Consider the following 288,358-nt stretch of genomic DNA (forward strand, 5'->3'; position numbering starts at 1 on the left):
CCGGAGGAGACCATATAGGACTGGATACAACGATGCCAGGCAAGAGACTGAGTCCAGAGGAGACCTAAATAGGGAACACCCGCTGCTTAATGACACAGCTGGAGCTCAGGCCTGCAACAAGACATGCCTAACACAATACCGTTAGTGACCACCAGAGGGAGCCCAGAAACACAGTTCACAACAGTACCCCCCCCTTGAGGAGGGGTCACCGAACCCTCACCAAGACCCCCAGGGCGATCAGGATGAGCAGCGTGAAAGGCATGAACCAAATCAGCCGCATGAACATCAGAGGCGACAACCCATGAATTATCCTCCTGACCAAAGCCTTTCCACTTAACTAAATACTGAAGTCTCCGTCTAGAGATACGAGAATCCAAAATCTTCTCCACCACGTACTCCAACTCGCCCTCAACCAAAACCGGGGCAGGAGGCTCAACAGCAGGAACCATAGGCACCACGTACCGCCGCAACAAGGACCTATGGAACACATTATGAATAGCAAATGACGCTGGAAGGTCCAAGCGAAAAGACACCGGGTTAAGGATTTCCAAAATCTTATAAGGACCGATAAAGCGATAAACCATGTCCACCACATGGTTCCAAATCCGCTGCAACCTATCCACCACAGAATCAACCCCAGGACAGTCAGAAGGTTCAACCTGGCCCGAGGAGAAACGAGGATGAAAACCAGAGTTGCAGAAAAAGGGTGAAACCAAAGTGGCAGAACTAGCCCGATTATTAAGGGCAAACTCGGCCAGTGGCAAAAAGGTAACCCAGTCGTCCTGATCAGCAGAAACAAAACATCTTAAATAAGTCTCCAACGTCTGATTAGTTCGCTCGGTCTGGCCATTAGTCTGAGGATGAAAAGCCGACGAAAAAGACAAATCAATACCCATCTTAGCACAAAAGGATCGCCAGAATCTGGACACAAACTGGGATCCTCTGTCAGAGACAATATTCTCAGGGATGCCGTGCAAACGAACCACATTCTGAAAGAACAAAGGAACCAAATCAGAGGAGGAAGGCAACTTAGGCAAGGGCACCAAATGGACCATTTTAGAAAAACGATCGCACACCACCCAGATGACAGACATCTTCCGAGATACCGGAAGATCCGAAATGAAATCCATGGAAATGTGCATCCAAGGCCTCTTTGGGATAGGCAAGGGCAAAAGCAGCCCGCTGGCACGAGAACAGCAAGGCTTAGCCCGAGCACAAATCCCACAGGACTGCACAAAAGAACGCACATCCCGCGACAAGGAAGGCCACCAAAAGGACCTAGCCACCAAATCTCTGGTACCGAAAATCCCAGGATGCCCCGCCAACACCGAAGAATGAACCTCAGAAATAACTGCTGGTCCATCTGTCAGGGACAAACAGTCTCTCTGGTGGGCAACGGTCAGGCCTATCAGCCTGAAATTTCTGCAGCACTCGTCGCAAATCTGGGGAAATGGCAGACAAAATCACTCCCTCTCTGAGAATACCAGCCGGCTCCGAGACTCCCGGAGAGTCAGGCACAAAACTCCTAGAAAGTGCATCAGCCTTCACGTTCTTCGAACCAGGCAGGTACGAGACCACAAAGTCAAAACGGGAGAAAAACAACGACCAACGAGCCTGTCTAGGATTCAGGCGCTTGGCAGACTCGAGATAAATCAGATTTTTATGATCAGTCAAGACCACCACACGATGTCTAGCTCCCTCGAGCCAATGTCGCCACTCCTCAAATGCCCACTTCATAGCCAATAACTCCCGATTACCAACATCATAGTTCCGCTCAGCAGGCGAAAATTTTCTTGAGAAGAAGGCGCATGGCTTCATCACGGAGCCATCAGAACTTTTTTGCGACAAAACGGCCCCTGCACCAATCTCAGAAGCATCAACTTCAACCTGGAAGGGAAGAGAGACATCCGGCTGGCACAAGACTGGCGCTGAAGTAAACCGACGCTTCAGCTCCCGAAAGGCCTCCACGGCCGCAGGAGACCAATTAGCAACATCAGAACCCTTCTTGGTCATATCCGTCAAAGGTTTAACCACGCTAGAAAAATTAGCGATAAAACGACGGTAAAAATTAGCAAAGCCCAAGAACTTCTGCAGGCTCTTAACAGACGTGGGCTGAGTCCAGTCATGAATGGCACGGACCTTGACTGGGTCCATCTCCACAGTAGAAGGGGAAAAAATAAAACCCAAAAAAGAAACCTTCTGCACCCCAAAGATACATTTTGAGCCCTTCACAAATAGAGCATTCTCACGCAGAACCTGAAACACCATCCTGACCTGGTTCACATGGGACTCCCAATAATCAGAAAAAAACAAAATATCATCCAGATAAATAATCATAAATTTATCCAGATATTTCCGGAAGATGTCATGCATGAAGGACTGAAACACAGAAGGAGCATTAGAGAGTCCAAAAGGCATCACCAGGTACTCAAAATGACCCTCGGGCGTATTAAATGCTGTTTTCCATTCATCTCCCTGCTTTATGCGCACAAGGTTATACGCACCACGAAGATCTATCTTGGTGAACCAACTGGCACCCTTAATCCGAGCAAACAAATCAGACAACAATGGCAAAGGATACTGAAATTTAACCGTGATCTTATTCAGAAGACGATAATCTATACAAGGTCTCAAAGACCCGTCTTTCTTGCCCACAAAAAAGAATCCTGCACCAAGAGGAGAAGAGGATGGGCGAATATGTCCCTTCTCCAAAGACTCCTTTATATAACTCCGCATCGCGGCATGCTCTGGCACAGATAAATTAAAGAGTCGTCCCTTAGGAAATTTACTACCAGGAATCAAATCTATAGCACAATCACAGTCCCTATGAGGAGGAAGGGCACTGGACCTGGGCTCATTAAATACATCCTGAAAGTCTGACAAAAACTCAGGGATCCCAGAAGGAGTAGAAGAAGCAATAGACACCAATGGAGAATCGCCATGAATCCCCTGACACCCCCAACTAGACACAGTCATAGCTTTCCAATCTAAAACTGGATTATGGGCCTGTAACCATGGCAGACCCAAAACGACACATCATGCATTTTATGCAGTACCAGAAAACGAATCACCTCCTGATGTACAGGAGTCATGCACATGGTCACTTGCGTCCAATACTGAGGTTTATTCTCTGCCAATGGCGTAGCATCAATTCCTCTAAGAGGAATAGGAATTTCCAAAGGCTCCAGGACAAAACCACAGCGCTTGGCAAACGACAAATCCATCAGACTTAAAGCAGCACCAGAATCCACAAAAGCCATAACTGAGTAAGAAGATAATGAACAAATTAAAGTCACAGACAAAATAAACTTAGGCTGAAAAGTACCAATGGCGACAGGATTAACAATTTTTTTTAAGCGCTTAGAGCATGCTGAGATAACATGTGTTGAATCACCACAGTAAAAACACAACCCATTTTGACGTCTATGATTTTGCTGCTCGGCTCTGGTCAGAATTCTGTCACATTGCATAGAATCAGGTGACCGTTCAGACAGCACTGCCAAAGGATTAACAGATTTGCGCTCCCGCAAACGCCGATCGATTTGAATGGCCAGAGCCATTGAATCACTCAGACCTGTAGGGATAGGAAACCCCACCATCACATTCTTAATGGCTTCAGAAAGACCATTTCTGAAATTTGCGGCCAGGGCACACTCATTCCTTTGAGTAAGCACGGACCATTTCCGAAATTTTTGACAATACACCTCAGCTTCGTCCTGACCCTGAGGGATAGCCAGCAATATCTTTTCAGCCTGATTTTCAAGATTAGGCTCCTCATAAAGCAAACCAAGTGCCAGAAAAAATGCATCAACATTCACCAATGCAGGATCTCCTGGCGCCAGAGAGAAGGCCCAATCTTGAGGGTCGCCGCGCAAGAAGGAAATAACAATCTTAACTTGCTGAGCAGAATCACCAGAGGAACGAGGTTTCAGAGACAGAAACAATTTGCAATTATTCCTAAAATTCAGGAACTTAGATCTATCTCCAAAAAACGGCTCAGGAATAGGTATTTTTGGTTCAGACATAGGGCTATGGATAACAAAATCCTGAATGCTTTGTACCCTAGCAGCAAGCTGATCCACACTAGAAGTCAGAGTCTGGACATTCATATCTGCAGCAGAGCTCCAGCCACTCAGAGTAAAAGGGGATGGAAGAAGCTAGGCAAACTGCAGCAACACAAAAAAAAAAAAAAAACTCAGAACTTCTTTTTAATCCCGCTTCTGCGATGCAATAAACATTTTCTTTTGGCCTGGCATACTGTTATGATCCCAGTGGTAGAGGATCTCTGATATTCCGGCAAGATAACTAAAAAACAAAAATACTGCTCTAGGGAGGTGGAAACTGGGCTAACCGCATACCTGATCCTAACACACAACTAGAAGCAGCCGGTGAACGTGCCTACGTTGGTTCTAGACGTCTCGAGCCAGCCGGAGAACTGACTACCCCTAGAGGGAAAATAAGACCTCACTTGCCTCCAGAGAAATTGAACCCCAAAGATATAGAAAGCCCCCAACAAATAATAACGGTGAGGCAAGAGGAAAACACAAACGTAGAGATGAACTAGATTCAGCAAAGTGAGGCCCACTAGTCTAGATAGGCAGAAAATAGATAGTGAACTTATGCGGTCAGCAGAAAACCCTGCAAAAACATCCACGCTGAATATTCAAGAACCCCCACACCGACTGACGGTGCGGAGGGAGAATATCAGCCCCCTAGAGCTTCCAGCGAGCCAGAAAATCACATATTAAGCAAGCTGGACAAAAACACTGAAAAATGCAAATGATCCAAAGTACTCAAAACGGACTTAGCTTTTCTTGCATGAGACAGACTGAAAGGAATCCGGAGGAGACCATATAGGACTGGATACAACGATGCCAGGCAAGAGACTGAGTCCAGAGGAGACCTAAATAGGGAACACCCGCTGCTTAATGACACAGCTGGAGCTCAGGCCTGCAACAAGACATGCCTAACACAATACCGTTAGTGACCACCAGAGGGAGCCCAGAAACACAGTTCACAACACTTTCCCACTCTGGCAGAGAAAATTGTGCTGGAGCCCACGCCAGTTTTTTCCATGAATTAACCCTTTATTTTAACAGCTAGAGCCCCCAAATTTTGCACACACACACTACTAACATTATTAGTGAGGAATATGCACAAAAAAAGAGATATGAAATGGTGTACTGTATGTAAACCATGTCTCATACCATGTCGGGTTTGGGAAGGAGATAGCAAAAGCAGGCAATTGAATTACCGGCTTTTCTGCTATCTTGCACTGTATAAAATATAAATATATATATGTATATGTGTCTCATTGACATATATATATATATATATATATATATATATATATATATATATATATATATATACAAAATAGAGAAAAGAAGGCAGCACTCCAAGTCCTTTTTGAAGGTATTCCGCCCTGTCATATTTTATCAACCTATCAGGCTGCAGCTACGATTCACTTTCCTTTGCGCTTGCGCACTTGCCATTCTGTCAGTGCCGCGGCGCCATCTTGGATGTGGCTAAATACACCCATTTTTTAGGGTATGTGCAGAGGATCCGGAAATGGCAGCACCTTGCACGCAGTGGACATGTGCTGTGTCCAAAGTACTGCCATCTTTTGAACACAGGTGATTCCGCGTGTGTTCATTGACCTGTGCGGAATCACCGCGTCCTATACATTGCAGGGGTGAGATTTCTCTTGTGGAGACTCGCGTCTACGCCAGATAAATTGGCATGCTGGGGTCTGGAGAGACGCGCAACATGTCCGTCTCCGCAGGTGGGGTGCAGGTGATAGTGCACGCACAGTAGAGATGGGGTTTCTTGAAATCCCATCCAGTATACTGTAACATCTGGCCGCTGCGGGTTGGATGCTGTACAAGTACACAGCAGCCGACCTGCAGCGTTTTCTGATTGTGGACACATACCCTTAGAACTTTTGCTGTTTGTTTTTTACAGTATGCATTTTGTCTACAGTACATGTTTAATAAAGCTAGTTTTATTCACAAAAAACGCAGCGAAAAACAACGTTGCAACATTTGCAGCATTGTTTAAACTTTTTCATTGCTTTCTATGGGTGAAAAAAATTGCTGAAAGCGACACGCTGCAGATTTTAAAAACGCTGCAGTTGTGAAATTCAGTCAGGGGAAAATAAAAGGGTGTGCAGGAGAGCTTTGACGAAACGCTCAGGCGAAACGCGCGTCGGGCAGGTGCAGGCTGCCACGGGCTCTCCCACTGGTTGGTATTCCACTTGATCTCCTTATTGCACTTTATGGCACTATGACACTTTGTCCTTTTAGGAGTTTTTCTCTATGTTTGTAATAAGTTACTTATATATGGGTGACGTTATTTATTTATTTATCTCAGTATGCACTGCACTTTATTTGAGATTAGATAGTAATATATTTTCTAAATGATATTCATCCTATACGCCATTACCCTACTATAGGCCTTGGAGGTCATACTATGCTATGTGGTTACTTAACAGGAGACAGATTAAATATGTTTTTTCATCCACATAATAATAATTTCTGTAATTTACCTACATGGTTTGAATTTATGCTACATTATTGGTAATGGTGTGGTAATCTATACATATCCTGTGACAACCTGCATTTATATCCATCTTTTTTGTTTTCCCCTGTATTATTATTTGTTATATAATTTTGATCCAATAAATTATGATTTTCTACAAATATTGGAGTTGTGCATCATAATTATAGGTAGTATAGTATTGAGTGGATGCACTCTATTTATTATACATTGTTTTGGTTTTGTATATTGGATTTCAGAACTGTAGCGCTTTTTAAACTGTAGCGTGTCACTTCTTTCAGTATGTTTTCACCTGTAGAAAGCAATGAAAGAATAAAAAAGCAGCAGATATTGTAACGGCATTTTTACTGCAATTTTTTAAGTGGTTTTGGTGAATTAAATAAACTATTAGGTCTCGTTCACATGTTCAGTATTTCACATCAGTATTTGTAATGCAGAAACAGCAGTGGAACAATGAGGCTATGTGCACACGTTGCGGAATCTGCCACAGATTTTTCCACGTAAATATTTATGAGTACTGTGTGTGCATTTGTTTCTCTGATGGGTGTCCTCAGATGTGGACAAGTTACCTGTCGGGCACGAAATATGGTTATCTGGTGCTAACCATACTACTATTATATTCCCTGCGTAGCATGGGAAAATACAGTATTAACTGTATATACCTGATAAATCAACGTTCTATGTACAAATATAAGAGTCTGATTATATTACATTATATACATGTGGTTATTATATGCGTCTGGTTTGAGATCTGTATATCAGGATTCTCCATATATATATGGGCACTTTCAGATATATCAAATCTGATAACCGTTGGGGTTATATCTATCCCGATTTGGGTATCCTTGGTTCTGGGCATCTATATTAACATTACAGCCTTTTTGCTTTGTGAGTGCCATATATGTAGGACCTGGCTCTAAGGTTTCCTCCGGTCATAGAGCGTAGAAGCTGGTAGGCAATGTATAGTGCGTTCTGCCCCTTTAAATCATGGGTAGAATAAAGGCACTTTGATAAGTGTGGCCGGTCTATTGGGTAACGCCTGCTAGTGCGGCACTAAAATAGACGTCTATGGAAGGGGGGATACAGGGATCATCAGTATCCCATCGCCCAGGGCTAATCCTGCCGCAAATTAAGCTACAACAAGATGGCGCCTGTAAGTCTCGCTCTATTGCCTAGACGTTCGGACATGCGCAGTCATATGCGGGCTAGCCGGAATTCAGGCTACAACATCATGGTGATTCAGCGTCTGGCTCTAGGGCCTGGGTATTTCTGACATGCGCAGATGCATGCGGCCCAGCCGATACACACGCCGGGACGGCATAGCATAGCAGCATCAGGTGTATACGGAGGCGGTGATTTATATGGTAATGGGCGTTATCACCATACTGATACGTATGAATTATTCTAGAGCAGAGGTGGGCAGTCATTATAAGTGATAGTGCATCTTTCTAACGCTCTTGCTGTCCAAGATTAGCCACAGTATCATGGCGTTGCACACTCTGGCTCTAGTGTCTGGGGACTAAGACACCGCCCAGAAACACGCCGCCTTGCACATGTACACATGTATATAAGAAAACTGGTTTTGATTCCATGCAGCATCTACATATCATGGCCTCCTGATGATCCGCTTAGGTGAAACGCGTTGAGGCGTTATGTTCATCTCTTTCTGATAAGTATCGGTTCTCACTCTCTGCCCTTATGTTTATCATCATTGTAATGCAGTCTTCGGCTGAAGGTTGTAGTAACTTATTGCTGTGATTTTCTGTCCTGCCTACTGGGTATTTGTACATTGCGGTGGTTTACCCATCTGACTATTATCATCAATATATGAAGAGGGCATCCTAGGGTAAGCCATCGGTGAGTGGGGGCGCCACATCCGCTGTACAGTAGGGCGCCAACCCCCACAGTCAGGCAGGATTTATATGAATAGGGTTCAGAATTAGTGAGATGTCTGTTGAGCACGAGCACTTTTTGGTTTTGCACTCACTGTTTTAGTCCGTGTCTCTCACCCTGCCACAAGGAGCCCCATATGTGTAATATATTTATACTCATTTGCTCCTTTATTCTGTCTAAATCTTTCTTGTTGGATACAAATGACAGTGAGCATGAGACACTGTGCTCAGGGCATATGGTAGGAGCAATAGGGTCAGCCGCCGACGAGTGGGGGCGCCAATCTCGTTTTTGTGTTTAGGGTGCCAACCTCCGCTGTCAGGCAGAGCTTGTTATAGTATCCCTGTTCAGGGTCTGGGTAGAGAGCACGGTTGTGTGTTATATGTGGTTATCTGTTGTAGTTGTGTCATGGTTTTAATCCAATTTAAATAAAACTTTATGTTTTAAATCTACTTCATCAATAAGGAATTAAGGTTATTTGCTTTGATAGATTTACCTATCCACTGTGCTCCTAAACGCTGTGCTCCTATCCTCTGTGCTCCAATCCGAGTGTCTGCTCTGTGCTCCTATCCACTGTGCTCCTAAATGCTGTGCTCCTAACCGCTGTGTTCCTATCTGCTGTGCTCCAATCCGCTGTGCTCCTATCCCGTGCTCCTAATCGCTGTGCTCCGATCCGAGTAAGTGTGCGCTGTGCTCTGACGTGCTGTGTTTCTATCTCTGTGCTCCTATCTGCTGAGCTCCTATCTGCTGAGCTCCTATCTGCTGAGCTCCTATCTGCTGTGCTCCGATCCACTGGCAGCAAAGAGAATCACAGCATGGTCGCGGAGGAAACAGAGAAATTAGTTTCTCCATCTCCTCTGCTGCCGGCGCTGGCAGAAATCGCACTGCACTCAGGTGATATCCGAGTGCAGTGCGATGTTTCACATGCAGCCATAGCCCTATATGTGTGCGTGCGATCTGAATTCAGCATGCAGTGATTTTTTTGTCATGTCAGATTGCGATCCAATCGGAGCAAGAAAGAAATGCAAATGAGAAAAGAACTATAGGATTAAATTGGTCCGAATGTAATCTGATTGTTAATCGAATTGCATTCATCCTATTTAATCGCAAGTAGGAATGAGCCCTTACAGTGTAAGTCTATGGAGCATCAGATCTCGGCCCCATGGGCTTCTATTGTAAGAGAGACTCCCGGCTCGTGCATAGAGTATAGAGAGGGCCGGCTAGTCACAATAGTGGTGACGTCACTGAGAAGAGTAGCAGAATGGGCTGGACACTCACTGGAGAAAGCAGCGGTAGGTGAGTGTATTAATACACTTACACTACATTACATGGAGATATATATATATATATATATATATATATATATATATATACTAGATTGTGGCCCGATTCTAACGCATCGGGTATTCTAGAATATGCATGTCCCCGTAGTATATGGACAATGATGATTCCAGAATTCGCGCAGACTGTGCCCGTCGCTGATTGGTCGAGGCAACCTTTTTGACATCATCGTCGCCATGGCAACCATTATGACATCTACGTCGATACTGTGCCCGTCGCTGATTGGTCGAGGCCTGGCAGCCTCGACCAATCAGAGACGCGGGATTTCCATTATGACATCATCGTCGCCATGCTGTGCCCGTCGCTGATTGGTCGAGGCGTGGCGGCCTCGACCAATCAGAGACGCGGGATTTCTACGTCGATACTGTGCCCGTCGCTGATTGGTCGAGGCCCAGGCGGCCTCGACCAATCAGCGAATGAATAAACGGGACAGACAGACAGAAAAACCCTTAGACAATTATATATATAGATATATAGAGAGAGAGAGCGCCCGCTAGAGCCGTGGGGTACTCGGACCGGGTCAACGGTTCTTAAAGGGATGTGTCATGGCAGCAGTGACCTGGTCCATGGCCCTGGGTGTCCAATAAAAGTGTCAATGAAATGAAAGGGTAATAAAGTATATAGGGGATTTGTTCGTGACACCACCTGTGGTACTCGGCTAGGGATGGCCGACGCTGCTTAAAGAGACCGCTGGGGCTGATGATGATGCAGCAGAGTTGTTACAGCTCTCCACAGGTAGAGCTTAGCCCCAGGGCAGTGATGGTGTTACATGTGATGATGGATGTTGTGATGCAGGGCAGGTGACGCAGTAATAATTCAGAGGACACAGCAGGGTGCAGTTCCCACACTTTTACTCACGGTTTGAAGTGCAGGTCGGGGCACTAGTTACAGATGACAATGGAGGTCCGGGGAGCCTGGAAGCAACTTAGGATTCACTTAGCCAGATGCGTTTTGAGGCCTCCTTGCTGCGCTGTCCTCTGAGGTCCTTGCTGCCTAAAGCTATGCTCAGTCCTCTGTTCCTTAGTGTTCTGAAGTACTTGCCCGTATGGCAGGCAACTTGAGCCAATTGCAGGTGTCGCTCCTTTATGGCGGTTCCGGGCTCTGATATGCTGCTGTGCCTCTGGGTGTTAGATGGGGTCAGGAGACCTGCAGTCTCCGGCCCTCCGGATTTAGCTGCCGGGACTGGAGTCAAGAAAGGTGTCGGATGTGAGTGTAATCTAGTCAGGGAAACCCTTCTGGCTTCCAGGCATTACATCACCCCCCTGTGAGGGAGGCAATGCCACTGTGGCAACCGGACTCCTGGGATGCTATATTTATATCTAATATATAAAGCTGAATGTGTGTGTGTGTGTATGTATGTATGTATGTATGTATGTCCGGGATTGGCATCTGAACCGTAGCAGCTACAGCCACAAAATTTTGCACAGTCACACGTCTGGACCCCGAGAGCGTCATAGGCTATGTTGTGAGGTGAAATTTTAACCCCGCGCTTTCCAATTCACCAAACAATTTTGCCCCTATCTACATAATGGGGAAAAAGTGAAAGGAAAAGTGTTGGAGGCGTCGCAGCTACAGGCACAAAATTTTGCACAGTCACACGTCTGGACCCTGAGAGCGTCAAAGCTATATTGTGAGGTGAAATTTTAACCCCGCGCTTTCCAAGTCACCAAACAATTTTGCCCCTATCTACATAATGGGGAAAAAATGAAAGGAAAAGTGTTGGAGGCAAATTAACAGCTGCCAGATGTGAACAAGGGGGACTTAAAGAATGACAGCGATGGCACCAAAGAGTATATACTGTACAGTTGCTAAGGTGGGGCCCCAACATGGGATAATCACACCACCACGGGGATATGAACACACACACAAAATGCGCCACACACTACCACGTGCTCGAACACATATACCACCCTCAGTGCACATTTCACCACACATACACCAACCTCGCCACATAAAAGTAGAAACACAAAAGTCGCCGCTCAAAACTCGCCACGCGCAAAACTCTCCACATGCAAAACTCGCCACACGTGCAAAACTCGCCACACGCAAAACTTGCACACGCAGAAAAATTGCCACACGCAGAAAAATTGCCACATGCACAAAAGTTGCAACACATGCAAAAGTTGCCTCACACAAAACTTGCACATACTCAAAAGGCACCACACATAAAACTCGCCACGCGCAAAACTCGCCATGCGCAAAACTTGCTGCACACAACTTGCTACACTAACCTGTCACATGCAACTCGACACACAAAAAGTTGCTACACGCATGTCGCCACACAAAACTCATCTCACAAAAGTCCCTACATGCATGTCGCCACACGCAACTCAACACACACAACTTGACACACGAAACTCGCCCTAAAACACACACAAGTCTGGTATCCTTCAAAAATAAAAATCTGATTAATAAGCAGACAAACTACAAGAGCAACAAATGTACCATATAGGAATCCGGCAGCTGTCAGTCACATGACCAGTCTATTATGTGTATGTGTGAGCTAATATATACTGCCAGGGGGTGGGCTTACTGTTGGCTGGGGATTTATCAGGCTGCCATTTTAGCTTACAAATACTGAGGTAAAAATACTGACCAAATAACGTGTGAACGAGGGCTAATACAGGAGGAGATGGCATACAGCTATATACTATATACAGGAGATGACACACAGGTATATACTATTTACAGGGGAGATGACACACAGGTATATACTATATACAGGAGGAGATGACACACAGATATATACTATATACAGGAGAGATGACACACAGGTATATACTATATAGAGGAGGAGATGACATACAGGTACATACTACATACAGGAGGAGATGACATACAGGTATATACTATATACAGGAGGAGATGACACACAGGTATATACTATATACAGGAGCAGATTACCTACAGGTATATAGTATATACAGGAGGAGATGACACAGGTATATGCTATGTATAGGAGGAGATGACATACAGGTATATACTATATACAGGAGATGACACACAGATATATACTATATATAGGTGAGATGACACACAGGTATATACTATATACAGGAGATTACATACAGGTATATCTAATATATAAAGCTGAATGTGTGTATGTATGTATGTGTGTATGTCCGGGATTGGCATCTGTACCGTCGCAGCTACAGCCACAAAATTTTGCACAGTCACACGTCTGGACCCCGAGAGCGTCATAGGCTATGTTGTGAGGTGAAATTTTAACCCCGCGCGTTCCAATTCACCAAACAATTTTGCTCCTATCTACATAATGGGGAAAAAGTGAAGGGAAAAGTGTTGGAGGAAAATTGACAGCTGCCAGATGTGAACAATGAGGACTTAAAGAATGAGAGCGATGGCGACAAAGAGTATATACCGTACAGTTGCTAAGGTGGGGCCCCGACATGGGATACTCACCACACACGGGGATATGAACACAAACACAAAATGCGCAACACACTACCACGTGCTTGAACACATATACCACCCTCAGCACACATTTCACCACACACACACACCAACCTCGCCACATAAAAGTCGAAACACAAAAGTCACCACTCAAAACTCGCTACATGCAAAACTCGCCATATGCAAAACTAGGCTCACGCAAAACTCGCCACACGTGCAAAACTCACCTCATGGAAAACTCACCTCATGCAAAACTTGCACACACAGAAAAATTGCCACATGTACAAAAGTTGCACCACATGCAAAAGTTGCCTCACACAAAACTTGCACATACTCAAAATGCACCACACATAAAACTCGCCACGCGCAAAACTCGCCATGCACAAATCTTGCTGCACACAACTTGCTACACTAACCTGTCACATGCAACTCAACACACAAAATGTTGCTACACGCATGTCGCCACACAAAACTCATCTCACAAAAGTCGCTACATGCATGTCGCCACACGCAACTCAACACACACAACTTGACACATAAAACTTGCCCTAAAACACACACAAGTCTGGTATTGTCCTTCAAAAATAAAAATCTGATTAATAAGCAAACTACAAGAGCAACAAATGTACCATATAGGAAATACGGCAGCTGTCAGTCACATGACCTGTCTATTATGTGTATGTGTGAGCTAATATATACTGCCAGGGGGGAGGGCTTCCTGTTGGCTGGGGATTTATCAGGCTGCCAATAGCAACCAATCACAGCTCAGCTTCTATTTTGCTACAGTTAATTAACCTGAGCTCTGATTGGTTAATATAGGCAACAAAGACATTCTCAGTATAACAAAGCTAATATATGTTGTGAAATGCTTCTATTTGCTTAGTTTTTGCCTTTTAATAATTACATTTCTATCTATTTGTTTTGTGGTTTTTGTGTGCAGAATAAATTTTTGTTAACACATTCTATTTTGCTAACAGCAGTCATTAACCCGGGCGAAGCCGGGTAGTACAGCTAGTATATATATATATATATATATATATATATATATATATATATATATATATATATATATATATATATATATATATATATATATATATATATATATCTTCTTTAATTTCAAAAGCATCACATGTGGTGTCTGAAGTAAAGGAGCAGATTTTTTTTTTTGGATTGAATATTCACCTCACATTTTTATTATCTTGTACGTTGCTCAGACCAGGGAGGGATGAAATCAGACAACGGGTCAATTATTACCTTTATTACATTTAATGGTGGACACTGAGTGATGGTGAAAAGCTGCAGAGGGCTGAGAGCAGAAAAGGCAAAGGGGCTTCCTCTTCTCTACAGGAAAAACAAGACTGGGACCAACATACAAGCTTACGTCGGAAGGGGAGAAAAGGGTAAGGGTATGTGCACACGTAGAATTGACCTCTGCCTTTTACCTGCGGATTTACCGCAGTTTTTATGTGGATTTTGTGCAGATTCCACTGCCAAGGCTATGTGCACACGTTGCGGATTTTGCTGCGGATCCACAGCGGATCTGCAGCTGCGGGTCCGCAGCAGATTTCCATGCGTTTACAGTACAATGTAAACCTATGGAAACTGGAGCGCCCCCAGACGCAGGGCCGCGGGGTACTCGGTACCGGGCCTCTCAGTCTCAGTCCTGGAGTTGTCACGGTGGCTAGACCTGGTCCGTGACCCTGCTAAGGGGCGTCCAATGAAAGATGTGATGATGGTGCGTGGTGCAGGTCGCGGTGAATAACGAGGACACAGGGTTGCAGTCTCTTTACCTCTTTACTGAAGGCTTCAGGATCCGCAATCCAGAGCACTGCTAACAGGGCTGGCTGAGACCGTCCGGTCCAAAGGCACCTCCAGAGTTCCCTTTGCAGGTGGAAATCAGTGCCTACCTTCTAGTGCCTGTGTGTTGTAGTACCTCCCTGCTGAGCACCACGGGATAGTCCTCACAACTGTTGTGTCTGTTTCTGATGTTCTTTCTCACAACTTGTATCTGTTGTGATGTTCTTCTCCGTCCCCCAGATGATATGGATAGGACGCACCCGTATGACGGGTAGGCCTGGAGTTCTTCCGGGACCCTAACATCGCCCCTCTCCCACAATTGCCCCCTATGTCTGCTTAGGTGATTTAGGTGAGACAGCCAACCTAAAATTAACTGTCCTGCCTTTTGAAGTATTGCTTGGAGCCTAATAATTCCTCGGCGTTCCGGCCACCGGCTACGCGCCTCAGTAGGATGTTGCCTCGATCTTATGACACGACTCCTACTGGCTTTATCTCCTTTTTGCTGCGATCTCGTTTCTCACTTCTCCACAATAAACATCTCTTCGTTTCCTTTCTTAGGATGCCGCCGCAATGGGTGCAGGCGCGGCTCCGTAACGTTCTGTTCTGTTCGCTAGGCCACTGTCAGGATCCCACCCCTAACAGAGACCCCCCTGAATCTTCCCCTGCAACACCCTCTGCCACAGGATGTTGCCTGGATCCAACCCAGTCAGCTTCTGACTAACTTCCTATCCAGCCCCCAGTTTTACCAGATTGTGAGGAGTGGCCTAATACATAGCACTCTTTGCTCCCCCTGGTGGCCAGACTGTGAAGTGTAAAGTGTGACTGTGATACCTGGTCAGGTGAACTCCTTAAGTGCCATCAGACGTACCATCACTCCCCTTAGTGGCGGAGCGTCAGTACTGCAAAGACCGGGACTCTGGGGCGCTGCAGAAACCGCAATCCTCAGTGCCCATGCTGCGGAAAAAAATGCGCGGAAATGCTGCAGGTTACATTCCGCAGCATGTCAATTCTTTGTGCGGATTCCGCTGCAGTTTACACCTGCTCCACAATAGGAATCCGCAGGTGTAAAACCACAGTGGAATCCGCACAAAATCTGCATAAAAACTGCAGTAAATCCGCAGGTAAAACGCAGTGCATTTTACCTGCGGATTTCTAAAATCCGCTGTGGAAAAATCCACAGAGGTCATTCCTACGTGTGCACATACCCTTAAGCCTCTTACACAGAGGCAATGATGAGGAGCTAAGTACATTTTATTACTCAATGATCCTGCTCCACTCATTCCCTATGTGGTATCCAAGTGCTGAGCTCGGCTTTTTTCTGGCAGCCCCATAGAATGAATGGAGCTTCAGATGGTTCCTGACTTTCAGCTCCTTTCTAACAGGACACAGGTTCCTCAATCTGAGGATGGTGCAGGTTCCAGCGGTCGGATCCCACCAAGCAGTAAGTTACGGCATCACCTCGCCTGTGGATAGGTGATAACTTGTTTTCATTGGACATCCCCTGTAAGGAATGGAGCATGCTAGCAGTGAAGGAGGGAGGAAGCACTGGGTACAAGGCAAATGTTACTATTGGAGGCTGTATTAGGGCATGTGAGTAGCAGACACTTCATCAGGATGACTTCGCCCCCACATGACTCTGACTGGTGACAAAATAAACCATAATTAGGACCCTGACTGCCATAGAAGATCCACAGCACTGTGATTGCGCCTCCCTCTCCTTCTCCCTACACCACCTAGGTGCTGTGGTTGCTACTGACTGTGGTGTAAATGGGCTTAAGCTGCCAGGATCAGGGCTAGCTCCACTGCCGGCAGTTGGGGCAGAAGCGGGTTGTATAATACACCAGTACGACTGCTGCACATCTCGTAGGTGCCCTGACAGCACCAGCCTGATGAAAATGTGCACTATAGAGCGGGTTCTGGAACCTGACTGCGATGTACTGTACATGTTAGATGTTTCTCAGGAACCAATATAAGTAATCAGTATAAGCAGTTATCCCTTAAAGGTAATCTGTCAGCATGTTTTGTTATGTAATCTGAGAGCAGCATGATGTAGGAGAAGAGAGTCTGATTCCGGTGATGTGTCAATTAATGGGCTGTGTTTTGCTGCTTCAATACAATCAGTGTTTTCTCAGCAGAAGATTATCACTACAGGACTAGGTGTCTCGTGTCTCCTAGTCCAACCACTGTCCCCAGCACTGATTAGCAGCTTTCTGTCAGTATACAGTGTACACAGTAAGCAGTCCATCAGTGGTGTGGATGGGGTTATACACAGCTCAACATCTGAGCTCTGCTAGATCTGCTGAAGAGAAAACTGTGATTCTATCCCAACTGCTGCACCTAGGAAACTAAGTGATACATTGCTGGAATCAGAATTTCTGTCCCTACATCATGGTGCTGTCAGATTGCATAGCAAAAACTTGTTGACGGATTCCCTTTAAGGCCCAGTTGTAATATCACTGTAGCACTATCACTAGATGTGACCTCCCTATGCCGGTATACCTGCTGCTGTGATTCTGCAGAAGTGTTATTCACAAATCTGCTGTATACATGTACATCTCCTGAATGGTATTACTGCATATCTTCTATAGATATAAAAGTGAGGTTCTTAGCGCACATTTTGAGCAAATTGTGCGAGCCCATCTGCCAACGACAAGGCGACCTCTTCAGATGGGACCTACACTAACCTAACACTAACCTACTAACTAACGGGACTCTGCCTCACAAATCTGTTATTATTATTACTACACTTTTTATTATTTATTAAAAATGTACCTTTTATCATTTACTTTTTGATTTATTAGTTTTATCATTTTTATTACTCTTGTGACTCTAATAATGATATTACTAAGGTCCCTATGTCTAAAGCTTTTGATCCAGAAGAAGGCAAAAACCCCAGGACACCTTCAGCCAATTTGTGTCACTGGGGAAAAATTCCTTCTCGACCCCGGGAAAAGGCGATCAGTCCTAGAACCCTGGATCAAACCTATTATGTTATTACTAGGTATCTAACTAATATTAGAGTGCTAATTCTACTACTACTATAGTTATTATTATAATGTATAGGGGTTTGTTCTTTGTATAGATTTTATATCTATTATTTACGTCCTGCTATCTTATTACAGGACTATTCTAACTTTTCCATAACTATTTCACATTACAGCACTGATTGAGCTATGACTATAATTATTGTAATTTTAGGTTCTTGTCTGTTTATAGATATAACTATTTTATATTCTTACTATTATTAATGCTGCTATTTTATGACTGTATTATTCTATCTTTTCTATTAACATTAATACTACCTTATTCTTACACTGTTGATCCAGAAGAAGGCAAAAACCCCAGGACACATTCAGCCAATTTGTGTCACAAGAGGAAAAATTCCTTCTTGACCCCGAGAAAAGGCGATCAGTCCTAGAACCCTGGATCACACTGCTATTCCACCTACTACTATTACTATTGTTAATTTATTACTAATTTATGACTTTCTTATTATCACTAATCTAATTACTCTTCTTAGTCTAATGCTGATATATTGTCCCTATATTACTATTATGCTGCTATTATTATTTCTAGTGTTTTTTATACTTACCGGCCGATAATGCCAATGTATCGGCAGAGGGGTCCCAGCAGGATGGTCCACATGATGTTCTTCCATGTCAGGGGAGAGGCTTGGCTGACTTGGTGGTGGAAGTTGTCCGGCCTGGTCCTGCTTCTTCGTGTGCTGCTTCTCGGGAGCCTAATGTCCAGTTTGATCTTCTTTGCCGCCATCTCATCTTCTTCCTTCTCTTCTTTCTCGTCCTCCTCCTCGTCCAGATAGGCCAGCATTTCTCTCAGCGTCACTTCTTCTTCCCTCTTCCTTTCCTCCCTGGCTCGGATGCTTATGGATGGAGCGGGCCGTTCTTCGTCCCTTACAGCAAACCTTCTCTGGGCTTCTGGGTTGGTTGGCATGAGGCGCTAGGAAGAGCAGAGATGACGTTAGAAGGATGACTAGGAATATCCGAGTACACAACTGCCTGTACTTAGTGTTCTCCCTGACCTCCTTCTTGTAGAGGGGTGACGGGAGAAGCTTGATACAATACGCCAGTCTTCTCAGTTGCTCCTCAGGTGTGACGTAAACTGGAGAAAACACAACCAGATATTAGAATCAATCCTAACCGTACAAAGAGGATGTGATAGAGCGCCACTGCTGAAATGTACTAAGCGACACTCAGGAAATAAGCGTAAAAGAGCTACAAACTTGCATTTACGACTGTCAGAAAGAGCTCACTGATAGATTCTCAGTTAGTTAATTCTGCAGCCAGCAATAGATGGCAGAGCTGAGATAATAGGAAGCAAATAATGGAAATTGTTTAATGAAACTCCACTGCAAAATAATTTTTACCACAAAATACACGCATTTAAGTAAGAACAAAAATGTCCCCAAAGATAGACAACCCCTATAAAGTAAAGCCCCAGAAGCCCATCCAACAGCAGTGTAGAGAACGGTCAGTTATCACAGACTGATGGAAGCTACCTGGTCCAGCGCTGGCAGAATACCCGGTCCACATGGTGACCGCTGATATCTTCTCTGACAAAATGTATCCAAATCCTATAAGACATCAGGAATAGTCAGCAGGGCTTTGGTAATTGATTCATATTTATTTTATCATAAATTCAGGGGCAGGGAAGGGCAACATATATATGGGATATTGGCGGTTACATGTGTGAGCTTCATTACAGGGGTATTTTCCGTTGGAGCAAGTTATCGCCTTATACATGGGGTCGGTGATGACTTATAGATCAGTGGGGTCCGTCCGCTGGGAATTCCAGCCATCACCAGAACTTGTATCCCCATTAGAAGGTAGCGGAGGTGCACATGCTCCCCTGCTGCTCCATTCATCCTCCCTGGGACCTGCAGGAGCTGTACTCTTCGCTCTCTGGCAGTCCCGGTGGTCGGGGGAGGTACTGCTGCTGCCTTCTAATGGGATACCAGTGCCCTGTTCTTGTGATTGGTGTGGTTCCCAGTGATCGGACTCTGATCTTATCCCGCAGACAGGTGATAACTTGTCCCAATGGGATCACCCCTTTAGTATGTGGTATATATGGAGGACGGGATATCATGCAGAGTACTAGCAATACTACACTGCGGGCCATCCTGTGTGTGTGCCGGGGACATTCCCCATGGAGGAGCAGAGCGGAGGGTAAATATCGGGATCTTGTCTCTGGATCGATCCAGATGGGAGATGTCACGAGTACCGGCCTCACCCACTGATATCTCACCACATCATGTGTTGGGGAAATAATAACTTGGTACTGATCAGATTTATCAGTGTCAGTTGTGGTGTGTGAGTGCGTGTGATGGATGTGGGGTCCGTCCGGTGCATTATCTCACGTGTTATACCTGGAATCTCGCACTGACTGCAGGTGTCTGTCTTCACACTCCGATGAGATGTAACAAACTGACTTTATTTTTTCAAATTCAAACTGAGCAATCCTACTGGTTGTTGATGACTGCAATTACCATGGTGACAGAAGTATCTGAAGATTTAAAGGGACAGGACACTCATAGTGCTATAGTACATTTTACTATAAAGTTCATCAAATACTGGATATTACGTGGCTCTGTGCAGATAATGTGGGGCGCAAATATATCTCTTCATAATTTACATAGATTCATTTAGAGGATCTGCAGAGATATTTGGGGGTACAATAACTTGTGCTGAAAATTGAATGTGTATAAAGAAGGGTGATAATGTAATTAATGCAAAAAGGAAGAAAGTGATCTCTAGCAACAAAATATCAAGGTGAAAAATGTTGTACCTCTCTGACAAAAATTAAGAGACCACTGCAAAATTTTCAATTTGTCTGATTTTTCTCTTTGTAGCTACTGTATATTTTTGAGTTAAATGTAAATTGTTCTTTTAGTCTATAAACTACTGACAACATGTCTCCGAAGTTCCAGGCAATAAATTTTCTATTTATTTTCTGAAAATGAGAAATGGTCAAAATAACAAAAAATATGCATTGCTTGCAGACCTGAAATAATGCAAAAAACAAAAACAAATTCATAATCATTTTATAAACAACAATACTAATGTTTTAACTCAAGAAGAGTTCAGAAATCAATATTTTGTGGAATAACCATGATTTTTGTGTAAATCTTTTTATTGAAGCAAATTGTATACATATATTCATTATAGTTTAAATCATTAATAGACATAAATGTAAGTAAATAACTTTTGATGTAGGTATTTTAAACAATAAAATGCATTAAGGTTTGATGAAACTTGAGTAATACAATTATTTCTAACGTCCTTGAATAAGCACATGGAATCGACTGAGTTTTAAGAGCCGAGATAGCTATAACTTAACATCGAGTGATAGCCATGAAATAACTTAAACTTTAATTATGTTTAAGAAGATATAGAGGAGGAAAGAGAAAGAAGAGAGAAAAGGGAAAGATAAGGGGAACGAGAGGGGGGAATTGGGTTCCTGGCTTCCCGTCCGCGGTCAACCGTGCCCTATCCAAGAAGTCAAATCTGAAGTCTCTCTGAACATGATCCATGGAGACCATATATTCAGCACTTTGTCTAGGGTTCCTGTATCCTGCCCGATCAACTCCTCCATTCTGTATATATGGTTCAATTCTAAAACAAGATCAGCACGTGATGGGGATTTGGATTGTTTCCAATACCTAGATATTAGGTTTCGTGCCGCTGTGAGGAAATGTCTAAGGCTGTGTGCACACGTAGCATATTTTTCGCGTTTTTTTCGTGGTTTTTCGCTATAAAAACGCTATAAAACCGCGAAAAAAACGCTTACATTAAGCATCCTATGTAATAGAATGCATTCCGCATTTTTTGTGCACATGCTGCATTTTTTTCCTGAGCGGAATCGCATTCCAGAAAAAAACGCAGCATGTTCATTAAAATTGCGGAATCGCGGCGATTCTGCACCCATAGGAGTGCATTGATCTGCTTACTTCCCGCACGGGGCTGTGCACACCATGCGGGAAGCAAGCAGATCATGTGCGGTTGGTACCCAGGGTGGAGGAGAGGAGACTCTCCTCCACGGACTGGGCACCATATAAGTGGTAAAAAAAAAAGAATTAAAATAAAAAATAGTCCTATACTCACCCTCTGATGGCCCCCGAAGTGTTCCCGCCTCTCTGGTGCATGATCTCTCTTCCGTTCTATAGATGATGTGGTTCAGGACCTGTGATGACGTCACTGTCTTGTGATTGGTCGCGTGACCTCTCATGTGACTCACGCGACCAATCACAAGACAGTGACGTCATCGCAGGCCCTTCACTGCACTCCAGCTATAGGAACGGACGCCGCTGAGGTCTGCAGGTGAGTATAACCATGTTTTTTATTTTTTTTATTATTTTTAAACATTCTATCTTTTACTATAGATGCTGCATAGGCTGCATCTATAGTAAAAAGTTGGTCACACTTGTCAAACACTATGTTTGACAAGTGTGACCAACCTGTCAGTCAGTTTTCCAAGCGATGCTATAGATCGCTTGGAAAACTCTAGCATTCTGCAAGCTAATTATGCTTGCAAAACGCTAGTTTTCTGCGGGTATATGCATGCTAATTCTGCATGCGATATACCCGCGGCAGGAGGCGCAGAATTGCCGCGGAAATTTCCGCGGCAATTCTGCAACGTGTGAACTTAGCCTAAGAAGACCTCTCTTAAATCTGGCAATGGAGAGATCGCATATCAATAACAAGGCCAGCTCCATAGTCGGCTGCATCCTGTAGAAGGATAATTTGTTGTGTAAATCAAAAACATCCTTCCAGAATTTATGAATGGGGGGGCAAGACCACCAAATGTGTGAATATGTTCCCTTTTCTGTCCAGCATCTCCAGCATACATCTGGAGTGGATGGAAACATACTATGGATACTGTCCGGGCATCTATACCACCGGGACAGTAGTTTGTAACTTCTCTCATGGTGGTCGGCACACAGCGAAGATCTGAAAGTATGAAGGAGACACTTGGATCTATCCTCTAATGATAAAGTTTTGTTTAGATCATTCTCCCATTTCGCAAAAGAAAGCAGGGGAGCCAAAAGCGGATACCTGATGATCTTGGAACATCCTATATAAGAATGAAACCGAACGCGTAGGAGGGCCCGCACCCAAGCATGCCGACTCAAAGGGAGTGAGGGGTCTAAATATTTTGGCCTGTCTAGAAATCACATTAATGAAACTTTTGATCTGTTCATATAAAAGCCATGAGCCAGGAGGTGGGTCTGATTCAGCAAAGAGGGACCGAAGGGGTTTTATTGTAGATTGGGTTATATAATCATAGACTATCGGATGACTGTCTCTGTGCTTGTGCAAAAAGAAGGCTTTACCCTGTCCGGCCGGAAAGTCTAGGTTATCGATAATCGGGGTCATGGGGCCAGGTATCGAGGAGATATTGAGTTTTTGGCTACCATTTTTGATGAAAAGCGCTACATTTCTTGTGAGGAGGGGAAGGTCCTCTCTCCTTTCATGTGCGTTTTTCTTTTGCCAAATGTTGGTGATAGGATTGGTTGCCGAGAGTTTAAGTTCTAAGTTCACCCATTTTTTGTTGCGGGCGTGATGGAAGAGGTCCATAACGCAGGTACCCAGGGATGCATAGTTATAAAGTTGGAAGTTTGGAAGGCCCAATCCCCCCACCCGTTTAGACCTGCTCAAGAGTAGGTGTGATATACGTGCGCGTTTGCCAGACCAAATATACCGTGTGATCATGGCCTTAAGCCTGGAGAAAAAGGAGGGTGGGAGGGCCATAGGGATGGTCTGGAAAAAGTAGAGGAGACATGGCAGCAGATCCATCTTGATGGAATTTATTCTGCCTAGCCAAGATAAATGAAGTTTATTCCACTTTCCCAGATCCATCTCTACTCTGCGAAGCGCCAGTCCGAAATTAGCTTCGTATAATTGTGTTGATTTAGAGGTCAATGTAATGCCCAGGTATTTAAGTGAATCTGTTCGCCATCTGAACGGGAAAGAGGAGCTCAATTGGGAGACCAGGGAGGGCGAGAGAGAGACATTTAGAACTTCCGATTTATGTGAGTTTATCTTGAAATTGCTCAGGAGCCGAATCTCTGAAGCTTTGAGATGATATTGGGGATGGTGGTTATAGGAGAGGTGATGTACACAAGTACGTCATCAGCAAACACGGCCAGTTTGTGTTCTTCTGACTGAATCTCTATTCCCTTTATGGATGGATTGTTGCGGATCGCATTGGCCAAGTGCTCCATAGTTAAAACATATAGCAAGGGTGAGAGAGGACACCCCTGCCTAGTACCATTGCGAATTTGGATAGGGTTTGACAGAGACCTATTCACTTTGATTTGTGCCGAGGGAGCCTCGTAGAGTGCCATGATACTCCTCAGCATCTTCTTTTTAAGCCCAATACCCTCCAGGGCACCGTGCATGAACTCCCATCCCACCCTATCAAATGCCTTCTCGGCGTCAATTGAAAGTATACACATAGGATCGCCTCCTCTATTAGCCCTATCAATCAGAGAGATAGATCTTATGGTATTATCCCTTGCCTCTCTTCCCGGAACAAAACCAACCTGGTCCTGATTAATCAGATGGGGCAAAAGACTATTTAGCCTTTTGGCTATCATTTTAGCATAGATTTTGACGTCTATATTAATAAGTGAGATAGGACAATAGCTGCTACAGAGCGCAAGATCCTTCTCCGGCTTTGGGATGACTGTTATATGCGCAGCCAGGGCCTGTGGAGGAAAGGACCCCCCCGATGCCACATAGTTGCAAGAGGTTAAGAGCGGAGTACACAGCGAATCTGAGAACTGTTTATAAAAACTAGCTGTGAAGCCGTCAGGTCCAGGACTTTTACCCGGCTTCAGGTCCCCAACCACCGAGGAAATCTCCTCTAGGGAGAAATCGCCCTCCAATCTCGTCAAGCACTCCTCCGAGACAGTAGGCAGCCGATTTAACTGGATATACGATTTAATTTTATCTCGAAGTGAGTGCGGGGAGAGATCATTATAATGGCCCTTTAAGTTATAGAGAGAGCTATAATAGTCATGAAAGCTAGCGAGTATGTCTTGTGTACTGTAAACTTTTTTATTCCCAGCGTTTTTAATGTATGGGATGAATGTTTGGGGACCTCGGGGATGTAGGGCCCTTGACAAAAATTTGCCACTTTTGTTGCCCAGATGATAGAAGCGACTCTTTATCTTTTCTCTCAAGCACCGGGAGTTCTGATCTAGGATAGTAAGTAGTTTTTGTCTAGCCGTGGACAGGTCCGACAGAGTGGACGGGGAAAGGTCCTGTTTGTGTTTTGCTTCGAGTTTGTGAATCTGGGAAGACAGCTCCGCAATTTCTGCGGTGCGCTCTCTTTTAAGACGAGCACCATGAGATATAAACACACCTCTTAAGATACATTTTAGAGTCTCCCATTTAATCGAGGGGGACGTGGGATCGTTAACATGGTCCACCACAAATCCATTAATGGAACGCTTCACTTCTGAAACACAGGTCGGATCCTGTAGGAGATTTTCGTTTAATCTCCAGGAGAATCTGGATCTCGCAAAGGGATCCAGTTGCACCGTAAGGTAGATGGGTGCGTGGTCAGACCGCAAGATCGACCCCACGTCAGCCTCCACCCCGCTATCCAGCAGGGAGTGAGAGACAAAAAAGTAGTCAATTCTACTATATGTAGAGTACATTGGGGAATAGAAGCTATAGTCCCTCACGCCTGGGTGCAGCGCCCTCCACACATCCATCAACCGCAAATCACTCAGCTGCCCCTTCACTTTTTTGATAGAGGATACAGGGTATGAGGACTTACCTGACGACACGTCAAGTAGAGGATTCATTGGGAGATTGAAGTCACCTCCGAGGATTATCGGTGCACCTCCAGCAAATTTTTCTAGAAGCTGTTTACATGTGGAGCCGAATTTGTGCTGACCCTGATTAGGGAAATAAACATTTGCCAATATGAGTTCACGAGATCTCCAAGCCAGTTTCAAAAAGATAAATCTCCCTTCTGTGTCAACTATGGAGTCGAGGATCTCCGGGAGGAAGGACTTATGGAAACCAATAGACACCCCTTTAGATTTTGAGTGGGGATTAGTGCTGTGGAACCATTTGGGGTAGTGGTACGATGTATAATTAGGAGTCACTCCTGACTTAAAGTGAGTCTCCTGTAGCAATAATATTGAGACACGTTGCTTATGGCTAGAGTATAGTACCTGTCTTCTTTTTTCTGGTATGTTGAGCCCCTTAACATTAAAGGAGCAAAATTTTATTCTAGCCATAATCAAGGTGTTGGATAAACAGCCGACCGTGAGGACAATGAAACCAGGCCCATGGGGGATCCATGTGTGTTGTTTGGGCTGAGAGTGGGGCAGGGGATTAGCAGAAGAGGACCAAGAAAAGGAGGAGAGAGGAACCTATATAGTATAGGTCAAGAAAAGAGAATGAAGGGATAGAAATTGAACACCTAGATGAGGAAGTCTTGGTGCGGCAGCGCACCAAGATATCACCGCTCGCACCAATTTGGGTGAGGTGAAGCCAAAAGCGAGGCCCGGTCTCCAGGGCACCCCCCGGCCTAAAGGGTAAATCAACAGTTGTGTAACATTATATAAAAGCAAACATCAAGTATTTAGTAACTAAACCCATTTAGGTTAAGCTGGAACTCTAACCAGAAGGTATAATTGGTGCAGAAAGGAATTAGATTAATTAAACTCCAATATTATATCAAACATTCATAGTAGACAAATAAATTTAACTTATGTGGAGACAAATTATATAACGAAACTCGGTTAATTCCTGTAGCATAACAAGCCCAGGAGTAGAGAGGTTAAATGGAGTGTAGTAGAACAATTTGAATCGCAATAAGGGTAGGTAGAACATCTAGAGAAAGTTCTCAGGTCTGGTCAGGGGACAAATCATGTTTCTTGTGTTGCTTAGCTCGCTGGACCCTTGACCATCTCGGTGAAATATCAGGAAGCAGAGGAGAGCTAGGCCAGTCAGGTAGGGCAGTCATCGGCAGTTCAAAAGTACCTAGGAAATTGGGCAGGTCCCCCAGGTTGCGGAAGGTAGCTGTTTGCCCACCTTTGAAGGCAATCAATTGAAATGGGAAACCCCATTTATAAGGGATATCCTTTCCCTGGAGTAGGGACAGAAGTGGGCGTAGAGCTCTTCTCAGCTGCAGGGTCCGTCTAGACAAGTCTGATAGTATTAGGATCTGTGTTCCACAAAAATGAATTGTGCCCTTCTGCCTAGCCGCTAGCATTATAGATTCCTTAGCTTTATAATAGTGTACTCTGAAGATGACGTCCCTGGGTCTGGAGTCTGATTGTGGTTTCGGGCGGAGGGACCTGTGGATTCGGTCAAATTCTATGGAGCCCGACTCAGCTTCATTTAAGATTTCAAGAAATAACTTCTGTACTGTGGGGTCTAGTTCAGCTGGGCCTATGGACTCTGGCAAACTACGTATCCTGACATTATTACGCCGATTACGATTCTCTAGATCCTCCATTCCGGTTGCTAGTTCTTCCAGTCTCAGTGTATGACTTGTTATGACCTCTCTGTGGGTTTGTAGTTCTTGTAGTACAATATCCTGGGTTTTCTCTACCTCCTCCCCTCTTGTTGTGAATTCTGATTTTAAGGCATGGAGCTCCTTTTTATAGGAATTTTCTATTCTACAGGCAAATTTCTCCAGGTCTATTTTGGTGGGAAGGGTTCTTATTAATTTGCTAAGGTCCTGCACATTCATATCATCTAGGAGATCATTGCTGTCATCACCTTCCTCAGATGCTCTTTCAGGTGAATTGTGAGGGGTCAGTGAGCCTTGTGAGGACGAACGATCCCCAGAGACCTTAATGGAGGACTGGGACCTGGTGTTTCTGTGCTGTTTGTTACTGGTTATGTAGCGATCCATGTCTGAGGAGTGGGCTGCAGAGTCCAGGAGTACCTCTGGGCATTTTTTGGGTTTGCCCATGAACTTTAATGATTTTATAAGCTGATAAATGGCCGAGGGGGGCACACAGTAGATCCGCGGGACTACATAACGTATCCCATTCCCCGTTCAGCTAGAACCCATCCCCAGAAAGACTTCCCCTTTTTTGGGTTTTGGGGGTTAAACCGGGGCTTTGCCGGTGAAGAGCAGACTCTCCAGGTTAACTGTGAACAGAGGTGGTGTAACGTCACTGTGGAGGAGCTGTTCCCGCTCCTGCTTGCTTGTAATGGCGGCATTTGGTGCCAAAATGAGGGACCCGCGGGGGGGAGAGGAAGAGCGAGGACTAACTCCGCTCCAGCCCCTCACAGACCTCCGCTCTTCTCCTGAGCCTGGGAGGCAGCGGTGAGTGCGAGGTGACGACAGGGATGGGCAGCGTGGGAGTCCTCCTTATATGATTGGACTGAGCCACGCGACCTCTGGGCAGCGCTGGTTGTGGGGGTGACGGGCGGCCTCCCCAGCGCTGCTCACGATCCCCGACTCACCGGACCTGCTGCAATGCGCCACAATCCCCCTCTTTGCCTCTCTGTAGTGTGTCCGCTCCTGGGTTCTGCCGTTTGCCGCTCCTTCACTGCAGGGGGCTCCACGGAGGAACAACGATGGCGCCGTCCAGGTATGGCGCTGGGTGCCTGTGCAGGCGTCCTCGCCGTGAAATGAATAACCATGATTTTTAATCACAGCTTTCATCCGTCTTGGCATGCTTTCCATCAGTCTTTCACACTGCTTTTGGGTGACCTTATGCCACTTCTGGTAAAAAATGTAAGCAGTTCTTCTTTGTTTGATGGCTTGTGACTATCCATCTTCCTCTTGATTACATTCCAGAGGTTTTCAATGATGTTCAGGTCTGGAGATTGGGCTGGCCATGACAGGGATTTGATGTGGTGGTCCTTCATCCACACCTTTATTGACCTAGCTGTGTGGCATGGCGCATTGTCCTGCTGGAAAAAACAGTCCTCAGAGTTGGGGAATATTGCCTGAGCAGAAGGAAAGAACAAAATTTTACAGGATAACCTTGTATATGGCTTAATTCATACGTCCTTCGCAAAGATTAACCTGCCCAATTCCAGCCTTGCTGAAGCATCCCCAGATCATCACCGATCCTCCACCAAATTTCACAGTGGGTGCAAGACACTGTGGCTTGTACGCCTCTCCAGGTCTCCATCTAACCATTAGATGACCAGGTGTTGGGCAAAGCTGAAAATTAGACTCATCAGAGAATATTACCTTACCCCAGTCCTCTATGGTCCAATCCTTATGGTCTTTGGCAACCTTCAACCTGGCTCTCCTTTGGTTCACATTGATATAAGACTTATTTCTTGCTTTAAATGACTTGAGCCCTGCCACCAGGAGCCTGTTACACACTGTTCTTGCTGTGCACTTCACCCCAGCTGCCATTTCTTTTGTGGATCACTTGATGTCATCCTGTGGTTGCTGAGTGACATTCAAATAAGATGACGGTCATCCCGATCAGGACAGAGTCATTTTCGCCCTCTGCCAGTCTGTAGCTTTATGTGCCTCTTTCTTTTAGTGTTAACTCATTTTTATGTTTAGCTGCCATTTTCTGACCAGAGATCCTCCCTCCTTTGTCAACATAGTGTCTCCAAGCAGCTGGCTCAGAGTCACCATTTTGATGCTGAGGACAGAAAAGACCCCTGATCCACATAGCACAGGATGGACCAGAACTGACAAGCTCCAGTGATCCCACAGCCCAAGCCTCCCATAGTAGCTTGGATTACAGGTGTGCGCCACAGAACCCAGTGCTTGTCACTTCTGGTCCATCCTGTGCTATGTGGATCAGGGGTCTTCTCTGTCCTCAGCATCAAAATTGTGATTCTGAGCCAGCTGCTTGGAGACACTATGTTGATAAAGGAGGGAGGATCTCTGGTCAGAAAATGGCATAAAAATCAGTCAGTAGCTTTGTTGTCCCCAATGTCTGCTGCTTGACCTTGTTGTAATGGACTTCCGTCTGAGAAATTTTAAGGATGGAGGCAACATGACGCTCACTGTGTCCATCTGCTAGTAAAGCCAGGATTGAGCCCTTCCTTTTCTCATTCAAGACTTTTCTTTTCAACTCCTTTGTCATGGTTCAAAGTTATTTTTTCACTCCTATTACTTTTGGGATATTACTAGCACTTGTTATGCCATCCAGCTTGTCCTATTGCAAGAGGATTGTGCACACCACAGCAGTGTGTTTTATACTTTCCTTCGTTCAATAAGATTTGGTTCAGGTGATCAACTAATCAGAAGCACATTAAGTAGAATGAGGTGTACTCTGGTTGGAATTCAACTGACACTGGAATGGAATGGCTGTCAGACATGTAGAGAAGCTGATTTTTAGAAAACTGTGCAGTGGTCTGTTAATTTTTGCCAGAGCTCTATATAAAACTAGCTTTTAAAAATTATATATTAAGCTTTTAACATAATAAGACAAATGTGCTGACCACCCTGAGAAACTCATGTAAAATAGACCAACGCGTTTCAGGTAGGAGCCTAATCATGGAGCCACACACCAGTTAGGAGCCACACACCATGAATAAGGCTCCTACCTGAAATGCATTGGTCTACAGTATTTTACATGGCTTTCTAAAGGTGGCCAGCACATTCGTCTTATGTTTGGAATAATAAAAGCTAGTTTTTATATATGACATTTTTCACCTTGATATTTTGTCGCTGGAGATCACTTTCTTCTTTCTTACATCTGATGATCATGTCCGAGACTGGGATGGCCCCGTGCGAACTGCCTCTATCCTATAAGGTGCACCTGGACGTGGTGAGCTGACTTTCCATATTCCCCTTCCTTCTTCCTTGTGTCTATAATGTAATTAATGGTCCTAAGATTGTGGTTTTATGATCACTACAAATCTAAATATTGATCACAAGCCACTGGGAGAGATTTATCAGCGAAATGTGACAGAATTCTGTAGTTATGTGCAGCAAAATCTGTATTTCATGATTTGCTTCCCGTGTTTTAAACCCTTTCTGCGCCTTGTCTGACAAGAGGCGTGGCTTATCTGAAAGGGGTGTGGCTTATACGAGAGGGGAGGGGTCTAACATTCTGTTCCAGAAATTTCACCAAAACTAGGAGATGTAAATCTGGACAAGATGGTCTAAAAATGTGGCAGATTTATCAAATGACAGCTGCAAGATGAAAGTGACCGGCCCCACACTGATTCTTACCAACTCTTGCAGTTGCAACACGCTTACTAAGCGGAGTCGCTGGAGGTGACAGGTGGACAACCCCTGAATGGAATAATGGGCCACATTGCCAACATGGTCTATTCACTGGGAATCATTCCAGTATAATATCAGTCAATATTACATTTAAAGGAAAAAAAACTTTTCAGCAACTCCTAACACACGGAAGTAAGAGCAAGGTGCTGCTCGTGCATTATACAACGTGTGCACTAAGGTATAAGGAAACATTGAATATGAGATAAGAGGTATCGTTTCTCCTTGCGGAGAGTGACATGCCAAACATGCCGAGATGAGGAGACTTTCATAAGTCGGCACACATGACCATAATATCCAAAGTACAGTTAATACCTTAAGGGATGATATGTGTGCCGACTTATGAGGGCCGTATCTTCCTATTGAGGATAGGGGAACTTAGTGTGTATTAGCATTACCCTTATCTGCAGTAGAGGATAACAATAATAGATGGGGATTTCCTTTGAGTACACAAATCGGTCCTTTTTATAGAGTCATGGAAATATGATGATATTATTTGTTGCAGTGTGAACCGATCATTCTCCTCGATACTTTGTTTTCTGATATTGCTTGGCCTTGTTGTTTTTATATATTAATAGCAAATAAAGATTTATATATAGTGCATTTTTATATGGTTCTCTTCCTGCGGCTAAATTGATCTACGTCCGCCTTTGGATTACATAAGGTTTGAAGTGCCATAGAAATTTTTTATGGACAGTTTTTGGTGGTTTAAGTAAATTTAGATTCTAGTTTTGGCTTTTATCCTAAGTCATGTGACAAGGCTCATTAAAGGGACGACATTGACTGATAGGATTGCTAACCCCTCCCTCCTCTCCCTCCTCTATCTTCAAAAAGATTTGTGATGTCATTTCTGTCCAACCTCCTCTTTTACATTTGTCCAACCCACACTCCATTACACACAGATAGATAGATAGATAGATAGATATGAGTCGCCCCGCGGGCCAGGGGTACTCGGTACCGGGTCCTGCGGTTCACAGGGGGATGTGACGGTGGCTGTGACCCAGTCCGTGGCCCAGGGCGCCCATGTAAAAGGGGAAAGGTCTTTAAAGGGATAGAGTTTACGTCCGTGAGGCCACCTGTGGTATTCGGTCAGGGTGACCGACGCTGTTTTAAGGGGTCCGCTGGGGTGATGTTATGGCAGCTAGATGGTATACCTTCCCACAGGTGAAGTGTATCCCCAGGGCTTCCCGGTGTGTAGATGGTAGGATGGTGAGAGGCGCAGTGAAGAAAGAGGACACAAAGTTGCCGTCTCTTTACCTTTACTGAAGACTCCGGCATCCACAGTCCAGGGCACCAGACCACAGGGCAGGCAGAGTCCGGACGGTTTGGAGGCAAGTCCAGAGTCCCCTTGTCCAGGTGGAAAATAAAAGGTTTCCTTTGCTCTGTAGTGGTGTAGTCCCTTACTGCCTGTGGCTTCACATAAGGTCCTCATAGATGTTATCTCTCTCTGTCCCCCGGATAGGATAGGACAAAACCCGTATGACCAATGATTCTCTATGGGGCAGCTCCTATCTGCCGTATATTTCTCAGCCGTATTTTACGGGCTGAGAAAATCGCAGCATGCTGCGTTTGTCAGCATATTGCGCAAAAAATCCACCAATGAAAGTCTATGGGGGCGAGAAAAATCTGGACTACACACGGACCATTAGGGTGACTTTCGAGAAATACGCACCAGTGTTCTATAGAAAAGCAGGTAATTCAGCGCGGTGTACAGTAAAATCACACTGACAGGTTAGAATAGAATAGATAGAATAAATGTCTACACATAGAATAGGTGTATATATATATATTTATATATATGTCATTGAGACACATATATATATATATATATATATATATATACATATATATATATATATATATATATATATATATATATTTATTTATTTATATTTAATACAGCGCTAGATAGCAGAAAAGCCGGTAATTCAATTACCAGCTTTTGCTATCTCCTTATCAAACCCAACAGGATATGAGACATGGTTTACACACAGTAAACCATTTCATATCCCTTTTTTTTGGCATATTCCTCACTAATAATGTTAGTAGAGTCTGTGTGCAAAATTTGGGGGCTCTAGCTGTTAAAATAAAGGGTTAATTCATGGAAAAAAATGGTGTGGGCTCCCGCTCAATTTTCTCTGCCAGAGAGGGAAAGCCAGTGTCTGAGGGCAGATATTAATAGCCTAGAGAGGGACCATGGTTATTGCCCCCCCCCCCCCCGGATAAAAACATCTCCCCCCAGCCACCCCAGAAAAGGCACATCTGTAAGATGCGCCAATTCCGGCACTTAGCCTCTCTCTTCCTACTCCCCTGTAGCGATGGGATATGGGGTAATAAAGCGTTAATGTCACCTTGCTATTGTAAGGTGACATTAAGCCTAGTTAATAGTGGAGAGGTGTCAATAAGACACGTATCCATTATTAATCCAATAGTAGTAAATAGTTAATAAAACACACATTAAGAATAAAGTATTTTTATTGAAATAAAGACACAGGGTGTTGTAATAGTTTATTATACTCTCAAATAAAATGACGACCCTCGTTCTGTAAAAGAAAAAGAAGAAAAAAGCAACAATATCCCATACCTTTCCGGCGCTCAGTCACGTCCCATGCTGTAAATCCATCTGAAGGGTATAAACTCATATGAACTCTAGCATGGGATTTTTTCTGAATATTTTCTCACGCTAAAGTTCATATGAGTTTATGCCAGTAGGGGGCACAGCACCGCAAGCCTACGATGCTACGTTCCCCTGCTTTCAATTCATTCCCCAGATTTTACAGTCAGGAGCACAGCTACATTAGCAGGCTCCTGCTTGTAAAATTATTTAACCCCTTCAGATGGATTTACAGCGTGGGACGTGACTGAGCGCCGGAAAGGTATGGGATATTGTTGCTTTTTTCTTTTTTTCTTTTACAGAACGAGGGTCATTATTTGGATTAAGAGTATAATAAACTATTACAACACCCTGTGTCTTTATTTCAATAAAATAAATTTTCCTAATGTGTGGGTGTTTTATTAACCATTTACTACTATGGGATTAATAATGGATAGGTGTCTTATTGACACCTCTCCATTATTAACCAGGCTTAATGTCACCTTACAATAGCAAAGTGGCATTAACCCTTTATTACCCCATATCCCACTGCTACTCGGGAGTGGGAAGAGAGAGGCTAAGTGCCAGAATAGGCGCATCTTACAGATGCGCCTTTTCTGGGGTGACTGGGAGCAGATGTTTTCAGCCAGGGGGGGGCAATAACCATGGTCCCTCTCTAGGCTATCAATATCTGCCCTCCGTCACTGGCTTTCCCAATCTGGCAGAGAAAATTGTGCTGGAGCCCACGCCAGTTTTTTCCATGAATTAACCCTTTATTTTAACAGCTAGAGCCCCCAACTTTTGCACACACACACTACTAACATTATTAGTGAGGAATATGCACAAAAAAGAGATATGAAATGGTGTACTGTATGTAAACCATGTCTCATACCATGTCGGGTTTGGGAAGGAGATAGCAAAAGCAGGCAATTGAATTACCGGCTTTTCTGCTATCTTGCACTGTATAAAATATAAATATATATATGTATATGTGTCTCATTGACATATATATATATATATATATATATATATATATATATATATATATATATATATATATATACAAAATAGAGAAAAGAAGGCAGCACTCCAAGTCCTTTTTGAAGGTATTCCGCCCTGTCAGATTTTATCAACCTATCAGGCTGCAGCTACGATTCACTTTCCTTTGCGCTTGCGCACTTGCCATTCTGTCAGTGCCGCGGCGCCATCTTGGATGTGGCTAAATACACCCATTTTTTAGGGTATGTGCAGAGGATCCGGAAATGGCAGCACCTTGCACGCAGTGGACATGTGCTGTGTCCAAAGTACTGCCATCTTTTGAACACAGGTGTTCATTGACCTGTGCGGAATCACCGCGTCCTAAACATTGCAGGGGTGAGATTTCTCTTGTGGAGACTCGCGTCTACGCCAGATAAATTGGCATGCTGGGGTCTGGAGAGACGCGCAACATGTCCGTCTCCGCAGGTGGGGTGCAGGTGATAGTGCACGCACAGTAGAGATGGGGTTTCTTGAAATCCCATCCACTATACTGTAACATCTGTCCGAGGCGGGTTGGATGCTGTACAAGTACACAGCAGCCGACCTGCAGCGTTTTCTGATTGTGGACACATACCCTTAGAGCTTTTGCTGTTTGTTTTTTACAGTATGCATTTTGTCTACAGTACATGTTTAATAAAGCTAGTTTTATTCACAAAAAACGCAGCGAAAAACAACGTTGCAACATTTGCAGCATTGTTTAAACTTTTTCATTGCTTTCTATGGGTGAAAAAAATTGCTGAAAGCGACACGCTGCAGATTTTAAAAACGCTGCAGTTGTGAAATTCAGTCAGGGGAAAATAAAAGGGTGTGCAGGAGAGCTTTGACGAAACGCTCAGGCGAAACGCGCGTCGGGCAGGTGCAGGCTGCCACGGGCTCTCCCACTGGTTGGTATTCCACTTGATCTCCTTATTGCACTTTATGGCACTATGACACTTTGTCCTTTTAGGAGTTTTTCTCTATGTTTGTAATAAGTTACTTATATATGGGTGACGTTATTTATTTATTTATCTCAGTATGCACTGCACTTTATTTGAGATTAGATAGTAATATATTTTCTAAATGATATTCATCCTATACGCCATTACCCTACTATAGGCCTTGGAGGTCATACTATGCTATGTGGTTACTTAACAGGAGACAGATTAAATATGTTTTTTTATCCACATAATAATAATTTCTGTAATTTACCTACATGGTTTGAATTTATGCTACATTATTGGTACTGGTGTGGTAATCTATACATATCCTGTGACAACCTGCATTTATATCCATCTTTTTTGTTTTCCCCTGTATTATTATTTGTTATATAATTTTGATCCAATAAATTATGATTTTCTACAAATATTGGAGTTGTGCATCATAATTATAGGTAGTATAGTATTGAGTGGATGCACTCTATTTATTATACATTGTTTTGGTTTTGTATATTGGATTTCAGAACTGTAGCGCTTTTTAAACTGTAGCGTGTCACTTCTTTCAGTATGTTTTCACCTGTAGAAAGCAATGAAAGAATAAAAAAGCAGCAGATATTGTAACGGCATTTTTCACTGCAATTTTTTAAGTGGTTTTGGTGAATTAAATAAACTATTAGGTCTCGTTCACATGTTCAGTATTTCACATCAGTATTTGTAAATCAGAAACAGCAGTGGAACAATGAGGCTATGGGCACACGTTGCGGATCTGCCACGGATTTTTCCACGTAAATATTTATGAGTACTGTGTGTGCATTTGTTTCTCTGATGGGTGTCCTCAGATGTGGACAAGTTACCTGTCGGGCACGAAATATGGTTATCTGGTGCTAACCATACTACTATTATATTCCCTGCGTAGCATGGGAAAATACAGTATTAACTGTATATACCTGATAAATCAACGTTCTATGTACAAATATAAGAGTCTGATTATATTACATTACATACATGTGGTTATTATATGCGTCTGGTTTGAGATCTGTATATCAGGATTCTCCATATATATATGGGCACTTTCAGATATATCAAATCTGATAACCGTTGGGGTTATATCTATCCCGATTTGGGTATCCTTGGTTCTGGGCATCTATATTAACATTACAGCCTTTTTGCTTTGTGAATGCCATATATGTAGGACCTGGCTCTAAGGTTTCCTCCGGTCATAGAGCGTAGTAGCTGGTAGGCAATGTATAGTGCGTTCTGCCCCTTTAAATCATGGGTAGAATAAAGGCACTTTGATAAGTGTGGCCGGTCTATTGGGTAACGCCTGCTAGTGCGGCACTAAAATAGACGTCTATGGAAGGGGGGGATACAGGGATCATTAGTATCCCATCGCCCAGGGCTAATCCTGCCGCAAATTAAGCTACAACAAGATGGCGCCTGTAAGTCTGGCTCTATTGCCTAGACGTTCGGACATGCGCAGTCATATGCGGGTTAGCTGGAATTCAGGCTACAACATCATGGTGATTCAGCGTCTGGCTCTAGGGCCTGGGTATTTCTGACATGCGCAGATGCATGCGGCCCAGCCGATACGCACGCCGGGACGGCATAGCATAGCAGCATCAGGTGTATACGGAGGCGGTGATTTATATGGTAATGGGCGTTATCACCATACTGATACGTATGAATTATTCTAGAGCAGAGGTGGGCAGTCATTATAAGTGATAGTGCATCTTTTTAACGCTCTTGCTGTCCAAGATTAGCCACAGTATCATGGCGTTGCACACTCTGGCTCTAGTGTCTGAGGACTAAGACACCGCCCAGAAACACGCCGCCTTGCACATGTACACATGTATATAAGAAAACTGGTTTTGATTCCATGCAGCATCTACATATCATGGCCTCCTGATGATCCGCTTAGGTGAAACGCGTTGAGGGCGTTTTGTTCATCTCTTTCTGATAAGTATCGGTTCTCACTCTCTGCCCTTATGTTTATCATCATTGTAATGCAGTCTTCGGCTGAAGGTTGTAGTAACTTATTGCTGTGATTTTCTGTCCTGCCTACTGGGTATTTGTACATTGCGGTGGTTTACCCATCTGACTATTATCATCAATATATGAAGAGGGCATCCTAGGGTAAGCCATCGGTGAGTGGGGGCGCCACATCCGCTGTACAGTAGGGCGCCAACCCCCACAGTCAGGCAGGATTTATATGAATAGGGTTCAGAATTAGTGAGATGTCTGTTGAGCACGAGCACTTTTTGGTTTTGCACTCACTGTTTTAGTCCGTGTCTCTCACCCTGCCACAAGGAGCCCCATATGTGTAATATATATTTATACTCATTTGCGCCTTTATTCTGTCTAAATCTTTCTTGTTGGACACAAATGACAGTGAGCATGAGACACTGTGCTCAGGGCATATGGTAGGAGCAATAGGGTCAGCCGCCGACGAGTGGGGGCGCCAATCTCGTTTTTGTGTTTAGGGTGCCAACCTCCGCTGTCAGGCAGAGCTTGTTATAGTATCCCTGTTCAGGGTCTGGGTAGAGAGCACGGTTGTGTGTTATATGTGGTTATCTGTTGTAGTTGTGTCATGGTTTTAATCCAATTTAAATAAAACTTTATGTTTTAAATCTACTTCATCAGTAAGGAATTAAGGTTATTTGCTTTGATAGATTTACCTATCCACTGTACTCCTATCCTCTGTGCTCCTATCCCCTGTGCTCCAATCCGAGTGTCTGCTCTGTGCTCCTATCCACTGTGCTCCTAAATGCTGTGCTCCTAACCGCTGTGTTCCTATCTGCTGTGCTCCAATCCGCTGTGCTCCTATCCCGTGCTCCTAATCGCTGTGCTCCGATCCGAGTAAGTGTGCGCTGTGCTCTGATGTGCTGTGTTTCTATCACTGTGCTCCTATCTGCTGAGCTCCTATCTGCTGAGCTCCTATCTGCTGAGCTCCTATCTGCTGTGCTCCGATCCACTGGCAGCAAAGAGAATCACAGCATGGTCGCGGAGGAAACAGAGAAATTAGTTTCTCCATCTCCTCTGCTGCCGGCGCTGGCAGAAATCGCACTGCACTCAGGTGATATCCGAGTGCAGTGCGATGTTTCACACGCAGCCATAGCCCTATATGTGTGCGTGCGATCTGAATTCAGCATGCAGTGATTTTTTTGTCATGTTAGATTGCGATCCAATCGGAGCAAGAAAGAAATGCAAATGAGAAAAGAACTATAGGATTAAATTGGTCCGAATGTAATCTGATTGTTAATCGAATTGCATTCATCCTATTTAATCGCAAGTAGGAATGAGCCCTTACAGTGTAAGTCTATGGAGCATCAGATCTCGGCCCCATGGGCTTCTATTGTAAGAGAGACTCCCGGCTCGTGCATAGAGTATAGAGAGGGCCGGCTAGTCGCAATAGTGGTGACGTCACTGAGAAGAGTAGCAGAATGGCTGGACACTCACTGGAGAAAGCAGCGGTAGGTGAGTGTATTAATACACTTACACTACAATACATGGAGATTTATATATATATAGAGAGAGAGAGAGAGCGCCCGCTAGAGCCGTGGGGTACTCGGACCGGGTCAACGGTTCTTAAAGGGATGTGTCATGGCAGCAGTGACCTGGTCCATGGCCCTGGGTGTCCAATAAAAGTGTCAATGAAATGAAAGGGTAATAAAGTATATAGGGGATTTGTTCGTGACACTACCTGTGGTACTCGGCTAGAGATGGCCGACGCTGCTTAAAGAGACCGCTGGGGCTGATGGTGATGCAGCAGAGTTGTTACAGCTCTCCACAGGTAGAGCTTTGCCCCAGGGCAGTGATGGTGTTACATGTGATGGATGTTGTGATGCAGGGCAGGTGTTGCAGTAGTAATTCAGAGGACACAGCAGGGTGCAGTTCCCACACTTTTACTCACGGTTTGAAGTGCAGGTCGGGGCACTAGTTACAGATGACAATGGAGGTCCGGGGAGCCTGGAAGCAACTTAGGATTCACTAAGCCAGATGGGTTTTGAGGCCTCCTTGCTGCGCTGTCCTCTGAGGTCCTTGCTGCCTAAAGCTATGCTCAGTCCTCTGTTCCTTAGTGTTCTGAAGTACTTGCCTGTATGGCAGGCAACTTGAGCCAATTGCAGGTGTCGCTCCTTTATGGCGGTTCCAGGCTCTGATATGCTGCTGTGCCTATGGGTGTTAGATGGGGTCAGGAGACCTGCAGTCTCCTGCCCTCCGGATTTAGCTACCGGGACTGGAGTCAAGAAAGGATGTCGGATGTGTTATCTAGTCAGGGAAACCCTTCTGGCTTCCAGGCATTACATCACCCCCCTGTGAGGGAGGCAATGCCACTGTGGCAACCGGACTCCTGGGATGCTATATTTATATATATATATATATATATATATATATATATATATATATATAATCTTCTTTAATTTCAAAAGCATCACATGTGGTGTCTGAAGTAAAGGAGCAGATTTTTGTTTTTTGGATTGAATATTCACCTCACATTTTTATTATCTTGTACGTTGCTCAGACCAGGGAGGGATGAAATCAGACAACGGGTCAATTATTACCTTTATTACATTTAATGGTGGACACTGAGTGATGGTGAAAAGCTGCAGAGGACTGAGAGCAGAAAAGGCAAAGGGGCTTCCTCTTCTCTACAGGAAAAACAAGACTGGGACCAACATACAAGCTTACGTCGGAAGGGGAGAAAAGGGTAAGGGTATGTGCACACATAGAATTGACCTCTGCGTTTTACCTGCGGATTTACCGCAGTTTTTATGTGGATTTTGTGCAGATTCCACTGCCAAGGCTATGTGCACACGTTGCGGATTTTGCTGCGGATCCACAGCGGATCTGCAGCTGCGGGTCCGCAGCAGATTTCCATGCGTTTACAGTACAATGTAAACCTATGGAAACTGGAGCGCCCCCAGACGCAGGGCCACGGGGTACTCGGTACCGGGCCCCTCAGTCTCGGTCCTAGGGTTGTCACGGTGGCTAGACCCGGTCCGTGACCCTGCTAAGGGGCGTCCAATGAAAGATGTGATGATGGTGCGTGGTGCAGGTCGCGGTGAATAACGAGGACACAGGGTTGCAGTCTCTTTACCTCTGTACTGAAGGCTTCCGGATCCGCAATCCAGAGCACTGCTAACAGGGCTGGCTGAGACCGTCCGGTCCAAAGGCACATCCAGAGTTTCCTTTGCAGGTGGAAATCAGTGTCTACCTTCTAGCGCCTGTGTGTTGTAGTACCTCCCTGCTGAGCACCACGGGATAGTCCTCACAACTGTTGTGTCTGTTTCTGATGTTCTTTCTCACAACTTGTATCTGTTGTGATGTTCTTCTCCGTCCCCCAGATGATTTGGCTAGGACGCACCCGTATGACGGGTAGGCCTGGAGTTCTTCTGGGACTCTAACATCGCCCCTCTCCCACAATTGCCCCCTATGTCTGCTTAGGTGATTTAGGTGAGACAGCCAACCTAAAATTAACTGTCCTGCCGCTGTTTGAAGTATTGCTTGGAGCCTAGTAATTCCTCGGCGTTCCGGCCACCGGCTACGCGCCTCAGTAGGATGTTGCCTCGATCTTACGACACGACTCCTACTGGTGTTATCTCCTTTTTGCTGCGATCTCGTTTCTCACTTCTCCACAATAGACTTCTCTTCGTTTCCTTTCTTAGGATGCCGCCGCAACGGGTGCAGGCGCGGCTCCGTAACGTTCTGTTCTGTTCGCTAGGCCACTGTCAGGATCCCACCCCTGACAGAGACCCCCCTGAATCTTCCCCTGCAACACCCTCTGCCACAGGATGTTGCCTGGATCCAACCCAGTCAGCTTGTGACTAACTTCCTATCTAACCCCCAGTTTTACCAGATTGTGAGGAGTGGCCTAATACATAGAACCCTTTGCTCCCCCTGGAGGCCAGACTGTGAAGTGTAAAGTGTGACTGTGATACCTGGTCAGGTGAACTCCTTAAGTGCCATCAGACGTACCATCACTCCCCTTAGTGGCGGAGCGTCAGCACTGCAACGACCAGGACTCTGGGGCGCTGCAGAAACCGCAATCCTCAGTGCCCATGCTGCGGAAAAAAATGCGCGGAAATGCTGCAGGTTACATTCCGCAGCATGTCAATTCTTTGTGCGGATTCCTCTGCAGTTTACACCTGCTCCACAATAGGAATCCGCAGGTGTAAAACCGCAGTGGAATCCGCACAAAATCTGCATAAAAACTGCAGTAAATCCGCAGGTAAAACGCAGTGCATTTTACCTGTGGATTTCTAAAATCCGCTACGGAAAAATCCGCAGAGGTCATTCCTACATGTGCACATACCCTTAAGCCTCTTACACAGAGGCAATGATGAGCTAAGTAAGGAATGGAGGAATAAGGAATTCCTGTAAGGAATGGAGCATGCTAGCAGTGAAGGATGGAGGGAGCACTGGGTACAAGGCAAATGTTACTATTGGAGGCTGTATTAGGGCATGTGAGTAGCAGACACTTCATCAGGATGACTTCGCCCCCACATGACTCTGACTGGTGACAAAATAAACCATAATTAGGACCCCGACTGCCATAGAAGATCCACAGCACTGTGATTGCGCCTCCCTCTCCTTCTCCCTACACCACCTAGGTGCTGTGGTTGCTACTGACTGTGGTGTAAATGGGCTTAAGCTGCCAGGATCAGGGCTAGCTCCACTGCCGGCAGTTGGGGCAGAAGCGGGTTGTATAATACACCAGTACGACTGCTGCACATCTCGTAGGTGCCCTGACAGCACCAGCCTGATGAAAATGTGCACTATAGCGTGGGTTCTGGAACCTGACTGCGATGTACTGTACATGTTAGATGTTTCTCGGGAACCAAAATAAGTAATCAGTATAAGCAGTTTTATCCTTGAAGGTAATCTGTCAGCATGTTTTGTTATGTAATCTGAGAGCAGCATGATGTAGGAGAAGAGAGTCTGATTCCGGTGATGTGTCAAATAATGGGCTGTGTTTTGCTGCTTCAATACAATCAGTGTTTTCTCAGCAGAAGATTATCACTACAGGACTAGGTGTCTCGTGTCTCCTAGTCCAACCACTGTCCCCAGCACTGATTAGCAGCTTTCTGTCAGTATACAGTGTACACAGTAAGCAGTCCATCAGTGGTGTGGACGGGGTTATACACAGCTCAACATCTGAGCTCTGCTAGATCTGCTGAAGAGAAAACTGTGATTCTATCCCAACTGCTGCACCTAGAAAACTAAGTGATACATTGCTGGAATCAGAATTTCTGTCCCTACATCATGGTGCTGTCAGATTGCATAGCAAAAACTTGTTGACGGATTCCCTTTAAGGTCCAGTAGTAATATCACTGTAGCACTATCACTAGATGTGACCTCCCTATGCCGGTATACCTGCTGCTGTGATTCTGCAGAAGTGTTATTCACAAATCTGCTGTATACATGTACATCTCCTGAATGGTATTACTGCATATCTTCTATAGATATAAAAGTGAGGTTCTTAGCGCACATTTTGAGCAAATTGTGCGAGCCCATCTGCCAACGACAAGGCGACCTCTTCAGATGGGACCTACACTAACCTAACACTAACCTACTAACTAACGGGACTCTGCCTCACAAATCTGTTATTATTATTACTACACTTTTTATTATTTATTAAAAATGTACCTTTTATCATTTACTTTTTGATTTATTACTTTTATCATTTTTATTACTCTTGTGACTCTAATAATGATATTACTAAGGTCCCTATGTCTAAAGCTTTTGATCCAGAAGAAGGCAAAAACCCCAGGACACATTCAGCCAATTTGTGTCACTGGGGAAAAATTCCTTCTCGACCCCGAGAAAAGGCGATCAGTCCTAGAACCCTGGATCAAACCTAATTATGTTATTACTAGGTATCTAACTAATATTAGAGCGCTAATTCTACTACTACTATAGTTATTATTATAATGTATAGGGGTTTGTTCTTTTTATAGATTTTATATCTATTATTTACGTCCTGCTATCTTATTACAGTACTATTCTAACTTTTCTATAACTTTTTCACATTACAGCACTGATTGAGCTATGACTATAATTATTGTAATTTTAGGTTCTTGTCTTTTTATAGATATAACTATTATATATTCTTACTATTATTAATACTGCTATTTTATGACTGTATTATTCTATCTTTTCTATTAACATTAATACTACCTTATTCTTACACTGTTGATCCAGAAGAAGGCAAAAACCCCAGGACACATTCAGCCAATTTGTGTCACAAGGGGAAAAATTCCTTCTTGACCCCGAGAAAAGGCGATCAGTCCTAGAACCCTGGATCACACTGCTATTCCACCTACTACTATTACTATTGCTATTTTATTACTATTTTATGACTTTCTTATTATCACTAATCTAATTACTCTTCTTAGTCTAATACTGATATATTGTCCCTATATTACTATTATGCTGCTATCATTATTTCTAGTGTTTTTTATACTTACGGGCCGATAATGCCAATGTATCGGCAGAGGGGTCCCAGCAGGATGGTCCACATGATGTTCTTCCATGTCAGGGGAGAGGCTTGGCTGACTTGGTGGTGGAAGTTGTCCGGCCTGGTCCTGCTTCTTCGTGTGCTGCTTCTCGGGAGCCTAATGTCCAGTTTGATCTTCTTTGCCGCCATCTCATCTTCTTCCTTCTCTTCTTTCTCGTCCTCCTCCTCGTCCAGATAGGCCAGCATTTCTCTCAGCGTCACTTCTTCTTCCCTCTTCCTTTCCTCCCTGGCTCGGATGCTTATGGATGGAGCGGGCCGTTCTTCGTCCCTTACAGCAAACCTTCTCTGGGCTTCTGGGTTGGTTGGCATGAGGCGCTAGGAAGAGCAGAGATGACGTTAGAAGGATGACTAGGAATATCCGAGTACACAACTGCCTGTACTTAGTGTTCTCCCTGACCTCCTTCTTGTAGAGGGGTGACGGGAGAAGCTTGATACAATACGCCAGTCTTCTCAGTTGCTCCTCAGGTGTGACGTAAACTGAAGAAAACACAACCAGATATTAGAATCAATCCTAACCGTACAAAGAGGATGTGATAGAGCGCCACTGCTGAAATGTACTAAGCGACACTCAGGAAATAAGCGTAAAAGAGCTACAAACTTGCATTTAAGACTGTCAGAAAGAGCTCACTGATAGATTCTCAGTTAGGTAATTCTGCAGCCAGCAATAGATGGCAGAGCTCAGAGATAATAGGAAGCAAATAATGGAAATTGTTTAATGAAACTCCACTGCAAAAATAATTTTTACCACAAAATACACACATTTAAGTAAAAACAAAAATGCCCCCAAAGATAGACAACCCCTATAAAGTAAAGCCCCAGAAGCCCATCCAACAGCAGTGTAGAGAACGGTCAGTTATCACAGACTGATGGAAGCTACCTGGTCCAGCGCTGGCAGAATACCCGGTCCACATGGTGACCGCTGATATCTTCTCTGACAAAATGTATCCAAATCCTATAAGACATCAGGAATAGTCAGCAGGGCTTTTGGTAATTGATTCATATTTATTTTATCATAAATTCAGGGGCAGGGAAGGGCAACATATATATATGGGATATTGGCGGTTACATGTGTGAGCTTCATTACAGGGGTATTTTCAGTTGGAACAAGTTATCGCCTTATACATGGGACCGGTGATGACTTATAGATCAGTGGGGTCCGTCCTCTGGGAATTCCAGCCATCACCAGAACTTGTATCCCCATTAGAAGGTAGCGGAGGTGCACATGCTCCCCTGCTGCTCCATTCATCCTCTCTGGGGCCTGCAGGAGCTGTACTCTTCGCTCTCTGGCAGTCCCGGTGGTCGGGGAAGGTACTGCCGCTGCCTTCTAATGAGATAACAGTGCCCTGTTCTGGCGATTGGTGCGGTTCCCAGTGATCGGACTCTGATCTTATCCCACAGACAGGTGATAACTTGTCCCAATGGGATCACCCCTTTAGTATGTGGTATATATGGAGGACGGGATATCATGCAGAGTGCTAGCAATACTACACTGCGGGCCATCCTGTGTGTGTGCCGGGGACATTCCCCATGGAAGAGCAGAGCGGAGGGTAAATATCGGGATCTTGTCTCTGGATCGATCCAGATGGGAGATGTCACGAGTACTGGCCTCACCCACTGATATCTCACCACATCATGTGTTGGGGGAAATAATAACTTGGTAATGATCAGATTTATCAGAAAGTGTCAGTTGTGGTGTGTGAGTGCGTGTGATGGATGTGGGGTCCGTCCGGTGCATTATCTCACGTGTTATACCTGGAATCTCGCACTGACTGCAGGTGTCTGTCTTCACACTCCGATGAGATGTAACAAACTGACTTTATTTTTTCAAATTCAAACTGAGCAATCCTACTGGTTGTTGATGACTGCAGTTACCATGGTGACAGAAGTATCTGAAGATTTAAAGGGACAGGACACTGTTATAGTGCTATAGTACATTTTACTATAAAGTTAGTCAAATACTGGATATTACGTGGCTCTGTGCAGATAATGTGGGGCGCAAATAAATCTCTTCATAATTTACATAGATTCATTTAGAGGATCTGCAGAGATATTTGGGGGTACAATATCTTGTGCTGAAAATTGAATGTGTATAAAGAAGGGTGATAATGTAATTAATGCAAAAAGGAAGTAAGTGATCTCTAGCGACAAAATATCAAGGTGAAAAATGTTGTACCGCTCTGACAAAAATGAAGAGACCACTGCAAAATTTTCAATTTGTCTGATTTTTCTCTTTGTAGGTACTGTATATTTTTTAGTAAAATGTAAATTGTTCTTTTAGTCTATAAACTACTGACAACATGTCTCCGAAGTTCCAGGCAATAAATTTTGTATTTATTTTCTGAAAATGAGAAATGGTCAAAATAACAAAAAAAATGCATTGCTTGCAGACCTCAAATAATTGAAAAAACAAGTTTATAATCATTCAGAAACAACAATACTAATGTTTTAACTCAAGAAGAGTTCAGAAATCAATATTTTGCGGAATAACCATGATTTTTAATCACAGCTTTCATGCGTCTTGGCATGCTTTCCATCAGTCTTTCACACTGCTTTTGGGTGACCTTATGCCACTTCTGGTAAAAAATGTAAGCAGTTCTTCTTTGTTTGAGGGCTTGTGACTATCCATCTTCCTCTTAATTACATTCCAGAGGTTTTCAATGATGTTCAGGTTTGGAGATTGGGCTGCCCATGACAGGGATTTGTTGTGGTGGTCCTTCATCCACACCTTTATTGACCTAGCTGTGTGGCATGGCTCATAGTCCTGCTGGAAAAAACAGTCCTCAGAGTTGGGGAATATTGCCTGAGCAGAAGGAATCAACTGTTTTTACAGGATAACCTTGTATATGGCTTAATTCATATGTCCTTTGCAAAGATTAACCTGCCCAATTCCAGCCTTGCTGAAGCATCCCCAGATCATCACCGATCCTCCACCAAATTTCACAGTGGGTGCAAGACACTGTGGCTTGTGGAGCGCCCCCACTGCCGCAGGGCCGAGTGGTACCCGGTACCGGGCCTCTCTGTCTCGGTTCTGGGATTGTCACGGTGGCTAGACCCGGTCCGTGACCCTGCTGAGGGGCGTCCAATGAAAGTTGGGAGTGATGATGTGTGGTGCAGGTCGCGATGAATAACGAGAACACCAGGTTGCAGTCTCTTTACCTCTTTACTGAAGGCTTCAAGATCCTCAATCCGGAGTACGGTTAACAGGGCTGTCTGAGACCGGCCAGTCCGATGGCACTTCCAGAGTTCCCTTTGCAGGTGGAAATCTGTGCCTACCTTCTAGCGCTTGTGTGTTGTAGTCCTTCCCTGCTTAGCACCACGGGATAGTCCTCACAGCTGTTGTGTCTGTTTCTGAAGTTCCCTCACAACTGATTCTGATGTTCTTCTCCGTCCCCCAGATGATTTGGCTAGGACGCACCCGTATGACGGGTAGGCCTGGAGGTCTTCCGGGACCCTAGAGTCGCCCCTCTCCAACTGTTGCCCCCTATGTCTGCTTAGGTGATTTAGGTGAGACAGCCCGCCTATAACTGACTGTCCTGCCGTAGGTTTGAAGTAAGGCTTGGAGCTCAATACTTCCTCGGCGTTTCCGGCCACCGGCTACGCGCCTCAGTAGGATGTTGCCTCGTTCTTACAGCACGACTCCTACTGGCGTTTCTCCTTGTTGCGTTGATCTCGTTTCTCACTCTTCACAATAAACCTCGCTTCTTGTCCTTTCTTGGGGTACCGCCGCAATGAAGTGTAGGCGCGGTCCCGTAACATTCTTTCTGTTCGCTAGGCCTCTGTCAGGATCCCACCCCTGACAGGGACCCCCCTGAATCTTCCCCTGCAACACCCTCTGCCACAGGATGTTGCCTGGTTCCAACCCAGTCAGCTTCTCACTAACTTCCTATCTAACCCCAAGTTTTACCAGATTGTGAGGAGTGGCCTAATACATAGCACCCTTAGCTCCCCCTGGAGGCCAGACTATGAAGTGTATTGGTGTCTGTGATACCTGGTCAGCTGAACCCCTTCAGTGCCATCAGACGTACCAACACCCCCCTTAGCGGCGGAGCATCAGTACTGCAACGACCAGGACTCTGGGGCGCTGCACTTGTACGCCTCTTGAGGTCTCCATCTAACCATTAGATGACCAGGTATTGGACAAAGCTGAAAATTAGACTTATCAGAGACGATTACCTTACTCCAGTCCTCTATGGTCCAATCCTTATGGTCTTTGGCAACCTTCAACCTGGCTCTCATTTGCTTCACATTGATAAAATACTTTTTTCTAGCTTTAAATGACTTGAGCCCTGCCTCCAGGAACCTGTTACAAACTGTTCTTGCAGTGCACTTCACCCCAGCTGCCATTTGCCATTACTTTTGCAGATCACTTGATGTCATCCTGCGGTTGCTGAGTGATATTCAAATAAGATGACGGTCATCCCGGTCAGGGGAGAATCATTTTCGCCCTCTGCCAGTCTGTAGCTTTGTTGTCCCCAATGTCTGCTGCTTCACCTTGTTGTAATGGACTGCCGTCTGAGAAATTTTAAGGATAGAGGCAACATGACGCTCACTGTGTCCATCTGCTAGTAAAGCCAGGATTGAGCCCTTTTTTTCCTCACTCAAGACTTTTCTTTTCAACTCCTTTTTCATGGTTCAAAGTCATTTTTTCACTCCTATTAATTTTGGGATATTACTAGCACTTATTATGCCATCCAGTTTGTCCTATTGCAAGAGGATTGTGCACACCACAGCAGTGTGTTTTATACTTTCCTTCGTTCAATAAGATTTGGTTCAGGTGATCACCTAATCAGAAGCACATTAAGTAGAATGAGGTATACTCTGGTTGGAATTCAACTAACACTGGAATGGAATGGTTGTCAGACATGTAGAGAAGCTGATTTTTATAAAACTGTGCAGTGGTCTCTTAATTTTTGCCAGAGCTGTATATAAAACTAGCTTTTAAAAATTATATATTAAGTTTTTAGCATAATAAGACAAATGTGCTGACCACCCTTAGAAATAGACCAACGCGTTTCAGGTAGGAGCCTAATCATGGAGCCACACACCAGTTAGGAGCCACACACCATGAATAAGGCTCTTACCTGAAATGCGTTGGCCTGTTTTACATGGCTTTCTAAAGGTGGCCAGCACATCTGTCTTATGTTTGGAATAATAAAAGCTAGTTTTTATATATGACATTTTTCACCTTGATATTTTGTCGCTGGAGATCACTTTCTTCTTTCTTGCATCTGATGATCATGTCCGAGACTGGGATGGCCCCGTGCGAACTGCCTCTATCCTATAAGGTGCACCTGGACGTGGTGAGCTGACTTTCCATATTCCCCTTCCTTCATTGTGTCTATAATGTAATTAATGGTCCTAAGATTGTGGTTTTATGTTCGCTACAAATCTAAATATTGATCACAAGTAGTGTTGAGCGATACCTTCCGATACTTGAAAGTATTGGTATCGGATAGTATCGGCCGATACCCGAAAAATATCGGATATCGCCGATACCGATACCCGATACCAATACAAGTCAATGGGACACCAAGTATCGGAAGCTATCCTGGATGGTTCCCAGGGTCTGAAGGAGAGGAAACTCTCCTTCAGGCCCTGGGATCCATATTCATGTAAAAAATAAAGAATTAAAATAAAAAATATGGATATACTCACCTGTCTGGCGGCCCCTGGACCTTAACGATTGTAACCGGCAGCCTCCGTTCCTAAGAATGAGGAGTTTAAGAACCTCGATGACGTCGCAGCTTGTGATTGGTCGCGTGCCGCTCATGTGACCGCTCACGCGACCAATCACAAGCCGCGACGTCATCGTAGGTCCTAAACCCCTCATTCTTAGGAACGGAGGCTGCCGGTTACAATCGGTAAGGTCCAGGGGCCGCCGGACAGGTGAGTATATCCATATTTTTTATTTTAATTCTTTATTTTTTACATGAATATGGATCCCAGGGCCTGAAGGAGAGTTTCCTCTCCTCCAGACGCTGGGAACCATACACTGGGAACTTCCGATTCCGATTTCCGATACCACAAAAATATCGGAACTCGGTATCGGAATTCCGATACCGCAAGTATCGGCCGATACCCGATACTTGCGGTATCGGAATGCTCAACACTAATCACAAGCCACTGGGAGAGATTTATCAGCGAAACGTGACAGAATTCTGTAGTTATGTGCAGCAAAATCTGTATTTCATGATTTGCTTCCCGTGTTTTAAACCCTTTCTGCACCTTGTCTGACAAGAGGCGTGGCTTATCTGAAAGGGGTGTGGCTTATATGAGAGGGGAAGGGTCTAACATTCTGTTCCAAAAATTTCACCAAAAGTGTAGCTCACAATTCTTGCACGAAATAAGCCAATAACTAAATAGGTGATGTAAATCTGGACAAGATGGTCTAAAAATGTGCCAGATTTATCAAATGCAGCTGCAAGAGGAAAGTGACCGGCCCCACACTGATTCTTACCAACTCTTGCAGTTGCAACACGCTTACTAAGCGGAGTCGCTGGAGGTGACAGGTGGACAACCCCTGAATGGAATAATGGGCCACATTGCCAACATGGTCTATTCACTAGGAATCATTTCAGTATAATATCAGTCAATATTACATTTAGCCCCTTCATGACCGTGGGATTTTCCGTTTTTCCGTATTCGTTTTTCACTCCCCTCCTTCCCAGAGCCATAACTTTTTTATTTTTCCGTCAATTTGGCCATGTGAGGGCTTATTTTTTGCGGGACGAGTTGTACTTTTGAACGACATCATTGGTTTTACCATGTCGTGTACTAGAAAATGGGAAAAAAACTCCAAGTGCGGTGAAATTGCAAAAAAAGTGCAATCCCACACTTGTTTTTTGCTTGGCTTTTTTGCTAGGCTCACTAAATGCTAAAACTGACCTGCCGTTATGATTCTCCAGGTCATTACGAGTTCATAGACACCTAACATGACTAGGTTATTTTTTACCCAAGTGGTGAAAAAAAATTCCAAACTTTGCTAAAAAAAATAAAAAAAATTGCGCCATTTTCAGATACTCGTAGCGTCTCCATTTTTCATGATCTGGGGTCAGGTGAGGGCTTATTTCTTGCGAGCCGAGCTGGCGTTTTTAATGATACCATTTTGGTGCAGATACGTTCTTTTGATCGCCCGTTATTGCATTTTAATGCAATGTCATGGCGACCAAAAAAACGTAATTCTGGCGTTTCGGATTTTTTTCTCATTACGTCGTTTAGCGATCAGGTTAATGCTTTTTTTTATTGATAGATCGGGCGATTCTGCACGCGGCGATACCAAATATGTGTAGGTTTGATTTTTTTTTAATTGATTTATTTTGATTGGGGCGAAAGGGGGGTGATTTAAACTTTTATGTTTTTTTTATTTTTTTCACATTTTTTTTTACTTTTTTTTTTTTAGTTTTGCCATGCTTCTATAGCCTCCATGGGAAGCTAGAAGCAGGCACAGCCCGATCGGCTCTGCTACATAACAGACACAGGGTGGCGCTCACAGCTACCGGCGATCAGTAACCATAGAGGTCTCAAGGACCTCTATGGTTACAATACTGAAGCATCGCCGACCCCCGATCATGTGACGGGGGTCGGCGATGACGTCATTTCCGGCCGCCCGGCCGGATGCGGTAGTTAAATGCCGCTGTCTGCGTTTGACAGCGGCATTTAACTAGTTAATAGCGGCGGGTGAATCGCGATTTCACCCGCCGCTATTGCGGGCACATGTCAGCTGTACAAAACAGCTGACATGTCCCGGCTTTGATGCGGGCTCACCGCGGAGCCCTGCATCAAAGCAGGGGACCTGACGTCGGACGTACTATCCCGTCCGACGTCAGGAAGGGGTTAAAGGAAAAAAAACTTTTCAGCAACTCTTAACACACGGAAGTAAGAGCAAGGTGCTGCTCCTGCATTATACAACGTGTGCACTAAGGTATAAGGAAACACTGAATATGAGATAAGAGGTATCGTTTCTCCTTGCGGAGAGTGACATGCCAAACATGCTGAGATGAGGAGACTTTCATGCTGCAATGCTCCTCTGGGAAGTATGCAGATTGTCTCTTCAGAGAGGAAGAGGACTAGAACACTAGTGCCATCTATAGGAATTAGCAATCCTAGAAGTCAATGTTGACCCTTTAACGAAACTCGTTACATGATTTAGGATAAAAGCCAAAACCAGAATCTCAATTTGCAGGCACTGTGTTTTGGGGTATTGCCCCTCGTCAGTGCAAAGTGTGAGATGCGTCTGACCGGGTTCCAATGGTCTCCTCATATCGGCATGCTTGAGATGTCACTCTCTGGAAGGAGAAACAATACCCCTTGGATCCCGGTGAGATGCCTCTCACACAGCCAATCCAGATCTCACACCTTGCACTGATTAGGGGCAGTACCCGGAACACAGTGCCTGCAAATTTAGATTCTATGTAATCCAAAGGCGGACTTAGATCAATTTAGCCGCAGGAAGAGAACCATATAAAAATGCACTATATATAAATCTTTATTTGTCATTAATATATAAAAACAACAAGGCCAAGCAATATCAGAAAACAAAGTATCCAGGAGAATGATCGGTTCACACTGCAACAAATAATATCATCATATTTCCATGACTCTATAAAAAGGTCCGATTTGTGTACTCAAAGGAAATCCCCATCTATTATTGTTATCCTCTACTGCAGATATGTAAGGGTAATGCTAATACATACTAAGTTTCCCCTATCCACACTAGGAAGATACGGCCCTCATAAGTCAGCACACATGACCATAATATCCAAAGTAAAGTTAATACCTTAAGGGATGAATCCCCAGGCAGACCCAGTGGTGCAGAACGGGAACCGATCAATCCTCCCTTGTGCGCCCCGACGCGCGTTTCGCCCTATGCTTCTTCCGAGGGCGTGACATTGTGAGGAACGTGTGTTTTCTTATGTGATGCACAGCCAATGGAAATGCTGTACGTCAATAACGGGGCGGAAGTAATCAGAATTCTTTCCTAGCTCAATGGCACATGCTGCTTCCGCCCTCACTCACGCACAGAAATCACAGGGGGCACATAGCTGGGGGGCACAGGGATCACAGGGGGAACAGAGATAACAGGAGGCACATAGCTGGGGGGCACAGAGATCACATAGCTGGGAGGTACAGAGATCACAGAGGGCTTATAGTTGGGGGGCAAGGAGATCACATGGGGCACAGAGATCATATTGGGGCACACAGCCGGAGGCACAGAGATAATATTGGGTCACACAGCGGGGGGGCACAGAGATCATATTGGGGCACACAGCTGGAGGCACAGAGATCATATTGGGGCACACAGCGGGGGGAACAGAGATCATATTGGTGCACACGGGGGGGCACAGAGATCATATTGGGGCACTCAGCGGGGGGCACAGAGATCATATTGGGGCACTCAGCGGGGGGCACAGAGATCATATTGGGTCACACAGCCGTAGGCACAGAGATCATAAGGGGGCTAACAGTAGGGGCACAGAGATCATGTTGGGGCACACAGCGGAGGGGGCACAGAGATCATATTAAGGCAAACAGCGGAGGGGGCACAGAGATCATATTGGGGCACACAGCAGTGGGTACAGAGATCATATTGGGGCACACAGTGGGGCACAGAGATCATAATGCGGCACACAGCGGGAGGGGCACACAGATCATATTGGGGCACAGAGATCATATTGGGGCACACAGCAGGGGGCACAGAGATCATGTTGGTGCACACAGCGGGGGGCACAGAGATCATATTGGGGCACACGGATGGAGGCACAGAGATCATATTGGGGCACACAGCGGGAGGGGCACAGAGATCATATTGGGGCACAAAGCCGGGTTTGATAAGGAGATAGATTGAATTACCAGCAGAAATTGAATTACCGGCTCTTCTGCTATCTAGCGCTGTATTAAATATAAATATCAGGGGCGGAACTACCGCGGTCACAAGGGGTCGCAGTGCCCAGAGTGGTTAGGGTATGTGCACACGCAGCGGTTTCCCATGAGTTTACAGTACAATGTAAACCTATGGGAAACAAAATTCGCAGTGCACATGCTGCGGAAAAAAGCGCGCGGAAATGCAGCGGTTTATATTACACAGCATGTCAATTTTTGTGCGAATTCCGCTGCGGGTTTACACCTGCTCCAATAGAAATCTGCAGGTGAAAACCCGCAGAGGAAACCGCAATAGCGGTTTTGCACTGCAAAATCCGCTGCGGAAAATTCCGCAATGGAATCCGCAGCGTGTGCACAAGCCCTTAGGGGCCCGCCCAGTCTAGCAAAGACTGGGCGGGCCCCTAAGCACTGAGCTACAAAATTGTCCGCCGGCCCTTTAAATCAGGGGGTGGCTTTTCATGCGGCCCGGAGGCAGGTCCGCAATGCTCCGGCGGCAGCCTGCTGTACCGTGCTGGCTGCCGACCCGTTAACTCCAGAGCGATCTCTGTGCTGGCAGCTTTGTGCCTTTCTGCAGGTGATCTGTGCCCCTCAGCTCTGTGCCACCCCCCACTGTTTGCCCCAATATGATATCTGTGCCCCTCCGCTGTGTGCTCCAATATGATCTCTGCCCCCCACGCTGTGTGCCCCAATATGAACTCTGTGCCCCCCGCTGTGTGCCCCAATATGATCTCTGTGCCCCCCGCTGTGTGCTCCAATATGATCTCTGCCCCCCGCTGTGTGCCCCAATATGTTCTCTGTGCCCCCCACAGTGTGCCCCAATATGATCTCTGTGCCCCCCGCTGTGTGCCCCAATATGATCTCTGTGCCCCCCCATATGTGCCCCAATATGATCTCTGTGCCCCCCCGCTGAGTGCCCCAATATGATCTCTGTGTGCACCAATATGATCTCTGTGCCCCCCCGCTGTGTGCCCCAATATGATCTCTGTGCCCCCCCGCTGAGTGCCCCAATATGATCTCTGTGTGCACCAATATGATCTCTGTTCCCCCTGCTGTGTGCCCCAATATGATCTCTGTGCTCCACCCGCTGTGTGCCCCAATATGATCTCTGTGCCCCTCCCGCTGTGTGTCCCAATATGATTTCTGTGCCCCACTGTGTGCCCCAATATGATCTCTGTGCCCCACGCTGAGTGCCCCAATATGATCTCTGTGCCCCCCCCTGTGTGCACCAATATGATCTCTGTGCCCCTCCCGCTGTGTGCCCCAGTATGATCTCTGTGCCCCCTGCTGTGTGCCCCAATATGATCTCTGTGCCCCCTGCTGTGTGCCCCAATATGATCTCTGTGCCCCACTGTGTGCCCCAATATGATCTCTGTGCCCCACGCTGAGTGCCCCAATATGATCTCTGTGCCCCCCCCTGTGTGCACCAATATGATCTCTGTGCCCCTCCCGCTGTGTGCCCCAGTATGATCTCTGTGCCCCCCGCTGTGTGCCCCAATATGATCTCTGTGCCCCCTGCTGTGTGCCCCAATATGATCTCTGTGCCCCCTCCACTGTGTGCCCCAATATGATCTCTGTGCCCCCTCCGCTGTGTGCCCCAATATGATCTCTGTGCCCCCCCGCTGTGTGCCCCAATGTGATCTCTGTGCCCCCTGCTGAGTGCCCCAATATGATCTCTGTGCCCCCCCGCTGTGTGCCCCAATATGATCTGTGTGCCCCAACACGATCTCTGTGCCCCCCGCTGTGTGCCCCAATATGATCTCTGTGCCCCCGCTGTTAGTCCCCTTATGATCTCTGTGCCTACGGCTGTGTGACCCAATATGATCTCTGTGCCCCCCGCTGAGTGCCCCAATATGATCTCTGTGCCCCCCGCTGAGTGCGCCAAAATGATCTCTGTGCCCCCCCTTTGTGCACCAATATGATCTCTGTTCCCCCCGCTGTGTGCCCCAATATGATCTCTGTGCCTCCAACTGTGTGCCCCATTATGATCTCTGTGCCTCCAACTGTGTGCCCCATTATGATCTCTGTGCCTCCGGCTGTGTGCCCCAATATGATCTCTGTGCCCCCCCTGTGTGCCCCAATATGATCTCTGTGCCCCTCCCACTGTGTGCCCCAATATGATCTCTGTGCCCCCCGCTGTGTGCCCCAATATGATCTCTGTGCCTCCAGCTGTGTGCCCCATTATGATCTCTGCGCCTGCCGCTGTGTGCCCCAATATGATCTCTGTGACCTCCCCCCCCCCCCCCCCCCGCTGTGTGCCCCAATATTATCTCTGTGCCTCCGGCTGTGTGCCTCAATATGATCTCTGTGCCCCATGTGATCTCCTTGCCCCCCCCAACTATAAGCTCCCTGTGATCTCTGTACCTCCCAGCTATGTGATCTCTGTGCCCCCCAGCTATGTGCCCCCTGTGATTTCTATGCCCTTTGTGAGTGCGGCCCTCGTTCATGCTTGGGTGTGCGTCTGCAGCCCTGGTCAGTGCGGGCAAACAGGAGAGTGTGTGCACACCAGGGCCTGTGCAGAAGTGTGAAAAGGCCACACAGACGCCTGAGCCTCACTTTGAACAGCGCTCTCCTCACCAATCCCCGGCATCCGCTGCAAGTCTTCAGCGCCTCCGACGCTGGCTGGACAGTGGACCCTCCTCATCCTCCTCCATCTCAGGTGAGTACCAGGATGAAAGCTTTTTACATATATGCAGCATTTGCAGTTTGACCTGTACACTATGTATAGACTGCTATATGTACAATATATAGGTGACACTGCTATATATAATCACCGTATCACCTATATAATGTATGCTCAGCAGTCTATATTCATTATATACCGTAGGTGACACTGTGACTAATGTGACTAATGTGTATATACGTAGTTGGAGCGCCCCCAGACGCAGGGCCGTGGGGCACTCGGTACCGGGCCTCTCTGTCTCAGTTCTGGGGTTGTCACGGTGGCTAGACCCGGTCCGTGACCCTGCTAAGGGGTGTCCAATGAAAGATGGGATGATGTGCGTGGTGCAGGTCGCGATGAATAACGAGGACACAGGGTTGCAGTCTCTTTACCTCTGTACTGAAGGCTTCAGGATCCTCAATCCGGAGCACTGCTAACAGGGCTGGCTGAGACCGGCCGGTCCGAAGGCACATCCAGAGTTCCCTTTGCAGGTGGAAATCAGTGCCTACCTTCTAGCGCCTGTGTGTTGTAGTACCTCCCTGCTGAGCACCACGGGATAGTCCTCACAACTGTTGTGTCTGTTTCTGATGTTCTTCTTTCTCACAACTCGTATCTATTCTGATGTTCTTTCTCCGTCCCCCCCAGATGATATGGATAGGACGCACCCGTATGACGGGTAGGCCTGGAGTTCTTCCGGGACCCTAGCGTCACCCCTCTCCCACAATTGCCCCCTATGTCTGCTTAGGTGATTTAGGTGAGACAGCCAACCTAAAATTAACTGTCCTGCCGCTGTTTGAAGTATTGCTTGGAGCCTAATACTTCCTCGGCGTTCCGGCCACCGGCTACGCGCCTCAGTAGGATGTTGCCTCGATCTTACGGCACTACTCCTACTGGCTTTATCTCCTTTTTGCTGCGATCTCGTTTCTCACTTCTCCACAATAAACCTCGCTTCTTTTCCTTTCTTAGGATGCCACCGCATTCGAGTGCAGGCGTGGTTCCGTAACGTTCTGTTCTGTTCGCTAGGCCACTGTCAGGATCCCACCCCTGACAGAGACCCCCCTGAATCTTCCCCTGCAACACCCTCTGCCACAGGATGTTGCCTGGATCCAACCCAGTCAGCTTCTGACTAACTTCCTATCCAGCCCCCAGTTTTACCAGATTGTGAGGAGTGGCCTAATGCATAGAACCCTTTGCTCCCCCTGGTGGCCAGAATGTGAAGTGTAAAGTGTGACTGTGATACCTGTCAGGTGAACTCCTTAAAGGGAACCTATCACCCCGTTTTTTAAAGATTAGATAAAAATAGTGTGAAATAGGGGCAGAGCTGGGCTTTACATTAGTGCCTTTTTGGTGCCTTTACACCCCCGTTAGGCTGCCGAAATACCTTTGTGAAGTGGCCGTTTTGTCCTGTCACTCAAGTTGGTCAGGTCGGATGGGCGTGGTCACAGCGCTGTTTCTCCCCCAGATCAGGCTCATCATTACGTTGGTGGCGTAGTGGTGTGCGCATGTCCAAGGTCCCGAATCCTGCACAGGGGTGTGAAAATAGCAGCGATGTCCGTTATTCCATTGGTGGTTGGTGGGCGCGGCCATCTTGCTTTGGCCGCGCGTGCGCAGAAGCGGCGCTCTGCTGGCCGCGGCTTCAGGAAAATGGCCGCGGGCATCCGCGCGTGCGCAGATGGCTATCGCGGCGGCCATTTTCGTGAAGCCGAGATGCGAACTCGGCTTCACGAAAATGGCCGCCGCGATAGCCATCTGCGCACGCGCGGATGCCCGCGGCCATTTTCCTGAAGCCGCGGCCAGCAGAGCGCCGCTTCTGCGCACGCGCGGCCAAAGCAAGATGGCCGCGCCCACCAACCGTGAGCCACATGTGACCGCAACGCGACCAATCACAAGCCAGAACGTAATTTTAAAATCCTGAAGGACCTGAAATTACGTCACGGCTTGCTGTGATTGGTTGCGTCGCGGCCACATGGGCGACGCGACCAATCACAAGCCGTGACGTCACGGGAGGCTGGACACGCGCGCATTTTAAAATGCGCGCGTCTCCTGCCTCCCGTGACGTCACGGCTTGTGATTGGTCGCGTCGCCCATGTGACCGCGACGCGACCAATCACAAAGCCGGAACGTAATTTTAAAATACTGAATGCCTAGAAGGACCTGAAAATTACGTCACGGCTTGCTGTGATTGGTCGCGTCGTGGCCACATGGGCGGCACGCGACCAATCAGAAGCCGTGATGTCACGGAAGGAAGGAAAAGCGCGCATTTTAAGCAAAGAAGGCTCCCGGTTCCCTCGGTGAGGTCCAGGCTGCGTCGGAGAGGTGAGTATAGCAATATTTTTTATTTTAATTCTTTATTTTACACATTAATGTTGTATTTTACATATTAATGTTGTTTTGATACCGATACCCGATACCACAAAAGTATCGGATCTCGGTATCGGAATTCCGATACCCGCAAGTATCGGCCGATACCCGATAATTGCGGTATCGGAATGCTCAACGCTACTAATTACCCCTAGAGATAGAAAAGGGAAAACTATCTTGCCTCAGAGAAAATTCCCAAAGGATAGGCAGCCCCCTACAAATATTGACTGTGAGAGGAGAGGGAAAAAACAAACACAGACTGAAATCAGAATTTAGCAAAGGAGGCCACTTCTAGCTAAATAGAAAGGATAGGACAGAGTACTATGCGGTCAGTATTAAAACACTAGAAAATATCCACCACAGAAAATACAAAAACTCCACAGCTAACTAAAGATATGGAGGGTATATCTGCATCTCCAGAGATACCAGCTTGGCTAAACAAATCCTTATACAGACCAAGCTGGACAAGACAAAAACATGGAAAAGAACTGAACAATAAGGCCACAGCATGTGGACAGCAAAAAATCAAGGCCAGAACTTATCTTTGTTGAAAAGAACTGCAAAGCCGGAGAGACCAGGCAGAGATGTGAATCCTCCAGGAACAATGGACAACTGGCACTGACTAAAGGGTGAAGCAAGACTAAATAGCCCAGTCAAAATTGCACAAAGTGAACACACCTGATAAATGCTGCGATTCAGAGACAGCAGCGCTACCACTTACAACCACCGGAGGGATCCCAAGAGCAGAATTCACAACAGTACCCCCCCCTTGAGGAGGGGTCACCGAACCCTCACCAGAGCCCCCAGGCCGATCCGGACGAGCCAAATGAAAGGCACGAACCAAATCATCAGCATGAACATCGGAGGCAACAACCCAAGAATTATCCTCCTGGCTATAACCCTTCCATTTGACAAGATACTGAAGCCTCCGCCTCGAAAAACAAGAATCCAAAATCTTCTCAACCACATACTCCAACTCCCCATCAATCAACACCGGGGCAGGAGGATCAACAGAGGGAACAACGGGCACCACATATTTCCGCAACAAAGATCTATGAAAAACATTATGGATGGAAAAAGAGGCTGGAAGGGCCAAACGAAAAGACACTGGATTGATAATCTCAGAAATCCTATGAGGGCCAATAAACCGAGGCTTAAACTTAGGGGAAGAAACCTTCATAGGGACATGACGGGAAGACAACCAGACCAAATCCCCAACCTGAAGCCGGGAACCAACACACCGACGACGGTTAGCAAAACGCTGAGCCCCCTCCTGAGACAACACCAAATTGTCAACAACATGAGCCCAAATTTGCTTTAACCTGTCAACCACAGAGTCCACCCCAGGACAATCAGAAGGCTCAACCTGTCCTGAAGAAAAACGAGGATGAAAACCAGAGTTACAAAAGAAGGGTGAAACCAAGGTAGCAGAACTAGCCCGATTATTAAGGGCAAACTCGGCCAATGGCAAGAAAGCCACCCAATCATCCTGATCAGCAGACACAAAGCATCTCAAATAAGTTTCCAAAGTCTGATTAGTTCGCTCGGTTTGGCCATTTGTCTGAGGATGAAATGCGGAAGAAAAAGACAAATCAATGCCCAGCCTAGCACAAAAGGCCCGCCAAAACCTCGAAACAAACTGGGAACCTCTATCGGACACAATGTTCTCCGGAATGCCATGCAAACGAACCACATGCTGAAAAAACAACGGAACCAAATCAGAAGAGGAAGGCAACTTAGGCAAAGGTACCAAATGAACCATCTTAGAAAACCGGTCACAAACCACCCAGATAACTGACATCCTCTGGGAAACCGGAAGATCCGAAATAAAATCCATAGAAATATGCGTCCAAGGCCTCTCGGGGACCGGCAAAGGCAAAAGCAACCCACTAGCGCGGGAACAGCAAGGCTTGGCCCGCGCACAAGTCCCACAGGACTGCACAAAAGAATGCACATCCCGTGACAAAGAAGGCCACCAAAAGGACCTACCAACCAAATCTCTGGTACCAAAAATCCCAGGATGACCAGCTAACACAGAACAATGAACCTCCGAAATCACTTTACTAGTCCATCTGTCAGGAACAAACAATTTTCCCACTGGACAGCGGTCAGGTTTATCAGCCTGAAATTTCTGAAGAACCCGTCGTAAATCAGGGGAGATGGCAGAAAGAATCACCCCTTCCTTCAGAATACCGACCGGCTCAAGGACCCCAGGAGAATCAGACAAAAAGCTCCTAGAGAGGGCATCAGCCTTAACATTCTTAGAACCCGGAAGATACGAGACCACAAAATCAAAACGGGAGAAAAACAGGGACCATCGGGCCTGACTAGGATTCAGCCGTTTGGCAGACTCGAGATAAATCAGATTCTTATGATCTGTCAAGACCACAATACGGTGCTTGGCCCCCTCAAGCCAATGTCGCCACTATTCAAATGCCCACTTCATAGCCAACAACTCACGATTGCCGACATCATAATTGCGTTCCGCAGGCGAAAACTTTCGAGAAAAGAAGGCACACGGTTTCATCAAGGAACCATCAGAATTCCTCTGAGACAAAACGACCCCTGCTCCAATCTCAGAAGCGTCAACCTCAACCTGAAAAGGAAGAGAAACATCTGGCTGACGCAACACAGGGGCAGAAGTAAATCGGCGTTTATGCTCCTGAAAGGCAGAAACAGCCGCAGAGGACCAATTCGTCACATCAGCGCCTTTCTTCGTCAAATCGGTCAGGGGTTTAACCACACTGGAGAAGTTGGCAATGAAACGGCGATAAAAATTAGCAAAGCCCCAAAATTTCTGAAGGCTCTTCACGGATGTGGGCTGGATCCAATCATGAATGGCCTGAACCTTAACCGGATCCATTTCTATAGATGAGGGAGAAAAAAATGAAACCCAAAAAAGAAATCTTCTGTACTCCAAAGAGGCACTTAGACCCCTTCACAAACAAGGCATTATCACGAAGGATCTGAAATACCATCCTGACTTGTTTCACATGAGACTCCCAATCATCTGAAAAAATCAAAATATCATCCAAATATACACTCATGAATTTATCAAGATAATTCCAAAATATATCATGTATGAAGGACTGAAACACAGATGGAGCATTAGAGAGTCCGAATGGCATCATAAGGTATTCAAAATGGCCTTCGGGCGTATTAAACGCAGTTTTCCATTCGTCACCCTGCTTAATACGAACAAGATTATATGCCCCTCGAAGGTCAATCTTAGTAAACCAACTAGCCCCCTTAATCCTAGCAAACAGATCAGAAAGCAAAGGCAAAGGGTATTGGAATTTGACCGTGATCTTATTCAAGAAGCGATAATCAATACAGGGTCTCAAGGAGCCATCTTTTTTGGCAACAAAAAAAAAACCTGCTCCCAATGGTGAAGAAGATGGCCGAATATGCCCCTTCTCCAAGGACTCCTTAACATAGCTCCGCATGGCGGTATGTTCTGGCACAGACAGGTTGAAAAGTCGGCCCTTAGGGAACTTACAGCCTGGAATCAAGTCAATAGCACAATCACAGTCCCTATGCGGTGGAAGGGAACTGGACTTGGGCTCATTGAATACATCCTGGAAATCTGACAAAAACTCAGGAATTTCAGAAGAGGGGGAGGAGACAATTGACATCACAGGAACGTCACCATGAACCCCCTGACAACCCCAACTAGTCACAGACATAGATTTCCAATCTAATACCGGATTATGCACCTGTAACCATGGGAAACCCAGCACAATAGCATCATGCAAATTATGCAACACCAGAAAACGACAATCTTCCTGATGGGCTGGCGCCATGCACATGGTCAGCTGTGTCCAAAACTGAGGTTTATTTTTAGCCAACGGTGTAGCATCAATGCCCCTCAAAGGAATAGGACTCTGCAAAGGCTGCAAGGGGAAACCACAACGTCTGGCAAATTCTAAGTCCATTAAGTTTAGAGTGGCGCCTGAATCCACAAATGCCATGACAGAAAATGACGATAATGAGCAGATCAGGGTCACAGATAACAGAAATTTAGGTTGTACAGTACTGATGGTAACAGAACTAGCGATTCTCTTGGTTTGCTTAGGGCAATCAGAAATAACATGAGCAGAATCGCCGCAGTAAAAACACAACCTATTCTGACGTCTGAATCCTTGTCGTTCAGCTCTAGACACAATCCTATCACACTGCATAGGCTCAGGACTCCGCTCGGAAGACAATGCCATAGTGTGCACAACTCTGCGCTCGTGCAAGCGCCGATCAATCTGAATGGCCAGAGACATAGAATCACTCAGACCAGCAGGCGTGGGAAACCCCACCATAACATCTTTAACGGATTCAGAAAGACCCTTTCTGAAGACTGCCGCCAAGGCATCCTCATTCCATTTAGTCAGTACAGACCATTTTCTAAACTTCTGGCAATATGATTCTGCCGCTTCTTGACCCTGAGACAGGGCCAACAAGGTCTTCTCAGCATGATCCACTGAATTAGGTTCGTCATACAATAACCCAAGCGCCTGAAAAAAGGTGTCTACATTAAACAACGCCGGATTCCCAGGTTCCTGGGCAAATGCACAATCCTGGGGGTCACCACGCAGTAGAGATATAATAATTTTAACCTGCTGAATGGGATCACCGGAGGAACGGGGTTTCAGAGCAAAAAATAGTTTACAGTTATTTTTAAAGCTCAGAAATTTGGACCTCTCCCCAAAAAACAAATCAGGAGTTGGAATTCTAGGCTCTAAAACTGGAGTCTGAACAATATAATCAGAAATACCCTGTACTCTAGCAGCAAGTTGATCCACACGAGAAGCCAATCCCTGAACATCCATACCAGCGCCGAACTCCTGAGCCACCCAGAGGTAAAGAGAGAAGAGAAAAAAAAACACAACAGACTACAGAAAAAAAAATGGCTCAGCACTTTCCTTCCCTTCTTCTGAGATGCGGTTAACTCATTGTTGGCCAGTTGTACTGTTATGATCTGGTGGCCTAGGAGCAGCATGAGACGTACTCTGGAGAACGTGGTACCTGTACTGACCGCAGACCCTGAACCTAAGACCGCAACTAGAAGTAGCCGTGGAATGTACCTAGCGCTCCCTAGACATCTCGACACAGCCGGAGGACTAATTACCCCTAGAGATAGAAAAGGGAAAACTATCTTGCCTCAGAGAAAATTCCCAAAGGATAGGCAGCCCCCCACAAATATTGACTGTGAGAGGAGAGGGAAAAAACAAACACAGACTGAAATCAGAATTTAGCAAAGGAGGCCACTTCTAGCTAAATAGAAAGGATAGGACAGAGTACTATGCGGTCAGTATTAAAACACTAGAAAATATCCACCACAGAAAATACAAAAACTCCACAGCTAACTAAAGATATGGAGGGTATATCTGCATCTCCAGAGATACCAGCTTGGCTAAACAAATCCTTATACAGACCAAGCTGGACAAGACAAAAACATGGAAAAGAACTGAACAATAAGGCCACAGATGTGGACAGCAAAAAATCAAGGCCAGAACTTATCTTTGTTGAAAAGAACTGCAAAGCCGGAGAGACCAGGCAGAGATGTGAATCCTCCAGGAACAATGGACAACTGGCACTGACTAAAGGGTGAAGCAAGACTAAATAGCCCAGTCAAAATTGCACAAAGTGAACACACCTGATAAATGCTGCGATTCAGAGACAGCAGCGCTACCACTTACAACCACCGGAGGGAGCCCAAGAGCAGAATTCACAACAGGTGACCACGACACCCCACTTCGGTGGAGGATCCTGCACTTCGGCTCTCAGGTCGATCACGGCCACAGGTTGGGCTTCTCTCTCCTTCTCCTTCCGCCAGGCGGCCACCAGGCGCCGCCGGTGCTCCATCCATGGCATCAGCTTCAGATCCCGCTCCCGCGGTTCACGGCCCGGTGACGGGGTCCGTAAGTCCTCCGCGGTCGGGTCGGGTGAAGAAGGGAACGCAGGGGACAGGCGAATCTCTGCAGAGTGGACCAGCCGGGAGCTCACCCGGGCGTGGGCTTCTCGGCACCGCTCTTCCTGCCGGGCTTCGGCCACAGCCACCCATTTGCCCGGCGAGCGGCTGCTGGGTCCTCCTCTCACAAGCAACTCTGCAGCGGTCAGCGCCCGCTGTAACGATGGGTTCTGGCTTGCTCCCACTGATGCGGGCTGGCGCCGGGTCGTCCCCACATGGCTGCTTGGAGGCCGCCATGTCTGTTCCTTCTTCTAGATGGTCTTCCCGCGTTCTCTTTCGTGGGCTGCCCCATCTCCATGGTCTCCACCCTCCAAAGAGAATGAGAAGGCGGACCTCAGCCGCTGACGGACACATCCTCAGGATACAGCAATACTTAGACTGGGCGGCCATTGTCTTTCACGCTCTTCAGCTTGTCTACACCCACTTCCACGCCCTTCTACTCTTCCTGCGCCCCCCTTGGCGCTGTAATGGCGGCGATTTTGGCGGGAACTTTTGGCGGCAAGTGGAAATCCACAGTCTTTGCAATAAATCACAGTTCCAAGGCACACATGACCTGATTCTTCAGGCTTAAGTAGATCCTGTTCGTGACGCCAAGTTGGAGCGCCCCCAGACGCAGGGCCACGGGGCACTCGGAATCGGGCCTCTCTGTCTCAGTTCTGGGGTTGTCACGGTGGCTAGACCCGGTCCGTGACCCTGCTAAGGGGAGTCCAATGAAAGATGTGATGATGGTGCGTGGTGCAGGTCGCGATGAATAACGAGGACACAGGGTTGCAGTCTCTTTACCTCTTTACTGAAGGCTTCAGGATCCTCAATCCAGAGTACTGCTAACAGGGCTGGCTGAGACCGGCCGGTCCGAAGGCACATCCAGTTCCCTTTGCAGGTGGAAATCAGTGCCTACCTTCTAGCGCCTGTGTGTTGTAGTACCTCCCTGCTGAGCACCATGGGATAGTCCTCACAACTGTTGTGTCTGTTTCTGATGTTCTTCTTTCTCACAACTCGTATCTATTCTGATGTTCTTTCTCTGTCCCCCAGATGATATGGATAGGACGCACCCGTATGACGGGTAGGCCTGGAGTTCTTCCGGGACCCTAGCGTCGCCCCTCTCCCACAATTGCCCCCTATGTCTGCTTAGGTGATTTAGGTGAGACAGCCAACCTAAAATTAACTGTCCTGCCGCTGTTTGAAGTATTGCTTGGAGCCTAATACTTCCTCGGCGTTCCGGCCACCGGCTACGCGCCTCAGTAGGATGTTGCCTCGATCTTACGGCACGACTCCTATTGGCTTTATCTCCTTTTTGCTGCAATCTCGTTTCTCACTTCTCCACGATAAACCTCGCTTCTTTTCCTCTCTTAGGATGCCACCGCATTCGAATGCAGGCGCGGCTCCGTAACGTTCTGTTCTGTTCGCTAGGCCACTGTCAGAATCCCACCCCTGACAGAGACCCCCCTGAATCTTCCCCCCGCAACACCCTCTGCCACAGGATGTTGCCTGGTTCCAACCCAGTCAGCTTCTGACTAACTTCCTATCCAGCCCCCAGTTTTACCAGATTGTGAGGAGTGGCCTAATGCATAGAACCCTTTGCTCCCCCTGGTGGCCAGAATGTGAAGTGTAAAGTGTAACTGTGATAACTGGTCAGGTGAACTCCTTAAGTGCCATCAGACGTACCATCACTCCCCTTAGTGGCAGAGCGTCAGCACTGCAACGACCAGGACTCTGGGGCACTGCATGATATAGGTGATACTGCTGTATATATACTGTGACTATACACTGCAATCACAGTATCACCTATATAATGTATGTACAGCAGTCTATATACATTATATACAGTAGGTGAAACTGCGGCTGCGGTATGTACGTTATATAGATTATACCACTGTGTGTAATATACTGTGCCCACTGTGTATAGCCCATATAGGCCAGCCGCAGTGTGTGTGTTATATACACACATATACACACATACACACACACACTGCGGCTGGCCTATATGGGGTATACACAGCGGTCGCAGTATATTACACACAGTGGTAGAATCTATATAACGTACATACCGCAGCCGCAGTTTCACCTATATAATGTATGTGTGTGTGTGTCTGTCTATATACAGTATATATATATATATATACTAGACTGTGGCCCGATTCTAATGCATCGGGTATTCTAGAATATGCATGTCCCCGTAGTATATGGACAATGATGATTCCAGAATTCGCGGCAGACTGTGCCCGTCGCTGATTGGTCGAGGCAACCTTTATGACATCATCGTCGCCATGGCAACCATTATGACATCTACATCGATACTGTGCCCGTCGCTGATTGGTCGAGGCCTGGCGGCCTCGACCAATCAGAGATGCGGGATTTCCATTATGACATCATCGTCGCCATGCTGTGCCCATCGCTGATTGGTCGAGGCCCGGCGGCCTCAACCAATCAGAGAGGCGGGATTTCCAGGACAGACAGACAGACAGACAGACAGAAAGACAGACAGACAGACAGACGGAAAAACCCTTAGACAATTATATATATAGATATATATATATATATATATACACACACAGCACTCTGACTGATTGTGATAAAAGTGTCGGACTTTTTATCGGCCCATGTGGAAACGTTTCGGATCAATAACTGAACAATTCTCTGATATGAAACTGAAATGTTGCCACATGGGCTAATAAAGAGTCCACTGTTTAAAGGGATTGTCTCCCACTAGGACAACCTCGTCTTAAACTGAATGTTCGGCCCCAATAAATTAATAAAGCCTATACTCACCTCCTGTGCCGGCGCCGTTCCCACAGTGGCTTTGATGACCCCCTCGGGGCTGTGATGTGCTGTTGTGATTCCCGGCACCAATCAGCGCTGGTGTCACTGTCTCCATCTTCGGACAAACTGAACGTGAAGAGGAAGTCCAGGACGAGGGTGTAAGTTTGGATCAGGATACCCTCCGCGAGGCTGGAGGTTGTGGTCTGTATACAGACAGTGAACTTCACTCGTGAGCACAGCCTACAACTAATTCTGTAATGGTGCATGTATACTAACGCAGATCGTGTTCGTTCGTGTATGTCGCCATTTCTAATTCACCTATATATTTTGGCATTGGTGGGGGCCCCATTTGAAAGTTCGCACCGGGGCCCATAACTTTGTAGTTACGCCACTGATAAATATATATATATATATGTGGAGCGCCCCCAGACGCAGGGCCGTGGGGCACTCGGTACCGGGCCTATCAGTCTCGGTCTTGGGGTTGTCACGGTGGCCTGACCCGGTCCGTGACCCTGCTAAGGGGCGTCCAATTAAAGGTGGTGGTGCGTGGTGCGAGGAAATAACGAGGACACAGGGTTGCAGTCTCTTTACCTCTTTAATGTAGGCTTCAGGATCCGCAATCCGGAGCACTGCTAACAGGGCTGGCTGAGACCGGCCGGTCCGAAGGCACCTCCAGAGTTCCCTTCACAGGTGGAAATCAGTGCCTCCCTACTAGAGCCTGTGTGTTGTAGTACCTCCCTGCTGAGCACCACAGGATAGTCCTCACAACTGTTGTGTCTTATTCTGATGTTCTTTCCCACAACTCGTATCTTTTCTGATGTTCTTCTCCGTCCCCCAGATGATATGGCTAGGACGCACCCGTATGACGGGTAGGCCTGGAGTTCTTCCGGGACCCTAGTGACGCCCCTCTCCCACAGTTGCCCCCTATGTCTGCTTAGGTGATTTAGGTGAGACAGCCAACCTATAATTAACTGTCCTGCTGCTGTTTGAAGTAATGCTTGGAGCCCAATACTTCCTCGGTGTTCCGGCCACCGGCGACGCGCCTCAGTAGGATGTTGCCTCGGTCTTACAGCACGACTCCTACTGGTATTATCTCCTTTTTGCTGCGATCTTGTTTCTCACTGCTCCACAATAAACCTCGCTTCTTGTCCTTTCTTAAGACACCGCCGCAAATCAGTGCAGGTGCGGTTCCGTAACGTTCTGTCTGTTCGCTAGGCCTCTGTCAGAATCCCACCCCTGACAGGGACCCCCCTGAATCTTCTCAAGCAACCCCTTCTCTCACTAGGTGTTGCCTGGGCAAAACCCAGTCAGCTTCTCCCTCACTTTCTATCCAACCCCCAGTTTTACCAGATTGTGAGGAGTGGCCTAATGCATAGTACCCTTAGCTCCCCCTGGAGGCCAGAGTGTGAAGTGTATTGGTGCCTGTGATACCTGGTCAGGTGAACTCCTTTGTTGCCATCAGGCGTACCATCACTCCCCTTAGTGGCAGAGCGATGTTACTGCAACGACCAGGTCTCTGGGGCGCTGCATATGTGTCTCAATGACATATATATATATATATATATATATACCTATACTATGTGTAGACATTTATTCTATCTATTCTATTCTAACCTGTCAGTGTGATTTTACTGTATACCGCGCTGAATTACCGGCTTTTCTAGAGAACACCGGTGCATATTTCTCGCAAGTCACACTGATGGTCCGTGTGTAATCCGTATTTTTCTCGCCCCCATAGACTTTTATTGGCGGATTTTTTCGCAATACGCTGACAAACGCAGCATGCTGTGATTTTCTCAGCCCGTAATATGCGACTGAGAAATATATGGCAGATAGGAGCTGCCCCATAGAAAATCATTGGTCCGTGTGCAATGCGTAGTTTTTGCGCCTCTCATACGTCGGTAAAACTTTCTAGTGTGACGCCGGCCTTACATCAAAGACCGGCAGGACAGCTAATTGCACGTTACCTGTCCGCACCTACACCCAGGAGGCACGGTGACACCCCACAGAGCCGGGTCATCTAAGAGATCCTATAAACAGGCTCAAGTCACCAGTCATATGGGTTTTGTCCTATCCGGTGGACAGAGAGAGAGATAACATCTGTGACGACTTATGTGAAGCCATAGGCAGTAAGGGACTACACCACTACAGCACAAAGGAAATCTTTTATTCTCCACCTCGACGAGGAGACTCTGGACTTGCCTCCAAACCGGCCGGACTCTGCCTGCGCTGTGATCTGGTGCCCTGGACTGTGGATGCTGAAGCCTTCAGTAAAGGTAAAGAGACTGCAACCTTGGGTCCTCGTTCTTCACTGCGCCTCTCACCATCCTACCATCTACACACCGGAAACAACAAAGAACCCGAAGTATGGAAATCAGCAGATATATGCCCTACATAAGGAAGGGAAAATGTCCCTCTATGATAGCCGAAATAAAACAATAAAAGGAATCAATATAAAACCATAATAAAGTATAAAAATGCCTTTATTAGAAATATAATGGTTAAAAATGGCACCTACAAACGTGTGCCTGTAACTGGAGGTAAATATAGGCTGTGTAATAAAAAATATATCTATATATGTATACATAAAGGTGAAAGGTTGGACAAATGTAAAAGAGGAGGTTGGACAGAAATGACATCACGCTAAAATAAACACAGTGGATGTTTTCAGTGGCACATAATAGCAAGATTTATGAAAAAAAAAGTTATAGTAGTGGACAACTTCTTTAATGTTGGTTTAAAAACTCAAAAAAGAGTCAAAAAAGTTAGAGAAGACCTCCAAGTGTTACGCACACATTTTCCAGTCAATATTTCACCAAAAATCTATTTATTGAGCAACATTCATCAAGGCTGGCAAAAGATTTGCTTATCTCATATTCAAATTCTCTCTTCAGAGAGGAAGAGGACTAGAACTCTAGTGCCACCTATAGGAAGTAGCAATCCTAACAGTCAATGTCGACCCTTTAACGAGCCTTGTCACATGACTTAGGATAAAAGCCAAAACTAGAATCTAAATTTACTTAAACCACCAAAAACTGTCCTGAATAAATTTCTATGGCACTTCAAAAACCGTATGTAATCCAAAGGCGGACTTAGATCAATATAGCCGCAGGAAGGAACCATATAAAAATGCACTATATATAAATCTTTATTTGTCATTAATATATAAAAACAACAAGGCCAAGCAATATCAGAAAACAAAGTATCCAGGAGAATGATCAGTTCACACTGCAACAAATAATATCATCATATTTCTATGACTGCAGAGACACGTGTGTCGTAAACAGTGCCTTCCCACCGATCCTGTAATGAAACGCAGACAAGCCTGGATGGGTAGAACAGGTCGGATACAGATTAAGTTTTTACAGGGCCTGGTGTGCATTTGTTCTGGTAGGGTTATATTACTTTGCACTTGGGTAATTTTTATTCAAAACTCCCTACCAGTTTTCATGTAGTATCCAGGATATCCTGGTTATGTATTTATAAGCGCCTTAGGTCACTTTGTACTTACTTTTCCCCTATAGAGCCATACATCCTTTTGGTTTTTACCATACACAGCATTTTTGCAAAAACAGGATATGGATATATATGATATCTCTTATGGTGAATTTTAAAATTTATTTGATAGTATAAATTGTTACTAGTAACATACCTGGTGTAAATTTCCCTTTATCTGCTTGGTTTGTGGTACTCCATTCTGATGTAAATAAATCTTGTTTGATTAATAAAATATTGATATTTTGGTTAAAAAACTCTCTTCCTCATTGATTAATATGCAATAGGGGTTCTTGTGTTATAGTATATTTGGAGTTATATGGTTATTTAGATATGAGATCCTGTGGTGTTTAATGAGTATATACTGTATATAAGGGAGGGAGGGTGGGACAACCGCTTCCATTGTCAGCCGGGGAGAAAGAGGGAAGGCACTGAGCCCGACACCTGAATTTAACCCCCGAGGGTGTGGCCGGACGCTCCTTCCTCTTTCTTCCCGTTGGTCACTTGGGCATCACAATTATGGTGTCACCTGTAGAGTAGTGGGAGGGGGGAATTGGGCACTGCACAGAGTTTACTTCTAGCTTTAACCCTATGTGCCCCGCAGTCAGAGGCACATTCCTTAATCAGTACTGTGCCTGCCAGACTCTATAAAAAGGTCCGATTAGTGCACTCAAAGGAAATCCCCATCTATTATTGTTATCCTCTACTGCAGATATGTAAGGGTAATGCTAATACATACTAAGTTTCCCCTATCCACACTAGGAAGATACGGCCCTCATAAGTCGGCACACATGACCATAATATCTAAAGTACAGTTAATACCTTAAGGGATGAATCCCCAGGCAGACCCAGTTGTGCAGAACGGGAACCGATCAATCCTCCCTCATGCGTTTCCGCCCTAAGCTTCTTCCGGGGGCGTGACATTGTGAGGAACGTGTGGTTTCTTATGTGACGCACAGCCAATGGAAATGCTGTACATCAATAATGGGGCGGAAGTAATCAGAATGCTTTCCTAGCTCAACGGCGCATGAAGCTTCTGCAGCGCCCCAGAGTCCTGGTCGTTGCAGTACTGTGGCTCCGCCGCTAAGGGGGGCTATGGTACGTCCGATGGCACTGAAGGAGTTCATCTGACCAGGTATCACATACACCAATACATTTCACAGCCGGGCCACCAGGGGGAGCTAAGGGTGCTATTTATTAGGCCACTCCTCACCACTGTGGGTAAAACTGGGGGTCAGGCAGGAAGTTAGACAGAAAGCTGACTGGGTTGGAACCAGGCAACACCTTGTGGCAGAGGGTGTTGTGGGGGAAGATTCGGTAGGGTCCCTGTCAGGTTTGGGACCCTGACAGAGGCCTGGCTACAAGGAAGAACGTCACGGGACCGTGCCTGCTCAGCATAGCGGCGGTGCCCTAAGAAAGGATTAGAAGCGAGATATATTGTGCTGGGTGAGAAACGAGATCAAAGCAAGAGGAGAAATACCAGTAGGAGTCGTGCTGTAAGACCGAGGCAACATCCTACTGAGGCGCACAACCGGCGGCCGGAACGCCGAGGAAGTATTTATATATCTAGCTCCAAGCAATACTTCAAACCAACGGCAGGACAGTCAGTCTCAGGTGGGCTGTCTCATCTAAATCACCTATGCAGTCTTGGGGGGCAACTTGTGGAGAGGGGCGACTCTAGGGTCCCGGAAGAGCTCCGAGCCTACCCGTCATACGGGTGCCGTCCTAACCGTAACATCAGGGAGGGACGGAGGATTAGCAGAACATCATCTAATCGAGTTGTGAGGGAACTTAAGAAACGGACACAACAGTTGTGGGGACTTTCCGTAAGCACAGCAGGGAAGGACCACAACACATAGCGCTAGCAGGTAGGCACAGATTTCCACCTGCAAAGAGAACTCTGGAGGTGCCATCGGACCAGCCGGACTTGCACAGCCTGGTGAACCGTATTATGGATTGAGGACCCAGAGACCTTCAGTAAAGAGGTAAAGAGACTGCAACCTGGTGTCCTCGTTATTTACTGCGACCGGCACTACATCGCACCACTACCACCATCTACATCTATCATTCACTGTGCGCCCCTCGGCAGGGTCACGGACCGGGGCCTAGCCACCGTGACTACCCCAGAGCAGAGACTCAGAGGCCCGGTACCGGGTACCCCTCGGCCCTGCGGCAGTGAAGGGGCGCTACACTTCCGCCCTGCTCCTGTAGTAATATACATTTCTGAGCAGGCGCTCCCTGGAATGCTAAGTGGAACGCAAGCGTAACCAGATGCGAGCACCTTCAGAAATGGTAGGAGCTAAGACGTACCGCGCATGCACACTGCACGGAAAGCATAAAGAAGCAGTGCCTTTTATCCTTTAGGTGAGAAAGTGACCTATATTGCAGTATTGGACTTGGGGAAGGTGCATTGAATATATACCTATAAAATAACGGTGGGAGCGTCACTCTGTCCGAAGCCTTTATAGACTGCGCAAGCGCGATGCACCGCGCCTGCGCAGTCTGGACCAGAGTGACGCAGCCGAACTTACTTATTCCGCCCCATATACCGGCCATGGGGGCTCCACACACCCGCGTATCCCCCATAATATAGCGGCCATGGGGGCTCCAAACACACCTGTATCCCCCCTAATATACCGGCCATGGGGGCTCCGTGCTCTGCAGCTCCAGTCAGGTTAGCTGTAGAGTCCAGCGGAGCTCCAGGACCTTCGATGATGTCACCACCAGCATGTGACCAATGACGCGAGTGGGCGGAGTCAGCCCTCGCTGTGCTGGCTGAGGGGTGCTGTATCCATTATAGCCAGCGCCGCACTCAGGCAGTAAGTACAGCCGCCCACACTCAGCACAGCCACGCACAGCCGCCCGCACTCAGCACAGCCGCTCGCACTCAGCACAGCCACGCACAACTGCCCACACTCAGCACAGCCACGCACAGCTGCCCGCACTCAGCACAGCCACGCACAGCCGCCCGCACTCAGCACAGCCGCTCGCACTCAGCACAGCCACGCACAACTGCCCACACTCAGCACAGCCACGCACAGCTGCCCGCACTCAGCACAGCCACGCACAACCGCCCGCACTCAGCACAGCCGCCCGCACTCGGCACAGCCACCCGCACTCGGCACAGCCGCCCGCACTCGGCACAGCCACCCGCACTCGGCACAGCCGCACTCGGGCAGTAGAGCCGGAGAGAGAAAGATGGGAGCAACATATGGCCGAATGGAAACAGGAACAGGCAGAATGGGTGCAGCACATTACAACAAAAATGGGGGCAAAGGATGGGAGCAGCACATGACAGAATGGGGGCGCAGGATGGGAACAGCACATGACAGAATGATTGCGCACGATGGGAGCAGCACATGACAGAATGGGGGTGCAGGATGGGAGCAGCACATGACAGAATGGGGGCGCACACATGACAGGATGGGGGTGCAGGATGGGAGCACATAACAAGATGGGGGCGCAGGATGGGTGCGCATGACAGAATGGGGCACAGGATGGGAGCAGCACATGATAGAATGGGGGCGCACATGACATGATGGGGGTGCAGGATGGGAGCAGCACATGACAGGATGGGGGCGCAGGATGGGAGCACACGACAGGATGGGGACGCAGGATGGAGCAGCACATGATAGGATGGGGGCGCAGGATGGTGCAGCACATGACAGGATGGGGATGCAGGATGGAGCAGCACATGACAGGATGGGAGAGCAAAATGGGAGCAGCACATAATAATAATAATAATAATTTTATTTATATAGCGCAGCACTTTACAAATTATAGAGGGGACTTGTACAGACAATAGACATTACAGCATAACAGAAATCACAGTTCAAAATAGATACCAGGAGGAATGAGGGCCCTGCTCACAAGCTTACAACCTATGAGGAAAAGGGGAGACACGAGAGGTGGTTGGTAACAATTGCCAGGATACCAGGATGGAGACCATATACCAATATAAATGCTCACCACCCGGGCGTAGAACAAGTTCAATAGCTAGTATAATATATCACTACAGGAGCAGGGCGGAAGCTGCATGCGCTGTTGAGCTAGGAAAGCATTCTGATTACTTCCGCCCCGTTATTGACGGACAGCATTTCAATTGGCTGTGCGTCACATAAGAAACCACACGTTCCTCAAAATGTCACGCCCTCGGAAGAAGCTTAGGGCGAAACGCGCGTCCGGGCGCACGAGGGAGAATTGATCGGTTCCCGTTCTGCACCACTGGGTCTGCTGGGGATTCATCCCTTAAGGTATTAACTGTACTTTGGATATTATGGTCATGTGTGCCGACTTATGAGGGCCGTATCTTCCTAGTGTGGATAGGGGAAACTTAGTATGTATTAGCATTACCCTTACATATCTGCAGTAGAGGATAACAATAATAGATGGGGATTTCCTTTGAGTACACAAATCGGTCCTTTTTATAGAGTCATGTAAATGTGATGATATTATTTGTTGCAGTGTGAACCGATCATTCTCCTGGATACGTAGTTTTTCTGATATTGCTTGGCCTTGTTGTTTTTATATATTAATGACAAATAAAGATTTATATATAGTGCACTTTTATATGGTTCTCTTCCTGTGGCTAAATTGATCTAAGTCCGCCTTTGGATTACATAGAATCTAAATTTGCCGACACTGTGTTCCGGGTACTGCCCCTAATCAGTGCAAGGTGTGAGATCTGGATTGGCTGTGTGAGAGGCATCTGACTGGGATCCAAGGGGTATCGTTTCTCCTTCTAGAGAGTGACATCTCAAGCATGCCGATATGAGGAGACCATTGGAACCCGGTCAGACGCATCTCACACTTTGCACTGATGAGGGGCAATACCCCGAAACACAGTGCCTGCAAATTGAGATTCTGGTTTTGGATTTTATCCTAAATCATGTAATGAGGTTCGTTAAAGGGTCAACATTGACTTCTAGGATTGCTAATTCTTATAGGTGGCACTAGTGTTCTAGTCCTCTTCCTCTCTGAAGAGACAATTTGTATACTTCCCAGAGGAGCATTGCAGCATGAAAGTCTCCTCATCTCGGCATGTTTGGCATGTCACTCTCCACAAGGAGAAACGATACCTCTTATCTCATATTCAATGTTTCCTTATACCTTAGTGCACACGTTGTATAATGCAGGAGCAGCACCTTGCTCTTACTTCCGTGTGTTAGGAGTTGCTGAAAAGTTTTTTTTCCTTTAAATGTAATATTGACTGATATTATACTGAAATGATTCCTAGTGAATAGACCATGTTGGCAATGTGGCCCATTATTCCATTCAGGGGTTGTCCACCTGTCACCTCCAGCGACTCCGCTTAGTAAGCGTGTTGCAACTGTAAGAGTTGGTAAGAATCAGTGTGGGGCCGGTCACTTTCCTCTTGCAGCTGCATTTGATAAATCTGCCACATTATTAGACCATCTTGTCCAGATTTACTTCACCTATTTAGTTATTGGCTTATTTCGTGCAAGAATTGTGAGCTACACTTTTGGTGAAATTTTTTGAACAGAATGTTAGACCCCTCCCCTCTCGTATAAGCCACACCCCTTTCAGATAAGCCACGCCTCTTGTCAGACAAGGCGCAGAAAGGGTTTAAAACACAGGAAGCAAATCATGAAATACAGATTTTGCTGCACATAACTACAGAATTCTGTCACATTTCGCTGATAAATCTCTCCCAGTGGCTTGTGATCAATATTTAGATTTGTAGTGAACATAAAACCACAATCTTAGGACCATTAATTACATTATAGACACAAGGAAGGAAGGGGAATATGGAAAGTCAGCTGACCACGTCCAGGTGCACCTTATAGGATAGAAGCAGTTCGCACGGGGCCATCCCAGTCTCGGACATGATCATCAGATGCAAGAAAGAAGAAAGTGATCTCCAGCGACAAAATATCAAGGTGAAAAATGTCATATATAAAAACTAGCTTTCATTATTCCAAACATAAGACAGATGTGCTGGCCACCTTTAGAAAGCCATGTAAAATACTGTAGACCAACGCATTTCAGGTAGGAGCCTTATTCATGGTGTGTGGCTCCTAACTGGTGTGTGGCTCCATAATTAGGCTCCTACATGAAACACGTTGGTCTATTTCTAAGGGTGGTCAGCACATTTGTCTAATTATGTTAAAAGCTTAATATATAATTTTTAAAAGCTAGTTTTATATACAGCTTTGGCAAAAATGTAGAGACCACTGCACAGTTTTCTAAAAATCAGCTTCTCTACATGTCTGACAGCCATTCCATTCCAGTGTCAGTTGAATTCCAACCAGAGTACACCTCATTCTACTTAATGTGCTTCTGATTAGGTGATCACCTGAACCAAATCTTATTGAACGAAGGAAAGTATAAAACACACTGCTGTGGTGTGCACAATCCTCTTGCAATAGGACAAGCTGGATGGCAAATCAAGTTCTAGTAACATCCCAAAAGTAATAGGAATGACGAAATGACTTTGAACCATGACAAAGGAGTTGAAAAGAAAAGTCTTGAGTGAGGAAAAGAAAGGCTCAATTCTGGCTTTACTAGCAGATGGACACAGTGAGCGTCATGTTGCCTCTATCCTTAAAATTTCTCAGACTGCAGTCTATTACAACAAGGTGAAGCAGCAGACATTGGGGACAACAAAGCTACAGACTGGCAGAGGGTGAAAATGATTCTCCCCTAACCGGGATGACCGTCATCTTATTTGAATGTCACTTAGCAACCGCAGGATGACATCAAGTGATCCACAAAAGAAATGGCAGCTGGGGTGAAGTGCACGGCAAGAACAGTTTGTAACAGGTTCCTGGAGGCAGGGGTCGTCATTTAAAGCTAGAAAAAAGACTTTCATCAATGTGAAGCAAAGGAGAGCCAGGTTGAAGGTTGCCAAAGACCATAAGGATTGGACCATAGAGGATTGGAGTAAGGTAATCTTCTCCGAGGAGTCTAATTTTCAGCTTTGCCCAACACCTGGTCATCTAATGGTTAGATGGAGACCTCGAGAGGCGTACAAGTCACAGTGTCTTGCACCCACTGTGAAAGTTGGTGGAGGATCGGTGATGATCTGGGGATGCTTCAGCAAGGCTGGAATTGGGCAGGTTAATCTTTGCAAAGGATGTATGAATTAAGCCATATACAAGGTTATCCTGTAAAAACAGTTGATTCCTTCTGCTCAGGCAATATTCCCCAACTCTGAGGACTGTTTTTTCCAGCAGGACAATGCGCCATGCCACACAGCTAGGTCAATAAAGGTGTGGATGAAGGACCACCACAACAAATCCCTGTCATGGGCAGCCCAATCTCCAAACCTGAACATCATTGAAAACCTCTGGAATGTAATCAAGAGGAAGATGGATAGTCACAAGCCCTCAAACAAAGAAGAACTGCTTACATTTTTTACCAGAAGTGGCATAAGGTCACCCAAAAGCAGTGTGAAAGACTGATGGAAAGCATGCCAAGACGCATGAAAGCTGTGATTAAAAATCATGGTTATTCCACAAAATATTGATTTTTGAACTCTTCTTGAGTTAAAACATTAGTATTATTGTTTCTAAATGATTATGAGCTTTTTTTGCATTATTTCAGGTCTGCAAGCAATGCATTTTTTTTGTTATTTTGACCATTTCTCATTTTCAGAAAATAAATACAAACTTTATTGCCTGGAACTTCGGAGACATGTTGTCAGTAGTTTATAGACTAAAAGAACAATTTACATTTTACTCAAAAATATACAGTACCTACAAAGAGAAAAATCAGACAAATTGAAAATTTTGCAGTGGTCTCTTCATTTTTGTCAGAGCGGTACAACATTTTTCACCTTGATATTTTGTCGCTAGAGATCACTTTCTTCCTTTTTGCATTAATTACATTATCAGCCTTCTTTATACACATTCAATTTTCAGCACAAGATATTGTACCCCCAAATATCTCTGCAGATCCTCTAAATGAATCTATGTAAATTATGAAGAGATATATTTGCGCCCCACATTATCTGCACAGAGCCACGTAATATCCAGTATTTGATGAACTTTATAGTAAAATGTACTATAGCACTATAACAGTGTCCTGTCCCTTTAAATCTTCAGATACTTCTGTCACCATGGTAACTGCAGTCATCAACAACCAGTAGGATTGCTCAGTTTGAATTTGAAAAAATAAAGTCAGTTTGTTACATCTCATCGGAGTGTGAAGACAGACACCTGCAGTCAGTGCGAGATTCCAGGTATAACACGTGAGATAATGCACCGGACGGACCCCACATCCATCACACGCACTCACACACCACAACTGACACTTTCTGATAAATCTGATCATTACCAAGTTATTATTTCCCCCAACACATGATGTGGTGAGATATCAGTGGGTGAGGCCGGTACTCGTGACATGTCCCATCTGGATCGATCCAGAGACAAGATCCCGATATTTACCCTCCGCTCTGCTCCTCCATGGGGAATGTCCCCGGCACACACACAGGATGGCCCGCAGTTTAGTATTGCTAGTACTCTGCATGATATCCCGTCCTCCATATATACCACATACTAAAGGGGTGATCCCATTGGGACAAGTTATCACCTGTCTGTGGGATAAGATCAGAGTCCGATCACTGGGAACCGCACCAATCACCAGAACAGGGCACTGGTATCCCATTAGAAGGCAGCGGCAGTACCTTCCCCGACCACCGGGACTGCCAGAGAGCGAAGAGTACAGCTCCTGCAGGCCCCAGAGAGGATGAATGGAGCAGCAGGGGAGCATGTGCACCTCCGCTACCTTCTAATGGGGATACAAGTTCTGGTGATGGCTGGAATTCCCAGCGGACGGGCCCCACAGATCTATAAGTCATCACCGGTCCCATGTATAAGGCGATAACTTGTTCCAACTGAAAATACCGCTGTAATGAAGCTCACATATGTAACCGCCAATATCCCATATATATATGTTGCCCTTCCCTGCCCCTGAATTTATGATAAAATAAATATGAATCAATTACCAAAAGCCCTGCTGACTATTCCTGATGTCTTATAGGATTTGGATACATTTTGTCAGAGAAGATATCAGCGGTCACCATGTGGACCGGGTATTCTGCCAGCGCTGGACCAGGTAGCTTCCATCAGTCTGTGATAACTGACCGTTCTCTACACTGCTGTTGGATGGGCTTCTGGAGCTTTACTTTATAGGGGTTGTCTATCTTTGGGGGCATTTTTATTTTTTCTTAAATGCGTGTATTTTGTGGTAAAAATTATTTTTGCAGTGGAGTTTCATTAAACAATTTCCATTATTTGCTTCCTATTATCTCTGAGCTCTGCCATCTATTGCTGGCTGCAGAATTACCTAACTGAGAATCTATCAGTGAGCTCTTTCTGACAGTCTTAAGTGCAAGTTTGTAGCTCTTTTACGCTTAGTTCCTGAGTGTCGCTTAGTACATTTCAGCAGTGGCGCTCTATCACATCCTCTTTGTACGGTTAGGATTGATCCTAATATCTGGTTGTGTTTTCTTCAGTTTACGTCACACCTGAGGAGCAACTGAGAAGACTGGCGTATTGTATCAAGCTTCTCCCGTCACCCCTCTACAAGAAGGAGGTCAGTGAGAAAGCTAAGTACAGGCAGTTGTGTACTCGGATATTCCTAGTCATCCTTCTAACGTCATCTCTGCTCTTCCTAGCGCCTCATGCCAACCAACCCAGAAGCCCAGAGAAGGTTTGCTGTAAGGGACGAAGAACGGCCCGCTCCATCCATAAGCATCCGAGCCAGGGAGGAAAGGAAGAGGGAAGAAGAAGTGACGCTGAGAGAAATGCTGGCCTATCTGGACGAGGAGGAGGACGAGAAAGAAGAGAAGGAAGAAGATGAGATGGCGGCAAAGAAGATCAAACTGGAGATTAGGCTCCCGAGAAGCAGCACACGAAGAAGCAGGACCAGGCCGGACAACTTCCACCACCAAGTCAGCCAAGCCTCTCCCCTGACATGGAAGAACATCATGTGGACCATCCTGCTGGGACCCCTCTGCCGATACATTGGCATTATCGGCCCGTAAGTATAAAAAACACTAGAAATAATAATAGCAGCATAATAGTAATATAGGGACAATATACCAGTATTAGACTAAGAAGAGTAATTAGATTAGTGATAATAAGAAAGTCATAAAATAGTAATAAATTAACAGTAGTAATAGTAGTAGGTGGAATAGCAGTGTGATCCAGGGTTCTAGGACTGATCGCCTTTTCTCGGGGTCAAGAAGGAATTTTTCCGCTTGTGACACAAATTGGCTGAATGTGTCCTGGGGTTTTTGCCTTCTTCTGGATCAACAGTGTAAGAATAAGGTAGTATTAATGTTAATAGAAAAGATAGAATAATACAGTCATAAAATAGCAGTATTAATAATAGTAAGAATATAAAATAGTTATATCTATAAAAGAACCTAAAATTACAATAATTATAGTCATAGCTCAATCAGTGCCGTAATGTGAAATAGTTATAGAAAAGTTAGAATAGTACTGTAATAAGATAGCAGGACATAAATAATAGAGATAAAATCTATAAAAAGAACAAACCCCTATACATTATAATAATAACTATAGTAGTGGTAGAATTAGCACTCTAATATTAGTTAGATACCTAGTAATAACATAATTAGGTTTGATCCAGGGTTCTAGGACTGATCGCCTTTTCCCGGGGTCGAGAAGGAATTTTTCCCCAGTGACACAAATTGGCTGAAGGTGTCTTGGGGTTTTTGCCTTCTTCTGGATCAAAAGCTTTAGACATAGGGACCTTAGTAATATCATTATTAGAGTCACAAGAGTAATAAAAATGATAAAACTAATAAATCAAAAAGTCAATGATAAAAGGTACATTTTAAATAAATAATAATAAGTGTAGTAATAATAATAACAGATTTGTGAGGCAGAGTCCCGTTAGTTAATAAGTTAGTGTTAGGTTAGTGTAGGTCCCATCTGAAGAGGTCGCCTTGTCGTTGGCAGATGGGCTCGCACAATTTGCTCAAAATGTGCGCTAAGAACCTCACTTTTATATCTATAGAAGATATGCAGTAATACCATTCAGGAGATGTACATGTATACAGCAGTTTTGTGAATAACACTTCTGCATAATCACAGCAGCAGGTATACCGGCATAGGGAGGTCACATCTAGTGATAGTGCTACAGTGATATTACAACTGGGCCTTAAAGGGAATCCGTCAACAAGTTTTTGCTATGCAATCTGACAGCACCATGATGTAGGGACAGAAATTCTGATTCCAGCAATGTATCACTTAGTTTTCTAGGTGCAGCAGTTGGGATAGAATCACAGTTTTCTCTTCAGCAGATCTAGCAGAGCTCAGATATTGAGCTGTGTATAACCCCATCCACACCACTGATGGACTGCTTACTGTGTACACTGTATACTGACAGAAAGCTGCTAATCAGTGCTGGGGACAGTGGTTGGACTAGGAGACACGAGACACCTAGTCCTGTAGTGATAATCTTCTGCTGAGAAAACACTGATTGTATTGAAGCAGCAAAACACAGCCCATTAATGGACACATCACCGGAATCAGACTCTCTTCTCCTACATCATGCTGCTCTCAGATTACATAACAAAACATGCTGACAGATTACCTTTATGGATAAAACTGCTTATACTGATTACTTATATTGGTTCCTGAGAAACATCTAACATGTACAGTACATCGCAGTCAGGTTCCAGAACCCACGCTATAGTGCACATTTGCATCAGGCTGGTGCTGTCAGGGCACCTACGAGATGTGCAGCAGTCGTACTGGTGTATTATACAACCCGCTTCTGCCCCAACTGCCGGCAGTGGAGCTAGCCCTGATCCTGGCAGCTTAAGCCCATTTACACCACAGTCAGCAGCAACCACAGCACCTAGGTGGTGTAGGGAGAAGGAGAGGGAGGCGCAATCACAGTGCTGTGGATCTTCTATGGCAGTCGGGGTCCTAATTAAGGTTTATTTTGTCACCAGTCAGAGTCATGTGGGGGCGAAGTCATCCTGATGAAGTGTCTGCTACTCACATGCCCTAATACAGCCTCCAATAGTAACATTTGCCTTGTACCCAGTGCTCCCTCCATCCTTCACTGCTAGCATGCTCCATTCCTTACAGGGGATGTCCAATGAAAACAAGTTATCACCTATCCACAGGCGAGGTGATGCCGTAACTTACTGCTTGGTGGGTTCCCACCGCTGGAACCTGCACCATCCTCAGATTGAGGAACCTGTGTCCTGTTAGAAAGGAGCTGAAAGTCAGGAACCATCTGAAGCTCCATTCATTCTATGGGGCTGCCAGAAAAAAGCCGAGCTCAGCACTTGGATACCACATAGGGAATGAGTGGAGCAGGATCATTGAGTAATAAAATGTACTTAGCTCCTCATCATTGCCTCTGTGTAAGAGGCTTAACCCTTTTCTCTCCTTCCGACGTAAGCTTGTATGTTGGTCCCAGTCTTGTTTTTCCTGTAGAGAAGAGGAAGCCCCTTTGCCTTTTCTGCTCTCAGTCCTCTGCGGCTTTTGACCATCACTCAGTATCCACCATTAAATGTAATAAAGATAATAATTGACCCGTTGTCTGATTTTCATCCCTCCCCGGTCTAAGCAACGTACAAGATAATAAAAATGTGAGGTGAATATTGAATCCAAAAACCAAAAATCAGCTCCTTTACTTCAGACAACACGTGTGATGCTTTTGAAATTAAAGAAGATATATACAGTATATATATATATATATATATATATATATATATATATATATATATATATATATATATATATATATATATATATATATAGCATCCCAGGAGTCAGGTTGCCACAGTGGCATTGCCTCCCTCACAGGGGTGTGATGTCATGCCTGGAAGCAAGGAGGGTTTCCCTGACTAGATAACGCTCACATCTGACACCTTTCTTGACTCCAGATCAGAAGGGGGAGCTCTAAATCCGGATTCAGGGGAGCTTCTCTATAAGTTCTGGCCTGGAGGAGGGGTGAGTCAATCAGTGTCTGGGAGAGAGGAGAGCAGTAAAAGAGAACTTGGGGAGTGGAGCTGCAACCAAGCTCACCCCAGTACTGAGTGCGAGAAACCGGACACCAGAGTCTGTGGTTGCACGGGTACTAAAGTCCCGGCAGCTAAATCTGGAGGGCAGGAGACTGCAGGTCTCCTGACCCCATCTAACACCCAGAGGCACAGCAGCATATCAGAGCCCGGAACCGCCATAAAGGAGCGACACCTGCAATTGGCTCAAGTTGCCTGCCATACGGGCAAGTACTTCAGAACACTAAGGAACAGAGGACTGAGCATAGCTTTAGGCAGCAAGGACCTCAGAGGACAGCGCAGCAAGGAGGCCTCAAAACCCATCTGGCTTAGTGTATCCTAATTTGCTTCCAGGCTCCCCGGACCTCCATTGTAATCTGTAACTAGTGCCCCGACCTGCACTTCAAACCGTGAGTAAAAGTGTGGGAACTGCACCCTGCTGTGTCCTCTGAATTATTACTGCCTCACCTGCCCTGCATCACAACATCCATCACATGTAAGACCATTACTACCCTGGGGCTAAGCTCTACCTGTGGAGAGCTGTAACAACTCTGCTGCATCACCATCAGCCCCAGCGGACTCTTTAAGCAGCGTCGGCCATCCCTAGCCGAGTACCACAGGTGGTGTCACGAACAAATCCCCTATAAACTTTATTCCCCTTTCATTTCATTGACACTTTTATTGGACACCCAGGGCCATGGACCAGGTCACTGCTGCCATGACACATCCCTTTAAGAACCGTTGACCCAGTCCGAGTACCCCTCGGCTCTAGCGGGCGCTCTCTCTCTCTCTCTCTCTATATATAAATCTCCATGTAATGTAGTGTAAGTGTATTAATACACTCACCTACCGCTGCTTTCTCCAGTGAGAGCCCATTCTACTACTCTTCTCAGTGACGTCACCACTATTGTGACTAGCCGGCCTCTCTATACTCTTTGCACGAGCCGGGAGTCTCTTACAATAGAAGCCCATGGGGCCTAGATCTGATGCTCCATAGACTTACACTGTAAGGGCTCATTCCATCTTGCAATTAAATAAGATGAATGCAATACGATTAACAATCAGATTACATTCGGACCAATTTAATCCTATAGCTCTAATCTCATTTGCATTTCTTTCTTGTTCCGATTGGATCGCAATCTGACACGAAAAAAAATCACTGCATGCTGAATTCGGATCGCACGCACACATATGGCTGCGTGTGAAACATCGCACTGCACTCGTGCTGAGTGCAGTGCGATTTCTACCAGCGCTGGCAGCAGAGGAGATGGAGAAACTAATTTCTCTGTTTCCTCCGCGACCATGCTGTGATTCTCTCTGCTGCCAGCGGATCGGAGCACAGCGGGTAGGAGCACAGCGGATCGGAGCACAGCAGATAGGAGCACAGCAGATAGGAGCACAGCAGATAGGAGCACAGCAGATAGGAGCACAGCACACACCCACTCGGATCGGAGCACAGAGGATAAGAGCACAGCGGATCGGAGCACAGAAGAAAGGAACACAGCTGATCTGAGCACCATGGACAGGAGCACAGACACTCGGATTGGAGCACAACGCACTGACACTCGGATCCCACTCGCAGCAGACCTAGAGCCGAGTGTCATTAGCATATCGCATCTAATGCTCTAGTATCAGATGCCATACGCTAGTGGGACCACGGCCGAAAAGCCACTTCAGGGTCACGCTGAGCACAGTGTGACCCCAAGCATCTGAACAGTGGTGACTAGTGTTGAGCATTCCGATACCGCAAGTATCGGGTATCGGCCGATACTTGCGGGTATCGGAATTCCGATACCGAGATCCGATACTTTTGTGGTATCGGGATTAATATCAATGTGTAAAAGAAAGAATTAAAATAAAAAATAGGGATATACTTACCTCTCCGACGCAGCCTGGACTTTACCGCCGTAACCGGGAGCCGTTGTACCTAAAAATGCGCGCTTGAAGGGCCTTAGATGACGTCACGGCGCTCTGATTGGTCCGTAGCGGTCGCGTGACCAATCACAAAGCAGTGACGTCACCTAAGGTCTTTCAAGCGCTTGAAAGACCTTAGGTGACGTCACTGCTTTGTGATTGGTCGCGTAGCGGTCACGCGACCGCTACGGACCAATCAGAGCGCCGTGATGTCATCTAAGGCCCTTCAAGCGCGCATTTTTAGGTACAACGGCTCCTGGTTACGGCGGTAAAGTCCAGGCTGCGTCGGAGAGGTAAGTATATCCCTATTTTTTATTTTAATTCTTTCTTTTACACATTGATATGGATCCCAGGGCCTGAAGGAGAGTTTCCTCTCCTTCAGACCCTGGGAACCATACAGGATACCGTCCGATACTTGGTGTCCCATTGACTTGTATTGGTATCGGGTATCGGTATCGGATTAGATCCGATACTTTGCCGGTATCGGCCGATACTTTCCGATACCGATACTTTCAAGTATCGGACGGTATCGCTCAACACTAGTGGTGACATCACACAGAAGAGGAGCAGAATGCACTGGACACTGGAGAGAGCGGCGGCAGGTGAGTATATTAGTACATTCTCACTATATTACATGCGCATATACACACATTTAATACATTTGCAGTCATTTAAAAAATATAGATGGGAGAGCATCTATAAACAGCACCCACCTGTCACATCAGCTGCATTGGGTATCTGTTGGAATGTCCATGTGGACAATGATATGTAGAAGGGACTACTGTGACTATAAGATGAGAGCAGGGAAGGATTTTACAGCCTAGAGCACTGATGGCGAGCCTTTTAGAGACCGAGTTCCCAAACTGCAATCCAAAATTCACTATGGCTGGCTTCACATTTGCGTTGGGCAGAGCTGCGGAGGGCTGTGTACTTCCTCCGCTAAGCCCCGCCCACTGCCTCTCCTCTTCCATTCAGCACTGCCTACATCTGCATGCGTCCTGCGTACCTATCTTTAACGGGTACACAGGCCATGCGGATGTATGGGGCTGCGTTTGCATGCATCGTTTTGACGCTGCGCTGAACTGCGTCGATCAGAGCATGTTGCATTTTGTTGTGGTCGGTGCAGCGTCAAAATGACGCATGCGAACGCAGCCGCATGCATCCGCATGGCCCGCGTACCCAATAATAAAGATAGGCACACAGGGCGCATGCATGTAGGTGGAGCTGAATGGAAGAGATGCGGCAGTGGGCGGGGCTTAGCGGAGAAAGTACGCAGCCTTCCACAGCTCTGCCCAACGCAAATGTGAAAACAGTATTATTTATTGCAAAGTGCCAACACGGTATTTTTAAACCTGAATACTGAGATTTTAGATCAGAAAAACAACTCATACATTAGCTCGCTATAGAGTCTCTAGCATAGAGCTTGTAAGCACTGCACTTCAAGCCGAATATAAAGGCGTAGCTAGGATTTTGGTTCGGGGGGACAAAACTTCTGAGTGGGCCCATAACAGGTAACCTTGATTACAGCTATGGCAGCGCACCCTAGCAGTGGATGTAGGAGAACCTCATCAGGTGACCGCTCTGTTACTGAAAATAATCTCTATGTAAAGACCATCATTGATATTACCGCCGTGTGGTCAGTGGTAGATACCAGTCCGATGGAACATATAAGTGATTACAGCACAGCTGCAGATAGTGACTCACAACTGACGTTCTTTCTGATGGAATTGTTCACGTTTCCCGTCTTTTCCATCTGGCCCAGACTGACATGACAACTTCTCCTGGCAGGACTCGGCTGCAGAGATTACAACAAAGACACATTTCACTTCTCACATTTCCAACACCGTCTACATTTATTCCTAACCTCAGGGCCGGCGTTTGGCACAGGCAGACCAGGCAAACGCCTGAGGCCCCCACCTACAAAGGGTGCCCCCTGCATCTGCAACCCCTGTATGAAGTGCCCAGAGGGTGTACAGCAGTGAAACAGCAGTCCCGGAGCGTCTCTCCCAAACCCCCCTTGAGACCCCCTCAGTGCAGTGATTTACTCACGTGGTCCCGGAGCTCTGTGCTGTTTGCTGTAGGATCAGGTTTCACAGTCACATACAGCAGGGATCAGCATGGGCTCTGACCACAGTCACTGCTTGTAATCTCACAGGGCGACCTCCTGTCACTACTGTCTGGATGACACAAGACAGGAATATTGTCTGCTGAATCAGGGTATTTATTATATAGAAATAAATGAATTCCTACGTGAAACAATAAGGGTAAACTGTACACATACAGTTATATGAAAAAGTTTGAGCACCCCTATTAATCTTAAGCTTAATGTTTTATAAAAATTGTTTTTGTCAACAGCTATTTCAGTTTCATATATCTAATAACTGTTGGACACAGTAATGTTTCTGCCTTGAAATTAGGTTTATTGTAGTAACAGAAAATGTGCAATCTGCATTCAAACAAAATTTTACAGATGCATAAGTATGGGCACCCTTATCATTTTCTTGTTTTAAATACTACTACCTACTTTTTACTGACTTACTAAAGCACTTTTTTTGGTTTTGTAACCTCATTGAGCTTTGAACTTCATAGCCAGGTGTATGCAATCATGAAAAAAGCTACTTAAAGTGGCCACTTGCAAGTTGTTCTCCTGTTTGAATCTCCTCTGAAGAGTGGCATCATGGGCTCCTCAAAACAACTATCAAATGATATGAAAACAAAGATTATTCAACATAGTTGTTCAGGGGAAGGATACAAAAAGCTGTCTAAGAGATTTAACCTGTCAATTTCCACTGTGAGGAACATAGTAAGGAAATGGAAGAACACAGGTACAGTTCTTGTTAAGGCCAGAAGTGGCAGGCCAAGAAAAACATCAGAAAGGCAGAGAACAATGGTGAGATCAGTCAAGGACAATCCTCAGACCACCTCCAGAGAGCTGCAGCATCAACTTGCTGCAGATGGTGTCACTGTGCATCGATCAACTATACAACGCACTTTGCACAAGGAGAAGCTGTATGGGAGAGTGATGTGAAAGAAGCCATTTCTGCAAGCACGCCACAAACAGAGTCGGCTGAGGTATGCAAAAGCACATTTGGAGAAGCCAATTTCTTTTTGGAAGAAGGTCCTGTGGACTGATGAAACCAAGATTGAGTTGTTTGGTGATACAAAAAGGTGTTATGCATGGCGGCAAAAAACCACAGCATTCCAAAAAAAAACACTTGCTACCCACAGTAAAATTTGGTGGAGGTTCCATCAAGCTTTGGGGCTGTGTGGCCAATGCCGGCACCGGGAATCTTGTTAAAGTTGAGGGACGCATGGATTCCTCTCAGTATCAGCAGATTCTTGACAATAATGTTCACGAATCAGTGACAAAGTTGAAGTTACGCAGGTGCAGCGCCCCAGAGTCCTGGTCGTTGCAGTACTGTGGCTCCGCCACTATGGGGAGCTATGGTGCGTCTGATGGCACTGAAGGAGTTCATCTGATCAGGTATCACAGACACCAATACATTTCACAGCTGGGCCTCCGGGGGGAGCTAAGGGTGCTATTCATTAGGCCACTCCCCACCATAGTGGTTAAAACCGGGGGTCAGGCAGGAAGTTAGATTAGAAAGCTGACTGGGTTGGACCAGACAACACCTTGTGGCAGAGGGTGTTCTAGGGGAAGATACAGTAGGGTCTCTGTCAGGGGTGGGATCCTGACAGAGGCTTGGCAACAAGAAAGAACATAATGGGACCGTGCCTGCTCCGGGTAGCGGCGGTACCCAAGAAAGGATTAGAAGCGAGATAGATTGTGCTGAGTGAGAAACGAGATCACGCAAAGGGGAGATACCAGTAGGAGTCGTGCTGTAAGACCGAAGCAACATCCTACTGAGGCGCACTACCGGTGGCCGGAACGCCGAGGGAGTATTATAACATTCAGCTTCAAGCAATACTCCAAACAGCGGCAGGACAGTCAGTCTAAGGCGGGCTGTCTAACACATATCACCTATGCAGTCTTGGGGGGCAACTTGTGGAGAGGGGCGACTCTAGGGTCCCAGAAGAGCTCCGAGCCTACCCGTCAAACGGGTGCCGTCCCAACCAGAACATCAGGGAGGGACAGAGGATTAGCAGAACATCATCTAATCGAGTTGTGAGGGAACTTAAGAAACAGACACAACAGTTGTGGGGGACTTTCCGTAAGCACAGCAGGGAAGGACCACAACACATAGCGCTAGAAGGAAGGCACCGATTTCCACCTGTGAAGAGAACTCTGGAGGTGCCATTGGACCGGCAGGACTTGCGCAGCCTGGTGAACCATATTCCGGACTGAGGACCCAGAGATCTTCAGTAAAGAGACTGCAACCTGGTGTCCTCGTTATTTACCGCGACCTGCACCCCACAACTGCACCATTATCATCACATCGCATCTATCATTGTGCGCCCCACGGCAGGGTCACGGATCGGGGCCTAGCCGCCGTGACAACCCCAGAGCAGAGACTCAGAGGCCCGGTACCGGGTACCCCTCGGCCCTGCGGCGGTGGGGGCGCTACAACTTGGCGTCACGAACAGGATCTACTTAAGCCTGAAGAATCAGGTCATGTGTGCCTTGGAACTGTGATTTGCTGTGCTTGGACTGTACTTTATTGCAGGGACTGTGCTGTGCCGCCAAAATCCACCGCCATTATAGCGCTGAGGAGAGCGCCGGAGAGGAAGAGGGGCGTGGAGTAGGCGTGGGCAAGTTGGAGAGCGCGAACAACAATGGCCGCCCAGTCTAAATATTGCTGCATCCTAAGGGCGGGCCCGTCGACAGGAGAGATCCGCCTCTTAATCTTCTATGGCGGGCGAAGGCCGAAGAAACGAAACTATGACTCAGATGAGGTGGAACTGGAGACCAGGACAGGCTTACAGAAAAGAATGGCCCCGTATCGACCCCCGTCACCAGTGGACTACTCTGACATGCCTCCGCTGGAGGATTTGGATCCTTGGGAACTGCCGACGGAGCATCCAGGGCCTAGACGGTCCCCGGTTCATACACCTTCCCCAGGAGGAGCTGCCGCAAGTGGGGGTACCCAGTGCCGCGATCCCCGGGATGGCCACCTCACTTCTGCACGCGACCCGGTCACTGCTGCGACCGGTGGCACCCCGATGTCCCCGCCGTCTAGCACCAATGCACCGGGGGGGCATGACTTAGGGCCCTTCCCCTGGGGGGAATATCGGAACTATTTAATCGCAGAGTTCCAGCATGAAGTGGAGCGGGAGGCGCGAGGTGAGCTGCTGGAGGGCTCCCTGCCGAAGTGGGGCGTTGTGGTGGTGTACTTGCCCCAGACGGGAAAGGGCTTCGTGCAGGAGATCGGGACCGCTCTGAGGGTCCGCATCACCCGGGAGGAAGTGGAGCTCTGCCTGTGTGGAGACGGCGCCAAGTCCTTCCTGAAGCCGGGGGATGTGGTCACATACCGCCGGCATCTAAAGGGTAGCGGCTGGTGGGCTCGAGACATGCAGCGCTGCACCGCCGTTCTGGCGGTATCTCGCACCGAGGGGGAGGAGCTTGCCGCTGAAGCCGCCGCTGCCGCTGCTGCCAGCATTATTCATCGGCCCACACAGACCCTCATTGCAGCGCACGACCTGGTCGTGCAGGAGACCCGAACCCACGGGGTGCACCTGGCCGCGGGAGTGAACTTGGAGACCGACCTGCCTGGGCCGCAGAGGGCCACCTGCCAGGTAAAGCCTCGGTGGGGGCTACCGAAGAACGAGTAAGCATAATGCTTTAAATATGTAAATAGTTACTGTTCCCTTATGTTGCTGCTAAACCCGTTCAGGGTAAACTCTTAAAGGGATCCCCTTGTTGACCCGGGATCCCTATTGTTTTGTTTTTGTTGTTTTTCCAAAGTTTTGCACAAGTTTAAAGTTGAAAAGAACTGCTGAAATCATGAACAGTGCATGATCCGAACTTCTTGTAAATTGTTTGCACCTTATTAAAGGCGCTCCCTACTGGTTTTACTTAAAGAAGGACTCTTTGCGAAGATACCACACTGGAACCTTTGCTGAGTATGGACTGGTAGCTTGAGAAGACGTGCTACCTCATAGAGACTTGGTCCCCTCTTAAAGGGGATGTTCATTTGTTGCACGTAAATGGTGATATTGCTTTAAGACAGATAGCAATAATGTTTGATGAAAGAAAGAGATGATAATGTCTACATGAGTAAGTTATATGTATTTAACTAGTTAATTGTGAAGAAATGCTGATGATGTTCTCTAAAAAGAAAAAGTGAAAGATAGCAGAAGGATGCAGTGGGCCCGTAGGGATAGACGTGGTGTCCAGCATGCATGATAGAGAGATAATGAGAAGGCTTAATGTTCAATAGAAAATGTTTTGATAATATTGATAGATAGTTAGGATAGAAGGTAAACCCTGAGTCCTCATAGGAGTCATGTAGAGATGGCTCAGTGCTCTTAAACTGAAAGTAATGTTATGTTCTATACTGTGTATAGTAGTTGAAAAGACAGTAGGCCCTGGCTGAACGGGGCGGTCCTGTAACTGAAAGGAGAGGCAGTAGGTCTGGTGCCGTTAGGACAGGCGGTCCTGCAGATTTAAAGAAGGAGAACGAAAAAGTTAAATTACCTTATAATGTGATTATAGGAAGGTCTTTAGTGGATATAGAGTGTATGTCCTTAAAGGCAATGTTAAATTATTGTTCAACAATTTTTGCACTTAGTAGAATACCCGGTTGGGTAAGAAGAGTTATTTATAGCATGTTGCTATGATATTTAACCATGTTTGTAACGTTCAAGTGTCCTTACCTCCCATAAAGGGAAGCCTGTTCAAGTATACTTATTGTTATTACACTCAACAAAACTGTATGTCTTTTTGCTAACTTGTATTGTTGTTTTCTTCCCAGTCCCGGAGTACTGTGTTTAACCAGGGGGGAGTGCAGCGCCCCAGAGTCCTGGTCGTTGCAGTACTGTGGCTCCGCCACTATGGGGAGCTATGGTGCGTCTGATGGCACTGAAGGAGTTCATCTGATCAGGTATCACAGACACCAATACATTTCACAGCTGGGCCTCCGGGGGGAGCTAAGGGTGCTATTCATTAGGCCACTCCCCACCATAGTGGGTAAACCGGGGGTCAGGCAGGAAGTTAGATTAGAAAGCTGACTGGGTTGGACCAGACAACACCTTGTGGCAGAGGGTGTTCTAGGGGAAGATACAGTAGGGTCTCTGTCAGGGGTGGGATCCTGACAGAGGCTTGGCAACAAGAAAGAACGTAACGGGACCGTGCCTGCTCCGGGTAGCGGCGGTACCCAAGAAAGGATTAGAAGCGAGATAGATTGTGCTGAGTGAGAAACGAGATCACGCAAAGGAGAGATACCAGTAGGAGTCGTGCTGTAAGACCGAAGCAACATCCTACTGAGGCGCACTACCGGTGGCCGGAACGCCGAGGGAGTATTAAAACATTCAGCTTCAAGCAATACTCCAAACAGCGGCAGGACAGTCAGTCTAAGGCGGGCTGTCTAACACATATCACCTATGCAGTCTTGGGGGGCAACTTGTGGAGAGGGGCGACTCTAGGGTCCCGGAAGAGCTCCGAGCCTACCCGTCAAACGGGTGCCGTCCCAACCAGAACATCAGGGAGGGACGGAGGATTAGCAGAACATCATCTAATCGAGTTGTGAGGGAACTTAAGAAACAGACACAACAGTTGTGGGGGACTTTCCGTAAGCACAGCAGGGAAGGACCACAACACATAGCGCTAGAAGGAAGGCACCGATTTCCACCTGTGAAGAGAACTCTGGAGGTGCCATTGGACCGGCCGGACTTGCGCAGCCTGGTGAACCGTATTCCGGACTGAGGACCCAGAGATCTTCAGTAAAGAGGTAAAGAGACTGCAACCTGGTGTCCTCGTTATTTACCGCGACCTGCACCCCACAACTGCACCATTATCATCATATCGCATCTATCATTGTGCGCCCCACGGCAGGGTCACGGATCGGGGCCTAGCCGCCGTGACAACCCCAGAGCAGAGACTCAGAGGCCCGGTACCGGGTACCCCTCGGCCCTGCGGCGGTGGGGGCGCTACACAGGGGATGGATCTTTCAGCAAGACAATGATCCAAAACACCGCTCCAAATCTCAGGCATTCATGCAGATGAACAATTACACTGTTCTGGAATGGCCATCCCAGTCCCCAGACCTGAATATCATTGAACATCTGTGGGATCATTTGAAGAGGGCTGTCCATGCTCGGCGACCATCAAACTTAACTGAACTGGAATTGTTTTGTAAAGAGGAATGTTCAAAAATACCTTCATCCAGGATCCAGGAACTCATTAAAAGCTACAGGAAGCAACTAGAGGCTGTTCTTTTTGCAATAGGAGGATCTACTAAATATTAATGTCACTTTTCTGGTGAGGTGCCCATACTTATGCACCTGTCAAATTTTGTTTGAATGCAGATTGCACATTTTCTGTTAGTACAATAAACCTCATTTCAAGGCAGAAACATTACTGTGTCCAACAGTTATTAGATATATAAAACTGAAATAGCTGTTGCAAAAAAAAACAATTTTTATAAAACATTAAGCTTAAGATTAATAGGGGTGCCCAAACTTTTTCATATAACTGTATATAGTACAGGTGTGCATAGGAATCAGTGTTTTTGGTGCATTTTTTTGCAGCCAAAGCCTGCCCTCTTGGCAGTAAAAACACTGCTTTCAAAACACCCATTTTTTAGGGTATGTGCAGAGGATCCGGAAACGACAGCACCTTGGACGCAGTGGACATGTGCTGCGTCCAAAGTACTGCCATCTTTTGAACACAGGTGATTCCGCGTGTGTTCATTGACCTGTGCGGAATCACCGCGTCCTATACATTGCAGGGGTGAGATTTCTGTTGTGGAGACTCGCGTCTACGCCAGATAAATTGGCATGCTGGGGTCTGGAGAGACGCGCAACATGTCCATCTCCGCAGGTGGGGTGCAGGTGATAGTGCACGCACAGTAGAGATGGGGTTTCTTGAAATCCCATCCACTATACTGTAACATCTGTCCGAGGCGGGTTGGACGCTGCACAAGTACACAGCAGCCGACCTGCAGCGTTTTCTGATTGTGGACACACACCCTTAGAGCTTTTGCTGTTTGTTTTTTACAGTATGCATTTTGTCTACAGTACATGTTTAACCCCTTAACGACCGCCAATACGCCTTTTAACGGCGGCCGCTAAGGGTACTTAAACCACGCTGTGGAAAAAGTGAATAGCGCCCCCCAGAGTCGGATTTTCTCTGGGGTCTCGGTTGCCGAGGGTAGCCGAGACCCCAGAGAACATGATTCGGGGGGTTTTTACCGACCCCCGAGTTGCGATCGCCGGTAATTAACCGTTTACCGGCGGTCGCAACAAAAAAAAAAAAAACGCGATTTGCCGTTTAATTTCTCTGTCCTCCGATGTGATCGCACATCGGAGGACAGAGAAATGTGGTCCCCGATGGCCCCCAATAGCCCCCCAATACTTACCTACCTCCCCCGGTGCTCCTCGTGTCTCCCCATGGGCGCCGCCATCTTTTTTCCGGGAAAAAATGGCGGGCGCACGCGCAGTGCGCCCGCCGCCCGGCACCCGGATGTTCTTTGGGGTCTCGGCTGCCGGGGGTAGCCGAGACCCCAAAGAACATGATCGGGGTCGATTTGCACCGACCCCTGCTTTGCGATCGCCGGTAATTAACAGTTTACCGGCGACCGCAAAAAAAAAAAAAAAAAAAAAAAAAAAAAAGCGATCAGTTATTTCTCTGTCCTCTGATGTGATCGCACATCAGAGGACAGAGAAATAGGGGGATTCGGGGACCCTATCATACTCACCCGGGGTCCCTGGGTCCTCTTCTGTCATCTCCTGCCAGCCGGCTTTTTCATCATGACGGGCGCATGCGCAGTGCGCCCGCCATCTGCTGCCATCTGCCGGCCGGCAGGAGAAGACAAGTTGGGGCTAAAATTAGGGTTAGGGTTAGGGTTAGAGTTAGGGTTAGGGTTAGAGTTAGGGTTAGGGTTGGGGCTAAATTTAGGGTTAGGGTTAGGGCTACGGTTAGGGTTAGGCTACTTTCACACTAGCGTTTTTTGGCTTCCGTCGCAATGCGTCGTTGGAGAAAAAACGCATCCTGCAAAAGTGCTTGCAGGATGCGTTTTTTCTCCATTGGCTTGCATTAGCGACGCATTGCGACGGATTGCCACATGTCGCATCCGTCGTGCGACGGATGCGTCGTGCTTCGGCGGACCGTCGACACAAAAAAAACTACATGTAACTTTTTTGTGCGACGTGTCCCACATATTTCAGTGCCACGTATTTAAGTGACACGTGCCACGTATCAAAGTGCCACGTGCCACATATTTCAGTGCCACGTATCAAAGTGCCACGTGCCACGTATCAAAGTGCCACGTGCCACGTATCAAAGTGCCACGTGCCACGTATCAAAGTGCCACGTGCCACATCTTTCAGTGCCACGTGCCACGTATTTAAGAGACACGTGCCACGTATCAAAGTGCCACGTGCCACATATTTCAGTGCCACGTGCCACGTATTTAAGTGACACGTGCCACGTATCAAAGTGCCACGTGCCACATATTTCAGTGCCACGTATCAAAGTGCCACGTATCAAAGTGCCACGTGCCACGTATCAAAGTGCCACGTGCCACGTATCAAAGTGCCACATATTTCAGTGCCACGTGCAACGTATCAAAGTGCCACGTGCCACGTATCAAAGTGCCACGTATCACGTATTTCAGTGCCACGTATTTAAGTGACACGTATCACGTATAAGTGCCACGTGTCACGTATTTAATTGCCACATATTTAAGTGCCACGTATCAAGATTTTCCATGGAGAACAGACACATCCAGAGATATGTCTGCTCTCCACGGCTGCAGCAACACACTGACAGGAGCCATAGTTCCTGTCGGTGTGTCACTGCGCATGCGCGAGCGAGTTTACCGGCGGTCATTGACCCCGGCACTCTCGCTTAACGGCAGTGCTGCGTGGGAAAGTTCAACGCAGCTGTACTGCTGTTAACCGAGACGCCGGAGTCATTGAACTCCGGAACAGTACGCGATACACTGCTAGGAGCTTCGCTCCTGGCAGTGTATCGCCGGAGAGCAGCCGATCGGCGTGGGACACTCGTTTTATGGATTCTGCGGACAGGGAGTATGAATTTGGTTTATTATTTTTGGATTTTTTCCTGGAGGATCGAGGGCTTCGCCTACAAGTGTGCTGTTGGTGAGTATATACTCTGTGTTATATGTTGTATGTACTGTGTGTCATGTATGTGTATTGTGTGTAGGTGTTTTGTGTAACTTTACAATTGTGCTAAGTCGCCGGACACAGGGACAACTCTCCCATCCTAATACCGGATGGGAGTAGTAGTCCCATACGGCGACTTAGCACAATGGTGGCACTAGCGTCGCATGGGGACACACACACGCACACACACGCACACACACACACACAGAAGGACTCCATGCTGCTTCACTGGGGGGCTTCCCTCTTCCTGTCCGACGTCTCGTCCGGTCCTGGGTGTCAACCCCTCCATACAAAGACGCCGACACCCAGGACAAAGGCGCTGTGTGTGGAAGGTAATATGGGGCCCTAGGGGGATACGCAGACACGCCGCTGCGTAAAGAATTGACATGTCAATTCTTTTTACGCCGGCGTGTTTGCAGACAAAAGCGCCGCGTTTTTTTGCGGTGTGTCTGAACGGCAAAGTGAATTTCTCATTCACTTTGCCGGCAGACGAAAATGACATTGCGCATTTTTGAAAAGCGCCCGCAAAATAGCGCTCAAAAATGCGCTATGTCTGAAAGTAGCCTAAGGCTTCTTTCACACTTGCGTCGGTACGGGGCGGTCGCAATGCGTCGGCCCGATGTACCGACGCACGTTGTGAAAATTGTGCACAACGTGGGCAGCGGATGCAGTTTTTCAACGCATCCGCTGCCCAGTCTATGTCCTGGGGAGGAGGGGGCAGAGTTACGGCCACGCATCCGCGGAAATGGCGGATGCGACGTACAAAAAAAAGGTTACATTGAACTTTTTTTGTGACGACGGGGGCTAAAGTTATGGTTAGGGTTGGGGCTAAAGTTAGGGTTGGGGCTAAAGTTAGGGTTAGAGTTGGGATTAGGGTTAGGGTTTGGATTAGGGTTGGGATTAGTGTTACGTTTGGGATTAGGGTTGGGATTAGGGTTAGGGTTGGGATTAGGGTTAGGGGTGTGTTGGATTTAGGGTTTTGATTAGGGTTATGGTTAGGGTTGAGATTAGGGCTGTTTTGGGGTTAGGGTTGTGATTATCGTTAGGGTTGTGATTAGGATTATGGATCGGGTTGAGATTAGGGTTAGGGCTGTGTTGGGGTTAGGGTTGGAGTTAGAATTGGGGGGTTTCCACTGTTTAGGTACATCAGGGGGTCTCCAAACACGACAGCCAATTTTGCGCTAAAAAAGTCAAATGGTACTCCCTCCCTTCTGAGCTCTGCCGTGCGCCCAAACAGTGGTTTACCCCCACATATGGGGCATCAGCGTACTCGGGATAAATTGGACAACAACTTTTGGGGTCCAATTTCTCCTGTTACCCTTGTGAAAATAAAAACTTGGGGGCTAAAAATCTTTTTTGTTGGAAAAAAATATATTTTTTTATTTTCACTACTCTGCATTATAAATTTCTGTGAAGCACTTGAGCTTTCAAAGTTCTCACCACATATCTAGATAAGTTCCTTAGGGGGTCTAGTTTCCAAAATTTGGTCACTTGTGGGGGTTTCTACTGTTTAGGTACATTAGGGGTCTGCAAACGCAACATAACGCCCGCAGACAATTCTATCAAAGTCTGCATTGCAAAATGGCGCTCCTTCCCTTCCGAGCTCTGCCGTGCGCCCAAACAGTGGTTTACCCCCACATATGGGGTACCAGCATACTCAGGACAAATTGGACAACAACTTTTGGGGTCCAATTTCTCTTGTTACCCTTGTGAAAATAAAAATTTGGGGGCTAAAAAAATCTTTTTTGTGGGAAAAAAAATATTTTTTATTTTCACTACTCTGCATTATAAACTTCTGTGAAGCACTTGGGCATTCAAAGTTCTCACCACATATCTAGATAAGTTCCTTGGGGGGTCTATTTTCCAAAATGGGGTCACTTGTTGGGGGTTTCTACTGTTTAGGTACATTAGGGGTCTGCAAAGGCAACATAACGCCCGCAGACAATTCTATCAAAGTCTGCATTCCAAAATGGCACTCCTTCCCTTCCGAGCTCTGCCATGCGCCCAAACAGTGGTTTACCCCCACATATGGGGTACCAGCATACTCAGGACAAATTGGACAACAACTTTTGGGGTCCAATTTCTCTTGTTACCCTTGTGAAAATAAAAACTTGGGGGCTAAAAAATCTTTATTGTTAAAAAATATATATTTTTTATTTTCACGACTCTGCATTATAAACTTCTGTGATGCACTTGGGCATTCAAAGTTCTCACTACACATCTAGATAAGTTCCATGGGGGGTCTAGTTTCCAAAATGGGGTCACTTTTGGGGGGTTTCTGCTGTTTAGGCACATCAGGGGCTCTCCAAACGCGACATGGCGTCCGATCTCAATTCCAGTCAATTTTGCATTGAAAAGTCAAATGGCGCTCCTTTGCTTCCGAGCTCAGCCATGCGCCCAAACAGTGGTTTACCCCCACATATGGGGTGTCGGCGTACTCAAGACAAATTGTACAACAGCTTCTGGGGTCCATTTTCTCCTGTTACCCTTGGTAAAATAAAAATTTGGAGGCAAAAAGATCATTTTTGTAGAAAAAATGCGATTTTTTTATTTTCACGGCTCTACGTTATAAACTTCTGTGAAGCACCTGGGGGTTTAAAGTGCTCACCACACATCTAGATAAGTTCCTTAAGGGGTCTAGTTTCCAAAATGGTGTCATATCTGGGGGGTCTCTACTGTTTAGGCACATCAGCGGCTCTCCAAACGTGACATGGCGTCCGATCTCAATTCCAGCCAATTCTACATTGAAAAAGTAAAACGACACTCCTTCTCTTCCAAGCTCTGCGGTGCGCCCAAACAGTGGTTTACCCCCATATATGGGGTATCGACGTACTCAGGAGAAATTGCACAACAACTTTTGTGGTCTAATTTCTCCTGTTACCCTTGTGAAAATAAAAATTTGGGGGCAAAAAGATCATTTTTGTAGAAAAAATGAGATTTTTTATTTTCACGGCTCTACGTTATAAACTTCTGTGAAGCACTTGGGGGTTCAAAGTGCTCACCACACATCTAGATAAGTTCCTTGGGGGGTCTAGTTTCCAATATGGTATCACTTGTGGGGGGTTTCCACTGTTTAGGCACATCAGGGACTCTCCAAACGCGACATGGCATCCGATCTCAATTCCAGCCAATTCTGCATTGAAAAAGTCAAACGGTGCTCCTTCACTTCCAAGCTCTGCGGTGCGCCCAAACAGTGGTTTACCTCCACATATGGGGTATCGACGTACTCAGGAGAAATTGCACAACAACTTTTGTGGTCTAATTTCTCCTGTTACCCTTGTGAAAATAAGAATTTGTGGGCGAAAAAATCATTTTTGTGAAAACAAATGCGATTTTTTATTTTCACGGCTCTACGTTATAAACTTCTGTGAAGCACTTGGGGGTTCAAAGTGCTCACCACACATCTAGATAAGTTCCTTGGGGGGTCTAGTTTCCAAAATGGTGTCACTTGTGGGGGGTTTCCACTGTTTAGGCACATTAGGGGCTCTCCAAACGCGACATGGCGTCCGATCTCAATTCCAGCCAATTCTGCATTGAAACAGTCAAACGGTGCTCCTTCACTTCCAAGCTCTGCGGTGCGCTCAAACAGTGGTTTACCTCCACATATGGGGTATCGGTGTACTCAGGAAAAATTGCACAACAAAATTTGTGGTTAAATTTCTGTTTTTACACTTGTGAAAATTAAAAAAAATGGTTCTGAAGTAAAATGTTTGCAAAAAAAAGTAAAATGTTCATTTTTTTCTTCCACATTGTTTTAGTTCCTGTGAAGTACGTAAAGGGTTAATAAACTTCTTGAATGTGGTTTTGAGCAGCTTGAGGGGTGCAGTTTTTAGAATGGTGTCACACTTGGTTATTTTCTATCATATAGACCCCTCAAAATCACTTCAAAGGTGATGTGGTCCCTAAAAAAACATGGTGTTGTAAAAATGAGAAATTGCTGGTCAACTTTTAACCCTTATAACTCCCTAACAAAAAAAAAAATTGTTTCCAAAATTGTGCTGATGTAAAGTAGACATGTGAGAAATGTTATTTATTAACTATTTTTTGTGACATATCTCTCTGATTTAAGGGCATAAAAATACAAAGTTTGAAAATTGCAAAATTTTAAAAATTTTCGCCATATTTCCATTTTTTTCATAAATAATCGCAAGTAATATCGAAGAAATGTTACCACTAACTTGAAGTACAACATGTCACGAAAAAACAATCTCAGAATCAGCGGGATCCGATAAAGCGTTCCAGAGTTATAACCTCATAAAGTGACACTGGTCAGAATTGTAAAAATTGGCTCGGTCATTAAGTACCAAATTGGCTCTGTCACTAAGGGGTTAATAAAGTTAGTTTTATTCACAAAAAACGCAGCGAAAAACTACGTTGCAACATTTGCAGCATTTTTTAAACTTTTTCATTGCTTTCTATGGGTGAAAAAAATTGCTGAAAGCGACACGCTGCAGATTTAAAAAACACTGCAGTTGTGAAATTCAGTCAGGGGAAAATAAAAGGGTGTGCAGGAGATTTCTGAAAATCGCAGTTTTTGCTTGTGCTGTAAAATGCTATAAACTTATTATTTGCAGAAGAAAAAGCTGCAAAAATTCTGCATATGAACATGGCGAAAAGCTGCTTTTGAAAGTGCCAGCAAAACATAGGAGATTTCCGAGATCTCCTGTAGGCGCTTGTTTTTTTTCTGACTGGATTTCAGAACTGTAGAGCTTTTTAAACTGTAGCGTGTCACTTCTTTCAGTGTGTTTTCACCTTGTTTTCACCTTTCATTGTAGAAAGCAATGAAAGAATAAAAAAGCAGCAGATATTGTAACGGCATTTTTCACTGCAATTTTTTACGTGGTTTTGGTGAATTAAACTATTAGGTCTCGTTCACATGTTCAGTATTTCACATCAGTATTTGTAATGCAGAAACAGCAGTGGAACAATGAGGCTATCTGCACACGTTGCGGAATCTGCCACGGATTTTTCCACGCAGAGTCCTAAAAATCTGCAGGTAAGACGCCCTGCGTTTTACCTGCAGATTTACGGCGGAATTACCGCGGTTTTTGTGCAGTTGTCAACAGCGATTTTACACCTGCAGATTCCTATTATGGAGCAGGTGTAAAACGCTGAGGAATCTGCACAAAGAATTGACATGCTGCAGAAAATACAAACGCAGCGTTTCCGCGCGGTATTTTCCGCAGCATGTGTATGGCGGATTTTGTTTTCCATACGTTTACATGGTGCTGTATGACGCATGGAAAACTGCTGCAGATCCACAGCAAAATCCGCAGCGTGTTCACATACCCTGAGAAACACGTCACCACTTCTGTATTTCTCACCCTCCTGGTTTTGGCTTACACATACTGATGTGAAATACTGACCAAATACTGATCGTATGAATGTGGTCTTAAACATACTGTAGACAAAGCAAACATCCTCACTCCAAAAAAAAGCTGAAAAAAGTGTGAAGAACACCACAAAGCAAGCTGAAAAACAGGTGCTTTGAACGCAACATTTTTACTGCTAATAGAAAAGGTTTTGGCTACTGAAAAAAAGCTGCATGTGAACATAGTCTTACTCTGAAACGCTATGTCTATCTGTGGTGTTACATAGGACTGCATGTGACATCTCCTAAATTATCTGTACTCAGAGAGTTATCACTGCTGTCTCTGGTGTTACATAGGACTGCAGGTGACATCTACTACATTATCTGTTCTTAGAGAGTTATCACTGTATTATCTGTGGTGTTAAAAAAAAATTAAGAGGGGGTTGGGGGCAACTCTTTGTCTTGGGGCTTGGGCCCCCAATCTTTTCTGACCCTAGCAATGCCCCTGCATGCAGCTAATAGTGGCAGACCTGTTGGCTGATATAAGGCCCCGAAATATGGGGGCCACAGTGTGAGCACTGGCTCCAGGCCCCTCCACCAACTGTATCCGCATCCTGCTCATGTACTGTAACCTAAAAGGTTTGTGTGATTTTACAATGTTAGCATTTGGGGCCCCACTTTAAATTTTTGCCTAGGGCCCCACTTTGTCTAAAACCGGCCCTGGCTCAAGCAGACAGGGTATGGCACTAGGTAATAATGAGACAGCATTATACATAACAAGAGAGGACACTGTAGTGGCTGCGACCGCAAACGCGGCCCAGCTGATGCCTCCATATCACCAGACCTCGACGACATGGGGCGAGCGTCCCTGGTGGGAATGGAATGTGGACCCACTGGACCACAGAAAGGAACCTGGACCTACCCATACTAGGGAGAACGCCGCTCTGTCCGTTCTCCTTCGCATCCATAGCGACCGTGCGTGTACTTCCGGTTCACGTGGGGCCCCACGTGTTTCCGGTCGTCGTGTGCTCGGCGTGTGTGCTTGTGATGGAGGGGGACGGCGCGGGGCCGGGCTTTAATGGCGGCGGTTTCCTATATATATACCGTCTTATGCCCATACTGTTTATGCGCCCCCTGAGGAAGGTAACCAACCGAAACGCGCGTCGGGGTGGATCGGGGTCCCTGTGATTACCTGCCATCTGTTGAAGGTGATGTGCCTATTAACTGCCGTTCTTTATGTTATTCCTGTATTGATTTGCTGTTAGCCACTCTTGGGTTTAATGTGTGACCGTTTATCAGGAGGGATTTGTTGCTCCATTTACTTAGGGGCGATTTTCCTTGCTGTTATATAATTTATATGGCACTGTACATGGTCACCGATATAACTGCACTATGGGGACTGCCGTACCTTGGGCTTTAAACATGTTGGTGATGCCCTGTGTCATCTTTTTGCCCTTCTTGGCATTATTTGTCTGGCCATTTTATATTGTGATATTTAGTGTGTTTATACAATAAAATTCCTATGTTTTTGGATTCTATGACTGCTTGTTCCTTTGAGTTTATACTAGGGAAGGGCAGTGAGCAGGGTCTGTGGCGGAGGAGCTAGTGTATAAGATGAAGATGAAGATTTGCAGAACTTAATACCAACGCACTACTTCAGGAATGAAGAAAAATAAAGTTTACTCAAATGAAATTACAGTACATACACAGAACATAACTAAGTCAGGATCCCGATTCCGAACATCAAGAGAAGGTACTCGTCTCAAGGAAGCAGGTGAAGGCAGGAGGACATCACGGGTTGATGCAGTCCAGGGTTATCTGGCACGGGTATACTAGGATGGCCTCTCTCTCAGGCCTCAGGCATAGCACAGGCTCAGCAGGAGAACATTAGACACTGACCTCGGACAGACTTCAGATGATGGCATGGGTCATCACGGGTTGATGCAGTCCAGGATCATCTGGCATGGGCTTACTAGGACGGCCTCTCTCTAAGGCATCAGGCGTAGCACAGGCACAGCAGGAGAACATCAGACACTGACCCAGGACAGACGTCAAATAATGGCAGGGGTCATCACGGGTTGATGCAGTGCAGGGTCATCTGGCATGGGCTTACTAGGACGACCTCTCTCTAAGGCCTCAGGTGTAGCACAGGCTCAGCAGGAGAACATCAGACACCGACCCAGGACAGATGTCATCACAGGGTTGACCCCGAGGAACCGGTGGAACAGGCACAACATCAGGACACAGGCAGGACATCAGGACATCTGGACACAGGCTGCACATCAGGACATCTGGACACAGGCAGGACATCAGGACATCAGAACACAGCTGGACATCAGAACACAGGCAGGACATCAGCACATCAGGACACAGGCTGGACATCAGGACACAGGATGGACATCAGGACATAGGAAAGACATCTGGAACACAAGTGTGGCAGCCCAGGGCATCGGTTACATCAGGACATCAGGGACACCGGAAAGACATCTGGGACACAGGCGTGGCAGCCCAGGTCATTGGCTGGGACATGGATGGCACAGGATCAGGCAATGGCGGTCAGGCTCCGGGCACCAGGCAGTGGTCATCAGGCTCCAAACTACGGCTGTCAGGCTCTGGGCATCGGACCTAGGAAGGAACTCAAGGGGGATGGTGCAAGCACCGCCGGATTGGACTGGGGCCGGACGGAGTTAGCACCACATAGCAGGCTGAGCACAGCATAGTAAACGCTCAGAAAAAACACCGGACTCTATCTTTAAAAGATGAACCCAGGAAGTTCACAGTCACTGGGTATGGGGTTCCAGACACAGAAGGACTTTAGGAACATAACACAGAGGACACAGTTCAGACAGGGTCAGGTACTGGATATGCAGCCTCCAGGATAGGCGGATCTGGGTATTCTGCCCCCAGAACAGTCGGAAAAAACAAGACACAAACAGAAACGGATCTGTGTACTCAGCCCCCAGAGCAGGCGGAAGAACAGGCATCAGCTCTCCCAGAACAGACTGCAGGCAGAACTGGAGCTGGATACCTCACACACAAGGCAAGACTCAGAAACACAATGCAATGCTCTGGCAATGCCCAACAGGAAAGAGAGAGTTTATATAGGAGCTGCCCCTCAGCAATAGGCTGGGGAAACCAACTTAGGTGCACACACTAACCCTAATAAAAGCATGGAAGGTGTGGCCGTGCACACCCTAAGCACAAACAGAAACCATTACAGCACAGTCAGCACAGGAACTGAGGCTTAGGGCGCCTGGCAGCGACTGCAAGCCTGAACACACTTGGAAAGTCATGCACCAGCTGCAGAGGACCTTGCAACCCGCAGATAGCTTCCACAGTGGCAGCTAGGGACCGCACATGAGGATGGTCATGCAGCGGAGCGAAAGCATCACAACACATGTACAGCTATACAGCGGAGCAGGGAATTGAGCAGCATCCATACAGGTAACAGACAACAGTATCCCTGCTAGTTAGGGGGAGAGGAGCGAAGGATTAAAGCAGAGACATGCAGAGTAACGCCAAAGAAACAAGGTACAAACCCTCCGGCGTTACAGACACTATGTAATAAGGGACGGTGCCATAACTAACTAGAGAGGATGATATGTAATAAGTGATGGTGATAGGCTTAATAAGAGAGCAAAATATGTAATAAGAGATGGCTCAATACATATCAAGACTCTACAATATATAATAAGGAACAACGCTAAAAATAATAAGATTAAAATCACACATCCGTGTGAAGTGGCGATGTTCTGCCTGATTTTTCTCGGACACCACACAGACCCATTTCAAATGTCCTATTTTGTTTCACAAAATCAGATCAGATTAGGACATGATCTCATGGATCTCATTCTCATTCTATGATTGTCTTGAATGAATGGATCAATGAAAATCTATAGGTCTATGTGCAGTGTGCTAAAGAAATGTTGACAGCACACAGATATTTCACATGGCTATGTTAATCAAGCTTAAAGGAGGATGTTTTACAAACAAGAGTATTCGTCACGACTCTATTGTCGGGTGTTCAGGGACCAGGGGCTCCTTCCCTGTCCCAAATGCTAGGGACACCCTAGCTCGCCCGGTTCCCCGAATTATTTATGATGGTGAAGATGCCGGGGCTATGTACCTTGCCATAGCTCCTGAATCCGCCCTCAGTTTGTACCCTTCAGCCACCCAGGGAAGAGGGGAGTAGTAGTGTACCGTAATGCACCAACTAGACTAACAAGGTAATACAAACAGGGATGAAGGAAAATACCAATCATTCAAATATACTCACACAAACAACAGAGCTAAACACTGGGGAGTTGAGGATGGGGTAAAACCAAAGTAGGAGAAGGATGGGAATTAGCACACACCCAAAACCTTGCTACAGTCTCAGATAAATCGACCAAACACCTTCTCAAACAACAACCGCCAACTACCATCTCCTAACCATGCAGCATAAGCTATCTCCGGCAATGAGTGTCAGCCTGGGACCAGATTGTATAGGAGATGGGAGTGGCTACCAGTGAACATCTGAGAGCCTTAATGCAGTAAAGCTTTCAAGAGCTCTTAACTAAGCAGATTAACCCCTGCACTGCTAAAATAAACCTGCACCATTTAATATGAAGGTGAAGTGCTTCTAATCAGTGCAGGAGTAGGAGAAATCAGATGCTGCGATCTTCTGACTCCTCTCTGTAGCTGTAAACTTGTGACAGTATTACTACAAGTTGTGACGATTCAGAGGGAAAACGGAAAGTGGACCCTCTAGACCAGTGTTTTTCAACCAGTGTGCCGCGGCACACTAGTGTGCCGCGACACATGGTCGGGTGTGCTGCGGGGAACGGGAGTCAGCTGTTCTCTGTGCCGACTGTCAAGCTGACAGCCGGCACAGAGAAGCTGCAGCGCGCCGGCTCCCGGAGCTCAATTGTACTCGCAGACATCTACCAGCTGCGAGTACAATTGAGGCTCTGACTGCCGGGTCAGAGCGACGCCAGCAGCGTGATCAAGTCATGTGATCACGCTGCTGACGTCACTATCCGGCGCGCAGGAGAAAGAAGAGACTTGGTGGTAAGTGCTCCTGTGCTGTGGAGCTGAAGACACCGAAGATTCAGCGTGGGGTGGGTTTATGGGGAGTATGTGGGGGGATTTATTAAGTGTGTGGGGGGATTTATTCAGTGTGTGGGGGGATTTATTCAGTGTGTGGGGGGATTTATTCAGTGTGTGTGGGGGATTTATTCAGTGTGTACGTGGGGGGGGGGGCTGGAATTTATTTAGCATGTGTGGGGCAGGGTGCATTTATTCTGTGGAAGGGGATGGATTTATTCTATCGGAAGGGCAGTGGATATATTCTGTGGGGGTGAGTGGGGAGATGGGGGTGGACACAGTAGCGAGGGGAAAAATGTGTGCTGACAGTACTGGGAGCAACGGTGATGGGATGTGTGAGGACAGTATGGGGAGTCAGGGGAATGTGTGAGGGGGGAATGTGTGAGGAGGAAATATGGAGAGAGCAAAGGGGTATGTTAGCGGGGGGGGGATGTACAGGAGGAGGCTATTAGAAATGTGTGCAGACAGTATGGGGGGATGAAAGTGTGAGTGGACACATAATAGATACTGAGTAGTGTGAGGGTAACAGCCAGGAGGAGACAGTATGCCAAGTAGGAGGAGTGTAATGAAGGGGCACAGTAGAGAGACTGGGCTCTCTATGAGGGACACCGTATGAGAAGGCAGTGTGAAGTATGGAAAAGAGAGAGGGTAGTGTGGATGGCATGTACCATAAGAGGGACAGTGAGGGTCATATTATGTGCTGGGAATAAAGTGAGGGGCAATTATTTACTCAGAGGCTCAGCCTAGGGCAGATATTGTTATTCCAGAGCATTATAATAACACTGCTATCTTTAAGGGTGTTGTGTCGGGATGTGCTGCAGAAGACAGGAGAAGATGGAAGTCTGCAGAAACGAGCTCTGCCGGTGGATGAGAAGAGTCATCATGGCATCTGGACAAGGTGAAGATGAAAAGAAAGAGGCGACTCCACAAACAACGTCATCTATCAGGTACATGGATGTAAATGTGTTTTTTTGTGATACTAATTCTCATTTTTATTTGTTAGGAACATTAAAGGGGATGTCCAAGGTTGTGATGAGTCTGCAGTCATACTATGTGACTGCAGACTTCTGAATTCTCACAGTGCACACTGCTATCATAATTCTCTGATGTTGGTGATTTACATACATGCGGTCACGTGCTGACTAGACATGTGTGGCCTCATTCAATGAAAATGAATTGACTGAGGCCGGACACGTCTAGTTAGAATGTGACCAGAAGTATCCAAATCACATACTTGTGCTGTCATGACCGTCCACTCTGGCCACCGGCAAGGGAGAATCCTGAAAGTGTGCAGTGCTTGCGCTGTGAGAATTCAAAAGCCTGCAGTCACATAGAATGACTGCAGACTTTCATCTCAAACCTGGACGCACCATTTTGTGCCATTTTGGTTGGTGGTGTGTCTCGGGATTTTTTAAGTATAAAAAGTGTGCCGCGGCTCAAAAAAGGTTGAAAATCACTGCTCTAGACCATGATGACAAACCCCCCACGGATGAGCTGACCAGATAGACCGCCCCCTATACAGGGAGAGTTAAGGGCAGGCCCGTGAGGGACTATCGCCACGGAAGCTGGAGGACCAGGACGGGAGAAGACCAAGAAGAGGCGGAGATAGTAGGACCATAGAATAGGAGAGTACTGCAGAGACACAGAACTGGTGGGTATAACGGGAACACTGCAGCAACACAGACCGTGCTGAAGCAATGCAGAGACACAGGGACTGACGGAGGAATTGCAGGGACAGAGGGACTGACGGAGGTATAGCAGTGACACAGGGACTGACGGGTGTACTGCAGCGGAACACAGAGGCTGGCAGGGTACTGGGAAGACAGGATTAACCCTAAGTCAGAGGGAAACGAACTCACAGAGACCAAGGGCAGCCAGGAGCACCTGAAGGAACAAATGATAACCAGGCACAGAGGGACGGCAGGAAGCAGTTTAAGTACCTTAAGGCAGGTAACAGTCCTCCAGAACCATAGAGAAGACAATAAGGAGCACCGACTTCCGGGTACTAGTCCTCCAGGACCATAGAGAAGACAAAGAGGAGCGCCGACAGAAGATCAGAAGTGCGCGCGCATGAGAAGCAGAGGCCGGGATCGAGCGCGGAGGGAAAGACGCTGCAGAAGGAGAGGCGCGCCGGGACGCCGAAGACAGGTAAGTATGACAGGGCAGGGGAGGCGGCAGCAGCGGTATGATACAAGTGGTACAGTATAGCTTATAGCTATAGAAAAAAATATTTACACCCAGTGACTTATTGGAGTTATCTGATCTGAGTTATTTTCTTTTGTTTCTACTTCATCTGATTTATACTTTATGTATATACATAAGATGTATGTACATCTTCCAGCCTTGACTTTTCTTGCCTGACTGATCTTCGCAGCCCTAAAAATAAGATGGTCACATATCAATTTGCATCCTGAATAAAAAATCCCCCACACTGTGTCCCTGAAATGAAATATGTACCACACTATTTCTATACAATTAACTACGCACTATTCAAAATATTAATTCATAAGCCAATGCTCTGTCACCCATTAACTATAATTTCCACTTTATATATATAAATTAATCAGTCATTGTGTCTCTCTCTCCAATTTATTCTAAGTACCTATTTTGTTTCATTTCTTCCCCAAATTCATCATAAGTCTAAATGCTTTGCATGTCTGTGTCATTGAAAAAGCGCAGGTCATCGAGCTCAGAATGGTTTCCTGCTGCCATCATCTACTGTAGGATCGCTCTCTGGCTGGCGTGCCACTGATAATGAGGGTAATCTTGCCTTGGGTTTCCTGGAGCTTCGGGCTCCAAGGGACAGGTCAGACTGTCCTCATTTTAAGCCACCCTGCATAGGCCACACTCAAGCTCAGGGCTCCGATTCAGCTATATCAACAGTATGTCTGCCCCTTCCTGAACATGCCAGAAATGATTTTTTCAGTTACTACATTCAACAAAATTCAATAAAAACTGATCTATGCACACCAAAATGGTATTAGCAAAATCATCAGCTCGGCACGCAAAAAAAAGGTACTCACAAATGTCCATCAACCATAAATTGAAAAAGTTAGGGGTTTCAGAAAATGGGAACAACATACATTTTTTTTTTCAAGTTGCATATTTTTTTGTTCTCTAAGAGAAAAAAAGACTATAAAAGTTTAATACAGCCGTTATAATACTGACCTGGAGAATCATGCAACAGGTCATTTTTACTGTATAACGAAAGCCATAAAAACAAAACCTGAAAAACAATGGCAGAATTGCATTTTTTCCCCAAATTTACACCACTTGGAATTTTTATTCCTATATTTCAGTGCATAATATGTTTATAATAATAGCGGCGTAATAAACTACAAGTCCTCATACATCTATATTGATGGAAAAATACTAAATTATAATTCTTGAAAGAAAGGGAGCAAAAGACGAAAATTGGCCAGTCTCGAAGGGGTATTTGAAGATTAACAATCCACATGGGGCATAGAGACAGATGGAGTCTATACTAATACCAGTAAGGGAAGAGGTTTGCCACCACAGAGGTGGTGATGATGAGACTGATGAGCCAAACTACAGCTGCTCATTATTGTCAGAAGAGGTGACTGAGAGCATGACTGAAATCAGCACTGACAGAAAAAGTGCTGTGCTCCATTGCTAATGACACAGACACTAGGCAAGAGTGAAGAAGCAGTTGCTGAGAGGATTGCCAGCAAAAGAAATGAAGTGTCGTAGTCGTAACTACAAGCCCACTATTGTTTTAATTACCACTATCTTCAAGCATGTTTCCTATTAAGAGGCCCTATAACCACCAACCTTGTTTCCTCTTCATGAATAAAGTTGTTTCTCCACTGTCTCCTGTGTATGTTTTGCATTTTTTCGACATCACAAAGTGGAGAAACCACTCTCCTTCAATGGCCACTGCATCCAATTTGCTTAACGGGGTGTACTATCACCAAAAAACACAACTGCTCCTACAGTCTCAGAGAGATTTAAGTTAAAGCGAAAATGTCACCAGGTTTGGCCGATATGAGTTACAGCTACCACCTTTCATGGCTGATATAAAGCATACTATAATGCTGCCCTCCTTCTTGGTTCGTGTGGATGAAGCGTCCCTATGTCATCCACAGAAGTCTTCTCAGCATTGCGCTCCTGTTATCTTCTCTGCTTGGAATAGGGCAGATTAAAGTACTGCAGTGCACATGCACCGGCGCTCTCTGACCTTTCCCAGCACCTGTGCACTGCAGTACTTTGCCCTCAACAGGGGTACATGGTTGACCATTTCCGCTGTGAAAATATTTAGCTAAGTGGCACCTCTAATAACTAATTGTTAAAGAAGCCAGTTGTCCCAAAATGATCGTAGTCATTGTGCCACTTTCTATTTAGAAAGTGTATTGGTAAGACAACCTTCTTCATTATACATAAAAGTTCAGCGACATTGTAAATACTGTACATTGCTATATTTGTCTTATACAGCTCATGTAATATAGCCTGTATTATAGTCCAAAGCTGTATTCACATGTTGCATGCTTAAGCGCTCTTTTAACCTATTAGCCTGAGGTCTTACTAGTACACAGAGACAGTGACATACTGTACATTGAAATCACAGTACCCCACAGCAAAAATAAATGACAAATTATATATTTACTTTATATATTCGGCGGAGTTATGTCTCTAAACGTCTAAACACCAGGGAGAACATGTATTGTTAGGCCAGGATCATACTGCGTTAAAGCAGCCCGTTCAACACATAGCGTTGACGGGATCCGTTAACGCTATAGCATACATGCCATCGTGTTATGCTATACCACTAGCGCAGATGATTCATCTGTGCTAGCGGTGACGAAGCCTCTGATGCTGCAGCCCGCGTCCGAGGCTCCGTCACTGAATAACGACACATCGCTAGCGCATGCCGATTATGGCATGCGATGGCGATGCGCCCGATAATAGGGGCTAATGGCAGCGTTAATGGACTGTGTTACACTGCGTTATGCTAACAAACTGCCAGTGTAACTCCAGCCTTACACGTACACAATTATTATGTTCCTACTTGAAATCCCTTAACCCCTTTCTGACATTAGATGTACTATCCCGTCGAGGTGGTATGGGCCCGTATAAACACCGATGGGATAGTACGTCATCACCGATCAGCCGTGCTCACGGGGGGAGCGCAGCTGATTGCGGCCGGGTGTCAGCTGACTATCACAGCTGACATCTGGCACTATGTAAACGCTCCCCCCCAAAAAGAAATTCACGAATTGCTTGTTTTTGTTCATTCTGCTTAACAAAAATCAGAATAAAAAGCGATCAAAAAATGTCATGTGTCCGAAAATGATACCAATAAAAACGTCAACTCGTCCCGCAAAAAACAAGACCTCACATGACTCTGTGGACCAAAATATAGAAAAATTATAGCTCTCAGAATGTGGTAAAAATATTTTTTGCAATAAAAAGCGTCTTTTAGTATGTGACAGCTGCCAAACATAAAAACCAATATAAAAACCCGCTATGAATAGTAAATCAAACGCCCCATTATCACCACCTTAGTTAGGGAAAAATAATAAAATAAAACATTTTATTTATTTCCATTTTCCCATTAGGGTTAGGGTTAGGGTTAGGGTTGGGGCTAAAGTTAGCGTTGGGGCTAAAGTTAGGGTTAGGGTTGGGACTAAAGTTAGGGTTGGGGCAAAAGTTAGGGTTGGGGCTAAAGTTAGGGTTGGGGCTAAAATTAGGGTTGGGGCTAAAGTTAGGGTTGGGGCTAAAGTTAGGGTTAGGGTTGGGGCTAAAGTTAGGGTTGGGGCTAGAGTTGGGGTTAGGGTTTGGATTACATTTATGGTTGGGTTAGGGGTGTGTCAGGGTTAGGGGTATGGTTTGGGTTGGGATTAGGGTTAGGGGTGTGTTGGGGTTAGGGGTGTGTTGCGGTTAGGGGTGTGGTTAGGGTTGGGATTAGGCTTAGGGGTGTGTTGGGGTTAGGGTTGGAGTTAGAATTGGGAGGTTTCCACTGTTTAGGCACACCAGGGGCTCTGCAAACGCATCATGACATCCGATCTCAATCCATACAATTCTGCCTTGAAAAAGTAAAATGCTGCTCCTTCCCTTCCGAGCTCTGCCGTGCGCCCAAACAGTGGTTTACCCCCACATATGGGATATCAGCGTACTCAGGACAAACAACTTTTGGGGTTCAATTTCTTTTGTTAACCATGGGAAAATACAAAACTGGGGGCTAAAAAATCATTTTTGTGGAAAATTTTTTATTTTTATTTTCACGGCTCTGCGTTATAAACTTTAGTGAAACACTTGGGGGTTCAAAGTGCTCACCACAATCTAGATAAGTTCCTTAGGGGATCTACTTTCCAAAATGGGGTGACTTTTGGGGGGTTTCCACTGTTTAGGCACATCAGGGGCTCTCCAAACGAGACATGGTGTCCCATCTCAATTCCAGCCAATTTTGCATTGAAAAGTCAAATGGCGCTCCTTCCCTTCTGAGCTCTGTCATGTGCCCAAACAGTGGTTTATCCCCAAATATGGGGTATCAGCGTACTCAGGACAAATTGGACAACACATTTTGGGTTCCAATTTCTCCTGTTACCCTTGGGAAAATACAAAACTGGGGGGCTAAAAAATCATTTTTGTGGGAAAAAAAAATTTTCACGGCTCTTCGTTATAAACTTTAGTGAAACACTTGGGGGTTCAAAGTGCTCATGACACATCTAGATAAGTTCCTTGGGCGGTCTAGTTTCCAAAATGGGGCCACTTTTGGGAGGTTTCTACTGTTTAGCTACATCAGGGGCTCTGCACAACAACTTTTGGGGTCCAATTTCTCCTGTTACCCTAGGGAAAATACAAAACTGGGGGATAAAAAATCATTTTTGTGGTTTTGTGGAAAAAAAAAAGATTTTTTACTTTCATGGCTCTACGTGATAAGTTACTTGGGGGGTCTAGTTTCCAAAATGGGGTCACTTGTGGGGGGTTTCTACTGTTTAGGTATATCAGGGGCTCTGCAAACGTAACGTGATGCCCACAGACCATTCCATCAAAGTCTGCATTCCAAACCACTACTTCTTCCCTTCCGAGCTCTGCCATGTGCCCAAACAGTAGTTTTCTCCCACATATGGGGTATCATTGTACTCAGGACAAATTGCATAACAACTTTTGGGGTCCAATTTCTCCAGATACCCTTGGGAAAATACAAAATTAGGGGCTAAAATATCATTTTTGTGGAAAAAAAAGGATTTTTTAATTTTCATGGATAAGTTCCTTAGGGGGTCTACTTTCCAAAATGGTGTCACTTTTGGGGGGTTGGGTTTCTACTGTTTAGGCAGATCAGGGGCTCTCTAAGGGTATGTGCACACGTAGATGGAACCTCTGCGGATTTTTCCGCACCTGTTTTGAGAAATCCGCAGGTAAAAAGCGGATTTTATGCGGTTTTTGCGAGGTTTCTACCTGCGGTTTTACACCTGCAGATTCCTATAATGGAGCAGGTGTAAACCGCTGCGGAATCCGCACAAAGAATGAACATGCTGCAGAATAAACACCGCAGCGTTTCCGCGCTGTTTTTTCCGCAGCATTTGCACTGCGGATTTTGTTTTCCATAGGTTTATATGGTACTGTAAACCCATGGAAAACTGCTGTGAATCCGCATCATCAAAACCGCTGAGGATCCGCAGCAAAATCCGCAACGTGTGCTCATACCCTAAATGCGATATGGCGTCCTTTCTCAATTCCAGCTAATTTTACATTTTAAAGTCAAATGGCACTCCTTCTCTTCCGAGCTCTGCCATGCGCCCAAACAGTGGTTTACCCCCACATATGGGGTATCGGTGTACTCAGGACAAATTGTGCAACAACTTTTGTGGTCCAATTTATCCTGTTACCCTTGGTAAAATAAAACAAGTTGGATCAGATGTAAATTTTTTCTGAAAAAAAGTTAAATGTTCATTTTTTTGAAACATTCCAAAAATTCCTGTGAAACTCCTGAAGGGTTAATAAACTTCTTGAATGTGGTTTTGAGCACCTTGAGGGGTGCAGATTTCAGAATAGTGTCACATTTTGGTATTTTCTATCATATAGACCCCTCAAAGTGACTTCAAATGTGATGTGGTCCCTAAAAAAAAAATGGTGTTGTAAAAATGAGAAATTGCTGGTCAACTTTTAACCCTTATAACTTCGTAACAAAAAAAAATTTGGTTCCAAAATTGTGCTGATGTAAAGTAGACATGTGGGAAATGTTACTTATTAAGTATTTTGTGTGACATATCTCTGTGATTTAAGGGCATGAAAATTCAAAGTGGAAAATTGCGAAATTTTCAAAATGTTCGCCAAATTTCCATTTTTTTTTCACAAATAAACTCAAGTAATGTCAAGGAAATTTTACCACTATCATGAAGTACAATATGTCACGAGAAAACACTGTCAGAATCACCAGGATCTGTTGAAGTGTCCAGAGTTATAACCTTATAAATGGACAGTGGTCAGAATTGTAAAAATTGGCCCGGTCATTAACATGCAAACCACCCTTGGGGGTAAAGGGGTTAATGTTCCCACCAGTGATACCCCTTTTCATATCCATTATAGAGTATGATGCTTCCAAAAATGCCTCCTCCCACACACCCTGAGTATGGTATCCCCACAGTTTCACCTCACATGTACAGTATGTTGACACCACAATGTCTCCAGCAAAGTTTCATGCCCAACAGTGTCTCTAATACAGTATAATACCCCCACAGAATGAAGTCCCTAAAGTACCCCGTCATAGTATGATATCCCCATTGTCGCCCCCCCACACAGCACCATTTTCCCCACAGAATATCATGACCCTGACACAGTATCATTGCCTGTCAATATAAATCACTCACTCAGTATGATGGCACCCAAAGCCACCTACTTGGTATGATGGCACCCAAAGTCACCTTCTCAGTATAAGGGCCCCCACAGCCTCTTACTTAGTATGATATCTCCGACACGGTATAACTGCCCTCACAGCCTCTCACAAAGCACAATGACCCCTACAATTCCAAACTCAGTATGATTGCCTCTACAGCCCACCACTCAGCATAAAGGGCTCCCATAGCGGCTATGTGGGCTGCTCCTATGGATGGTACTATCCAGAACAGACCTTATGCAGAAAATACAAGCACACTGTCTGAATCCATGTGAGTGACCAAAGTCAAATGCACTGGTCATTGCACTGGGGTTTAGGCTATGTTCACATGGCATTTTTTGTTTTTGTTATTCTTTGTACTTTTATGAGGTGCTGTGTGGACATCATTAAACAATGAAGACATTTATTGCAGTCCACGTCACGGATACTTTAGACTTTTTAGTTTCAATATGTTTATTTGAAATTTTTCAACACAACATAACCAAATGTAGATGCTCCTCCAAACATAAGAGAGAGCCAACATTCATCAATTACAAAATCTGCAAAGAGGAGGAGCCAATTTAACATCGGGTAAAACATATAAAAACTTAAAATAACAATACAAAATGAGAAAGGTACAGGACAAAACAGACAAGGGGAAAAGACAAGGGGACCATGAGCTTCCTTACTGTAAACATCACTACAAAAGGTATAGAGAGGAACCGAGTGATATAGACCTAGACTCAAACACATTCATATATCAGGCGGACAGAATATCAGGAGCTGTATGAATGATATACATTGAAAAGTGCTTCCAGGTCTAGAGGGTCAAAATAAACGGATTGACAAGATTAATTTCCATCCCAGTGTTTATAATTATTTACGGAGAAAGCGAGAGGGCCTGAGCTAGGAGAGCGCCCGAGCTAAGATCCATCCAAGGACTCCAGGTCTTGAAAAAGACTTCCCATTCGTCATTTCTGGTGGCCTGGATTCGCTCACACAATAAGATCTCATCCATTCTATCCCTGACCAAAGATATAGACAATGAAGGGGTTCTCCACTTGGCAGCAATATGAATTTTGGTCGCCATACATAAAGTGGTCACTAATTTCTGTAAGCATTTTGAAAACCCAGGGTGTTTCTTGCCCAACAAAAAAACGGTGGGATCCAACGGGATGATTTTACCATATATTTGTTCAATAATTAGCTTAACTTCCCTCCATAGAGCTTCAACTACCGGACATCTCCACCAAATGTGTAGAAGGTCTCCCGGGACCGCACAACCCCTAAAGCAACCCTCAGAGATATGTGGAAACATGGCGTGAAGTTTTGTTGGAACATGATATGTTCGATGTAGAACTTTAAGTGATGTCTCGGTCAAAGATGTCTGATGACTCCCTTTTGATAACGTGTCACAACAAGTGTGCCAAGTCTCTATGGGCATAGTGAGTCCCAGATCCTTCTCCCACTGTAGCATATATTTTAATTTTCCTTCTACGTGTGGTTTGTTTAACAAAGAGTATAGGAGGGATATTATTCCAGTACCCAAAGGATCATCAATGCACCTCTGTTCAAAATTGGTTGGGCTGAATGGGATCCCATAAGGTGAATGCCGTCTGGCGAAATGGAGGACCTGGTTTATACGTAGGGCTTCCTTGGGTGGTGGCTCGTAACGCTGGACAAATTCTTGTCTGGTGAGTAATAAATTGAATGGAGAGCAAAGATGTTTCAGCGTGGAAATTCCCCTTAGGACCCACCAGGTAAAATGTGCTATCTCCAATCCCGGAGTGAACATAGGGTTATGAAATAGGGGAGTGAGGGGGGACATTTTGGACTGTAGGCCGCATTTGAATCTCACCTTTCTCCATAAGATGAGGGAGAGAGCTGAAAAGGGAGCTATAGTGAAAATATTTTGCGGGAGTTTCTCAGTGGACCACAAAAGACCTCGAAGCGAGTACGGCCGTAGAAAAAAAGATTCTAAACGGACCCACCTGGGACCATGACTATTAGAATTAATTTTGGCCATTTGGGCTATTTGAGCAGACTTAAAGTATAGCTTAAAATTGGGCAGCGATAGGCCACCTGTCTTCCTATGCAAGAACATGACGTTTTGCTTGATACGGGGTCTCTTTCCATTCCAGATAAACTTAGAGATAGTTGACTGGATATCACGAAGGCATTTTGTAGGTACCATTATGGGAAGGGACCTGAATAGATAGAGAAATCTCGGGAGACAGACCATCTTAATTGTATGTAGACGGCCCAACCAAGATAATGCCATGCGTGACCACCTGACAACATCTGCATGAAAATTTCTAATTAGGGGGGAGTAGTTCCATTTAAAAAGGGAAGATTTGTGAGTCGTAAGATTTATACCCAGATAAGTTAAGGAGTGTTCTTTCTTTGTGAATCCGAATTGTGAGACTAAGTTATCCTGCTCTACCCGAGGGGTATTGATAAACAAAGCCTCCGACTTATCCACATTGATTTTGAGGCCAGATATATTTTCAAACGTCCGGAGGAGAGAGAACAAGTTAGGGAGTGTAGAGTAGGGGTTAGACAGTGTCAGGAGAAGGTCATCAGCGAAAAGACTAACTTTATATTGTTCACCAAGTCCAGGGGGACCTAGTATATCTGGATTATTTCTTATAGCCTCTGCTAACGGCTCCATAGCTAGTGCAAATAATGCAGGGGATAGAGGGCATCCTTGTCGAGTGCCGCGTTGTATAGTTATAGGGGTGGGTTTAGTCGAGGGAAGTTTAAGATAGGCAGTCGGTTTATTATATATGAGCTGTAGGCATGTAATTAGCTTTTGTGGGAGGCCGTATTTAGCTAGTACTGTAAAGAGGTAGGACCAAGAAACAGTATCAAAAGCCTTTTCTATATCCAAGGCTAATACCATGAGAGGTTTTTGGGAATGATTTGCTGAGTGGATAATATTAAGATTTCTACGTATATTATCAGGGCCCTGCCTCTTGGGAATAAAGCCTACCTGATCTTGATGAATTAGCATAGGGAGAATTTTATTAAGTCTATCAGTGATGAGTGAAGTGAATATTTTTAAGTCGACGTTTAATAATGAAATAGGTCTGTAATTTTTAACTAATAGGTTGTCGCGTTTTGGTTTAGGGATAACAGTAACATGGGCAACATAAAACTCAGGCGGCATCTGGGAGCCCGTAAGGAGTGCATCACAGAAGCTTTTAATGCGAGGTAAAAGGAGGTTTCCAAATTTCTTATAGTATAGAGCGGAGAGTCCGTCCGGTCCTGGTGCACGACCTGTCTTTAACTTTTTAATTATTAAATGAATCTCCTCAGGCGAAACTTCTGACTGAAGCTGCTGTGCTATAGAATCTGTAATTTTAGGGAGTTTTATGCCCTGAAGGAATGAATTCAAAAGATTAGCAGGGGGCTCTGGAGGGGAAGAGTATAATTTCTGGTAGTATTCTTGAAAAACTCTATAAATGGTCTCCGGGTGGGCGGATGAATGTCCCTTGTTATCTTTAACCCCTTTCTGACATCGGACGTACTATCCCGTCGAGGTGGGGTGGGCCCCCATGACCACGGACGGGATAGTACGTCCAGCGCGATCGGCGGCGCTCACGGGGGGAGCGCGGCCGATCGCGGCCGGGTGTCAGCTGCCTATCGCAGCTGACATCCGGCACTATGTGCCAGGAGCGGTCACGGACCGCTCCCGGCACATTAACCCCCGGCACACCGTGATCAAACATGATCGCGATGTGCCGGCGGTGCAGGGAAGCATCGCGCAGGGAGGGGGCTCCCTGCGGGCTTCCCTGAGCCCCCCGCAGCAACGCGATGTGATCGCGTTGCTGCGAGGGTCTTACCTCCCTCCCTGCCTGCTCCAGACCCGGATCCAAGATGGCCACGGATCCGGGTCCTGCAGGGAGGGAGGTGGCTTCACAGAAGCCTGCTCAGAGCAGGCACTGTGAAGCAGCCTGCACTTCTCTCAGATCGGTGATCTGTCAGAGTGCTATGCAAACTGGCAGATCACCGATCTGTATTGTCCCCCCCTGGGGCAAAGTAAAAAAGTAAAAAAAAAAAATTTCCAAATGTGTAAAAAAAAAATATTCCAAAATAATGAAAAAAAATAAATAAATATTATTCCCATAAATATATTTCTTTATCTAAATAATAAAAAAAACAATAAAAGTACACATATTTAGTATCGCCGCGTCCGTAACGACCCGACCTATAAAACTGGCCCACTAGTTAACCCCTTCAGTAAACACCGTAAGAAAAAAAAAAAAAACGAGGCAAAAAACAACGCTTTATTATCATACCGCCAAACAAAAAGTGGAATAACACGCGATCAAAAAGACAAATATAAATAACCATGGTACTGCTGAAAGCGTCATCTTGTCCCGCAAATAACGAGCCGCCATACAGCATGATCAGCAAAAAAATAAAAAAGTTATAGTCCTGAGAATAAAGCGATGCAAAAATAATTATTTTTTCCATAAAATAGTTTTTATCGTATAAAAGCGCCAAAACATAAAAAAAAATATAAATGAGGTATCGCTGTAATCGTACTGACCCAAAGAATAAAACTGCTTTATCAATTTTACCAAACGCGGAACGGTATAAATGCCTCCCCCAAAAGAAATTCATGAATAGCTGGTTTTTGGTCATTCTGCCTCACAAAAATCGGAATAAAAAGCGATCAAAAAATGTGACGTGCCCAAAAATGTTACCAATAAAAACGTCAACTCGTCCCGCAAAAAACAAGACCTCACATGACTCTGTGGACCAAAATATGGAAAATTTATAGCTCTCAAAATGTGGTAACGCAAAAAATATTTTTTGCAATAAAAAGCGTCTTTCAGTGTGTGACGGCTGCCAATCATAAAAATCCGCTAAAAAACTCGCTATAAAAGTAAATCAAACCCCCCTTCATCACCCCCTTAGTTAGGGAAAAATAAAAAAAATGTATTTATTTCCATTTTCCCATTAGGGCTAGGGTTAGGGTTGGGGCTAGGGTTAGGGCTAGGGTTAGGGCTAGGGTTAGGGCTAGGGTTAGGGCTAAGGTTAGGGCTAAGGTTAGGGCTAGGTCTAGGGTTAGGGCTAGGGTTAGGGTTAGGGTTGGGGCTAGGGTTAGGGCTAGGGTTAGGGCTAGGGTTAGGGCAAGGGTTGGGGCTAGGGTTAAGGCTACAGTTAGGGTTGGGGCTAAAGTTACGGTTAGGGTTTAGATTACATTTACGGTTGGGAATAGGGTTGGGATTAGTGTTAGGGGTGTGTCAGGGTTAGAGGTGTGGTTAGGGTTACTGTTGGGATTAGGGTTAGGGGTGTGTTTGGATTAGGGTTTCAGTTATAATTGGGGGTTTTCCACTGTTTCGGCACATCAGGGGCTCTCCAAACGCGACATGGCGTCCGATCTCAATTCCAGCCAATTCTGCGTTGAAAAAGTAAAACAGTGCTCCTTCCCTTCTGAGCTCTCCCGTGTGCCCAACCAGGGGTTTACCCCAACATATGGGGTATCAGCATACTCAGGACAAATAGGACAACAACCTTTGGGTCCAATTTCTCCTGTTACCCCTGGGAAAATACAAAACTGGGGGCTAAAAAATAATTTTTGTGGGAAAAAAAAAAGATTTTTTATTTTCACGGCTCTGCGTTATAAACTGTAGTGAAACACTTGGGGGTTCAAAGTTCTTACAACACATCTAGATAAGTTCCTTGGGGGGTCTAGTTTCCAAAATGGGGTCACTTGTGCGGGGCTTCTACTGTTTAGGTACATTAGGGGCTCTGCAAACGCAATGTGACGCCTGCAGACCATTCCATCTAAGTCTGCATTCCAAATGGCGCTCCTTCCCTTCCGAGCCCTTCCATGCGTCCAAACGGTGGTTCCCCCCCACATATGGGGTATCAGCGCACTCAGGACAAATTGGACAACAACTTTTGGGGTCCAATTTCTCCTGTTACCCTCGGGAAAATACAAAACTGGGGGCTAAAAAAATAATTTTTGTGGGAAAAAATTTTTGTTTTATTTTTACGGCTCTGCATTATAAACTTCTGTGAAGCCCTTGGTGGGTCAAAGCGCTCAAAACACATCTAGATAAGTTCCTTAGGGGGTCTACTTTCCAAAATGGTGTCACTTGTTGGGGGTTTCAATGTTTAGGCACATCAGTGGCTCTCCAAACGCAACATGGCGTCCCATCTCAATTCCTGTCAATTTTGCATTGAAAAGTCAAACGGCGCTCCTTCCCTTCCGAGGTCTCCCATGTGCCCAAACAGTGGTTTACCCCCACATATGGGGTATCAGCATACTCAGGACAAATTGTACAACAACTTTTAGGGTCCAATTTCTTCTCTTACCCTTGGGAAAATAAAAAATTGGGGGTGAAAAGATAATTTTTGTGAAAAAATATGATTTTTTATTTTTACGGTTCTGCATTATAAACTTCTGTGAAGCACTTGGTGGGTCAAAGTGCTCACCACACCTCTAGATAAGTTCCTTAGGGGGTCTACTTTCCAAAATAGTGTCACTTGTGGGGGGTTTCAATGTTTAGGCACATCAGGGGCTCCCCAAACGCAACATGGCGTCCCATCTCAATTCCAGTCAATTTTGCATTGAAAAGTCAAATGGCGCTCCTTCGCTTCCGAGCTCTGTCATGCGCCCAAACAGTGGTTTACCCCCACATATGGGGTATCGGCATACTCAGGACAAATTGTACAACAACTTTTGGGGTCCATTTTCTCCTGTTACCCTTGGTAAAATAAAACAAATTGGAGCTGAAGTAAATTTTTTGTGAAAAAAAGTTAAATGTTCATTTTTATTTAAACATTCCAAAAATTCCTGTGAAGCACCAGAAGGGTTAATAAACTTCTTGAATATGGTTTTGAGCACCTTGAGGGGTGCAGTTTTTAGAATGGTGTCACACTTGGGTATTTTCTATCATATAGACCCCTCAAAATGACTTCAAATGAGATGTGGTCCCTATGTGGGAAATGTTACTTATTAAGTATTTTGTGTGACATATCTCTGTGATTTAATTGCATAAAAATTCAAAGTTGGAAAATTGCGAAATTTTCAAAATTTTCGCCAAATTTCTGTTTTTTTCACAAATAAACGCAGGTACTATCACATAATTTTTACCACTATCATGAAGTACAATATGTCACGAGAAAACAATGTCAGAATCACTGGGATCCGTTGAAGCGTTCCAGAGTTATAACCTCATAAAGGGACAGTGGTCAGAATTGTAAAAATTGGCCCGGTCATTAACGTGCAAACCACCCTTGGGGGTGAAGGGGTTAATAGAAGGGATGGTGTTTATAAATTCTCTTGCTCGCAATTGGCGTGCTAGCATTCTGGATGGTTTGTTAGCCTGCTTATAAAAAGTGGCTCTGGTCCAGGCCAGAGCCTTCTCCGTTCTATTAGAGAGGATGGCATCCAGCTGTTTTTTAACGTCATATACACTCACCGGCCACTTTATTAGGTACACCATGCTAGTAACGGGTTGGACCCCCTTTTGCCTTCAGAACTGCCTCAATTCTTCGTGGCATAGATTCAACAAGGTGCTGGAAGCATTCCTCAGAGATTTTGGTCCATATTGACATGATGGCATCACACAGTTGCCGCAGATTTGTCGGCTGCACATCCCAAAGATGCTCCATACAAGGCAGGATGGATCCATGCTTTCATGTTGTTTACGCCAAATTCTGACCCTACCATCCGAATGTCGCAGCAGAAATCGAGACTCATCAGACCAAGCAACGTTTTTCCAATCTTCTACTGTCCAATTTCGATGAGCTTGTACAAATTGTAGCCTCAGTTTCCTGTTCTTAGCTGAAAGGAGTGGTACCCGGTGTGGTCTTCTGCTGCTGTAGCCCATCTGCCTCAAAGTTCGACGCAGTGTGCGTTCAGAGATGCTCTTAGGCCTACCTTGGTTGTAACGGGTGGCGATTTGAGTCACTGTTGCCTTTCTATCAGCTCGAACCAGTCTGCCCATTCTCCTCTGACCTCTGGCATCAACAAGGCATTTCCGCCCACAGAACTGCCGCTCACTGGATTTTTTTTCTTTTTCGGACCATTCTCTGTAAACCCTAGAGATGGTTGTGCGTGAAAATCCCAGTAGATCAGCAGTTTCTGAAATACTCAGACCAGCCCTTCTGGCACCAACAACCATGCCACGTTCAAAGGCACTCAAATCACCTTTCTTCCCCATACTGATGCTCGGTTTGAACTGCAGGAGATTGTCTTGACCATGTCTACATGCCTAAATGCACTGAGTTGCCGCCATGTGATTGGCTGATTAGAAATTAAGTGTTAACAAGAAGTTGGACAGGTGTACCTAATAAAGTGGCCAGTGAGTGTATTTGTTTTATTAAATAACAAGATGTGGATAGTTGATTCGCTTGTTCTAGCTTGAAGAGTTTGGTCTCCAATCTGTTCTGGAGATCAGTTCTGCTTTTTTTACGAAATGAGGCTATTTTAATAAATGAGCCTGTTATAAACTTTTTATGGGCCATCCAAATATTTCCGGAAGTAGAGTCCTCGGTCTCGTTAGTTTGGAAGAAGAATTTTAATTCCTCCGCTATTTGGGATTTGATTGAGGGATCTATAATTAGAGACTCATTTAGTCGCCACTTGAACAAATTAGACGTGGCAATGTCAAATTTAAAAACTGACATGACGAGATCATGGTCTGACCATATCGAAGGGATGTGACGTGAGTATAAAACTGTTGCGAGTGAACTCGCATTTGTGATATGTAGGTCAATACGAGAGTATGATTTATGGACTGGTGAGAAGAATGTGTAGCCCCTTATAGACCCGTTTATCTCTCTCCATATGTCCGCTAGTCTATTTTCTCTCATCATGTGTAGGATTTTTTTCCTGTCAGTCTTAGAAAGATCGGATCTTCGCTGTGCAGTGCTATCGAGGCTCGGATTAAAAGTTAAGTTAAAATCACCACACCACACAATGTAGTGGCATGAGATTGAGGAAAGTTTAGATATTATTTTTTTAAATACCGACAATTGGGTATTGGCGGGAAGATAACTATTAACAATACAGAAATTTTTACCTTGTAGAGTCCCTTGCAAGATTATGAACCTACCCTCTGGGTCAGAATAGGAATCGGTTAAATGAAAAGGGAAAGTATTTTTGAGAAATATCGCCACACCTCTGGTTTTGCGGTCCCAGGAGGCCAAAAAGAAGCGGGAGTAACCAGAATCAAAATATTTTGGAGCGGAGGTAGTAGAAAAGTGCGTTTCTTGTAAACACAAAATATCAGGTTTGTGTTTATGATAGTCTAAAAATGCCTTCTTCCGTTTTGTGGGTGAATTCAGCCCTCTCACATTGTGAGAAATTACCTTACACATAGTTGACAAATAGTATCGCTATAGACCAGTAGACCCAGGCACTCAACCAGCTCAGCCAATGAAGAACCTCCCGCTGCAGGTGATGAGGTAGACAGCAATGAGTAGATCTAAGGAAGAACAATAGGAAGGAGACAATACAGGGATGAATAATCACATAAAACAACGAAAGACAATGAAACTGGGATCTAGTCCCAGAACACATGGCGATCCGGATTGCCATATTAAAAAGCTTTCCGGGAATCTCCAAAGATGGGCAACATGTATGGGACCCGTGGTCCAACCCATAGCAATTAAGAGCCCGTTTATGATCTAGTAAAGGAGGGAGAAGGGAGGAGGGTATGGGGAGGAGGGGGGGGGAGAGGTGGGGGGGAGGGGGGGTTTGAAGAGGGGGGGAGTAAGGAGAGGGGGGGTAGAGGGGTAGAGTAAATAGTAATTCAGGCTCATCATAATAAACATGGAACCGAAAGGATGCTCTAATATAGTGGAACAGTGAGACAATCTCAATTTAGTAAGTGCAGGACTAGGCTACAAAATGGCAAAAAAGACTATATCATAGCGCCAAAAGGCTTAAAAGAGACAGTCAGGTAATACGCGAACGTTGGCTCCTAGTTCTAGGAGCAGTCTGCCATTCTTTGATCGGTCGAGGTTTTCTTTGAGGTTGTGGAGGAAGGGTATCAAGGAAGGATATTCCAGCTTGCTCGAGGGCCTTTTTTCCTTCTTCAAGCGAACGACATATGTGTAGTTCATTGCCATGGGTGAAAGATAGAGAAAAAGGAAAGCCCCATCGATATCTGATTTGAGCCGATTGCAGGGCTAAAGTAACTGGTCTTAGAGCTCTCCTGCGGAAAAGCGTGGCCGGTGAAATGTCTGAAAAGAGGCGTACGGCATCAGGAAGACCAGGCAAAGTGGAGAGTGATCTTGCAGCATTCAGAACGAGGTCTCTGGACTCCTCGTATTGCATTTTAAGGACCACATCTCTAGGAATAGCTGGAGACCGTGGCTTACCTAGAGCTCTATGAACCCTGGTAACGTGTAGTAAAGAAGGGTCCGTATCCGGCAGTAATGCCGTAAACAGCGTGGCAATTGTCTCCTTTAGATTTATAAAAGATTCCGGTAGTCCCCGTACTCTGATATTTCCCCTGCGGGACCTGTTTTCCAGATCCTCGTTCCTCAGCTCCAGGTCAGTGATGCGGTTTGTTGTTGGTGTTTCAGGGTCTCCTGATCCTCCTCCAGGGCCTCAGCCGTGACCTCCATCTTGTCCTCCAGGCTTACTGTGCGCTGGGTTATATCTTGTAGTTGGGAGGATATGGCTTGCATAGCGGTGGTGAGCTCGGTACGGAAGGTGTCCTGGAGGGTTTTTATAAGCGTTGCGGTGGAGACCACCGCTTCATCCCCGTTGGTAAGATCGTCATCACCCACTCCCACACCGATCTGCGAAGACAGGGCAGGAGTGGAGACAGGTGCGGCGGCCATTTTGCTCGCACCGCTGCCCGCCAGGAGCTCGGAAATCGGGCGACTCACCGGCTGTCCAGCACCTCCTTTTTTGGGCATTATAGTCCTCGGGAGTCCCAGGTACAAGGGGGCCTCAACCGCTTTAAAATACCTCCGGTTTTAGTGCTTGGTGAGGGTATATATGGACAACGGGCTGCGGAGCTCAGCAGAGCACGTCCAGCCCCATCAAAGCCCGCGCATGCGCCCCTACTTTAGACTTTTTAAAATGACTTCAAGCATTTTGAAACGTTTGTGTCATCATCAGCTGTAGACTACTGGTTGTTGTCTACACAATCCAAGCCGCATCCAAACATAGAATAGGTGCTGTCTCCAAGTCGTCCACTAGATGGAGCAAGAGCATAGAAAATGACATGAAATTACAGTCTGAATCACAAACATTTTTGGGACTTTGATGATTTATCTCAGAGATTAAGTTTGCACATGCTGCAAATCCTATCCATTGTGGATAATGCTTTTACTCAATCTGGAATATTTGGAATGTCATGAAGGGGTTCTTTCAGAACTCGCAAGTGCTTTACTTCTTTTTTACAAATGTACCAAATTGTTGATTTTGCTGCTCCTAAAATTTCTGCTCACTCTGATAGTTTTCTCATGTTATTTTACAGCCTAATTGTGACCTCCTTCACTTACATTGACACCTCTTTGGACTACAGACTGAGAGTTCCTTTTAACAGCTACCAAATAAAATTCAACACTAGGGATCCGTTCAGTCCATTTATTAAATTAAAGGGAATCTGTCAGCAGGATTTCACCCAAAACCTATTTATATGTCCATGTAACTCTTTTAATGAGAAGTCCAGGAATACCTTTACATGGTCAGCCATTCTTCTATTACTGAAAAATCAGCATTTAAATTGACATGCAACTAAGTTTGACAGACTAAGGTAGATTGAAGCCTCTCTCACTCCAGCTCTATTCCCCAGCTGGAGCCGCTTTCTCCTCTTTTACTGACAGCCTCTTTGCTGTGTGCATTCAGGCAAAAGAGCCGTCCCATCAGACAAGCAGGAGGAGGCGGTGCTGTGTGGAGAATAGAGCTGGAGTGACAGAGGCTTCAGATCTACAACCTCCTTTGCATATCAATTCAAATGCTGATTATTCAGAAATGGAAGAACTGGCCATGTAAAGGTATTGCTGAGCTTGTCTTTGAAAGAGGTACAAATAGTTTGGAGGGTGATAACCAGCTGACAGATTCCCTTAAAGGATTATTTTGACAATCTTTCTCCTAGATTGCAGGCTCTCCATATTGATTGACAGTTGACACAAGCCGTATTGTCAATCTGATTACCTGAATTGTGCACTTTTCAACATTAATCTATGAGGCAGTTTTTCCTTTGCAGCAGTGAAACTGATCCTCGCAGCAAACTGCAGAGATCCTGACTGTCCTCATTGTTGTGCTTACAAGCTCTATAGAGGTTGTCACAAGTGATGAGCGAGTGTACTCGTTGCTCGGGTTTTCCCGAGCATGCTGGGGTGATCTCCGAGTATTTGTTAGTGTTCGGAGATTTCGTTTTCATCACGGCAGCTGAATGATTTACAGCTACTAGCCAGCTTGAATACATGTGGGTTTCCCTAGCAACCAGGCAACCCCCAAATGTACTCAGGCTGGCTAATAGCTGTTAATCATTCAGCTACTGCGATGAAAACTAAATCTCCGAACAGTAACAAATACTCACAGATCACCCAAGCAACGAGTATACTTGCTCATCACTAGTTGTCACTAGTGATGAGCGAATATACTCATTGCTTGGGTTTTCCCGAGCACGCTTGGGTGGTATCCGAGTATTTGTGACTGCTCGAAGATTTAGTTTTTGTTGATGCAGCTGCATGATTTACGGCTGCTAGCCAGCCTGACTACATGTGGGGGTTGCCTGGTTACTAGGGAATCCCCACATGTAATCAAGCTGGCTAGCAGCCATAAATCATGCAGCTGAGGCAAAGAAAACGAAATTTCTCAGCAGTCACAAACACTCGGAAACCACCCGAACGTGTTCGGGAAAACCTAAGCAACGAGTATACTCGCCCATTACTAGTGACAACCTCTATAGAGCTTGTAAGCACAACAATGAGGTCAGTCAGTGATGCTTCCTTCGTGGCGGTTCTGGAACTATCGGGGCTGTCACCATTGTTGCTGGGGTGAAAGCTTTCCAACCCGGAGAGACCTTTGCAATCAACTGTAGGGGGCATGTCAGGTATAAAAGGGTGGTGCGCGAGAAAGCGGGACACTTGGCGGAAAAACAGAGCTCACAGCAGGAGAAGGTTGACTCTCTGTGGGGCTATGCAATGACACAGGTCCGCGCTGCAGTACCTCAGACCTTGTGCACACTGACCCTCAGGGACGTGAGGTGGTGTGTCTGTCCATTCTGACTACTGGAGCTCTGACATGCACCACTCCGCTAATGGCCGTGAGTGTGCAGCCTAGATCTGACCAGGCGGATTGTCGAGAACCGAGTAACTCCATCCCCGGCACCAGCGTTGTTCAGTGACATCTTCCAGTGGAGGCAGAGACTGCTACACTTAGTGGACATCGCCCCGGTAACCCGCTATCTCATCTGAGAGAACCAGGATACGCCATTTCCGTCAGGAGACAGTGCTTCACCTTCTTTTAAGAACAGGCCAGAGACTTCACGCGTCACCTACTGCGCCACCATGGGATTTCAAGCTTCCACAGCCCGGAAACCATCAGACTGATATGTTTACCAGTTTCCTAACCGCTTGTTCATACCCTGATACAAAACCAAAGTTTACTTCCCCCTTAACCCTTCCTCTCCCTGTGTGGAGTAATCCTTGGAATAAACCTGTTAACTCTTGTTCTGCCTCCTGCTCGTCACTGCATCCTGCGTTCCTAGGCCTGAATTGTGGGCAGTAAGTATGGGAATGAGGATTTGAGTGAGAGTTTTGAGGGAGTGGTATAGGGGCAGTTAGGTCTGTTGGGCTTACCTGATAGGTTAATGGGAGGTCTCTATATGGGGCGTATATAGGAGGGCTGCTTTGGGATGTCCATTCTTCATGGTGACCTGGTATCCGGAAAACCATCACTGCAGGATCCGGAAGATGGAAGCCTTGTTTCAGAAGATCCAGAGATTAAGCCCTGAAGTGAACCCCCGGACCAGATACAGACTTCATAGCCCCCCCAGGGACCCTCTGGGGACGTCGGTGTTGATCCAACCAGTATTAGCCACTCGCTGCTCTGGGAGGAATTCACGGCATCGGCCTGACCAGGAGAAGGAGGCGAGTGATGCTTCACCTGAATCACAGTGCGAGAGCAGCGTTATGTCACTGGAGTGGTGTGATTGTTCTGTGACCCAGAAACTGTGGCCTGTGCAGCCATGCAGGGCCCAGATGACGGTGATCGGCAGCTGGGGACCCAGCCTCTATCATCATCAGGAGCGCAGTCTCATAGGTCAGAGAAGCCAGTGCAGGGTATCAGAAGAAGGTTCACCTCGGAGGTTGCCAGCACTTTGGATTGGCATGGCAGGATTAGGAAAGGGCAGATATCTGCCAAGGACGCAGGCTGCAGTCATGCAACTGAAGTCTCTACTCCTCCCAGACAGCGTCATGTTCCTGACAGGAAGTCCAGATCTAGATCAGGATCAGGATCTAGATCAGCAGTGGGTCGAGTACGCCAGGTTTACTTGGTGATGTCCCTGAGCCTGACTCAGCCTCTGATGAAGAGGGCCAAATCTTGTCCAGTAGCAAAGTGAGTGATGGCGATCATCACGGAGGGAACGCAATGGCTGTTCTGAGGCTCTCTCGTAGAGAGCCTGTTGAGTCATGTGATTTGCATGCACCTCTATTGAATGTGTCGGATGCGGTTTTGAGTGACAGGGATGATTGTAGGGGTATGGTGGATGCTAGAACGATGGTTGGTGAAGCGGCCTGTGTTGGCAATACAATGAGCGGGAATGCCATTTCTGCTCATCTTGAATGTACAAGCACAAGTGCTCTGGTTGTGGAGGGTCCCATAGTCACTACAAGTCAGGTGAATCTTTGTCAAAAAGGGATGATGCTAGTGAATATAGATCAAATGCTGCTATTTCTAAACAGGTATCCAGATCCTGTTGTCCATTGAGCCATGTGTCGTGTGGCCTAAAAATTTGCTTTCAGCTCTTATCCATGTGGCAGTTGTTAAGGACAAGCTGGACAAGGAGGTTGCTTTTTATCACATGGCAGGTCCTTTTTTGGAGCCCCTTTTGCTTTATTTGCATGCCTCCCCAAATGTTGTGGTGCCCAAGTTCAGGTTAATGCATCACCTGTCATATCCGAACGGCAGTTCGGTTAATGACAGTATTGATCCAGAGTTAGTGTCTGTTTCGTATGTTTCTTTTGATAAGGCTGTGGAATGGGTACATAGGCCAGGAAGGGGTCTCTTATGTAAAAACGGACGTTAAGTTCTCTTTTTGTTTGCTCCCACTGCATTTATCGAGTTTTTATCTATTGGGTTGTAGTTGGAACAGTAAGTATTATGTGGATTGCAGTTTGCCGACGGGTTGTTCGATTTTGTGTTTATACTTTAAGACGTTTAGTTGTTTCACTGAATGGGTAGTGAAGAAGGAATCTGGTTTAGAATCTGTCTTACGCTATTTGGATGATTTCTTCTGTATTGAGCCAGCCAGGTCCCCATTTTGTTCAGTGCTTCTGGGGACGGTTCAGCAGATAGCTTCTCATCTGGGCATTCCTCTGGCTCTCGAAAAAAAATGGAGGGCCCGTCAATGGTTTTTAAGTTTTTGGGTAATGAGTTGGATTCCTTTCAGACGCCGATTATCAGCTAATTGTTGGATTTGAAGGTTTGGATGCATGAGGCTTTGCAGACCAAAAAACTGCACCTGTGACAATCTCTTCTGGGCAAGCTTAATTTTGCATGCAGAATACTACCCATGGGTAAAAGTTTGTTCGCGGAGGTTGGCTTAGTCTACGAGGGCAATAGCCACCCTTTGCATTTTGTGAGATTGAATGCTGAACACAAGGCTGATTGAGCTGTGTGGGCAGATTTTATTCATTCCTATAATAGAATATTAGAAGATCGGTCTGAATAAATCAGGTAACGACCAGTGTGGATTTGGTTCCAGGCCTATTTAGATGGTAAATGGTGTGTGGGGGAATGGCCAGAGTCATGAAAAGCGGCAGGCATGATTAGGATTATGGCTCTGATCAAGATGTTTCCTATTGTGGTGGCTTTAGAAAATTGAGGGGCAGAACTTTTTTGAAAAAAAAAAACATTCTGTAGGCAGGCGCCAGCTGTGGCACCTGCACTGCAGCATAATCACATGTTTACTGTGCTAATAATAACTGTGCTTGAGGTTACCCTGATAGTATAAAAAGAAAATCAATTTTAAAATGGTGCCCGCCGCGCCTGAGCAGTAGCAACTATCGGTGTATATAGAGGTGATCCGATAGCTGCTATTCATCTTGCTGGAGAAGAAAAAAAATTCCTCCTCCAATTTCCTCCAGCAAGATGAATAGCAGCTATCAGATGAAAGTAAAGTTTAAACAGCAACCACAAGACGGATTTCCTCAACCAAGGTATCATTTTAATCAGTATAATTGCGCTGACCTGACACTGACTGTAGGTTACTGTGCACAATCCTGCTGACAGGTTCCCTTTAAGCGTAGTTCATTGCATTAACAACCTTTTGGCTTTAGTTTTTAATATTTATTCCTTTGGAGCATTTATCTACCAGCAAATGATAATGTGGAGCCATATTTTGCACCTTTCTATATCAAAATTGGATCAATATTGAACATGGATCCCATTGCTCACTTTTGGACTATATTATATCCATGAATATGGATTTTATTTATCACCTTCACACTTATTTAAGTCATCATTTATGTATATTATTCAGACTGATGCTTTAGATTTAGTCATGCATCCTAACTTCGTATGTATAATTATGCTATTTATTATTTTTAATTGTCATTGTAATTGCACTGTCACTTTAATGCACTTTTTTCATCACTTTATTAATACTGTTATACTTTATGAGAATATGTGGTCCAGAAATGCTCATTTGCGCTGTTACCTTCGTTATTGGGATGCCAAGCGGCTTTGTGCTCTCTGTAATGGAGTTCGGGTCAGGCGCATGCGCATTGCGGGCACATGCCTGTTGTCGTGGCGAACGGCGCTTGGTCGTGACTCTCAAGGGATTTGACGTCACGAATGCCCAGACGTGACGACTTTTGGTGGTGATTCCCAATGCGCACGCGCCGATTCCCCACCCACTCTAGTCAGTTACAGCTGAAGGTAGTTTGGGAATTAATATGCTCCTATATATTGTTGGCATAGCATACAAGGAGTCACGGCATCCGAAGAAGCCCACACGAAAAGCACGTTGGGGCTGATTCCACGGCATTACCACACAGGTTACAATGGGTGAGACACTTGTTTGGTTACCTATTTCAGCCATGGTTTGATCCTAGTATGTAAACATTTCTGGGTTTGTCTCTTTGTTCACCACACCTCCCACCAAAGACAGCTGGTCGCCAACTCTGGACAGCCTGGCACGCATGAGCCAATGCATGCTACTGTGCCTAAGCAGCGACCGCCAAGTATTATTATCAGTTCGAATTACTGGGTTGCCACCCTGCTGGACCTCCGCTACAAGGACAGCCTGCCCTCATTACTTCCGTCCTTGAACCAGGATCGCAAAATGTGTGAATGCAAGCATATTGCTAATGGCTTTCCCACCTGACTGGGGTCTCAGTTGAAGAACAATGCCGAGGCTGAGGAGGAAGTAGTCAAGGCAGCTGCAGCACCACCAACACCTCAGAAGGCAGGGATAGCATGGCCAAAATGTGGAAACACTTCTTCCACATGCCACAACATACGGCACCACCATCCGATACAGTCCATATCAGCAGGAGGCAGCATTTCCACAACATGGTGGAAGAGTACCTGTCCACATGTCTCCACATTATAACTAATAGATTGGCCCCATTTAATGTTTGAGTCTCCAAGTTGGCGTTAGCTTGTCCTTTTCGCTTTGGAGGTGCTGGCCTGCCCTGCGGCAAGTGCACTGTCAGAACGTGTGTTTAGCACGGCATGGGGTATCATTACTGACAGTGGCATTCACCTGTTCACAGTCAACTTGGGCAATCTAACAAATAAAGTAGTATCTCTGTAGCGCTATAGAATGCAAACATTTAATATATGAAATGTGAATTGCATTACTGCTCTAGAAAAAAGGAAAAATTGAGAATAATTAGCCCATAAATTTGCCAATTCATGTGTACCCAGTGACCACGAAAAGGCAATTCTTTCTGCTGGGACCTATCCTAATATGATTCTTCTCATGGGCTGATAGCCTACAATTACATGTGAATGTAGGATCCTGCTGTGATTAAAACCCCAAAAGCTGATGGGTGGAGCGCTCAGTCAGAGAGCCTATGTATATAAATACCAAAAGACTGACCATCACTTCCAAATAATAGGTGTGTACAGGTGCTTACTATGAGTAGCCATCTCCATATATAGCTATCAAATAAAGTAGCAAGCACACTGTAGCACTTTAAAATGCAAACATGAAATATATGAAATTTGAATTGCTTTACTGCTCTAGAAAATAGGAAAAATTGAGAATATTTAGCGCATAAATTGGCCAATTCATGTGTACCCAGCGGCTAAGATAAGGCAATTCTCTCTACTGAGCAAACCAGAGAATAATATACGGAGTATGAGTCCCATTTTCAAAAAGATAAAAAACACGTTTTTATTTATAGAAAAATCAATTACAATAAACAATCACAGATGTAATAAGACAGCAAGGGAACATTACGGAAAACACTGAAGTAATCCCAGCAGTGACAACCCCAATGGCACACTGAAACTATTCCATCATAAAGTGCTGCTAGTGCATATTCTGCGGTAAAAGAGCAACTTAAACCAGATAACTACCAGTCAGATTACATCAAACCCACAGTGGTGAACCGCTTGCCCAATCAGCTTACATTACACTAAAACCGGTTCAATAGCTCTTACCCATAAATCAGGTACCAGGGGGATCACCGCCGCAGCCCCAACGCGCGTTTCGCGTCGGCTTCGTCAGGGGGCAGTGCGGTGCATTGTATTGGGCTAGAATATATAATGCTCAGAGTACCGGACCATGTGCACCTAATTGCGGCGCATGTATTGCGTCGGTCGCACCAGGAGTTGCATCATGCGCGGCATCCAGGATGGCGCCACGGTTCACAGTCGCGCCAGAATGACGCCACTGGACCGCAAGCGTCACTAAAGGGCGCCACCCACAATGCCCTGATGATTGACCACGAGAGACATGCGCACTAGGCACCATCGGTAGGTAGCATGGATACCAGAAAGAAAAAAACAACAACAACCTTGATCTCAGAAGGTATCTATAAATCCTGGCATGCAAAAAGTGCATAAAGAAAAAAAGGGGTATATGTGAATAAGACGAATAATACCAATCCGTAACATATAACAGTGAAGGTGATACTGAAGGGGAGTATATAAACACTCCACATATATAAAAAGTCAACAATTATGAAGGGAACAATATAAATTACCCTATAGTGCCCGTGAAAACAACTAATATGTATATATAGTATATATGTGTACCCCTACACATCGGGAACAATCATTAGATTAACCCCTAATGTACCCATATCATACCAAAACCAAAAAAAATGCAGAAAATAAGAATCATAAACAAATATGCATATTATACATAAAATAAAAAACATACAAAAAAGCAGAATTAAGATGTGAAGATCTCCACTTAATCTTGCAAGCCAGAAGATATTCCATTTCTCGATCATATACATGATGATGATATAAAGTCCTGATGATGGTGCTTCAGCCTCGTACCATGCCATACTCCTCCGCACATCCTATCCGGACAACTCAATACATTAGCACATATGTGATGAAGGGCATAAAGAAAGCTATATAAAAATAATAATAATAAACAAAGAAGAGAATTAACCAACAATACAGAACACAACACAAGTAATAAAATCAAATAAAAATAAGGAGACCATATTATTATAAGAAAGAACTGAAACTAAGATGTTCATTAAGCCCTAATGGGGAAATGGTATCTAATAAAGTTATCCATCTGCAATCGCATTGTGCCAGTTTACGTTTCAGATCACCTCCTCTGATGCCGGCACGCACCCTATCAATCCCCCATACTTTTAAGTGTTTGGGGTTACATTGATGGTGCAGACGAAAATGTCTGGGTATTGGTTTCAAACTGTACACATCGTCCACATCTTGTGCTCTCATAATGTCACGTACATGTTCACGGACGCGTATGCGCAATTCACGTGAAGTTAATCCAACGTAAATCAGATTGCACGTACATACAGCATAGTAAAACACGAAGATGGAGCTACAAGTGATGTACAGGTCCTTCTCAAAAAATTAGCATATAGTGTTAAATTTCATTATTTACCATAATGTAATGATTACAATTAAACTTTCATATATTATAGATTCATTATCCACCAACTGAAATTTGTCAGGTCTTTTATTGTTTTAATACTGATGATTTTGGCCTACAACTCCTGATAACCCAAAAAACCTGTCTCAATAAATTAGCATATTTCAACCGTCCAATCAAATAAAAGTGTTTTTTAATAACAAACAAAAAACCCATCAAATAATAATGTTCAGTTATGCACTCAATACTTGGTCGGGAATCCTTTGGCAGAAATGACTGCTTCAATGCGGCGTGGCATGGAGGCAATCAGCCTGTGACACTGCTGAGATGTTATGGAGGCCCAGGATGCTTCAATAGCGGCCTTAATCTCATCCAGAGTGTTGGGTCTTGCGTCTCTCAACTTTCTCTTCACAATATCCCACAGATTCTCTATGGGGTTCAGGTCAGGAGAGTTGGCAGGCCAATTGAGCACAGTAATACCATGGTCAGTAAACCATTTACCAGTGGTTTTGGCACTGTGAGCAGGTGCCAGGAAGCATGAAGTGCTCCAAAATCTCCTGATAGCTAGCTGCATTGACCCTGCCCTTGATGAAACACAGTGGACCAACACCAGCAGCTGACATGGCACCCCACACCATCACTGACTGGGTACTTGACACTGGACTTCAGGCATTTTGGCATTTCCTTCTCCCCAGTCTTCCTCCAGACTCTGGCACCTTGATTTCCGAATGACATGCAAAATTTGCTTTCATCAGAAAAAAGTACTTGGGACCACTTAGCAACAGTCCAGTGCTGCTTCTCTGTAGCCCAGGTCAGGCGCTTCTGCCGCTGTTTATGGTTCAAAAGTGGCTTTACCTGGGGAATGCGGCACCTGTAGCCCATTTCCTGCACACGCCTGTGCACGGTGGCTCTGGATGTTTCCACACCAGACTCAGTCCACTGCTTCCTCAGGTTCCCCAAGGTCTGGAATCGGTCCTTCTCCACAATCTTCCTCAGGGTCCGGTCACCTCTTCTCATTGTACAGCGTTTTCTGCCACATTGTTTCCTTCCAACAGACTTACCATTGAGGTGCCTTGATACAGCACTCTGGGAACAGCCTATTTGTTGAGAAATTTCTTTCTGGGTCTTACCCTCTTGCTTGAGGGTGTCAATGATGGCCTTCTTGACATCTGTCAGGTCGCTAGTCTTACCCATGATGGGGGTTTTGAGTAATGAACCAGGCAGGGAGTTTTTAAAAGCCTCAGGTATCTTTTGCATGTGTTTAGAGTTAATTAGTTGATTCAGAAGATTAGGGTAATAGGTCGTTTAGAGAACCTTTTCTTGATATGCTAATTTATTGAGACAGGTTTTTTGGGTTATCAGGAGTTGTAGGCCAAAATCATCAGTATTAAAACAATAAAAGACCTGACAAATTTCAGTTGGTGGATAATGAATCTATAATATATGAAAGTTTAATTGTAATCATTACATTATGGTAAATAATGAAATTTAACACTATATGCTAATTTTTTGAGAAGGACCTGTACTCCCTTATTTGAAAACTTCTTCCACCCGATGACATGAACGATGTGGACCTCACCAGATTCTTGCACGCCAAACAGCTACCGCATGGGAAAAAACCCTTTCTCTGTTGTCCCACTCCAAAAAGAATAGGAGATTTTGCGACATAGTGGCTATGTACCACCATTTGGCGTATATTAGTACTTCTGCGTGCCGTCATAAGAGGCCGGTCCGACAGATGTTTACGTAACACAGAGTCCATCAATAAGACAGACCAGTGCTTGTTCATGATTGATCTCATCAGATCCCACCTGTGATTATACGTCAATATAAACCTAGGTTGCCCATCACATTCATTTTTCTTCCCATTACCCTTCTTCCCTTCAACCAGTAAATCATTTCTTATAGTCTTTTTGGCTCTCAAATAGCCCTTTTTAATCGCATGGCCACTATACCCACGTGCTTTAAACCTCTCCCCAAGGTCCACCGCCTGCCCCTCAAACATAGAGTCAGAGGTACAAATCCTTCGAGCCCGAAGGAATTGTCCTATAGGGATTGCCCTAATCATGGAGGGTGGATGTGAGGATGTGGAGTGCAGAAGGGCATTTACGGAGGTCTCCTTTCCATACATATCCGTATAAATTGCCCGGTCATTTTGCACTTTTAGCATGATGTCCAGGAAAGAAATTTCTTTCTGATGGTACGTATAAGTGAGTCTGATATTGGAGTCATTATGATTAAGTTCAACCATGAAATTAACTAACTCAGAGACAGGGCCATGCCAGATGAACAGCATGTCATCGATGTATCAATACCACCCGAGAATTTGGGGGGCGGCCTGTGCTTCACCAGAGAAGATTTCTCTCTCCCAAAAGCCCAAAAACAAATTAGCGTATGACGGCGCACAGGCCGCCCCCATAGCGGTACCCTGTCTCTGAAGAAAAAAACGATCCTGAAACACAAAATAATGATGTGTCAACACAAAATCCAATAACTCCAATATCAGCTCACGGAAGTCCGCCTCCAAATTACTTGATTCGAGGAAAAACCTCACCGCCCTTATGCCATCCACATGCCGGATACTCGTGTACAGAGATTCAATATCCGCTGTTACTAAGAGCATATCACTCTCCACAACAAGGCCATCAACTCGTTTAAGGACATCCGTCGTGTCCCTGACATAGAAGGGCATCTGTGATTGTTTATTGTAATTGATTTTTCTATAAATGAAAACGTGTTTTTTATCTTTTTGAAAATGGGACTCATACTCCGTATATTATTCTCTGGTTTGCTCAATGTGCTCTGGGAGTGTCCATGATTGGTATAATTGATCTCTTATGTGGCTATCTCTCTAACATTATACGACAAGTATGTGTGAGAGATCAAAAGTATTTTTGTCCATTGTGGGATGTCTTTATTATTAATTCTCTCTACTGGGACCTATCCTAATGTGATTCCTCTCATGGGCTGATAGCCTACAATTATATGGGAAGGCAGGATCCTGTAACTATAGGCCCCATGACAATCCTAGAATCCAATCCTCTGTGAATTCCCTTATCTAAAAATAAAAAACACACCACACTTCATAACGGTTTGTGTAATGGCCACAGCAGCCTCGTTCATTTAATAAACAAAACTAAAACATTAAAACAATAGCAAATTGTGTCTTTGGCAGGAACTGGAGGATTCAGTAGGGGAGCAAGTATTAGTGACTGATCAGCCGTATCTGTTGCTGTATGTGATCGGCAGGGCATTCCAGGGAGGTTTTGATGTTTTCAGTGGTGCCTAGTAGGTTAGCAAGCTTGGCTTTTTTCTTCAAATTAGTTTGTTGGAGGGGTTTCACAAAAGATTTTTTGACTTGGGCACCAGGGAATTGATCCGTGACATCAAATACGATTGCCTCGGGCTCTTGTTATCTTATCTGGGTTTTGTACTTGTTTGGTTGAACACTGTTGAGCACCTGGCTTGGAAACATGGCAGGTCAGTAGAGAGGATTACCAATTCCTGTAGCAAGGTAAACAGGGAAGTGACCCACTTCATTGCATGGCGCGGGGAGATATTGGTGCAGCATCGGGAGTTGGACGGTGTTCATTTGAATAAGATCGTGATTGACATATGGGCCCTTTCGCTGATGGAAGGAGCTGAAAAGGCAGTGTCAGTGTGGTGGGACTTGCATGCATAAGGGATCATTGTTGCTTGCTGTGGCATAAAAGGAGGGGGTTTTAAAGATGGTTGGTTTCATTGAAGGACAGAGGGAGTTGTCATGATTCCCCAATGGCATGGGAACATCAGAAACACAAAAATAACAGACTAGCTCTCGGGTGATGGAAACTCAAGCTGACCGTGACCTAAATCTACCACACAACTAACAGTAGCCAGGAAGCATTCCTACGGCTGCCTAGATGCCATGCGCCAGCCGGAGAACTAACTAAGCCTGGAAGAGGAAGGAACAGACCTGGCTTACCTCTAGTGAAATTCCCCAAAGATGATAGTAGCCCCCACATATATTAACGGTGAGTTCAGAGGAAAAGACATACACAGTATGAAGGTAGATTTAGCAAAGCGAGGTCCACTTACTAGATAGAGGAAGGATACAAAAGAGGACTTCACGGTCAGCTGAAAAACCCTTTCAAAAACCCATCCTGAAATTACTTTAAGACTCCTGTGTCAACTCATCACACAGGAGTGGCAATTTCAGTCCACAAGAGCTTCCAGTAACAGGAAATGACAAAACTGTAAACTGGACAAAAAATACAAAACAAAAGGACAAGAGTCCACTTAGCTGATCAGCAGACTAGTAGCAGGAACATGCAACTGAAAGACTCAGGTTACAATGATGACCGGCAAGGAAGTGACTGGAGAGCAAGGCTAAATAGGGAACTCCCAAAACTGATGGAAGCAGGTGAGCTAAGGCAGAAAAGCACACACAAGTTTCCAGTACCACCAGCCACCACCAGGGGAGCCCAAAAAGCGGATCACAACAGGGAGTCCAGTGTAGGGATGGGTTACTCCTTTAATGTTTTCAAAGTTCTTACAAAATTGTAAGTGGGTCACTGCTGGGCTAGATCTCAGCAGGACAACTTGGTATGGGCAACATGCCACTGGGTGCCCTCGAGTCGGTGCGGTGGGGCTGGGGGTCATGTGGAGGAGCTGTTTGTTGCAGTTCAAGGAAATGGTTTTGAACCTTCAATTTTTCCCCCTTCTTTTGCTGGTAATTTGCTATTGTTTTAATGTTTTAGTTTTGTTTATTAAATGAACGAGGCTGCTGTGGACATTACATAAAACGTCATGAAGTGTGGTTTTTTTTTTATTTTTGGATAAGGGAATTCACAGAGGATTGGATTCTTGGATTGTCATGGGGCCTATAGTTACACATTCCTAAGTAAAGTCACCACTGCTAGACATTCAACATTGGAAGACCTCAAAAGATCTCCTTCTCTACTCCCCCACAATCACATACAAAATTTCTCCCGTGCATCCCCCCTCCTCTAGAACTCTCTATCCCAACATATCAGAGTCTCACCTACCACGGAAACCTTCAAAAGGAACCTAAAGACTTACCTCTTCTCAAACCTACAACTTGCAGTAACCCTCGCTCTACCATACTGCTGCACAACCAGCTCTCCCCTCACCTACTGTATCCTCACCCAAACCATGTAGACTGTGAGCCCTTGTGGGCAGGGTCCTCTCTCCTCCTCTACCAGTCACTGGCGATATAATAATAATTATAACCTCTTTGGAAATTTGCAGTAAAAAAAATGAGCGAAGCAGGGATAGAAGGAGATTGGAGACAGGTAGAAATAGTTAGTTACAAACTTGCTAAATTTCGCACTGTCTTTTAGTCTATACCTATTTTTATACTTGAGAATAAACCCTTAACACGCATTGAATGATTAAATGGTTTCTAACGCAATTGTGTAATTACTTTTGAGCATACGAGACACATACAACACATAGTTCAACACACGTGTAGCGCGTGTCTGAGGTGCGGCTGCTTAGAAGTTACTTCTCATTAGTTGCAGTGAATGTCTGTTCATTTTTCTTGCAGAAACCACATGGCCATGAACAGTAACAGTTACAGCTGAAATCCTGCACTTCAATCCCATCTTGACGGCTTTCTTTTGAATCCATTGTACTGATGTACAGCTGCTAAGTAATAAACATTCTGCCATTGTCCGAATACTTCTGGACTCGACTGTATTTCCAGTTCATATGCTCTAAGGGGCAGTGTGAGATCGCTTTGGAATGGGGATTTTTTTGAGACCTAATTTGCTGTTGTTTAGAGTTGCCTTTCTGAACAGAGTTGCGTGATCAGAAGTGTACCATGTGATGTATTGATATTGAATACATTAGTGAAACTTGTGTAACCAGACTAATAACTGTTATACAAGACTTCATCTAAATGCCTGTGATTTCATAACCATGTCACATATTAAGCCTTGTAAGTAGAATATCTTTCAAAATGTATTTTATGAAAAGTAATCCGAAAACTTTATTGTGGTATATGAATGGTAATCTCTGCTAAATAAGTGTGAAATTTAACTTTACTGTGTTTGACGAATTTGGACAACAGGTGAATGGTGAGATTAAAAGTTGTATTAATTTATTTTTATCACACACTATTTGTATCTAAGTTAAAGGGGTGGTTGACCACTACTTGGCCAACCCCTTCTGGATCTAAGTGTTTGGCCCCCATAAAATAAAAAAGCCTATTCTAGCCTCCTGTGCTGGCGCCATTCCCACGGTGTTAAGTAGGAAGTAATGGCCTGCACTATGTCACAAAGCGAGGTGCTGGTGTAATGGGCCTACAGACCCTAAGTCCATGAAATATAAAATTCACCGCACACTGTGTCCATATGGTGATGCAGAAAAATAAAAAATTTTTTACACTCGGTGACAACAACAAAAATAATTGTCGAGCACAAAAAAGGTTTTTGAGCGACTATACTCAGGGACGTTTCGACCTATCCAAGGCCTTATTTAATACGTCGCTGTGTGATCCTTAGGGCAATGTGGCGATATGCTGTGGAGCTTAACTTGATGTGTGAAGCAGCGCTCCCTCGCTCTGCCTGCTGAATGTGCTGAGAGGAATGCGCACTGCTGCGCTCCAGTTAACGGACACCTGCTGCTCGCATGATTATTTTTGTTGTTGTCACCGAGTGTAATAAAATTGTTATTTTTCTGCATCACCATATGGACAGAGTGTGCAGTGAATTTTATATTTCATTCCCACGGTGTTGGCACTCAATCCCTGGGGATCCTCGTGCTGTTGTTGTGACATGTGACGCCAGAGCCCAATCAGCGCTGACATCATTGTCTCTGCCTTCGTATGGATTGAACATGAAGAGGAAGTCTGGGCTGCAGCTAATCCCTGACTTCCTCTTCATGTTCAATTCGACAGGAGGTGGAGACAATGATTGGGAACAAGCGTACGGTAGAAAAAGCAGGCGTCCTAGGCTGCTGCCTGGTTTGCCTGCCCCTAACGCTGGCCCTGGATTTAGGAAACAGGGAGAAGACTGAGGGGTAATCCAGAGACTATAACCACATCTCTATGGGCGTAATATCATTGTGCTGTGCTGGATTGCTTAGCACTAAGTGCACATCTGTCCGACTAGTCATGCTGATTAGAATATGCAGCACCACATGAATAAAGCACTGATTTTCAATTATGCTGGCAAATTTCCGATAACACCTGAGTTGTTAGAAAACTGCGATACAGAATGTGCAGAGCTGGATTTAGTTAAATGAATATAGCATCCAGATAAATAGGATAAATCAGTGCCCTGATGAATATCACATCCAGACAAATACATTGACCCAAAGCCGCTAGGCACAAATATATATAATTGAACATGAGGTTCTTAGTTTAGCATTCTGATCAGTCTGTAAGAAGCCCCTTGCCACTTCACAGCAAACCTCTAAGTGGGTCCTAACTTCTATCGCCTTAATGGAGCAGTGTCGTGCTCTAACCACCTTTGCAGCGGCAATGCACCAGCAGGCGGGAGGCCTGGTGCCTCACCGCCCATGCTGCAAGATTGAGTCCGCATGACTCCAGGCCACAGCACCCCACAAGCACAAAAAGCACAACAACAATGGCCGCCGCACAGCACCAACACCAAATGAAAGGAGCATTGTGACTCACCTTCTTCAAGCTCTCAAATGAGAGCAAAAATAGTCTGGGCCCCTTTTGCAGTCTCCTGCTAATTTAAAATCACCTGTGCCAAATGGGAAGAGTGCACATCCAAAAAAAAAGGACAGATCATGCAATGTGCTAAAGAGCATGGACAGCACCTCCAAGAATCTCACATTGATCTAATGCCGCTAGGCAAAAATATATATAACTGAATATGAGGTTCTTAGTTTAACATTCTGATCAGAGTGTATGAAGCCCACTGCCACTTCACGGCGAAACTCTAAAAGTTTGTCCACTGCATTTTCCCTCCTGGATCATCCACATGCAGCTGGTCAGGAATAGATAGGCGAGAACAGGAAGTAACCTACCTTTCATTGCTTGTACCGAGATCCATGGTCACATCCTTTAGACACATCTCACTTATGTACATTGGTGGCAGAATATCCCACACAAATATAGCATCCAAATATATAGCATCATACAGGGCCCAGATAAATATAGCATCTAGATAAATTAAATGGCCAGATAACTTTGTCATCCCGATAAATAGTATCATCCAGTGCTCAGGTAAAGATGATAAATTGCCTAGACAGTGCCATTCAGAATTCCAATAGTTTCCTGTAGGGCTCAACAAATAAGTCTATATAAATATTACAAGATTTTGCCTAACTTGTCTCATATACTGCCACAAGTAAATGACACCATGGCATCATATTATGTTTTTAAAAAAAAATATATTCTCATGGTTAAAGTATTATGGTTAATTTTATTGCTGTCAATAATACAACAGGGCTACCAGATCAAGATCTACAGTAATGGTTCCACGTTTTAGTTGTGATTTTAACAGCTGGATCAGGATTTATTTGGACTGACAAATATAGATGAGCAAACCTATGGATGTCCAAGTACGGCTGGATAGGGCAGACCTTTTTTTTTTAAGTCCAGTTGCGAACTTGACCCCAGACCCCAAACCCCATATAAGTCAATATAAGTGAATTAGTCAATTTGTGCTCTCAGTATTCTCAATTTTTCCCATTTTCTACAGCAGTAATGCAATTCAAATTTCATATATTTCATGTTTGCATGCTATAGCTCTACCTTGTGCTTCTTTATTTGTTAGTACTATATGGAGATGGCTACTCTTAGTAAGCACTTGGACAAACCTGTTATTTGGAAGTGATGGTCAGTCTTTTGGTATTTATATACATAGGCTCTCTGTCTGAACACTCCAATGCCAGCGATTTAGAAATGCTGACTTCAGTCACATGGCTGGTGGATGGTTAAAGTGGAATTTCACATTTCTCTCAAGGGTTTGGGGGATGGAGAGCTAAAAGCTTCTATGGGACTGTGCAAATGGAGCGGCCCCCAGACGCAGGGCAGCGGGGTACTCAGTACTGGGTCTCTCGGTTCTGGGGATGTCACGGTGGCCTGACCCGGTCCGTGGCCCTGCTGAGGGGCGCCCAATTAAAGATGTAGGTGATGGTGTAGGACGCAGTAAATAACGAGGACACAGGGTTGCAGTCTCTTTACCTTTTTACTGAAGGCTTCGGCATCCGCAATCCAGAGCACTGCTAACAGGGCTGGCTGAGACCGGCTGGTCCGAAAGCACATCCAGAGTTCCCTTTGCAGGTGGAAATCAGTAGCCTTCCTACTAGCGCCTGTGTGTTGTCGTACTTCCCTGCTGAGCACCACGGGATAGTCCTCACAACTCTCGTGGATGTTTCTGTTCTTTCTCTCCGTCCCCCAGATGGTTTGGATAGGACGCACCCGTATGACGGGGTAGGCCTGGAGTTATTTTATAGGGACCCTAGAGACGCCCCTCTCCCACAATTGCCTCCGTTGTCTTCATTAGGTGTATAGGTCAGACAGCCAACCTAGAGTTAACTGCCCTGCCGTAGTTCAAAGTAATGCGTAGAGCCTATTACTTCCTCGGTGCTCCAGCCACCGGCTACGTGCCTCAGAAGGATGTTATCGATCTTGTGGCAGGACTCCTTCTGGGTCTATCTCCTTTATGCTGCAATCTCGTTTCTCACTTCTCCACAATATACTTCGCTTCGTGTCCTTTCTTAAGATGCCGCCGCAAAGAGGTGCAGGCACGGCTCCGTAATGCTCTGTCTGTGCTAGGCCGCTGTCAGGATCCCACACCTGACAGGTCCTCCCTGGAACTCTCCCAGGCTGCTTTCTGCTCTAACTTCCTATCCAACCTCCAGTTTTACCCATATGTGAGGAGTGGCCTAGTAGATAGGACCTTTTGCTCCCCCTGGTGGCCGGAGTGTGAAGTGTAGTGTGTGACTGGGATACCTGGTCAGGTGAACTCTTTTAGTACAATCAGACGTCCTATCACTCCCCCTGGTGGAAGAGCAACGTTACTGCAATGACCAGACTCTGGGGCGCTGCACTCCCCCCCGTTAAATCCAGTACTCCCGGACTGGGAAAAGAAGAACAACAATACATGTTAGCAAAAGACATACAAAATTTTTGAAATGCTGTGAACAAGTAATCATAACAGTGCTTCCCTTTATGGGAGGTGAGGACACTTGAACGTTGCGAAAGTCTTGGTCATGCACAGTTCATGACTCCCAGTTCAGTAGGTGCAAACGTGAAACAGCAGGGATCCCGGGTAAACAAAGGGATCCCTTTTGAAAACTTTGGAGCAATTCACTGTCCATTACTCCATTGTCCATTTTAAACCTGTAACAAAGATATATACACTAAAATTTTTAACCAAATAGCAGCTCCCGTTAATATTTCCAAGTTTTGTAGCGAATTGGGGTTTGATTCTTGGTGCTACGTGTAGACCTCCGCAGTGCAGGGGTTGCTATTGACCTAACAGGGCCCGCCGCGCTTGCTATCGCTGGTGTAGTGCACTGTCTTCTAGCTACACTTCTTGTGAGTCTGGGTAGCACTGGTATGCTGGAGCTCTCAGGGCTGATGCTACTAATTGTGGGTATGGCAGATTCACCGATAGCAGAGGGAGGACTTGCCGGTCCAACTGTTGGCATGGCATCCTCTGGTGGGGTCTGTTGTGATTGCGGTTCCGGATGATCTGGCATCACATTTGGCTCTGGCGGTTTCAGCTGGCGAAACGTTAAAACAGGTACCACAATGGCCTGGTTTATTTGAGTCCAAGACTGGGGAAAATCGCCAAGAACGGTGTGTATCATCTTCTCCTCTTCTACAGGTGGAGAGGCTCCTGGATCTGTTTCCCTCTCTCAACTTATTGGGGCATATTTTAAGGTGGTCTCGGGATATTGCTGTTGAGGTTTCTCCTCCATCTTTGCTGATGAGACAGACCTTTGTATTGTCAAAATCGGATGGCAGGATGGTATACGGTTCCGCTTCCCATTGGTCGTCAAGCTTGTGTAATCTCCTCTTCCACTTGAGTACTTGCTCCCTGGGTGATAAGGGAATTGCAGGAGCATGCAGGTTGTAGTCCCTTTCTTGTTTTTGTCTGGCATGGGCTAAACTTCTTTCCCCGCATTCCTGTATTTTGCGGTACCTTTCCTGCCTTTCTGTATACCAATCTGCATCTGGTGAGGTATCTTCGGGGGTTAGGACCCCCATGTCTAGATCAACAGGTAACTTGCTAGATCTTCCTCGCATCAGGTACGCTGGAGTGCAGTTGGTGGAATTCACTGGGATGTGGTTGTACATGTCTACCAAGTCAGGCAACTTTGTTGGCCACAAGTTCCGTTCCTCCACAGGCAAGGTCTTCAGTAAGTCGATCACCACTTGGTTCATCTTCTCACACATCCCGTTGGTTTGTGGATGGTACGGTGTGGTTCTGATCTTCTTACACCCGTACAGTTTGCAGAACTCCTGGAACACCTCTGCTTCAAACGCTGGTCCCTGATCAGTCAGTACCTTCTCCGGGTACCCATGTGGTCTACAGAAGTACTGCGGAAGGTTTTGGCGGCCATCCTGGCCATCAGATCTTTGACAGGCACAACTCCCGGGAATCTAGAGTAGTGGTCCACGATGGTAAGAGCGTAGACATACCCTGACTGGCTAGGTGTTAGCTTCACATGATCTAGTTCGAGCGGCCATTTGGTGATGATAGGCTGCAAGGGAGCCCTTTGGCTGTCACGGTCCTTCCTACGTAGGCTACATGGGCCACACTCTCGACACCACTTTTCGATGGCTTTCTTCATGCCAATCCAGTAGAACCTCCCACGGAGTAGACTCTCCAACTTCCTCCATCCGAAGTGTCCTGCCCCATCGTGGTACGCTCCCAGAACCATTAGCACATCTTGCCTTGGGACTACTATCTGCCATACCAATTCATGAGTGCGTGGGTCGATGCTTCTTCGGCACAGCTTACCATCGTGAATAAACAGTTTGCCTCTCCCCTTCCACAGCTGTTGTGTCTCTTGTGGATCATCCGGGCCGGGATGCGAACCTGCCTGCGTCAGGAGCTCTTTCACCAGAAGGACCTCGGGGTCACCATCCTGGGTTTCTGCCCATCCGTGGTGGGGCAGGGGATTCAGCGTGGCGTCCTGCTTGTTCTTGCGCCTGTTCTCCACATGATGGGAACACTGGGTGGCCTTGGGGCGATGGAAAGTGGGCAGCTCTACCTCTTCAAGTGCTTCCGGGTCTTCTCCCGTTTCCGGCAAGTTGGGCATCCAGGACAATGCATCGGCATTCTCATTCTTGTGCCCTGCCTGGTACTTGATGGTGAAGTCGTAATTGGACAATCGGGCGATCCACCACTGTCCAAGGCACCGAGTTTTGCTTTGTCCAAATGTGTTAGTGGATTATTATCCGTGAAGACGGTGAATTTTGCTGAGGCCAGGTAGTGCTTGAACCTCTCCGTCACTGCCAAACGATGGCGAGGAATTCCAGCTTAAAGGAACTGTAGTTGTCAGGGTTCCTTTCAGTGGGATGAAGTTTCCTGCTGGCGTAAGCGATTACCCTCTCCTTGCCTTTCTGGACCTGGGACAACACGGCTCCCAGTCCCACATTGCTGGCATCCGTATACAGCACAAACGGTTGGTCATATTCAGGATAGGCCAGTACCTCTTCTCCCATCAGCGCCAACTTTAAACAAGTGAAGGATCCCTCCAGTCCATCGTTCCAATCAAATGGGGTATTCTTACCCTTGGTTTTCTTGGATTGGCCCACCAACAGGTCTTGCAATGGCGCGGCCTTCTTGGTGAAATCCTTGATAAACCTCCTGTAGTAGCCTACCAACCCGAGGAACTGCCGGACTTCATGGAGGTTGCCGGGCTTTGGCCAGTCTTTGATCACAGTGACCTTGTCAGGGTCTGGGGCCACCCCTTCGGCACTCACTACATGGCCCAGGTACTGCACCTTGGGTTTTAGCAGATGGCATTTGGACGGTTTTACCTTTAGGCCAAAGTTGGACAGGGCTTCGAACACCTCGGCCAGGTGCTTCAGATGGTCCTCATAAGTCTTGGAGAAGACAATGACGTCGTCCAGATATAGCAATACGGTTTCAAAGTTCTTGTGTCCCAGACAGCACTCCATCATCCTCTGGAACATTCCCGGGCATTGCACAATCAGAAGGGCATGTAGTTGAATTCGCAGAGACCCATCGGCGTCGTGAAGGCTGTCTTTTCCTTGTCCGCCTCTGCCACGGGAACCTGCCAGTACCCACTGGTGAGATCCAAGGTAGAGAAGTAGTTAGCTGATTTTAAAGCAGCCAAGGACTCCTCTATCTTGGGCAGTGGGTATGCATCCTTATGTGTAATGCGATTTAGCTGCCTATAATCAACACACATCCTCATTGTGCCATCCTTCTTCCTGACGAGGACTAATGGAGCTGCCCAGGGGCTACAACTGTCTCTCACTACCCCAGCCTCCTTCATCTCTCGCAACATGTCTTTGGTACACTGATAATGAGCTGGGGGTACAGGACGGTATCTCTCTTTTATGGGTGGATGATCTCCTGTGGGGATCTGATGTTGAATCCCTTTTACCTGCCCAAAATCTAGGGGGTGCTTGCTGAATACCCGCTCATACTCATGAACCACTCTGTAGGCCCCCTGTTTCTGGTGTGATGGGGTAGAGTCAGAGCCCACGTGCAATTCCTGCCACCAATCTTTTGGCTGCCCTGCAGAGTCGTTGTTCTCCTCCAGGTTAGATGGGACCAAGGGTTCTGGTGCCTGTATCACACTAGTGCAGCGCCCCAGAGTCCTGGTCGTTGCAGTGCTGTGGCTTCGCCGCTAAGGGGAGCCATGGTACGTTCGATGGCACCGAAGGAGTTCCTCCAATCAGGTATCACAGACACCAATATGTTTCACAGCTGGGCCTCCGGGGGGAGCTAAGGGTGCTATTCATTAGGCCACTCCCCACCATAGTGGGTAAACTGGGGGTCAGGCAGGAAGTTAGAACAGAACGCTGACGGGATTGAACGGAGCAACACCCTGTGGCAGGGGGTGTTGTGAAGGGAGAGACTGTAGGGTCTCTGCCAGGGGTGGGATCCTGGCAGAGGCTTGGCATTGAAAGAACGTAACGGGTCCGCGCAGGCTCCTGGAAGCGGCGGGACTCAAGAAAGGACTAGAAGCGAGATAGATTGAGCTGAGTGAGAAACGAGATCAAGCAGAAGGAGAATACCAGCAGGGGTTTTGTTGAAAGAGGCAGCACCCTGCTGAGGCGCAATACCGGTGGCCGGAACGCCGAGGGAGTGGATTAGAATACAGCTTCAAGCCATACTCCAAACAGCGGCAGGACAGTCGGTCTCAGGCGGGCTGTCTACCACATATCACCTATGAAGTCTTGGGGGGCAATTGCGGGAGAGGGGCGACTCTAGGGTCCCGGAAGAACTCCAGGCCTACCTGACAAACGGGTGCCATTCCAACCTGAATACAGGGAAGGGGTGGATTACAGAGGAACATCAAATCGAGTTGTGAGGGAACTTAAGAAACAGACACAACCGTTGTGGGGTTACTTTCCGTGAGCACAGCAGGGAAGGACTACAACACATAGCGCTAGAAGGAAGGCACAGATTTCCACCTGAGAGGAGAACTCTGGAGGTGCCATTGGACCGGCCGGACTTGCGTAGCCTGGTGAACCGTGTTCTGGACTGAGGACTCAGAGATCTCCAGTAAAGAGGTAAAGAGACTGCAACCTGGTGTCCTCGTTATTTACCGCGACTTACACCCCACAACCGCACCGCTCCATCGCTACCATTACTACCACCTATTACACCGGACGTCCCCCACTGACGGACAGGGCCACGGACCGGGTCTAGCCACCGTGACAACCCCGAGACTGAGAACTAGAGGCCCGGCTCCGGGTACCCCTCGGCCCTGCGGCGGTGCGGGGGCGCTCCAACTTGGCGTCACGAACAGGATCTACTTAAGCCTGAAGAATCAGGTCATGTGTGCCTAGAGACTGTGATTTGTTGTGCTTGGACTGTACTTTATTACAAAGACTGTGCTGCGCCATTAGCCGCCAAAAGTTCCCGCCAAAAGGCGCCGCCATTGCTACACCCAAGGGGAAGGAGGGCGTGTTATGGGCGGAGACTCCCAGTGTGGCGCGAGAAATGGCTACCGCCCCCTGCACTTCTGGCTGCAGAGGAATGACCTGCCCCAAAGCAGAAGAGAAACACCCCTTGATATGCAACGGCGAGAGGCTGGTGACGGAGAAGCCCGACCTCGGAGAAATGGCGGAGTCAGGTGCATGCACTGCCACCGACTATCAGGCAGCGATGATGAGCAGCGAGTGCCTGAGCAAGGAAGGAGCGATCCCGGCCTGCTCTCCTTCACCAGAGACGGACCAGGAGCCTGCGGACCTGACAGCGGAGCTACGTCCACCAATCCCGACCTCGGAGTTAGAGGAGGAGGAACCACAGCGAGCGGAGCAGCGTTCGGGGGCCGCATCGGAAGAGCCGCGGTCCGAGCAGCAGCCGACTCCAGCGTTCTTGTCAGCGGACCGGATCGACATCGGTGGAACCACATCAGGCGTAGGTACGGAAGACGCCCCTGTTCCCCCCCACGAGTCCGCTTCCACGACCTACCTCCATCTCAGTAAAGGGCGACCCTTCTCGGCAGGGTTAATGGTGTTATCCCCTGGTGACCTGGGGAGGATGGTGCCACCGCTGTCGACTAGAGTGGGAGAGCCCGTGGATGTGAGTCTAGATGGAGTAGTTCTTCGGTGGGACAGCCCCTGGGTTGGGACAGATGGATCCCAGGAGAACGGGACCACTCTTGCGGTGCTTACGTGGGAACAATATAGACAGTGCTTGATTCTACAGTGGAAAGGCCGGAAAGAGGCCGAGCCGATGGGTCCATCGAGAATACAACAATTCCCTCCGGCATGGGATGACAGAGACGTGACAAGGCGGGGCACTGTGTTGGCCTACCATGCAAGAAGAGGTTGGGGCCTCATACACGAGCCAGGATTGGATACTGACGTTTTTGTTGCGCACTGTAACGTGAGGGCTCCCTGCTGTGGCCGAAGTGGAGAACCATTGCAAAAGGGGGATTCAGTGACCTACAGCCGCCACCAGAACCCGCTCGGGTGGTATGCACGGAATGTTCGGCGGTGTATGTCTGGAGCCGCGACCCTTACCGCCTCGGACCTGGTCCCAGGAGCACCCGATCTTGTCACCATTGCAACGGTGCGCCTGGTTGCGGCCACCGAGTTGGCCAGTCGAGTTCATCTTCATGTTCGAACCGCGGACGCTGGCACCACGGTGGCTGGGGGGCAGGAGCCCGAGCCGCCTGAAAAAGAGTAAACCTCGGAAACCTGAAAAATGTAAATAGTTTTCCTTTAACTGTTCCTGTTTGCTGCTAAAACCCGTCCAGGGTTAATGGATCCCTTTGTTGACCCGGGATCCCCTTTGTTTGTTTTTCTTTTTCTTGAAGTTTTTGCACCAAGTTACACAAACTACAGAAATCATGGACTGTGCATGATTCGAACTTTCTTTTGTAAATAGTTTGCACCTTCTTAAAGGTGCTCCCTACTGGTTTTAGCCAAAGACACTTTGCGAAGATATTTGCCCTATCGGTTTGAGCCAAAGACACTTTGCGAAGATACCTTTCCTACCGGTTCTAGTTAAAGACACTTTGCGAAGATACCATACCGGAACCTTTGCGTGGGCTGGTAGGCTGAGAAGACGAGCTACCTCAGAAGGACTTGGTCCCCTCTTAAAGGGGATGTGTGAAATTGAACTTGAGAAAGATACTGTTGCAGAACAGTAATGTAATAATGAAGCTTGAAAAAGAAATGTAACTGTTTTACATGCTAAGTTATATGTGTTGAATTTGTTGAAATGTGAAATCTAAATAATGTTTTGCAGAAAGAAAAGATGCAGAGAGCCCGTAGGGGTAGAGATAGAGATCTGCATAGCTGAAAGTAAGGAAGTAATGATGAAGGTGAGGATAGAAGGTCAACCCTGCGTCCCCATAGAAAGTTACTTTGTTACTAAGGACAGAAGGCGAACCCGTAGGGGTTAGAGAGTGAGTCCTTAAAGGAGCCGAGTAGAGCTGGCTCAGAGTTCTTTAAACGAAAGGAATGTTATGTCTATACTACAGTGCCTACAAGTAGTATTCAACCCCCTGCAGATTTAGCAGGTTTAATAAGATGCAAATAAGTTAGAGCCTTCAAACTTCAAACAAGAGCAGGATTTATTAACAGATGCATAAATCTTACAAACCAAAAAGTTTTGTTGCTCAGTTAAATTTTTATAAATTTTAAACATAAAAGTGTGGGTCAATTATTATTCAACCCCTAGGTTTAATATTTTGTGGAATAACCTTTGTTTGCAATTACAGCTAATAATCGTCTTTTATAAGACCTGATCAGGCCGGCACAGGTCTCTGGAGTTATCTTGGCCCACTCCTCCATGCAGATCTTCTCCAAGTTATCTAGGTTCTTTGAGTGTCTCATGTGGACTTTAATCTTGAGCTCCTTCCACAAGTTTTCAATTGGGTTAAGGTCAGGAGACTGACTAGGCCACTGCAACACCTTGATTTTTTGCCTCTTGAACCAGGCCTTGGTTTTCTTGGCTGTGTGCTTTGGGTCGTTGTCTTGTTGGAAGATGAAATGACGACCCATCTTAAGATCCTTGATGGAGGAGCGGAGGTTCTTGGCCAAAATTTCCAGGTAGGCCGTGCTATCCATCTTCCCATGGATGCGGACCAGATGGCCAGGCCCCTTGGCTGAGAAACAGCCCCACAGCATGATGCTGCCACCACCATGCTTGACTGTAGGGATGGTATTCTTGGGGTCGTATGCAGTGCCATCCAGTCTCCAAACGTCACGTGTGTGGTTGGCACCAAAGATCTCGATCTTGGTCTCATCAGACCAGAGAACCTTGAACCAGTCAGTCTCAGAGTCCTCCAAGTGATCATGAGCAAACTGTAGACGAGCCTTGACATGACGCTTTGAAAGTAAAGGTACCTTACGGGCTCGTCTGGAATGGAGACCATTGCGGTGGAGTACGTTACTTATGGTATTGACTGAAACCAATGTCCCCACTGCCATTAGATCTTCCTGGAGCTCCTTCCTTGTTGTCCTTGGGTTAGCCTTGACTCTTCGGACAAGCCTGGCCTCGGCACGGGAGGAAACTTTCAAAGGCTGTCCAGGCCGTGGAAGGCTAACAGTAGTTCCATAAGCCTTCCACTTCCGGATGATGCTCCCAACAGTGGAGACAGGTAGGCCCAACTCCTTGGAAAGGGTTTTGTACCCCTTGCCAGCCTTGTGACCCTCCACGATCTTGTCTCTGATGGCCTTGGAATGCTCCTTTGTCTTTCCCATGTTGACCATGTATGAGTGCTGTTCACAAGTTTGGGGAGGGTCTTAAATAGTCAGAAAAGGCTGGAAAAAGAGAAAATTAATCCAAACATGTGAAGCTCATTGTTCTTTGTGCCTGAACTACTTCTTAATACTTTAGGGGAACCAAACAGAATTCTGGTGGGTTGAGGGGTTGAATAATAAATGACCCTCTGAAAAGACTTTTCACAATTTAAAAAAAAATAAACAAAGAAACAACATTCTTTTTTTGCTGCAGTGCATTTCACACTTACAGGCTGATCTACAGTCCAAATGTCACAATGCCAAGTTAATTCCAAATGTGTAAACCTGCTAAATCTGCAGGGGGTTGAATACTACTTGTAGGCACTGTATGTATAGTAGCGAAAGGCAGTAGGCCCTAGCTGAACGGGGCGGTCCTGTAAAAGAAAGGAGAGGCAGTAGGTCTGGTGCCATAGGGACAGGCGGTCCTGCAGGTTCCAAGTAGGAGAATGTGAAGTTACCTTACCCTGTAATGTGATTATAGGAAGGCCTTTGGTAAACTAAGAGTGTATGTTTCTTAAAGGCAATGTTAATCTATTGTTCCAGAATTTGCACTAAGTAGAATACCCGGTTGGGTAACAGGAGTTATGCATAGCCTGTAATTTATAATGTTGACCATGTTTGTAACGTTAAAAGTGTCCTCACCTCCCATAAAGGGAAGCCTGTTCAAGTATACTTATCGTTTTGCACTCAACAAAATTGTATGTCTTTTTGCTAATCTGTATTGTTGTTTTTCTTCCCAGTCCCGGAGTACTGTGTTTAACCAGGGGGGAGTGCAGCGCCCCAGAGTCCTGGTCGTTGCAGTGCTGTGGCTTCGCCGCTAAGGGGAGCCATGGTACGTTCGATGGCACCGAAGGAGTTCCTCCAATCAGGTATCACAGACACCAATATGTTTCACAGCTGGGCCTCCGGGGGGAGCTAAGGGTGCTATTCATTAGGCCACTCCCCACCATAGTGGGTAAACTGGGGGTCAGGCAGGAAGTTAGAACAGAACGCTGACGGGATTGAACGGAGCAACACCCTGTGGCAGGGGGTGTTGTGAAGGGAGAGACTGTAGGGTCTCTGCCAGGGGTGGGATCCTGGCAGAGGCTTGGCATTGAAAGAACGTAACGGGTCCGCGCAGGCTCCTGGAAGCGGCGGGACTCAAGAAAGGACTAGAAGCGAGATAGATTGTGCTGAGTGAGAAACGAGATCAAGCAGAAGGAGAATACCAGCAGGGGTTTTGTTGAAAGAGGCAGCACCCTGCTGAGGCGCAATACCGGTGGCCGGAACGCCGAGGGAGTGGATTAGAATACAGCTTCAAGCCATACTCCAAACAGCGGCAGGACAGTCGGTCTCAGGCGGGCTGTCTACCACATATCACCTATGAAGTCTTGGGGGGCAATTGCGGGAGAGGGGCGACTCTAGGGTCCCGGAAGAACTCCAGGCCTACCTGACAAACGGGTGCCATTCCAACCTGAATACAGGGAAGGGGTGGATTACAGAGGAACATCAAATCGAGTTGTGAGGGAACTTAAGAAACAGACACAACCGTTGTGGGGTTACTTTCCGTGAGCACAGCAGGGAAGGACTACAACACATAGTGCTAGAAGGAAAGCACAGATTTCCACCTGAGAGGAGAACTCTGGAGGTGCCATTGGACCGGCCGGACTTGCGTAGCCTGGTGAACCGTGTTCTGGACTGAGGACTCAGAGATCTCCAGTAAAGAGACTGCAACCTGGTGTCCTCGTTAGTTACCGCGACTTACACCCCACAACCGCACCGCTCCATCGCTACCATTACTACCACCTATTACACCGGACGTCCCCCACTGACGGACAGGGCCACCGACCGGGTCTAGCCACCGTGACAACCCCGAGACTGAGAACTAGAGGCCCGGCTCCGGGTACCCCTCGGCCCTGCGGCGGTGCGGGGGCGCTCCACTATTATCAACAGTAAACAGTTTGGCAAGTGTGGCATATTTGGTTAGGTGGACTTCTTCCTCTCCACAGTTAAGAACACGTACTGGCACCCTCCCCTTGCGGACTTCAACCACCCCTCTGGCTGTCAGGAGGGTAGGCCTATTATCTGAATATACAGGTTCTACCAGAGCCTGGTAGTCTTTACCCCTGAGGCCTATTGCTGCCCGACACCATATTAACATTTCACTCCTGGAGGGTATCGCAATGGGGTTTGAATCACTCACTGTGACATGGCCAATCTCACCACCAGTCAGCTCTACCTGCTGTCTCTGCATCAGAGCTCTGATTTCTTTCTGCAGGGCACGTTGTTCACTGTAACCAGCTGTTTCTGCTACCTGCTGTAACAAGACAATAACCTCTGCAAGACAATTTTCTATGACATTAGTACAAATGGTCATCATGGGGTTACATTCACGTCGGTCAATATCAACAATTACAATCCCTTGGGCCTCCAATTCCACCCGCCCCACTTTAATGGTGACCTCTTTGTACCCCACTTGTGGCAATGGCTGACCATTACTGGCTATTATGGTGAAATCATCATCGGGGCCATGAGTGATGTCGGTGTCCTCCCAATAACGTTTATAAAGAATGTAAGGCATAGTCGTCACCTGAGAACCAGTGTCCAGCAAAGCGTTCATGGGGATACCGTCGATCACGATGGGAAGGACTGGTCGTCCTCCTATGTATTTGCCTCTCCCATTTTGCGGGCCTGGTCGTCCTACTCCTGGGGGTTGGCCCTCTGCCCCAGGGGATGCTCGTTTAAATGACAGTACCTTGCAAGGTGGCCCACCTGGTGGCAGCGGCGGCAGATAGGTCGTCTGTCCCGATGAAAGCGATTGTCGTCTCTGCCTCTGGTCGGCGGAATCCTCCTCTGTCGCCACCAGGGGACATCCTCCGGTCTGGAAGCCAGCTGGATCTTCTCCTTGGGGGACTCCTGCAGGGACTGTACGGTCCGGGCAAGGGCAGCAACGCTCTTGGTCAGCTCTTGCATCTGGAGGCGTAGTTCTGCAGGGGAATCGTCTTCCAAGATCTGGGCATCGGCCAGAAACTGGAGCATCTGGCGCCACTTCCTGGTGGTACGTGAGAGCTTGACGCCAAGGGACTGGGTGGAAGAAAATGTGAAGGAACTGGAAGCACTCTCAGGCATCCAATTTAACACGGCCTCCACGTGCTCAGGCTTCTCCATACATTCTGCGGTACTGAGGCCTACTAAATAATGCTGAACGTCTGTCACCTGCGTGCACATGAGGAAGATGTTGTAGTGTGACATGTAACATGCAGCAGCTACAATATCACAATAAGCAGCACCTCGACCATGTCCCCTATTTGATGCTCTCCTCACATTTTTCCATTAAAAAAAACCTCATAGGCAAGAGGCTGCATTTGGGCACTTTACTCAAGGCCATTATACCACAGAGCAACAGGCTTTTATTGCACAGAGTACAAGCTTCTTTTCTAAAGAGTACAAGCTTTTTATGCAAGAGAGCATTAGGATTTTTTGCCAAAGGGAACAAGGTTTATATGGCACAGAGAAATATATTTTTTTGCATCTAGAGAACAAGTTTTTTGAGCAACAGAGCAATAGGATTTTTTTGCCAGAGAACAAGGTGTGGAGACATGGGTCTGCAGGTGCCCTGGTCGAATAGACAAAACCACATTGAGATCATCCCACCGAACACCCGCTCTTCTTTCTCCGTGGGTGTAATACTACTCAGACCACACAGGGTGAGAGTAAAACAGCATGGCAATGCTTTATTGAACCACAATAAGGCAAATGACACATAGAACAGCCCCTGTGTACGGAAGAGAACAGACACTACCGTAAAAGCCTGCACACTACACCAATTTTTAACAATATATGAAATTTTATTGGGTACACCAAAACAGCAAAAAACACATAAAACATAAGTAAAAACAGAACAATTGCACCCCACTCATAGGAGCCCCTAAAGGCACTATATATACACTGATAAAATGATGAGGATAAATACAGTAAATATGTAAATACAAATATACAATAGTCCCCACAAACATATGGAGCAATACAAATGTGCCTAAAAGTACAAATGGGAGGGACCTCCTATAGAGAACATGAAATATACATGAACCTATGCCACCGCTAATTTTGTGGCTAATATAAATCCTGTTCAGACCAGTGTGCAACCATAACAAGATGAAGTAGAAATGGCCACGGTCTCAAATAAAGCCATAAGCACACCACCATGGCCCATAAAAAACATGTGACAGATCCATGATCACAGATCCATCATATGTGCAAATAAGATAGCACCAAACTAAATATATGAGCTAAAGATCTTCCCCTGACGAAGCCGTACGGGTTACGGCGACACGCGTTGGGTTGCACCCCGCTTCAACTTTTCATCTGGGCCCCCCCCTTGGTTGGTATCCTCCTTTATCCTGGTCCGTTTGGTATTTCTAACATGGCTCATATATTTAGTTTGGTGCTATCTTATTTGCACATATGATGGATCTGTGATCATGGATCTGTCACATGTTTTTTATGGGCCATGGTGGTGTGCTTATGGCTTTATTTGAGACCGTGGCCATTTCTACTTCATCTTGTTATGGTTGCACACTGGTCTGAACAGGATTTATATTAGCCACAAAATTAGCGGTGGCATAGGTTCATGTATATTTCATGTTCTCTATAGGAGGTCCCTCCCATTTGTACTTTTAGGCACATTTGTATTGCTCCATATGTTTGTGGGGACTATTGTATATTTGTATTTAGATATTTACTGTATTTATCCTCATCATTTTATCAGTGTATATATAGTGCCTTTAGGGGCTCCTATGAGTGGGGTGCGATTGTTCTGTTTTTACTTATGTTTTATGTGTTTTTTGCTGTTTTGGTGTACCCAATAAAATTTCATATATTGTTAAAAATTGGTGTAGTGTGCAGGCTTTACGGTAGTGTCTGTTCTCTTCCGTACACATGTAGTTTTTACTACCGGCCTCTTGGCACCTCCCTTTTACTTGGTTTATGGTTGTGCGCCTTGCCTTTCTTTATTACATAGAACAGCCCCAGCAAAACACCCAGGATGGTGCAAATTACAGTCTCACCGTTCCGCTGACTCGGTGAGATAAGAGCAGCTGTTACTTCAAAGCTTCTAGAGCCAACTGTCCCACCTGTTGCACGCACACACAGAGAAGGTAACGGCAAGCTTAGGAAGACAGTCCATTGAGATACAAGGTCAGATGACCAGAGGGTCATAACCTGGCTTCTCCAAACATCTCTATGGAGCGAGGTGACCGGTGGGTCCCATCCCTTTTATTCACAAAACATATTCATGGGGCTAAGGGGACCGGTGGGTCCAAATTCTGCCTACCTCAAACATATCCATGGTTTAGTGATGGTCAATGGAGCAGATCTGTATTCTTTTCAACAGGGGCTGTGGTCCCCTAAGCTGGCATCCTATAGAATTTCAAATCTGTGTCCCCCGTGAGGAAGCCATGATGTCTTGGCTGCTGTCTTGCAAAGAGTCTCTGGTTCTTTGGATGTCTGGATATCTTCGCTGAATCTCTGTCTGATGTTACAGAAGCAAATAACCACTTGTATAGTTAACGAATGTCCTTCAAGCTAGCATTCACAGGTAAAGGAGAAGAATAGTGATAAGATCAACTCATATTATTTGACTATTTAATCTATTTGCATAGTTTTTCCTCCTCTGTTTTGCAAGTCAACAAACTGCCTAGCCTGGACAATGTGTAATCAACATATTCTCAAATATCATTGTTCAATGACCCTGTATCACTAGTCATCCAGGATAACAGCACAATACTGTATGTTACATCAAATGTCAACTCACAAGTCAATATTACAGGCTTACATGAACAAAAGTCTGTGTTTTCTTGACCAATTAGAAAGAGACACATAAATTCAAAAGTCACCAATAGATACTGTCTTGCTAAAAATAGATGTCTGCTTAATTAAGATAAAATGCTGTGCTGTCACACCAGGTTTTTATGCAACAGAGCAATATGATTTTTTGCCTCAAAGTATAAGGTTTATATGACACAGAGCAATAAGATTTTTTTTTGCCAGAGAGCAAAGTTTTTATGCAACACAGCAATAGAATGTTTTGCCTCAGAGTACAAGGTTTATATGGCATAGAGCAATAGGATATTTTACCTCAGTGTACAAGGTATATATGGCACAGAGCAATAGGATTTTTTGACTGAAATTACAAGGTTTTTATGCAACAGAGCAATAGGGTTTTTTTGCCTCAGAATATAATGTTTATATGGCACAGAGCAGTATGGCAGTATGATTTTTTGTCTCGGAGTACAAGGTTTATATGGCACAGAGCAACAGAATTTTATGCCAGAGAGTACAAGCTTTTTATGCAACAGAGAAATAGGATTTTTGACACAGAGCAATAGGCTTTTATGGTACAGTCGACAAGGCTTTTACAGCACATAGCAACAGGCTGTTAGGGCAGTCTACGTTGTTATGGCATGCAGGAACGGTCTTTTAGGACAGTCTACACAACGCTGCTATGGTACACAGGAACAGGCTTCTGGGGCAGTCTACACAACTCTACTATGGCACACAAGAACAGGCTTTTAGGGCAGTGTTCACAACGTTGTTATGGCACACAGGAACAGTATTTTTGGGCAGAGAGCACGAGGCTTATATCACATCCAACATGAGGCTGATATGGCACAGAGAACAACACTGACAGCGCACAAGGAACAGAATAGTGCCACAACCCGTAAACCGGCCTTTTTACAGGAAGGGTCACATGGTGCGCCGGCCAATCATAGTAATGCCAGGAAGTGACCACAGCCAAAAAACTTGTTGATTGGCTGCTGCAGCCATTCAACAATCTTTATTCGTTAGGCGAACACAAACAATATGATGGACTTCCGAGAAAACTCAGTGTTCGGGGGTCCATGCATGGGTGCTAATAGTCCTGTACAACCTCATAACTACTGACAAGGTTTCATCAATGCCCATAGTCAACCTCACAAAATGAACCAGTGTTCATGTCACTACAAGTAATTATTATTGAACGTATTTCTGTAGCAAAGTACTTCTGGTTGTGCGGTGTATGGTGACTATCAAAATATTCATCTAATTTAGCTTTGTTTACAAGAAAATTCCACAGGTGAGGTTAAAAGGTGGAGCTCTGTAAATAAATTCACATGGCTGGGTCACAAGTTGACTGCACTTATCAATATCAAATTCTGAATGATTTCATTATGACTCCTAGATAATCCTATTTGTTCTGTGAAAAGAGACAGCTCTCTGTGCCAGTCCCACGCATTACTCAATGATGTGAAAAAGACAGATGTGTGAAGGGTATTCAACTGGATAGCTGGCATATTGTTCAATGCATTTTATGTGTAACACTCAATGTGTTTAATATATTCAACTTGATCTAATACAAAGAGTGATTGCCTGAAATAACTTATGTTTTACTGCATTTATATTTATTCCAGAGCTTAGACAGAGAAATTGTTGTGGTCTTGCTACACATTTTGCTTTAGGGCCCTAGAGTTTTAGGGTACATCTTTGAACTTTAGATGCCCATATACCTTAAAGAGCTTTCAGTTATTCTAATTCTAGGCATTCAGGACCTGAAAATTACGTCACGGCTTGTGATTGGTCGCGTGCCGCCCATGTGACCGCGACGCGACCAATCACAAGCCGTGACGTAATTTTCAGGTCCTGAATGCCTAATTCTAGGCATTCAGGACCTGAAAATTACGTCATGGCTTGTGATTGGTCGCGTCGCGGTCACATGGGTGGCACGCGACCAATCAGAAGCCGTGACGTCACGGAAGGCAGTAAACGCGCGCATTTTAAGCAAAGAAGGCTGCCGGTTCCCTCGGTAAGGTGCAGGCTGCGTCGGAGAGGTGAGTATATCAATATTTTTTATTTTAATTCTTTATTTTACACATTAATATGGATCCCAGGGCCTGAAGGAGAGTTTCCTCTCCTTCAGACCCTGGGAACCATCAGGGATACCGTCCGATACTTGAGTCCCATTGACTTGTATTGGTATCGGGTATCGGTATCGGATTAGATCCGATACTTTGCCGGTATCGGCCGATACTTTCCGATACCGATACTTTCAAGTATCGGACGGTATCGCTCAACACTAATTATCACATGTGTTTAAGATTGATTTCAGTGATCCATTGAGCACTGTGACACAATACCATCCATGAGTTTATTTGAAAAACAAAACAATTAAATATTTATGACACTTAAATCTAATTTGCGTAATTTGGAACATGGTGTAGAAACTATACAAACTCAGTAAAAAAATGAAACTACCGCTCTACTGCACCAATCTAGATGATAAAACTTGTTGCAGTGAAGACCATTACACCCTCGTATGTGATGTAACATAAGTACTGCCACATATATAGTGGCACTATTGGTAATTAAGTGCTTACATGAAAGAGTGAGCTGTGGCTTCCATCGTAGCACAAATTGCTGATAAAGTCCTAGCAGAGCGAGCGGTATGTATTGGGAGCATCCTCCCATTGGAGTGACTCCCTGGGGCTTGTAAGGTGTGCGGACATGGCGTATCAATGTAAAGGTATTGGAGCAACACTAATGAATTAGGTGCAGTTCTTTTTTCATTAATACTGGCATACAAAATGTACAAAATGCTAGTCTCAATGAATAAGGTCCAATATGTGAAGAAAACTTCAATCAATTTTCCTAGGGTATCATACACAAAGGTGTAAGGGAATACTAAGTAAAAAACAACAACATTGGAGTAGGTGTAAGGAGATGGACCAGCTGCTGTGTTCCCTCTGAAAACATCAATGCTACTGTGGTGTAGGATGTGAATACTGTTTTTTTCCTGATATATTTCCTTGTTCTAACAATTGTAATTCCCCTGTGGGCTGCAGTAATAACTAACGGTCAAAAGATGTCACTATTTAGAATGCAGGTGAAGTTTGTCTAGTAACACAACAGGCATAGAGTTAGTTGAGGGTTCACAGCCAGACCAGTTTGGGAGGGGGAACGGAGTGATAGTAGCAAGTCCAGGAAGTTACATGCCAGTCTATGCTAGGGCAGTAATGAATACACAACAGGACTTTTGGGCTGCTAGGGAAAACATGAGCCTAATATATTTGGGGCAGTGAATTGCTGTAAATACCCTTTGTGTGATTCTGTCGAATGGTCAAGGGCAACCTCGAGATGGACGTCAGGGGCCAAGGGCACACTCAGTTTGTAAAACTACAGGAAAAGATGGACTTAGACCACATGGGGTGGAAGATATTGCAATCCAGATATGCTGCTAGAGGTGAGAAAGATCCCCAAGGTCTAGGAAAGCCAAAGAAGGGGATATGCCACCTATCCCGAGAACCAGGGCTAAAGTTGTATCCGGTATCTGTGGGAAAGATGACAACCCGCTGGGCTTTATCATTTAAACTTGCTTGTAAATAATGTACCGACTGCCATTCTCTAAGTAAAAGTTTGTTTTTTTATTAACCACAGATTTTTTGCTGTCCTGGATCCAGAAGAGGGATTCCTGAAGTCAAGAGACTTGCAGGCCAGAAGTAAGGGGGAAGCTTCACATACACAGCAGCACACCAGGACTGAGAAACTCCTTGTCTGTAAGATGCCTCAGCGATTGGGGACCAAAGCTCGGCCACGACTTCCTCTCTTGGGCAAAGTCAGCAGGATGCGAATACCTCACACAAAGAAAGCGAGAAGATGCGGCTTATGGCGCAGATGGAGGAGCGCCAGAATACATGTGGCCCAAGATGGCGGCCTGAAGCATGGATTCTAAGATGGCAACAGGCGCGGTGAAGAGAAGAAGAAGCATCGCATATCATGGGCGTGGATGGCGCCAGAGAGTACGAAAAGATGTTCAGCCCTGCGAGTGACTATCAGATGAAAGATGGGCACAGTGAAGAGAGGCCTGCCCAGAATAAGAGGAACGTTCCGGAGGAAGGCGTGGCCTGCTGTGTGAGTAAATGTGCTGGACGGATCATGGCTGAAGGCAGAGTCTTCGAGAGTGAAGTGTGACGCTGTGGTTGTGTCAGAAGTTCTGCCCTGGAAGAGGCAGAGCCAGATGCACAGAAAGTGCGGCATCAGAAGGCGCTCAGCTCCATTTTCCCTGCGACGAGCGAGAAGTGAGACACATAGCAGGAGGCTCCTTGTGGAAATGGTACAGCCTGCATGGCAAATGAGCGTTGGCGGTGACAATGAGTAAATGGAGGACATGAGCAGTGAAAACCAATATGGGGACCCTTATGCAGTGGACGAGTACTGGCGGGGGTTTAGAGTCTTTTGTCTGCACTGGGGTCGTTCAGAAGATACTACCATCCCCAGTTATTTTGGTTCAGCCTGACAAGAGACATGCATTTTACCTCACTCAGGGAGCAGGAGAGTTCATGACCACTACAGAGTACCATGAAGACATCAATGCTAGTGTGATGCAGGATGCAAATAATGTTTTGTTCCTGATATATTTCCTATTCTAAGAGTTGTAATTCCCCTGTAGGCTGCAGTAATAACTAATGGTCACAAGATGTCACCACAACAGACATAGAGTTAGTTGAGCGTTAACAGCCAGCCCAGTTTGGGAGGGGGAACTGAGTGTTAGTGGCAAGTCCAGGAAGTGACAGGCCAGTCAATGCTAGGGCAGTAGTGAGTATGCAGCAGGACTTTTGGGCTGCTAGGGACAACATGAGCTTAATATATTTGGGGCAGTGGAAGGCGGAAGGTATTGCAATCTAAATATGCTGCTAGAGGTGAGGAAGATCCCCAAGGGGGGATATGCCACGTATCCCAAGAATCAGGGCTAAAGTTGTATCCGATACCTGTGGGAAGGATGACAACCCGTTAGTCCTTGTTCTTTAAACCTGCTTGTAAAAACTGTACAGACTGCCATTGTCTAAGTAAAAGTTTAATTTTTATTAATCACGTGTCTCCTGGATTTTTTGTTGCCCTGTTTCCAGAAGAGGAATTCCTAGAGTCAGAAGAGGCCTGCAGGCCAGAAGTATGTGGGAAGCACCACATACACAGGAGCACACCAGGACTGAGACACTCATTGTCTGTAGGATGCCAGAGCGAGTGGGGACCAAAGCTCGCCAACAACTACTTTGCTTGGGCATCTTACATAGGGGCATCAAAGTTTTGCACAGGGTACCATTTTGGCTAAGGCCGGCCATGTTAATAATACTCTGTATGAATGCTGGTGTGCTTTCTGGCTACCCATTGAAATGCATAAATGAATTAATTCTCCACATTTGTACTTCGATTTAGGCAAATTTACAAGAAAAAAGTGATGAATTGATTAAATTCTTTAGACCAATGACTTGACAGAAAAGCAAAATAGTCAAAATCATTTGTTTAAGCTGAACCCAGTCAGATCTCTACACAAGACTGCTCGAAGGTGTCCATACCCTGCAAGGTCAATTAAGTTCAAGCCATAATTTGGAGCTACTTTAAAGAATGTGACAAGAAATTAATATTTATGGAGTGATAAACTATTATAGGTGGGACATATCCATGAAGATATTTTTTTTACTTTGTATCAGTTCTAAAAATCCCCCCCAAAAAAACATTTCCAATCCACTTGCGATAAGCTTCCTATTTATTTTAGCCCCTTCATGACCCAGCCTATTTTGACCTTAACCCCTTCATGACCTTGCCGTTTTTTGCAATTCTGACCAGTGTCCCTTTATGAGGTAATAACTCAGGAATAGTGTTGAGCGATACCGTCCGATACTTGAAAGTATCGGTATCGGAAAGTATCGGCCGATACCGGCAAAGTATCGGATCCAATCCGATACCGATACCCGATACCAATACAAGTCAATGGGACTCAAGTATCGGACGGTATCCTGATGGTTCCCAGGGTCTGAAGGAGAGGAAACTCTCCTTCAGGCCCTGGGATCCATATAAATGTGTAAAAGAAAGAATTAAAATAAAAAATATCGCTATACTCACCTGTCCGACGCAGCCTGGACCTCAGTGAGGGAACCGGCAGCGTTGTTTGTTTAAAATTCGCGCTTTTACTTGGTTACGTGAAGTCCCGGCTTGTGATTGGTCAGGGCGGCCATGTTGCCGGGACGCGGACCAATCACAGCAAGCCGTGACGAAATTACGTCACGGCTTGCTGTGATTGGTCCGCGTCCCGGCAACATGGCCGCCATTAACCAATCACAAGCCGTGACGTCACGGGAGGCTGGACACGCGCGCTTTTTAAAATGGGCGCGTGTCCAGCCTCCCGTGACGTCCCGGCTTGTGATTGGTTGCGCCGCGGTCAACCAATCACAAGCCGGGAGGCTGGACACGCGCGCATTTTAAAATTTTAAAATGCGCGCGTGTCCAGCCTCCCGGCTTGTGATTGGTTGATCGCGGCGCAACCAATCCCAAGCCGGGACGTTACGGGAGGCTGGACACGCGCCCATTTTAAAATGCGCGCGTGTCCAGCCTCCCGTGACGTCACGGCTTGTGATTGGTTGCGTCTCCCATGTGACTGCGACGCAACCAATCACAAAGCCGGGACGTAATTTTAAAATCCTTAAGGACCTGAAATTACGTCACGGCTTGCTGTGATTGGTTGCGTCGCCCATGTGACTGCGACGCAACCAATCACAACGCCGGAACGTAATTTTAAAATCCTGAAGGACCTGAAATTACGTCACGGCTTGCTGTGATTGGTTGCGTCCCGGTCACATGGGCGGCACGCAACCAATCACAAGCCGGGACTCACGTAAAGGAAAGAAAAGCGCGAATTTTAAACAAAGAACGCTGCCGCTTCCCTCGGTAAGGTGCAGGCTGCGTCGGATAGGTGAGTATAGCAATATTTTTTATTTTAATTCTCTCTTTTACACATTTTTACATTAATGTTGTTTCGATACCGATACCCGATATCACAAAAATATCGGATCTCGGTATCGGAATTCCGATACAGCAAGTATCGGCCGATACCCGATACTTGCAGTATCGGAATGCTCAACACTACTCAGGAACGCTTCAACGGATCCTAGCGATTCTGAGACTGTTTTTTCATGACATATTGAGCTCCATGTTAGTGGTAAATTTAGGTCGATAGTTTTTGCATTTGTGAAAAAAACGTAAATTTGGAGAATATTTTACAAATTTTGCAATTTTTTAACATTTCCAACATGTCTACTTTACATCAGCATAATTTTGGAAACAAATTTTTTTTTGCTAGGAAGTTATAAGGGTTAAAATTTGACCAGCGATTTCTCATTTTTACAACAAAATTTACAAAAACCTTTTTTTTAGGGACTACCTCACATTTGAAGTCAGTTTGAGGGGTCTATATGGCTGAAAATACTCAAAAGTGACACCATTCTAAAAACTGCACCCCTGAAGGTGCTCAAAACTACATTCAATAAGTTTATTAACCCTTCAGGTGTTTCACAGGAGCAGAAGCAACATGGAAGGAAAAAAATGAAAATTTAACTTTTTAGTCACAAAAATAAACTTTTAGCAACAATTTTTTAATTTTCCCAAGGGTAAAAGGCGAAACTGGACCCCGAAAGTTGTTGCACAATTTTCCCTGAGTACGCTGGTACCCCATATGTGGGGGGGGGGGGAATCACTGTTTGGGCGCACGACAGGGCTCGGAAGGGAAGGAGTGCCATTTGACTTTTTGAATGAAAAATTGGCTCCAATCTTTAGCGGACACCATGTCACGTTTGGGGAGCCCCTCTGTGCCTAAAGATTGGAGCTCCCCCACAAGTGACCCCATTTTGGAAACTAGACCCCCAAGGAGCTTATCTAGATGCATAGTGAGCACTTTCAACCCCCAGGTGCTTCACTAATTGATCTGTAAAAATGAAAAAGGACTTTTTTTCACAAAATAATTCTTTAAGCCTCAATTTTTTTGTTTTCACATTGGTAACAGGATAAAATGGATCCTAAAATTTGTTGGCCAATTTCTCCTAAGTACACCGATACCTCACATGTGGGGGTAAACCACTGTTTGGGCATACTGCAAGGTTCGGAAGGGAAGGAGCGCCATTTGACTTTTTGAAAGAAAAATTAGCTCCAATCGTTAGCAGACACCATGTCGTGTTTGGAGAGCCCCTGTGTGCCTAAACATTGGAGCTCACCCACAAGTAACCCCATTTTAGAAATTAGACCACCCAAGGAACTTATCTTCTTGCATAGTGAGCACTTTCAACCCCAGGTGCTTCACAAATTGATCCATAAAAATGAAAAAGAATTTTTTTTTTCACAAAAAATTTCTTTTAGCCTCAATTTTTTCATTTTCACGTGGGCTACAGGATAAAATGGAACTTAAAATGTGTTGGGCAATTTCTCCTGAGTACACCGATGCCTCACATGTGGGGGTAAACCACTGTTTGGGCACACGGCAAGGCTCGGAAGTGAAGGAGCGCCATTTGACTTTTTGAATGAAAAATTAGCTCCAATCGTTAGCGGTCACCAGGCCGCGCTTGGAGAGCCCCTGTGTGCATAAAAATTTCAGCTCCCCCACAAGTGACACCATTTTGGAAACTTGACCCCCCAAGGAACTCATCTAGATGTGTGGTGAGCACTTTGAACCTCCAAGTGCTTCACAGAAGTTTATAAAGCACAGCCATGAAAATAAAAAATCATTTTTCTTTCCTCAAAAATTATTTTTAGCCCGCAATTTTTTGTTTTCACAAGGGTAACAGGAGAAATTGGACCACAAAAGTTGTTGTCCAGTTTGTCTTGAGTACACTGACACCCCATATGTAGGGGTAAACCACTGTTTGAGCACATGGCAGCTCTCGGAAGGGAAGTAGTGATATTTTGGAATGCAGAGTTTGATAGAATGGTTTGCGGGCATCATGCTATGTTTGCAGAGCCCCTGATGTCCCTAAACAGTATAAATCCCCAACAATTGACCCCATTTTGGAAACTAGAGCCCCAAGGAACTTATCTAGATGTGTGGTGAGCACTTTGATTCCCCAAGTGCTTCACAGAAGTTTATCACGCAGAGCCGTGAAAATAATAAATCATTTTTCTTTCCTCAAAAATTATTTTTTAGCCAGCAATTTTTTATTTTTGCAAGGGTAACAGGAGAAATTGGACTACAAAAGTTGTTGTCCTGATTGTCCTGAGTGTGCTGACATCCCATATGTGGGGTAAACCACTGTTTGGGCGCATGGCAGAGCTCGGAAGGGAAGTAGTGACGTTTTGAAATGCAGACTTTGATGGAATGGTCTGTGGGTGTCATGTTACATTTGCAGAGCCCCTGATGTGCTTAAACAGTAGAAACCCCAACAACTGACTCTATTTTGGAAACTAGACCCCCCAAGGAACTTATCTAGATGTGTGTTGAGTCCTTTGAACCCCCAAGTGCTTCACAGATGTTTATAATGCAGAGCCATGAAAATGAAAAAATCATTTTTTTTCCTCAAAAATGATTTTTTAGCCCGCAATTTTTTATTTTCACAAGGGTAACACGAGAAACTGAACCCCGATAGTTGTTGTACAGTTTGCCCTGATTACGCTGATATCCCATATGTGGGGGTAAACCACTGTTTGGGCACATGTCGGGGCTCAGAAAAAAGTAGTGACGTTTTGAAATGCTGACTTTGATGGAATGGTCTGCAGGTGTCATGCTGCGTTTGCAGAGCCCCTGATGTACCTAAACAGTAGATACCCCCCACAAGGGATACCATTTTGGAAACTAGACCCCCCAAGGAACTTACCAAGATGTGTGGTGAGCAATTTGAACCACCAAGTGCTTCACAGAATTTTATAACGCAGAGCCGTGAAAATAAAAAATCTTTTTTTTCCCACAAAAATAATTTTTAGCCCCCATTTTTTTATTTTTCCAAGGGTAACAGGAGAAATAAGACCCTCAACATTTTTCCTCAGTACGCTTATGCACCATATGTTTGGGTAAACCACTGTTTGGGCGCACATCGGGGCTCGTAAGGGAGGGAGCACCATTTGATTTTTGAATGCAAGATTGGCTGGAATCAATGGTGGCGCCATGTCATGATTGGAGACCCCCTGATGTGCCTAAACAGTGGAAACCCCTCAATTCTAACTTCAACACTAACCCCAACACACCCCTAACCCTAATCCCAACTCTAACCATAACCGTAATCACAACCCTAACCCCAACACACCCCTAACCACAACCCTAACCATAATCCTAACCACAACTCTAACCCCAACACACAACCAACCCTAATCCCAATCATAACCCTAACCACAAGCCTAGCCCTAACCTCAACACACACCTAACCCTAATCTTAACCCTAATTCCAACCCTAACCCTAATTCCAACCCTAACTCTAGTTCCAGCCCTAACCCTAAGGCTATGTGCCCACGTTGCAGTTTCGTGTGAGGATTTTTCAGCACTGTTTTTGAAAAATCCACAGGTAAAACCCACTGCGTTTTTCTTGTGGATCTACCGTGGATTTCCAGTGTTTTTAGTGCAGATTTCACCTGCGGATTCCTATGGAGGAACAGGTGTAAAATGCTGTGGATTCCACACAAAGAATTGACATGCTGCGGAAAATAGAACGCAGCGTTTCCGCACTGTATTTTCCACACCATGAGCACAGCGGATTTGGTTTTCCATATGTTTACATGGTACTGTAAACATGATGGAAAACTGCCACGAATCCACAGCAGCCAATCTGCACCGTGTGCACATAGCCTAATTCTAACCCTAATTCTAGCCCTAACCCTAATTGCAACCCTAACCCTACTTGCAACCCTGTCCCTAATTCTAACCCTAACCCTAATTGCAACCCTAATCCTAATTCTAACCCTAACCCTTGTTCTAACCCTAACTCTAGCCCTAACCGTAGCCCTAACCCTAACCCTAGCCCTAACCCTAACCCTAACCCTAGTTCTAACCCTAGTGGAAAAATAAAAATAAAAATATTTTCTTTATTTCATTATTTTCCCTACCTATGGGGATGATAAGGGGGGGCTTCATTTACCATTTTTTTTATTTTGATCACTGTGATAGAACCTATCACAGTGATCAAAATGTACCTGGAACGAATCTGCCGGTCGGCAGATTCGGCGGGCGCACTGCGCATGCGCCCACCATTTTGGAAGATGGTGCGCCCATCACTGAAGACAGACGGACACTGGGAGGGACACCAGGACTCAGTAAGTATGGGGGGTGGGATTGGACAGCGGGGGGGCAGAGGGGAGAGGAGGGCAGTGGAGCACAAAAGGGAGGGGGAGGAAAGACTGACAGCGGCAGCATATCGGCATAACAGAAAGAGGAGAAGAGAACTGTCTGAGGACTTGAGAACCAAAATTGTTGAAAAAAATCAACCAACTCAAGTTACAAGTCCATCTCCAGAAATATTGATGTTCCTTTGTTAATGGTGAGTGACATAATCAACAGTTTATCACCCATGGCACTGTAGCTAATCCCTATGGACATGGATGGCAGCAAAAAATTGTCTAAAGGTTGCAACGCATGAAAGTCTGGATGGTGGATAAGCAGCCACAATCAAGTTCCAACTTGTCATGATCAAATCGGCTGTCAAGTGCCGGAAAGGATGCGGGCTGTTATGATCCCTAGTGGCTGAGGATCACAAATAGATCAGCAAGTGATCAAACTAAGGACGAGCTCTAGGGAGATGGTAACTGGACGGATCGCAAATCTGAACCTATCCAAAACAACTAGAGGTAGCTGGTGAACGTGCCTAAAAAATTCCTAGACGTCTCGAGCCAGCCTGAGGAACTAGCTACCCCTAAAGAGAAAGAAAGACCTCGCTTGCCTCCAGAGAAATAATCCCCAAAGATATAGAAGCCCCCAACAAATATTAACGGTGAAGTAAGAAGAAGGCACATACATAGGGATGAAATCAGATTCAGCAAAAGAGGCCCACTAGTACTAGAAAGCAGAAAATAGAGCAGGGGTCTATGCGATCAATAAAAAACCCTTACAAAATATCCATCCTGAGATTTCAAGAACCCACACACCAACTAACGGTGTGTGGGGAGAAACTCAGCCCACTAGAGCAACCAGCAAGCGAGGGAATTACATTTTAGCAAGCTGGAACAGAAAACATGATAAACACTGCTGATCAAAAAATGAGCAAACAAAACTTAGCTTATCCTGGATTGACTGGGAGCAAGGTAGTCAGAAGGAATCTGAGTAGCACTGATTACATCGACAGCCGGCAACAAGTGGAAGTAAAACAGAGCTATATAGGAACCTCCCAGAGGATAACGAACCAGCTGATAGCCAGAGACCAGCAGGATAACAGACAAAGCCACCAGGGGTAGCCCAAAGCAAAAGTCACACCATACCACCAGTGACCACAAGAGGGAGCCTGAACACAGAGTTCACAACAGTACCCCCCCCTTGAGGAGGGGTCACCGAATCCTCATGAAAACCACCAGGGCGATCAGGATGAGCCACATGGAAGGCACGAACCAAATCACTGCATGAACATCAGAGGCGACAACCCAAGAATTATCCTCCTGACCATAGCCCTTCCATTTAACCAAATACTGGAGCCTCCGTCTAGAAACACGAGAATCCAAGATCTTCTCCACCACATATTCCAATTCTCCCTCAACCAGCACCGGGGCAGGAGGCTCAACCGGAGGAACCACAGGCACCACATACCTCCGCAACAACGAGCGATGGAACACATTATGAATAGCAAATGATGCTGGGAGGTCCAGACGAAATGACACAGGGCCAAGGACCTCCAGAATGCTATAAGGACCGATAAACCGAGGCCTGAACTTAGGAGAGGAGACCTTCATAGGAACGAAGCGAGAAGACAACCACACCAAGTCCTCAACGCAAAGTCGGGGACCCACACAGCGACGGCGGTTGGCAAAGAGCTGAGCCTTCTCTTGAGACAGCTTCAAATTGTCCACCACATGATTCCAAATCTGATACAACCTATCAACCACAACATCCACTCCAGGACAGTCAAAAGGCTCCACCTGACCCGAGGAAAAACGAGGATGAAACCCCGAATTACAAAAAAAAGGAGAAACCAAAGTAGCAGAACTAGCCCGATTATTAAGGGCAAACTTGGCCAACAGCAAAAAAGTAACCCAGTCGTCCTGATCAGCAGAAACAAAACATCTTAAATTAGTCTCCAAGGTCTGATTAGGTCGCTCGGTTTGGCCATTCGTCTGAGGATGGAAGGCCGACGAAAAAGACAAATCAATGCCCAATTTAGCACAAAAGGTCCGCCAAAATCTAGACACAAACTGGGATCCTCTGTCAGAAACAATGTTCTCAGGAATCCCGTGCAAACGAACCACATTTTGAAAAAACAGTGGAACCAACTCGGAGGAGGAAGGCAACTTAGGCAAGGGCACCAAATGGACCATCTTAGAAAAACGATCACACACCACCCAGATGACAGACATTCTCTGAGAGACAGGGAGATCTGAAATAAAATCCATGGAAATGTGTGTCCAAGGCCTCTTCGGGACAGGCAAAGGTAACAGCAAACCACTGGCTCGAGAACAGCAAGGCTTAGCCCGAGCACAAATTCCACAAGACTGCACAAAGGAACGCACATCCCGCGACAAGGAAGGCCACCAAAAAGACCTGGCCACCAAGTCTCTGGTACCAAATATTCCAGGATGGCCCGCCAACACCGAAGAATGAACCTCGGAGATGACTCTGTTGGTCCATCTATCCGGGACAAACAGTCTCTCCGGTGGACAGCGATCAGGTCTATCCGCCTGAAACTCTTGCAGCACACGTCGCAAATCTGGGGAGATGGCAGACAAAATCACCCCTCCTCTAAGAATACCAGCCGGCTCTGAATCTCCAGGAGAGTCAGGCACAAAACTCCTAGAAAGAGCATCAGCCTTCACATTCTTCGAACCAGGCAGGTACGAAACCACGAAATCAAAACGAGAGAAAAACAATGACCAACGAGCCTGTCTGGGATTCAGCCGCTTGGCCGACTCGAGATAAATCAAATTCTTGTGATCAGTCAAGACCACCACACGATGCTTAGCTCCCTCGAGCCAATGTCGCCACTCCTCAAATGCCCACTTCATAGCCAACAACTCCTGATTACCGACATCATAATTCCGCTCGGCAGGCGAAAACGTTCTTGAAAAGAAAGCACATGGCTTCATCACAGAGTCATCGGAGCTTCTCTGTGACAAAACAGCCCCCGCTCCAATCTCGGAAGCATCAACCTCCACCTGGAAGGGAAGTGAGACATCTGGCTGACATAAGACCGGAGCCGAAGAAAACCGGCGCTTCAGCTCCCGAAAGGCCTCCACAGCCGCAGGGGACCAATTAGTCACATCAGAACCTTTCTGGGTAAACCAACTAGACCCCCTAATGCGAGCAAACAAATCAGTTAACAATGGCAAAGGATACTGAAATTTGACCGTGATTTTATTCAAAAGGCGATAATCAATACAAGGTCTCAGGGAACCATCCTTCTTAGCCACAAAAAAGAATCCCGCACCAAGAGGGGAAGAGGACGGGCGAATATGTCCCTTCTCCAAAGACTCCTTTATATAACTCCGCATGGCAGCATGCTCCGGCACAGATAAATTGAAAGGTCGTCCCTTAGGAAACTTATTACCAGGAATCAAATTTATAGCACAATCACAGTCCCTATGAGGAGGTAGAGAATTGAGTTTGGGCTCCTCAAATACATCCTGGTAGTCTGACAAAAACGTAGGGACTTCAGAAGGAGTGGACGAAGCAATTGACACCACAGGAGCGTCACCATGAATTCCCTGACAACCCCAACTTGACACAGACATAGCTTTCCAATCCAGGACTGGATTATGAGTCTGCAACCATGGTAGACCCAACACGACAACGTCATGCAAATTATGCAATACAAGAAAGCGAATCACCTCCTGATGAACAGGAGTCATGCACATGGTCACTTGTGTCCAGTACTGAGGTCTATTCATAGCCAATGGCATAGAGTCAATTCCACTTAGTGGAATAGGGAATTTTAAAGGCTCCAAATCAAAACCACAGCACCTGGCAAATGACCAATCCATCAGACTCAGGGCAGCACCTGAATCTACAAAGGCATTAACCGGGTAAGATGACAGGGAACAAATCAGGGTAACAGACAAAATGAACTTAGGCTGTAAAGTACCAATGGTGACAAATTTATCAACCTTTTTTTTGCGCTTAGAGCATGCTGAGATAACATGAGCTGAGTCACCACAGTAAAAGCACAACCCATTTTGCCGTCTATAATTTTGCCGTTCACTTCTGGTCAGAATTCTGTCACATTGCATAGATTCAGGTGTCTGTTCAGAAGACACCGCCAAATGGTGCACAGGTTTGCGCTCCCGCCACCGCCGATCAATCTGAATGGCCAGAGTCATTGACTCATTCAGACCTGCAGGCGTAGGGAACCCCACCATGACATTCTTAATGGCTTCAGAAAGACCTTCTCTGAAATTTGCAGCCAGGGCACACTCATTCCACTGAGTAAGCACCGACCATTTCCGAAATTTCTGGCAGTACACCTCTGCTTCATCTTGCCCCTGCGAGAGGGCCAATAACGCTTTTTCAGCCTGGTTCTCAAGATTAGGTTCCTCATAGAGCAATCCAAGGGCCAGAAAAAACGCATCCACACTGAGCAATGCAGGATCTCCTGGCGCCAATGCGAAGGCCCAATCTTAATAATAATAATAATAATAATTTTATTTATATAGCGCCAACATATTCCGCAGCGCTTTACAACTTATAGAGGGGACTTATACAGACAACAGACATTACAGCATAACAGAAATCACAGTTCAAAACAGATACCAGGAGGAATGAGGGCCCTGCTCGCAAGCTTACAATCTCTGAGGAAAAGGGGAGACACAAGAGGTGGATGGTAACAATTGCTTTAGTTATTTGGACCAGCCATAGTGTAAGGCTCGGGTGTTCATGTAAAGCTGCATGAACCAGTTAACTGCCTAAGTATGTAACAGTACAGACACAGAGGCTATTAACTGCATAAAGTGTATGAGAACATGATGGAGGAACGTGATTATGTTGTTGTTTTTTATTAATAGGCCACACAGGGATAATTAGGTTAATGCGTTGAGGCGGTAGGCCAATCTGAACAAATGAGTTTTTAGTGCACGCTTAAAACTGTGGGGATTGGGGATTAATTGTATTAACCTAGGTAGTGCATTCCAAAGAATCGGCGCCGCACGTGTAAAGTCTTGGAGACGGGAGTGGGAGGTTCTGATTATTGAGGATGCTAACCTGACGTCATTAGCGGAGCGGAGGGCACGGGTAGGTTGGTAGACTGAGACCAGAGAGGAGATGTAGGGTGGTGCTGAGCCATGGAGTGCTTTGTGGATGAGGGTAGTAGTTTTGTACTGGATTCTGGATTGGATGGGTAGCCAGTGTAATGACTGGCACAAGGTAGAGGCATCGGTGTAACGGTTGGCGAGGAATATGATCCTGGCAGCAGCATTCAGGACAGATTGGAGCGGGGAGAGTCTGGTAAGAGGGAGGCCGATTAGTAGAGAGTTACAATAGTCCAGACGAGAATGAATAAGTGAGACAGTAAGAGTTTTTGCAGAGTCGAAAGTAAGAAAAGGGCGAATTCTGGAAATGTTTTTGAGATGCAGATAAGAAGAGCGAGCCAGTGATCGGATGTGGGGGGTGAATGAAAGCTCGGAATCAAGGATGACTCCAAGGCAGCGGGCATGTTGCTTTGGAGTAATGGTGGAACCGCACACAGAGATGGCAATGTCGGGCAAAGGTAGGTTTGTAGAGGGAGAGAACACGAGGAGTTCAGTTTTTGACAGGTTCAGTTTCAGATAGAGGGAGGACATGATGTTAGAGACAGCGGTAAGACAATCACTGGTGTTTTCTAAAAAGGTCGGCGTGATAACCTAATCTTGAGGGTCACCACGCAAAAAGGAAATAATAATCTTAACTTGCTGAACGGCATCACCAGAGGAACGAGGTTTCAAAGAAAGAAACAACTTACAATTGTTCTTAAAATTCAGGAACCTAGATCTATCTCCAGAAAACAACTCCGGAATAGGTATCCTAGGCTCAGACATAGGACTGTGAACAACAAAATCCTGAATACTTTGAACTCTAGCAGCAAGATGATCCAGACTGGAAGCCAAGCTCTGGACATCCATGTCAGCAGCTGAACACAGAGCCACACCAAGATTAAGAGGAGGAGAGAAGCTAGCACAGCAGCTAGACACACGGCAACAACAAGAAAAAAAAAAAAATTTCTCAAGGCTTCTTTTCTCCTGCTTCTGCCATGCAATTAACACTTTGTGGGCCGGCTGTACTGTTATGATCCCTAGTGGCTGAGGATCACAAATAGATCAGCAAGTGATTAAGTGATTAAACTAAGGACGAGCTCTAGGGAGATGGTAACTGGACTGATCGCAAATCTGAACCTATCCAAAACAACTAGAGGTAGCCGGTGAACGTGCCTAAAAAATTCCTAGACGTCTCGAGCCAGCCTGAGGAACTAGCTACCCCTAAAGAGAAAGAAAGACCTTGCTTGCCTCCAGAGAAATAATCCCCAAAGATATAGAAGCCCCCAACAAATATTAACGGTGAAGTAAGAAGAAGGCACATACATAGGGATGAAATCAGATTCAGCAAAAGAGGCCCACTAGTACTAGAAAGCAGAAAATAGAGCAGGGGTCTATGCGATCAATAAAAAACCCTTACAAAATATCCATCCTGAGATTTCAAGAACCCACACACCAACTAACGGTGTGTGGGGAGAAACTCAGCCCACTAGAGCAACCAGCAAGCGAGGGAATTACATTTTAGCAAGCTGGAACAGAAAACATGATAAACACTGCTGATCAAAAAATGAGCAAACAAAACTTAGCTTATCCTGGATGGACTGGGAGCAAGGTAGTCAGAAGGAATCTGAGTAGCACTGATTACATGGACAGCCGGCAACAAGTGGAAGTAAAACAGAGCTATATAGGAACCTCCCAGAGGATAACGAACCAGCTGATAGCTAGAGACCAGCAGGATAACAGACAAAGCCACCAGGGGGAGCCCAAAGCAAAAGTCACACCATACCACCAGTGACCACAACAGGGAGCCTGGACACAGAGTTCACAACAGCGGGCTTAGCGTCAGAGCCCGCATCAAAAAGGGAGACACAAAATATGATGTACCTTTACATCATATGTTGTTAAGGGGTTAATTGTAACAGTCTTTTCATATGGCGCAAAGGGACCTTTAACCCCTTAATGGCCAATGACAGACACAGTCTGTCATTGGATGCCTCACCTCGTTTAGTGTGGGCTCCGGAAATGAGCTCACACCTTTTCCGGCACATGACAGCTGATCTGATCAGCTAGGCCACTCTTAGTAGCAACAACTGCAATCAAGTGTTTGCGATAACTGTCAGTTAGTCTTTTACAATGCTCTTCCAGCTCCTGAAGCAGCAAAACAGCAATTTTTCTGACTGACTGAACTTCATTTATTAAAGTAATGATGGCCACTCGTTATTCTTTACTTAGCTGCTTTTTTCTTGCCATAATACAAATTCTAACAGTCTATTCAATAAGACTATCAGCTGTGTGTCCACCAGACTTCTGCACAACACAACTGATGGTCCTAACACCATTTATAAGGCAAGAAATCCCACTTATTAAACCTGACAGGGCACAACTGTGAAGTGAAAACCATTTCCGGTGACTACCTCTTGAAGCTCATCAAGAGAATGCCAAGAGTGTGCAAAGCAGTCATCAAAGCAAAAGGTGGCTACTTTGAAGAACCTAGAATATAAGACATAATTCCAGTTGTTTCACACTTTTTTGTTAAGTATATAATTCCACATGTGTTAATTAATAGTTTTGATTCCTTCAGTGGGAATGTACAATTTTCATAGTCATGAAAATACAGAAAAATCTTTAAATGAGAAGGTGTGTCTAAACTTTGGTCTGTACTGTATGTATATACAGTATATATATATATATATATATATATATATATATATATATACGTTTGTTAAAATTTTGCAAGTGCTGATTTACTTCAAAATTAACAATTACTGCATATCAAAGTCATATCTCCCTTCTTCCAGAAATAGACTTAAATTATGATTATAGTCTTCCAACAGAAAGGACACCATGTTATAATAGGAATAGAAATATTGCAAAAGAGAGGAGCTTGTTTGAAGCTTAGATCTTAGTGTTCTAATAATACTATACGTATACTATATGGTAGTTCCATGCACACACTGTACTAGTCTAACGAGTCTGCTATATATGTTGTTCCTATGCATGGAATGTTGTTTGGGTGGATGATGTTGCATACATTCCTGGTAAATATGCTATTAAAATGAAAACCATAAAATTGTCTTACGGTGTATTTTTATTTACAGTGGAATTTAAAAGTCTACAAACCTCTGTTAAAATGCCAGGTTTTTATCATGTATAAAATCTTACCACGAAGAATAAATGTAGAATTTTTGCACCTTTAATGTCACCCATAAGCTATACGAATCTATGAAGAAATAAACTGAAATAATTTTGATGATAAAAATAACAAACTAATGTGGTTGCATAAGTGTGAACACCCACTTATAATTGGGGATGTGGTTGTGTCTAGAATTAGCCAATCACATTTATACTCATGGTAAATTGTAGTCAGTGCACAGCTATCATCATTTACAGTGATTCTGATTAACCCCATATAAAGTTTATATGTTCTAGTAAGATTTTCCTGACATTTTCTTAGCTGCATATTACAGCAAAAGCCATGGTCTGTAAACCGCTTAAAACACAGCAAAGGAATCTCATTGTTGAAAGTTATCAATCAGGAGGAGGGTACAAAAAAATTCCATGGCATCAGATATATAATTTAACAGTATGAAGGCGGTTATTGAGAAGTGGATTAGATTTGGCATAAAAGTGACATTTCCTAGATCTGAATGTCCCTCAAGCTTTTATAAAAAGACAAGGAGAAAATTGGGCTGGGAGGCTGTCAAAAGGTCTACATTAACATTAAAGGAGCTGCTGGAATTTCTGGTAACAAGCTCCTGTTTCCTTCATATGTTTGGACTGTGTTTAGAGTGGCAGGATGGAATGCTTTTTTTGTACAAACAAAAACATCTAAGCTATATTTCTCCAAAACCTACATCAAGTCTATGAAAATTCATGTGGGAAAATGTGTTATGATCTGATGAGAGCAATGTTGACATTTTTGGCCATAATTCCAAGAGGTATGTTTGGTGTAAAACTAACATTGTGAATCACAAAAGAACACCATTCCCACAGTCAAGCATGGTGGAAGCAGCATTATGTATTTAAGTTGCGTTTTGGCAGCTGGAACTGAGGAGCTCATCAAGGTGGAATTAATTACTGTATCAACAGTTCCAAATATCAGCCAGTTTTTGCAACAAAACCTTCAGGTCTCTGCTAAAAAGCTGAAGAAATAGAGACTCAAAGCATACCTCCAAATCAATAAAATAATAGTTTAGCCAGAAAATCACAGTGTTGGAATTGTTCAGCCTGAACCCAGACCTGAATCGAATTGAAAATCAGTTAATAGATCTGAAGATGGCGTGAAATCTGTTGTTCTATGCTGATAGGATCCTACCCAAAAAAAGACTGAATGTTGTCATAAATTCAAAGGGTACTTCAACCAATATTAGCTTAAGGGTGTGCATATTTATTCAACCACATTAATTTTAATTTGTAATTTTTCTATTTCTGCCTAAAAGATTTCAGTTTATTTTTCAATTTCAATTGAATTGTAGAGATTATGGATGACATTAAAGGTGGAAAAAGTTCTGAAATTCTTCTTCTTGGCATGATTTTTTACATCACAAAACCTGCCATTTTAACAAGGTTGTGTAGACTTTTGTTTTAAATCCACTGAATATGGATAGAAATATGGAACCAATTACAAAATAATCTATACAATATTATATGTCTGCAGGCCTCCTGACCAGCCTTCAATGCCAGATGTTTGGAAAAGTATTGGTTTTGTTGAATTACAGGAACCATAATATTTGCATTTTTTTTGTCATAGTAGCTGTATGTTCACTTGTTTTTGTGGGATGAGTTGTATTTTTCATTGACACCATTTTGAGATACATATAACTTATTACCTAGGAACTTTTGTTCATGATTATTGGCCATTGTAAGTGCACCCTTACACCAATCGTCAGATAACTTCTGTAACTTCAGTTTAGTTCAGTTATAACATTGTTACAAGTTAAGACCTGAAAACAGATTATATTACTAAACTGTGACGTTATTACCAGGGACAGAGTTATGATTGAACAATAGAACAACTGAAGAGCCAATCACAGGAATTATCTTCTTATCTAATGGCCTGAATCCATATCTCTAATGACGTTAAAAAGTTTTTATTCTATTTACACATAAAGGTAAACACAAAAAGCAATGACAAAGGTGCTAAGTTCTTTATGGAGGTGGTGTATGATCAAACTCATTTTCTTAAAGAAGCTCTCCCATCAAAGTTTGCATCCACTTAATATATTGCAATCATTATATCAATTGGTATTGTGTACTTTCGGGGCTGTGGAGTCGGAGTCGTGGAGTCTGTGTCCATTTTGGTGGAGTCGAGGTAAAATGGATAGACTCTGACTCCTAAAATATATAATACATTGGGTACAGTAGAACAGTGAAGGATGTGCTGTAATTTTTTTTACAAGAATTTGGGAAAGTTATGAAATGTCCTATAAATGTCTATTCTGTTCTTGATCTAAGGATCTCGGCTTTTAGTTGAAATAACTCTGTGCTGCACTTTATGTACATGTTCAGTAGTGACCAGTGCTGTGGGGTCAGAGTCGTGGAGTCAGAGTCAGGAGTCAGAGTCAGGAAAATTGAGGAGTCGGAGTCTGAGGTTTGGCTTACCGACTGCACAGCCCTGCTTACAATTGCTCATTTTGCCTTTCTACCCAACTAGTTATTCTATTTTCCATTCGGTCTATTACATCACGTGATTAAAAACTGACTATCTGAATCCTACTAAGCTTTATTGAGAAATAGGAGGTCAATATTTCCCTGTATGAGTCATAAGTTTCTTGCAGGGAGGAGGAGGGACCTGATGAGTTTGGAGTTGAAGAGAGGAATGATAAATGCCCTGACAAGAGACTTCCGGTTTCTCTACACAGAGAAGAGAAATTAGAAGAATTAGCTGACTAGAAAGGCAAAATGATCAATTGTAAGCTGATGTGATTTATCTGGACTTTGCAAAGGCATTAGACACTGTATCACATAGCAGCCTTAGGCCATGTTCACACTTTGCGGGTTTTACCACGGATCCGCGGCGATTTTGATGCTGCAGGTCCGCAGCAGTTTCCATAGCGTTTACATTTACATGTAAACCCTATGGAAACCGCAATCCGCTGTGCACATGCTGCGGGAAAAACCACACAGAAACGCAGCGGTTTACATTCCGCAGCATGTCACTTCTTTGTGCAGAATCGCTGCGATTTTGCACACATAGGAATGCATTGATCCGCTAACTTCCCGCATGGGGCTATGCCCACGATGCGGGAAGTAAGCGGATCATGTGCAGATGGTACCCGGGGTGGAGGAGAGGAGACTCTCTTCCAGGCCCTGGGAACCATATTAGTGTAAAAAAAAAAGAATAAAAATAAAAAAAATGATATACTCACCTCTCAGCGCTGCACGCCGCCGTCCGGTAGCAGGGTTGCTGTGCAAGCAGGACCTGCGGTGACGTCGCGGTCACATGACCGTGACGTTGCGGTCACATGACCGTGACATCATGAAGGTCCTTCTCGCACAGCATCTTTGGAACCGGACCGCCGCGTGCAGCGCCGAGGAGATCGGGACAGAGGGTGAGTATATAACCATTTTTTATTATTTTTAACATTACTATTGATGCTGCATATTGCTGCATATGCAGCATCAATAGTATAGGAGTAAACCCGCAGCGGAAACCGCAAAACAAACCGCGATAAATCTGCAGGGATAACCGCAGCTGTTTTTCCCTGCAGATTTATCAAATCCGCTGCGGGAGAACCCGCAGAGGACCCCGCAAAGTGTGCACATAGCCTTATACTGAAGCTACAGAAGCAGGGACTGGGGGAACTATATGCAGATGGATAAGGAACTGGCTAAAAGATAGGAAACAAAGAGTTGTCATAAATGGTACATTCTCTATATGGGATACAGTCCGCAAGGATCTGTGCTAGAACCAATTATTTTAACTTCTTTATGAATGACCTTGTGGTTGGGGTTGAGTGTAAAGTGTCAGTTTTTGCTGAAAACACCAAACTATGGAGGATATTAAAATCTTACCATGACAAAAAATATAGCAGAAAAGATCTGGATAAGAGGACTGAATGGGCAAACACTTGGCAAATGAGGTTTAATGTGGCTAAATGTAGAGTAATGCACCTAGGGTGGAGTAATCCTATTGCTACATATACAGTAAAGGGAGTAAACTCGGGATTACAGAACAGGAGAAGGATTTAGGTATTCTGGTTATAAGTAAGCTGAGAAGCAGTACTCAATGTCAAGCACCAGTTGCAAAAGCAAACAAGAGACATAAAATCCCGCAATTCCAACATATTATTACCCCTTTAGAAACCACTTGTGAGGCCACATCTAGAATATTTGATCCTGTTTTGGGCTCCACATTTAAGAAAGAGTATTCAGAAGTTAGAAATAGTTCAAAGACGGCAACCAGATTATTACGAGGGATGGAAGGCCTCTGATATGATAATGGATTGGAAAAGTTGGGTTGGTTTACAGTGCCTTGCGAAAGTATTCGGCCCCCTGGAACTTTTCAACCTTTTCCCACATATCATGCTTCAAACTTAAAGATACCAAATGTACATTTTTGGTAAAGAATCAACAACAAGTGGAACACAATTGTGAAGTTGAACGAAATTCATTGGTTATTTAAAATTTTTGTGGAAATTCAAAAACTGAAAAGTGGGGCGTGCAATATTATTCGGCCCCTTTAACTGAATACTTTGTTGCGCCACCTTTTGCAGCGATTACAGCTGCAAGTCGCTTGGGGTATGTCTCTATCAGTTTTGTAGATCAAGAGACTGAAATTCTTGCCCATTCTTCCTTGGCAAACAGCTCAAGCTCAGTGAGGTTTGATGGTAATCGTTTGTGAGACAGCAGTTTTCACCTCTTTCCACAGATTCTCGATTGGATTGAGGTCTGGACTTTGACTTGGCCTTTCTAACACCTGGATACATTTATTTGTGAACCATTCCATTGTAGATTTTGCTTTATATTTGGGATCATTGTCCTGTTGGAAGACAAATCTCCGTCTCAGTCACAGGTCTTTTGCAGACTCCAACAGGTTTTCTTCAAGAATGGTCCTGTATTTGGCTCCAGTCATCTTCCCATCAATTTTAACCATCTTCCCTGTCCATGCTGAAGAAAAGCAGGTGCAAACCATGATGCTGCCACCTCCATGTTTGACAGTGGGGATGGTGTGTTCAGGGTGATGGGCTGTGTTGCCTTTACGCCAAACATATCGTTTGGCATTGTTGCCAAAAAGTTTGATTTTGATTTCATCTGACCAGAGCACCTTCTTCCACATGTTTGGTGTGTCTCCCAGGTGGCTTGTTGCAAACTTTAAACACTTTTTATGGATATCTTTGAGAAATGGCTTTCTTCTTGCCACTCTTCCATAAAGGCCAGATTTGTGCAGTGTATGACTGATTGTTGTCCTATGGACTGACTGTCCCACCTCAGCTGTAGATCTCTGCAATTCATCCAGAGTGATCATGGGCCTCTTGGCTGCATCTCTGATCAATCTCCTCCTTGTTTGAGATGAAGGTTTAGAGGGACGGCCGGGTCTTGGTAGGTTTGCAGTGGTATGATGATACTCCTTCCATTTCAATATGATCGCTTACACAGTGCTCCTTGGGATGTTTAAAGTTTTGGAAATCATTTTGTATCCAAATCCGACTTTAATCTTCTCAACAACAGTATCACGGACCTGCCTGTTGTGTTCCTTGGTCTTCATGATGCTCTGTGTGCTTCAAACAGAACCCGGAGACTATCACAGAGCAGGTGCATTTATACGGAGACTTGATTACACACAGGTGGATTACATTTATCATCATTAGGCCTACTAACAGCTAAATCTAATGGTCACTACTCCATGCTAATTCTCTTGGATCTTTCCGCAGCATTCGACACTGTGGATCATCAGCTCCTCCTCACTATACTCCGCTCCATCGGCATCAAGGACACCGTTCTCTCTTGGTTCTCCTCCTATCTCTCTGACCGATCCTTCACTGTATGTTTTGCTGGTTCCTCCTCCTCTCCCCTTCCCCTTACTGTTGGGGTTCCTCAAGGATCAGTCCTAGGACCCCTCCTCTTCTCTTTGTATACTGCCCCTATTGGACAAACAATCAGTAGATTTGGTTTCCAGTACCATCTCTATGCTGACGACACGCAATTATACACCTCTTCTCCTGCTTTCACTCCGACCTTCTTAGAAAACACCAGTGATTGTCTTACCGCTGTCTCTAACATTATGTCCTCCCTCTATCTGAAACTGAACCTGTCAAAAACTGAACTCCTCGTGTTCTCTCCCTCTACTAACCTACCTTTGCCTGACATTGCCATCTCCGTGTGCAGTTCCACCATTACTCCCAAGCAACATGCCCGCTGCCTTGGGGTCATCCTTGATTCCGAGCTTTCATTCACCCCCCACATCCGATCACTGGCTCGGTCTTCTTATCTGCATCTCAAAAATATTTCTAGAATTCGCCCTTTTCTTACTTTCGACTCTGCAAAAACTCTTACTGTCTCACTTATTCATTCTCGTCTGGACTATTGTAACTCTCTACTAATCGGCCTCCCTCTTACCAAACTCTCCCCGCTCCAATCTGTCCTGAATGCTGCTGCCGGGATCATATTCCTCACCAACCGTTACACCGATGCCTCTACCTTGTGCCAGTCATTGCACTGGCTACCCATCCACTCCAGAATCCAGTACAAAACTACTACCCTCATCCACAAAGCACTCCATGGCTCAGCACCACCCAACATCTCCTCTCTGGTCTCAGTCTACCACCCTACCCGTGCCCTCCGCTCCGCTAATGACCTCAGGTTAGCATCCTCAATAATCAGAACCTCCCACTCCCGTCTCCAAGACTTTACACGTGCTGCGCCGATTCTTTGGAATGCACTACCTAGGTTAATACGATTAATCCCCAATCCCCACAGTTTTAAGCGTGCCCTAAAAACGCATTTGTTCAGACTGGCCTACCACCTCAACGCATTAACCTAACTATCCCTGTGTGGCCTATTAAAAAAAAAAAAAAAAAAAAAAAAACATAATCAGGTTCCTCGCATCATGTTCTCATACACTTTATGCAGTCAATAGCCTCTGTGTCTGTACTGCTACATACTTAGGCTGTTAACTGGTTCATGCAGCTTTACATGAACACCCGAGCCTTACACTATGGCTGGTCCAAATAACTAAAGCAATTGTTACCATCCACCTCTCGTGTCTCCCCTTTTCCTCATAGTTTGTAAGCTTGTGAGCAGGGCCCTCATTCCTCCTGGTATCTGTTTTGAACTGTGATTTCTGTTATGCTGTATGTCTATTGTCTGTACAAGTCCCCTCTATATCTTGTAAAGCGCTGCGGAATATGTTGGCGCTATATAAATAAAATTATTATTATTATTATTAGGCATTTAGGACAACATTGGATCATTCAGAGATCCACAATGAACTTCTGGAGTGAGTTTGCTGCACTGAAAGTAAAGGGGCCGAATAATATTGCACGCCCCACTTTTCAGGTTTTGAATTTCCACAAAAATGTAGAATGACCAATAAATTTTGTTTAATTTCACAATTGTGTTCCACTTGTTATTGATTCTTCACCAAACATTTATATTTGGTATCTTTTTGCTTGAAGCATGATATGTGGGAATAAGTTGAAAAGTTCGAAGCCGAATACTTTCACAAGGCACTGTAGCTTTGAAAAAAGATGCCTAAGAGGAGATTTCATTTATATGTGTAAATACATATATGGTCAATACAAAGGACTGGCACTTGACTTATTACTTCCAAAGACTAAGACCAGGAGACCAGGGGGCACTCATTACGGGTGAAAGAAAGGCAATTCATGCAGCTAAATAGGAAAGGGTTCTTTACTGTTAGAACAGTCAGAATGTGGAATGCCGCACCACAAGAAGTAATAATGGCAGACAGCTTCTACAAAAAGGGCTGGATGATTTCCTCAGTACACATAATATTGTGGGTTATAGATAATTTATTGACAAAATGTATAATTGGTAGAGAAAGGTTGAGCTTGATGGACAGGGTTGGCGTTAGGGGCAGGCAGACCAGGCAGCTACCTAGCGCCTCTACTCTTTCAGGGGCCCCCAGCCAGTGGCGTGCCGCTGATAGTTGCACACCACAAGGCCGCTATGGGGCCCGTGAATTAGAGGGGCCTGGCGCAGGCCCCGCATTCACCTTACATGCCTATACAGTTGAACGCAGTGACGCTCCCTCTCTCATCATTTCCCCTCCGCTTCTCACTCACTGGCACACGTTGATGTCACTTCACTGTACATCATGCTGTGCCAGCAGTGGAGCTGATGAGACAGGGGCAGAGCAGGAAACTGCATATGTGTATATATGTGTATGCATTATACTGTATATGTATGTATATACACTATGTGTATGCATTATACTGTGTGGGGGGGAGCTGTATTATACTATGTGTGTGTGTGTGGTACTGCATTATACCCTGAGGGGCTGCATTATACTGTGAGTATGGGGGGGATGAATTATACTTTGGAGGGGCTGCACTATATTCTGAGGGGACTACATTATACTGTATGTGGGGGGCTGTATTATACTCTATGAGGGGGCTGCAGTAAACTCTGAGGGGGCTGCAGTATACTCTAAGGGGGGCCGCATTATACTCTATCAAGGACCATTGGAAGTGCATTATACTATATGTACTATATGGGATCTGCATTATACTGTATTGAGGACTATCAGTCCTCATCATTCTTCCTCAGCCGGTGTAAAGAAACTCGGAATCAAGCATCGAACAACTTCAATATTATCAATCATACTCATTTAACTGCCAGACCTGAGCACATGTAAATACAACAGAAATGTTTATGTGTGATGGTGCAATATGTGAGCATTTGGGGCTCCACTTTAAACTTTTGCCCACTTTGTCTAAAACAGGCTCTGTTGATGGACCTAGGTCTTTTTTCAACCTATGTAACTATCTAACTATGTAAGTACACAGTACCATGTATTATGATAATTGCAATATATTAAGAGGATAAAAACTTTGATGGGAGTACTTGTCACGCCGCCTACATATACTTACCTGTCCGGCCGGCGCGCTCCCGATGCTCCCTCCTGCTGTCTTCCTGCTTCTCCGGCGCTCGTCCCTTTGCCGGTCCGCGCATGCGCAGACGCGCTCCCCTTGTTGCTAGGGCTTCTGGGAGGTCGTGACCCGGCGGCTCTGCCTCCGATATGGCGGCGCCCGTCGGGTACTTCTTCCCAGCATCTGCCCTGCTCTGACGCCTTTGCGTCTATTGCGTTCACTGGTCTTACGCCAGTGTCACCTTAGGTTCCTAGGCTCCGTTTCTTGTTTCCTGATCTGTGACTCTGCCTGTCTGTGTTCCTACCGTATTCCTGCCAGCCCTGAGTTCCAGCCATGTTCCTGTCAGTCCTGTGTTCCTGCCGTGTTCCTGCCAGTCCTGTGTTCCTGCCAGTCCTGTGCTCCTGCCGTGTCCTAGCCAGTCCTGTGTTCCTGCCGTGTTCCTGCCAGTCCTGTGTTCCAGCCGTGTTCCTGCCAGTCCTGTGTTCCTGCAGTGCTCCTGCCTGTCCTGTGGTCCCATTCCTGCCAGTCCAGTGTTCCTGCCGTGTCTTACCAGTCCTGCGTGTTTGCCGTTCCTGCCAGTCTAGAGTCTCCTTGGTTCCCTCGTGCCTGTACTTCCATTATACCGGTCAGTACTTTGTCTTAGCTTCTGCCATCTGTTCAGTACTCCCGCCATTCTAGTCTCTTCAGTAGCTCTGTTTTTTCCCCATCCTTCGTTGTGTATTTGGGCTATCACCAGTCGTCCCTTTGGCTCCGGCAGTTGCGGCTTCATCCTCCTTGGGTCTGTCCCAAACTCTCCCTGTATAGGCCTCATCCGGTTCACTCATCCTCGGGGGCTCTGAAGCCGTGACCCAGAGGGTCCACTACCTCAGCCCTGCTAGTACGCAAAGGCCATGGATCCCGCTTGAGCCACAGCTGCTCAGAAAGAGCTTGTTTTCTTGCGGGAGAATCAGTCTCGGATGATGTCCTTCATGAAGTCTATGGACTCCCATCTCTCTGCTCTCCAGTCTTCTGATCCGGGAAATGCCTCTCAGCTGGCCAGTTTGCAACAAGAACTGGCACAGCAGCGCAATGCTCAGTCCCATATTTTGGGGTATATGGCTTCCGTTGATAGTCGCCTTCTTTCTCTCCAGGCTGCTGCCTCCGTTCCCTCACCAGCTCAAGCTCCTCATCCCACTCCCCGTTTGGCTAAACCCCCTCGCTTTAATGGAGATCCCAAACAATGTCAGGGATTTCTCAACCAGTGCCGTCTTCACTTTGAGCTCCTTCCTTTGCAGTATCCCACGGATCGGGCCAAGGTGGCGTTTATTGTTTCGCATTTGGAGGGGGATGCCTTAGCATGGGTTAATCCTCTTTGGGAGCGGGATGATCCAGTGGTTCTTCAGCTCACTCCATTTATAGAGACCTTTCGTCGGGTATTTGACGAACCAGGTCGCTTGGCCTCAACCACTGAGGCTTTGATTAATTTACTACAGGGGTCTTTAACGGTAGGGCAATACGCCATCCAGTTTGGGACCTTATCTTCTGACTTGGGTTGGAATAATGAGGCCTTAGTAGGGGCTTTCTGGCGGGGACTTTCTAGTCGTATTAAAGATGAGTTAGCAGGTCAAGATACTTCAACTAATTTGGAGGACTTAATTGCCTTGGCTACTCGCATAGACCTACGCTTTCAGGAGCGAGCTCGGGAGAAGAAATGTCCTCGTTCTTCTATGCCTTCTCGTAGACCTCTCAGTCCTCGGCCCAGAGTCTCTACTTCGGTTCCTGTCCCTGAGCCGATGCAAGTGGATCGTCTTAAACTCTCCGAACAACGTCGGAGGGAGAGACACGCCCAAGGTCTTTGTTTTTACTGTGGAAGCTCTTCTCATCTTCTCCGAGCCTGCCCAGATCGTCCGGAAAACTTCTCCACCTAGGTCAGGTAAGAGAGTCCTTCCTAGGTGCATGTGAAACCTCTCTACCCCTCACTTTACCAGTTTTGCTGCACTCTCATGATAGGCGTATCTCTCTTGAGGCTTATGTAGACTCCGGGGCAGCGGGAAATTTTATTAGGTTGGAGGAGGTTATTAAGTTTTCTGTTCCTGTTAGGTCTTTAGAGAGTCCTCTTCTCCTTTCTTCCGTAGACGGTAGACCTCTGCAAGAGACTGTTACTCAAGTTACTCAGTTAGTTGAGCTTCAGGTAGGGGCTCTTCATAGAGAGAGAATCTCGTTTCTTGTTTTAGCCAACATCTCTCATCCCATTCTCCTCGGGCTTCCATGGTTATGGCTCCACGAACCCGTCTTAGATTGGCATAGGGGTAACTTTCTTCGTTGGGGAGATTCTTGTCGGACTCGTTGTCTGCTGCCGGTGCATCCTGTTGGTGTTCCCTGTTCCCTCTCCATCCCTTCTGGGTTGCCTTCAGTTTACGCCTCTTTTGCGGATGTTTTTGACAAGAAGGAGGCGGATACTCTTCCGCCGCATCGTCCCTATGACTGTCCTGTAGATCTTGTACCTGGTACCACTCCCCCTAGAGGAAGAACTTATCCGCTCTCGCCTGCAGAGACTCAAGCCATGTCGGACTATATCCAAGAAAACCTTGCCAAAGGTTTTATTCGAAAATCTTTGTCTCCAGCAGGGGCAGGTTTCTTTTTTGTGAAGAAGGATGGTACCCTTCGTCCTTGTATTGACTACAGAGGGTTAAATAACATCACTGTGAAGAATAAATATCCCTTGCCTCTTATTTCAGAACTCTTCGACCGCCTGAGGGGGCACGAATTTTTACTAAGCTGGATCTCCGAGGAGCCTACAACTTGATTCGTATCCGTGCGGGGGACGAATGGAAAACCGCGTTCAATACTCGGGATGGTCACTACGAGTATTTGGTAATGCCTTTTGGACTTTGTAATGCTCCCGCAGTGTTCCAAGAGTTCGTCAACGATATATTTCGAGATTGCCTCTACACCAGTGTCGTAGTCTACTTGGATGACATCCTCGTCTTTTCTCCAGATTTGTCCACTCATCGACGAGATGTCCGTTGAGTCTTACTACATTTGAGACAGAATCATCTCTTCGCAAAGATTGAGAAGTGTGTCTTTGAACAGGCTTCGGTACCCTTTCTGAGGTATATTGTCTCAGAGGATGGTCTGAAAATGGATCCTGAGAAAGTCTCGGCCGTCCTAAATTGGCCCCGTCCTTCAGGAGAAAAGGCTATTCAGCGATTCCTTGGCTTTGCCAACTATTATAGACAATTTATCCCTCATTTCTCTTCTTTAACCAAACCAATCTCGGCTCTGGTACGCAAGGGGGCTAACTCTAATCTCTGGCCTCCGGAGGCCGAAGCTGCTTTTCAGACTCTGAAGCAAGAGTTTGCTTCAGCACCAGTGCTTCATCGACCGGACTCCAACAAACCGTTCATTCTGGAGGTGGATGCTTCCTCTATTGGAGCTGGATCGGTCCTACTCCAAAGATCCAATTCAGGTCGGTTAGTCACCTGTGGCTTTTTCTCAAAGGCTTTCTCTCCTCCGGAGCGAAATTATTCCATTGGTGACAAGGAATTACTGGCCATAAAATTGGCTCTAGAGGAGTGGCGGTACCTCCTAGAAGGGGCTGTACATCCTTTCGTTATTTTTACAGATCACAAGAATCTGTCCTATGTCCAGACTGCCCAAAGACTAAATCTGCGACAAGCCAGATGGTCTTTGTTCTTTGGTCGTTTCGACTTCGAGTTACATTTCCGACCCGGGAATAAGAACATTAAAGCTGACGCTCTGTCAAGATCTTTTCAACCTCTGGATGTGGAGGAAAGACCAGCGCATATCCTTGATCCTGCTAGGATTATTTCGTTGGCTCCGCTAAAGGTGGTAGCTACACCTCCGGGAAAAACCCTTGTGTCAAATCATGACAAATTAAAGGTTTTACTTTGGGGTCATTCTTCCCGCTTCGCTGGACATGTTGGAGGCAAGAAAACTCTTACTCTAATTTCTCGCCATTACTGGTGGCCTTTGCTTCGCCAAGATGTTCTGGATTTCATTGCCTCATGTTCTTCATGTGCTAGGAACAAAGTTCCTCGTCAGCTACCTTCTGGACCACTGCATCCACTTCCTGTGCCCTCGGTTCCCTGGAGTCATATTGCAATGGATTTCATTACCGATTTACCGAAATCTTCTAACTGCACAGTAATCTTGGTGGTAGTGGATAGATTTTCCAAGATGGCTCATTTCATCTCCCTACCTGGTTTGCCTTCAGCTCCTGAACTCGCGAAGGTCTTTCTTCATCAAGTGTTTCAACTTCATGGATTCCCTCAGCATATTGTGTCCGATCGCGGAGTTCAGTTTACCTCTCGTTTCTGGAGAGCTCTTTGTGGACTTATGAAGGTATCGTTAAATTTTTCTTCTGCATACCACCCCCAGTCCAATGGGCAAGTGGAGCGTGTGAATCAGATTCTCACATCTTATCTTCGTCATTTTACTAATGCTCATCACGATGACTGGGTGTCTCTTCTTCCTTGGGCTGAATTCGCTTACAATAACAATACTAGTGAATCTTCTTCCAAATCTCCTTTTTTTATTGTTTTTGGGCAACATCCCGGCATTCCTCTCCCTGTTTCCCCCACCTCAGGTGTACCGGCGGTGGATTCCTTGTCTTTAGAGTTCTCTAAAATTTGGCAGGAGGCACTTCTGAAGGCTAGTTGCAGAATGAAAAAGCATGCTGACAAGAGGCGTTTAGATGCTCCTCCGTATCAACCCTGTGACAAGGTCTGGTTATCTTCTCGCTACATTAGACTCAAGATTCCCTCTCATAAATTAGGTCCACGTTACATCGGTCCCTTTGAAATTTCTAGCCAAATTAATGATGTAGCCTAAAAATTGAAGTTGCCCACCTCGTTACGTATTCCTAACTCTTTTCACGTGTCACTCCTCAAACCCGCAATTTTTAATCATTATCATTCTGCTCCGTCGCCTTCTCATTTACCTGTCTCTTCTGAAGATTCTTTTGAGGTTAAGGATATTCTCGCTAGGAAGTTTGTTAAGGGTAAGGCCTTTTTCTTAATTGATTGGAAAGGCTTTGGTCATGAGGAACGATCTTGGGAACCTCTGGAAAATACCAATGCTCCTGTAATCTTGAAAAGATTCCTTTCCAGTTTTAAAGAGAGGGGGAGTAAGAGAGGGGGTACTGTCACGCCACCTTCATATACTTACCTGTCCGGCCGGCGTGCTCCCGATGCTCCCTCCTGCTCTCTGTCTTCCTGCTTCTCCGGCGCTCGTCCCTTTGCCGGTCCACGCATGCGCAGACGCGCTCCCCTCGTCGCTAGGGCTTCTGGGAGGTCGTGACCCGGCGGCTCCGCCTCCAATATGGCAGCGCCCGTCGGGTACTTCTTCCCAGCATCTGCCCTGCTCTGACGCCTTTGCGTCTATTGCGTTCACTGGTCTTATGCCAGTGTCACCTTAGGTTCCTAGGCTCCGTTTCTCGTTTCCTGATCTGTGACTCTGCCTGTCTGTGTTCCTACTGTATTCCTGCCAGCCCTGAGTTCCAGCCGTGTTCCTGTCAGTCCTGTGTTCCTGCCGTGTCCTAGCCAGTCCTGTGTTCCTGCCGTGTTTCTGCCAGTCCTGTGTTCCTGCCGTGTTCCTTCCAGTCCTGTGTTCCTGCCAGTCCTGTGCTCCTGCCGTGTCCTAGCCAGTCCTGTGTTCCTGCCGTGTTCCTGCCAGTCCTGTGTTTCTGCCATGTTCCTGCCAGTCCTGTGTTCCTGCCAGTCCTGTGTTCCTGCCGTGCTCCTGCCTGTCCTGTGGTCCCATTCCTGCCAGTCCAGTGTTCCTGCCGTGTCTTACCAGTCCTGCATGTTTGCCGTTCCTGCTAGTCTAGAGTCTCCTTGGTTCCCTCGTGCCTGTACTTCCATTATACCGGTCAGTACTTTGTCTTAGCTTCTGCCATCTGTTCAGTACTCCCGCCATTCTAGTCTCTTCAGTAGCTCTGTCTTTTCCCTGTCCTTCGTTGTGTATTTGGGCTATCACCAGTCGTCCCTTTGGCTCCGGCAGTTGTGGCTTCATCCTCCTTGGGTCTGTCCCAAACTCTCCCTGTATAGGGGGAGGCCTCATCTGGTTCACTCATCCTCGGGGGCTCTGAAGCCGTGACCCAGAGGGTCCACTACCTCAGCCCTGATAGTACTTCTGTAATAATGGTGTATTTACACATGCAAATATCTGAACAATTTTTATTTCCCAAAATTGGTGTGTGCAAGTGGCCATTTGATTTCATTGAAATCTGTCTCAACTACCAGAAAAAAAAACTTATCTAAAAGACAACTCAATTATAAGTAATAAATATTTTTTATTTTGAGTCGATTACAACAGATGATGAAGTGGAGAAACTGTTGATGCAAGCTAATCAGTGGTCGTCTAGCCACTTAAGGACTGGCCCATTGTGGGCCTTTATGAATAAGGATTTTTTTCTTTAGTGTCACATACCAGGAGCCATAATCAAGGGCTTAACTATAGAAGGTGCAGAGGTTGCAATTGCACCTGAGCCCTAGAGCCTAAGGTGCTCAAACTGTTGCTTTGGTCCATATTAGAAGACAAATACTATTACAAACCCATGGTATTTAGGGGCCCAGCTGGTGATTTTGCATTGGGATCTACAAGTTTCAATTTATGCCACTGGCCATAAAATTTGAATTTTTATGTCAACTTTGCTATACATAGGCTTGTTTTTTTGAGTTGTAAACTATATTTATCAGTACCACCATTTTGTGTTACATATACATTTTTACCTAATTTTCATTTATTCTTTTTAGAGAGAATAAAAAAAAAACAGCAGAACTTCCCCAGAGTTGCCTCAAGTCGTCTTGTGAAAAATTATTTTCCATTTCCAAGTATGAAAATAAGATTCCCTGGATCAATGTCACCGAAATTTGTTTCTATATGACCTAAAATACTTTTGTATACCCTTGTTCTGTATATATATGCTATCATAGAGTCCTATATTTTCCCACAGAATTTCCTGCAGGTTTCTATAACAAACCTCTATAGGGCACAGTATCCTTCCACTGAACCAACAGAATACAGTAATGTTTTTTCACATTATTTCTCATAGATTCAATATGAATCTATGAGAAAGGTATTAGTTTTGTTCATTTTTCCGGCAAAAAATGGAAAAGTTGTGTGACTTTAACTAAAAAAGAAGGCCCTTAGGAGGTACAGTGTGGACAAATAGGATTCAGGACCCCATGTTGTACAAATCTATGATACATCTGTCAGCATAGAAACCTTCCATATGAGCCAGGTAATGCTATTTATTCATTGTTGTATCCTAATAATACCCATGAAAACATGAAACAGCTTGTTCCAACTCCACGTTTTGGGCATGTGATTGCACATGGCATCCTGTTAGGATGGGAAACCCACTTGGCTCTTGTAGAGTACAGCAAAGGACTGGCATTAGTTCACGATGTGGAAATCTTATTCTAGATATGATTGATGTAAGGAGCCTTGCCTAGTGATTAATCCCTGAGTATTTAGTTATTGTTCAACTAATCTTCTTTTAAAGAAGCAGTGCATACAAACAGTGATTAACACTATAATATGTGATGGAATTATACAAATCTTGTGTAAACATCAGAGAACTATAGCTGCCAACAATCTGACTTACTGATAGCCTACGTCTATATTCTTATAATGATGCATGCTATTATATTATTATACCAAAGCTTGCCATCGGTATTTTTTTTAACGGCCTTTGGCTTGATCTTGAACCATATCAACTTGATGGGTAAACAATCTTTAGGAAGATCAATCTTATGCAAGCCTAGATAGGTCCACCAGGGTCTTTTCCGCCATTACCTTGATAATATCAAGCCATTGGGTTGCTGTTGTTCCTCTTTCCCTTGTTCCTTCTATTCTTTTGATGATGATGTGCTTCTCCAGTGATTGCTGTCTTCATATGATGTGTCCAAAGTAGGCAAATTATAGCTTGGTGATCCTTACTTTGAGTGATATCTGGTTTGAATTATTCCAAAATTGATATTTTTGTTCTACTTGCCATCTATGACACCCTTCTCCAGCACCACATTTTGAAAATGTTGATTCTTCTTGTCTTGTTTCTTTATCGTCCATTTTCCGCATACATATGCTACCACAGAAAAGACCAAACTGTGCGTGCCGTGTCTTCGTCACCAGTGAAATGTTCCTCAATTTGAAGACCTTGTCCAGTGACTTCATTGTTGATTTGCCCATAGCTATTCTCCTACTGAATTCCAGTGTTGTTGCTGCATCTTTTGGGATCATTGAACCGAGTAGGCTGAAGTCCTTTGCAACTTCCAGTTTGTCGCTGTCCATCTCAGATGTGTCCTAGTCATACCTGGCAGAAGTCAATCTCTTTATCTTCTTTTAGTTGAATAGCAGTCACATGTTCAAGCTTTCCATTTTGACACTCCGTAATAAGTCCTTCATTTCATCGATGCTTGTCAATTTTGTATGGTCTGCGTATTTAACATTGTCGATTCATTCATTGGAATAACATAGGTTTCATCACAGCATGAATTCACAGCATGAAACATCAGTGTTTATAAGAGCATGGTACACATTCTATAAGGTGTAAACACTGCCTCCACAGGGAGCTGTTTTAGCTGCCCAGTTGTTGTAGGGTATGTGCACACGTCAGGATTTCTTGCAGACATTTCCTGAAGAAAACCGGAAATTTTCTGCAAGAAATCCGCATTTTATTTTTTTGCGTTTTTTTTCCCGTTTTTTTCGCGTTTTTTTTAGCATTCTGCAAGCGTAATTAGCTTGCAGAATGCTAAAGTTTTTCAAGCGATCTGTAGCATCGCTTGGAAAACTGACTGACAGGTTGGTCACACTTGTCAAACATAGTGTTTGACAAGTGTGACCAACTTTTTACTATAGATGCTGCTTATGCAGCATCTATAGTAAAAGATAGAATGTTTAAAAATAATAAAAAAAATAAAAAAATGGTTATTCTCACCTTCTGCAGACGGCCGATATCCTCAGCGGCGTCCGCTCCTATAGATGGTGTGGTTCAGGACCTTCGATGACGTTGCGGTCACGTGAGAGCGGTCACATGACCGGTCTCGCGACCAATCACAAGACAGCGTCGTCATCTCAGGTCCTGAACCACACCATCTTTAGGAACCGAAGCGGCAGCATGCAGCGGTGAGAGGCGGGAACACTCCGGGGGCCATCGAAGGTGAGTATATGACTATTTTTTATTTTAATTCTTTTTTTTTGACCAATTATATGGTGCCCAGTCCGTGGAGGAGAGTCTCCTCTCCTCCACCCTGGGTACCAACTGCACATAATCTGCTTACTTCCCGCATGGTGTGCACAGCCCCGTGCGGGAAGTAAGCAGATCAATGCACTCCTAGGTGTGTGGAATCCCCGCAATTCCGCATTTTTAATGAACATGTTGCTTTTTTTTCCGCGATGCGATTTTTTCGCGGAAAAAAATGCAACATTTGCACAAAAAATGCAGAATACACTGTAAATAATAGGAGGCATATGTTAGCTTTTTTTCGCGTTTTTATCACGTTTTGTAGCGAAAAAAACGCAAAAAATACTGAACGTGTGCACATGGCCTTAGACTGATTAAAATTGGTTTCCAGTGGACTAACATGTGAGTCAGCATGTATATGAAGTAAGCATGTTTGCTTATTCAACTTGTCAATTTCAAGAAGCCTGCCCAGCCAGTGTTCCTCATATGCATGCACATCTCCTGCTTGTGACTTGACATTGCTCTTGAAGTTACGTTTATCATAGCGCTCAAAGGTTAAACCATTCCTGCCTATACCACTGCTTTTTTTTTGGGTTGGGGGGAGATTGGTCATTTGATGCAGAAGTGTAATATGTGCTTTGATGTTCACTTTTAAAGAGTGATTTGGGTTGGAGCTGTGATGTTCATGTATAATAGTCAGGGGAGAAGAAATTCAGTGTGTAAAGAAGAACAAAGAGTCCTGAAAGAGATGATATGGATCCACTGAGCCCTAATCTCATTATTAGCAAGTCTGTCTGGGATTGCATGAAGAGAGAGAAAGATTTGTACAAGCAACATCCACAAAAGATCTGTGGTTAGTTTTCCAAGATGTTTGGAACAACCTCAGTCCAGAGTTCCTTCAAAAACTGTAAACAAGTGTACTTGGAAAAGTTGATAATGTTTTGCAGGCAAAGGGTGGTCACACAAAATTTTGATCTGATTTACATTTTTCTTTAGGTCATTCACTCTTCATTTTGTTAATTGATAAAAAAAAACTATCAATACTTCTATTTTTTTAAAACATTGTTCACTGGCAGCATTTTTTCCACATCTGCCTAAAATTTTTGCACAGTACTGTGTATCATGAAAATTGTTAAGGAGTGGCGGTATTAAGTTATCCATACACAATAGAGAAAATGTGCCCAAAATCCACAGATTTCAATGGACCTGGTCAACAATAGAGACCTTCTATCACTCCTCCAACAGATGATGTTTCGGGAAAGAAAGATTGGGTTGTATGACTTTAAGCCTAATCCTTTTGTTTTTCCTGGGAACTAAGCCGCTGCTGGGCACCCGTCTCCCTTCCCATACAGAACACATGCATGCTCAACTAAGCCTAGCACTCACCAGAATGGGGGGGTGAGATGTATTTGGCCAACAGCTGTCTGATATGTATGGACACATATGGTTTTCAGCTTTGCTAGGAATGTGGGTTTGATTGGAATTTTCTTGTTATTCCAAATTAGAGGAGGTAGTGTTGTGAGGGTCCTTTTTGGGGGGTAATATTGCAGCTTTATGGTATTTGAGGAATAAGCCTTGCTAGTTGTGCTATTGCGTGGCTATTGTGTGATTAGGTGGTTAGACTTTTCATTTTGAAGGGCAGGATGTATGTTTCCGTTTTGTTAGTCTCTAGTGACGTGGTGAGAAACAGTTAAGCTTTTTTTTGAGGGGGCGACTATAACATTTATGACCTCTACTTAAGATAGGTCATCAGAGTTTATTTGCTGGGGTCATAACTAGTGTTGAGCGATACCTTCCGATACTCAAAGGTATCGGTATCGGATGGGATCGGCCGATATCCAAAAAATATCGGATATCGCCGATACCGATACCCGATACTAATGCAAGTCAATGGGACACAAGTATCGGAAGCTATCCTGGATGGTTCCCAGGGTCTGAAGGAGAGGAAACTCTCCTTCAGGCCCTGGGATCCATATTCATGTAAAAAATAAAGAATAAAAATAAAAAATATGGATATACTCACCCCTTCTTAAAACCCTGGCTGTCACCGCTGCAAGCGTCTGCCTCCGTTCCTAAGAATGCAGAGCGTGAAGGACCTTCGATGACGTCGTGGTCAGGTGACCGGTCACATGAGCGGTCATGGACCAATCACAAGACCGCGACGTCATCGAAGGTCCTTTACCCTCTGCATTCTTAGGAACGGAGGCAGACGCTTGCAGCGGTGACAGCCAGGGTTCTCGAAGGGGTGAGTATATCCATTTTTTTTTTTTTTTATTCTCTATTTTTTACATGAATATGGATCCCAGGGCCTGAGGGAGAGTTTCCTCTCCTTCAGACCCTGGGAACCATATGCACCGCACACGCCGAAGATGACTGGGAACACTTCCGATTCCAATTTCCGATATCGCAAAAATATCGGAACTCGGTATCGGAATTCCGATACAGCAAATATCGTCCGATACCCGATATTTGCAGTATCGGAATGCTCAACACTAGTCATAACTCGATACCCCACCAATCAGCATTTTGAAGTGTGTGCAGTGCTTCTTCGAATGTCCCTTTCATCATTTACATTGGCACAGTCGCTCTTCCTTAAAGTAGTGGTTGGTACTGCAACCTTTCTCATTCATCCCATTTCTAATTGCTTGTTTCCTTAGGGGTAATTCTTGGTTGGAACAGATTCGGTTTGGACACATTTGGCTTCGAAAAGTTGAGAAACACTTTTCTGGACTAACAAGGAAATGTGTGCTATCCTGTACCACCTAAAATATATGCTTTCTCTAAAATGATTGCCAGCAGCTATTTATTGTTATTCGCTTATGTATATTGTACCATTGTCTTTACACGATCTGTATTTTTTTTTATATTGTTTTATTATATTACTTTGATTCTGTTAAATAATGTATATATATTTTTTACTTTTCTTTTAGCGTTGTTTGAAAAAGACCCAGACGGGGTCGAAACGTCACACGCTACTTGATCTCTGTTTCATCAGTAGAGAATATTTTGTCTTTTGTGGTGTAATTGGAGCGCCCCCAGACGCAGGGCCGTGGGGTACTTGGTACTGGGCCTCTCTGTCTCAGTTCTGGGGTCGTCACGGTGGCTAGACCCGGTCCGTGACCCTGCTAAGGGGCGTCCAATGAAAGATGAAATAACGGTGCGTGGTGTAGGTCGCGGCGAATAACGGGGACACAGGGTTGCAGTCTCTTTACCTCTTTACTGAAGGCTTCAGGATCCTCAATCCAGAGTACTGTTAACAGGGCTGGTTGAGACTGGCCGGTCCGAAGGCACCTCCAGAGTTCCCTTTGCAGGTGGAAATCTGTGCCTACCTTCTAGCGCCTGTGTGTTGTAGTACTTCCCTGCTGAGCACCACGGGATAGTCCTCACAACTGTTGTGTCTGTTTCTGATGTTCTTTCTCACAACTTATATTTGTTCTGATGTTCTTCTCCGTCCCCCAGATGATATGGCTAGGACGCACCCGTATGACGGGTAGGCCTGGAGTTCTTCCGGGACCCTAGTGACGCCCCTCTCCCACAGTTGCCCCCTATGTCTGCTTAGGTGATTTAGGTGAGACAGCCAACCTATAATTAACTGTCCTGCCGTTGGTTTGAAGTAATGCTTGGAGCCCAATACTTCCTCGGCGTTCCAGCCACCGGCTACGCGCCTCAGTAGGATGTTGCCTCGATCTCCTTTTTGCTGTGATCTCGTTTCTCACTCTCCACAATAAACCTCGCTTCTTGTCCTTTCTTGAGATACCGCCGCAATGTCGTGCAGGCGCGGTTCCTTAACGCTCTGTCTTGTTCGCTAGGCCTCTGTCAGGATCCCACCCCTGACATTGACCCCCCTGAATCTTTCCCCTGCAACACCCCCTGCCACAGGATGTTGCCTGGTTCCAACCCAGTCAGCTTCTCTCTAACTTCCTATCCAACCCCCAGTTTTACCAGATTGTGAGGAGTGGCCTAATACATAGTACCCTTTGCTCCCCCTGGAGGCCAGACTGTGAAGTGTATTGGTGTCTGTGATACCTGGTCAGGTGAACTCCTTAAGTGCCATCAGACGTACCATCAATCCCCTTAGCGGCGGAGCGTCAGTACTGCAACGACCAGGACTCTGGGGTGCTGCATAATTGTTTACATAAATTAAATATTTTTTGTAATAGTTGAGAGTGAGGCTGATTTAACTTTTATATGTTGAATCTTGGATATATTCAGATAGCACCTCCTCCTTTCTACAAAGCTGTGTGCGCCTCCTTTCTGCTTGTCTACTATTTTTTGTGGATGCATGCACAAGCACCCAGATGACATTGCACATTTTTTCTTATGACAACATTGCTGCAAGCAACATACTTGCTAAAGTCACCGATCCAGGTAATTTTCTAAAGACACCAGCACATGAGCTTCGCACAAAAGACTATGAGAAGGAAAAACGCAAGTTAATGTCATATGACCTCTATTCCATCACTCTTGCTGAATATTATAAACAAAATTGAATTCCACAGGGCCTGAGATGTAACCTCCGTCCGACACTCTTTTCAGAGAAACCCAAGTATTGCAAAAGATTTACACAGATTTTGAATAAATGTTCTTTTGACATAATCTTACTAACTATTGATTTTCTTCAAACAGCAATTAATGAGACCCGGATGAAAATAGCGACATTAGAGGAACAGTTATCTGCAACACTTCCCAGTACGGAGTGGGATAGCCTGAAGAATAAGTCAAATAAAATTATTGAAGAATCTCGCATATTACTACAGGAGAGAAAAAGGGCAAAATTTCAGCGTGTGTCAGAAGATTACGCACAAGAAAGGGTTTACAGGTGGAGTGAGTCCTCAACATCGGGAACACGGCGAACAAACTACGGCACGCGACATGGCTCTTTCAGCTCAAGCAGCGAATGTTCCACTGGCTCCCAAAACCAGAATCGTTTTTTAGGCAGACAATAACCGGGGAGAGACAACCCTCATCCATCAGGAGGCCCACGCAGAGGTCCAACCAGAAGCGGAGAAGACCACATGACTACGAGATTGCAGGTAAGACCCCCAACACGGTGGTCAGCATTTCATCATACATCTTCAGCCCCCCGGAACTAATGGTACTCCGACAAGGCCTCTCCTTTTGCCCCACTTCTCCCGGTGACAGATTCAGACTTGAGCAAGATCTACAGCGATTTTTTCACAACATCAGATTCAAGACCCATTTTGGACTCCAGGAATCATCTACTTTGAACAGAGCCCCTCCAATAGGGGGATGTCCTGTTCCTGATATCAGAAATCCTACAAGGATGTCCTGTTCCTGATATGTCTATTTCCACCTTAGGTCTTAGGAACATTAGTACTTTTAGCCCACCACGCACTAACCATGCAACAGAAGTATGCATAGACCTTATACACAGAGACATTAAAGACGTTTTAAGCCTATAACAAAGAGATCTTTACCTACAGTCAGTAATATATCCCAGATTAACAGACAGGCCATTGACTTTCTAAAAAAAAATCATATCATTATCAAACAGGCGGACAAGGGTAGGGCAATTGTTACATTAGATCAATCACATTACCTGACACCTCATCTTATAAAATATCAATAGGGATCCCCTGACTAGCATAAAACCTAAAATTGAGACGATACTTCAAAAACACTTGGCTTTGAACAACACTGATCAAAAAAATCCACTTTTCTCATAAACCAACATCCAGTTACTCCAGTATTTTACATCTTACCGAAGATTCATAAATCCTTGACAGATCCTCCAGGCCATCCTATAGTGGCCTCCACTGATTCGTCTTATCTCCCCTCTCCATTTTTTGGAGAAGATTCTTACACGACTTATAAGGAAAAGTCTTTTATTTTGGATACGGGACACTTCCTTCAGACAATTCAACAAATATCAGATATTTCCAGTGATTGTCACCATGGACGTCAACAGTTTATATACATCAATCCATTGCGATCTGGGCCTCTCAGCAGTGCATAATATGCTTGCTTCATCAGAACTTACCCACAATTCAACAGAAGTCTGCATGGAGCTTCTGTCCACAGTACTACACAAAAATTATTTTTTAATGGGGGATCAGTTTTACTTGCAAATACGCGGTACAGCAATGGGTTCCATTGTAGCCCCAGCATATGCAAACTGCTATATGAACTCATTTGAACAAGAGTTAATTTATACCAAGAACCACTTTAAACAACATTCCAAATGCTAGTTACGCTACATTGATGATGTGTTTTGTATATGGAATAACTCAGTTGAGTCTTTACTTCTTTTTCATCAATACCTTAACTCTTTCCGTCCTGATTTACAATTCACACTGGAATATGATGATTTTAAAATTCCATTTCTGGACATGTTAGTTCAAAAAGATGGTTGCAGTAAACTTACCAAAGACCTTTACACGAAACCCACTAATTGCAACAACCTTCTGCATTATTCAAGTTGTCACCCCAAATCTACCAAAAATAGTTTTCCCCGTTCACAATTTGAACGTATTTCTAGGATAGTTTCAGACGAAAGTTTACTTCCCATTTGCCTGGATGAAATGACACAGAAATTTATTAATAGAGATTATCCATCTGCTTTTCTAACACAAGAAAGGGTTAGAACACTCAACAAAGTACCATCATTGTTGCCATCTCGCCCACTGGAATGTATCCCTTTTGTCCATACACATCATCCCATAATGCCTAAAATTTACAGCATAATAATGAGCATAGGCCACTCCTTAATAAAGCTTACCCACAAACTAAGGCTTTCAAAACCCCAGCACTAGGGTTGAGCGAAACGGATCGTTCATTTTCATAAGTCGCCGACTTTTGGCAAAGTCGGCGTCTCATGAAACCGAGCTGATCCCTGTGTGAGGTCTGCCATGCGGTACGTGACTTTCGCACCAAAGTCGCGTTTCAATGACGCTAAAAGCGCCATTTCTCAGCCAATGAAGGTGGACGCAGAGTGTGGGCAGCGTGATGACATAGATCTCAGTCCCCACCATCTTAGAGAAGGGCATTGCAGTGATTGGCTTGCATTCTGCGGCGTCACAGGGGCTATAAAGGGGCGTTCCCGCCGACCGCCATCTTACTGCTGCTGCTAAATAAATTCTGTAAAAAGCAAATCAAGGCAGCAAAGATTGAGACAGAGAGACTCATTGCTAGAGAGAGCAAAAATAACCCCAAAATATTCTTTAACTACATAAATAGTAAGAAACTAAAAAATGACAGTGTTGGCCCCCTTAAAAATAGTCTGGGTGAAATGGTGGATGAGGATGAGGAAAAAGCCAATCTGCTAAATGACTTTTTTTCATCAGTATTTACAAAAGAAAATCCCATGGCAGCCAATATGACTAGTGATAAAAATTCCCCATTAAATGTCACCTGCTTAACCCAGCAGGAAGTACAGCGGCGTCTAAAAATCACTAAAATTGACAAATCTCCGGGCCCGGATGGGATACACCCCCGAGTACTGCAGGAACTAAGTACAGTCATTGATAGACCATTATTTTTAATCTTTAAAGAGTCCATAATAACAGGGTCTGTACCACAGGACTGGCGTATAGCAAATGTGGTGCCAATATTCAAAAAAGGGGCAAAAACTGAACTCGGTAATTATAGGCCAGTAAGTTTAACCTCTACTGTGGGTAAAATCCTGGAGGGCATTCTAAGGGATGCTATACTGGAGTATCTGAAGAGGAATAACCTCATGACCCAGTATCAGCACGGGTTTACTAGGGACCGCTCATGTCAGACTAATTTGATCAGCTTCTATGAAGAGGTAAGTTCCGGACTGGACCAAGGGAACCCAGTGGACGTAGTGTATATGGACTTTTCCAAAGCTTTTGATACGGTGCCACACAAAAGGTTGATACATAAAATGAGAGTAATGGGGATAGGGGAAAATATGTGTAAGTGGGTTGAGAGCTGGCTCAGGGATAGGAAACAAAGGGTGGTTATTAATGGAGCACACTCGGACTGGGTCGCGGTTAGCAGTGGGGTACCACAGGGGTCAGTATTGGGCCCTCTTCTTTTTAACATATTTATTAATGACCTTGTAGGGGGCATTCAGAGTAGAATTTCAATATTTGCAGATGACACTAAACTCTGTAGGGTAATCAATACAGGGGAGGACAATTTTATATTACAGGATGATTTATGTAAACTAGAAGCTTGGGCTGATAAATGGCAAATGAGCTTTAATGGGGATAAATGTAAGGTCATGCACTTGGGTAGAAGTAATAAGATGTATAACTATGTGCTTAATTCTAAAACTCTGGGCAAAACCATCAATGAAAAAGACCTGGGTGTATGGGTGGATGACAGACTCATATTCAGTGGCCAGTGTCAGGCAGCTGCTACAAAGGCAAATAAAATAATGGGATGTATTAAAAGAGGCATTGATGCTCATGAGGAGAACATCATTTTACCTCTATACAAGTCACTAGTTCGACCACACTTAGAATACTGTGCACAGTTCTGGTCTCCGGTGTATAAGAAAGACATAGCTGAACTAGAGCGGGTGCAGAGAAGAGCGACCAAGGTTATTAGAGGACTTGGGGGTCTGCAATACCAAGATAGGTTATTACACTTGGGGCTATTTAGTTTGGAAAAACGAAGACTAAGGGGTGATCTTATTTTAATGTATAAATATATGAGGGGACAGTACAAAGACCTTTCTGATGATCTTTTTAATCATAGACCTGAGACAGGGACAAGGGGGCATCCTCTACGTCTGGAGGAAAGAAGGTTTAAGCATAATAACAGACGCGGATTCTTTACTGTAAGAGCAGTGAGACTATGGAACTCTCTGCCGTATGATGTTGTAATGAGTGATTCATTAATTAAATTTAAGAGGGGACTGGATACCTTTCTGGAAAAGTATAATATTACAGGGTATATACACTAGATTCCTTGATAAGGCGTTGATCCAGGGAACTAGTCTGATTGCCGTATGTGGAGTCGGGAAGGAATTTTTTTCCCCATGGTGGAGTTACTCTTTGCCACATGGGGTTTTTTTGCCTTCCTCTGGATCAACATGTTAGGGCATGTTAGGTTAGGCTATGGGTTGAACTAGATGGACTTAAAGTCTTCCTTCAACCTCAATAACTATGTAACTATGTAACTATGATCTGAGCGTAGGGAGAGGTTGCTGCAGCTTCTTCAGAAGCAGGGATAGTGATAGGCAGGGTACATAAAGCTACAATCCGCTTGTGCTGTAGCGATTTCCACTGTCCAACACCACCTTTTGATTGCAGGGACAGTGGAAGCTACATTTTTTTTCCCTCAGCGCTGTAGCTCATTGGGCTGCACTAGAAGGCTCCCTGACCCTGATAGCTGCGTTGCTGTGCCTGTGTGTACGCCGCTGTGCAAACCAACTGCTTTTTTCAAAGCACAAATCCTGATTTTCCTTCCTTTCTGCACAGCTATCTTGTGTGTTTGTCCACACTATTGTGTGCAGCAGTCCTTTTTATAGCTGCCTGCCATACTTTTCTGAGATAACTGCAGGGAGATAAATATTGGCAAGTCTGCCTCCGTGCCATTGCTGTGTGTGGCATCTGCCTCTCATTGTGTGCCACCGAAAACACTGTGTAATACTTGGCCATTTTTTTTTGGGGGGGGTACATTCTCCCTTTCCAAAAAAAAAAAATTAGTGGGAGATAAATATTGGCAAGTCTGCCTCCGTGCCATTGCTGTGTGTGGCATCTGTCTCTCATTGTGTGCCACCGAAAACACTGTGTAATACTTGGCCATTTTTTTTTGGGGGGGGTACATTCTCCCTTTCCCCAAAAAAAAAATTAGTGGGAGATAAATATTGGCAAGTCTGCCTCCGTGCCATTGCTGTGTGTGGCATCTGTCTCTCATTGTGTGCCACCGAAAACACTGTGTAATACTTGGCCATTTTTTTGGGGGGGGGGTACATTCTCCCTTTTCAAAAAAATAAAAATTAGTGGGAGATAAATATTGGCAAGTCTGCCTCCGTGCCATTGCTGTGTGTGGCATCTGTCTCTCATTGTGTGGCACCGAAAACACTGTGTAATACTTGGCCATTTTTTTTTTTTTGGGGTACATTCTCCCTTTTCAAAAAAAAAAATTAGTGGGAGATAAATATTGGCAAGTCTGCCTCCGTGCCATTGCTGTGTGTGGCATCTGTCTCTCATTGTGTGGCACCGAAAACCACTGTGTAATACTTGGCCATTTTTTTTTTTTGCTAAATTCTCCCTTTCCAAAAAAAAAAAATTAGTGGGAGATAAATATTGGCAAGTCTGCCTCCGTGCCATTGCTGTGTGTGGCATCTGTCTCTCATTGTGTGCCACCGAAAACACTGTATAATACTTGGCCTTTTTTTTGGGGGGGGGGTAAATTCTCCCTTTTAAAAAAAAAATAATAGTGGGAGATTAAGATTGGCATTTCTGCTTGAGTGCTGGTCCTGTGTGTGCCATCTGTCTCAAATTATTGGGGCACAGAAAACCTAGTGTGTAACATTGGGCCTGATTTTCATTTCAGTGTCAGGCACCTATAAAGGTATATATAAATCCTACAGAAGTTTGAGTTCACCTTATAAGTTGTTTTACAGTAACAAATAGCGTTACTTTGGTTACGTTTTGCAAACAATGAGGAAGTCTAGTGGAAGAGGTCGTGGCCGTGGGCGGTCATTGTCAGCTGGTAATGATGGTAGTGGTGGTGGAGCATCAGGTGGTCGTGGTAAAAGCAGTACAGCACCTAAGTCTCGAGTTGTTGAGCCAGGTTCGTTGTCTGGCTACACAAGGCCTCGAACGCTCTCTTTTCTGGGAGTAGGAAAACCACTTTTGAAGCCGGAGCAGGAGGAACAAGTATTGGCTTTCATTGCTGACTCTGCCTCTAGCTCTTTCGCCTCCTCCTCGGAAAGTGCCAAATGTCAGAGCAGTGCATCGTCAGTGGATGCTCCCGGTCAGGAACAAGTCGCTTCCTTGTGTCCTTCACTAAAAACAACAGTTAAGGATGCGTCAGTCGACACAACAGGTTACTCCATGGAGCTCTTTACACATACCGTTCCTGGGTTAGACAGTGAAACAGTTAACAGGCCATGCCCATTAGAAGTTGAATCGGACATGGAGTGCACAGATGCACAGCCACAGCCAGATTACTATGCTGTTCCTTTGACTCAGACCAGAACATTGCCCTCGCAGTGTACTGAGGCAGAATCAAACCCAGCGGAGACTATGATGCCCTGTCACGAACGCTATACCACCGGCTTACACGGTGACACAGACGAAATTGCACACGACATAGAAGAGGAGGTCATAGATGACCCAGTTGTGGACCCCGATTGGCAGCCATTGGGGGAACAGGGTGCAGGCGGCAGTAGTTCTGAAGCGGAGGAGGAGGAGCCGCAGCAGGCATCAACATCACAACAGGTTCCATCTACCGGGCCCGTATCTGGCCAAAAACACGTGGCAAAAACAAAACCAGTTGGAGGACAGCGTGGCCATCCGGTTAAAGAAGCTCAGTCTGCAATGCCTGAAAAGGTATCCGATAGTAGAAAGAGTGCAGTCTGGCATTTTTTTTAAACAACATCCAAATGATCAGCGCAAAGTCATCTGTCAAAAATGTTCAACAACCTTAAGCAGAGGTCAGAACCTTAAAAGTCTAAATACAAGTTGCATGCATAGACATTTATCCACCATGCATTTGCAAGCCTGGACTAACTACCAAACGTCCCTAAAGGTTGCAGCACCCTCGGCCAATGAAGCTAGTCAGCAACGCTACATCCCTTCCCTCCCTGTAAGCCGACCATTTCCCACACCACCTGCAGTATCTGTGCAGCTTTCGTCGCCAGGCCAAAGCAGTCAGGGAATCACCAGGTTAGTAGTAGGAAACACTGCATGTAGGGCACCGGCAAGAATACCATCTCCAACCCTCTCTCAGTCACCCATGTCCACCGGCACCACTGCTAGTTCCACGATCTCCAGCTCTCCAGTCCAGCTCACCCTACATGAGACTGTTGTTAGGAAAAGGAAGTACTCATCCTCGCATCTGCGTACACAGGGTTTGAACGCCCACATTGCTAGACTAATCTCATTAGAGATGATGCCCTACCGGTTAGTTGAAAGCGAAGCTTTCAAAGCGCTGATGGACTATGCTGTACCACGCTACGAGCTACCCAGTCGACACTTCTTTTCTAGAAAAGCCATCCCAGCCCTCCAACAGCATGTTAAAGACCGCATCGTCCATGCACTCAGGCAGTCTGTGACTACAAAGGTGCACCTGACAACAGATGCATGGACCAGTAGGCATGGCCAGGGACGTTACGTGTCCATCACGGCACACTGGGTGAATGTGGTGGATGCAGGGTCCACAGGGGACAGCAATATTGGGACAGTTCTGCCTAGCCCACGGTCAAGGAAAGAGTTGGCTGTAGGTGTTCGCCCCCCCCTCCTCCTCTTCCTCCTCCTCATGCAGAAGCGAGAGCTCGTCCACAGACCGCAGTCGCACATCCACTCCATCCGCAGCTGCCACTGTTGCACACCAGGTGTGCCATTATGGGACAGCTAGTGGCAAGCGTCAGCAGGCTGTATTGGCAATGAAGTGTTTGGGCGACAACAGACACACCGCGGAAGTTCTGTCCGAGTTCTTGCAGAATGAAACTCAGTCATGGCTGGGCACTGTACATCTTGAGGCAGGCAAGGTAGTGAGTGATAACGGAAGGAATTTCATGGCTGCCATAGCCCTTTCCCAACTGAAACACATTCCTTGCCTGGCTCACACCTTAAACCTGGTGGTGCAGTGCTTCCTGAAAAGTTACCCGGGGCTACCCGACCTGCTCCTCAAAGTGCGCAGACTTTGCTCGCATATCCGCCGTTCGCCCGTACACTCCAGCCGTATGCAGAACTATCAGCGGTCTTTGAACCTTCCCCAGCATCGCCTAATCATCGACGTTGCAACAAGGTGGAACTCCACACTGCACATGCTTCAGAGACTGTGCGAACAGAGGCGTGCTGTTATGTTTTTGTGGGAGGATACACATACACGGGCAGGCAGTTGGATGGCAGACATGGAGTTGTCAGGTGTGCAGTGGTCGAAGCTACAAGACCTGTGTCAAGTCCTTCAGTGTTTTGAGGAATGCACATGGCTGGTTAGTGCAGACAACGCCATAATAAGCATGAGCATCCCCCTAATGCGTCTACTGATGCAAAGTTTGACGCACATAAAGGAGCAGGCGTCTGCAGCCGAGGAAGAGGAAAGCCTTGATGACAGTCAGCCATTGTCTGGTCAGGGCCGTGTAGAGGACGCTGTAGCGGGCGAAGAGGAGGAGGAGGACGAGGAGGATGATGGGAATGAGTACTTTTTGAATGAGGAAGCTTCTCCTGGGCCAACAGAAATTAGTGGCGTTGCAAGGCCGGGTTCTGTTTTTTTAAGGGAGACAAGTGACGTAGATTTGCCTGTAACTGCCCCTCCAACAAGCACAACCGCAGATTTGACAACTGGAACTTTAGCCCACATGGCGGATTATGCCTTACGTATCCTCAAAAGGGACACATGCATTATTAAAATGATGAGCGATGACGATTACAGGTTGGCCTGCATCCTTGACCCTCGCTATAAAGGCAAATTGCAAAATATTATGCCACATGAGAACCTCGAACAAATCTTAGCAACCAAACAAGCTACTCTTGTAGACCGTTTGATTCAGGCATTCCCATCACACAGGGCCAGTGATGGTTCTCACACAAGCTGCAGGGGGCTACATGGCAGAGGTGTTAGAGGTGCCCAGATCAGAAGTGGCGTTGGACAGAGGGGTTTTCTGACCAGGTTGTGGAGTGATTTCGCAATGACCGCAGACAGGACAGGTACTGCAGCATCTATTCAAAGTGACAGGAGACAACATTTGTCCAGTATGGTTACTAACTATTTTTCAGCCCTTATTGATGTTCTCCCTCAACCGTCATTCCCATTTGATTACTGGGCATCCAAATTAGACACCTGGCCTGAATTGGCAGAATATGCTTTGGAGGAGCTTGCTTGTCCAGCAGCTAGTGTGCTATCAGAAAGAGTATTCAGTGCTACTGGTTCAATATTAACCGAAAAAAGGACTCATCTGGCGACCCAAAATGTGGATGATCTCACCTTCATTAAAATGAACCACTCCTGGATTTCAAATTATTTTGCCCCACCTTTCCCGGCTGACACCTAGCTTTCCTATAAAAAGGTCTTGCTTGTGGAGTGGTCTTACTGAGTGTTCAAATCTCTTAATTTGCAGCAGCTGTTTGAACAGCATACGACATGTTTACACATCCCCCAATGGGAAAACTCCCCCACGGGGCCGTTGTCTCACTCTCGACACTTGGCGCAAGCACCCGTTAGTTACAGTGCTGTTTGTCAGAAGAGGTGGGTGTGCTCGCTTTTGGTCGATGGCACTGCCACTGGGTCCCTCATAGTACAATGTAGTGTCTCTGGCGGTGGTGGTGCGCACCCAACGTCAGACACACCGTTGTAACATGAGGGGCCCTGGGGCGGTACCGCCGGCCACAAGAGAGTTCCCCCCCCCCAGCTCAAACTGTGCTCTACCACGTGCAAAATTATCTCGCACAGCTCCACCAATGTTTAGTCTATGTGCTGACATCATTCAATGCCTGGCACTGATAAACAATACCAATTTGTTGACATCTATGATGCTAGCTAAAGTAGTCTGGGTCAGTGTCCTATATTGACACCAGTAAATACTAATTTACTGCCAAATTACTTTGTCATAAACTCTGCAAATGAGCCCACCCCTGTACCTAAGCATGCCACCCTTTTTTTATTTATAGTTGTTTTGCGAGACATTAACATCTATTTATTTTTTGGGAGTACTAACTGTGTCAGACACTTCTTGCAATACTCCTCCACTGACCACAATGCTGCCTGCCTGTGTATCCAAGTAACCGATTTAAAACTGCCATGAGCCTATTGTTTGTTATTTTAGGCCTTTGTTAGCCTGTCTGTGGTCCCTACTTGCAATACTCCTCCACTGACCACAATGCTGCCTGGAGTGCCTGCCTGTGTATCCATGTAGCCGATTTAAAACTGCCATGAGCCTATTGTTTGTTATTTTAGGCCTTTGATAGCCTGTCTGCGGCCTCTACTTGCAATACTCCTCCACTGACCACAATGCTGCCTGGAGTGCCTGCCTGTGTATCCATCTAACCGATTTAAAACTGCCATGAGCCTATTGTTTGTTATTTTAGGCCTTTGATAGCCTGTCTGCGGCCCCTACTTGCAATACTCCTCCACTGACCACAATGCTGCCTGGAGTGCCTGCCTGTGTATCCATGTAACCGATTTAAAACTGCCATGAGCCTATTGTTTGTTATTTTAGGCCTTTGATAGCCTGTCTGCGGCCCCTACTTGCAATACTCCTCCACTGACCACAATGCTGCCTGGAGTGCCTGCCTGTGTATCCATGTAACCGATTTAAAACTGCCATGAGCCTATTGTTTGTTATTTTAGGCCTTTGATAGCCTGTCTGCGGCCCCTACTTGCAATACTCCTCCACTGACCACAATGCTGCCTGGAGTGCCTGCCTGTGTATCCATGTAACCGATTTAAAACTGCCATGAGCCTATTGTTTGTTATTTTAGGCCTTTGATAGCCTGTCTGCGGCTACTCCTCCACTGACCACAATGCTGCCTGGAGTGCCTGCCTGTGTATCCATGTAACCGATTTAAAACTGCCATTAGCCTATTGTTTGTTATTTTAGGCCTTTGATAGCCTGTCTGCGGCCCCTACTTGCAATACTCCTCCACTGACCACAATGCTGCCTGGAGTGCCTGCCTGTGTATCCATGTAACCGATTTAAAACTGCCATGAGCCTATTGTTTGTTATTTTAGGCCTTTGATAGCCTGTCTGCGGCCCCTACTTGCAATACTCCTCCACTGACCACAATGCTGCCTGGAGTGCCTGCCTGTGTATCCATGTAACCGATTTAAAACTGCCATGAGCCTATTGTTTGTTATTTTAGGCCTTTGATAGCCTGTCTGCGGCTACTCCTCCACTGACCACAATGCTGCCTGGAGTGCCTGCCTGTGTATCCATGTAACCGATTTAAAACTGCCATGAGCCTATTGTTTGTTATTTTAGGCCTTTGATAGCCTGTCTGCGGCCCCTACTTGCAATACTCCTCCACTGACCACAATGCTTCCTGGAGTGCCTGCCTGTGTATCCATGTAACCGATTTAAAACTGCCATGAGCCTATTGTTTGTTATTTTAGGCCTTTGATAGCCTGACTGCGGCCCCTACTTGCAATACTCCTCCACTGACCACAATGCTGCCTGGAGTGCCTGCCTGTGTATCCATGTAACCGATTTAAAACTGCCATGAGCCTATTGTTTGTTATTTTAGGCCTTTGATAGCCTGTCTGCGGCCCCTACTTGCAATACTCCTCCACTGACCACAATGCTGCCTGGAATGCCTGCATGTGTATCCATGTAACCGATTTAAAACTGCCATGAGCCTATTGTTTGTTATTTTAGGCCTTTGATAGCCTGTCTGCGGCCCCTACTTGCAATACTCCTCCACTGACCACAATGCTGCCTGGAGTGCCTGCCTGTGTATCCATGTAACCGATTTAAAACTGCCATGAGCCTATTGTTTGTTATTTTAGGCCTTTGATAGCCTGTCTGCGGCTACTCCTCCACTGACCACAATGCTGCCTGGAGTGCCTGCCTGTGTATCCATGTAACCGATTTAAAACTGCCATGAGCCTATTGTTTGTTATTTTAGGCCTTTGATAGCCTGTCTGCGGCCCCTACTTGCAATACTCCTCCACTGACCACAATGCTTCCTGGAGTGCCTGCCTGTGTATCCATGTAACCGATTTAAAACTGCCATGAGCCTATTGTTTGTTATTTTAGGCCTTTGATAGCCTGACTGCGGCCCCTACTTGCAATACTCCTCCACTGACCACAATGCTGCCTGGAGTGCCTGCCTGTGTATCCATGTAACCGATTTAAAACTGCCATGAGCCTATTGTTTGTTATTTTAGGCCTTTGATAGCCTGTCTGCGGCCCCTACTTGCAATACTCCTCCACTGACCACAATGCTGCCTGGAATGCCTGCATGTGTATCCATGTAACCGATTTAAAACTGCCATGAGCCTATTGTTTGTTATTTTAGGCCTTTGATAGCCTGTCTGCGGCCCCTACTTGCAATACTCCTCCACTGACCACAATGCTGCCTGGAGTGCCTGCCTGTGTATCCATGTAACCGATTTAAAACTGCCATGAGCCTATTGTTTGTTATTTTAGGCCTTTGATAGCCTGTCTGCGGCCCCTACTTGCAATACTCCTCCACTGACCACAATGCTGCCTGGAGTGCCTGCCTGTGTATCCATGTAACCGATTTAAAACTGCCATGAGCCTATTGTTTGTTATTTTAGGCCTTTGATAGCCTGTCTGCGGCCCCTACTTGCAATACTCCTCCACTGACCACAATGCTGCCTGGAGTGCCTGCCTGTGTATCCATGTAACCGATTTAAAACTGCCATGAGCCTATTGTTTGTTATTTTAGGCCTTTGATAGCCTGTCTGCGGTCCCTACTTGCAATACTCCTCCACTGACCACACCGATGCTGCCCGTGTACCCCTGGAACCTATTTAAAAGTTCATAGAGCCTAGTTATATATTTTATTTACTATTAATAAGGCCATGATGGACTACGCTGTACCACGCTACAAGCTAACCAGTCGACACTTCTTTTGCGAGAAAAGCCATCCCAACCCTCCACCAGCATGTAAAAGACCGCATTGTCCATGCACTCTGGCAATCTGTGAGTACAAAGGTGCACCTGACAACAGACGCATGGACCTGTAGGCATGGCCACGGAAGATTACGTGTCCATTACGGCGCAATGGGTTAATGTGGTGGATGCATGGTCCACAGGGGACAGCCTACTAAGTCTGTCTGCAGTCCCTAATTCAAATTGTCCTCCACTGTCTAAATCGGAGCTTCAACCTTCTGGCTTTCGGCCTATAGTATCAGAAATTAAACTGCATTTGGCCTTCAACTTTGGTTACGGCCTACTAACGGTGTCTGCCGCTCCCTGGTGTTTACCCTCAACTGAATAAAGCTGAGCTTCCACCTTCTGGCTTTCGGCCTATAGTATCAGATATTAAACTGCATTTGGCCTTCAACTTTGGTTACGGCCTACTAACGGTGTCTGACGCTCCCTGGTGTTTGCCCTCAACTGAATAAAGCTGAGCTTCCACCTTCTGGCTTTCGGCCTATAGTATCAGATATTAAACTGCATTTGGCCTTCAACTTTGGTTACGGCCTACTAATGGTGTCTGCCGCTCCCTGGTGTTTGCCCTCAACTAATAAAGCTGAGCTTCCACCTTCTGGCTTTCGGCCTATAGTATCAGATACTAAACTGCATTTGGCCTTCAACATTGGTTACGGCCTACTAACGGTGTCTGCCCCTCCCTGGTGTTTGTCCTCAACTGAATAAAGCTGAGCTTCAACCTTCTGGCTCTCATTAAGTGCTGTTTTTTAAAAAACTTGGTGGTTACAGCCTACTGATGGTGTCTGCCCCTCCCTGGTGTTTGCCCTCAACTGAATAAAGCTGAGCTTCCACCTTCTGGCTTTCGGCTTATAGTATCAGATATTAAAATGCATTTGGCCTTCAACTTTGGTTACGGCCTACTAACGGTGTCTGCTGCTCCCTGGTGTTGTTCTCCACTGTATAAAGCTGAGCTTCAACCTTCTGGCTCTAATTTTTTTTTTTTTTTTTTTAAGTGCTGGTTGGGGCATAATACCTCTGTTTGCTGCTCCCTGGTGTTGACCTCAACTGAATAAAGCTGAGCTTCAACCTTCTGGCTCTCATTAAGTGCTGTTTTTTAAAAACTTGGTGGTTATGGCCTACTAACGGTGTCTGCCCCTCCCTGGTGTTTGCCCTCAACTGAATAAAGCTGAGCTTCCACCTTCTGGCTTTCGGCCTATAGTATCAGATATTAAACTGCATTTGGCCTTCAACTTTGGTTACGGCCTACTAACGGTGTCTGCCGCTCCCTGGTGTTTGCCCTCAACTGATTAAAGCTGAGCTTCCACCTTCTGGCTTTCGGCCTATAGTATCAGATATTAAACTGCATTTGGCCTTCAACTTTGGTTACGGCCTACTAACGGTGTCTGCCCCTCCCTGATGTTTGTCCTCAACTGAATAAAGCTGAGCTTCAACCTTCTGGCTCTCATTAAGTGCTGTTTTTTAAAAAACTTGGTGGTTACAGCCTACTAACGGTGTCTGCCCCTCCCTGGTGTTTGCCCTCAACTGAATAAAGCTGAGCTTCCACCTTCTGGCTTTCGGCCTATAGTATCAGATATTAAACTGCATTTGGCCTTCAACTTTGGTTACGGCCTACTAACGGTGTCTGCCGCTCCCTGGTGTTTGCCCTCAACTGATTAAAGCTGAGCTTCCACCTTCTGGCTTTCGGCCTATAGTATCAGATATTAAACTGCATTTGGCCTTCAACTTTGGTTACGGCCTACTAACGGTGTCTGCCCCTCCCTGATGTTTGTCCTCAACTGAATAAAGCTGAGCTTCAACCTTCTGGCTCTCATTAAGTGCTGTTTTTTAAAAAACTTGGTGGTTACAGCCTACTAACGGTGTCTGCCCCTCCCTGGTGTTTGCCCTCAACTGAATAAAGCTGAGCTTCCACCTTCTGGCTTTCGGCCTATAGTATCAGATATTAAAATGCATTTGGCCTTCAACTTTGGTTACCGCCTACTAACGGTGTCTGCCCCTCCCTGGTGTTGTCCTCCACTGTATAAAGCTGAGCTTCAGTCTTTAGGCTTTTGGCCTAAAGTATCAGATATTAAACTGCATTTGGCCTACTAGTGTGGTTGGGCCCTTAAAACAGTGTCTGCTGCTCCTGGGTTTGCTACTCCACTGAACAAAGCAATGCCGCCTGTTTAGTCCTGTTACCAATTTTGAACTGCATTTAGCCTACTTTATTCTTTGGCCCTATATCTGTTTCCTCCTCATCCTGCCCATTGCCCAGCCACTGCTAGATGAGTCTGCTGGTACATTGACCTAGACCACTACATTCCCCTTGCACTCTACACAGCCAGAATCTGACCCTGCTGAAAGTAAGGTTCCCCTTCCCGCATGTTATACCACCTTACACAGGGACAAAGAGGAAGGTGCAGATGAAAGTGCAGGTTCCTTCATCAGGTGGGGGGGGCATACTCGTTGGCGACGTCACTGGCACAGGGCCCCTCAGTGTACGCAAAAGTGTCGCTGCTGGTGGGAGGCGCCCCCGCCGTGCAAACACACCGCTGTACTTTGAGGGGCCTTGTGCCAGTGCCAATGTGAACGAGTGGGCCCCCCCTGCTTGCTCAGGATCACAGCACTTGCAACGTTGAAATACTTACCTCTCCCTGCTCCACCGCCGTGATGTAGTCCACGTTTCCTGGGCCCACTAAAACCTTGAACCAGCCCTACCCCCCACAACTTTTGCCAAATGACCCCCAAGTTCCAATGAACAACTATTATTATAAAGTTAATTAAGATTGACAAGCTTCAGAAACAAGAATGGATGTTTTTGGCATTAAAATGGGCACTGTAGGTGTTTTCCTGGCCTCCACTCACTGCCGACTATGCTTCCCCATTGACTTGCATTGGGTTTCGTGTTTCGGTCGATCCCCGACTTTTAGCGATAATCGGCCGACTGCCCTCGACTCGACTCTGGACAAAGTCGGGTTTCACAAAACCCGACTCGATCTTTAAAAAATGAAAGTCGCTCAACCCTACCCAGCACTAATGTGCACCCGAAGAGCACGTAACATCAAGGACCACTTAGTCAGGGCGGACATTGGGAGCTCTTCAAAACCACCAACACAAACTTTCCTTGGATCTAAGCGGAGGGGCACTTTTCCCTGTTTGGGATGTGCCGCTTGTTCTGATGTTATCAAATTACGGTAAGTGACATCACTCACCTGCACACTGGCAAAACATTATCCAATTAAAAACTTCTTCACTTGTGACAGTAGTTTTGTGGTCTATGCAATCAACTGTCCCTGTGATCTATTATACATAGGGGAAACAAGCCAACATGTGAGGTATAGGATAGCTTGTCACAAATTGGCCATTAGGTGCAAAAAGACCTGGCTCCCACTACCACAGCATTTTGTGGCTATGAACCACACAGTGTCACAATTGAAATTTCAGGACTTAGAACAAGCAGCCAGAGCCTGAGGTATTCTTCTCAACATTTTCTTCTAACCATGTGTTTACCTTTACAGATCCACTGACATCCATATACCTACAGTGGGTAAGTACACTTGATCTATTCCCCCTCCCCCTTTTTCTTCAAAACAATTTTTTACAACATTTTTTTTTCATTATTTTTGTTTTTGCTTATTATTTATTTATTTTTATATGTATTTTCAATTTTACTTTTATTTTTCATTTTCCATTTTATTTGATTTATTTTTATCTTTTTCATTTCATTTCACAATATTTTTTACATTTTTTATAATTGTGGTTTTAATTTCTCATTATTTACTTCTCATTTCTCATCCAAATCATCTTAGGTGTTTTCCTTGAGAATTCTCAACTCCATGTTTTTCAGTTTTTATTTTAATTTTATTATTATTTTTTCATTTCCATTTTTGTTTTCATTTTTCTCATCAGTGCCACCAGCCTTCACCTATATTTATTACTCCCCCTGCAGTATACACCCATCATCACGCTCATACACAATAATAAACTTTTTCTTATTCTTATTCTCCTTCATCCAGCTCTTCACACAAGGCTTCAGTAGCGCTGTATACACAATGCACGTGCGCACTGCACAATGCACTCCAATCCTCCTTCTCATGTTTGAGATATAGTCACATTGCGCATGCGCCTCCCACCATATGCCTCAAGCCTCACTCTGGCATACGAGCGGTTACTTACGGCATTCGGATACTGTAGGTGCGGCTCCTGGTGCCTATTTACTCTGACCCACTGCCACCAATGCCTCCACATCACCGCAGCAGTAGCGCATAACCGTGCACCTACTCTGTGCCCCCCAGTCATCATACCTTGAAGGTCAGTAGTTACTTTGGAGGTCTCGCTTCCTATATCCACAATTATGGGCCCCTCTCTCCTTTCCCCTCCTTGTTTCAGTCTGAAAGAGTGCCTCTTCTTAGGTTGCTTTTCTATGGATACCTTTTTTCTTTCAGCAAACCCCCAGCAAACTTCAGCTTTATATCGCTGCAAGGCCGGTTTCACACATCAGTGCCTCCGGTGCGTGTAGTGACAGTTTTCTCACATACCGTAGACACTGACACATGTAGACCCATTCAAATGAATGGGTCTACTGTATGCACATGTCAGCGTGTTTTCGCGGACTGTGTGTCCATGTGCAAAACACGTAGACATGTCTGTTTTTTTCCGGCAGCACGTACCACAATACGTCTCGCACACGTGCACAAGGAGAACAGTGCACACGGACGGCCGCGTTGGGAAGCAACGCTACTGTAAGCTGCTGTCCCCTGCGTGTGGTGCTGAAGCCGGCTGTCATCCGCTCTCCCCTGCTCGGTTAAAAGCAGTGCGAGCAGGGATGAAAGAAAACCCAACGTGGAGTCACCCCTATATTTTCTAACCAACCCGCAAAACTCACAGGTGCGGGCTGCTATTCTCAGGCTGGTAAGGGGCCATGTATATGGGCCCCCCCAGCCTAAAAAAAGCAGCCCGCATCTGCCCAGAAAAGGCGCATCTATTAGACCTTAATTTTAATTATGATGATTAATAAAAGTGTAAGCTTTTTGATGAGTGATGGTAACTTTCTCTGACTTAAGTATTGTTGGATACAGACATTATTCCGTGCACCAAATAGGTGAGCTGAATGAAAATATTTAGTTTTCAATGATACATTAATACCAACATTCTTAGGGTTACCCTTTTTTTCTTCTTATTTATTCAATGGAGGCAACAACATAATTGGCCATATGAGGTCCAGAGGATCAACAACTGTTTTGAGTTTGTAGGGTCTCCCTGTGTTTGCGCTGAAGAATACTTGGAGCTATATAGGCAACTGAATTTTTTAGTATTAACTACTTTAGGAAATACTCCTTGTTTGGGTATGTGCACACAAAGTCTTTTTGTAAAGTTTTTGGAGCAGAAATGAAGCAGAGACTCCCAGTTTTTGATGAGTGTTGAGATCTGTGGATGAGTTGAACAGTTTCCGCTCTGCAGCTTTGTGCACAAGGATTTTTTCGAGGAGTCCTTGGAGAGAATATTGAGAGAAAACTTTTCAAATTCTCTTCAAAAGTGCAAAACTCCTCAAAAACTTGGATGTTCTTTTGAAGAGTTTTAGAAGACGTTATTTCATTTAAAGGGTTCTATTTAAGCTCTTGATTGGACAATGCCTACTTTGGAGCAGATTCCACCAGGAGCTGCTTCAAAGTAGTAATATGCACATTCTTTTTTTCTACCAAGCATTTTTGAAAGCCTGAAATAGAAAAAAAAAAGCACTCGAGACATTGAACATATGAAAAGCAAAGTGACCGTACAATAGAAATTAATTAGAAGAGTGTTTCAAGCATTATATTTTATCAATTTTTCAGGTCTTTTGTATCACACTTATGCAAAAAAACTCCTAAAAACAATGCTAAGTTCATGCGCACACGTTGAGTATTTGGTCAGCTTTTTATCTCAGTATTTGTAATCCAAACCAGAAGTGGGTGAAAATGCAGAAGTGGTGACGCATGTGTGCATGTGGCCTAAAAGGCTATGTGCACACAAAGCTTTTTTTTACAAGGTTTTGAAGCAGCGAATGAGCAGAAACTCTCCAAATCCTCTTCCAAACCTCATATGTCCTCAAAAAATTTGAGCTTCTGCTACATTCTGCTCTGAAAACTCAATAAAAAAGACTCTGTGCCCATAGCCAAACTCTGTGCACCTATTATTTTTTTTAAACTTGAAGGGAAGGATGTTTCAGGTCCAGCAGCTATAAAATATACTGTACTATTATATACTACATATATAGCATTGTGCACTGTACATTGAATTTCTAAGAAGCAGTAGGAAAGACACTCAGTGTGTATTTTCTTTCTTTCTGAAGAAAAAATTTCTGATTTGTACAATGTGTACTTAATGTTCTTTCACCTGAATACCCTTCACAAGAGCACACTTGAAGGTGTGGTGAGGTTTAACCTTCTCAATGGTATTGCTTTAGTTATATTATTGGAATGTACTGTATCAGTAGCACACCCTTTGATTATAAAATCTTATATAATGCCACTTGTGTAATTTAAATGTCAAGAGCCTGTACCTAAATTTGACTTTCCATAGGATTAAAAAAGAATTTCATATTTCAATTTGGCAGCTCTCTCCCCCGGTCTGACCCTATGGGCCTTCTTCTTGTTCAGGAGCCCCACTTAGTCATAGGCCCAATTCATTAAGACTGAGGTTTTGCATGATAGTCTGCAAGGGTGTGATGGAGTAAGATACGGCAGCTTAAGAAATCTACTGCAGTCAAATACATTTCTTATGTCGTTTATGACACTTTTATGGTGTAAATTATGATGATTTTGTTGGCTGTGTTTGATCATTTTCTTCTACGGTAACTACCGCCAAGCTCTCAAGGACTGGCATAAAAAAGTCGAAAGTCGCTTTTTTTTTTTGCAACTACAAATTGCCCAAAATTTCCTGACACTTTGAAGAGTTTACCTTAGAATGCTTGCAAAAAACTATGAATTGGTCTCCGGTGCCTACATAGCTTAAAGGGACTTTGTCAACATAGAATGTACAGGTGATTGGTGCATTATGGCAGGGTCAAACATTTAAATACACCTTCCCACCTGCTTGTCTTTTCTTTATCTATTCTCAATGTACTTTTTAGGTTATCTCTCACTTAACTTCTCTTCATTTGAGGTCCACACTGTTAGACTCTACAGCTCCTTTGAGTTGCGGTTTTGTATCATCCTCGGGGCCCCTCCCATCAGTTCCTTGATCACTTTGCCACTTGGCTTCCATATTTTCTATCCTGTGACATCCCCACCCTCACCATGGAAGACTTTAACATCCCCATTGGTGATCCCATCTGCCACTCACCTTTTATCTCTGAAGTCATCCTTCGGGCTTTCACAGCTTACTAACACTGCCACACATGAAGACGGAAATACGCTGGACCTAATTTTCTCCCGCTTCTGCTCAGTGCATGATTTTACCAGCTCTCCTCTCCCGCTCTGTGACCACAACCTTCTTTCATTCTCTGTCATGAACTGTCTCCCCACTCAAGACACCCTCACTTTCCACACTTATAGAAATATATGTGCCATTAACATCCAGAAACTTATGAAAATTTGCAGTCATCATTGGCCCCAATCTCCTCCCGCTCATGTCCTGACTCTGCACTGAAACATTATAATGAAACACTGCAAAGTACCCTGCATGAAGCTGCACCCCCTACACATAGAAAAATTAAGCAGGCAGAGACAGTGACAACCCTGGAACACGCTGCAAACATGTTTCCTACAGGGGTGCTCCAGGTGCACTGAACATCTGTGGAGAAAATCCAATCTGGACGAAGATGTCATCCATTATAAGTTTATGCTTAAAACATACAACTCTGCCTTTCCCCTCTCCAAACAAACACACTTCAACACCCTCATCACTTCTCTATTCAATAATCCTTAACAGCTTTTGATACTTTTCATTCCCTCCTCAATTCTAGACTACAGGCCCCCTCCATCAACCTCAGTGCTGACAATCTGGCCAATTAGTTCAAAGAAAAAGTTGACCATGAACAACAGGAAATTTTCTCCCAACCTCTTCATACCTTGCACTGTCTTCCCTCCCCCACATCATCTAGCTCACTCTTTGTCTTTGAACCAGTCATGGAATAAGAAGTGATCAGGCTCCTTGCATCCTCTCACCATGCAACTTGCACCAGTGAGCCTATTCCCTCACATCTCCTCCAGTCCCTTTACCCGGCTGTCACCACTCACCTAACAAAATATTCAACCTCTCTCTCGCTCATTCGATATCTTTCCCTCCTCAGTTAAACATGCCAGCACTCATTAATTACTTAACAGCACAGTTTCGGTTGAGGGATTTTTTTAACTATAGACCTGTCTCTAATTTCCCTTTCAACCCTAAACTCTTGGAACGCCACACACGGTATGATGACCCTACTGTACCCCTCCTCGGCAAAGTATGATGACTCCATCACAGTATGATTCCACAACTGTGATCCCCACACATCCCTCCACACAGTATAATGTGCCCTACTTATTCCTACATAGAGTATTATGGGCACCACATAGTCCTCCATACAGTTTTATGGACCCCGCATAGTCCCCAATACAGTATAATGGCCCCACATAGCCCTCCTACAGTATTATGTGCACCACATAGTCCCCCATACAGTATAATCCCCCCACAAAGTCCTCCATACAGTATAATGATATAAGAGACCTGGAGCAGTTTGCAAAAGAAGAGTGGTCCAAAATTCCAGTTGAGAGGTGCAAGAAACTTGTTGATATAGGAAGTGATTGGTTTCTGTTATTTATTCCAAAGGGTGTGCAACCAAATATTAAGTTGAGGGTTCTAACAATTTTTTCTGGGCCATTTTGGGGGTTTGTGTGAAATTAAGTCCAATTTGGATTTTTTTTACTCTTTGTTTTGTGTTGTACCAATACACACAAAGGAAATGAATGTGTGTAATGAAACATGTGTAATAGTTATTTTCTTGGAGAAATACTTCACTTTCTGGAACAATTTCAAGAGTACCAACACTTTCTGCCATGTCTGTATATACCAGCGAGTATTGATTTATACACTCACTGGCCACTTTATTAGGTACACCTGTCCAACTTCTTGTTAACACTTAATTTCTAATCAGCCAATCACATGGCGGCAACTCAGTGCATTTAGGCATGTAGACATGGTCAAGACAATCTCCTGCAGTTCAAACCGAGCATCAGTATGGTGAAGAAAGGTGATTTGAGTGCCTTTGAACGTGGCATGGTTGTTGGTGCCAGAAGGGCTGGTCTGAGTATTTCAGAAACTGCTGATCTACTGGGATTTTCACGCACAACCATCTCTAGGGTTTACAGAGAATGGTCCGAAAAAGAAAAAAAATCCAGTGAGCGGCAGTTCTGTGGGCGGAAATGCCTTGTTGATGCCAGAGGTCAGAGGAGAATGGGCAGACTGGTTCGAGCTGATAGAAAGGCAACAGTGACTCAAATCGCCACCCGTTACAACCAAGGTAGGCCTAAGAGCATCTCTGAACGCACAGTGCGTCGAACTTTGAGGCAGATGGGCTACAGCAGCAGAAGACCACACCGGGTACCACTCCTTTCAGCTAAGAACAGGAAACTGAGGCTACAATTTGTACAAGCTCATCGAAATTGGACAGTAGAAGATTGGAAAAACGTTGCTTGGTCTGATGAGTCTCGATTTCTGCTGCGACATTCGGATGGTAGGGTCAGAATTTGGCGTAAACAACATGAAAGCATGGATCCATCCTGCCTTGTATGGAGCATCTTTGGGATGTGCAGCCGACAAATCTGCGGCAACTGTGTGATGCCATCATGTCAATATGGACCAAAATCTCTGAGGAATGCTTCCAGCACCTTGTTGAATCTATGCCACGAAGAATTGAGGCAGTTCTGAAGGCAAAAGGGGGTCCAACCCGTTACTAGCATGGTGTACCTAATAAAGTGGCCGGTGAGTGTATGTAGTCGACTGAGAGTAGAAAAAAGCAACATGTTTTCTAAGTAATACCATTGTATAAATCAAAGTCACATTTCCACTCTATACGTTTAAAGCATTGATCAAACAGTCCATTATAATCTTTTAGAAAAAAGCTTGCTACCCTGTTCTGCAAACCGCAATACAGAATCAGTTATCATCTTGGTAATTTTCATAATGTCAAGGATTCTTTGAATTTTGAAATGGGATAATAATCAGATGGGGCTAAAATGGGAGAGTATGGTGAATGATCAACAATTTCAAAGCCGTTTCCATTGAGTTTTTTCAGTGCAATATGACACTTGTGGGCAGCGCATTATCCTGAAATAACAAAACTTTGGAAAATTTTGGCTGGAGTTTCAATCTTCACCAGACAAATTACTTTGTATATTAGTTCAAAGGGATCTGTCTGCAAGTTTTTGCTATGTAATCTGAGAACAACATAATGTAGGGGCTGGTCTGACCACGCCCCTCCTGTGATAAGCAGCTTTCTGTCAATAGACAATGTACACAGAGAACCTGGTGTGGGCGGGGCTAGCTTCTCAGCTCTGCAGCATTGCTTCATCTAAAAACACTGATTGTGTCACAACAGCTGTACATAGTAAACTAAGTGATACATAGCTGGAATCAGGGTCTCTTCCTCTACACTATGCTGCTCTCAGATAAGGTAGCAAAAACCTGGTGAGTGATTCTCTTTAATACTTGTTTCCACAGTAACGTGATTTTTATCTACTAGAAATATTCAAGGTCAACAATTTATTTTTGCAGTCTCGCATAAATATAATGACAGTTTTGAATAGTTAGAGGACATGGCAGGTTCCCTATAACCTAAATCACCATAGTATTTTTATTAGAGTCGCAACGCTCGGACTCTCCACCATCTACTGCACCAAACTTCAGTGTAAAGTTTTGGGGTGTGACGGCTCATAAAAATGACACTAAATGTTATATTATACAGTTGTGGCTAAAAGTATTGACACCCCTGCAATTCTGTCAGATAATACTCAGTTTCTTCCTGAAAATGATTGCAAACACAAATTCTTTGTTATTATTATCTTCATTTAATTTGTCTAAAATGAAAAAACACAAAAAGAATTGTCCTAAAGCGAAATTGGATATAATTCCACACCAAACATAAAAAAGGGGGTGGACAAAAGTATTGGCACTGTTAAAAAAATCATGTGATGCTTCTCTAATTTGTGTAATTAACAGCACCTGTAACTTACCTGTGGCACCTAACAGGTGTTGGCAATAGCTAAATCACACTTGCAGCCAGTTGACATGGATTAAAGTTGACTCAACCTCTGTCCTGTGTCCTCGTGTGTACCACATTGAGCATGGAGAAAAGAAAGAAGACGAAAGAACTGTCTGAGGACTTGAGAAACCAAATTGTGAGGAAGCATGAGCAATCTCAAGGCTACAAGTCCATCTCCAAAGACCTGAATCTTCCTGTGTCTACCGTGCGCAGTGTCATCAAGAAGTTTAAAGCCCATGGCACTGTGGCTAACCTCCCTAGATGTGGATGGAAAAGAAAAATTGACAAGAGATTTCAACGCAAGATTGTGCAGATGTTGGACAAAAGAACCTCGACTAACATCCAAACAAGTTCAAGCTGCCCTGCAGTCCAAGGGTACAACAGTGTCAACCCGTACTGTCCGTCGGCGTCTGAATGAAAAGGGACTGCATGGTAGGAGACCCAGGAAGACCCCACTTCTTACCCCGAGACATAAAAAAGCCAGGCTGGAGTTTGCCAAAACGTACCTGAAAAAGCCTAAAATGTTTTGGAAGAATGTTCTCTGGTCAGATGAGACAAAAGTAGAGCTTTTTGGGCAAAGGCATCAACATAGAGTTTACAGGAGAAAAAAAGAGGCATTCAAAGAAAAGAACATAGTCCCTACAGTCAAACATGGCGCAGGTTCCCTGATGTTTTGGGGTTACTTTGCTGCCTCTGGCACTGGACTGCTTGACCGTGTGCATGGCATTATGAAGTCTGAAGACTACCAACAAATTTTGCAGCATAATGTATGGCCCAGTGTGAGAAAGCTGGGTCTCCCTCAGAGGTCATGGGTCTTCCAGCTGGACAATGACCCAAAACAAACTTCAAAAAGCACCAGAAAATGGTTTGAGAGAAAGGACTGGAGACTTCTAAGGTGGCCAGCAATGAGTCCAGACCTGAATCCCATAGAACACCTGTGGAGAGATCTAAAAATAGCAGTTTGGAGAAGGCACCCTTCAAATATCAGGGACCTGGAGCAGTTTGCCAGAGAAGAATGGTCTAAAATTCCAGCAGAGCATTGTAAGAAACTCATTGATGGTTACAGGAAGCGGTTGGTCGCAGTTATTTTGACTAAAGGTTGTGCAACCAAGTATTAGGCTGTGGGTGCCAATACTTTTGTCTGGCCCATTTTTGGAGTTTTGTGTGAAACGATCAATGTTTTGCTTTTTGCTTCATTCTCTTTTGTGTTTTTGAATTTAAGACAAATTAAATGAAGATAATAATACCAAAGAATTTGTGATTGCAATCATTTTCAGGAAGAAACAGTATTATCTGACAGAATTGCAGGGGTGTCAATACTTTTGGCCACAACTGTAGTAGTATGAAGTGGATGGTAAAGATTGCACCTAATCTGGGTTCCTCCATTCAGGTCCCCTCTTGAGGGAATTGGTGTATTCATCAGTGCGGGCCAGATTTACACTTTCAAGTACTGAATGCCGCTTCCACTCTACAGACAAGTAACAGTGCCAATGTAAATGATACTTAGGAAGAAGAAGATCTTCTGAATCATCTCCGCCTCTCATTTACTTAATTACTTTTTTGGGAGTCGAGACAAGGTAAACAGCATTAATCTCCACATACAGCTGATCTCCGAGCAGTGGATGGTGTAAAAAGGAGATTAATGAGTGTGTGAAACCACTCTTGTCACATGAAAGAATATTTAAAGGATGTAAAACACTAATGATGGAAAAATTCACACAGTTTATTTAATTGGATTTGTGTTTACATGTCAATCAGCTTAATAGCATTTATTTTCGGCATGCTGCATTATAAAACATCGCAATGAGGAGTCATATATTCGTTTTTCACATACAAACTATCTGTCTATTACTCCATTATAGTCTATGGGCATGTTCTCATGTATGTTTTTATTTTGCAAATGAGAAAAAAATAGGCGTATATTTTTGATCTGATTTGTGGAAATCAACCTTACAATGAAAGGAATCCATTAGAAAAAAAAATACAGGTACTGTAGCAATTGGATGCCATGCATGTGTCATCCGAGTGCTGTCACTTTCTTCACAGTTTAATAGGTAGGAGAAGCTTTTTTTAATGAGAGAAAAACAAATATTAAACTGAAGGTAAAAATAGACATAGACTAAAAATAAATGAAAATAGGTTCAAGCATATAATCTTTTTTTTGTCGTAGGCAGAAAAACAAAGTCTGAATGAGACCTAATTACTGCAATCCCAACAATGCACATTAATAAAATGGAGGCAATGTAATTACTTTGGGAAAATAGGGCAAGAACATTTGAAACTTAGTCACTGATAATAACTACATTCTGTGAAGTCACCAGGACTTGGTGTTCTTCATATGGTGCATAGAAGAACTCTGTATGTTAGGGCTCGTTTCCATTTGCGAGAAACACGTCCGTGTCTCGCATGTGAAAACCAAGCTCTGGCGTCGGTACTCCAGAACAGAGCGTGCAGCTGCATAGCAACAAATGGAGCTGCACGCTCCGTTCAAAAGTGCCGGCGCCAGAGCCGGGTGTTACCATGCGAGACTTGGCCGTGTTTCTCGCAAATGGAAACGAGCCCTTAGAGATACACCTGTCATGGTGACCCTATACTGGGATTTCTGGAGGTTCTTGGAGTTGAAATTAAGTACATGCTTCAATCTTCTTTGGGATTATGTTGAACATGTACAAACCACAGATATACATGTCAGTAGTCTAAGGCTACTTTCACATTAGCGTTGTGTGACGTACATCGCAATGCGTCGTTTTGTGAAAAAACGCATCCTGCAAATTTGCCCGCTGGATGCGTTTTTTCTCCATACACTTGCATTACCGATGCATTGCTACGGATTGCCACAAGTCGCATCACTTGTGCGACGGTTGCGTCGTGTTTTGGCGGACCGTTGGCACTTTCCATGTAACGTTTTTTTGTGTGTTGTGTCCACCATTTTCGTCCGCGCATGCGTGGCCGAAACTCCGCCTCCTCCTCCCCGGACATCACAATGGGGCAGCGGATGCGTTGAAAAACTGCATCCGCTGCCCCCGTTGTGCATTTATTTCACAACGTGCGTCGGTACGTCGGGCTGACGCATGGCGACGGCCCCGTACCGACGCTAGTGTGAACGTAGCCTAAGGCTATGTGCACACGATGCGGATTTGCTGCAGATCTGCAGCGGATTTCTCCGCGCAGAAACGCTGCAGAACCGCACTGTGATGTACAGTACAATGTAAATCAATGTGAAAAAAAAGCTGTGCAGACGGTGCGGAAAAATCGGTGCGGAAAAATACGCACTGCACACGGCCCAATGATTCTCTATGGGGCATCTCCTATCTGCCGTATATTACGCATCCGTAATATACGGTATGTTACGGGCGTAGAAAATTGCAGCATGCTGTGTTTGTCAGCATATTGCTCAAAAAATACGCCAATGAAAGTTTATGGGGGCGAGAAAATTACGAATTACACACGGACCAAGCGTGTGACTTTCGAGAAATACGCACCGGTGCTCTATAGAAAAGCCGGCAATTCAGTGCGGTGTACAGTAAAATCACACTGATAGAATAGAATAGGTAGAATAAATGTGTACACATAGAATAGGTATATATATATATATATATATATATATATATATATATATATATATATATGTCAGTGAGTCACATATATACAGGTCCTTCTCAAAAAATTAGCATATAGTGTTAAATTTCATTATTTACCATAATGTAATGATTACAATTAAACTTTCATATATTATAGATTCATTATCCACCAACTGAAATTTGTCAGGTCTTTTATTGTTTTAATACTGATGATTTTGGCATACAACTCCTGATAACCCAAAAAACCTGTCTCAATAAATTAGCATATCAAGAAAAGGTTCTCTAAACGACGTATTACCCTAATCTTCTGAATCAACTAATTAACTCTAAACACATGCAAAAGATACCTGAGGCTTTTAAAAACTCCCTGCCTGGTTCATTACTCAAAACCCCCATCATGGGTAAGACTAGCGACCTGACAGATGTCAAGAAGGCCATCATTGACACCCTCAAGCAAGAGGGTAAGACCCAGAAAGAAATTTCTCAACAAATAGGCTGTTCCCAGAGTGCTGTATCAAGGCACCTCAATGGTAAGTCTGTTGGAAGGAAACAATGTGGCAGAAAACGCTGTACAACGAGAAGAGGTGACCGGACCCTGAGGAAGATTGTGGAGAAGGACCGATTCCAGACCTTGGGGAACCTGAGGAAGCAGTGGACTGAGTCTGGTGTGGAAACATCCAGAGCCACCGTGCACAGGCGTGTGCAGGAAATGGGCTACAGGTGCCGCATTCCCCAGGTAAAGCCACTTTTGAACCATAAACAGCGGCAGAAGCGCCTGACCTGGGCTACAGAGAAGCAGCACTGGACTGTTGCTAAGTGGTCCCAAGTACTTTTTTCTGATGAAAGCAAATTTTGCATGTCATTCGGAAATCAAGGTGCCAGAGTCTGGAGGAAGACTGGGGAGAAGGAAATGCCCAAATGCCTGAAGTCCAGTGTCAAGTACCCACAGTCAGTGATGGTGTGGGGTGCCATGTCAGCTGCTGGTGTTGGTCCACTGTGTTTCATCAAGGGCAGGGTCAATGCAGCTAGCTATCAGGAGATTTTGGAACACTTCATGCTTCCATCGGCTGAAATGCTTTATGGAGATGAAGATTTCATTTTTCAGCACGACCTGGCACCTGCTCACAGTGCCAAAACCACTGGTAAATGGTTTACTGACCATGGTATTACTGTGCTCAATTGGCCTGCCAACTCTCCTGACCTGAACCCCATAGAGAATCTGTGGGATATTGTGAAGAGAAAGTTGAGAGACGCAAGACCCAACACTCTGGATGAGCTTAAGGCCGCTATTGAAGCATCCTGGGCCTCCATAACATCTCAGCAGTGTCACAGGCTGATTGCCTCCATGCCACGCCGCATTGAAGCAGTCATTTCTGCCAAAGGATTCCCGACCAAGTATTGAGTGCATAACTGAACATTATTATTTGATTTTTTTTTGTTTGTAATTAAAAAACACTTTTATTTGATTGGACGGGTGAAATATGCTAATTTATTGAGACAGGTTTTTTGGGTTATCAGGAGTTGTATGCCAAAATCATCAGCATTAAAACAATAAAAGACCTGACAAATTTCAGTTGGTGGATAATGAATCTATAGTATATGAAAGTTTAATTGTAATCATTACATTATGGTAAATAATGAAATTTAACACTATATGCTAATTTTTTGAGAAGGACCTGTATATATATATATATATGTATATATATATATATATATATATATATATATATATTTAATTCAGCGCTAGATAGCAGAAAAGCCGGTAATTCAATTGCCGGCTTTTCCTATCTCCTTCCCAAACCCGACAGGATATGAGACATGGTTTACATACAGTAAACCATCTCATATCCCTTCTTTTATTACATATTCCTCTTTACTAATGTAAGGTGTCTCTGTGTAAAATTTGGGGGCTCTAGCTATTAAATTAAAGGGTTAAATCCCGGATAAAATTGGCGTAGGCTCCCGCGCAATTTTCTCTGCCAGAGTGGGAAAGCCAGTGACTGAGGGCAGATATTAATAGCCTAGAGAGGGACCATGGTTATAGGACCCCCCCTGGCTTATATATGGTGCAATTAATATACATATGTGTGGTATTTTTACATTTTGAGCCCTTGGTATGCTGCTATATGTACATCTATTCTTGTATGGATAACGCTCACTGAAAATCCTTTTAGGGGACATTTATTCCCTTTGTGTCTGGTTCATGCACACCCTTTTATATAAGGGGGGCTTGTTTTGGGGTATGTTTTTTACATGCTTTTTAAATGTTTTTATGTCTTTCAGCACTTTATTGCCTTAATAAAGCCTTGTTTACACTATATATGGGTTGTGTGGGCACTTGATTTGTGCTTCTTTTCTCTTTTCTTTGAATCCAGGCTCGGACTGGCCCACCGGAGAACCGGAGGATTCTCCGGTGGGCCCAGGCACTGACACCTGCTGGCATACTGGCCAGCAGCTGCCTAGGGCCCCCACTGCTCCAGGGGCCCCTTGTCAGTGGCTATAGGGCCCCTGAGTCAAGGGGGCCCACCCTGTGCCAGAAGCAGCAGCTGGAGACAGGATCCTGTCCCCGCTGCTAAAGCCAAATGAATATTTATGCTTCCCCACGCCCCTATGGGCATGGAGAGGCGTGAATACCATTTCTCTCTAATAGCGGGCAGCGTTAGCTGCAGGGTGCAGCTAACACTGCCCGCATGTAAAACCGCACCACACACACACTCAAAGTACCGCACACCCACACACAGCACCGCACCGCACACACACACACTCACAAAGTACCGCACACACGCACAGACTCACAGAGAAGCTCACCTCCCGGCGTCCTGCTTCCTGTCTGAGACAGCCCAGCTGGATGACATCATCATCCAGCGTGCTGCTGTCTCAGTCAGAAAGCTTCCAGGAATCCAGTGAGGAAAAGGCTGCGGGGAGGTGAGCTGTGCTGTGTGCCTGCGAGTGTGTGTGTGTGAGAGTGTGTGTGTGAGTGTGTGTGTGTGTGTGAGAGTGTGTGTGTGAGAGTGTGTGTGTGTGAGAGTGTGTATGTGAGAGTGTGTGTGTGTGAGAGAGTGTGTGTGTGTGAGAGCGTGTGTGTGTGAGAGAGTGTGTGTGTGTGAGAGAGTGTGTGTGTGTGTTTGTGTGATAAGCTGCTGCTGCGGTGAGCTGTGTGTGTGAGTGTGTATGTGTGTGTGAGAGTGTGTGTGTGTGATTAGCTGCTGCTGCGGTGAGCTGTGTGTGTGTGGTGAAGGACAATGATATTGGTGGGGGGAGACAATGATGGAGGTGATGGCAATGATGGTGGTGGGGGGAGACAATGATGGAAGTGATGGGTAATCATGGTGAGGGAGGGAATGATGGAGGTGATGGGCAATGAGGGTGAGGGGAGGCAATGATGGTGGGGGAGGCAATGATGGAGATGATAGGTAATGATGGTATGGGAGGCAATGATGGAGGTGATAGGCAATGATGGTGGGGAGGCAATGATGGAGGTGATGGGCAATGATAGTGGTGGGGGGAGGCACTGATGGAGGTGATGGGCAATGGTGGTGGTGGGAGGCAATGATGGAGGTGATGGGCAATGATGGTGGTGGGGGAGAGGCAATGATGGAGGTGATGGGCAATGGTGGTGGTGGGAGGCAGTGATGGAGGTGATGGGCAATGATGGTGGTGGAGAGGCAGTGATGGAGGTGATGGGCAATGATGGTGGTGGGGAGGCAATGATGGAGGTGATGAAATGGACAATGATGGTGGGGGGAGGCAATGATGCAGGTGGTGGAATGGGCAGTGATGGAGGTGGTGGGGGAGAAGGCAATGATGGAGGTGGTGATGAAGACAATGATGGGGGTGGAGAGGGGCTGCATTATACTTTATGAGGGGGCTACATTATATTCTGTGGGGGACTGCATTATTCTCAGTGGACTACATTGTATTATGGGGGCTACATCATACTATGTGAGGGGGCTACAGTATGCTCTGTGGGAAGCTGCATTATATTCTGTGGTGGGGCTGCATTCTCTCAGTTGACTACATTGTATTCTGTGGTGGCTGCATTATACTATATGAGGGGGGCTGCATTATACCCTATGAGGGTGCTACGTTATATTCTATGGTGGGGACTGCGTTACACCTGAGGAGGTTGCATTATATTTTGTGGGGTGCTGCATTATATTCTATGAGAGGGGACTGCGTTATATTCTGTGAGGGGGCTAAAGTATATTCTGTGATGGGGTAAATTATCTGAGAGGGGGCTACCCCAACCCTTGCTACATAATTAAGACGTGAACTACCTTATATTATACCCTGATATTAGCGCTTTTTACCACACAATTCGTGGTCTTGTATGTATTTCTATGTAGCTTCATAGTGCGCCCCAAGAATGATTTTCTCTGGTGGGCCCAAGGTGCTCCAGTCCGACGCTGTTTGAATATCTTCACCCTACTTACAATTGGTCACGTTCGCAGATAGCTTAACTTAGCTGCCGGCACACATGAAGAATCCAGAAGAGACTTTGATTTCTTTAAGAATTCTTGTGAATGCATGCAAACAGCAGCAGGTAAAAAAGACTTTCTTCAGACAGGCTGAAAGCACATGTGCCTCTAATGAAGCCAAGATGGAGACTGAGACACAGGGAGAAGAAGAAGGAAGTGACATGACACCCAGCAGAGGGAGACAGGGAGACAGAAGGGACAAACTTGATGGAAAGGGAGAACTTCAGCTATGCAAAACACAGGAACACATAGAAACAATAAACATCATGAGAAACTGCAAAACAGCATGTCAAATGTACAGGACAGTCTGTAAAATGTCTCATTTATGGGACATAACAATTATTATTATTATTATTACACTTACTACATATCGGGATAGGATTTTGGACATGGGAATACTTCTCCGAGTTCCAACATTGAGTCTTTCGCAAGTTTTTCATGTTGCATATTTTTGATGTGCAAAAAAACACAGCATCGTTCAGTTCTAGCAAGGGTGATGGGATTTATACAAATCTCATTCCCACTGTGCTTTTTATGCTGTGTTAATTGACCTGTTATGCATTTTTAAAATCTGCAACACCTCATTTTCTCTTGTGGTTACACTGAGTTTTATTCCCCCCATAGAGCTGCATCAGAAGAAGGAAATCCATTTGGCTACTTTCACACATCAGGTTTTTGCCATCAGGCTAAATCCGGCCAATTTTGGAAAAAACTGATCCATTGCAAATTGTGAAAAACTGATGCAACAGATCCATTTTTTTGCCTGTTCCGACTAGCTGATATCTGGGGACAAGCTGATCTGGGGAGGAGAGAGAGAGAGAACGAACGAACACACCAGAATGGAAATGCAGCTACGGGGCATGCTCAATGTAAAAAAACGGAATCGGTCACCGGATTCAGTCATTTGACGAATCCGGCACCATAGACTTCCATTATAGCAAAAGCCGCACATGGCGCCGGATCCGTCGCTGCCTGTTTTTTAGACAGACACAAAAAACGTTCCTCTGTGCGTTCTCTCCGGCAGCCGGACCGACAATTTTGGACGGATCCGGTGAAAAACGGATGAAACGTGAGGCCATCCGGCGCTAATACAAGCCTATGAGAAAAAACGGATCCGGCGGCAACTTTTGCCGGATCCGTTTTTTTCAAAATTTGCTGGATTGTGCCTCACAGCGAAAACCTGATGTGTGAAAGCAGCCTAAACAACACATGACTGAATGAATAACGTTTTGTCAAAGTCAAATGCCTCGAAGTATAAAAAAAAGCAGCTTTGTTTAAACTAAAAAAAAGAATAAAAAATGCAATAAAAGCAATTTAAAAAACGCACTCAAAAGCACAATGAAAATAACTTGTAAGGAACTTGATTTACCTAATGCAGAAATGCTGCAGAAAATCTGCAATATTAAAGACCCACGCAGTACTCCTCATGAGAATGTAGTCTTAGGCTACGTTCCCAAGAAGAGTTTTTGAAGTTGCAGATTTTCTCCACCTTTTTTGCGCCTATTAAGTAAAATAGGTTATTTGAATTTTTTTAATAAATGCGCAGCGTAAAAATATCACGAAAAACTCATCATGGGAATGTAACCTTAGTGCATATTCACATGTAAACATACTCCACAGGTGGATTTGGCTACAGTTCAACATCAAATGAGCAGGAAAATCGGTGACAAAATCCTCATGTATATAAATTTCATGCAGATTTTGATACAAATTTTGCTGCAAATAAATTACACCCCACAAACATACCCTTACTACCAGATTAAATACGTTAATTGTTATTTTGCTCAGACATATTGGCAGATTTTGTGGAATTTTTATTTACTGATTTAGCAGTTGTAACCAATATGGAAATAATTACGTAATCCACACATTGAGGTGATTTTTCAGGGTACTGTCACACAGTGCAATTTTGATCGCTACGACGGTACGATTCGTGACGTTCTAGCGATATCGTTACGATATCGCAGTGTCTGACATGCAGCAGCGATCAGGGACCCTGCTGAGAATCGTACGTCGTAGCAGATCGTTTGGAACTTTCTTTCGTCGCTTGATCACCCGCTGACATCGCTGGATCGTTGTGTGTGACAGCGATCCAGCGATGTGTTCGCTTGTAACCAGGGTAAACATCGGGTAACTAAGCGCAGGACCGCGCTTAGTAACCCGATGTTTACCCTGGTTACCAGCGTAAACGTAAAAAAAACAAACAGTACATACTCACATTCCGGTGTCAGTCCTCCGGCGTCTCAGTTTCTCTGCACTGTGAGCGCCTGCCGGCCGGAAAGCGAGCACAGTGGTGACGCGGTGACGTCACCGCTCTGCTTTCCGGCTATGGTGCTTACACAGTGGAGAGAAGCAGAACGCCGGGGGACAGACACCGGAATGTAAGTATGTACTGTTTGTTTTTTTTACGTTTACGCTGGTAACCAGGGTAAACATCGGGTTACTAAGCGCGGCCCTGCGCTTAGTAACCCGATGTTTACCCTGGTTACCTGGGGACTTCGGCATCGCTCCAGCGCCGTGATTGCAGTGTGTGACCGCAGTCTACGACGCTGGAGCGATAATCATACGACGCTGCGACGTCACGGATCGTGCCGTCGTAGCGATCAAAATTGCACTGTGTGACAGTACCCTCACGTGAAGGTGGTGAATGGTGTTTTCCCTTTATCTCAATGACTCAAATAATGGAACAACTATATGGTGGAGGCATATATTTACTGTCACTGGATCTTTGTACAATCAAAATCCTTTAATCCTGGATACAAAGGGACAGAATTCCTCCTAATCTATCATGTAACAGAACTATGCTAATGCTGAGGATTAGTGCAACTTTTTATTGTCTGGCATTTCCAGGTTCAAAACAGTAATGCTAAAATGTAAATAATCAGTGATAGGAGCAAAAATAAAGTCCCCCATACACATTAGGCTATGGGAATGTCGGCGGAACCCATTCGTATTGTTGGCTGACAGTCTAATGTGTATAATTGTCCGGGAATCTAATAACAATTTTGACTGTTTTACTTTTGTTCTCCCGCAGATATGCTACCACTCGACAGGTCTGGCACCAGCTCTTTCATACAAAAACCCCCACATTATTGCTTGGAAGAGCAGGCACTCCCGTGTTTGGTCGAGATGGCCGAGATATTTGCCGTCTGAACCATCGGCCGAACCATCGTTTGGCCAGCAGCCATCAAATGTGTACAGCCAGTTTAAGGACTAAACATCCAAACTTAATGTCTATAATCAACAAAATACTCCATAAGGAAAAATTGTGCAGCACTCCCGTTTGATGTGTTTCAGACACTGAAACAGAAAGCCAAACTATAAATACGAGACAAGTATGAATTAGCAAAATGAAGGTAGTTCCTAGAGGCAAGGCTGAGGCCAAGGTTTGGAATTCATCAACACTGGTGTTATGTATGACAGTTTTGATCCAAAATACAAAATAAGAATTAAAAAATAAATAAAAGACAAAAAACATAAATTAAAAAAAAAAACCACCGATCTACAGTCTGATGGAAAAAGATGCACCAAAGTTATTTCGAGGCTTGCAGCTTTTAACAAACTTGATGCATCGTCCCTCTGTTTGTCCGCCAGTGACAGAAAATATTCTCCGGTGTTAGGGCTCAATAACACTTCTGATTTTTCAATTATGAGAAAAAAAAAACTTATTTCTCCGAGTCTGATCGGAGTTTGATCAGAGTGTGGTCAGAGTGTCATTTGTTTTTCTCGTATATGAAGAAATAAAAAAAAAAAATGTTTCTCCATTCTGACAGTCCATGAAAATCGGGCCACATTCAGATTTTTTTCAAGGATCCTTTGACTTGCATAGCTAATTTTGATCTGTCCTTTGGATCAAAGTCGAACACCTCTCCACTCTATCAGACTGTTCAAAGTCTTTCCAACTTTCTACCCATCTTCCCATCTTCCAACTTTCAAAAAGTTGGAACTGACATAAAAATACAAAAAGTCGCTAAATCAGCTGCAAAAAATATTGCAAGTTTCAAACACCAGAAAATGCCTGATAAATCGTTCCCATAGTGGTTTACTAAGTGCTATTCACTTTAATAGACCCACAAACATAAATTTGTGCACTCGATGGCCCGATTGTTATTTGTTCAGTTGCACACTAGTAAGACCAGCAAATAAACTATGAAGATATGACGATGTAGCAATAAAATGATTGGGAATGGAATGTTGCGCACATAAAATAATAAGATCCACAGGATGCTAAATAGCTTGTTCAGCATACGTCAAAGTACAAACTAATTAGAACCAGCCTGGCCTGTTATATCCTGTGTTATGTTAGATAGAAGTAATAATCAAGCAAAGGAATGAGGTTTTTGTTTCTTAAACGTTGGTCAAATTCCAAATCTATAAAACTACGCAACCAGAAGAACACCTAATCTAGTCCATTCACATCTAATCTGATAAATGAGCACAGAACTGACACTGTGCCAGGAGTTACCCAAATGTAGGGCTGTGCTTTTCTCATCACTATATTACCCTGGATTTCCCTGAAGCTTTCCTCTCCATTTTACCTGGAAAATAAATAATGTAATGATGTTGGCTCAGTAAGCAAAGAACTAATGAGATTAAACTGAGCAAAATATTACCGCATATTATAGCCAGGAATTACAACTAAGGTATATATCCATCCACATAGCAACTACATCAGGACAGGGCCTTACTGCAGCTCAGCATTGAAGGAAGAACAGGAACTCCTCTGCCGTACAGTCTATGATATATCCACTGATTGCAAGAAGAATATATAAATGATTATTGCATTTAAAGGGGGAGTCTTACATTTTTATTGAGACCCCCCCCCAACAAAAAATCAGCTTTAAAGGGAAACTGTCAACTTCTCTTTGCAGTTTTGATAGCATTGCTGTTTATCTGCTGGAGATCTAGCAGAATGCTAGAGCTCTGTATAACTCCGCCCACATCACTGATTGTTATCTTTCTGTAACACTGTGGATAGGCAGAAAACTGCTAATCAGTGGGGTGAGTGGGTTTATACAGAGCTCATGAATATGGAGGACAACATGGCAGCAGGTTTACTAGTCATAATCTCCTGGTGATAATAAACTACAGCAAGCAGTCCAGTAAGTAACAAATCACTGGAATCAGAGTCACTGCCCCTACACTATGCTGCACTCAGTCAATGTGACAAAAACCTTGTTACACATTTGTGGGCATGCTCTATGATCTGAGCAGAAGTTACGGTGCAGAAAAAGGTACTACCAAGGGTGTAATAACTGTAGTTGCAGTGTTTGCAACTGGGCCTTTGCTGAAAGAAGGCCGGCCAATGCCAATTTTACCTGGATGTGCGTCCTCGGATGCACATTCAGGTGAAATGTATTGCGGTGCAGAGACCTGATGGCTCCCTGCACTGCAATACACACAGTAGGCCAATCAGAGACTGACATCAGCTTGCCAGTGATGCGTAGCACATGACAGTAACATCATGCCCTGCCTGTGCCGGCACACAGAAGTTAGCTGCCGGCTCCTACATCAGCTACAGAAGAGGACATTGTGCGGCAAGGAAGCGGAGGAAGGTGAGTAGAATAATTTGCATCTTTTTAAAATGTGTTGAAGAGCGGTAGGGGCTCAGGATAGGGACATTATACCAAAATGTAGAACATTAAACCAGAATGGGAACATTACACAAGAATGGGGCCATTATAGTAAGATGAGGACATTATACCAGAATGGGTGCATTACACCAGGGTGGGGGACATTATACCAGGAAGGGTCTCAGGATGGGGGGAAAATCTTATAGCATGGGTCCAGAATGTGGGGCATTATTACTGGATGGGCTCAGGATGGGGTCTTTATTAAAGGGAACCTGTCAGCTAAATTTGGCAGGACCGGTTTTCGGTCATATGGGCGGGGTTTTCGGGTGTTTGATTCACCCTTTTCTTACCCGCTGGCTGCATGCTGGCCGCAATATTTGATTGATGTTCATGCTATGTCCTCCATAGTACAAGCCTGCGCAAGGCAATCTTGCCTTGCGCACGCGCAGTATGCTTTGCCCAGCTGCGGGCAAAGCCGAAAAACATTAGTGCGCATGCGCCGGCGCACTATGTCCCGGAACACAGCGAAATACTTCCAGGACATAGTGCGCCGGCGCATGCAGCCAGCGGGTAAGGAAAGGGTGAATCAAACACCCGAAAACCCCGCCCATATGACCGAAAACCGGTCCCGCCAAATTCAGCTGACAGGTTCCCTTTAATGGAAGAGGCCCAGGATGGGGTAGATTATTACAAGTAGGGGCCAGGACAAGGGACATTATTACATTGGGGGTGAACGAGTACAGCGGAGAAAATAAGTTATTTATACAGGGGCGATTTTGCAAGTTTTCCCACTTACATAGAATGGAGAGGTCTGTAATTTTTATCATAGGTACATTTCAACAGTGAGAGACAGAATCTAAAAAAATTTCAGAAAATCACATTGCATGATTTTACATAATTAGTTTGCATTTTTTTGAATTAAATAAGTATTTAATACAATAGAAAAACAGAACTTAATATTTGTTACAGAAAACTTTGCTTGCAATTACAGAGGTTTCCTGTAGTTCTCGACCAAGTTTGCACACACTGCAGCAGAGATTTTGGCCCACTCCTCCATACAGATCTTCTCCAAATCTTTCAGGTTTCATGGATGTTGCTGTGCAATATTGAATTTCAGCTCCCTCCAAAGATTTTCTATTGGGCTGAGGTCTGGACATTGGGTAGGTCACTCTAGGACCATGAAATGCTTATTAGGAGCTAGTCCTTAGTTGCCCTGGCTCTGTGTTTCGGATCATTGTCATGCTGGAAAATCCAACCATGACCATTCTTCAATTATCTTACTAGGGAAAGGTGGTCGTTGGCCAAAATCTTGCTATACATTACCCCATCCCTCCTCCCTTCAATACATTGCAGTCATCCTGTCCCCTTTGCAGATAAGGACCCCGAAAGCATGATGTTTCCTCCACTATGCTTCACAGTTGGGATGGTGTTCTTGGGGTTGTACTCATCCTTCTTATTTCTCCAAACATGTCAAGGGTAGTTGATACCAAAAAGTTCTATATCACCTGACCACATGACCTTCTCCCATGTCTCCTCTGGATCATCCATATAGTCATTGGCGAACTTTAAACGGGCATGGGCATGTGCTGGAGCAAACAGGGGGACCTTTTAATCCATCACAATGTAGTGTGTTACTAACCGTAATGTTTGAAACTGTGATCCCAGGTCTCTTCAGATCATTGACTAGGTCCTCCCATGTAGTTCTGGGATGATTTTTCACCTTTCTTAGAATCCTCCTTACCCCAAGAGGCGCGACCTTTCATGGAGCCGCAGACCAAGGAAGACTGACATTCATATTGTGTTTCTTCCATTTTCTAATAATTGTGCCAACAGTTGTTGCCTTCTCACCAACCTGTTTGCCTATTGTCCTGGAGTCCATCCCAGCCTTGTGCAGGTCTACAATTTTGTTACTGGTGTCCTTAGATCTTTGCCATGGTGGAGTGGTTGGAGTGTGATTGATTGAGTGTGTAGATATGAGTCTTTTATACAGGTAACTAATTCAAACAGGTGCAATTAATACAGGTTATGAATGCAGAGTAGGAGGGTTTCTTAAAAATAAACTAACAGGTCTGTGAGACCCAGAATTCTTGCTGGTTGTTAGGTGATCAAATACTTATTTAATGCAATAAAATGCAATTTAATTACCATATATACTTGAGTATAAGCCACCCGAGGATAAGCCGAGGCATCTACTTTTCCCACGGAAAACTGGGTAAGCTTATTGACTCGAGTATAAGCTGGGTATGCATGGCTCCCCCATCCATGTCCTTATATGCATGCCTCTCCATCCCTGTATGCATGCCTCCCACTTCCCTGTCATTGTATGCATGCCTCCAAGTCACTGTATGCATCCCTCCATGTCCCTGTCCTTATATGCATGCCTCCTCTTCCCTGTCCCTGTTTGCATGCCTCCCCTGTCCCTGTTATTGTATGCATGCCTCCCCTGTCCCTGTTATTGTATGCATGCCTCCCTGTCACTGTATGCATGCCATGGCCCCACTCATTAAGGTAATGAATATGCGCTCTACACCTATGGGAGTGGAGACGCGTGCATATTCATTACCTCAATGAGTGGGGCCACGTGATCGCTCGGCAGTCAGAGCTGCAGGTGCCGACGGCCAGAAGGAGATACAGTGCCAGCACCCAGGGCAAGCTGGTAGGGGAGTATGAAGTGTGCTGGAAGCTGGCGACTGCGGCTGGCACTGTACGCTATTGCAGTAGCTTCACAGGCTTTAGCCACAGCCACCGGCTCTTGCCTCTGTGACCCGCTGCTCCCCCTCCCCCGCCAGCATTCTGGACCGTGACTCAGGTATAAGCCAAGGGGGGGGGGGGCGCTTTCAGCACAAAAAAATGTACTGAAAAACTCGGCTTATACACGAGTATATATGGTATTTAAAAATCATACAATGTGATTTTGTGTTTTTTATTTTTAGATTCTGTCTCTCACAGTTGAAGTGTACCTATGATAAAAAATACAGACCTCTCCATTCTTTGTAGGAGGAAAACTTGCAAAATTGGCAGTGTATCGAATACCTATTTTCCCCCCTGTCTAGAATGCTACAAGGACCAATGCATCTGATCAACATCCAGGTGGGGTTCCAGGTCCAAATTTTGCACCGTAGCTCATAGGACTCTAGTTACGCCACTGGGTAGAACAAGAAGCAACTTAGTTAGAAATTTCCCTACATTCTTGTTGGTAGAGGGAAGAGAGTCAAATAGTTTATAAGAAAAAATATTTGCAGAGAATTTGACAGCGTACTATGTCCCATTATTCAATCTTATCAATTAGTTGTGGTTGCTTTCTGAAGATGATCCCTATCAATATGCCCACAGTTGTTATCCAATTCTTAGATTTTGTCAGGGTGCTCCAGTACTGTTCTTTTTTTTTGTTTACAGATGACTGGCACATGACTGCTGCAGCCAATCAATGGCCACAGAAGTAGTAATTTGTAATTAAAGAATCAAAAGGAGTACCAGTTCTTGCTCGCTTGACCTGCAGTGAAATGAGAGGTGCGTCAATTTTGGGGGCGTTTTCAGCATTTGCAGTCGTTTTACAGTCTAAAAAAGTTGGAGAACTTGTAAAAGTTTCTTTTAGCTCATGTAGAAGTATTTTTTTTACAAAGTTAGCTATCAATTTTTTCTCATGCTATGCGGTTATTATACTCCACCGCTTCGAGCCAGAAGATGTAGGAACTTAGAAACATCACCACATAGAGATGTAGATCAGATTAACCTGCAGGCTGACAGTCCAAATGGTTATAGAAATCATTCACAGCCAAATAGATCTTCACAATCCAATGTACGGATTTCCCCAACCAAACCTGCATTAACTTCTGTTCTATCTTTTACCCTATGGACACCATGGATGATAGGAAAATTATTGTAATTGCAAACAGATTTTTTGGGCAGAACCACTAATGCAGTTTTTGCCCCAAGGTGTAACATTTGTGTCTCCGTAATATAACCTTTTGTAATTTAATATGAAAAAAAAATCACTGAACCATGAATCTGTAGTAACATACGAGTAAAATCGGCAATGATAGATGAGTCATCTGCAAAGACAATGCTGGTATCACTAGGGATGTATGATGTCCTCATTTCATGATTTCACCGAAGATATTTTTAAACATTTCACAAGCCGTCCATTCCGATGCAATGATACATCCTGGGAAAGTTTCTGCATTTTATAAACTTCAATAAATTAAAGAAGCTGAACACAATAGCAGCTTAAAGGGAATCTGGCAGCAAGATTTTGCTATGTAATCTGACAGCAACATGAGGAAGGAACAGAGACCATGGTTCCAGCGATGTATCACTTAGCTTATTGGGTGCAGAAGTTATGATTGAGTCACAGATTTGTCTGCCGCAAATCTAGAACAGCTGTGTATAATCCCGCCCACCTCTCAGCTCTCTGTGTATATTGTATAGTGACAGCGAGCTGCAAATCAGTGCAGGGGGTGTGGTTGGACTAGGAGGCACCAGGCCAGTTGTCCTGTAATGATAATCTCCTGATAAAATGCTCTCTCAGCCCCTATATCATGGTGATCTCATATTACATGACAAAAACCTGGTGACAGATTCTCTTGTATGCTATTTACGCAATTTGTGTAGTATTCAACCAACTGATCAGAAAATATAATTGAATTGATATTAATTTGACATATATATTGACTATACTTACTATAATAAAAATATTATATATATCAGAGTTCCTTTTTTCTGACATGGCACCAAAAACCTTTCATTGATTTAGGCTGGAAGATGAAATACTGATGCTTGCTTAGCAGCTTACAGTAATTTGATTATAGATTGATTATACATTGACTGTGATAAAAAACAGTAAACAAACATATAAACATGCAACCATTGGGGTAGCTTAAAGAGGTTTTCCCCTACTTGGACATCACCTTCTTAAATGCTTTAGACCACCATGTAAAATAAATCAAAACACTCATCTCCCTCACTGGCACAATCCCAGCAATGTCAGCATCAGGTCTTCCGGTGCTGGAGGGACATTGTTATGCTAGTTGAGCATTTTAGTCAGTCAGTAGCCACTAATAGGCTGCAGCACTGACGTAGCATAACGTAATGGTCATGTAAACATCGCTGGAATGTCGTCAGTGAGGGAAGTGAGTATAAGTTTTCTTGTTAATTTTGTTTTTTTTACATGATAGACTACAGCGTTTAACAAGGGTTTGTCCAAATAATGGCCAGCCCTTTAAAGCTACTGCTTGTGATGGCTGCACATTTTATATGTTCATTCAGTTGATTTTGAACCTTGTATCAGAAAAACTAAGGTCAGGCTAAAAACGTGTTGGACATTCCATTTAACCCCTTAAGGACCAAGCCACTTTGTAGGTTAATGACCAGGCCTTAAAGGGAATCAGTCACCCCAAAAATCGTATATGAGCTAAGGCCACCGGCATCAGGGGCTTATCTACAGCATTCTGTAATGCTGTAGATAAGCCCTCGATGTAATCTGAAAGGTAAGAAAAACAGGTTAGATTACACTCACCCAGAGGCGGTCCCGCTGCGGTCCGGTCTGATGGGCGTCCCGGTCCGGGTTCAGCGCCTCCTATCTTCATACAATGACGTCGTCTTCTTTGCTTCATGCAGCGGCTCTGGCGCAGGTGTACTTTGTCTGCCCTGTTGAGGACAGAGCAAAGTACTGCAGTGCGCAGGCGCCGGGAAAGGTCAGAGAGGCCCAGTACCTGCGCACGCAGTACTTTGCTGTCCCCTCAACAGGGCAGACAAAGTACACCTGTGCCAGAGCCGAGGAAGACAAGAAGAAGATGTCATCGTATGAAGATAGGATGCGCCGGAACCTGACCGCGACGCCAATCGGACCGGACCACAGCGGGACCGCCCCATGGGTGAGTATAATCTAACCTGTTTTTCTTACCTTTCAGGTTACATCTGGGGCTTATCTACAGCATTACAGAATGCTGTAGATAAGCCCCTGATGCCGGTGACTTTATCTCATATACGATTTTTGGGGTGACAGATTCCCTTTAATTTTGAAATCTGACTACTCTCACTTTGTCTGGTTATAACTCTGGAATGCTTCAATGGATCCCGGTGATTCTGAGAATGTTTTTTCGTGACATATTGTACTTTATGACAGTGGTAGAATTTCTTCAAAATTTCTTGTGTGTATTTGAGAGAAAAATGTAAATTTGATAAAAATTTTGAAAACTTCACAATTTTCAAACTTTTAATTTTTTATGCCCCTAAATCAGAGCACAAAATAGTTAATAAATCACATTTCCCACATGTCTACATCAGCACAATTTTTCAAACATATTTTTTTTATTAGGAGGTTATAAGGGTTAAAAGTTGACCAGCGATTTTTCATTTTTCCAAGGTGTTCAAATCCACATTCAAGAACTTTATTAACCCTTCTGGTGCTTCACAAGGAAAGTAAGGAAAAGTTAACATTTAACTTTTTTCACAAAAATTTTACTTCAGACACGATTTTTTTTATTGTCTCAAAAGAGTATAAAGAGAAAATGAACCACAATATTTGTTGTGCAATTTCTCCTGAGTACGCCGATACCCCATGTGTGGAGGAAGACCACTGTTTTGGCGCATGGCAGAACCTGTAAGGGAAGGAGAAAGGTTTGACTTTTTGGAACATAAAATTGGCTTGAATTCAGAGCGGATGCCATGTCACTTTTGGGAGCCCCCGATGTGCCTAACAGTGGAAACCCCCCACAAGTAATACCATTTTGAAAACTAGACCCCTCAAGGAACCTATCTAGATGTGTGGTGAGTATCTTGAACTACCAGATGCTTTACAGAAGTTTATAAGAGAGCTAAGAAAATAAAACAAATACATTTTTTCTGCAAAATTTTTATTTTAGCCCCCAATTTTTTTATTTTCTCAAGGATAACAGGAGAAAATGGACCCCAGAATTTTTTGTGCAATTTCTGCCGAGTTTGCCAATACCCCATGTGTGGGTGAAAACTACTTTTGAGGCACTGTGAAAAGCTCAGAAGAGAAGGAGTGCCATATTATAATGCAGATTTTACTATTATGATTTGAGGGTGCCATGACCCACTGGGAGAGCCCCTGAGGTGCCAGAACAGTAGAATGCCCCATAAGTTACCACATTTTGCAAGCCTCACCTGTCACGAAGTGACTGACCTGGTATAAAACGACCCAACCGTAGGTCTGTCACAAACAGCACAACACACAAGGGAACACCAGGGACACAATTACAATGGTGGGCCCTGTCGGTAGGGACTGGGGGAATGGGCACCTCCTGCACTGGCCTGCAGATGTGCCCTGATCTTGCTACTGTCCCTATACGGGTTCTTTCAACCCGTCGCTGACCAGGATACCTAGTCCCTCACTTGCCCTGCACCTATCCCTAAGTAGGAAACTGGCAGGTAAAAGCACTGGTCCCACCGCTGCACTAATACAACACGGGGTAAAGAAATACAGACAAGGTAAAGGAAAACAACACTTAGCTTAATGCTGCAAGGCACAGCACAGCAGGAAGAAACACCAGATTTACTGGACACAGCAGTAGAACAACAGTTCCCAGCAAGCTCCTACTCCAAGCTTGGTCGCTGAAGAATGAACTAACACCGACAGTCAGCTGATGAACCAGGTGACCTCTTAAAGTATGGAGGGAGTGGTCACCACAAACATCAGCTGACCCAGCAGCAATGCAATAACACCAGCGGCTACCGGGGGGGAAAACTGCATTAACCCCCAATGACCAGAAAGGAAAAAAGGTCTTAAACTGAGGCAAACCAGATCTGCCACAAATCCAAAATTGGATCATGACAGTACCCCCCTTTCAATGAGGGGCCTCTGGACCCTCAACACTGGACCTCACCAGTAAACAACCTACTGTGAGAACGTCTTGATTCACCAGAGTTCACCTCCTCAGTCACCTGACCCTCAGGTTTACTATGGACACAGCACGATGGAGATGACAACGTAGGCGGCACAAATCTCCAGAGCGCCGACCTGTGGAATGAGTTGTGTATGGGCATTACTGAGGGTAACTCCAACTGGTAAGTCTTCGGACTGACAATGGCTGACACCCGATATGGCCCTATTACCCTTGAACTCCAGATTCCAGTTCCACACTTCCACCTGATATTTTTGGTGGACACCCACACGTAATCATTCACACACAGGTCCAGACCTGAACGTTTATTTTCACGCATGCGTCTGCCACAAGATGGTGAACTCTTTACAGAACCGACAACAGAGGCATCCCCCTGTGTCGCCAAACTCACTTCCCCACTATGCATCGAGGGAACCACCACCCTCCTCTGACCCCTCCTCCTAAGAGGTCTCTGACATACCGGGTTAGAATGTAGTGAGGGTAGAGTCTTGCCCCTACTCCCTTCAAGCACCTCTACTGCCCCCACAGGAGAAGAAGGGGTAGGTTGTACAAGGACGGCAGAGATCATAGTTCCTGGGCAGAAGTCCTCACACGACTGACCCCAGCTGACTACTTCTCTGGACCGCCAGTCTATGACCGGGTTGTGTCTTTTCAACCAAGGGAGACCTAAGACCATGGGAGTTGGTATGCCCTCCAAGACGTAGCATGACAGGGACTCTTCATGACAAGCCCCTATATGCAGATGTATATTGTCTACGACTTGGGTAATGCTCCCCTGGCTGAGCGGGGCAGAGTCAATGGCCTGGACGCTTAAGGGTCTAGCTAGCAACCTACTCATCAGGCCATGGGTCTGGACAAAATGAGCATCCACCAAATTGACTCCTGCTCACTGTCCACAAGCACTGGAACATTCTCAGTTACCCCACCAACAACCACCTCAGCAGGTAAGGTACACTGAGACGAGAAAATGGAGGAAATATACACTCCCTGGTCGCTTCCTTCCACACAACCAGGGGGACGCGGCTTTTTAGATGGAACAGGAATTTTGGTGCGAGCTGGGCAGACATTGATAAAATGACCAGTCTGCCCACAGTAAAAACATGCCCCCACACCACGGCGAACCCCAGACAACCCCGTTTGGGAACCAACTCCTCCCACCTGCATGGGTTCATCCGCCTGGTCAGGTGTGTCCCCCTCCCTAGCAAGGACTACAGGGGGCACATTTGGTGTATTCTTCTCCCTCAAGCGTCTATCCACCCGGATGGCAAGGGACATGGCGGCCTCCAACGACTTGGGAGCAGCGTACTGTACCAGAGTATCTTGCAACCTAGGGGACAGACCCTGCACAAAATGGCTCCTAAGGGCCGGGTCATTCCACTGTGTGTCAGTGGCTCACCTCCCGAACTCTGAACAGTAGTCCTCCGCCGGCCGGCCTTCCTGCTTGATCTTACGGAGTCGGGATTCCGCCAAGGAGACGCCGTCCAGGTCACCATATACCAGCACCAGAGCTGCAAAAAACTCATCCACTAACCGTAGAGATGGAGAACCGGTCAGCAGGGAGAAGGCCCAGGATTGGGGATCACCTTTAAGAAGGGAAACGATGATTCCCACTCGTTGTTCCTCACTCCCTGATGAACGAGGGCGGAGCCTGAAGTATAACTTGCAGGCCTCCTTAAAAACCCCAAATTTATCTCTCCCTCCAGAAAACCTGTCAGGGAGAGATATCTTAGATTCTGGTAGAGCCTGAACCTGAGCCGAGGCCCAGAACCCCAACAACTGCTGCAGCTGCTGCACCACCTCACCACGCAGATCCTTAAGCTCAGTGGTGAGAGCCTGGAGCAGTTGGGCAAAGGCCTGCATTTGAGCCATGGCTCACCAGAAAAAATGTGATGGTTGGTGTTAATGTCACGAAGTGACTGACCCGGTACAAAATGACCCAACCGTAGGTCTGTCACGAACAGCACAACACACAAGGGAACACCAGGGACACAATTACAACAGTGGGCCCTGTCGGTAGGGACAGGGGGAATGGGCACCTCCTGCACTGGCCTGCAGATGTGCCCTGATCTTGCTACTGTCCCTATACGGGTTCTTTCAACCCGTCGCCGACCAGGATACCTAGTCCCTCACTTGCCCTGCACCTATCCCTAAGTAGGGAACTGGCAGGTGAGAGCACTGGTCCCACCGCTGCACTAATACAACACGGGGTAAGGAAATACAGACAAGGTAAAGGAAAACAACACTTAGCTTAATGCTGCAAGGCACAGCACAGCAGGAAGAAACACCAGATTCACTGACACAGCAGTAGAACAACAGTTCCCAGCAAGCTCCTACCCCCAGCTTGGTCGCTGAAGAATGAACTAACACCGACAGTCAGCTGATGAACCAGGTAACCTCCTAAAGGATGGAGGGAGTGGTCACCACAAACATCAGCTGACCCAGCAGCAATGCAATAACACCAGCGGCCACTGGGGGGGGGAAACTGCATTAACCCCCAATGACCAGAAAGGATAAAAGGTCTTAAACTGAGGCAAACCAGATCTGCCACAAATTCAAAATTGGATCGTAACAACACATCTCAATGAATTAAACTAGGACTGTAATAATCTTATTGATACAAAGGGTGTGTCACAGAATTTTATACCATTGGGCAGTGAAGAAAAGTAATTACATTTTTACCACAAAAAAATTGTTTTAGCCCCAGATTTTACATTTTCACACAAGAAGTGAGTAAAACTGACAACAGAAATTGTCCCACAACTTCTGCTGAATATATAAATGCACCATATGTGGCTGTACAATACTGCTTAGCCATACAGAGAGTCTCGGTAGGGATGGAGCGCTATTTGTCTCCTGGAGTGCAGATTTTCCTAAAATAGTTTGCAGACTCCATATATAGAGCCCCCTAAGTGCTAGAGAGTAGAGTCCCCCCCCATCAGACCCCATTTTGGAAAGTATACCCCTGCCAAATGTGAATGCTGAAGGTGGTTTATGCACACTGGGGCTCAGAAGGGAAGGGGCAATTGGATTTGGGCGTGCAGAATTCACTGAATTTATTTTTGGGGGCAATGAGCCATTTTGCTTTTCCAGAGCCTTTATGCTACCAGTAACGTGAAAGCCTCCTATATTTCTGTTAACAGATGAAGGACCTGAGTGGGGACTTGCTTTTCTTGTGTGGATTGAGTTGAAGATTTTATTGGGAACATTTTTCATAACGTTTGGGATCACATTTGTCTGGCGCTCTATGCTGAGCACATACTTTGGGGTTACCATCTAAATCTCCGAGCTACATGATAGATGAAACCCCCGATGGAACCATTCACTATAATGAGGCAGCAGAGTTACTCTGGACTCTGTCTGGCATCTGTTCAGCGTTATCCTTCCTTTCAGAGATGCACAAAATTATGGTGGACCTCGTTTTTGTGCACGCCTATAAAAAGGACACCGCCAGATCACAGGTCTTATGGCGTTCACTGTACCTCCATGTGTCTCATTATAGGGAATCTTCTGCCGGCGGTTCTGTCTGAATCACGTATTTCAGAAATTTACACGGAAACCCCGGTATAAGCGCTCAGTGTAGAGCGCAGGATAGATGTGCACCAAGGCTTACTGTGATCTTTGAGAGGCAGAATAAACAAATCCACAGCAAGTAAAGAATTGTTTTATTTTTAACGCCATTCCTCATACGGTATAAGTGATTAGGCAACTTTATTCAACGGGTCGGTGCAATGACAGGGATACAGAAAAAGTTTTTGCATTGTCATATTTTGAGAGCTATAATTTTTCCATATTTTAGCCCACAGAGTCATGTGAGTGCTTGTGTTTTGTGGGACAAGCTAACTTTTTTATTTGTACCATTTTCGGGCCCATGACATTTTTTAATTGTATTCTATTCCAATTTTTGTGGAGGCAGAATAAACAAAAAACAGCAATTCAGGAATTGTTTTTTTTTCTCTGTTCTGCGTGTGGTAAAATTGATAAGTCAGTTTTATTCTTCAGGTAAATTCTTTTATGTTTTGGCACTTTTACACAATAAAAACTTTTATAGAAAATATAATTTTTTTTGCATTGCTTTATTTTGAGAGCTACAACTTTTTTATTTTTCCGCTGATGGAGCTGTATGGTGGCTTTTTGCGGGACAAGATGGAGTTTTCAGTGATACTATTTTTATTTACAGTCGTCTTTTTGATTGTGTTTTATTCCACTTTTTCCAAGCGGTATGATGATAAAGCATAGTTTGCTCCTTTTTTTACGGCATTCACTGAAGGGGTTAACTAGTGTGACTCTTTTAAAGATCAGATTTTTCCACATGCAGTTTTTGTTTATTTTATTTTTTTTACATAAAAATATGTATTTATTAGTGGATTTTTATTATTATTATTATTATTATTATTTTGTAATCTTTTTAAATATAGACTTTTTTTCCTTTTTTGCTTAGTCCCTTTATGGGACTTTCACTTTTTTCACTTTGATTGCAGGTATAATGCATTGCAGTGTATTATACCTATACTGAAAGAATCTGACACCATGCTGTAAGCATGGTCTTAGAAGCTTTCTGTAGCTTGATGACCCGGGGGTCATCATGACGACCCCGGGTCACCATGGCAATGATCGGCCCCAGTGATGACATCGCGGGAATGCCGATTTGAAGGCAGAGAGATCTCCCGTCCCTCTACCTCCCTCCTGAATGCTGCGATTGGATTCGATTGCAGCATTTAGGGGGTTAACAGCCAGGTGTGGCGCTGACACCGCTCCTGCCTCGCTCAGCCACTGGCAGAGCTCAGATGCTGCACTGATCGGGCAGGAAGTGCTGATATTTTAGCATCTCCTGCGCGATCATGCTGTGTTTGGTCAGTCAGATTGGCTGACCAATCACAGCGATCTGGGTGCAGGGACCGATGGCATGGATCCCTGCACCTCTTCCTGTGCCTCTTAGCTGTCACAGACAGCTGTCGGCACTGAACTATCACTGCATGTTTACACGCAGTGATAGTTCAAATGCATGATGGAGACAGTCCGTCCTGGTGTGGGAACTGACATCCCGCCATGACAGACTGTGTCCGTCATTTGATGTTAAGGCGTTAAGATGTACTTTTTTATTTTTAATTTTTAAAATTACATCCAACATCAGTGAGAGAACAGGGAAGCTAAAATATAATACAGGTGGTTCCCGATCCTGTTTATGATGCCCACTTGCTTAAAGTGTAACTGGAATTTTGTTCCCCCAAATCAATAGTAAACATGAAATTAGGAAACTCTGTAATATATTTAATTAGAGAAGTCTGCTTCATTCTCCTCCTGAACTGATCAGTCATTTTTAAAATTCTCAGTTTATGGGTAAAATCTGTATTGAGTGAAGACAGATTGTTACATCAGTGAGATAGAAGATGGCAGGTTCTACAAATAGGATTCTATGTAGATAACAGGAAGGTGGATGAGACTCTGTTTCTAGCTCCCCATACTGCTCCATCCTCTCCTCTTCATAACATTTTATCAGCACCAATTGCCATCACCCAATGTAACAATCTGTCTCCACTGAATACAGATTTTACCTGTGAGTTGAGAATTTTGAGAATGACTGATCAGTAGTGTTGAGTAGGGTTGAGCGAAACGGGTCGGCCATTTTCAGAAGTTGCCGACTTTTGGCAAAGTCGGGTTTCATGAAACCCGACCCGACTCCTGTGTGGGGTCGGCCATGAGGTCGGCGATCTTCTGAATCTGGTATTGGAATTCCGATACCGAGTTCCGATATGTTTGCGATATCGGGAATCGGTATCGGAATCCATATTTAAGTGTTAAATAAAGAATCAAAATAAAAAATATTGATATACTCACCTCTGCGACGCAGCCTGGACCTTCCTAAGAATGAGCGCGTGAATGACCTGCGGTGACATCGCGGCTTGTGATTGGTTGCGAGCGGTCAGATGGGCGGTCACGCGACCAATCACAAGCCGCGACGTCATCTAAGGTCCTTCACTCACTCATTCTTAGGAAGGAAGGCTGCCGGAAAGAAGCAGGGCACGTCCGAGGGTGAGTATATACCTAATAGGAATATACTCACCCTCGGACGCGCCCTGCTTCTTTCCGGCAGCCTTCCTTCCTAAGAATGAGCGCTTGAAGGACCTTAGATGACATCGAGGCTTGTGATTGGTCGCGTGACCGCCCATGTGACCGCTCGCGACCAATCACAAGCCGCGACATCATCTAAGGTCTTTCAAGCGCTCATTCTTAGGAACGGAAGCTGCCGGTTACATCAGTAAGGTCCAGGCTGCGTCGGAGAGGTGAGTATATCAATATTTTTTATTTTTATTCTTTATTTTACACATTAATATGGATCCCAGGGCCTGAAGGAGAGTTTCCTCTCCTTCAGACCCTGGGAACCATACAGGATACCTTCCGATACTTGGTGTCCCATTGACTTGTATTGGTATCGGGTATCGGTATCGGCGATATCCGATACTTTTCGGGTATCGGCCGATACTATCCGATACCGATACTTTCAAGTATCGGACGGTATCACTCAACACTACTGATCAGTCCTGGAGGAGAAAGAAGCAGATTTCTCTGAGAAGATATGCAACAAAGTTTCTTATTTTCATGTGTACTACTGATTTCTGAACTAAAAATTAAAACGATGTTGAATATTTCACATAGACAATTGTTGTCTATAAATCCTCTTATCCTCGAAACTGATCATGTAAATTATGAAATTTGTCAATAAAGAAAGTGGTTCATTTTAACATAGTAACTCAGGATTTTTTCCTTCTTCCCCTCTGTTCTGATTCCTCTAATCAGACTACATTTCACATAACTAATCTGGCTCTGCAGAAGGGGAAGGGTTTTATCACACTGAACTTTTTCTGCCGTGGATCTTTTATAAGGGCAATAGCAGTGTTAGCAATGTGTTTTTAAGGGACAGTAGTTCTACATTACTAACTTAAGTGCTAGTGTATTCTGTGTTATTCAGTTTCAGTCTGGCTCTCCTGTTTCTTGCTTGTGATATGGTTCTCCATGTCAGCGCTTACACAATCAAGGCAGGGAAAAAAGTTTTAAGCTCAATCTCATGTTGGACAGCAGATCTAAGTGCTATGAGAAGATGAAAGCTGTTAGAAGGGTAAACATTACAGCTAAACTCAGCTGTGCTGCCCCTTAACCAACACTGACTGCTAGGACCTTGTATGAAAGGTGCTAGTCATCTCAGCTCTCCTACTAGCACTTACTAATGATGTAGGATGTTGGACCAGGAGATCAGAGCTTTATCATTACATCTCACGCACAGAGAAACTTTCACCAAGTTAGGCTACGTTCACATTTGCGTTGTGCGCCGCAGCGTCGGCGCCGCAACGCACAACGCAAATAAAAACGCAGCAAAACGCATGCACAACGCTGCGTTTTGCGCCGCATGCGTCGTTTTTTTCATTGAATTTGGACGCAGCAAAAATGCAACTTGCTGCGTCCTCTGCGCCCGGACGCGGGCGCCGCAGCGACGCATGCGGCGCAAAACGCAAGTGCGCCGCATGTCCATGCGCCCCCATGTTAAATATAGGGGCGCATGACGCATGCGGCGCCGCTGCGGCGCCCGACGCTGCGGCGAGGACCGCAAATGTGAACGTAGCCTTACTGTGATGGTGCGTTCTTCTTCCAGTATCCTACATCAGAAGTACGCACCCCCAGTGAAAACTCTTTGACAACACCCACTTGGATTTAACAAAAGTTAACTAATTAGATACCAAATATGCTGATTGGTAATAATGGACAATTGAAAAAAAAAAAAAAAAGGTTTTATTCGCCACTGCAGCCACTATTACATCGTATGTCAAGTTCAAAGCTAATCATTTGGTGAAAGGTTTTTTTTAATACCTAATCCATGTTTATCCATGGTGACTGCACTGAAACACCATAATATGCTCACAAGGTAACTCATTTGAAAGTTCAACTCATAAATTATCCATCATAGAACACGCTTTTTGTGCCATAAAAGACAATAGCCGACATCTTGATCATATGCCAAAATCTCAATCAAATTTGAACTTTCTAAAAAGTGACAACATTTTGGCCACTTATGAAGCAAGGAAAAAAAATCATAGGCTATTACTTAACTGATGCCTCAAAGTTTTTATTTAAAAGGGTCATGACAGTATGATATATTATAGTGCCCATTATGAAAAACATTGGTTCCACAAGACAACTGCAACTCCAAGATTTATACCATTTCATGGCTTAAAGAGCAGCTGCCATCAGTTTTTGGTCTAATTTTATTCTTGCTGCTTTCCTGAGTATTCCATTGTTTTTGCTTTTGTTTAGTTTTTTTTGGTTGTTTTATAAATCGGCCATATGGTTTCATAGATATGGGCTTTTTTTGATTAGTGATACGTTTATGGTGTTTACCAAGGAGGTATTGCTTATAGGGTAATAATTCAGAGCAGCCTACAGACATGCCCCCAGGGAAACCTGTGAGCCATGCCCCCTTGATAAATACCGTAAACATTAGCTTCTTATAAAAGCCCATATTTCTGAAACCATATGGCTGATTAAAAAAGTTAAAAGATCAAAAACTGGCCAATTTGATCTGGTGACAGGTCTTTAAAGGTGTACAGAGCGAAACTATTTAGTGTTTTATGTTATGTTTTTTATTCATGTAAGATTTTATTATTTGTCATACCAAACGAGTTATCTAACTGATCCAGAGTGTATCTGGTAAACTTTATGTACAGTAGGTTACAATAAAACTTCTTATAAAACAGTAAGGGAACATTCTAATAGCGTAGGCAAGGGTTGTAATTTCAATGTATTTTTTTTTCAAAAGGCATAAAATGCTGTAAAAGTATTATAACCCCTCAATGATCGTGAAAGTGGAGATTATTAAAAATAATGTGTAAGATGGAGGGTAAATAGATTTTTAACCTTAATAAATTAACCCTGGAACTGGAGAATGAAGCAGGGCCGGCGTTAGGGGCAGGCAGACTAGGCAGCTGCCTGGGGCCCCCGCTGCCCTAGGGGCCCCCAGCCAGGGGCAGACATACTGTTGATGGCACTGCTCCAGGGCCCAGAGGTGGAGGGGGGCCCCTGCAGGCAGGTCCGGTATCATGCAGGATCGGGCCCCTCTCACTCCCTCCTGTAATCATGGAACACCGAGTGCCGGGGAGAGAGCGGGGCGCGAAGTGCAGGAGATCAAAAAGGGGCGTGTCATGCAGGGAGAGACGCTGGCCAATGAACGCTTTCCTTACCTCACAGTGACCAGACTGAGGAGTGCGCTCACTGGCTGCCGTCTGTCCCCCTGCATGGAGCGTCCCACTCGTGAGTACTCGCCTACAGTCAGGGGCCCCGGCTGCACAGCACATAGGGACAGCAGTGGAGGAAGAGCAGGACTTCTTCTGCTGTCTCCACTGTTCTGTTCAGAGCAGGCTGCAGCGTCTCCTCACACAGAAGAGATGGGGGAGGAGCGCACTGCAGGGGACCGCACGGCAGCACCAGGGGGCTGATATCGGTCTGCTCTGTGCCCCATCCCCCACAGTGGGGTCTGCAGCCCTCTCCAGCTGAACTATGTGACCTCATCCAGGGCTCATCTGATCACCTATACAAGATTAGTATGTGTGTATGTATATGCTTGTATATGTATGTGTGCATCTGTGTGTATCTATGTGTATTTTTCTGTGTGTGTATCTGTATGTATGTACGGTATATGTGTGTATGTATATGGTATAGTTGTATGGCTGTGTGTGTATGCATGTACAGTATGTGTGTATCTGTGTATGTGCAATAAGATTGTATGGATATATGGTATATATGTATGTTTATGTGCATGTTCATACAGTATATGTGTATGTATATGTGTGTACGGTATGTGTATATACTGTATGGGTGTATGTACGGTACGTGTATGTGTATCTGTATGTTCGGTATATGTGTGTGTATGCATGTACGGTATATGTATGTATGTACGGTATGTGCATTTGGGTGTATTTTATATGTATGTACGGTATGTGTGTACTATATGTATTTAACTATCTGTGTATGTACGGTATATGTGTGTGTATCTGTGTGTATGTACGGTATATGTGTGTACGGAATTTGTGTGAATGTACGGTATATGCATGTGTGTATGTACGGTATGTGTATGTATGATGGTATATGTATGTGTATCTGTATGTATGATACATGTATGTGTTTGCATATACTGTATTTGTATGTGTATCTGTGTGTACGTACGGTGTATGTATGTGTATTTGTGTGTATGTATGGTATATGTATGTACGGTATGTGTATACTATATGTGTATATAACTGTATGTGTGTATGCATGTAAGGTGTATGTCTGTGTATGTATGTACGGTATGTGTATCTGTGTATATGTACGGTGTATGTGTGTATGTATATGGTATAGTTGTATGGCTGTGTGTGTATGCATATACAGTTTGTGTATCTGTGTATGTGCAATAAATTTGTATGGATATATGGTATATATGTATGTTTATGTGCATGTACATACAGTATATATGTATGTATATGGGTGTACGGTATGTGTATATACTGTATGTGTGTATGTACGGTACGTGTATGTGTATCTGTATGTTCGGTATATGTGTGTATGCATGTAGGGTATATGTATGTATGTACGGTATGTGCATTTAGGTGTGTGTATTTTATATGTATGTACGGTATGTGTGTACTATATGTATATAACTGTATCTGTGTATGTACGGTATATGTGTGTACGGCATTTGTGTGAATGTACGGTATATGCATGTGTGTATGTACGGTATGTGTATGTATGATGGTATATGTATGTGTATCTGTTTGTATGTATGATATATGTATGTGTTTGCATATACTGTATTTGTATGTGTATCTGTGTGTACGTACGGTGTATGTATGTGTATTTGTGTGTATGTATGGTATATGTATGTACGGTATGTGTATACTATATGTGTATATAACTGTATGTGTGTATGCATGTAAGGTGTATGTCTGTGTATGTATGTACGGTATGTGTATCTGTGTGTATGTACGGTGTATGTATGTACAGTATATGCCAGAACAAAAATCGTTGTTCTCATCAGCACATCGCCCAGTTAAAACTGCAGATATTCTGCTAAGATGATACTGTATGGGGACAGATTGATTTACTAGTGATCATTCTGTCCCCAGCCAGTGTAAAGAGGCTGGAAACAAGTGGCGAATGACTTCAATATTGTTGATCGCGCACGTTTAGTGGCCTGAAATCAGCGCATGTAGCTACAACCAAAATGTTTCTGTTGGTGCAATATGTTAGCATTTGGGACCCCATTTTAAACTTTTGCCTAGGGCCCCACTTTGCCTAAAACCGGCCCTGGAATGAAGTGTTTGCTATTAGCTGTGCATATACGTGTTCTCACTTTTAATTGTTTTGAATTGCATTTATTAATTATGACTCAGGGTAATAAGGATTATACAGTTGCAAAAAATATCTGTTTTGCAACTAGCAGTTATGATTGCATAATACAGCTCTGTGTTATATACCAACTAATGACCTGTGCACCAACGTCAACCCACTCCCACACATGACTATGGATTTAGGTTAAGTCTGTTCTCAAGTTGGGAAACAATGCCATGTGAGTTGTCTGAGAGTTACCTGATGGAGAAATATGGAAGACTGATAGTGTGTGTCCTGTGACAGTGGTTTTCTCTGTAGCATATGGATATAAGGTATAACTGCAGGTCTCATGGAATGACTTTCATAGGCAGTAATACTACATGATCTTTTAAGTGAGGGAAACAGCCAGTTAACAATTCTTTCTCTAACATTTTGTGAAAGTTACCCAATTTAATTTTGAATTTCATTTTTAATATTCAACCTAGTATGATGAACCTATACGCCTATTGAGTGATGCCAAAACATATAAAAAATTGAAATGAGATCCCATCAATATATAAATTCAAGATTTTGAAAACAATAGCTATCTCAGGTCACAGACAAAGTATTTTGTGCAAAAAGGAAATATACACTCACCGGCCACTTTATTAGGTACACCTGTCCAACTTCTTGTTAACACTTAATTTCTAATCAGCCAATCACATGGCGGCAACTCAGTGCATTTAGGCATGTAGACATGGTCAAGACAATCTCCTGCAGTTCAAACCGAGCATTAGTATGGGGAAGAAAGGTGATTTGAGTGCCTTTGAACGTGGCATGGTTGTTGGTGCCAGAAGGGCTGGTCTGAGTATTTCAGAAACTGCTGATCTACTGGGATTTTCACGCACAACCATCTCTAGGGTTTACAGAGAATGGTCCGAAAAAGAAAAAAAATCCAGTGAGCGGCAGTTCTGTGGGCGGAAATGCCTTGTTGATGCCAGAGGTCAGAGGAGAATGGGCAGACTGGTTCGAGCTGATAGAAAGGCAACAGTGACTCAAATCGCCACCCGTTACAACCAAGGTAGGCCTAAGAGCATCTCTGAACGCACAGTGCGTCGAACTTTGAGACAGATGGGCTACAGCAGCAGAAGACCACACCGGGTACCACTCCTTTCAGCTAAGAACAGGAAACTGAGGCTACAATTTGTACAAGCTCATCGAAATTGGACAGTAGAAGATTGGAAAAACGTTGCTTGGTCTGATGAGTCTCGATTTCTGCTGCGACATTCGGATGGTAGGGTCAGAATTTGGCGTAAACAACATGAAAGCATGGATCCATCCTGCCTTGTATGGAGCATCTTTGGGATGTGCAGCCGACAAATCTGCGGCAACTGTGTGATGCCATCATGTCAATATGGACCAAAATCTCTGAGGAATGCTTCCAGCACCTTGTTGAATCTATGCCACGAAGAATTGAGGCAGTTCTGAAGGCAAAAGGGGGTCCAACCCGTTACTAGCATGGTGTACCTAATAAAGTGGCCGGTGAGTGTATACAATAAAACCCCAAGGCTGTCAGTGTTCTACAACATTCCAAAGACACATAAAAAATGCCACCAATCCTCCAGGATGACAAATCATCTTGGGGTTTGGGGGTCTTCCTTCAAACCTATCTCAGTATGTAGATATACATCTCCAACTTTGTACCATTCAACTTCCAACATATTTTAAAGACAATAAGCATGTCATTGACATTTTATATTCTGTTGAATGGGGACAGGGATTTGTTCGTGGGACTCCAGCTGTTTCCTGATTGTACACAGTGATCGAACATGAGAGGGGATGTGAAATGGTGTAATATTTTCTCAAAATTGATGGAAAATATTTCAAACAAAAATTAAGTTTAATACTGATAGCATTTGGTTTATTTTATCTCACAATTATTTTGCCTATAACAATGATATTTATCTTCAACTTGTGGGGGACAGCCATGGGAACCAGGTTCGCCTCCAGTTACACCAACCTCTATTTCTTTGATGAAATCAATACAAATGATTTTCACCTAAACTTCACTCCAAGTTATAGTTATTTTGACATGAATTTTTAGATTTGAATATTTTCATTGATAATGGTTTTATATCTACTAGATGTTACCGTAATCCTCTCCACTCTAATAGTTATATTGCCACCGCCAGCTGCCATCTACTGGGCTGGCTGGCCAATAAATAAAAGGGCCAATTCACTAGGCATGTGACATAACTGTGCCCATACTAATGATTTCTTAGAGGAAGCGGCTTTTTTAAAATCACAATTTTCGAATAGAGGATATCAACAAGAATTCTGTGTAAAATGATTCAGGATTTGTTGTCTTATATTAGAGAAGAGCTTATTGTTAGTCCATCCCAAAAAACCCTACCATTGCATCATTAAAAGAAGAACTTTCAAATATCCCTATTATTACACAATATAGAACTCAAACTTTTCCCTTTTAAAAAATTATAAAACAGTTCTGGCCAATTTTAAAACAAGATTCTCTCATAGGTGAATAGTTTCCAAATAAACCTAAATTTGTATTCCGCAAGGCCCAAAATTTAGGCAATCTAATAAACCCTACTATTCAGAATAAAAATAAGGGCAAAAGGTTTTAAAAAATGGTCAAAATTCAATTGTCCACTCTAAGCTTTTTTCTTCAACATAATTTGTTTCAGAAACATGCAAAACACTGCAAGCTAAAACAGTGAGTGCCACATTATCTCCTGTGTTCTTCAATCATTAATTTTTAGAATTAATGTCCCCATTTCAAACAACCTATGAATAGAGTTGTTGCAAATTTTTTCGCACATAATATTCCAGCAGCCGCAAAAGGGGTCTGTGGCCATTGCACTTGAGCAAGAGTACTGTTGTGAATTCTGTTCTCGAACTCCCTCCTGTGGTCATGAATGGTACTTCGGCGAGTTCTGTTCATGGACTCCCTCTGGTGGCTATGAGTGGAGCTGCTGGTTCTGAGGTTCCTTCCTCAGCTGACCTCGTTTAGTCCTGGCTGGCTGCTCTATTTAACTCCACTCAGATCGTTACTTGATGCCAGCTGTCAATGTCCTAGTACTGGTTCAGATCTCTCTTGGATCTTTCAGATGACCTGTCTATTCCAGCAGAAGCTAAGTCCCTGCTAGTTTATTTGTTAATCACTGTTTTCTTGCCAGCTTGCTATCATGATATTGCCTTGCTAGCTGGAAGCTGTGGGATGCAGAGTGGCACCTCCGCACCGTGAGTCGGTGCGGGGGTCTCTTTTGCACACTCTGCGTGGTTTTTTGTAGTTTTTTTGTGCTGACCGCAAAGACACCTTTTCTATCCTCAGTCTGTTTAGTGAAGTCTGGCCTCCTTTGCTGAAACCTGTTTCATCCCTGTGTTTGTGACTTCCATCTTAACTCACAGTCAATATTTGTGGGGGGCTGCCTTTTTTTGGGGGGAATTTCTCTGAGGCAAGGTAGGCTTTATTTTCTATCTTTAGGGGTAGCTAGCTCTTAGGCTGTGAAGAGGCGTCTAGGCAGAGTCAGGTACGCTCCACGGCTATTTCTAGTGTGTGTGATAGGATTAGGGGTTGCGGTCAGCAGAGCTCCCACTTCCCAGAGCTTGTCCTGTGTTGTAGTTTGGCCATCAGGTCTTTCCGGGTGCTCCTAACCACCAGGTCATCATAACAGTACAGCTGGCCTGTAAAGTGTTAATGCATCTCAACAGAGGGATAAGAGAAGTTCTGAGACCATTTTTTTTTTTTTTCTCTGCAGCGTGTTTTGTCTTTCTTTTCCCCTAAATCTCTGGGTGGTTCAGGACACAGGTGTAGTTATGGACATTCAAGGTCTGTCCTCTTGTGTGGATCAACTCACTGCAAGGGTACAAGGTATTCAAGATTATGTAGTTCAGAATCCGATGTTAGAACCCAGAATTCCAATTCCTGATTTGTTTTCTGGGGATAGATCTAAGTTCCTGAATTTCAAAAATAATTGTAGACTGTTTCTTGCTTTGAAACCCCGCTCCTCTGGTGACCCCATTCAGCAAGTAAAAATCATTATTTCTTTGCTACGTGGCGACCCTCAAGACTGGGCATTTTCCCTTGCGCCAGGAGATCCTGCATTGCGTAATGTAGATGCGTTTTTTCTGGCGCTTGGATTGCTTTATGATGAACCAAATTCAGTGGATCAGGCAGAGAAAAAATCTTGCTGGCTTTGTGTCAGGGTCAGGATGAAGCGGAGGTATATTGTCAGAAGTTTAGAAAGTGGTCTCTGCTTACTCAGTGGAATAAGTGTGCCCTGGCGGCAATTTTCAGAAAGGGTCTTTCTGAAGCCCTTAAGGATGTTATGGTGGGATTCCCCACGCCTGCTGGTCTGAATGAGTCTATGTCCTTGGCCATTCAGATCGATCGACGCTTACGTGAGCGCAAAACTGTGCACCATTTGGTGGTATCTTCTGAGCAGAGGCTTGAGCCTATGCAATGTGATAGGACCTTGACCAGAGCTGAACGGCAAGAATACAGATGTCAGAATGGGCTGTGTTTTTACTGTGGTGACTCCACTCATGCTATCTCAGATTGTCCTAAGCGAACTAAGCAGTTCGCTAGGTCTGCCACCATTGGTACGGTACAGCCTAAATTTCTTTTGTCCGTTACTCTGATTAGCTCTTTGTCATCCTATTCTGTTATGGCATTTGTGGATTCAGGCGCTGCCCTGAATTTGATGGACTTGGAGTTTGCCAGGCGCTGTGGTTTTGTCTTGGAGCCCTTACAGTATCCTATTCCATTGAGAGGAATTGATGCTACGCCTTTGGCCAAGAATAAGCCTCAGTACTGGACTCAATTGACCATGTGCATGGCTCCTGCACATCAGGAGGATATTCGCTTTCTGGTGTTGCATAATCTGCATGATGTGGTCGTTTTGGGTTTGCCATGGCTACAGGTCCATAATCCAGTATTGGATTGGAAATCAATGTCTGTATCCAGTTGGGGTTGTCAAGGGGTACATGGTGATGTTCCATTGTTGTCAATTTCGTCTTCCCATCCTTCTGAAGTCCCTGAGTTCTTGTCGGATTACCGGGATGTATTTGATGAGCCCAAATCCAGTGCCCTACCTTCTCATAGGGATTGCGATTGTGCTATTAATTTGATTCCTGGTAGTAAGTTTCCGAAGGGCCGACTGTTCAATTTGTCTGTGCCAGAACACACCGCTATGCGGAGTTATATAAAGGAGTCCTTGGAGAAAGGGCATATTCGCCCGTCGTCATCACCGTTGGAAGCAGGGTTCTTTTTTTGGCCAAGAAGGATGGTTCTCTGAGACCTTGTATAGATTACCGCCTTCTCAATAAAATCACCGCCAAATTTCAGTACCCTTTGCCGCTACTGTCTGATTTGTTTGCTCGGATTAAGGGGGCTAGTTGGTTCACCAAGATAGATCTTCGAGGGGCGTATAATCTTGTGCATATTAAACAGGGCGATGAATGGAAAACAGCATTTAATACGCCCGAGGGCCATTTTGAGTACCTGGTGATGCCATTCGGGCTTTCTAATGCTCCATCTGTGTTTCAGTCCTTTATGCATGACATCTTCCGAAAGTACCTGGATAGATTCATGATTGTATATTTGGATGATATTTTGGTCTTTTCGGACGATTGGGAGTCTCATGTGAAGCAGGTCAGAATGGTGTTCCAGGTCCTTCGTGCTAATTCCTTGTTTGTGAAGGGGTCTAAATGTCTCTTTGGAGTTCAGAAGGTTTCATTTTTGGGCTTCATTTTTTCCCCTTCTACTATCGAGATGGATCCTGTTAAAGTTCAGGCCATTTATGATTGGACTCAGCCTACTTCTGTGAAGAGCCTTCAGAAATTCCTGGGCTTTGCTAATTTTTACCGTCGCTTCATCGCTAATTTTTCTAGTGTTGTTAAACCATTGACTGATTTGACCAAGAAAGATGCGGATGTGGTCAATTGGTCCTCTGCGGCCGTTGAGGCTTTTCAGGAGTTGAAGCGTCGTTTTTCTTCTGCCCCTGTGTTGTGTCAGCCAGATGTTTCGCTTCCGTTTCAGGTCGAGGTGGATGCTTCTGAGATTGGAGCAGGGGCTGTTTTATCTCAAAGAAGTTCTGATGGCTCAGTGATGAAACCATGTGCTTTCTTTTCTAGAAAGTTTTCACCTGCTGAGCGCAATTATTATGTGGGCAATCGAGAGTTGTTGGCTATGAAGTGGGCGTTTGAGGAGTGGCGACATTGGCTTGAAGGAGCCAAGCATCGCGTGGTGGTCTTGACGGATCACAAGAATCTGACTTATCTCGAGTCTGCCAAGCGGTTGAATCCTAGACATGCTCGATGGTCGCTGTTTTTCTCCCGCTTCGATTTTGTGGTTTCGTACCTTCCGGGTTCTAAGAATGTGAAGGCTGATGCCCTTTCAAGGAGTTTTGTGCCTGATTCTCCGGGAGTTCCTGAGCCGGCTGGTATTCTCAAAGAGGGGGTAATTTTGTCTCCCATCTCCCCTGATTTGCGGCGGGTGCTGCAGTAGTTTCAGGCTGATAGACCTGACCGTTGTCCAGCGGAGAAACTGTATGTCCCTGATAGATGGACTAGTAGAGTTATCTCTGAGGTTCATTGTTCGGTGTTGGCTGGTCATCCTGGAATCTTTGGTACCAGAGATTTGGTGGCTAGATCCTTTTGGTGGCCTTCCTTGTCGCGGGATGTGCGTTCTTTTGTGCAGTCCTGTGGGACTTATGCTCGGGCTAAGCCATGCTGTTCTCGTGCCAGTGGGTTGCTTTTGCCCTTGCCAGTCCCGAAAAGGCCCTGGATGCATATTTCCATGGATTTTATTTCAGATCTCCCTGTCTCTCAAAGGATGTCGGTCATCTGGGTGGTTTGTGATCGCTTCTCTAAGATGGTCCATTTGGTACCTTTGCCTAAATTGCCTTCCTCCTCTGATTTGGTTCCATTATTTTTCCAGCATGTGGTTCGTTTGCATGGCATTCCGGAGAACATCGTGTCGGACAGAGGTTCCCAGTTTGTTTCAAGGTTTTGGCGGTCCTTTTGTGCTAAGATGGGCATTGATTTGTCTTTTTCTTCAGCTTTCCATCCTCAGACAAATGGCCAAACCGAACGAACCAATCAGACTTTGGAAACATATCTGAGATGCTTTGTTTCTGCTGATCAGGATGATTGGGTGTCCTTCTTGCCTTTGGCTGAGTTCACCCTTAATAATCGGGCCAGCTCGGCCACTTTGGTTTCGCCTTTTTTCTGTAATTCTGGTTTCCATCCTCGTTTTTCTTCAGGGCAGGTTGAGCCTTCGGACTGTCCTGGTGTGGATTCTGTGGTGGACAGGTTGCAGCAAATTTGGACTCACGTGGTGGACAATTTGACATTGTCCCAGGAGAAGGCTCAACGTTTCGCTAACCGCCATCGCTGTGTTGGTCCCCGACTTCTTGTTGGGGATTTGGTTTGGTTGTCATCTCATTATGTTCCTATGAAGGTTTCTTCTCCTAAGTTTAAGCCTCGTTTCATTGGTCCTTATAAAATTTCTGAAATTCTTAATCCTGTGTCATTTCGTTTGGATCTTCCAGCTTCTTTCGCCATCCATAATGTGTTCCATAGGTCGTTATTGCAGAGATATGTGGCTCCTATGGTTCCCTCCGTTGACCCTCCTGCCCCGGTGTTGGTTGAGGGAGAGTTGGAGTATGTGGTGGAGAAGATTTTAGATTCTCGTATTTCGAGACGGAAACTTCAGTAACTGGTCAAGTGGAAAGGTTATGGTCAGGAGGATAATTCCTGGGTTGTTGCCTCTGATGTTCATGCTGCCGATCTAGTTTGTGCCTTTCATTTGGCTCGTCCTGATCGGCCTGGGGGCTCTGGTGAGGGTTCGGTGACCCCTCCTCAAGGGGGGGTACTGTTGTGAATTCTGTTCTCGAACTCCCTCCTGTGGTCATAAATGGTACTTCAGCGAGTTCTGTTCATGGACTCCCTCTGGTGGCTGTGAGTGGAGCTGCTGGTTCTGAGGTTCCTTCCTCAGCTGACCTCGTTTAGTCCTGGCTGGCTGCTCTATTTAACTCCACTCAGATCGTTACTTGATGCCAGCTGTCAATGTCCTAGTACTGGTTCAGATCTCTCTTGGATCTTTCAGATGACCTGTCTACTCCAGCAGAAGCTAAGTCCCTGCTAGTTTATTTGTTAATCACTGTTTTCTTGCCAGCTTGCTATCATGATATTGCCTTGCTAGCTGGAAGCTCTGGGATGCAGAGTGGCACCTCCGCACCGTGAGTCGGTCTCTTTTGCACACTCTGCATGGTTTTTTGTAGTTTTTTGTGCTGACCGCAAAGACACCTTTTCTATCCTCAGTCTGTTTAGTGAAGTCTGGCCTCCTTTGCTGAAACCTGTTTCATCCCTGTGTTTGTGACTTCCATCTTAACTCACAGTCAATATTTGTGGGGGGCTGCCTTTTTCTTTGGGGAATTTCTCTGAGGCAAGGTAGGCTTTATTTTCTATCTTTAGGGGTAGCTAGCTCTTAGGCTGTGAAGAGGCATCTAGGCAGAGTCAGGTACGCTCCACGGCTATTTCTAGTGTGTGTGATAGGATTAGGGGTTGCGGTCAGCAGAGCTCCCACTTCCCAGAGCTTGTCCTGTGTTGTAGTTTGGCCATCAGGTCTTTCCGGGTGCTCCTAACCACCAGGTCATCATAACAGAGTACTACCACTTACCTGCCAACATCTGAGGCTCTCCTTTTGATTACTCAGCTTGGGGTCACGTCATTGTTGCAGCATGATGCACGTGTGATGTCACGCCAGGTCGACTAATCTAAAGAAGAGCCACATATGCCAGAAGGTAATAGTCAGTATTCCAGCTCCCATGAAGAGACTACAGATCTGTGTTGTGATCGATGGAATGGGATATCAATGGGATATCAAAATCAATTCAACTCTATCAATGAATGATTTTTTAAAGATTTGTTCCCAACCATATGATGGACATTTCCATAATAAAAAGAGCACATTTGGTTCCCATGGTCTCTAGAAACCTCCCCTACCACCTTTTGACCTGAAAATATCTATATATATAATTGTCTAAGGGTTTTTCTGTCTGTCCTGGAAATCCCACATCTCTGATTGGTCGAGGCCGCCTGGGCCTCGACCAATCAGCGACGGGCACAGTATCGACGTAGATGTCATAATGGAAATCCCGCGTCTCTGATTGGTCGAGGCTGCCAGGCCTCGACCAATCAGCGATGGGCACAGTATCGACGTAGATGTCATAATGGTTGCCATGGCGACGATGATGTAATAAAGGTTGCCTTGACCAATCAGCGACGGGCACAGTCTGCCGCGAATTCTGGAATCATCATTGTCCATATACTACGGGGACATGCATATTCTAGAATACCCGATGTGTTAGAATCGGGCCACAATCTAGTCTTAAATATAATCATTTATAGGAAAGCCAAAAACCTTATAAAAAATCTGCTGTACTGACGAGAAGAGACACCTCCATTTTTCTGCAGCTGAGATGTCAGCTTTGCAGTATAGACTGAGACAGAATGAGTAAAGATAGCTTATTAAAATTGGAGGGTCGGTAAGGTTATGGCAAGTTTAATTTACTTAGAGAGGCATGATAACTACACTGTATGCTAAACACACACACATATAAGATCTTGATGTATTTCCTCTGGCATTCTCAGTTTCTGGTAAGAGATTGTAATCTATGACTTGTTAGAGTCTATGATATATTCAGAATGTACAAGAATGAAGTGTTTATGAACATTACGGCCTACCAGGAGAGTTAAAAAAGACAGCGTATGGTCAATTTGGCCTCCTCTTACCTGCCGCCTCCACCATGCACTAATCCGTGTGTATGAAAAATGCCACCCCTTTACAAATTAAAACACTACACATTAAATTCTTTTTGGTTAATTTTGGCCACAGCGGCCATTTTATTAACAAACAATAACATAAACATTTTCCATTTAAACATTAAATATTAATATGAAATTTATGCAAAAAATGAGGGGAGGGTTCTTGGAGTTCCGAAAAATCTGGTCTTCTATTTTTGATATCCAGAAAAGATAACGCTGACAAATGAGAGCTGCAGCCCACAGCTGTCAGTGTTGCCTGTGCAGGTTGTCAAAAATAGAGGGGACGGCATGTCATTTTTTAAAATTATGTACTTATTAATTCCATAGTCGCCGGTTGGTGAATACTCTCACCAATAGGCCGGGATCACACATACGCATGATACGGCCGAGTCTCGCAGGTGAAATCCCTCCTCTGGCGCCGGCACTCCAGAGCAGAGCGTGCAGCCGCACAGCAACACAGAGGAGGAGGGATTTCACCTGCAAGACTCGGCTGTATCACGCGTATGTGTGATCCTGGCCTTATACACATGCTCATGTTGCAATCAGTGAGAGCATGTGTACAATGATGAGAATAGTACTCTCATCAGCTGACACCTATAACCAACGTTAACCATTTTACCGCTGGTCACAACTGCTGGCTCACACGTTGTCATCTGTAGGACAGCGTGGGAACCGCATCGCTTTCACCGGCGATATTGAACTTAAAGTTACCACCAATCAGCACTGGTACTTTTTTCACTGTCACACAGATGGCAGCTTAGAAAACAGCTGGTGTTCGGGAGGCTGAACACAAAGAGTAGCAAGGACTTCCTGGAGAAGTCCATGTTTGGGGTCCATGCACAGACACTAGGTGTTCGGTACGGATCCCAAACTTTATGTTCAGGTTCGCAAATCAATACTTAGGTCCTTCAGAGATATATTGAATGTTACATTTGGGAGTACCACAGGAGGATCTAACTTAGGTAAATTAGGGAACTAATTTCTATTAAACTAACTTTCCTAAGCGAGAAGCTATGTCTCACATCCTCTTTAGTGATTTAACTTACAAAGATGAACAAATTTGCTCACCAATTTTCCAAAATAATCTCTACTTTAATTGGATTTCCATCAAAATGTGTTTACATTTTGATGAAGATCCAATAAAAGCAGTTTAAAGGGACTCTATCACCTGAATTTGGTGGGCTATGTAAATGCCCTGCTTTCTGTCCAATGGGTGGTGTTTCTTCTTTTTTCCTCCACCCCATCCTTCCCCGCTGTCCGCAATATTTTCAGGAATTGGAGTAGGTGTCCTCCATAGTTTGCGCATGCACAATGCAATCTTGTCTCACACACGCGCAGTATGCTTTGCCCATCTGCGGGCAAAGCCGAAAAGCATTACTGCGCATGCGCCGGCGCACTATGTCCCGGAACACAGAGAAATACGCGCATTACTGCGCGTGTTCGAGACAAGATTGCATTGCGTACGCGCGAACTATGGAGGACACCTACTCCAATTCCGTAAAATATTGCGGACAGCAGGGAAGGATGAGGTGAAGGAAAAAAGAAGAAACATCGTCCATCGGACCGAAAACAGGGCATTTGCATAGCCCGCCAAATTCAGGTGACAGATTCCCTTTAAGCTTCATGCAGTATTCTGGAATTATTTGTATGCTCTGAAAGAATGTATGTAATATCTATATATTACACAATTACACCTTCCAGCGTGAACTAGACATGATGGCAGAACACCAAACAAGCTGCGGCTTGGCTTATTTTACCTGTACATGGATAATAAATAAGTTTTATATAGAAGCTGGCCTACTTTTTAAGAATACTACACCCCTAACTTGGGAACTAGTGACATTCAAAATCCTGCAGACACACCTCTGCAAAAATGTACAGGCTTAATTACTGGTAATTGGTAAACCCTCGACAAGTGCTGCAGCTCCCAATCCACTGTAACAGTCTTTTTCAGGAAATTACATAAATGCCATGGTATATGTAATATAAAGTATTTCTTAGAAATTTACATTTTAGACTTTACTAGGACCAGAAAAGGAGCAGGTAGCCATCGGCTTGCTACATGCCAATTGTTAGGGCATCTCACTAAGGGCAGGACCTTAAAGGGAATCTGTCAGCAGTATTTTGCTATGTAATCTGAAGACAGCATAATGCAGCAGCTGAGACACAGATTTCAGGCATGTGTCACTTGTTAGGCTGTGCGCTACTGTTTCCATAGAATTAAGATTTTATCACTAGGAGATTATCACTGCCGGGACTACTTATCCCTCCTGTGATAAGTAGCTTTTAATCTATAGACAATGTACACAGAAAGCTGTAATGTGGGCTGGGACAGCTTTCTGAGCTCTGCTGCATGCTACATCTAAAAACTTTGATTGTGTCACAGCTGCTGCACCCAGTAAACTAAATGACATATTGCTGGAATCAGCTTCTCTTCTCTTAAATTATGCTGTTCTCAGATAAGGTAGCAAAAACCTAATGACAGATTCCTGCTAATGAGTTGTTGGGGTTATGACAATCCTAGTAACCCTACAAACTTGACAAACTATAAAATATCAAGCCAGCCATAACATAGCCCCAAGTTGTAATCAGTGGACAGCCTCGAGGTTTGCTGTTGGTGACTTCATTTCTCTAGTTTTTGAAAAAGAAATGGTTGGAAACAGTCTTTACTGTGTAGATACTCAGCAGTACTCATGATGTACTTTGTTACTGTTAGGGCTGGCAGAACACACCAAATAATTATAAGGATGGTATAAGGTGCGTTCGCAGCCCGGGGTCCACCGTGCAGAGATGGAACCTCCTGCTGAGTAACGGCGGAGGGAAGCTTGCTCACAGTGGGTTAGACCTCACCCAGTGTGAATAGAAGTGAACACTGTTGCTTTACAGAGTTGCCAAATAAACGCTGCGCCCTGTTAGCAGTCACAGGGTGCAACTGAAAGATGCTGGTGGGATCCCTATGAATCACCCCTACTAGACTAGTGATTGGACTCGCTCTGACCCTCGGTGGCTTTTGAGCCCACGCCTGATAACGCCCTGAGTCAGATGCAGAGTCCAAGCAGGAATTCCCACCCTACACTGACCAGTTGTCAGGACAGAACTAGGAATTACTGCACAAGAGTGCGTGCAGCGCCACTCTGGCGGACGCCACTAACCACCCAAACTTGGGCCAGGAAAGTGCTCTATTAGAGCATGGCGCCACACTGGCGGTCACTGCTAATAGACACAGTATCGTGTGCTAGATGTGCAGGAAAGCAATGTCACACGCTAGGTAGCTTCCACCATTCGCGAAGAGTCAACAACACTAAGGATGGGAATGATTCAGAGCTTTCATCCATCGACAGGCATACACACACACATTAGAAAGTTTATACTAGCGCATGGCCGTGCAGCCATGCAAACCTTTTATAGCGGAAGTTCTCCAGGACCTTCCTAGTGGTCCAAAGAAGCTGCTACAGGACCAGAGCATGTGACCCCCGACCTCCAATGAGAGGTCGTCCCTGGGGCATGCTCAGAAGAAGAAAAGCAGGACTTAGTCCCAGGAGCATCTGCTCGCCGCTGATAAGTACTGGTTACGATGGCTGAGCTTGGAAGGACAGCAGTAACTGGCCGCACAGTATCAGCTTGACCTAGATGCTGGGACCGACGTCTCTGCTGAGCAGGGTCCACTGCGGCTGGAGGAGAATGGGATACCGCAGAGGAGATGGTTCAAGATTCACCCTGTGCAGCATTGGGAACTTGACACCTAACATTACCCCCTCTCCTTGGGCCTCGCTATGCTCGAAGGCCGCAATGAGCTGCGGAGCCCGAATGTGCTCAGCATGCTCCCAGGACCTGTCCTCTGGGCCATGGCCCTTCCAATACACCAAATAGAATCTTTTGCCACGTACCACCTTGTGATGGTGTGATATGCCATGTGGGTATCATTTTTGTGCATATTTCTATTTTACTGATTATCATGGTGTTACTGTATCTTGTAGGATGAGTTGTTATTTGCCATCTGATATTCTCCCCACAGTTCCGTATTGTTATCTCTCCACAGGGTCAGTGAATAATGTTGTTTGCTAATATACTAATGACATGTTGACCTAGCTTGTTGAAACAATGAGCCCCTGAGACGTTCCACCCTCCTGGCCTGTGAATGAGGGGGGAGACTTGTAAATATTAGGGAGGTGAGACACAGAGATCAGTCTGATGTGGAACCATGATGTGAAGAGCATATCAGAGAGAAAGAAGGGAATATGGACTGTTATCCTCTGTGCTGGATTGTTGGACTTTTATCCTGTTACTGAAATGCATTCGTGTTCTGGAATATTTTATCCTTTTTGTGATGGATCGTATATATGGACCTTTCGTGTTTTGCCTAAATAAGGGTCTTGGAATAGTTCACTATTCTCTTGCTCTGTTGATTGTGTGATACCGGAGAAGGAACCCCTGACAACTGGTGGCAAGCAGCAGGATCAACAGAGCGTAACCTAATGGAGAACCACACACAGAGTGAGTACAGAAATTGGACTGTATCCAGTTTACAGGAGAGAGCCAGAGACCTGGGCCTGAACTACCAGGGACTGACTAAAGAGGCCTTAATCGATCTACTGGTGGGTGCTAGCCAGACCACCTACTCCCATATGTCTGAAGGATGAGCACTGGAGATGAGGACCCCCACCCCAAAAAGCCAGTGGGTGGTGTGGTACGAAGAAGAGATGGCGGTTCTGGGCCCAGGCGTCTCTCAGGAGTACAAGGAGGAGGCTGCCCGCCAGGCACAGCCGTGACAAGAAGCAATGGAGCTTGAAAGAGGGAGTAACGCAATGTGGAATGTAAACCCAACGATTCGGGAGCCTGTACGGATCACCCAGACAGAGTTTAAGCCATTTGATGAGGCTTCCGGAGATGTTGAGGGGTTCTTCAAGGACTTTGAGCAGCAGTGTGCTGTGATGGAGGTGCCCCACTCTGGCTGGATGCGTTTAATAGTGGGACTCCTGAACGGTAGCCTGGCAGAGGCTTACCGAACCATTGACAGCGGAATTGGGATTATAACATTGTAAAGCAGACTATCCTGGATTACCATGCTATCACCCCAGACTCATATAGGGCCAAGTTCCGAGACCTCGCATGCACTACGGGGGGATCGTTTAGGATGTATGCACATAAGATGTCCCAGGCATGTCGGGTCGGAGATGGCTGGAAGCAGAAAATGCCTTTAAAGGGAACCTGTCGCCTGAATTTGGCGGGACCAGTTTTGGGTCAGAAGGGAGGGGTTTTCGGGTGTTTGATTCACCCCTTCCTTACCCGCTGGCTGCATGCTGGCCGCAATATTGGATTGAAGTTCATTCTCTGTCCTCCGGAGTACACGCCTGCGCAAGGCAATATTGCCTTGCGCTGGTGTGTACTCCGGAGGACAGAGAATGAACTTCAATCCAATATTGCAGCCAGCATGCAGCCAGCGGGTAAGGAAAGGGTGAATCAAACACCCGAAAACCCCGCCCATATGACTCAAAACCGGTCCCGCCAAATTCAGGTGACAGGTTCCCTTTAATGTGGAAAATGTTATACAGGCGTTCCTTATAGAACAATTTCTTGCAAAGCACAGAGGTACGGGAATGGGTCCGGGAGCGCACGCCGTGCACCGTGGATAGAGCTGCAGCCCTGGCCGATGAAGCCCTTACTATCCGACCGCAATGGAGGAGGCTTCTGGACATTGAACCACGGCCTTTGACCGCGCCCCGTCCCCCTCCAATTATATCTGCCCCTCCACCCTGCCGCAGGCCGATGACAATCACAGCTCACAATCCTGGGCCCCAACAGTTCCGACCACGACCTGGGGGTATCACAGAGAGATGTTACGGGTGTGGGCAACCTGGATATTTGCAGTCTGGCTGTCCCTCAAGGATTCGGAGGGAGCCTGTTATGATCCGGTGACCTTGGAGCCGCATGAGAGACTTTCTCAGGAGTAGGTGGTACCTGTACTGACCGCAAACCCTAAACTAACACCGCAACTAGAAGTAGCCGTGGGATGTACCGAACACGTCCTAGACAGCTCGACACAGCCGGAGGACTAAATACCCCTATAGATGGAAATGGGAATTCTATCTTGCCTCAGAGCAGAACCCCAGAGGATAGGCAGCCCCCCACAAATATTGACTGTGAGTATAAGAGGAAAAACACACGCAGGCAGAAAAACAGGATTTAGCAAAAGAGGCACTTCTAGCTAAACAGAAAAGGATAGGACAGAATTCTAAGCGGTCAGTATTAAAATCCTAAAAATATCCACAGCAGATAATACAAATATTCTACATCTAACTAAAGACATAGAAAGTATATCTGCATCTCCTGAGAATCCAGCATGACTGAAAAATCCAAACAAAGTCTAAGCTGGACAAAAACACAATGAATTGCACTGAATTGCAAAGCACACTGCATGTGTGCACAGAGACAAAAAAACAGACACTTATCTTAGCTGAATTGGCAGCAGGGCATGAAGAGCCAGAGAGAGAAGCAATCCCTCCAAGTACAATGGACAACTGGCATGGACTCATGGATCCTGCACACCTAAATACCTAATAGAGCTGCAATCAGCAGAAACACCTGCCCAGATTACAACCCCAAGACAACTGCACTACCACCAACAACCACCGGAGGGAGCCCAAGAGCAGAATTCACAACAGTACCCCCCCTTGAAGAGGGGTCACCGAACCCTCACCAGAGCCCCCAGGCCGATCAGGACGAGCCAGATGTAAGGCACGGACCAAATCAGCAGCATGGACATCAGAGGCAAAAACCCAAGAATTATCCTCCTGGCCATAACCCTTCCATTTGACAAGGTACTGAAGCCTCCGCCTCGAAAAGCAAGAATCTAAAATCTTCTCAACCACATACTCCAACTCCCCATCAACCAACACAGGAGCAGGAGGATCAACCGAGGGAACAACGGGCACCACATATTTCCGTAATAAAGATCTATGGAAAACATTATGGATGGCAAAAGAGGCCGGAAGGGCCAAACGAAAGGACACAGGATTGATAATCTCAGAAATCCTATAAGGACCAATAAACTGAGGCTTAAACTTAGGGGAAGAAACCTTCATAGGAACATGATGGGAAGACAACCAGACCAAATCCCCAACCCGAAGCCGGGAACCAACACACCGACGACGGTTAGCAAAACACTGAGCCTCCTCCTGAGACAACACCAAATTGTCCACCACATGAGCCCAAATCTGCTGCAACCTGTCAACCACAGAATCCACACCAGGACAATCAGAAGGTTCAACTTGCCCCGAAGAAAAACGAGGATGAAAACCAAAATTACAAAAGCAGGGCGAAACCAAGGTAGCCGAACTAGCCCGATTATTAAGGGCAAACTCGGCCAATGGCAAGAAAGCCACCCAATCATCCTGATCAGCAGACACAAAGCATCTCAAATAAGTTTCCAAAGTCTGATTAGTTCGCTCGGTCTGGCCATTTGTCTGAGAATAAAATGCGGAAGAAAAAGACAAATCAATGCCCAGCCTAGCACAAAAGGCCCGCCAAAACCTAGAAACAAACTGGGAACCTCTGTCGGACACAATATTCTCCGGAATACCGTGCAAACGAACCACATGCTGAAAAAACAACAGAACCAAATCAGAAGAGGAAGGCAATTTAGGCAAAGGCACCAAAAGAACCATCTTAGAAAACCGGTCACAAACCACCCAGATAACCGACATCCTCTGGGAAACCGGAATATCTGAAATAAAATCCATAGAAATATGCGTCCAGGGCCTCTCAGGGACCGGCAAAGGCAAAAGCAACCCACTAGCACGGGAACAACAAGGCTTGGCCCGTGCACAAGTCCCACAGGACTGAACAAAAGAACGCACATCACGCGACAAAAAAGGCCACCAAAAGGACCTACCAACCAAATCTCTGGTACCAAAAATACCAGGATGGCCAGCCAACACAGAACAATGAACCTCAGAAATCACTCTACTAGTCCATCTATCAGGAACAAACAGTTTCCCCACTGGACAGCGGTCAGGTTTGTCAGCCTGAAATTCCTGCAGAACCCGTCGCAAATCAGGGGAAATGGCAGAAAGGACCACCCCTTCCTTCAGAATGCCGACCGGCTCCAATACCTCAGGAGAATCAGGCAAAAAACTCCTAGAGAGGGCATCAGCCTTAACATTCTTAGAACCTGGAAGATACGAGACCACGAAATCAAAACGGGAGAAAAACAGGGACCATCGAGCCTGTCTAGGATTCAGCCATTTGGCAGATTCGAGGTAAATCAGATTTTTATGATCGGTAAAGACCACAATACGGTGCTTGGCTCCCTCAAGCCAATGTCGCCATTCCTCAAACGCCCACTTCATAGCCAACAACTCACGATTGCCGACATCATAATTGCGTTCAGCAGGCGAAAACTTGGGATGGGATGGGATAGCCGTGGGATGTACCTAACACATCCTAGACAGCTCGACACAGCCGGAGGACTAAATACCCCTATAGATGGAAATGGGAATTCTATCTTGCCTCAGAGCAGAACCCCAGAGGATAGGCAGCCCCCAACAAATATTGACTGTGAGTATAAGAGGAAAAACACACGCAGGCAGAAAAACAGGATTTAGCAAAAGAGGCACTTCTAGCTAAACAGAAAAGGATAGGACAGAATTCTAAGCAGTCAGTATTAAAATCCTAAAAATATCCACAGCAGATAATACAAATATTCTACATCTAACTAAAGACATAGAAAGTATATCTGCATCTCCTGAGAATCCAGCATGACTGAAAAATCCAAACAAAGTCTAAGCTGGACAAAAACACAATGAATTGCACTGAATTGCAAAGCACGCTGCATGTGTGCACAGAGACAAAAAAACAGACACTTATCTTAGCTGAATTGGCAGCAGGGCATGAAGAGCCAGAGAGAGAAGCAATCCCTCCAAGTACAATGGACAACTGGCATGGACTCATGGATCCTGCACACCTAAATACCTAATAGAGCTGCAATCAGCAGAAACACCTGCCCGGATTACAACCCCAAGACAACTGCACTACCACCAACAACCACCGGAGGGAGCCCAAGAGCAGAATTCACAACAGGAGCCCCACGCAGCCCCACCTCGTCCAGTGCATCTTGTGCACTCCATCCCGCCTAAGGAAGAGGAACCACCACCCCCACCAGAGTGGACCACCGACCACGGCACCATAGATACCCCTCCTGGAGTGTATGGACTCTGGCCTTTGTCCATCAGAAATACACAACAACGGCATTGCCACCTGCAGGATGTCTTAATTGATGGATACAAAGTGTCAGGATTTAGAGACACAGGGGCATTCCTGGCTATCGCTGACCCCCGTTTGGTTCGATCCGAGGCAATTCACCTGGGCCCAGGAATTCCCATTGTCCTGGCAGGGGGTGTCCACAAATATATACAGAGAGCTTTGGTATGTTTGGATTTCGGTTTTGGAGAAAAACTGTGTTGGATTGGCGTTATGGGAAGACTTCCTACAGATATCCTCCTTGGAAATGACATTGGGGAGTTGCAAAGTCATTTTGTCGGAGCAGGAGGTCCGTGGGCTTCTCCTTCTTCTGAAAGAACAATTGGAGGGAGATATCGCAGATACTGTAACTCCCATCATTCCCTACATTCTAGAGTTCAGAGACTGTCTCACCCAGCTAGCTACCTTGGCTAATGAACATCAGCGAACGGCCCAGTCCAGTCAAAAAGACTGGTATGACCATAAAGCCAGTACCTGGGAATTTATGGACAAGTGCTCATGATTACTGCAACCCCTGCCACTGTACAAGGAACTATAAACAGTGGAGCAAAGTGGACTAAAGTGAGCAGGCCAGAGGTCTGTGTAGACCTAATGGCGTGCTCACATATTATGAGGGGGAGAGTTTGTGATGGTGTGATATGCTATGTGGGTATCATTTTTTTGTATATTTTACTGATTATCATGGTGTTACTGTATCTTGTAGGATGAGTTGCTATTTGCCATCTGATATTCTCCCCACAGTTCTGTATTGTTATCTCTCCACAGGGTCAGTGAATAATGTTGTTTGCTAATATGCTAATGACTTGTTGACTAGCTTGTTGAAACAATGAGCCCCTGAGACCTTCCCCCTCCTGACCTGTGAATGAGGGGGGAGACTTGTAAATATCAGGGAGGTGAGACACAGAGATCAGTCTGATCCATGATGTGAAGAGCATATCAGAGAGAAAGAAGGGAATATGGACTGTTATCCTCTGTGCTGGATTGTTGGACTTTTATCCTGTTACTGAAATGCATTCGTAATTCAAGAAAAGCACATCCAGCCCATGAATGGCAGCGCTTCCCAGGACTCACAAGCCCTGTATATTGAAAAGTATCTCAGAGGGAATTTTGAGGATACATAATCCAAAGCCATTTCAGTCTTTTATCAGGTGAGTGCATAGAATTGTGCACCCTTTAAAGACTATAATATTGTGTTTACGCACTTAGGGCGCCGCGATTTGTCTGTTCTTCTTTCCCAAACAGGGTTTTTTTGAAATGCATTCATGTTCTGGAATATTTTATCCTTTGTGTGATGGATCATATGTATGGACCTTTCGTGTTTTGCCTAAATAAAGGTCTTGGAATAGTTCACTATTCTCTTGCTCTGTTGATAGTGTGATACCGGAGAAGGAACCCGTGACACACCTTACACCCCATGATGGCGTTCACCTCATAATCGTCCGTGGATGAACCCGATGTCCCGTCAGATGACTCAGAAACCCGGGATATGTGAATGGGCTTTAGGAGGGACACATGAAAGGTGTCAGTGTTACCTAGGCATGGAGGAAGGGCCAGACGGTAGACCACAGGGATAACCTGTTCCAGGACCTTGAAGGGACCCAAGTAGTGAGGTGCAAACTTGTTGGACTCAACTCGCAGCCTGATATTACGGGTGGAGAGCCACACCAAGTCGCCAGGAGCAAAGGTCGGAGTGGGGTGCCGATGTGCATTGGCGGATGAACTCATTCTCTCCTTGGAGGCTCGGATGGCATCCTGTGAGCGGTCCCAAATGTCACGTGCCTCCACAGCCCAGTCTGCCACCCTGGAGTTGGTGGAAGACACTGGCATGGGCACAGGAACCCACGGATGCTGTCAGTAATTGAGGAGGAATGGGGTCTGCCCAGTGGAGTCAGCTACAGCAATGCAAACTCCACCCACGGTAGCAAGGATGCCCAGTCATCCTGTCTGGCTGAAACAAAATGTCATAGGTAATGGACCAGGGTCTGGATGGCCCTCTCTACCATCCTATTCGTTTCGGGAGGGTATGCTGAAGAGAAATTCAGCTTGCTGCTGAGTAGACAACAAAGCTCTTTCCAGAAACGAGATGCAAACTGGGAAGCCCAATCACTGACAATTTTGTCTGGCATACCATGTAGGCAGAAAACGTGCTTAATAAACAACACCGCCAAGGCCAGTGCAGAAGGTAGCCGTGGAAGTGGTACCAAGTGCACCATTTTTGAAAAATGGTCGGTGACTACACAAATAATGGTGCAGCTACGGGACTCGGGTAAACCCACAACAAAGTCCATTCCGACCATTTCCCAGGGCCTGTCCGCCACGGCAGGGGGTAAAGTAACCCAGCAGGCCATTGTTGACAGGACTTATTCTTGGCACAGGAGACACACTCCCAAATATAGTCTCCGACATCACGGGCTATATGTGGCCACCAGTATGTCCTCGCCAGGAGCTCAGATGTCCTCTTAGTCCCAAAATGTCCACCCACCCTGGAGGAGTTGGCCCAAGAGAGAACCTCCAGTCGCAAATTAGGTGGAACAAAAGTCTTGCCTGGAGGCACAGACTCCAGCAAAACCGGGGCCACAGTTCTCAGGCTCTCAGAAGGGACAAAAAGCTGAGGCTCTTCCTCCTCTGATGATGATGACACTACAAAGCGGGAGAGAGCATCGGCACGAATGTTCTTCTCCCAGGAGAGAAAATGGAAGGTGAAGTGGAACCGGGAGAACAACAGGGACCATCTGGCCTGGCAGGAGTTTAGCCTCTGGGTGGTTTGTAAATATACCAAATTTTTGTGGTCGGTGAATATTTGGAAGGGATAGCGAGCCCCCTCCAGGAGGTGTCCAACTTTATGGCTAGCAACTCCCTGTCCCCGATGGAATAATTCCTTTCTGCCGGTGAGAAGGTCTTGGAAAAGAAGAAGCAAGGATGCTTCTGTTATGGAAATATTAGGGTTGGATAAATATATCCCTGTGTGTGCTGTGGCCGCTCCCAATTAGATTGAGTATTTTGAGCGCTCATCAAGAATGGACTGTACACAACTGTGACAGAACAACATTCCATCAATACTGATACTTTATTGTACATACATAGTTTTATATTTTCACATAGAAAGGAGTGGTTAGGGGTTGTCAGGGGTGGTTAGTTAATTATCATATTGTCTAGCTCCTCTGTCATTGGTTATCTAAACATATATGGAATATTGTGATTAATGCTCATATGACTGCTGATCAAGCAACTAAACTCGAGTTCTCTGTCTAGGACAAAGTGGAGACACCTGACCAGCAGTCACCAAACATCTGACTCTGTTCTGCTTTTAGGGGTGGAAAACCCCATATGATCTGTCTGGGTTATATCAGGCTTATATCAGTTCAGTTCGTGTCAGCCATTTTAAACCATTGATTATAATATATATATTAGCTGTGAGCATATAAGTATATATTTGATTATAGAGGAGTATACATGCAAGTGAGATCTACATGATATATATATATTTCTATCACAAGCCCCCCTTAGATATCACTTGCCCTAATCCTAGCCTCCTGTCCCAAAGCGCTGCAACTCTTTTGTGCTGTTGGCGAACTGACACAAGCCTAACGCCTGTGCCCCACTCCATACAGACTTTTCGCAAATGGGCGGTCAGGAGATCTGTCCCTAACGGGGGTTCGTTGCAATCAGTCTCTTAGTCAATAGCATGTGTAGTGAGCGATGTGTAGTCTTTATCAGGTAGGTAATCTGTTCGGTCAGGCAGGGCATCCACGACATCATTCTGGCTTGGGTGTCATCTTCTGGTAGGGGAGCTTTCTTGCCATGCGATGAGTGGATCCAAGTGGGTCTTCCATCCAGTTTCACAGAGTTTGGTGTCATCAGCAGCACTTGAGCAGGATCATCAAATCTGGGATCAAGTGGTGTTCTCCTTACAAGCTTTTTCACCAACACCCAGTCTCCTGGCTTCTAGGAGTGCATACCGGACACTGAATCTGGATCTGGCAATGAAGAAAAAAACTCGAGAATGGATGTTAGCAAGTTTCTTGGTGATTTCAATTACATAAGCAGACAAAGTATCATATTGCATAATCAGCTGCTAAGGGAAAGGATACCCCTAACCTGGGACTAGATACAAACAAAATTTCATATGGTGACAGCTTTTCTGGGCCTCTGGGAGTGTGCCTAACACTGAGTAGTGTGATTGGGAGTGTGTAGGCCTAAGTCTGACCCTACTGCTGACTAGATCTCTCATGTGAGGTTTGCTGTGAATGCGGGTCCCTGGTCACTCTCTATCACTTCTGGGACCCCATAGCTGCATATCTCATCTCTGAGAGTAGCTTCTTTGCAGTAGTCTTTGCTGACTGGTTCCTCACTGGGAAAGCTTCTGGCCATCCTGAGAACACGTCCACGACCACAAGGGCATATTCGAATCCTCCACTTGGCGGCATCTGGATGTGGTCTATCTGGATCCTCTGGAAGGGGGTACAGTGGTCTGGCAAGACGATGTGTGGGAACTTTCTTCATTCTCCCAGGGTTGCATTTGCCACAGGTCAGACAGCTGTTTATGAACTTGGCTGTTAGGGTGGAGATTTCTGGAGTGAACCAGTAAGCACCAATCGGATCATTCATCTGTGTCTTTAATCTGTGTGTGGGCCCATGTGCCCACTGGACCACCATAGGGTACATGCTTCGGGGTAAACAGGGTTTGTAGTCCATTTAGTATACCCTTTCTTCTTCATGTGTTGCTCACTTCTGCATCCAGCATTCCTTCTTGTCCTTTGGGGCTTGCTCTTGCAACTTTTTTGAGCAGATCCCAGGATGTCATCTTGTCAGGTTTCCTGTCTTCAGCCGTCCTGTAGTAGCCGTCCGGCTCTACGACCTCTTCCACTTGTCCATATGGTCTTCCCTTGACTGTTTCTTTGGCTGCCATATCCGCCATGTTGTTGCCTCGTGCCCCTACTGTGTTCAGTTTTCCATGCGCTTTGACTTTTAGCATTGTCACCACTTTTGGAAGTTGAAGTGTGTTCAGCAGGTCCTTAATGGCTCCATTGATGCTTCACGGTTGTTCCGCTTGCTGTGAGGAAGTCCCTTGCAGCCCAGATGGGTCCGAAGTCGTGTGCTATGCCATGCAAGTACCTTGAATCGGTAAACATTTTCTCAGTCTTGTCTTCTGCCATCTGGTAGGCCTTCATCAGCGCTATCAGTTCTGCTTCCTGGGCTGACAGACTGGGCGGCAGACTTCTGGACCACAGGATCTCTTGATTGCTGGTCGCTGCACCTCCCGTGTGGAATCTTCCTTCATCATCTGCAAATCTGGAGCCATCCACATAGAGGATCAACTCTGGGTTGGTCAGTGGCTCTTCTGCCACCTTGGGTAGTCCTGCTGTTTCCTGTTGCATGATGCTGAAGCAATCATGGTCATCCGTCCGGAGCAAATTCAGATCCCTGCAGAAGGTATCATGCAGATTTTGATCAGACTTTTTATCTGAGGATCCGTATCTGTATCCCCCCTTGGGAGTGGGAGTAGAGTGGGCGGATTGAGGACTGTGTATCTGGAGATGGTGACATTGTTGGGCAGGAGTAGAGAGCACTGGAGGTGAAGATGCCTGGCGGTGGAGAGATGTTTTAGCTGGGTTTGGTTGAGGATTGCTGAGATGTCATGCAGAGCCAGGATTTCCAATGGTTTTTCCACTGATGTCAGTAGTCCTGTCCAGGAGGGCGTGTGCTGCAACTGCTGCTCTCATGCGGGAGGAAGAGGCTTCCCTTGCAACTGGATCCAGGCAAGCTGAAAAGTAGTCCGAAAGTCTCTGCTTTCCCCCCTGAAGCTGTGTCAGGACTCCAGTAGCAAGGCCTTCTCTTCTCATCAAGTAGAGACGGAATGGCTTCTTGTAGTCAGATAGGCCTAGTGCTGGCGCTGAGACTACAGAGCCTTTTAACTTCTTGAACGAACTGAAGGCCACATCTGTCTGGAGGAACGGGGTCACACTGACGTATTCACACAGAGGCTGCATTAGGACGGAAGCATCAGGGATCCAGGCTCTGCAATATGAAACTAGACCAAGGAAGGCCTGTAGCACCTTTGGAGTTGTCGGAGGGACCATCTTCTCCACTGCGGTCTTCCGGTCATCTGTCAGGTGTTTCGCCTGGTGAGCAATACAGTGTCTCTGGAACGTAACTTGCTTCAGACACCACTGGACTTTGTTCTTTGAGATCTTGCAGTGCTGCTCCGCCAGGTAGAGTAGGAGATACAAGGAATGGGCTTTACACGTGTCAAAGTCAACTGCACAAAGGAGTAGATTGTCCATGTATTGTAGCAGGGTTACTTCTGCTTGTTCTGTGACTCAGTTGGTGAGAACTGTGGACATTGCTTTGGTGAACTGTGAAGGGCTGTTCTGGGCCCACTGTGGCATCACTGTCCATGTGTGGTGTCCCCCCTGGTGCATTAAGGCAAACAGGAACTGGTCATCCGGGTGAAGGGGAACACTGGAGAAAACATTAGCCAGGTCGGTCACTGTGAACACTTTTGCTGTGGCAGGCACATTTGAGAGCAGAGTGTGCGGATTCGGCATAATTGCAGTTTCAAACACCGTGGCGTCATTCACAGCTCTCAGGTTATATACCATTCTGAACTTGGCTGGCTCTCCTTTTACAGTCTTTTTCTTGACGGGGAAAAGCGGGGTATTGCAAGGCGATATGCGAGGAACAATGATTCCTATTTCCAGGTAGACCTTCAGTTGGTCAGAGGCAGCTTGACTCTAGGCCTGGCCTGGGCCTTACACGGGTACGGGGTACATGGCTTGAGTGACACCCGTACTGGGGCAACTTGAGGTTTTCTCACGTGCTGGGGTCCCTTAGACCATAGACTTTCTGGTACTACGTCCAGTACCTCCTTGGGTAGGCCTCATCGATTGTTTAATGTTCTTGTAGGGCCGCCAGCATGACTCTTCTCGGGTCAGGGATGAAGAAAGTGTCACTGTCGCATCTTCCTGGAACACTGTGGTTGCCTTCAGCTTCTGCAGTAGGTTCGCTCCCAGCAGGTTGAGTGGCAGGTCCTTTACACCACAAACTGGGACAGGATAGAGTGTCCTGGCTGAGTGCACACGTTCAGTGGCTTTGTAAGCTGAGAATGTCTGACTTGACCACCAATGCCCATGCGAGACACAGAGGATTCTGATAGGCAGGTGGGATCAGCGAGTTCCACAGGTGTCATCACACTTCTGGCTGCACCACGTTGGATCTGACAACGCCATCCACTTTAAGGGTAATTTGAGGTATTGGTCCTGCAGATGAAGTTTTACATGTCAGGAGCGTAGTGTCTTGCGGACCTGGCTTGCTTGCCTCTGTCCTATGGACGGGGTACTTTACTGCTTTCTGCACTTCCTCCTTGACCTGTTTCTCTGGACCAACTCTTGGGTTGCATGGGTCCAGTCTCTTCGGGGGCGTGGGTGCTTTGCACTGGTTCTGGTAATGGCCAAACTTGCCACAGATGTAACACTTGACACTTTTTCTGTCTTTGTAAGGTGGTTGTGCTTCCAGGTCAGTAGTCACCATGAGAGGGGCTGTCTTCTGCACCCCTGGTTGAGACTCAATCCTTTTGGCTACTGTGGACAACGGCATGATGGGTACTGTAGCGGCAGCGGGGTCCGGCCTGCTGATTGAAGCTGCGGTGGTAAGACGGGGCCTGCAGGTGCATTCGTGGCGAGGCCCGGGGTGCCATGAGACCGGCGGCTGCATCCAACCCAAGGTCTTGGGGTGTTACAGGGGCTGTGGCTGCATCTGCCATCACTTCTTCCTCCTGCTCCGACATAGCTTCTCCCCTTTGCTAACCTTATTGAGGTCGGTGTCTCCTCTCTGGAGTCTGCAGCGGTTCTTCTGGTGGTGTGTTGGTCGGCACTTTGCAGCGTCTTCACCTCTGGCTCCCCTTCCAGCGTTCTCAGCAGCACGGCACCCGTTTCCTTCTTCGCGCTCTTTGTGGTGCTATAATGGTGGCAGTTTTGGTGACAATCGGCAATAGACAGTCTCCTAGGCGCACATAAAACATTTTTTCTGTGTCAGTCCACTGCTATTGACCTGTTCCTAGGCCTAGCCACTATCAGTGGTTTCCTGATTGGCTGTCTCAGTCCATGCCCAAAGGCCTGTGTATCTGGTCATGAATGGTGAAGCCCAAGTCTTGGAATACTTGCATTACTCTGCAATGAAACTTCTTTACAGACTCTGTCTTTTCTTGGCTCATGTCATGGCTCACTCTCTGAGCTGTTCAATTAGCTGTGGCCCTGACTTCCAAGCATGTACGTCTGATTCTGCTGGAAGTTTGAATTGTTCCTTCATGATTGGCCAGAGTGCATCACCTGCTTCTATTTTCATTCATGGCCCAGAGATCATTCCAGGTGGCTGCATATTTTCACTGGTTCTGCTACATTCTTCGGTAAAATGGCATGGGATGCATCCCTGGGTCTGGAAGATTGTCACCTGACTTGAAGTGCAGTGCACATAGTGTAATGGTGGTGCCTCTATCTGCCCTTGCATTCTTGGTGCCTGTGGGTTTCTTTTCTAGTACTGGACAGCATGTATGATGTTCCCTCTTCATCTTCATCAGAGGAATAGTTGTGATAGCTTGTACTGGGGTCGTACACTGACTGATATTGGACTTAGAAG

The sequence above is a fragment of the Ranitomeya variabilis genome, chromosome 3, assembly GCF_051348905.1.
Source record: "Ranitomeya variabilis isolate aRanVar5 chromosome 3, aRanVar5.hap1, whole genome shotgun sequence".
In the NCBI taxonomy this organism is placed as follows: Eukaryota; Metazoa; Chordata; class Amphibia; order Anura; family Dendrobatidae; genus Ranitomeya; species Ranitomeya variabilis.